The 237,000-nt window shown below is 29.1% G+C and overlaps 17 protein-coding genes and 3 long non-coding RNA genes across 44 annotated transcripts; 9 read left to right on the forward strand and 11 right to left on the reverse strand.

Moving 5' to 3' along the window:
* Positions 1 to 3,313: 3,313 nt before the first annotated feature.
* LOC412844 (dual specificity protein phosphatase CDC14A) lies at positions 3,314 to 8,548 on the forward strand (the record flags this gene model as incomplete). Its single annotated transcript, XM_026439639.1, has 9 exons — positions 3,314 to 5,427; positions 5,841 to 6,012; positions 6,104 to 6,524; positions 6,609 to 6,810; positions 6,961 to 7,208; positions 7,330 to 7,591; positions 7,761 to 7,890; positions 7,991 to 8,169; positions 8,425 to 8,548. Coding segments are annotated over exons 3-9 (1,299 nt in total), but the record flags the coding sequence as incomplete, so codon positions are not given.
* A 3,764-nt stretch (positions 8,549 to 12,312) lies between these two features.
* LOC409639 (UPF0183 protein CG7083) lies at positions 12,313 to 15,348 on the reverse strand. The gene is made up of 8 exons (XM_393137.7): positions 15,076 to 15,348; positions 14,472 to 14,554; positions 14,163 to 14,390; positions 13,886 to 14,095; positions 13,665 to 13,814; positions 13,328 to 13,492; positions 13,076 to 13,252; positions 12,313 to 12,948 (listed from the first exon to the last, which is right to left on the reverse strand). The coding sequence occupies exons 1-8, from the start codon at positions 15,137 to 15,139 to the stop codon at positions 12,751 to 12,753; spliced, it is 1,275 nt and encodes a 424-aa protein (XP_393137.3). The 5' UTR covers positions 15,140 to 15,348; the 3' UTR covers positions 12,313 to 12,750.
* Positions 15,349 to 16,426: 1,078 nt separating this feature from the next.
* Positions 16,427 to 26,727, forward strand: LOC412843 (phosphoenolpyruvate carboxykinase). Of its 2 annotated transcripts, none has more exons than XM_006560464.3 (7): positions 16,427 to 16,589; positions 22,931 to 23,188; positions 23,533 to 23,717; positions 23,791 to 24,185; positions 24,435 to 24,782; positions 24,888 to 25,154; positions 25,360 to 26,727. In XM_006560464.3, exons 2-7 carry the CDS (start codon positions 23,142 to 23,144, stop codon positions 25,816 to 25,818), a joined length of 1,701 nt encoding a protein of 566 aa, XP_006560527.2. In that variant the 5' UTR covers positions 16,427 to 16,589; positions 22,931 to 23,141; the 3' UTR covers positions 25,819 to 26,727. The 2 variants fall into 2 exon arrangements, with proteins under 2 accessions (XP_006560527.2, XP_396295.4); XM_396295.7 differs by lacking the exon at positions 16,427 to 16,589 and adding an exon at positions 20,143 to 21,253.
* Positions 19,336 to 37,523, reverse strand: LOC552399. Of its 2 annotated transcripts, XM_026439666.1 has the most exons (21): positions 37,277 to 37,523; positions 36,344 to 36,797; positions 35,818 to 36,266; positions 35,560 to 35,738; positions 35,069 to 35,469; positions 34,768 to 34,945; positions 34,469 to 34,680; positions 34,204 to 34,385; positions 34,003 to 34,130; positions 33,797 to 33,928; positions 33,569 to 33,700; positions 33,349 to 33,475; positions 32,709 to 33,271; positions 32,235 to 32,603; positions 31,761 to 32,121; positions 31,174 to 31,502; positions 30,221 to 31,053; positions 29,973 to 30,106; positions 29,658 to 29,836; positions 29,267 to 29,533; positions 19,336 to 19,997 (listed from the first exon to the last, which is right to left on the reverse strand). In XM_026439666.1, the coding sequence occupies exons 2-20, from the start codon at positions 36,766 to 36,768 to the stop codon at positions 29,270 to 29,272; spliced, it is 5,577 nt and encodes a 1,858-aa protein (XP_026295451.1). In that variant the 5' UTR covers positions 36,769 to 36,797; positions 37,277 to 37,523; the 3' UTR covers positions 19,336 to 19,997; positions 29,267 to 29,269. The 2 variants fall into 2 exon arrangements, with proteins under 2 accessions (XP_026295451.1, XP_016766735.2); XM_016911246.2 differs by lacking the exon at positions 19,336 to 19,997 and having other exon boundaries at positions 29,232 to 29,533.
* On the forward strand, positions 21,261 to 21,951 carry LOC107964173. Its single transcript, XR_001702396.2, has 2 exons — positions 21,261 to 21,700; positions 21,834 to 21,951. It is a non-coding gene; the product is annotated as an uncharacterized LOC107964173 (long non-coding RNA).
* Positions 37,524 to 38,220: 697 nt separating the features above from the next.
* LOC409347 (U4/U6.U5 tri-snRNP-associated protein 1) lies at positions 38,221 to 42,662 on the forward strand. Of its 2 annotated transcripts, XM_392863.7 has the most exons (11): positions 38,221 to 38,522; positions 38,879 to 39,324; positions 39,402 to 39,530; positions 39,597 to 40,016; positions 40,090 to 40,231; positions 40,346 to 40,620; positions 40,728 to 40,815; positions 40,894 to 41,092; positions 41,955 to 42,141; positions 42,215 to 42,369; positions 42,447 to 42,662. In XM_392863.7, exons 1-11 carry the CDS (start codon positions 38,360 to 38,362, stop codon positions 42,472 to 42,474), a joined length of 2,232 nt encoding a protein of 743 aa, XP_392863.3. In that variant the 5' UTR covers positions 38,221 to 38,359; the 3' UTR covers positions 42,475 to 42,662. The 2 variants fall into 2 exon arrangements, 1 of the variants encoding a protein (XP_392863.3); XR_003304222.1 differs by lacking the exons at positions 42,215 to 42,369; positions 42,447 to 42,662 and adding an exon at positions 41,240 to 41,365 and having other exon boundaries at positions 41,955 to 42,140.
* Positions 42,663 to 44,432: 1,770 nt separating this feature from the next.
* Positions 44,433 to 70,980, reverse strand: LOC409346 (TBC1 domain family member 1). 4 transcript variants are annotated; one of them, XM_016911421.2, is made up of 16 exons: positions 70,679 to 70,980; positions 51,577 to 51,742; positions 50,133 to 50,279; positions 49,646 to 49,828; positions 49,251 to 49,556; positions 48,973 to 49,177; positions 48,470 to 48,586; positions 48,159 to 48,375; positions 47,750 to 48,070; positions 47,321 to 47,604; positions 47,071 to 47,232; positions 46,667 to 46,983; positions 46,288 to 46,540; positions 46,078 to 46,196; positions 45,785 to 46,009; positions 44,433 to 45,681 (listed from the first exon to the last, which is right to left on the reverse strand). In XM_016911421.2, the coding sequence occupies exons 3-16, from the start codon at positions 50,256 to 50,258 to the stop codon at positions 44,767 to 44,769; spliced, it is 3,750 nt and encodes a 1,249-aa protein (XP_016766910.1). In that variant the 5' UTR covers positions 50,259 to 50,279; positions 51,577 to 51,742; positions 70,679 to 70,980; the 3' UTR covers positions 44,433 to 44,766. The 4 variants fall into 4 exon arrangements, with proteins under 4 accessions (XP_016766910.1, XP_006560522.1, XP_006560524.1 ...); XM_006560459.3 differs by lacking the exon at positions 51,577 to 51,742; XM_006560461.3 differs by lacking the exons at positions 51,577 to 51,742; positions 70,679 to 70,980 and adding an exon at positions 68,826 to 69,055.
* On the forward strand, positions 53,599 to 55,563 carry LOC102655237. Its single transcript, XR_408734.3, has 3 exons — positions 53,599 to 53,731; positions 54,626 to 54,797; positions 54,946 to 55,563. It is a non-coding gene; the product is annotated as an uncharacterized LOC102655237 (long non-coding RNA).
* Positions 70,981 to 71,288: 308 nt separating the features above from the next.
* On the reverse strand, positions 71,289 to 74,521 carry LOC100576866 (probable elongator complex protein 3). Of its 3 annotated transcripts, none has more exons than XM_006560457.3 (9): positions 74,279 to 74,521; positions 73,382 to 73,623; positions 73,038 to 73,241; positions 72,619 to 72,872; positions 72,353 to 72,542; positions 72,057 to 72,274; positions 71,731 to 71,991; positions 71,478 to 71,659; positions 71,289 to 71,417 (listed from the first exon to the last, which is right to left on the reverse strand). In XM_006560457.3, exons 2-9 carry the CDS (start codon positions 73,595 to 73,597, stop codon positions 71,332 to 71,334), a joined length of 1,611 nt encoding a protein of 536 aa, XP_006560520.1. In that variant the 5' UTR covers positions 73,598 to 73,623; positions 74,279 to 74,521; the 3' UTR covers positions 71,289 to 71,331. The 3 variants fall into 3 exon arrangements, with proteins under 3 accessions (XP_006560520.1, XP_026295146.1, XP_003249694.1); XM_026439361.1 differs by lacking the exon at positions 74,279 to 74,521 and adding an exon at positions 73,993 to 74,010; XM_003249646.3 differs by lacking the exon at positions 74,279 to 74,521 and adding an exon at positions 73,773 to 73,996.
* A 1,222-nt stretch (positions 74,522 to 75,743) lies between these two features.
* LOC411420 (adenosine receptor A2b) lies at positions 75,744 to 80,744 on the reverse strand. Its single transcript, XM_394893.6, has 4 exons — positions 80,216 to 80,744; positions 77,289 to 77,500; positions 76,568 to 77,038; positions 75,744 to 76,268 (listed from the first exon to the last, which is right to left on the reverse strand). Exons 1-4 carry the CDS (start codon positions 80,646 to 80,648, stop codon positions 75,882 to 75,884), a joined length of 1,503 nt encoding a protein of 500 aa, XP_394893.3. The 5' UTR covers positions 80,649 to 80,744; the 3' UTR covers positions 75,744 to 75,881.
* A 2,172-nt stretch (positions 80,745 to 82,916) lies between these two features.
* On the forward strand, positions 82,917 to 84,484 carry LOC102655094. The gene is made up of 3 exons (XR_003304278.1): positions 82,917 to 83,578; positions 83,860 to 83,973; positions 84,405 to 84,484. It is a non-coding gene; the product is annotated as an uncharacterized LOC102655094 (long non-coding RNA).
* Positions 84,485 to 86,351: 1,867 nt separating this feature from the next.
* LOC551484 (sphingomyelin phosphodiesterase 4) lies at positions 86,352 to 90,453 on the reverse strand. Its single transcript, XM_026439657.1, has 14 exons — positions 90,304 to 90,453; positions 89,593 to 89,892; positions 89,407 to 89,511; positions 89,072 to 89,301; positions 88,749 to 88,959; positions 88,511 to 88,623; positions 88,265 to 88,423; positions 88,031 to 88,202; positions 87,769 to 87,957; positions 87,486 to 87,704; positions 87,321 to 87,416; positions 87,076 to 87,252; positions 86,753 to 86,982; positions 86,352 to 86,647 (listed from the first exon to the last, which is right to left on the reverse strand). The coding sequence occupies exons 1-14, from the start codon at positions 90,328 to 90,330 to the stop codon at positions 86,509 to 86,511; spliced, it is 2,367 nt and encodes a 788-aa protein (XP_026295442.1). The 5' UTR covers positions 90,331 to 90,453; the 3' UTR covers positions 86,352 to 86,508.
* A 101-nt stretch (positions 90,454 to 90,554) lies between these two features.
* Positions 90,555 to 106,019, reverse strand: LOC410114 (solute carrier family 23 member 1). 2 transcript variants are annotated; one of them, XM_016911442.2, is made up of 13 exons: positions 104,811 to 106,019; positions 95,397 to 95,513; positions 94,909 to 95,066; positions 93,147 to 93,352; positions 92,948 to 93,074; positions 92,639 to 92,759; positions 92,226 to 92,481; positions 91,916 to 92,044; positions 91,649 to 91,807; positions 91,491 to 91,570; positions 91,150 to 91,291; positions 90,909 to 91,041; positions 90,555 to 90,808 (listed from the first exon to the last, which is right to left on the reverse strand). In XM_016911442.2, exons 1-13 carry the CDS (start codon positions 104,868 to 104,870, stop codon positions 90,727 to 90,729), a joined length of 1,770 nt encoding a protein of 589 aa, XP_016766931.2. In that variant the 5' UTR covers positions 104,871 to 106,019; the 3' UTR covers positions 90,555 to 90,726. The 2 variants fall into 2 exon arrangements, with proteins under 2 accessions (XP_016766931.2, XP_623912.2); XM_623909.5 differs by lacking the exon at positions 104,811 to 106,019 and adding an exon at positions 96,925 to 97,213.
* On the forward strand, positions 98,287 to 101,166 carry LOC100576768 (nuclear cap-binding protein subunit 3). Its single transcript, XM_003249645.4, has 8 exons — positions 98,287 to 98,544; positions 98,762 to 98,928; positions 99,018 to 99,169; positions 99,288 to 99,668; positions 99,734 to 100,131; positions 100,203 to 100,352; positions 100,463 to 100,722; positions 100,789 to 101,166. Exons 1-8 carry the CDS (start codon positions 98,422 to 98,424, stop codon positions 100,925 to 100,927), a joined length of 1,770 nt encoding a protein of 589 aa, XP_003249693.1. The 5' UTR covers positions 98,287 to 98,421; the 3' UTR covers positions 100,928 to 101,166.
* A 1,407-nt stretch (positions 106,020 to 107,426) lies between the features above and the next one.
* On the reverse strand, positions 107,427 to 110,168 carry LOC409523 (mitogen-activated protein kinase 1). 2 transcript variants are annotated; one of them, XM_393029.7, is made up of 8 exons: positions 109,992 to 110,168; positions 109,117 to 109,243; positions 108,939 to 109,049; positions 108,609 to 108,860; positions 108,320 to 108,487; positions 108,047 to 108,235; positions 107,835 to 107,967; positions 107,427 to 107,755 (listed from the first exon to the last, which is right to left on the reverse strand). In XM_393029.7, exons 1-7 carry the CDS (start codon positions 110,114 to 110,116, stop codon positions 107,842 to 107,844), a joined length of 1,098 nt encoding a protein of 365 aa, XP_393029.2. In that variant the 5' UTR covers positions 110,117 to 110,168; the 3' UTR covers positions 107,427 to 107,755; positions 107,835 to 107,841. The 2 variants fall into 2 exon arrangements, with proteins under 2 accessions (XP_393029.2, XP_016766921.1); XM_016911432.2 differs by lacking the exon at positions 109,992 to 110,168 and adding an exon at positions 109,361 to 109,459.
* Positions 110,169 to 110,546: 378 nt separating this feature from the next.
* Positions 110,547 to 111,401, forward strand: LOC551607 (DNA-directed RNA polymerase II subunit RPB11). Its single transcript, XM_623998.4, has 4 exons — positions 110,547 to 110,723; positions 110,802 to 110,891; positions 110,990 to 111,164; positions 111,243 to 111,401. The coding sequence occupies exons 1-4, from the start codon at positions 110,671 to 110,673 to the stop codon at positions 111,276 to 111,278; spliced, it is 354 nt and encodes a 117-aa protein (XP_624001.1). The 5' UTR covers positions 110,547 to 110,670; the 3' UTR covers positions 111,279 to 111,401.
* A 603-nt stretch (positions 111,402 to 112,004) lies between these two features.
* On the reverse strand, positions 112,005 to 131,234 carry LOC727159 (CAP-Gly domain-containing linker protein 1). Of its 12 annotated transcripts, none has more exons than XM_026439789.1 (23): positions 129,834 to 129,972; positions 129,116 to 129,276; positions 127,968 to 128,357; positions 124,723 to 124,791; positions 123,490 to 123,642; positions 123,214 to 123,408; positions 121,930 to 122,131; positions 121,093 to 121,312; positions 119,885 to 119,929; positions 118,765 to 118,905; positions 118,522 to 118,686; positions 117,976 to 117,996; positions 116,939 to 117,119; positions 116,197 to 116,868; positions 116,013 to 116,131; positions 115,637 to 115,949; positions 115,417 to 115,568; positions 113,667 to 115,345; positions 113,511 to 113,601; positions 113,403 to 113,433; positions 113,145 to 113,319; positions 112,875 to 113,053; positions 112,005 to 112,564 (listed from the first exon to the last, which is right to left on the reverse strand). In XM_026439789.1, exons 3-23 carry the CDS (start codon positions 128,167 to 128,169, stop codon positions 112,518 to 112,520), a joined length of 5,052 nt encoding a protein of 1,683 aa, XP_026295574.1. In that variant the 5' UTR covers positions 128,170 to 128,357; positions 129,116 to 129,276; positions 129,834 to 129,972; the 3' UTR covers positions 112,005 to 112,517. The 12 variants fall into 12 exon arrangements, with proteins under 12 accessions (XP_026295574.1, XP_026295572.1, XP_026295573.1 ...); XM_026439787.1 differs by having other exon boundaries at positions 129,116 to 129,279; positions 129,834 to 129,971; XM_026439788.1 differs by having other exon boundaries at positions 129,116 to 129,327; positions 129,834 to 129,970.
* Positions 131,235 to 132,006: 772 nt separating this feature from the next.
* Positions 132,007 to 136,608, forward strand: LOC413194 (myeloid differentiation primary response protein MyD88-A). Of its 2 annotated transcripts, none has more exons than XM_006560440.3 (8): positions 132,007 to 132,630; positions 132,726 to 132,922; positions 133,016 to 133,087; positions 133,167 to 133,294; positions 133,433 to 133,598; positions 133,665 to 134,219; positions 136,337 to 136,379; positions 136,472 to 136,608. In XM_006560440.3, exons 1-7 carry the CDS (start codon positions 132,515 to 132,517, stop codon positions 136,369 to 136,371), a joined length of 1,269 nt encoding a protein of 422 aa, XP_006560503.2. In that variant the 5' UTR covers positions 132,007 to 132,514; the 3' UTR covers positions 136,372 to 136,379; positions 136,472 to 136,608. The 2 variants fall into 2 exon arrangements, with proteins under 2 accessions (XP_006560503.2, XP_006560502.2); XM_006560439.3 differs by having other exon boundaries at positions 132,009 to 132,630; positions 132,992 to 133,087.
* A 752-nt stretch (positions 136,609 to 137,360) lies between these two features.
* Positions 137,361 to 176,095, reverse strand: LOC100577242 (sterile alpha and TIR motif-containing protein 1). Its single transcript, XM_026439806.1, is given in 11 exon segments — positions 137,361 to 139,121; positions 139,786 to 139,998; positions 140,129 to 140,295; positions 140,381 to 142,381; positions 144,007 to 144,108; positions 155,687 to 155,854; positions 156,703 to 156,955; positions 157,529 to 157,749; positions 161,448 to 161,579; positions 174,107 to 174,443; positions 175,795 to 176,095. Coding segments are annotated over 10 exon segments (4,302 nt in total). The 5' UTR covers positions 174,206 to 174,443; positions 175,795 to 176,095; the 3' UTR covers positions 137,361 to 138,175.
* Positions 176,096 to 202,233: 26,138 nt separating this feature from the next.
* Positions 202,234 to 210,890, reverse strand: LOC725664. Of its 3 annotated transcripts, none has more exons than XM_026439809.1 (7): positions 207,221 to 210,890; positions 206,631 to 206,941; positions 206,057 to 206,361; positions 205,530 to 205,775; positions 203,964 to 205,175; positions 202,627 to 202,699; positions 202,234 to 202,545 (listed from the first exon to the last, which is right to left on the reverse strand). In XM_026439809.1, exons 1-5 carry the CDS (start codon positions 207,649 to 207,651, stop codon positions 204,879 to 204,881), a joined length of 1,590 nt encoding a protein of 529 aa, XP_026295594.1. In that variant the 5' UTR covers positions 207,652 to 210,890; the 3' UTR covers positions 202,234 to 202,545; positions 202,627 to 202,699; positions 203,964 to 204,878. The 3 variants fall into 3 exon arrangements, with proteins under 3 accessions (XP_026295594.1, XP_026295593.1, XP_026295592.1); XM_026439808.1 differs by having other exon boundaries at positions 202,627 to 203,097; XM_026439807.1 differs by having other exon boundaries at positions 202,627 to 203,097; positions 204,874 to 205,175; positions 207,221 to 210,889.
* Positions 210,891 to 237,000: the final 26,110 nt, after the last annotated feature.

Here is a 237,000-nt window from a genome sequence, read left to right on the forward strand (position 1 = left end):
ACGATTTCTAGCCGGCTAATTACGCTTCCAACTGGTATCGTACGGGATCTATTTTAAGCACAACGTATCTCGGGTAACGTTACGCGGGCTGGAAAAGGCCATTGAATACCGACAACTGGATTCCAATTTTGCGACGCGTGCAACTAAACTTCTCACGTATACGGGTACAGTGGCCAACAAATAGATCACAAATTATCGATTAATGATTGGTAATGCTTCTTTGACCCACCTCGAGTACGACTCCTTTTTTCAATATCCGTTCTCGATCAATTTATAAGCGAAGAGAAAAATTTAAAAAATACAAATTTTCTAGCAATTATATCAAAATAAGAATAGTCGATTAAATCATAGAACCTTTTTAAAATCGTAGAACAATACCATCGAAACTCGTTTGATTTTTAACAATGTCAAACCTTACCAAGAATTGCTTTCCATATAATTCGTTCCACGATTAAATACTTCATAAAACGAATAATAATTCCATTTCGAGTTTACGCGATGATCCCATTAATTGCCCCGGCCAAGAGTCGAGACCAAGGACAGTATTACGCGCAATACGTATTGTACACAGATCGTTTTAATTCGATTGATCGGCGAACGGGTATGGAATAAGGTTTATGAATGCGGCCGGCATTGTTGCCGTGGGTGGGTACACCGAATATGGCCGCGAGTTGGAAGATGAGTGTGGCCGATCGAGACGAATGCCCGGCGAATAAGGACGTGACGTAGTTATATCCTCGCGTATAAGGAAAAGCGGATTCGCTGTTAATAGTCAATATGCATTAGAGAGGAACAATGAGCGGATCTTCGTGCCACACACGACGACAGACCGCGGGAGGATGTTGGCCGCGAGGCGATGATCTGGCTCGCGGACACCTTCTGGAAATTTTTTCTTTTTTTTTTTTTTACGACCGGCACGACTCATCGCGGTGTCCTTCGACAGAGAATCATTCCAAACCTTTCGATCCATCTGTCAATTGTGTTTGTATCTGTCGTTTGCGGATATATTTGTTTTCTTTTTATTGCGTTGTAATCTTGAAAATAATTGCGAACAATTAGGAGTTTTTTGATACGATTTGTGAGTATAAATTTAGGAAAGAGAAGATCTAGGAACGAGATTTCAACCCTTTCTTTCGTTTGTCGCGCGATTAAATAATAATAGACGATGGATTTTCGAATCTTCGACGAGATTTCAACCCTTTCTTTCGTTTGCTGCGCGATTAAGTCTTGGAAATAATAATAGACGATGGATTCTCGAATCTTCGATGAGATTTCAACCCTTTCTTTCGTTTACTGCGCGATTAAATAATAATAGACGATGGATTTTCGAATCTTCGATTTCAACCCTTTCCAATGATATCGTTCGTTCGTTAGCGCGATCAATCGTCAGAAATTATGAATGATGACGAATTTTTGATCGAACTCTCAATTTATAAAAATAGGAAAGGAAATTTCAACCCTTTCTTTCGTTTGCCGCGCGATTAATTAATATTAAATAATAATAGACGACGGATTCTCAAATCTTCGACGAGATTTCAACCCTTTCTTTCGTTTGCTGCGCGATTAAATAATAATAGACGATGGATTTTCGAATTTTCGACGAGATTTCAACCCTTTCTTTCGTTTGTCGCGCGATTAAATAATAATGGACGATGGATTCTCGAATCTTCGACAAGATTTCAACCCTTTCTTTCGTTTGTTACGCGATTAAATAATAATGGACGATGGATTTTCGAATCTTCGACGAGATTTCAACCCTTTCCAATGATATCGTTCGTTCCTTCGCGCGATCAATCGTCAGAAATTATGAATGATGACGAATTTTTGATCGAACTCTCAATTTATAAAAATAGGAAAGGAAATTTCAACCCTTTCTTTCGTTTGCCGCGCGATTAATTAATATTAAATAATAATAGACGACGGATTCTCGAATCTTCGACGAGATTTCAACCCTTTTTTTCGTTTGCCGCGCGATTAAATAATAATAGATAACAGATTTTCGAATTTTCGACGAGATTTCAACCCTTTCTTTCGTTTGCCGCGCGATTAAATAATAATAGACGATGGATTCTTGAATCTTCGACGAGATTTCAACCCTTTCCAATGATATCGTTCGTTCGTTCGCGCATTAATCGTTAGAAATTATAAATAATTACGAATTTTCGATCGAATTCTCGAATTTATAAACGTAATATAGGTTTAGGAAAGGAGACTTCAACCCTTTTCAACCCTTTCATTCGTTTGTTGCACAATCAAATAATGAATTTATAATTTTCGATTTATAAAAAATAACGTTTGGAAACGAGATTTCAATTTTCCTTTTCAAGAAATAATAATATTCAATCGACGATTTTCGATTCATTGAATAACGATTACGATTCTGAGAAATCGTAAGATGGGTGTAAGATGAATTAATTTTAACGATTGATTAATAATTATGGATGATTATATAAGTTTATAGTCAAATCTCAAATAAAATGTAACGAATGAATATTTAAGAATGAGAGTTTAACTCTTTCTCAGCGATATGATTAATTCGTTGCATCAATCACGGTAATTAATTTGTTATAATAAACATATAGTAAAGTGATCAATGGATTTATATCAAAAACTTTCGAGTATGCACTTGAGAGATGAGATAGATTCGAACACTTTGTAAGGAAATTAACAAAAACGGTATATAATATACTTTCAATTGTAATCAAATCTTAATCGAATGATCAAAATTTTACGAACGTATATATTTGTAAAAATTCGTATTGCATAATCCCTTCCTCGTAAAATTCTCTAAAAGAATTATTACATTAAATCCCGATTATCTAAAATGATTCACATTACATTAGAACCGTAATTTTCATTACAGATATTCCTTAAGTACCTCCAATTAAACATCCCAAATTTTCCATTGAAAATTTCCCCTCCCTCGACTCGAATGCTTAAAAGCTTCAACGGATACAAAGATGAGTTAGATGTCCACACAACTGTCTTAATCAATTTTATAATCGTATTTTTCCTTGAGGAAAAGAAAAACTGTTTGTTTACTTAAGAAGAAAAAAGTAGCAAGTAATAATTAAAAATTGTAAAAATTACATTATTAATGTTTGATCAAGATATCGATCATCGATAACCGATATCTCTGATGTTACTTTTAGCGATATCATGACGTCAATTCATTAAAAATATGATTTATAAGTGTTGCAAAAGCAACAAAAAACGACCAGTTTAAAGTAAAAATAAAAAGAAAAACAGACGTGCAAAAATTTTTAACTTATCATAAATTTCAAAATACAATATACGCGCATTTTGTTAAAACAAACAAACCATCATTTTCCCCTTTCCCTCCAATACAAAAATTCTTACAAGAATATTTCCTTATCTCATCCCAAGATTATTTTAACATCGTTTCATCGAATTCTGATATGCGCAGTTTCATTTTCAACCCGAATGAGAGATCCAAATAATTCACTCGAAATTACGATAATTTAAATATATTCTCGGCATATTCTGACAAATACGATAATCAATTCAATTTATTAATCGCAGAATTATGATCGTAACAAATCGACGAAAGGATTAAACGAGGAAGAGATCTATCGAGTGCATTCGAATTCGAGCTTCGATTCTTATCGTTTGTTCAGTGATTCTTACACGTGTCGTCCCTATCGCCTCCAAAGATAAAGATTAAACGTGTATACGCCATATACACGAAATAAAGAAATACAATCGAGATAATAATCCTTCGCAGCTGAGGAAGAAACAACTCCAGGAAGTTGTTGTCGAGGCGATCGAAAGAGAGAGAGAAAAAGAAACGATAGAAAAAGGCAGAAGAGGTACAGGAAGAGGGTACACATCGAGGAGCCCATGGAGGAATAAAAGATGCGAGAGATGTCTCTTCGGTAGACAGTAAAAAAAGAAGAAGAAGAAGAAGAAGAAGGAAGGGAAGAGAGGAGAAGATAATTGTCCGACGAGGGGGGCATTGAAACGGAATTATCGAGAGGGCGGAGAATCGACAAAGAGCGAGATGGAGCGAGGGGGGAGAGGGGCGAGAAAAGCGAGCCGTGTATACAGAGAGGCTATAGGGAAAGGCTGAGTGGAGGAGGGAGGGCAGATTTATAGGCAGAAAGGGGAGAAAATGGAGAACCGGACGGGTGAGGAGAAACGATGGAGTTTACGGAGAAATCGAAGAGATGAAGGGAGGTGCGTTCCTGGTAGCCGCGGAGATACGAAATTTGAAACGATAAATCGCGCGTGAGATAAGGACGAGACGAATAAAAGTGGCCGTGTGGAAACCGTGAGAAAGGGAATATGTATTCGAGTATATTGGAGATGAGAAAGATATAAATAGACATAGAAGGAACGTAGAATGGAAATGGTAGAGAGAAAATTGTGGAATGTGAAAAAGAGAAAGATGTTTCTTCTCGAAAAGAAATGTATAGTAAAGGAAGTAAGCGAGAAATTTCTATACGTGAGTCTAAAGTCCTTCTATTTTTCTTTTAAATTTAAATTAATAATAATATTAAAAAACGCGAATTAACAAATTCGATCGAACAGAAGGAAAGATCTTTGGAATCGTTTCGAGCTTTCGAAAATTTCACTAATAACAGTTATTGCGTCAATATTGTGCAAGACTTGTGCAACACCCGTTACATTAACTATACCTCCTTCGAGGATTTGTTTCACGCGAGGAGAAAATTTTAATTTAAAAAAAACTCAAATTCGAGGTGGACGAACGAAGTAAGAATGCTTCGTTTGATGGAAAAAGAAAAGGAAAAAGGAAAAGAAAGGATTATTCCAAAAATAGCACGGGCGGAGAAACTCTTACACAACAAGAGCGCGTAAAAATACGTAGCGATAGAAAGCAATCGTTTCTCCGAATAAAGATGCAAAGGAATGAAAGATGACGAGAGAAGAGGAAGAAGCGTTGGTTGGTTGGTTGGTGAAAGAGAAGGCAGGGCAGGCAGTATTTCGAATGCGTATCACGGAACGCTACGAAATCTCGGATTCTATTAACGGAGAAATTATAACGGATTGACGGACGCAGGGAATGGATGCAAAGACGGATGGACGGAGAGCCGCGAAAGATTTCTCTTGAATCGTAAATACCGATCACTCGCTTTACCGGTTAGGGGCCACGTTGCATTTTAAACCACTTCCCGGTGCATTCGCAAATTGTGGCCAGAGCAACAAACGTGATGGACAAACGTTGGGAGGAGGAGATTGTCGTCGTCGTCGTCGAGGTGGAGAAAAGAAGAGATTTTTTTTACGAGGCAATATGGAAATACGTGGGGGAAATACGTTTGCGCATCGCCTCGTTTCCAGATGAAAGGAGAGGTCTCGTTTTGTTAGAAAAGGAATTGATCGGATAAATCTGATAATATCCGTCGTTTTCGATAGAGAAATGTGTGTTTTTTATAATTATAACATATGGTGAGAAATTGTCAATGTTTCTAAATTTATTTTATATACCGAATTCATTCGCTTTAAATGACATAAATGTTCTACTAGTTTTGATGTAATAACAAGGCATGCATTCTAATTAAGCGTAAAGCAATTGAAATTGAAGCGTAAAAGCAGAGAGAGAAAAAATTCGACTCACCATGTATAGCGTGCGTTGATATTTCTACAACTTCTTCTTTTTCTCCTGTAACCTCTTCCTTCCAACTTCTCTTCATCTCTCGTTCTGAAAATTATTAAAGGTTCGTTAGAGATTAAATTCGTCGTTTAAGTCCAGAGTGCAATGTATATTTTATAAAAGTAAATATTGTTATTTATTGCATTGCAAACACGATGTAAAAAAAAAAAAGAATTAAAATGATTAATGATTGATATAATTTTTTCAGATGAAGCGAATCTCTATTCGTTCGAATTCTATGACGAAAAAAAAGAAAAAAATTGAAGAACATTGAAGATTGACAGACGTCTCGCAAACATGAGATCAGTAATTTGGCGTGCCAAACAACGGTAAATTTAAGAACAAATTTTATTTTGTTATAAAAATGAAAATTTTTTAAGGTTCGTATAATTATAAAATCATTAACCATTAGCTTCCAGATATTTAACTAAAGAAACGTAATCGATCATTCCCTTTTTATCCCACCTTTAGGTTCAAAGAATCATGTGTTTGGTTAATTACAATTTTGTAATCAGATGCTATCTTTGACAATAATAAATTATCTTCGATACCATCACCAGTTACTATTATTAAATGCCTATTTCAATGTTACATTGAATATAAATCGTCCTCTTTTATGGAAGATATGACTGGGTTAATTTCAACAATAAATGATCGAACACATGAAAATTTTAACAATAAGAATTCTATCCTGATATACAAATAATTGTACGATTATTGGAGTTAAAAGTTTGCTAAATGGTCGTTCTAAGAACAAAGTTTATAGGAAATAATAGCGCGTACAAGAAGAAGAACGCGCTTCGATATCCTTTCACGATGTACGAACAGAAAAATGTTGTATACACGAAGAAAAATTCGCATATTTACGACAATAAAAACTTCAATCCAGATGGTATTTATGGAAAAAGAAAGGAAAAAAGAAAACCAATGATTGGAATTTTTTAAAATAAATTTCCTAACCTATTTTCTCCCCTAGATATCAATACAGTTTATAAACATCCGGATGTTACTTATATCTGCGAATATATAAAAGACAAATTTTATTTTGCAACGTTGTGCAACGGTCGAAAAGAAGTGAAAAGCACATCTCACATCCATTTTTTTACAATCGATGACGAGCTAGTTTATAACAATTTCTATCACGACTTTGGCCCCTTAAATCTTGCTTGTTTATACAAGTAACAATTTTAAATATTTTTTACACTTTCAGAATTTAATAATTATCCTCTCTTCTTAATAAGATTTTGTTTTTGATTTACAATATTTTTAGTTTTTTGAAGATTATTCTTTATATATTTAAAAAAAATATACATATATATTATTAACAGATATTGCCATAAGGTAAACAAAAAATTAGAGAGTCCAGGAAATGAGCACAGGCAAATTGTGCACTATACTTCGTCACGAGAGCACAAAAGAGCAAATGCCGCGTATTTAGTTGCCTCTTTTGCAGTATTATATTTGAACAAGAGTCCGAGAGAAGCTTACAATACTCTTTTCATGGGAGGCGAAATTCCTATAAAGCCGTTTCGAGATGCCTCTATGGGATCAGCCATTTATAGCATTCATTTGTTAGGTGATATATATTTAAATTTATATGGAAATTAAACTGAAATTATTAATTTAATCCGAATAGAATAATAATCGTTTATAATTTGTATAATTATATTATTATTTAATTATTTTAATAAAAATAGATTGCTTAAATGCGCTTAAGAAAGCAGCATCTTTTGGCTTTTTTAATTTTAACGATTTTGATGTGGTTGAATATGAGAAATACGAAGACATGAGAAATGGTGCTTTAAATTGGATGGTACCGCAAAAGTTTCTGGCATTTGTTGGTCCAAGCACGGAACCAGGCACTCCCTATCATCCTCCTGAATGTTACATCGATTATTTTTTACAAAATGAAGTCACTGCCGTAGTTAGATTGAACAAGAAAGCGTACAATGCATCAAGGTAAGAAAAATAAAAAATCTATTTAGAGATTTTTAATATATTCAATTCCTGTGCCAAGGAAATAATATTATTCTTTTGAATTTTTGGAAACTCTTAAATATTATACATAATACATATTATATAATTAATTAATTTGAAATATAGAACTGATATAACGTTTCAAAAATAGATTCACCGAGGTAGGAATCACGCATTATGACATGTTCATGCCAGACGGTACGGTACCACCAAAAAGAATTTTGAATGAATTTTTGAATTTAAGCGAAAACACTAGTGGACCTATCGCAGTTCATTGCAAAGTAACTTATGAAACTTTGATTAATTCAACTAATTTTATTTAAACTATTTATAATAGTATAACTATTTTTAACTTTCTATTTATTTTTTATATTTGTTCAGGCTGGACTAGGAAGAACAGGTTCATTAATTGCTGCATTTTTAATAAAACATTATAAAATGACAGCAAGAGAAGCTATTGCTTGGATAAGAATTTGCAGACCTGGTTCCGTTATAGGACACCAGCAATCTTGGTTAGAAAATATTGAAAAAATTTTGATGAATGCTGGTCAACAATATAAGTAATTTATATTCTCTATTTTATATATATATATATATATAAATAATAATATGAAATAAACTTTTTATATTTGTATGCAAAAAAAGAAATTTAAAAAAAAGAAAATTCCTTTTTGTATTATTAATTTTCAATAGAAAAGAAAAAAAATTTCATAATTATTGTGTACTATAATTGTTAATAATATATACATATAAATAAGTAAGTTAAATAATATAAATAAATACCTGATTGTGATGATAGTGTGATTTTTTTGCAGGTTGAAGTATTATGGTGATGGCGATATAATATTACACCATAAATATGGGATTTATTCGCTCGCGAGCAAAGCAGAAAAGAAAATATCACCATACACATCCGAAGGAGAAAATACAGGTGGGAATTTATATCTATTCCTAAAATCAAACAATGAATTTATAAGAAAATAATATTTACAAAACAATATATTTTATAATATATATATTATGATATATATTATAGTATATATATTACAGTATATATATTATAAAATTACATAAAAAGTATGTATGAGAACAATAAAATAATTATGAATTTTATTAAAATTTTACTTACACATTTTCATAAAAAATATAATTCTTATTCCAATTCTTCTATTGAAAATGTCGAATTTTGGATTTAACAAGAAAATGCTGATCTGAAAAAGAAAAATGATTTAAGAAAAAAGATATATATATATATATATGTATATGTATATATATTTTAAATTTTTTAATATATTTTTTTATTATTCTAGGATTTAATAAATATGACAATTCAACCAACGAAAAGAAGGGCAAAACAAAACTTACAAGAATTTTAGGTATTCATCCAATATTTTATAATTTTATTATTTTTATTCTTTTTAATTTGTAATATGTGTATGTATGTATATAATATATAATTAATTAAAATTTAATCATAATAAATAATTGACATAATATGCAATATAACTTTCAAAAAGATACTTTTTTAATTAAAAATAATATTTTCGACTCAATTTATCGTTATTATGATAAAATTTCAACAAATTATTGGAATGCAATTGTAGATGCATTGACCTTGAAATGCTACCACGTAATATTTTGCTCTTTTTATGTTAAAAATGATATTGATTTATGTTATATATGCACATATACGAACCACAAACGAAGGATGATTGAAATTTTCACTCTGATGAAGTTCTATCTTCAATTTAAATATAAAACACACAAAAAAGTCAAGAAAACGTCAATGCGTGCACAAAACAACAATCGCGCGCCGAAACTAATGTAGAAACTTGCGCGCGCATCTGATCTCGATCACGCACTAATCGATTATAATTTATTTTCGTATAAAAATTTTAATTTTATTAATAATCATTAATATTTTATTAATAATTATACAAATTAATATATAATTTATTTTTATAAGATGTTAATAAAAAAGATTTATATTTATATACGAAGATAAATATTATTATTTCTACTTATTGAATAATTTATATCGATATCGATAGTAGTATATTAGATGCGCACGCATCTAATATAATTAAAAATTCAGCATTGATTCAAAATTAATTTTAAATAAAATCATAATATAATAATGAATAACCCATATAAATATAAAAAAAAAAATGTTAGAACATATTTCGTCAAATAATTTATAATTAATACTGTTTTTTTAACAATAAAACAGTTCAAACTCGTTCATATTCGTGCTAAATCTCGTATGTTCAAAAATCGTGCGCGCGCATCAATTTTTATCTAATTTATAATTTCTAATTTTTTTGACAGTTATATATAGACTAGTGTATAGGCAATAGTGTTTTTTATTTTTGTGATTTTTGTATCGTTTATTGTCGTTAAATTAAATTTAAATCAAGTAAGTCAATATGAATAATGATAATTTCTATTATATTTATAAAAAACAAATCACAAATATCAAGAATAGAAAAAAAATTTAAATTATAAACTAACTAACTACGTCATTAAGTAAATTTTCGTTTTGTATTACGAGAGATTATTTATGATAAAATAATTTTCTATTTTTTTTTTTTATTTAAAGGAAAATTAAGAAATTTCCGGGGAACAGATGATGCAGATCGAATGTCACAGAAATTCAGAGTTACCGATTCGTATAATATGACACAAGGAGATAGACTCAACGAAATCAAAATGAATAGATTCAAATCATCTCGAAATCCTGAATCACGGCAAAAGAATTATATCGCTTATGGATTAGATGCTTTAAAAAACGCGCGGCGAAGAAAATAAGTAAGTAATTATAATATGAAAAAAGAAAAAGTAATTGTTATTTTGCGTTCAAACACGAAACGTTCATTTGTAATTATAATTAAGAACCTATCAATTCAAACATTATATGTATAATAATTTATATCGAAGTATATACATATAAGGATAAGTAAAGTCAAAACAAATTTCAGAGGAAAAATGATTTATAGAAAATCGTTTTACATAATTTTATAAATCATTCAATACAAAATGATTTGTTTTGTATAAACTAAATAGAGAGATTTCTTGAGAAGAATTATTAAAAATAATTATACAGAGAATATAATTTCTAAAAGAGTCCCATTGATATCTTTTTTATCTTTATTTTTCATATTTTTTTATTTATTTTTTTTTTCTCTCCAATTTATTATTGTATTATTTATGGATATTTCAATGAAACTTATTTAGAGAATTCTATATATGCTCTATATATATTTAAAAATAATTTTCACGCAAAATAGTTAGATAAATGGTCGAATCGACAAAACAGGAGGTATTCCATCAAAATAGAATTTTGAGAAACAAGAATAGCCATAAGTTTCTAAATTGTATATACGGCTTTGCGTCTCTCAAAGCTTTTTATATAATTATGCATCAATTAACACTTTTTTCTATAACATTATCTATTTTACTTTACTTTTACTTTCAAATTGCGAATCTTGATATTGAGATCATATATTATTTTAAATTTAAATTAAAATATTATCTGTGTCCAATAAAGAAAACAGAAATTGATAAAAATTTATTAGAATTTTCAAAATCATGGATCACAAATTTCACCAATTCATGTAAACAGGAAGAAAAATTGTCACATATCTGTCAAAAGTGTTAATTAAAGTAATCCATCATTCATATTTCATATTTCATCTTGAACGCTTTTTGTTATTTATATTTTATGATTACTATTCATTACATTACTATCAAAGTTTATACGATACATAAAACATATTCATTTATATACCCTATGATTAGCAGGAAACTGTTTAAAATAGGGTATATGATTGTGCAATTTAACATCAATGTGAAGTCGAATTCATAGAAAAGAATAAAGGAAAATCTTTTCCTTCAAGAATTATAAGTTTTGTTGATAAATTCATGATTTCATATTACACGACTAAAAAGATTAAAGACTAATCGAATTTTGTGAGTACACTTATAATCACAAGTATTATTTAACACAAAATAGTATAAGAAAGTAATTAATTAAATATCCCTTATTTTTTTGTTTGTGTTAATGCAAAAAGTAACTTATTTTATTTCATCGCATTTTGAATTTTTATCACAATGATTAGAATTTGATAGATAAAAGCGTAAAAAACAGACCATGAATTTAATTTCTTCTGTATTGATAAATATCTTTTTCTGATATTCAATTTTTTATCATTTTGATAGATTTAATTCTGATTGAATGAACATACCATTCTAGTACATTATGCTTATTAATTTGTATATCCAGAATATCACTTTTGCATTGTCATTTTATTCGATTTTTCACGCGTTACAAAATTTTGTTTTATGAAAATTATCTGTTTTATTTGCACTAAGCACATTATTATATTTTATCGTATTAGTCATTAGTGACATTATAATCATTATAGATTTCTCGTTAACTATCAAAATTCTTATTATTTTTGAAACTACTTTCCTTTTTTCTTTTTTTTTTTTTTTTATTATCGAGTTCAGACATTACATATTAATCGCTCGTACAATTTATAATTCATTTTTTTTTATTTTTTTTTTAACTATATTTAAAACTTATAACCAAAAGATAAAAATGGTATATTAAATATGATATTATTGAATATTGCAGACACTTGTACCCCTTAGTTGATCGTCTTTTTGCTTTTTTCGTGTTTTTGTTTCTTTTTTTTTTTTTTTTTTGTTTTGTTTTGTTTTATTTAATTTCCTTGACTTTAGATATTCCAAGGAAAAAATGTAAAAGTTTGTAAGCAATAATATATGATATTCAAGATGATATCGCTGATTTTCTGAGCTTTGTATCGTCATTGCCTCCTTAGTAATCTTTTTTTTTTTTTTTTTCTTACTTTTATTTGAAATCTTTGCGGTTTCAATGTTGTTTAACATTAATGTTAGGAAAAGAAACTGCATCAGGATTTTGTAAATATTTGCACTCTTGTTAATTCTCTTTGCATCGTACAGTCTTTTTTAAAGTTGTTGATGTTATTATGCAATTTCTAACAGACTTAAAACTTGCCTATTTTTTTTTTTGTTTGTTTTGCAAAAAACACCATTCCATCAATTGCTCTTTAAAGAGCGGTTTATAATGCACCATATTATTGTATAAATTATCAAGGTCACACCGCTCTGTATAAAGTTACACTCGCAATATGTTGATTTGCCATGACTTCAACAATCGCATCGCGTATACCATAACAAAATGTGCAACCAAATGGATTTGTTGTATTCGTCGAGGAAGCACGGTTTAATACTACTGGCCGTGCACTAGCTTTCAACTGCTCACTTATTCTATCCCATTTTGTATAGGCAGTGATCTAAAGTAAACAATTTTATTGAGAATATTCAAATATTAAAACATTTATCAAATTTATCACTTATTAATATTTCCATTTTTCAATATATTTTTGTTTAACAAATCTTATTTAGATACTTATATCGTACCGTAACTGGAGAAGGGGAAACATCTATGAGTTTTCCCGATTCGGTGGAATTATTTTCTGGTGGAAGAGTTAAAGAAAACTCGCAGCGATGATACATATTAAAATTATAATGCCCTGGATAATTTGTGTGTAATACAAACTTCTTAACACATTGAGTTTTGGCATCAAATAAAACATCCTACGAGCGATAAAATATTTAAATGTATTTCTTGGCTTGTTTTATTAGATCGTTTACATGAAGAAAATTTTTTACCAATCCTAAAGTAAAATAATTATAGAAGAAATCCGACCGTCTTATTTTATCACGTTTATGTGCATGAGGACTATGAATACGCATTTTATCCTCGGCTTTAAAAAACACACGAGATGGTGCTCCTAAAGCACTTAAAACATCTTCACAAGTATCCCCAAATAACACCTATAATTAGGTATAAAAAAAAAAAGAATAAAGAAAATTGTATTACAACAAATGTAAAAATTCTTTTAGTATTACATTGCTCATTTTATAAAATACTCATAATATTAAAAAAGATTAAAATATACTATAAAGATATAATATAAATAATATAAAATAAATTATAAAATATAACCTCTTTGGTTAAACAACGTTTTTTCGGTTCCAATAATACTCTTGTTACAGAGCTACCTTCAGTGAAGAGATGCAATTTAAGACCTCGTGTACGCATTTTGTCACGTATGACATCTGCCTTTTCTAAATACAAATTGTTATGATAGCAGACCTAACAAAATATGGTTATGTAATATCAATCTTGTTTTTATATATATTATAATACTAACAAAAAATAATTACGAGTGGTAAAGGTGGTGGTGGTGCTTTTAAATTGTGTTCATCACTTCCACCTCCAGCACCCATATTACCCACATAAATAGCTGTTTTTGCTACAAGAGGAGAAGTTCCATTTGGAAATTGCAATGATCCTAATCCATGTGCATATCCAGGTTGGAACTTTGAGTCAATGGGGAAATAAAATGATAATCCTCGAAAATTTAATACAAATACCTATAAAAAAATATATTTTGGTTCCATAAATTTTAATTAAGTAAAAGTATAAATGGAAATATCATACTTGTTTGTCACTATCATAAACACCAGGATGAGTTGCTCCAAAGGAATGCTCAATCTGTTCAATAGATGGCAAAACCTCTGGTGAATTGAATGGCAAACCACAATATTTGAGTTTAACTAACTTCATGTTATAAATCTCAATTATTTTGAGCCTTTGCACCACTGGATCGAATATAAGTCGAACTCCATCATGAGGTAAGTTTATTACTAAATCTACGTCTAAAGGATTCTATAAATATATATATATTAATTTCAAATGAATAAAATATATAATAACACTTTAATTAAGTTTTTATTAATATATACTTACACTATCACTATAAAGTACTTGTACTCCCCTTATAATGCCCACTTGGGATTGTATTATTGATACAGATTGGGAAAAATGCATACCTGAAATAGTTATTCTTTTAAAAATGATTCTTCAGATTTCATCGCTTTGATTTTTCTAATTACTCTTATTTTTCATATTAGTTTCATCCATATACGCATTAACAATCATTCAACATAATTGCATGATTTTTATTAAATTTACATTTATTTTTAAAATAATATTTTATTCAAATATAAAATTCTAATTAATTATCATTCTATTAATTTATAATATGATTTTAAAATCTTAAACAATTAGTCTATATTTGTAAAAAAAATTATATAATAAGTAACAAAATATTCATAACAAGCACCATTTTCTTTGTTTACGTGCGATTGTCAAACGAGATGTTTACAAATAGAACGAAATAGTAAAGTGCGAATGCTGACATGACAGTAACATCAATAAGATCAATTAGACGCTGCAAAAATATTCTCTGATTGTCGATCATTTTATAAATTATTATAAATTAATTCGATCATCATAAAATTATGCGTAATACGACTTAGCCGTGATACATCATTAGTGTTTCGTCACTTGCCTAAAATAAATTCCCACTGCTCGCAACCGAGGGATCTTTCGGGCACCACCTCGAGTTCCAACATTCTATCGATTCTATTGTTTCTCTTATTTTAAATTAAACTATAGGATGCACAACGCGTCTCCAAATATCATGAGAACTGCGTTGTTTCTTTGTCTACGTATCGCACTGTTACTAATCACCAGATAGCCATATTGCTTCCCAAACAATAAACCTCGACTCTCTACTCTCACGGCTGGCAAACTGTCACCGAACAGCTGATACGTACCGCGGAATACGTGAAATTAAACCAGACTATCGGCCGTGTACGGAAACGTAATATTATGAGGAAACAGTTCGTTCCGTGTACTATAGATGTCGCATAATATGCTATTCTCAATTACCGCGAATATTTGAATTTTAAAACTGATTCAATTTTAAAATAAATTTAATTAAACTTATGATTTATTTAGTATTTAATTACACGTTTAGTTTTTAATTTAATAAAAATTAATAAAATATAAAATATAAATTATCAATAATAAAAGATTTTTCATAGAAGAAATATCGATCTCGCAACAAATGTGCAATAAAATTCTCTTTATGATAAGATGTAAGGGTTAAAGACCATAGATAATAGAATCTTGTCTCTACATGTGTTTCACGATTATAAAGAAACTTTCAATCTTATATTTAGAAATTTTTTTCACGAATAAATATTTTAGATGAAATACTTTGTTAAAAATTGTTCGATTTTTGTTTTATTTATAAAATATTTAAAAAAAACAAACTTTTTTAACTATTAAAATAATTTTATAATGAAAAATATATAATTTATAATTTCGTATCATGATACAACGACCAATCAAATCAAAATATAAAATAATCTTTTGAAAAATAAAAAAGGATATTTTTGATACATAAATTGAATTAAAAACTATGGATCAAAAGATTTAAAATTTAAACTTAAAATGTCATTTATAAAATTATAGATATCTTGGAAAGTCATTCTTGTAATGTATATTTATATCAATAGTTATCATATTATTAATTTATAAAAATTCTGAGATAAATAATATAAACAGTAAATCCAGTTTTATTAGTAAATAATTAAGATAAATTTATCGATCGTCTGAAATAAATCTGAAACGAGTCAAAACATACAAAGAATGTGAATCATAATAGTTAAGATTTCAACAAACCGACTATTGTGTCACAATCAGAATACATACTTTTGCTTTGCAAAATCATTATTGGAGGATACATGGCACAGTCGTGCCCACCATGTTATGTAATCATTTATGATAACCATATCGTAAGCCACAAAGTCGAGCCTCCAAATACGTCAATGCATACGCAATTTTCTCTCTGATATGTATACATTTTACATTGTCCACGTGTACATTTATGCAAAATGTATCAAAATTCCGTGACATCGGGTCATAGTTATCGGAATTGAGAAAATGGAACGAAAAAAAAGAAGAAGGAAAGAAGGGGGAACAATCTCAAGGAATTACTTAGCATTAAAAAATACCGTACGTAAATGTGAAAATATATTTCAATTAAGTATCTTTAATCATATTTTCTTTTCGTAGTTTAAACAGTACGTTCATTCTATTTTAACAAAGATTTTCCTGTATGCAATACTAATTTCCCCTATGATTTTTATATCTTTTATTTCCATTCATGATTTTTCTCTTCTAGTTCTCTTCTATTTTATTTTGCATTTAGTATAATGACTGATTTCAAATGTTATTGTGCTTCATTTTTTTCTTATTTTCATATTAATGTTTGAATCAATTATATAGTGAAATTTAAGATGAAAAGGATTCAGGAAAAGAATGTATTCTCTTTATTTTAATAATCAATAGATCTCTATCTAAGAAATCAGTTTATCTTATTATTTTTATTATGAAGAATTAAATATATCTTCTTTCTTTTTTTTTATTCAAAATTTTCTTTAATAAAATTGTTAAGAAGAATCAAGATATAAAATTTATCTTTGGATTTTGCTCACAAACGAATAGAACTCATCATATATTCGCAATACGTTTCTCAATAAATCTAATACACGCTCCTAACTATTTACATTTTATTGAACTCTTCATTTTTCTAAGGATTAATTCAAATCAATTGACAAGATCCATGCTTTGATAATCGTGAGAGGATCAAGTAAATATGTAAACAGACATCACACAATCCAAATTTCCGATTTTTCTCGAAAACAGACTGTGTCAAATCTATAGAATGGTATAATAATGCAAAACTTATTATTGCAAAATAAAAAACTAATAAAATCTGCATCATATTAGCGAAAATATATCGTATTAATATATTCTTATCATTTCTTTTTATTGTTACTGTATAAAGATCGATCAGTAATATTTCTAAAATTATTATAAAACATTTACTTACGTATTACAAAACATTACAAAACATTTCGATGTAATTTTTGTTTTTATTTTAATATCTTCAATCAGCCTTTCATCTTTCTCAATACGATGAAATAATCATCGGTCAAAGTATTGAAAAAAAAAAATAATAATAAAAAAAGATTCGATAACGTGCTCCTTATCTCTCTTTGTTATTTATGCGTCTGAGAACTTCACCGATAAATAATACAAATATCATTCAGATTTTTGCATATAATTTTTCGGAAATATTTATTCGCTCAACGATAATCGTTTAAAAAACCGTTTCATTGTCTCGTTGCGATATCTTTTCGATGCAATAATTATCACATACATTATTATTTTATTATCATAAAATTTTCCTCGATAAAAAAGAAACACCTTGAGCTTTAAGAGTTTAACATACGTCACTAGCTTTGTCCAAAGGCCAGCTCATCTTCGTTAAGCTGGAAAAGTGTTTAGTCATGATCCCTTTATCATCCTCGTTTATTTTATTTCGTTGTGCGCAGACACCAAAGCAAATTAATCATTAATTAGTCTCAGTCTAGTGGGTGAAGAAAAATATCGGTCTCTGATAAATCTCGAACAACTTCAAACAGGACATTAAGCAAAAATGAATCATGAAATATCGTGTGCTTTCGATAAAATAAAATAAAATAACGACGAAGAAGACTCCTTTCCTTTCCAAGATGTAATATCTTTAATTTTTCGAAATTTTATTTAATTTAAGTACAATTGAATTCAACTTTTAACATAATGATTCAATTTGATTCGATCTTGAGCTCGATCTCTTTTCATCGATCTTCTCAATACAAGATTATGATTCAACTCTTCCTTCCTTCGGCTCGATTAATTCAACTAGATCAGTTAGTTAAGTTAATTTGTTAAGTTTAAGTTAAAAGGACACCAGCATCCGATTTATGAAACGAGAAACTAAATATCGATTTATTCGGGGGGTGTCTCGTAACGAAGAAAACGGGTCGAAAAAGCGGGGAAGCTCGACACCCTGGAATTATATTCTTCAAATTAATCAGAGCGGTGTGATCAAAGTAACATGGAATCCAAACAAAGTGAGTCGAGTTGTAATACTCGGTAAACAATAATGTTGTATGAAATGCGGGCAACGGACAATCTCAGATCAAAGTGCAACACGTACAACATACGTACGCGCGTTTCCTTTCTCTCTGCAATCTCACCTCGATGGTGTCTTTTTTCCACGCTCTATAACGTTCGTAGTTTGATCGATTTCCTGTTTGTAATCGATACCTAACTAATTCATGTTTCAATCAACTAATTCTATATATCAACTTGGCGCGCTTCAACTACGTTTATCAAATTGCAATTGATATCAATTATATAGGCATAGCACGTTTTAATTATTGTTTCTTTCTCTGTCAGTCCAAAGAAAAATCGAGGAAATTGTAATAATAATATTAGATATAAGTGTGTGTATTAAATCTAACAATATATCTTTTGTATGTAAAGCCAGCTGTTTCGTTTTCTTTGCTCTTTTTTCTTGGATCTTCTTGGTTCATTGGTTCTGCGATAAAGGAAACGAAGAAAAGAAAATCAGAATTGTTGCAATTTTAATTCTTATAAAAGAATGGATGGAGAGTCGTGATGCCTTGAAAAACAGAAATAATTGTGTTTTATTTGATCTCAGATTCTTCTATGAATTTTTAATTACCGACCAATAAAAAAGATAATTAATTGTCTCGCTGATAACGATCGAAGGACGCTGATATGGAGAGAGCAATGTTTTACATTCGTAACGAAATTATGAAAAAAATTTTTATCACTTTATTTCTCTCTTTCTCTATGTATCATTACAAAATTAAATCTTGGAAGCTCCAATGAAAATAAAATAAAATTATAATGATAATATTGTGTAATTGTTTATTTTTCAGAAAAAGAAAGATTTGGAACAGCAATTCGTACAATGTTCAGTTTCTTATACTTTGAACCATTGTCTCGTCGATTAGATAGGATTATCACGATCCTCGTCAATTTGCAAGTAATTTAATTATTAATTTCTTGAACTATTGGATCGTTCGAATTTAAATTGATTATAAGAATTGGAACAATTTATTGAACTTTGTGAAATAGAAAATATATAATGTTTGCATCTTTCCATATATTATTGTTTATTGAAATTTGTCATTACACTTTTGTAATTTCAAAAGAATTTTTAACTAAAGTTCATCAAGTTTTCGTTATATATTTTTCTTCTAAAAATTTCAATTTTATATTTGCGATATTTAATATCTAAACTTCCTCGATCGTTCAAATATTATTCCTCCAAATCTCACGTTCGACTCGATCGAAATGGATTTACTTAAATAACAAAAATCTTCCTTATCTTTCATCTGCTCCAACCATTCATCAAATAAATTTCTTGAAGCAGAGCATCATCATGATCATCTATTTCTTAATCTTAATTCTTTCTGACTTTGGTCCAATCAAAACATTTATCCACGTGATATAAAGACGTTTCTTTCCTTATCCTCCTGAGTACAGCATTCCCATTAAAACCTAAAAAGTGATTTTTCTTATTTATTTTTATAATACCTCATACATATTCAACGAGAAAATTACAAAATCGTGAATCGCTATTAAAACTCGAATTCTACGATGTAAAGTGTAATAATAAATCGACTTACAAATGCTAGAACTTTAAAACGTTTCCTACTTAAAAACTCTTGCCAAGCACGCGCGATCATGCATCACAACATACGCGCATAACGCCTACATCCTCTCAGTTGGCCGCGCGTTTACGAGCGCGTTAATATCCTAGCACAATGCGTTCACCTTAGCCTTAGTCGTCATTTTCTTTCATTTCGAAACAGAAGTATTTGAATCCGGCCCAACCGCGTGCACCAATCCGCTCCGGATTAAATAATTAAACGCGAGCGTCTGGTCTCGCTCTGCTCGCGCGTGTCGCGCCAGGCAGAGGAGGAAAGCGAAAGTGTTGGCGAAGCAAAAATAGAAGAGCAAAACGTAAAGGTAAAGCGCGAGGCGTTTTCGATGTATAAAACGGCTCGGTGCAACCGATTTCCTTCGAATGCGTCGGCCTCGTGGCCCGATTAGCGCGCCGCGATCGCTTTTACTCCCGATCGACTCCGCCGCGACCTGCAGTTCGCTCCAAACCATTCGTGTGATCGTGCGTGTGTCATCCTCCTCCTCCTCCTCCTCCTCCTCTTCCTTCTCCTCCTCCTCCTTCTCCTCCTTTCAACCGTGCGTGTCGTCGACTATTACCACTTCCTCGGCCGCAACGAATTCGCGCCACGCTACTCGCCGTGTGCATCCTCGAGATCTTGAAGGATCCACTTTCGATCGAGCCCCACTCCAAACGCGATCCAATTCTTCTTCTTCGAAGAGGCGATCTCCTTCCATTCGAGGATCATCGAAGAGAGAGAGGAGCACCACGATCGGCGATTCCATCGATCTCCCCCCCCCACTTCGCCCCGGCGGAAGTGCTCGGCGGCCAATCCACGGGGAGGAATCAAGCTTAGGGCTCGCTTCGATATAAATCCTTTGCCGATCGAATATAAAAGCGAGCGAACGCAGGACATGTCCGCGAGACTCGTTGCGTGGCCGAAACTGGTAACGAGGAGGTTGGTCGTGACAACACCCTCGAGACGATTATTCACGGTGTTTACGAGCGTTCGTTGGCCGGGACACGCCGGAGATAGGCAACAGGCGAGACGATTCGGCCCGACGTTCTTGAGAACCCTCGAACCGAGATCCTTCAACGAGATGCCGCACGCGGTCGACATATATTATCCGCAGTGAGTATCCGATCGCGTTGAGCGAGTCTTGGAGATTGTTTCGATTCATTTTGATCTTGGAGAGGAATCGATTATACATTCCATTTTGACCAAGCTTTGGAAAATGTTTGACGGGTTGTTATTCTTTTTTTAAATTATAATTCAGTTCTTTAATTCAGTTTTCAGAAAAATAATTCAAAATTGATCGAAATTGATAGGGAATATGAATTCCTGTTGAAGAAGTGAAATTTCAAGATGAAGTTAAGAGATGTTATTTCCTGTTTATATTATATCTTTAACGGGAATTAATATTATTGGGGAAAATTAAGGAACAATCAGGAAATTACATGAAACGATAAGAACTGATATACGTGAAAGATACCTTCTTAGCCAGATACATTCGACTGTATTTGATTACTATTGCATAATCCCGTCGTAATTTCTAATGCAATCTTCGTTGCGCAATTTGTACGTACACGTATTTGTTATAACATTATTAAATGTTAGTTTTAATATAGAAACCAAAACGAATCGATTTGATTTGCAACAATTATGCACGATCCATTCAATTAATGTAATAATCAAAATGATACTGTTTCAGCGAAAATATTATTAAATGCAATCTTATCTGTGTAATGGGCGATCCTCATCCTCAACATTCGATTAACAACATTCTCGATTCACTGGTTTCAATTTTAAGTTTCAAATTTTATTGTTTACTCAAACTTTCCTCTTCTATCCCTTTGCTGCGAATATTCCTCCAAATATTGAATATTAAATATTCCGCTCAAATAATTATTATTCGTTCTTATATATAACTTGCACAAACGTTCTACAATACTTTCACCCAACTAATGGAAATAAGAGTTGAGAGTTTCTTAATTGATACTTTTTCCTCTAATAAAAAGACACGTATTCTACGATAACGATTGTGTTCATTGAAGCGTGGAAATTTTTGTAACAAAGTTGGTACACGTACTTATATTATATATTATAAAGACAACAGGTTTTCCTTAAGTAAAAGGAAAGGATACATTTTGTCACGGTGGAATGGATGGAATACGCGAGATGATGAAAGTTTTCAAGTCTTTATCAATGAAAAATTAAACGGATAAGTGTCGGTTATTAAGTTTAAATATAGGGATAATCCATCACTTTGTGAAAGATGGAAAGATTCATTTTTTAAAGTTTTCTGAAAGATTGGAGTGAGAGGCAATCAAGTTATGCTTTTAACAAGTCTTCTATAGAACCATCTGTTACTTTGACCTAATATCTATGATGAAAGTTTCAGAAATCAAGAATACACAACTCGTGAAATATATTGCAATATGAGAAATAGAATATATTGAAGAATCAAGAGAAAAATACATTATACAAAGAATTTGAATATTGAAGAATATATGTATATGATATTAAAAAATAATGTAGCTTAAACGTTTCAAATTTACAGGAAAGAAATATATTTAATTAATATGAAAGAAGAAATATATTTAATTATATTTTATTATATATATTTAATTAATATTATTATTATTTAAATATATTTAAATTAAAATTGGAATTAATTAAAGTAAAACAAAAGTTCAATCACAAAGATAAATGCAGTATCATAAATGGATTAAGAAAGAAAAATTATATTAATTTAATTCTAAGCATTACACACTTTGAGCTACAAATAAAATTTAATATTGTTTCCAGAGTTTCCACATTGGCCACTAATGTAGCGAAGAGTCCATCCTTCAATAATAATTACGAATATATAGGGAAGACACCTTTGTTGAACACACCATCGGAATGCCTCAGTCCAAAACTTCGTTCGTATATAGAGGAATGTGCATCCCTTTGTTGCCCCAAAGATATCTATATTTGCGATGGAAGCGACATAGAATACGATCACCTGTTGAAACTCATGGAAAAGATGGGAACTATATCACCCTTAACAAAATATGAAAATTGGTAGATGTATTTGAATAATAATTTCATAATCATTGAATAAAATTTAAGTGTCTTTTTAGAGATAATTCTTTCTAATCAAATTATAAATAGAAAAATTTCAACAATTTTATCATTTTTGTTATGAATTTTCACAAAATTTTCTTAAATAATTTGTCTTGCAAATGCAAGTATAAGACACTCATAGGATATGTTCAATCATTGAAGTAAAAAAATACTTATCAAGAACAAAATCCATTTTTATTGTTCTCTTTGCAATAGTCTTGAAATTTTTAATTTCCTCAGTTATTTAAAATCTAAAATAAAATATTCAGTTATTTAAATACATTCGTATATTTTATTTTTAGTTGGCTTGCCAGGACGAATCCTGCAGACGTAGCACGAGTTGAGAAATTCACGTTTATCAGCACAGAACGTAAATCCGATACAGTTCCCACTACACGCAAAGATGTTACTGGAGAATTGGGTAATTGGATTTCTCCGGCTGACATGGACAAAGCAATCCTTGAACGTTTTCCAGGATGCATGAAAGGTAGTTTTAGGGAAATTTTCTGAATCGATTTAATGAATAAAAGAAATTGATGAGTCTCATATTTGTAATGCAGGCCGAACAATGTACGTCATTCCATTCAGTATGGGTCCAGTTGGTTCAACTCTTTCAAAAATTGGAATAGAGATTACAGACTCTCCATACGTTGTTTGTTCCATGAGAATAATGACCAGAATGGGTAGAAAAGTTCTAGAAGCTCTTGAGAATGATAATTTTGTCAAATGTTTGCATTCTGTCGGTGTTCCAAAGATTGATTCAAAAGTTAATGTTGATTGTTCCTGGCCATGTGATCCAGAAAGAACGATCATTCTTCATAAACCAGCCAAAAATGAAATAGTCTCTTATGGGAGCGGTTACGGTGGAAATTCTTTGCTCGGTAAAAAATGTTTTGCCTTGAGAATTGGCTCGACTATCGCCAGAAATGAAGGCTGGCTTGCAGAACATATGCTTGTATGTAATTAATCATTCATAATTTAACATTGAAAAGCTCATATTCTTTTCTCTAATTATGTCTCCAAATACAGTTGCATCATCACAAGATTTGACTTCAATATTTATTATATTCCATTGATGATTAAAATTAAGTTGTTTTTTTTTTATTATTATATATACTTCTATATAAAAACTCATTATTCTCAATATTGGCGTTCGCAAATACATCAATTGTCTAAAAGATTCTATATTAGTTATCTTTTATAGATATTGGCTATCACAAATCCAAAAGGTAAAAAGCGTTACATTACTGCTGCATTCCCTAGCGCGTGTGGCAAGACCAACCTGGCCATGATGAAGCCGACATTACCAGGGTACAAAATCGAATGCGTAGGTGATGATATCGCTTGGATGAAATTCGATAAGGAAGGTAGACTTCGTGCCATAAATCCAGAATACGGATTTTTTGGTGTCGCGCCTGGAACTAGCTCCGCCACTAATCCTAACGCCATGAAAACTATTTTCAAAAACACTATCTTCACCAATGTAGCTTCCACTAGTGATGGTGGAATCTTTTGGGAAGGATTGGAGAAAGAAGTTGATGATGATATTGAAGTAAGTGTTTGTCACTGTATTTTATAATTTTTCTTCTTCAAAAATTAATCAAATCTCATTTATGGAATTGAGTTGAATCACAGTTAAATAACGACATTTATATAGATCACTGATTGGCAAGGCAAGAAATGGACCAGAGGATCCAAATCGCTAGCAGCACATCCAAATTCCAGATTCTGTTCCCCAGCTGGACAGTGTCCTATTATCGATCCAGCTTGGGAAGATCCAAATGGTGTTCCCATAGATGCTATTCTTTTTGGAGGTCGAAGACCAGAAGGTGTTCCTCTTGTATACGAAGCTAGAAATTGGCAACATGGTGTTTTTATTGGAGCTTCGATGAAATCTGAAGCTACTGCTGCAGCAGAATATAAGGTAATAATATGAAAGGTGTTAAGTAATAATTTAATAATAATAAAGATCACTTAGAAAATCACTTCATATTCAATTGTGAATATTATGTATTTCTTTTTTTGAAACTATTTAAAAGAATCATAAAAGAAAGATAAACGTTTTTTGTAGTCATTTGTCTGATAATTTTATCTTTGGAAATTAATTTTATTCAATAATTATGAATTAGGGAAAGATAATCATGCACGATCCGTTTGCCATGAGACCCTTCTTTGGCTACAATTTTGGACATTATCTCGATCATTGGCTAAGTATGGGCAAAATGAAGAATGCCAATCTACCAAGTATATTCCACGTGAATTGGTTCAGAAAGAATGCGGATGGCAAATACCTTTGGCCAGGATTCGGTGAGAATTCTCGCGTTCTGGATTGGATTTTTCGCAGAATCGAGGGCGAGGATATTGCTACAGATTCTCCTATAGGTCTATTACCTAAATTAGAATCGTTCAATTTAGAAAATTTGAAAATGAAAATAGACATGGAAGAGTTATTCAGATTACCGAAAAGTTTCTGGCAGGAGGAAGTTAAAGAGCTTAGAGAATACTTCGATGCACAAGTCGGTGATGATTTGCCTTCAATCATTCGTGCAGAACTTGAGCTTCTTAGTTCTAATGTAGATCAACTTTAAAATAATATCATTTTTTTATATTTTTATCCAGAAATAACGTCAAATTTGATTAAAATTAATTTTTTTTTTATCGAAATTAAGCGAGGAAAGATTAAAAGAAGTTTAAAATTATGAATCAAATTATTAAGATTCATATTGAATTCAGAAATCATAATCTAGCTAATTGTTAAATTTTTTCCATTATATCGAAATGTGATATATTACATTTTGATTTTTAGTAAAATATCAAATTGAATCATCCATATTCATTGAAATATTTTCCGAATATTTTTCATTTTTAACATCACATTGTTAGAAAGTACTTATAATTTTATAATTATTTGGAACAGATTTTTTTAGAGAAGGACCGTGTATGAGTATGCAAGTCAATATACAATGAAATAATTTATCATTTAGAATAAAAAAAATATGTATTTTCAATATACATTTTAAATAAAAAATAATTAATAATGAATAAATATTATCCATTTTTTTTTAAATTAATTATTAATTAGATAAATAAACACTAACATTGAAAGACAATAAATAGAGTTTAATAATTTTTATTTCAAATAAAAGATGGGAAATTCTTCTACTAATTGTATTTATTGACCTAATATTTTAATTACCTAAATAATATTTATGAAAGACTTCAAATATAAGACATTTAAAATTGTACATTTGAATATATATAGATATATTACAAAATTTTTGCGATCATATACATATACAATTAAAGATTTAAGAACAGTTTTATCATATCACTTAACATTTAAGTTTATGAAATAAACAAAAGAGAGCCAGATATCTTACTGAGATTGTTTCGTAATTTCTTATTAAAATTTAAATATAACATTTTATCAATTTACCATGTATATATGTATAATTAATATAATAAAAAATAAATATAACATAATTAAAAACAAATAATATATATTTTGTTCAAATAGATATTTTTTTTTTTAACTTTGCTTATTACTATTTTAGTAGTATATAATATTATACCCGTATTTTAAGTATCGATAAATAAATTGAAAAACACTCTATTAATTTTAATGCGAATATAACATATTATACATATATATTTTGAAATATATTATGCAATAAAATAAAAAAAATAACTAATAAGAAAAAAATATCGCACGTATCAAACGTATGAATTTTAAGATAGAAGAATTTAGATATTATTCAATGCTAATTCTAAAATGGCTGTTCTCTTTTTGATGATTTTAAATTTTATATAAAAAGAACAGAAAAACTATTATTTCGAAAATCTTAAAATAGATTATATATAAATCTTATTTTATATTAGACTTATATTAGATAAATTAATAAAATACGCAATATTAGTGATTTAAAAAAACTAAATGAAGATAATTATAATTTTTTTAATATAATTTTAACATAAGTATTTCTATCATTTATTATCACTTCATTTAAAAAAAAAAATTATAATTCATATTTAATTATTATTTTATTAAGTTATTATTATTAAATTTTTTAATTTACATTATTTTGTGCAAAAAATGAAAAACATTATTTTATTTTAAACCATTATAGTTTTAACTTCATTTAATTCATATAATTTAATAATACAATTTCAATATATATGAATAGTAATATTCATTTAATTTCACAATATGCATTGATTAATTTCTAAAACCTTCTTTTAGAATTAATTTCTATTAAATTATAATGGAGTACTCTGATATACATATAAATATATTATTCTTTTGTTATTTTTCATTTCCATGCAATTCTACTTTAAAAATAGAACACAACATATCTATGAACTTGCTCCATTTAGAACCAAAAGTTTCTTATTTCATGAATTATATTCTATATACAAATTTAATTCTATTCTTCTACTTTATGAATACATTGATCATCTAATTAACATCGGTTAAGAGGTCACAAAGAATCAGTTATCACTTTATTAGTGAGATATTCTTTTCAATCTTTAAGATTAATTAATATGTTCTAGTATATACTTTGAAGACTAGATCTTTCATCAGTTCTTAACATTTTGCACCAATTTCATAAGATTACACAGATAATATTTGTGTCATCTTCTTAATCTTTTTTTTTCTTTTTTTTTTTCTTTTTTTTTTTACATATATACTTTACAATATTACTATAACTACTATACAATTATATATAGATGCACATTTAAGAATTAATTAACATTTGGTTAATAAATATATTAACGCTTTCGTGATTGCATTCCACAATATTATTATACATATCTGATGTTCTTTGTGAGCATTGATACATCTCTCATTCAATTCTAATCTTCTTCTAATTTTCTATCTTCTTATAATTTATTTTTTATTTAAAATTCTTCTTTAAAATTTAAAAAGAGTATGAGCTCTGATTCTTAATAAAATCGTAACATAATATTATCGATCACGAAAATAAATATTTTGAAATATGGAAATGAATTTCATATTTCAAATATATATTTTGCTTATAATCTTTTACATATTAAGATCCAATATCTTAATTTTTTGTTAATTAAAAAATTAAAATTATAATAAGATGCAAAAAAACTCTTTTGTAATAAGCAATTGATCTATAAAAACTTTAGCACATGAATGCAAATGAAATATAATATTTATCATATAATTAAAATTCATTATTACATTACTCAAGAGAATTGATAATAAAGTTTGTGAATTTTTCAATTCTAAAATTTGTATAATCTAGATAATTAATAAAAGAGATTTAAGAGAGATAATTAATAAAATTATTTCAAAATGAAATATAAAAAAAATAATTTTTAATTCATTATTTTTCTTGTTAAATTGTTCTTATTATTTGTTTTTAAATATAGGTCTGACTAAATTTTTTAACATTTAATTGAAAGTGATGCATTTTATTATGACTTTTTGAATCTCATGAATATAAATATAGAATGAAAGTATGCATAATGCATATTATATATAATTATTAATATAATATTAATATTATTTGTTAGTTTATAATACATATTAGCAAAAAATATTTGAAATATCACTTTACAATAATTCATGAACACATAATATCTAGTTTCGATGAATAGTTTAATTTCAATGTGCGTAATCAAATAATTTTCTGATATTTGATAAGATGTATTTATATTTTTAAATAATAAAAGTGCATTATAATCATGTCTATATAGAATTATCTATAGATAATTATATATAGATAATCTAAAAAATATGCTTTCAAAGATATAGAGAGCTTTATAGTATTTTATGATACTTATCTACAATGTAATAAAGATAAGTATTGTTGCAAATTTAAACATATTGTTAATTTAATATATATTCACTATATTTCAGTTTTGTTTCAACATTTTAGATTATTAAAATTAATTTAAAAATTTATTTTATATGTATTATGTATTAGAATCTTTTGAGATCTTTAAAAAAAAGTTGCATATATCACTCTTATTTTTTTTTGTTAAAATAAAATTTCAGGTACATACTTTTCATCCATTATACTTCTTCACTAATGTTTCCAACGCTCTGGGAATACATAAAGGGCACAATATTTCTGGTTTAGCAGTTTGAGATAACATTTTTCCTAAGTACTGAGCTGTACATGGAAGAACTAATGATTCAGATGTTAATAATTCAGTTTCCATCATTGGAATTATTTCATTTTTATATGCAGATAATGGAAAATGATGTCCACATGTGAATATCATTGTGTCTTCTTTAGTTTCGAGAAATCGATATACCTCATCTGGATCCTAATTTCAAATAAAAAAATTGTATCATTTATATAAAAAAATCATTTTTATAAAAATAATTATTGATTTAAATGATATCAATATATTTTTAAAAAAAATAATATTTTATAAATATAATATTTACCTTAATATGTACAAATGATTTAGAATCATGAATATTAGAAGATACAGTACTTATAACTCCTTCCATCATTTGTTTTGAAGTATTATTTCCACTTGAGCCTGGATATCCAGTTAATGGTGGTCCAAATTGATCAGCCGTTAAAGAAGATAATAATTTAATGAATTCAGGCATAGGTTGATCTAAAAAATATTTAATAATATAATATAAATATATTTAATAACATAATAACATAACAACAACAATATAATATAAAAAATAATTTTTTATTCCATATATATTATAGTAAAAAATAAATAAATAAATAAAATTTCTTACCTTGATCTATATGATGTAGTAACATGGAACATATTTGAAAACAAAATTTAATAGAAAAATAATCAATTGCAATAAAGCTTTTGATTTTTGTATCATTTTTATTTATATCCAAATATTTTTCCATTATTTCTTGGCTATAAAAATATTTAATATTTTAATAATAAATTATATTTATAAATTATTTTATAAATTATATATTTCAAAAAATATATCTATAAAATATATACATATACATATAAAGAACTTACCAAAATAATAATAATCCCAGGGGATAAAAAATCGATTGAATGTGCTCTAGAAATATGTTTTCTATTGTTTGTATAACTAAATCATGTTCAATCCAAAAATCAAGTGCATCTTGTAATATTTTACACTTGATAGCATCTGTTTCATTTTCCATTTCATTTAAAAAAAACTTAATTACTTTTATAGCTTCATTGGTTATATTATTTTGCCAAAATTGTGTAATTTTTTTTTCATTAAATGTTCCACTATTTTTAGGCAATTGATCCAATGTTTTTTTCATAGAAGAAATTTCTGAATTATCTTCAGTAAATTTTCCTATTTTTTCTTGTTTTCGTAATTGATTTTCTTTCAAAATATGATTTTCCATCCATTCCTCCGAATCAGAACTAGCATCAGAATCAAAACTATCCTCGAAAATTCCTGTAGATGTATTTTCACATTTAACATCTTTGCATAATTCTTCTAATCCCCCTTGACAGTCAAATGTGTACAATTCTTGTTGAAGTAATTGAAGACTGTTCAGTGATTTACTGGCAGGAATTTTCATTTTGTTTTTGGCGGCGCAATCTTTAACAGAATCAATTAGATTTTTCTCTACTTGTTTGTTGAAAAGTTCGGTATTTTTTTTAACATGTTTTAATGAAGATTTCTTTAAATCAGATTTTTCGGTAGACTTTTGTTCCATTTCTTCATATAAATTTTCAGACTTCACTTTTGAGCAAGATTGGAGACTCAATAAATGTAAAATTTTCAATTGATAGCAAAATGCTTCAGAAATATTATGTTGTAGTAAAGCAATTTTTGAGCAAGCTTGGTAATTTCCTAATTCAACACACTAAAAATATAAAGTTAAAATTAATTAAAAAATAAACTATAAAAAATTTTATTTATTTATAGTTATAAAAATATAATAAAATTAATTTCTTTAAAAAATTATGTAAAATAAAAGACCAACCTTCTCTATAATTTTCGAGGAATCATATAAGCCAGAGAAATATTCTAATGCATAATGTAATGTCAGCTCTCCTGGTGATTTTTCAATAACACTTAAAGGACAAATAGTACCTGCCAGAGAAGATATGTCGTAACTTTGATAAGAAATAATGGGAGCGGGGATATTAGGAACTTGAGTAGGCACGTCCAAAGCTATATGCGATGTATGAGGAAGCCGTACAACTCGTTTTTTAATTAATACAAGTTTATCATCGGTATCACGCATATCTTTTGCAGGAAGTCGACCTAATTGTGCTCTACTGTTATTACCCCAAGCTAAAATTGTACCTCCTGAAAGAGAATATAAAAAATGAAATATATAATAGAATCTGAAATTTATTTAATATAAAAAAAAAGTAATCATTTTAAATTAATTTAAATATCTGTATTTAAAAACTTAATAAGAAATTATACTAGATTTTATACTAAAATTTATACATTTAAATATTATATTTAATGTTTATACTTTAAATATAAAATTTATCTTTTTAAAACTTTTTTAAAAAGACTATTTTTTATTGTATACTTATAAAATAATATATTAAATACCTGGTTGAATAGCAATTGTATAATCATATCCACAGTAAACTCCAACAGTTTTAATTATAGCATTTATTTTTTCTTTAGATTCATTATTTTCCGATTTAATTTCATTATGTACATTTCCGTTTTTCTCACTCATAGTATTTTTTATACTATCACTTATTTCTTGTTCTTCTCCTGCACGTTTATAAGCATTATGTCTTGGAGGTACTTGTGCAAAAATCGAAACAGGATTGTAACACAGTGGAGTAGGAATTGGAACTTCTCGTCGACTACCATTGCCTATTTGTCCATCTAAATTTCTACCCCATGTATAAAGTGATCCATCTTTTGTTACAAGAGCATTATGATGACAACCAGTTGATATCTGTTATAATTAATAAATTACAATGAAAAATTTCAAGATTTAACGAAGATAAAATAATAAAATGATAGTTTTATTTATGAAATAATTAAAGAATAAAAAATTTCATAACTGGCCTGTATGATATTTCCTTTAACTAAACTAGTATCTACAATAGTTGGTTTTAAATGAGTTTGAGCTTCTTCAAGTGATCCGACATTTACGTTTCTTAAGCACACATTATCTAATTGTTTTCTTCGCGATTCTGTATTAATTCCACTTTTCGCTTGTGCATTTTTAGTTTGTGCATCATTTTCTAAAACTTCTTCATTTGTATCATTCATATTTGTGGAATCTGCAATTTTTTCGAATTCATCAATATTTTCTAATTGTTTTATATCTCGTTGTTCCAATATTCGAGTTCGCTTTTGTGTTTGTGCTTGCAATCGAAGAACTTGAGGACTAGCTCCCCAGATATATAACTTATTTGTACAACTAACTGCAAGCTAAACAAAATAATAATATTGACAATTATTGACATTATATAATTTATTTTTATTAATTTATTTTAATATAATAATGATGATAATTTTATAAAATTTTTTACTTACATTATGAAAATATCCAGTTGCAATAAGAATTATTCTTTCTGATAATGAGATTTTTATTGGCACTGAACTTTTAATATTATTGCCCACACCTAATTGTCCAAAAATATTACAACCAAATGCATATATAATACCTTCTGTTGAAAGAGCCAATGTATGTGCATGACCAGCAGTAATAAAACGTATAACTATACCAAGTAAAGATGTAACTAATGTAGGAGTCATTTTTTTATCAGTATTACCATGACCTAATTGACCATGAACACCCCAACCCCATGTAAAGACTCTTCCATCCGAAGTTAATGCAACAGAATGATATTGTCCAGCTACTGCATCAATAATGACTTCTTGAGCCAAAGAAGTAATCAATTCAGGAGTTGAACATTGTAAAATTTTACCCAAACCCAATTGACCAAACTGACTTGATCCCCATGCATAAACACCATTATTAGTTACTGCCAAAGTATGACAATGACCACAAGATACACTGAGAACCTCAATTTCCATTATCCAAAAGAAAGATATAACTTGAGGTGAACCATATCTTAATACAGATGGACCAGTGCCTAATGATAATTAATATAAATATAAGATAAATAAAAAATAGAAAAATATGTGTTTAATTATATATATATATATATACCTAAACATCCTTGCACAGAACTTCCCCATGTATAAATATTTCCATTTCTGATAAGAGCAACATGAGAAAATCCTGCACACAATGGTCTTCTCTTGAAATCAGCACCAGAATTAGAATTGTTGTGATCCTATTTCAAATTATATAATCATATAATTATTTACTTAAACAAAACATTAAGTACAAAAATAAACATAAACTTTATATTATACATAATAATTACCTTCTTAAGAGCTAATAAATCAATATTATATGTAGTAGATTCTTGATGTAAAATAGATTTTTTACAAATCAAAGTCAATAAAATTAGTAAAAAAGTTTCTATGATTTCTTCTATTAATGTATCAGCCTCATCCTATATGAAAAATGAAAATAAATATCAATTATAAATAATTAATGAATAATAATTATATATATGAATAATTAATTAATTAATAAAAAATAAGCATACATTTTCCATGAGATCTATAGAATCACATTGACTAGATTGAGAACTATGTGAAGTAGTTCTATGACGTAATCGGCATCGTACTACTCTAGGTCTTATTACTGGATTCGTTGGATCATATAATGTTACTAATCTCTGAAAAATATTTATTATAATATAAAAACAAAATTATTTATATTATTGTATTATAAATATAATCTAAATCTTACTTGCAATACAAAAATTTGAGAATTTTGAAGATTATCAAGTATAAATGACATGTGATTTCTAGCTAACTCAGGATATACTAACATTGCTTGCATTAGATTTGGTTCACTTATACATATTAATAAGCCATCTAAAATAAAATAAATATTTATATAATTATCTTCTCTTATTTTCCAATTATAATTGTTATAATTATATATTACATGGTGTTGGTTGGAAATTGCTTGTATTGAAATTATGTATTGTCCTCATAAGAATATCTAACATTTGTCCATAAAGACCTTTTTGTGTTGCTAAATGATGCAACACCTCCCATAAACATGTCTGTCCAGCGATGTTAACTGCTAATAACTCATCGTAAAAAGAATTTGTAGATAAAAAATATCTACAATTCAAATGATTTTTATTACGTAATTTTCTTTATAAAATTTCTAGTTATATCTAAAAAAATTTTAATTAAATGCTTACAAAAATTCTTTATATATAGCTTTGGACTTTTGAGATGAAATTCTAAGCGTCCGTTCAATAAAAGCTAAAACACATAAATTAGAAAGATGTATTCTTGGTGCAACAGGTAATTCACTTATAGCTGGAGAAGCTAAACAATGTGTGAGACAACGTAGTAAATCTGCTGTATATCCAACAGATGCAAATTTTAACATGCTCTTCATTATTCTACACTGAAAAAAAATATATAAAAATTAAAATATATCAATCTATATTACAGAAATTATATAATATTATGTATCTTTTTTATATCTACTTACTTTAGACAATTTATAACAAGCTACTGCACGTGGAAATTCTTTATTCATTAAAAGTATATCACCAGCTTGCTCTAATAATTGTTGTGCATTAATACCGAATATTATAGCTAATTTCGCTGCTTTTTCGAGTTCATTATTTTTTAATACTAATTCCATAAAAATTGATAATATTGGTTTTCTATAAAACCAAAAAAAATATAATTATTATAAATTAAAAATATAATTATATTATTATTCGTATATTATATATATAATTATTATTCATATTAAAATAATAAAATGTAATAAATATAATATTAACCTTAAAACAATTTTATATACAGAATGATTTGTTACAATTATACATGTATCCACATGAGGTAATTCAATTTTAATATCTTTTATTCCCTTTGGTAATGTATATTTATTTTTCATTTCTTCAGAAAGTATTGTTGATGAATTATTTGTACAATCAATAGCTCTGTACACAGCACGTATTACTTCTTTGCTATTTATTAAAGAAAAGTGACCAACAATACACTCTGGATTAAATTTACCATTATCATTCCTACGAGTTTCAGATAATCTATCTGATATTATATATATTATACGTTGACTAACATCAGTAATAAAAAAAAATCGTTGAGTTAATAAAACATTTCTACATGATTCAAATACTTTATGTGCTGATAGAGGTACAGTAGTAAAATTAGGTCCATATACCTACAATTATAAAATTATTTTTATATTATATTATTTCAATAAAAATTAATTTTTTTTAATCAATAAAAATTAATTAATTAATTTCTATACCAATATTTGACTTGTAATAGAATGATAACATGTATATAATTGATTCCCTTCCCTATCTAATTGAGACATTAGAAATACTTCTTTTGACATCACTTCTGGTGTTATTTGATTCTGATTTACTTCTGTTGAAGATTCAGAATTAATAGTTGTATTTTGAGTATTTCGATTATTTGTAATATCTGCAAAATTAATAAAATTTCATTAATGATCAACAATAAAGTTTGATTTCAATATCATATTATATAATATATATATTACCATGATACTGCAAATTTTCTCCTAATGTCTGACTTTTTGTTTCTATTAATTTTTGTCTGAGTATTGCAAGTTTGTCCACAGACAATTGCTTGAGTCCTTGCAATCTAGATCTAGTAGAAGCAAATATTTTGCTATTATCATACATGTTATCATTTGTATGTAACATATTATATGATTCTCCATTTTCTAAATGATGCAAACAACTATATGTACGCTGTTCTAAAAGTAATCTCCATTGTCTTCTGGATTGACTTGTTATCAGAAGAGATACAATGTCATTACTTTGATCACGACAAATGTGCAGACTGATAATATTTCCTTTAATTTGTGTAACATTCGTTTGATGGCCAGTTTCAAGATTAATAAATATAATCTCTCCATATTCTGTTCCAATAATACCAATTTCAGCAGGTATTAGTGTACTTTGCCACCATACTATTGCAGTAGGTCTAAAAATTTTAAATTATAAAAATAAAATAAAAAAAATATTAAATCATAAATGATTTCTTTTAATTATGATATATACTTTGAATGAGATGATTGTGAACTAATAGAAGGAAAAGAAGTTATATCATCACTGGTCCATCTTTTATCTTTCTCACAATTTTCATCTACAAAGCATAGAGCAGGAATTATATATACAGATCCATCAACACTTGTAGATAACAACCATGATCCCATGGAATGAAAACATAAAGCTGAGATTTGTTTATGAGATCCTTGAAACCAAGGTATCCTTCTAATTATTGCAATAGATGTCGAATTTTTTTTATAATATAAAAAAATTTCAGCATTTCCTGTTGTAAGTGCTAAAAATAATCTTTTTCCATATTCACACTGTGCACTATGTTGTATATTTGTTGCTTTAATTAAACATTGTAACTTAAATAGACTTTCTTCATTAAAATTTGTCATTGGCTGAAAGCCTTCTGTGCTTATTTCTGCAATCATTATATTATAAATGATAATTTTAATACTACCTGAAATATAAAATGATTTAAACAGATAAATTTGACCTAAAATTATCCATAAATTTAAAAAAAAAAATTTATTAAAAATATCATATTGTAAAAAGAAAAAATACAAAAATATGTATTTATAATGTTCAAGTTAATATAATTTTTATCAAATCGTAAATTTATAAAAATTTATATATATATATCAAATATTTAATATATATATATCAAGTATCTAATGCATTAAAATGTACTTACAATATAAATTTAAAAAGTAAATAGATAGGAAAATTAATTATAAAATTTAAGCATTTAAATCAATATAATTATTAATTATAATTATAAAATTATTTTAAATATATAATAAATTATTTGTAATACATAATCTAAAACATGCAATATTTATATAACATATAAAAATTTATATAACATTTATTATATTTCATTATTATTGCGTGATATGTTAAACACACAAATCAAAAAGTTATTATGAGCTACTATACCTGTATTTATGCAATTGTAAAATAATACAATTGATGAGAAAATTTCGCCTATTAAAAAATTCTTTTTGCGCCAAAAAGAAATTATTGGAAAAGGAATCTAGAACAAATTTCACATTGCGCATTCCGTCGAAACGTATTATTTTTTTCACATGTAAGATATTAAAAAAACTGATTATTTACATTACATTTTTACAAAATACTACCGTCAAATTTCTAAATGTCAGAATATCAAGGTTAGATTGCATTATAATCAACAGTGCAGCCATTTGAAGAAATCAAAAGCACTAGTATATTATATAAACTCTCTGATATTGATAGTATTTTATATTATAATTTTTTCCTAAATTATTCAATTAAAATTTAAATAAATTTAATAGGAATTGTTAATATTTTGCTTAAATTTTAGAAAATAATATTAAAATTTTTGAATTTTTTGTAAAAGATAATATCTATATATTTAATTAATAATGAAATTGATAATGATACACCATAGATTAAATATACAATAGATTTACCATCCAATGCTCTAGAGATGTTGTTAATTTCCTAATTTTTATCATATTTCTGTTCTTTTTTTACTATTTATTTTTATTCTATATTTATTTTTGTGTTTATTACAAATAAGATACAAAATGTTAATAGAATATACTTTCATATAATGTATTTAATTTTATAATATAAAAACATAGATATTACTTTCTTAATTTTACAATGTAGAAATCTCGCAAAATATACTATATTTTGATGTAATGTGAGTACTATATATAAGCATTGTAATATTTTTATTGAATTTGAATAATTTTAAAAAGTTCATATTCTTATTAATTCTATTTATATATAATTCTATTTATATATAAAATATTTTTTATAGGAAAATAATTCCTAATAATTCCTAATTTTTTACATAATTAAATGTTGGTAGTATTTGTATCATATTTCATATACTATTGTCATTTGAAGTACGCATCGAAAAATGGTGGATGATAGTAGGAATCGACAATTTAGTATTGAATATCTTAAATTTAAAGAGTTTTAAGTGAAACAATATATTGTACATTTTATTTGTAACTCAAAACGTTGAGAATGGGTTCAAATAAACGACATAAGACCGAGAAGAGCCGAGATACTAAGAAGAAGCGTCATCGTAGCCGTTCACGAAGTTATACGCCTGAACGTGAGAAATCGGAAAAACATAGGCATCACAAAAAGCATAGAAGGAAAGAACGCAAGGATTATGACAGCGATGGTTATTATCTGATTCATTCTTATTAAACTATACGAATATGTTGTACGATGGTTTTCTTAATATCGCGTATTTTATTATAAATTAACTATACCGCTTTGCAAATGTAATTGTTTATGAGCGGTTAGATAAGCTAAACTTTTAATTTATCTTCGTTCCTCGTTCCTCGTTCATCGTTTCGAAAGTAATATCGTGTTTTATCTGCGCAGAAATGTATTTATCGATTTCAAGTACAAGATTAAATAATTTGGAGGAAATCAAAGCAAATAATATATATACTTTGCATAGGTACATAAGCATTTACTATGATGAGCATACGATATTTAATATCAGTTAATACTGCGTTTATTTTATTTCAGTTGAAATAGTTAATGCACCTCCTCCACCAAAAATCTCTAAGTCTTCACATCCGTCAACACCTCCACCTCCTGAAATTTCTAAGCAGCATAGTCCTTCGCCAAGTAAAGGTGGAACACAAACTTCCCTATCTATTGAAGAAACTAACAAATTAAGAGCAAAATTAGGCTTAAAGCCATTAGAAATTGATAATGCTCCAAAAGATGATCCTAACAAAATTAAAGATGATTTGGGAGAATTTTATCACAAACCTGCTCCTGATGTTAATGAAAAATTAAAAACTCAAAAATTAAAGGAAAAAATTGGTACTCAAAAACAAAAGAGATTAATTGAGGCTAATTTAGCAAAAGTAAAAAGTTTAGGTGAATGTGATTCTGATGATGATACTAAAAATTGGGTCGATAAAAGCAGACGTTTAGAAGAAGAGAAGAAAAAAGCAGAAGAAAGGGTATTTTTAAAATGTTTTTATTTATATATTTAATATATTTTTAATTAGTATTTTAATTTGTTTTATTTTCACATAAGGCAAAAATGTTAGATCAATTAGATGAGGAATTTGGAATTGGAAATTTGGTTAAAGAAGAAATTCATGCTGCACGTAATTTGGCTTATACTGAAAAAAATTTAAAAGGCCTCAAAGTAGAACATAACATTGTAAGTATTTAAATTTAGATATAATTTTAAAATTTACAATAAATAAAATTGTTAAATAAATAATAGGATAAATTTGAAGAAGGCAAAACAGTCATTTTAACATTAAAAGATCAGGAAGTATTACAAGAAGGAGAAGATGTACTCGTTAACGTAAATATAACGGACGAAGAACGTTATCAACGTAATATTTTAAATAGATCTAAAAAGCCTGGTTATGATGCATACGATGACGATAATTTTGATGAGTTTGGTTTTCCAAAAAAAACAATTTTGGAAAAATATGATGAAGAAATTGAAGGAGAAAAAAAGGAAACTTTCACACTTGGAATTAATAATATTAAAGATGTTAAGCAAAACAAACTCGATTATGTTAAGCAACGTTTAGCGAATAAACGGATAGAATCGTTACACTCAGCAGAGCCAAAATTAGCTAGCGAATATTATAATGAAGAAGAACTTGCAAAATTTAAGAAACCAAAGAAAAAGGTACTTCTTTGAAATATAATTTTAATGTCGCTTTTTGCATAAAATATAAATTAATATTTCATTATATTATTAGGTTCGAAAGATTAGAAAAAAATTAAAAGCTGAGGATTTAATTCCTGAAGATAATGATTATCTTCGAGATCTTGGAAGTAGAAGGAGCAAACGAACGGATGATATAAAAGATAATGATACTTTAGATGTAGATGATTTAGGAGGTATTTATATTTTTATATAAATTATGATAATTTTTTAATGTCTAATTTTCATAATTTTATTTATTTCATTGTTTAAAATTTTATAAATTCGTATCTTTTTATTCTAAAATCAAGCTCCTACTGAAGACCTTACTGGAATCAAATTGGAAGAAGATGATAAGGAATTGGAATTACAATTAGCATTGAAAAAAGCTCAACGATTAAAAGAATGGCAATCTTCAAGTATCGAAAAAGTTACAGAAACCATAAAACAAGAACCTGCAAGTTCAGAAGAAAATCAATCTGGAAATATTGTTCTTAATGCTACTGCAGAATTTTGTAGAACATTAGGAGATATTCCTACTTATGGTCTTGCTGGAAACAGAGAAGAGAATGGTCAGGAATTGATGGTATAAAATTTATTTTCATTTATTTATTTATTTTAATCTTATATTATATATAATAATGTTATTTATATTTTTTCTTAATTTTTTTTAATAAAATTATAATTTAATAGGACTTTGAAATGGATGGTGTTAAAGAAGAACCACCTATGAATGAGGAAGAAGATGATGGTCGTGGTGCTTGGAATACCGTACATTTAGGTATCTCTCTTTTTTTAATATTTGAATTTTTTTCATATTTTATATTTATTTATTTATATATAAATATTTTATAAATAGATGAAAGCACATCAGAACCTGTAGCCATGGAAGCTGCGATTTTAGATGCAGAACCTTCGCTTGGACATGGCGTTGGTGGAGCATTGAAACTAGCTATGAGCAAAGGTTATTTGCAAAAAGAGGACAGCAGTAGACCATCTGCATCTCGTTTTGCACACTTGCAAGCTCAGAATTATTCGATAGAAGATAAAACTTATGGGTATGTATAGAACGTAACTATCGTTCAGTAAAAGAAGCTTTCTTACATACTTAAAAAAAAAAAAACGAATGTAAAAAACATTCTTTTATTGAATGCATACCAAACGAATCTTGTTAGATGAGTCTCTAGTGAATTTCAAACTGTTAGTTAACAGTCATAAATAAGAGAGCTCAGATTTCGGTGCTCGGAAAATGGATGATCTACTACCGCAACAAGAGATTAAACTACTTTGTCGGAGATGAAAGGCCTGAGAAGAGAGTAGGATTGATAGAGGTATGTTTATATTATGCGATTCTATTCCGAGCAAGATATGTATGAACGTTCTAGACAAGTTCACGTATGGATTGAAATTAATTTAATGAATAATTTAATGAATAAAAAAATTATATCTACTATATATATATATTGATAGTAGAGATTTGTATTATCATATTTTATATTTGCATGTTCAAATATGTAAGATTATTATAATAATCTTTTATATCTATATCTAATCTTTTAATCTATTATAATATATATTCAAAATATGAACTTCTATACATCTTCGTTTGATATTTATCGATATATTTTTTGCTAAATATATTATAATGTTTTTAAAAAAGATTATAATTAACAATAATTTAAAATAGTATATTTATATGTATATATAATTAAATTTAAATATAAAGAATATAACTTATTATGATAATTATATTGACTTGTTTAGATTCGTATTAATTTAATCGCATAATGTAATGTATCTTGGAAACTTAATAATTTTTCTGTTCGCGGTTAATTTCGAAACACCGAATTCCACGAGCTATTATCAATTTTTATATTTAAATAAAATTTAAAAATTATTTTTTATTTCTTCTTCTTTTAGAGACGATGATAAATTTGGAAGAAGAGATCGTTTTAATGGTCCAACATCAGAATTTAAAGAAAAAGAAGGTTTTAAACCAAATGTTAAATTGGAATATATCGATGACGACGGTCACGTTTTAAGTGCAAAGGAAGCTTTTCGATATCTTTCACATAAATTCCATGGAAAAGGACCAGGAAAAAACAAGGTTGAAATTTTTCTATATTTTTCTCATTCAATTCATAGAAAATAGGAATTAAATATAGCTTTATAATTTATAGGTCGAAAAACGAATGAAAAAAGCAGAACAAGAAGTTTTAATGAAGCGAATGTCTTCTACAGATACACCTCTAGGAACACTTAATTTATTACAAGCAAAACAGAAAGAAACTCAATCTCCATATATAGTACTCAGTGGAAGCAAACAAATGCAAACGTAAAAAAAATTTAATATTATTTCAATAAGTATCAAAAAATATTTCTTAAAATTTATGATTAATTTTTTTTTTTCAGGACTAGTATATCAAAGTCAAAACATTAAGTCAAAAAGCTTATTTCAATGAAAGTTGTATATAACATAGAAGCAAAAGAAATGTCTTATCGGTATACTTTTTCAAACAAATCAATAGATTAATCGTCGTAAAATGAATAATATTGCACATTTTTTTCTTTGATTTGTTAATCTACTTATATAATAATAAAACAATATTTGTGAGTTTATAAAGAAAATTAATTTTTGCGAATTTTTCCTTTCTAATTATTTTATAAATACAAATTTTTAATTGTTAATTAAAAAATATCAATTTAGTAATATAATAATTTATTTTATATTTGAGGTTTTGTTATAAAGAAATATTACATTTTTTATTTTCACATATGATATGATCCAAATATTGTGTTACACAAAATTTTGTAAGATTTGTTATATTACAACTCAGATATGTTGAGGTGATACATAAAATCTTTGACTATATCAAAGAAAATTACTTAAATTTTCTCAGCATATACATATAAAATAGTATAAACTCATATCTTGTCACAGTTTTTTTGATAATGATATTCTATAAATTATAATATTCTATATTTAAAATATTTTGTTTCAATTTTTAATCAAATAAATTGATAGCTATCACAATAAAATTAAGTGGGGAACAAACGATGTTCATAATTATATCTTATTAAAATAACTAATACAATTTCTATATACTAACAGTAACATGTGCATAAAAGTTATAAATATTTTAACATTATGATTCACTTCTTAATTCTCAATCACAATTCACAATTAATTTCTACTTATCTATTCATACAAATCGCTATTCAAAAGATAGAAATTTTAATACTATAAAATATTTTAATCTTTCTAACAATTACTATACAACTTACTGAATATTTTATTTTTATCTTTTTGTTATTTATTTAATACAATTATGAGAGATTAAAAATATTTATCAATTTGTTGAATGAAACTATGATAAAATATGGTGACAGCATGATCTCTATTATATTAATTTCGAGTATTTTTATAACTATCGATGTCTTAATTTTTTATGTTTAAAAAAAGATTCGTTTCTACAAGAATGTTAATGTAATGACATTAGATATAATATATATATATATATCCCTGATATCACAAGGCTTTCCTTTGTGCAAAAATAGTAGTAATACTTGATTTCTCAAATCTTATATGGTGCACAATAATTATATAAATTACATCTTATAAATATATCCCGAAAGTATACAGTTACATCACTTGATTTTATTTCTTAAAGACTCTCACTACTTACTATATATAATTTTTTTTTTCTTTTTTCTTAGAAAGTTTGGCACGTTTTTCAACGGTTTATGCAAAAGTAATAGGAATTCTTTCCAATGAAAAAAAATTATATATTTTTTAATTATTATTTTCTTATTAAGGCAGCGATATATCTTATATTTTTAGTTATAAATTTTTGAATAGTTTTAAAAAGCTGTCAAAAATTGAAATTAACTCACTATTAATCGTGAGAATTCATTATTTTTGTTATTGAACAAAAATTTTATGCAATTATATTGCTATTAAAAAATATATCATAAATCGAAATAATATTTATTTTGTATTTACTTCTTAAATGAATTCCTATCAATTTTGTAATAACCACATATATATTTTGACAAATGATTTTTATTTGCTGAATTTAAAAAAATTTATATCATATATAATATATGGAATATCAAATAATATTCCCAATAAATTATAATTATCTTATACTTTTATTATTTTGCAAAACTCAATATAAACTGTTTCTTGTGTTGTTTGTTATGTCATTTTGAATTCTAATTTCTCAACTGTGGTGTATATATTTATTTTATATTTATATAAATATTTTTTTTATTCTTCTATAATCATTTTTTGTTATTAACTTAGTTTTGTTCTAAGCCTTTTGTATATATATATATATACACACATATATATGTTCTTATAAATAAATTCAATTATATCTCTGACAATTCGCCAAATTATATATTATAAATTGACTTTATTATTTTCCTTTTTCTTCCATTCTCTATCACATAGTATTAAATCACTGATATCATATAAAGAGAATGCAAGTCTTAGTATTTTTTGTTCGACAATCTATTTTTTATAGACAATATTTTTCTTAAAAAATGAAACTTGATTATTATTGTATCAAAAAGTATTTGTATATAAGAGAAAATAATGCATGTGAAATGTAGAAGTAAAATATAAATTATGATACAATTCTGTTAATATTTAATTTTTTGGATAGATTTTTCTTAAGTTAATTATCTTCCAAGGTATCTTTTTTGAGCGCAATATCATTAGCAATTGTTATCTATTTAATGTTTCCATATTCTGATTCTGAACATTCTTGTTTATGCCTTCTTCTTGATTACTTGGACTTGAAAGTCTTGCTGGTTTGATTGATTTTAATTTCGTTGTACCGCCATATCTGAAATTCACATCACTACAAGTATCTAAAGGATGTATTGTTCCAGTTAAATTCGTTACATCGTCATCAGTAGTAACTTCCAATTTAGTAATTGGTACTTTTTTAACAGATCCTAATTCGTATGCTGACTTTGATGACTTCAATTTCATTTTTGTGTTCAATGGTAACGAAACTGACTTCTCCAAATTGACTTCTTGAATTTTCAAATTATTATCATTCTGCACTATATTCTGTTCTTCAGAATTTACTGTATCTGTGATTTGAATATCTATATTCACCGTTTTCGGATCATTTTCATCATTTCTAACACTTTGCTCGTTCGCATATTCATTTCTAAGAGCAGCCAATTGTGCTCGTTGTTTTTGAATATGATTGTGCGAGTTCGAGAAGAATGAAGAAACTCTTTCAAGTTTTGTAGCCAAGTTTGGTTGACTTAATGTAGATTTTAAAGGATAAGGAGTATCTATTACATTATTTTTTAAGAAATTATGAGATTCTCTACCTGTAGAATTACTTTTAATCATTCCAATCTTATTATTATCCTCGATCACTTTTAGAGGATATGATCTACCTATTGTACTTCTTCGTTTCTCAGCTAAACTTAACTGAGCGATTATACGACGAATCTCACCAGGAAATTCGATATCTGATCGAGTTTCAGATAATTGTTGAATAAACGCACCTAACGTGGCAACAGTCACTTCTAAACTGCGATTTTGGGATTCTAGTTTGAGCAAAGTTGATTGTTGTACAGATCGTGCTGTTTCCAAACGATGTAAGTTACTCATAGTCATCTAAATTTATAATTTTAATAATGTTTAAGCATATTTTTAATTATAATTTTAGAAATATTAAATCTACATTATATTAAATAAAAATAATTTTAAAGAATCTTACTTCAAGTTGTTCATTAAGTTGTGTGACTTCTTGTGTAAGTTGCTTATTAAGTAACTTAAATTTCTCTAGACTTTCGATTTGCGGTTTTACCGACATCATTTCTTCCTGCAATACTTGATACTCTACTCTATACTCGTTTAATTGTTTTGTAATCTCTTGATCTGGATAAAATACACGTTTCATAACTCGATCTAAAATATCTTTATCTACAGCAGATACACGCGTCTAAAATCAAAAGAAAGATTTAAAAGCAAAAACTTTTATTATTGGAATTTAAATGTAAAAAATATTACTTTAAGATACTCCATAATTTCTTCAAAACTATCACACTTTAATAATTGATCTTGATGTTCCTGTAATAATGCCATCGATACCCGAAAAAGTACTTCAGTGCTTTCTAAGAAAAGTAAATCTACAGAAATAAATATATATGAAATAAATATTTAAAGTCATAAATATAAATAATTATGCATAAAAAATTAAAATTTTCTTATTTAACTTACCAAAAACTCTAGTTACGAAACCAAGTGGAAATTGACTGGCAAATAAAGTTAACAACCATGGTGCAGCATATAGGGTAGGTGAAACTTCATGCTTATCAAAATGATTATAAATTGGTGCTAATCTATCATGTAATAATCTGGATAATTGATACAGGTACAATTGTAATGCTGCCATGTCAGGAAGATATAATTTCCTTAAGCCCCTTCGAAACATTAAATGTCGCAAGAGAAAAAATGCCTGATCTTCTGACATCTATTAAAAGCAATATAAAGAAAAAAAAACAAAATAAATTTGATAAATAATATTTTATAAAATAAATTTTATCAATAAAAATTAAATATTTGAATATATAATAATTATAAAAATATTTCCACTTACATGTAAAAGAAGAACACCAGCTACAAAACTAAGACCTTGGCAATAACCAACCTCATGATCCAAAAGTGAATAAGCTTTTAATAAATTAAATAAAGCTAATTGTCCAGGACCCAAAGGTGAACTGAAGTATGGATGATTTGGAAATGTTCGTCCTAAATCTATTAAAATTGCATGTTGCTGAGATGTAAGTTGTTTCAAAAGTAAATCATATGGTGTATTATAATTAGGAAAATCGCGCGTATCTATAGGCGGTTGCTTTAAACAAAATTGCTCGGCCAAAAATTGCCATACTTCTCCTCTTTTCCCTTTTGGTACACCTATATTAATATATTATTATTATCATATTAATTTAAATTTTTAAAATATTATTTTCAAATATTTTAAAAAATAAATTTTTATCTTACCTTGCTTAATAGCTTGTAAAAGCATTTGATTATCACATTTCGTAGAAACTCTTGATTCTTTGCTTACAAGAAGATCCCACACTTCTACTAATTCACGAACACAACTGCTAAGTTCATCATATTCTAATTTTATTCTTTTAACAGTTGCTTCTTCTTGACGAACTGAAATTATATATATTTTTGAATGATTATATAAAGAAGCACAATTTTTTTATTATTAAAGATGAATATTACATGAATAGTATATTACCCCTAAGTCTTGCATTTTCCTTCTCCATTCTTATAAGTATTAATTGTTGATTGATAGCCTTTTTCCAAAGATCTCTTAATTCTTGTTTCGTTCTACGTATTGGCGGTGTCTGAGGTACTTTAATACCAATACTTTCCGTTTTATCATTTTCTTTTTCATGATCTTTATTAGGAGTTACAACTCGATTCAATATAGCTTGTCTCCATGAGCTATTTGACTGTACTGAGTTGTTTCCATCTGCCTCTGTTGGAGACATTTTTGGTGAATTTCCCACTTTCAGAAATCTATTCAAAAATAATAAAAATAAAAAATAAAATAAAATCAATTGATTTTATATTATTATATAAATTATTATTATTATTACATAAATAATAAATTTTTGTAAATATTTATTATTTATATTTTATATACTGTAGAAATTAGACATACATGTCCATCATAGAACTCTTTGGTCCAGTATTCACAGTCAATTGTTGTTCAGGTGAAACCCTTAAAGATCTGGGTCTACTAGAATCCGGTGAAGTATCAATTATAGACGATTGTCGTGAATTGTCAGGGCTTTGGCTACCGCTTTTGTGTATCACAGTATTAAGATGGCTCATATCTCTCAGATGTGAACCAATTCCAAGGTCGTCCCGCGAACCCTTTCTTTTCATGAGATTATCAAAACTATTTGTAAGCGAACGTTTTGCTTTTTTAAATATTGTGCTTCCGACGCCTACGCTTAAGTACTGATTAAGAAATTCACTCCTGCAATTATAAAAAAAATTATAATATAAATAAAATTTATTTTTTAAAAACTTTTTATACAAATTTTTTAAATTTTTTTAAATTTTACCTATTCTCAGCTGTATCATGAACATGTCTAGCTTGTTTCGCCTCGCAATGAACTCGTAAAAGCCTTATTAAAAATTGATTTTGTTCGCGTAAAGTTGTTCCTGTGCCGCCAGCAGCTTCGGCGCTTTTATATTTGCTAACGACAATTTCTTGTTCATCTTCTGGTAGCATTTCCATCCGCGAAAAAATTATACTCTGAGTCCTCCTGTCGTTTTGTCCTAAAACCATAAGTAAAAATATACATTTGTTATTTTCATTTTATTGTAAATTAAAAAAAAGCATATAACACATTTAAATATATTTGTAAATCACCTTCGATTTCCTGGCATAACTTGCTATACCAATACATGGGGCAGTGTTCGCATGAAAACACGGAATATCGTTCTTTTCTTGGAACTTCGCATGTCCCAACAAACGCTTGTGATATTGCTAAAACAATTCGTGCAACCTTTTAAATTGTTTTGTTTAAAATTTTTTTTAATGAACTGATATTTTAATGTTTTTTACATTGTGTTAAATCAAATGTACTTGATTAGAAACAATGGAACTTCTATATTTTTAGTCGAATATACAGGGTGTTCTATTAGTGATGGAATCTGCTTTACCGACGAAGTCGACACTGAAAAATGATAAAGAAATTACTTATCATGAAAATTACCAGTATCAAGCTTAATTTCTTATATTAATTACTAAAATATAAAGGAAAAAGAAAGAAAAAAAACGAATTATATATTAATATGAATTTTTTCCTTTGCTGTACCGGTATTATTTTATAAAGCAGATGCCATCAATAAATGATAAAAAATTCGTCTTACCAGCCACAAGATCATCTGCAACGGATTCCGATTGACACTTAAATATATAGCCAATGAAAAAATCCACATTATTCTCTTTGCAAATAAAACCAAAATGCTCTGGATTCTTAATGCCTTGTACACAACTTGCCACATCTCTGAGTTGTTTATGAAGCAGTACCTGTTTCCTATCTGGACTGATTAATCTTAAATCATGTCGGCCTACCTGAAATTTAAACTTATATTAAGATATATTTTAATAAAAGTTTCAAATATCATAAATGGAATAAATTTCAAACCTGGAAAAGCATCGTGCGATTATGTTCATCACCCCCTCGTGCAATGGAATCCCTCCTAGTATTCAATACGCTACCCGTGGAGGACGCTCGATTTCGCATAACTTCCGGTATTTGCATAGAATTATTGTTTGTAACATCTCGATTCTCTTCACGCTCATCTTTTTCTGTGAAATTAGCGTTTTGTGGTTTTGGAAACGTTTCCACGGACCCCGTGAGTGTTGATGGTACACCAAGTGAGTTGACCACAGGTATGATACCACTTCCAGAGACATTTTCAATACTTCCAGTTTCGCTAGCGCTAGATTCCTGAAACAAGAAATTTTTTTTCGATATTATATATATTATTTATTAATTAATTATTAATTAGAATCAAGAATGAAAGAATTAAATCATACCGTGCTATTTCTTCTATTATTGGAAGACGTTAAAAGTGATTGTCGCTGATAATCGGCGAGAAAATTATTTGCCGATGATCTTGATTTTTCAAGACCGTGAACACGAAATCTTACTAATGCATCATCTATAAAGGTCTCCGATACCTTTGGATGTGATACTTTGATTTTTCCCACATAGAGCACCTGAAAATAAATATTTATCAATTTTAATTTTAAAATAAAATTATTATAAAAATTTATACAATTTTTTTTTGAATTAAAAAGATTATAAATATTCTCTAATTTCTAAAGATAATTGTTTTATTATTATTTCCTTTCCTTACTCATTTGAAATATTGTATTTAATAATAGTTATCAGTAATAATGAAATTAATGATAATAATTAATATACATCTTATTATTATAAAACTTTTACTTTTATTACAAATTTTTTTAATAAAAATTTTATATTTAAATAGAAAAAAAAGAAAAAGTTTAAAAAAATCACCTCAAAAAAATGGGAAGAACTGGGAGATATGTCAGCACCTAAAGACATTAAACTGGCTGCGCTACTTTGCGATCTTTGAGGCACATCCCTATTTTCAAATCGAGACGAGGCTGAGTGTTCCTTCATGTCTCTTAGGAATTGCTGAACCTGAAAACAAAGAATTATATTGAATTATAATCTTTCGTGTGACATATCATTATTTAAGTTGCAATTTAATCCTCATTATACATTATAATAGATAATAATTATAATTAAGTAATCATAATTAAATATTCGTAATTAAAAAATTATTTTATTTTAATTTTAAATTAAAAATTTATCTAATATCAATAATTAATTGAATGAAATAGAAAAATTTAAGAATTAAAAAAAAGATCAAAATATTTTTTAAATCATTTTTAATTTTTTATAAAGCTCAAAATTTTTCAATAATTTAATTATTGTATAATAATTTAATGAATCACCTATCGCCATATAAATACTAGCGATATTTTGAAAAAGAAAATTTGTCCCAGAAATAATCCAGAATGTAGCATCTTAAATGCATCATTAATATACAAAACTGATTTCGCAATAAAACGTGAACCAAACGTGGCTGATGACCGTGGACTAAAATAAATTCAACTTCAGACTATTCATCAATCAATGTTTTCTAGTCTTTTTCTTTTTCTCTTCAATATTTTTTTTTTTCTAATTTTCTCATATTTCATTAAATTACGAATTCATTATTATCTTTATTTTTATCTTTCATTATATTTATTTTTTAAATGTTACATTTATATTATATATAATATTAACCTTAATTCAATATTCATGATCACTAAATTATTTCAAATAATAGAATTGAAATAATGCGACTTCTATATGATACTCGATTTAGAAGACAACTTTTTTAATTCAAAAATCAGTTACGATATTTCTTAATATTTTATTTCTATTTGTGCAGCAACTTGCACAGTGCTGCTACTACGTACTAAGGTAGAATTTCAAACTAAGATAAATTTTTCGTGCATCGACAAATGCTCATCCAAGCGTTAGCAGTAAGGCTATCTAAGAGTTAGGTTACATTGATTTTCATGAATAATCTCATGTGAGATATGCAAATTCTTTTTTCAAATTACAATGAATATATAATAATATTGTAAATGAATATGTACGTGTATGTAAAATATAGAAGAAAAAAGAAAGAGATAGAAAAAAAATGAAAACAAGAGGACATAAAGGTAAACTTCATAATCATAAGAAAATTCGGAAATAGGGAAATAATCATGGATAATCATAAACATTTCTGATATTAAAAAATTAATTAACAAAATAAAACAATGAACAATTTATTACATAAATCGCGATGTATTGAAAGTGATTAGTAAACGGAAACATATCAAATGGACCGATGAAATTGATCAGAAAATAATTTATATCAATAAAAAAAAATTATCTTAACGGATAATTATCTCAACGGCCGTGAGAGTCTTCTCGGCTGTGACAGAGAATTTCACCAGTATATAGTTGCTGACACAGAAAGCAGATTGGCATAAAGCAATGGGGCTTCCTTTATCCAATTACTAGACGAGCTTTCTTTTTTATCATCCGGCTGACTCTTTCTCCTCCTACAAAATATATACTACTAATACTTAATACTCACTCGATTACAATCTATACACAAGAATGTATAGATATTGAAACTGACAAGATAATATTTTGTTAAATACTTTCTTTTTTAATCTTATAAATGAAAGTTGAAAGAATATTTAAAATGAATAGATATATAAATTATACTCTTATGTGATTATTTTATTAGATGTACTTTTTTTATTATAAATTATTTGGAAATGATAAGAAATAAATAATCATAAAAAAATTACAATAGATGATAAATATAAATCTAGTTACATGAAAAACTATCACAATTGGTAGAATCTATTGAATTGTGATTTAATAGGTCATAAGAAAACTATTATAACTTCTCTTCTTACTTCTCAACTCAATTATACTTAACAAGAAGATCCTTGAATTGGATATAAATAACTTATTTCCTGTCGTCATATGTAAGTATAGTAACTATACAATAAGAAATCTTGCAATATTATTTTCATTTATTAAATAAAATTTCTCTGGAAGAAAAAAGACTATTAAATCTTCAATCATTTCTAATACTTAATTCTTTTTCAATAAATAATTTAAAATCCTAATATAATCTATTAATCTAATAAAATGTAAAGTTCTAATCAATTTTCTATGTTTCTTATATTATTACAAATACAAATAGAAGAATTGTGAAATTTTCATGAAATCTTTAAGTATTTTTAAATATATTATATCTACTATGTTTCTTCTTATATGTTATCCAATTGATTATCATCAATTTCAAAATATATAAATACATGCGATCATCAGAATAAACACAGGTCTACGTCATAACGCTGGTCAATTAAGCGCTTCGGGAAAATTGAATTGAATATCTTCAAGAACGACCCATTGAACTATTTCATCGAGTTGCATTTAAATCAAAACGATATATTTCATAAATTTTACTGAACTAAAGATGCTCATATGATCAACGATCGGGAGAAAAGAGGCGGAGAAATCGTGTCTGTCAATTTTTCAGTGTGCTTTATGGCCAAGAATTAATGAGATGTACGCAAATCTCGCGTCCGTAATATAGATATTTTTTTCTTAATAATAAATATTATTTTTAAAAATTTAATTTATTGTAATTATATGTATTATTTTTAAATATTTCAGATAAATGATTAATAAATTTTTTATTTTCAGATTTGAATTTTAAAATAAATTTTATATAATTATCAATTTCAAATCTTTCAAAAGGAAGATCAATTTATAAAGATATATTTCAAAAATAAATTGTTCTGATCGCTCATAATAAATATTCTTTTCGCATTTTCATTCATTATAATTATATATTGTAATTATTTTTAATTAAGATATATATTTCATAAGTATTTTAAAAAGTAAGTAGTATGAAATCGAAATATTAATTTTTTTTCTTTTATGTTTTTTTTAGTTACAGTTTTATTAACTATTATTGATGATATATTATTAAGTAAATTTTCTTCAACATAAGCAATCAAATATTACTAATTGATGAATAAACATGTAATGAATATATAATTGAAATTATATTATTATTTGCTTATATGTCAATAGCAATAAATGACAACAAATATAAATTTATATAAGTGGAAAGTTCATTCAAAATAGTCATTCTAATTAAAAAATTCTACAATATATATTGTTATACATAATACCATATATTTTTATAAAAATAAAGTAAATAATTTATTTTTTATTTATTATTTAATTTATTTATTTATATATATATTAAATATAAATTTTAATTTATATTAATTTTTATATTAATTAATAATATTAATAATTAATAAATTTATATTAATTTTTATAATTTTAGAACTATATAAATACTTTTATCCTATATATATATATTCAGTATGAAAAGAAACGAGAATTTTTATGTGTGCCATGTATTGATCATAATTAAATCCTAATTGCTGGAGTTCGATTTTGATTTGATGCTGAAAAAAGAAAACTTGGATCGCATAAATAGCTATATACATAAGGTCTTTGATCCTAGTTGACACAGTTTCTATTGAAATGTAGAATACATCATGCATGCCTACGAACATTTTTACTGATTAAAATGAGAATCATTGATGCTTAAACACCATAGACAATGCGTATAAATTTTCATTCATTTAAACTTTAAAGTCGGAACATATTTATATTTTTAACAAGAGATTTTAGATATTTATGCAATTTAAACTGTATAAAACTCATTAATATTTATTAATACATATAAAAGAATGACAAAAGTAATTTAAACTATTATAATAATTAGAAAAAAATTGATTTTATTTCTGCTTATCAGTTTTTATTTATTATTCAATTTATTATTCAATATTATTGAATTGAATATTCAATTATTTGATAAATTATATATATATATAATAAATAACAACAAAACTTACTTTCTTATTTAAATAGTGATTGATGCAACAAATGTTTTAGAAATATTCGTCTAAAAATGCATAGCTGCCGCCAATGTGTCTAATTATATGCAGACAGCTTGTCGCTCTACCTAATCTGAATACTCAAGTTTTCATTTATATTATTTTAACGTTCTTATTCGTTTTTAAATATTATTTCATAATGCCATATAATTTTATACGAATTTTTCCATTATTAATAAAAAGGCTACATTAATTTCTTTGAATTAATTGCCTACATATTTCTTGCTAAATATTTTTTTTTATTGTTTAACTTGTCAAAAACTATACAGTTATAATTAAACAATAATCAAATGTATATTTTGTACCAAAATAAAATAAAATATAATAAATATTCATATTGATCTAATATTTAATATAAGAGAGCATAAATATCAAATAAATACAATTAAAATAACAGAAAGATAAATTAATTCTTCTGAATAGAGACATATAAATTATTTTTAGCTAACAAAACATTTCTTATAAAACAACTATGAAAAGATAGTAACATAAGGATGCATAGCATACTTCTTGCACGTACTTATATACTATGAAACGGCAATAAAGAGGAAAGAGAAAGAATGCAACGTATCTACTACGTGACCAAATTAACATTAAGTCCGAAAGAAACAGCTATGTAAGTACTGTCAATCTAACAAGTAACGTGATTCCACGCAACAAACAAGCAAACTGTTATATCTTGTTATTGATAGATATTTTGTTACAAAAACTACTGTAATGAAACTAATTACTTTCACACTTTAATAAATATGTTTTTTTTTTAGATCGGATTCATGTACAGGAAATTGATTCGTAACTACGTAAATCAATTGAAACGCCCATTTCTTCTCTTTTTATTATCGTATATTCTTGCGGTTGTCATCGAGAATTCGAAGAACCGCAGCGAATCGTGAAAGCAGACACTGGTACGTGATCGAAATGCCATAACTTTGGCACGAGATCCATGAATACCAGCAAAATTCGTGACGGAACTTGGATACGTCGGTCAAACGACTCCGCGCTTATCGCGCATTTATGAAATTCTGGTTCTTACTGGATATACCTGGTCGTATGTTTTCAATTAGCACGCTCTAATCCTATATGCTTGTTTATTTGAAACGATGTTTCCAATGACTTTTGCAAAATACAATTTATATGAATATGGTCTATAAAATGTTGAACTATGGAATGCAGGACATAGAATATGCAAAAGATGAAATGTGAAATAGATGAATAGAGATTATAGAAGTATTAAGATTGTTTGAAAATTTATTACGATTATATATGATTATATAAAATGCATTTTTATTGGATTTCATAATCTTAATTTCAAATCGTGGTATTTTTTTAAAAAAAAACATTATTTGATTTTAAATATATATGTAAGTGCAAAATGAGATATGAATGTTCAGTAATACTTATAAGCAATAAAGATAAATAATATTTATTTTTTATTAATAATGCAACCATAATATTTTCTATCTGTTATTTTTTCGTTTTTTTAAATTCATCAAAAAGATCTCATGATGCACAGAAAAAAAAAAGGAAAGAAAAAAATAAATCAACATTAATATATTATTAAGAAATATATTATTAAAAAGTATAAGAATAAAAATAAATTTTTTTATAAATCACATTCAATATTCTTGTAATATTTTTTAATTTTGAAATTAATTTATTTTTTAATATTTTTATAATCATAAACTAAATAACAATTAGAATTGTCTATAAAAGATTGTTCATAAAAAGATTTGAATAAAATAAAAATTTCTAAAACAAATTTAACATATTAATTATTTATTTGATAATAATATATTGTTAAATATATAAATATATTGTTAAATATATTGTTAAATGTTTAATATCTTGTGTAAAATAATTAAATTTTTTGATATATTATTAATTGATTATAAATATAATTTCTCTGACAAATAACTTTAATATTAATTTTGCAAACAAATTTTAGCTGATCATTATTTAAATGAATTCAGGAATTCCTAATTATCCTTAGGAGTTTTAAAACTAGAAATTCTATTTCCATTTTCTAACCTATATATAATAAACAATCATGTTTCTTAATTTTGCTAATTAATAAATATTTGATATTAATAACAATTCAATTGATTAATGTAGTTGCTTGTAAATTCAAATTCAATTATTTCAATATTCCATTTTTCTTTTAATAAATGCTAAATTATAAAAAATTCATATATAAGATAAATAATTTATTGTTTGAATAAAAAATATAAAGATATAAAAATAATATGCATAATAATTAACAGAAATAAATCGTATTAAATAAACTACATCAACATTGATACATTTTAGAACCTAAAAACGAATCAAAATCGTTAATTTTTCAAAACATCTGTTAGAAGTGAATAGTCACTTTTAGTGAGAGGTTTCGATCATGAAAAAATTACGTCAAACTTGATTTAGACGCGTTTCACATTTTATGTAACTTTCACCACTTTATACAAAGTAGAAATGAGAATGCAATTGTTTTATAAAAAATATTCTTAAAAAACAACAAGTTTTTATTTGTTTAATATTTAAGAAATATATATTAGAAAAAGATTAAAATGTATTTTTACAAAGAAAAACAATATTCTTTTACCGAATAATCGGAATACAGTCACTCAACGGATACTGGCAGAGATTCTTGTGTTCGTTCGTTCGTCGTTATAAATTTAGATCTACAATATACCGGGTTTCACGAATGTAAGCTTCATCAACAATGACTGTGACAAACGTGTGTGTGTGTGTGTGTAAAAGAAAGAGAGAAGAAGAAAACAATTAATAAACTTTGTCTATATGCGATTAAAAAATGAATAAATGATAAATTGATAAAAATGAATATTGATTATGAAATGAAAATAACATATATGTATATATAAATATATTTATATCAAAATATTGATTAACGATGTATTCAATCATCAATATTCGATGATAATAATAATCTTCAAATATAAAATAAATAAAAAAAATATATTCTTTTTTCAATAATAAATTTTCATTTCATGTATTTCATTTACTAAAATTTCACTATTCAAAAACTTGAACATAAATTTCGAACATAAAAATTTTATTATGATATACTTTATTTTATTGTTTCTATGGATATCTGATAAAATTGATATATAATTTTATTTTCTATTGAAATTTTTTGTCTATTTTTTAATTAAAATAATCTTTTTTAATAATTTTATTCTAAAGATTATATTAATTCAAGAATCATAAACAGTGAATCGTAAATCATGTTGGCATGCCTGTTGGGAAATAGAGCGAATAATGGGCCAAATGTCATGCGAGAAGTAACAATTGTCAACAATGCATAAAGGTATAAAAAAAACAAGTTAAAAAAAATAAAATTTTTTGCAAATAAAATTATTCTATATACATAAACTAAAAAATATAAATTAAAGTATAAATTTATTAACAGATTTTTCTTGATTTACTAAAAATATAATACAATTATTAATAAATATATGATAAATATATAACAAAATATTAAATTTTGTGAAATCTATTTTCTATTTAAATATATGAAATGAAAAAAATAAATTCTCTTTCACAATAACTATTTCCTAAAATAATCTTCATTATCTAATATTAATATATTTGATTTTATATTATTATTTCATTTTAAATGGAAATTAATTTCAACGATTCTTTTCCTACCACATTTCATCAGTCTATCAATTTATCCAGAAAAAAAACAAAAAACAAAAAACAAAAAACAAAGAAAAAATCCATTTGAATAATCTCGAAATAAAAAATTAGACTATGAATAGTTTCTTGATCTACTCACTGCAGGCTTTTTGCCAATAGCGCTTGCATCGCTATAGGACGTAACCTTCATGTAAGGACTGGAAACGGACATCGGTACAGTGATCATTTTTTCGTCCTTTATTTCTGCACTTTTCTTCCATTCGCCCACCAAAAAAATCGAAATGCGAATTTAATCGTCACGATAGATTATAACATATCACTCGAATAATCGAAATTTTGTCACGTTTTCTTGATCATAACAAAACTTTTCTTGTAGTTCAAAAAAATTTCGATATGAAAAACAATGTTTCTTGAACAAGTTTATTATTCTCTCATTTCACATTAATCTATCAGATATATCATAATCTTTTTAATTTATCATTAAAAAGTTCAATCATTTACTTATGATGCTTCCTTGAATGTTTGAAATAAATGACAAGAACGATTTTAAAAATTTTTTTCAAACAAAGTTCATTATATTGATAACGAATAGAATGAAATGATTTTTCAACTGAATTTGCAACTACTTTCAAGCATTAGACATTGCTATGATACATATTACTAAATTTAATCTTGAATTTTCCGAAATAAATTTCATAATTTAATTATAATTAAATTTCATAATTTAATTTTTTTCAATATTCTTTTAGTATTTTCACTAGAAAATATATATATGAAAAACACAAGAAATTTATTTATTTATATTTTTTTATAAAATTCAATGATCCGAATTGAATTTATTAAAAAAATGTTTATTATTTTATTTAATATGATTTGATATTTGATATGATTTTAATTTGTTCACCAAATGAATTTTGATATCATTTCTCAAATATTCTACTAGTTCATTAATCTATTTTATTTAAAGTTACATATAAATACTTCTGAAAAAAAATTTACGATGTAACTATCACATCTCAAGCAACACTGATTTAATCATGGATTAACGTGACTTTCCTAGTTCGATCAAAACGACGTGTTTTCAGATCGCTTTTCGCACACCTTTACCGACAGACGAACAAACATCGACTGAGTGCGACTCAGTACCTAAGGTTTAAAGAAATGAGTGAACCCTCCCTATTGGTTGTCGCATGTCTACAGGTAATGCTAATAGATTATAAAAAACACTAAAAGCGATCATCATAATGGATGCCAAGATGGATATCATTTTATTATCAAACATTTGCTTCACTTTGTTTATTCTTTGTACACATTTCATTTCTTATATGTTTATTATTATCACAAAATATAATAATAAAATAATTTATTAAAAACAAAAGATAAAGATAATTTGATATATTTTTTAAAAATGATTTATATTGCTTTGATATATTTTTTATGAAATGATAACTTAAAAATTAATTTATATTTTTAAGAAAACAATTTTTCTATTTATGGAATTTTAATGGGAGCAGACAAAAGATCAATTTAGAAGTTATTTAATATTTTATTTTCACATTTATTTTCTTGAAATTAGATTTAATTGTAAATTATATTTATGTAATATAAAATCATAGAATAATTGAAAGATATAAATACAATTATAATTTCAGAAATTTTTTATTTTTATTTTCTCTGTAAGAAGTAATTGATGTATGTAAATGATGTGAAACGTATTTAATAATTCATTAATCTCATATCATTATTGTAAGGTATCAAGGTATAAGTTTGTTAAATCGAGAGTGAAATTATACGAGACAATAATAATTATATTCGTGACTCATTATTTTTCTTTAAGAAAAAAAAAAAAAAAAGAATCAAATAATTAAAAAATTAAAAATATGCAAATATGACTTCATTTTCACATAATATATTATATTTCTATGTTGGATTTTACTTTAATAAATTTATGTATTTTTCATTCGTATATACAATTTAATTTACGATCAATTAAAAAATATTTAATAAAATCATCATTCGATATCTACAAAATATTTCTTGTTTTCAAAGTAATTATTAATATATAATTCTTGATTATATCATATAAATTCTTTAATTCTAAAGTTTTTACAATAAAATTGGATAAAAATAAATATTTAAAAATTTTTTATGTTTTAATTAATTAGTTTCCAAATTTTTTGGAATATATTTTTCATTAATATATATTTATTAATATTATATTTATTAAAAAAAAATGAAAAGAATATGATAATATATATTAAACAATAATCTTTCATTCGTGCTTAATTTGAAGTTAATTTCTTGTTAAATATAATATTATTTTTATCATATTTAACAACAAATAATTATAATATACAATTGATTTTAAATATAAAGGAGCAAGATTCTAAAAGTAACACAATTCGAAACATCGAAATGTTGAAACGTAAAAATGTAATACATATAAATACGTATGTGCTTCTTTGAAATATTTATTTCAATTTTTTAGATAGATATTGTATGTGTTTGAATATTTATAATATTTTACAAACTGACTATTCGTAAACAATATAATTTGCAAGTCAAATAAAACTCTTTCAATCGATGGAGTTTTTAATGACTTTTTAATCAACTATTTTAGAAAATTTGATTTATTTTCATGAACTATTTTAAATAAAAATTTGCATATTATATAAAATTCGCATTATACAAAATTTTTAATTCATCAATTTTTAAAATGTTGAAATTCTACAATAGAATTTTCTTCAAACATGATTATTATTTTTCTACGCACATTTTACTGGCATCATTTACAATTCAAATGACTCTCATCTTGTATTTTACATTCAAATGCACATCAGTACTTATTTGATTTCTAAACATATAGTTATCTATACCATCAGAAAAATCAGTAGCATCATAGAATTTAATCTATCATCTGTCATAAAAAAATAAAAATAAATTAATAAATTGCATAATTATTACTTACATATATAATATGCAAAGAAGCATGAAATATTAACATAATATCTTTTACTATCTTGAATATCAGGAATGAAAATTGGCAGAAACATAAAATCTCACTGGTAAATAGTTATTCTATATTTTTAGATATGTTTCTTCAAGTTATTTTAGTAACATATATTTTATTAATGCATTGATGTAGGAGGTGGATGTCAGAATTCCAAACACTCTTTCTCACTCTGATCATTCAAATTAAATGCATGAATAACATGTAATCTATAATGAATATGTAATATGAAAATATTGTTGATATTTATGTATCACTTTATAATAAATATAAAAAATATAAAAAATATTTTTAAATAATGTATTATTTTTGTATTCTTATTAGTTTTTATATTCCATAATTTTTTTTCTACCAATATTTTTCATAAATAATAATTAATTTCAACAATAATTTATATTTATGTTTAATATTATATGACTTTAATTCTTGATTTTAAAATTATTTATGTAGTAATATTTATAGGTTAGAAAATTTGATTTGCATTTATCGTAATAGAATAAAAATTTAAATGAAAAACTAAATATTAATAAATAATAAAATTTGAAATTGATTAATAAAAAGATTTATGATGGAAATTTTTCTTAACAATATGTATTTTTATTCGTAATTATTTATAAATTATCATGAACTTTTATAAAGAGAAATTTAAGACTATTAGAATACAATTATAAATACTATTAATATATTAATACTATATAAATTGCAATATTCTATTTTTTTTTATGTAATTATCTATATATCTATATATCTTTTCTAACTTTTACTTTTTCCTTGATAGAAATTCTTATATATATATATATATATATATTATTAAATTAGTAACTCAAAAAGTTTCCATATTTTTCAAAATTTATTATTATATAATTTATATGAAGACTCTGAAACTTTTTTTTTGAGCATGAAAATAATAAAAAGTATGATAGATAATATTCGGTCATCGAAAATTTTACTAAAATTTTTTTAGTAAAATTTTTAGTAAAAATTTACAATATGCAAACTTAATTAAAAATTGCAAGATAAATAAAAAATATTAAAAATAATGTTAATAATAATAAAAATTTAATCTTTACGTTATTCAAAATCTGATGAATTTTAATTTTTTTAAACATTTCCAAATTTATTACTGCAATTCTAATAACATAGTCAACAATATTTTTACATACATTCTTTTAACTGTTTTAGTTTTCACATAAAAAATCTAGAATTACAATACAGAAAATTTAAATAATTATTCCATTATTGAGATTTGTAACTGAAGTTATATAACGTTAACCTCAAATATGAATATTCTATGATACACGTATTGTACACATATTATGCATTAAACGTAATTTAACAATCCGATTCATATATTGCATTTTTAGTTATTTCGTCCAAATGTACCAGTGTTAATGAAAAATAATAGATCAGTTACACGAAGAAACCGGTTTATATCGTTGCGTCACCAAATACTGAATATTCGTGTCGTTTGATGCAACAGCGATTTTCATTCCGAACAATCGCAACCGTAATTATTGCGAGTATCGATACATTTCTGTTCGCAGCAATTTCAAGGTTTTTCTCCTTTCTATTATTTCATTTTCACGATTAATAAAATGAAACTTCAATTTAATAGATTGTTTAAATAAATAAATAGATTGTTTAAAAGTTACTATTTACTATTCAAATGAGCTACTTAAATGAACTTCTTAAGATCATTATTTAAAATTCTGAAAAACAAAGATTTTTAAATGTAAAGAGGATTCAAGAAAACGGGATTTTAAATTTATGTATAGAAAAAACATGTAAAGAATAATCGAGATGTTGATTTCTTTACATCAAATTAAATTTTTATTCTTTTCTTACGTTAAAAATAAAACAAATAAATAGAAAAATACTGAAAATTTTAATTTTTTATAAGCAAACTATCATTTATGTTCATATTTCATTTTTTTATTCTCAAATATCTAAAAAAATTTTAATATTTATCAATATCCTTAAAGTAAATATTGCAGATTTTTTAAATAATTATATATGTATATACATACACATACACACACATACACACACAATATTATACAATTATACAATAATATTTACAGCTGAATTTAAATAAAAATTTGAAAAAAAGAAAATTTGAAGATGAAATTTATAGAAGTTAATATAAATAATAATAATTTATAAATTATATAAGAGAAAAATATTTTGGATTTGATTTATTAATTAATAAATTTAAAAGGCCATACTATTCAAAAAAATTTTAGTAAATAGAATAAAATAAAAGGTAAGATAAGTATGTTTGTATAGATATATGTATACCAGTTCGTGCAAGGTTTACCAATATGGTATAGAACAGTTTAGTTGGTAGTAGCCGTGGTAACAGTATCCGGAGCTACTCTGCCATTGGAATGCAATAAGAATACCAACGTGTGCCAATGAACCATGAAAGGTCCTTTCATTTCGTTGCCCTATTGTGATTGCATAATCATGATAATTGTGACCATCAGGATCTTATTTCACCGAACAACGATATGTGATTATTATCTTCATATGTAATATTTTATTTTAATAAAGAAAAAAAAGATAGAATTTTTATTAAATTATCATTCTACATAAAATAGACAAATGTAAAATAGATATATTATTATTATTATTATTATTATTATTATTATTAGAATTTATGCTTATTTATTATGCTTTTTTTTATTTATACTTTCAACAATTTTAATTGAACATAGAAACTTTAATTAACCAGTTCATTAATTAAAGTCTACTGATCAAATTTTTATATTTTATAATATTTTAAATTAAAATAAATATGAAAAAAAGAAGAAAATACAGAGTATTTTGTTATTAATTTCAAATAATCTCAAAGCAAATGTGATTGTTGTGATTGAAATTGTTGTGATTAATGAAATATTATTATCATTACAGCTTCCTCTTCTTGAAAATGTATTAGCCAAGGACAACATTCTAATAGTAATCTCTCACTAATCTCAATGATCTCTTCCACCTTAATGAGCATCAATTTTAAATAATGTAACCTCTAATCAGTTGATAAGAGTACATGATCATAGTAACAAGAAAAAATTTTTTTAGTTCTTTACATCCGTTTTAACTTAAATTTTCTTCATAAACTCTTAGATATAATTAAAATTTATTTAACACTATGATTAAATATTTAAATTTTAATTAAATTCAATTAGCAGATTACAATTTTGATTATATTTCAATTTGTTATACGAACATTAATTACAATTTCAAAAATATCTTAAAAATAAAATAAAGAAATAAAAATAAAATAAAGAAATAAGTTACAAAGATAATTAAATAATTTATCTTGTTATAATATGATGATTATAAATTTCCATACAATTTAACTATTTTAAAATATCATTTAAATAAAATAAATCTAAATTCTCTTTAAAATTTTACATGATTATGATAAAAAAATTATATTTTATTTTGAACAAAAAATATAATAAATATGTTTTCTTATTTTGTGTAATTTCTTGTGCACTAATTAACTTTTTTCAATCAATTTATTAGTCAAACAAATACGTTGGATTAATCGAAATTAAAGACTAATTAAAGATTAGATAAGAAGATTAATATATAATAAATATAATGAATATTAGTACTGCTATACAATAACCAAACATATTTTTCTTTTTCTTTTTTTTTTTTTTTTTTTTTTTACGACTTGTCCACGTGTTAAGATTGTCGGTGGTTGAGTATACGCCATTAGAAGACAGTACTTGACGGTACTTGGTCGGCTTCAAATGAGAACGTGACAAAAGAAAAGGGTTAATAATGTAGAAACAGAACTATACGTTGCGAAAAAAATACCATATCAAATAGGTGAAAATAATGAGGGGAATGAACTGAAAAAAATTTATGAACTTAACATTCTCGATCTGTTATCGGTGAATTAATATCGTTCGTTAATTGAGATATCGATTCTCCTAACCAATCTATTGTCACATTCCAATTGAACAATAACAATAATTTTATTGGATGTTTAGAAATATATTTACATTAATAAATATTTTGAAAAACAGATTTTAAATATTTATAAATTTATAACAAAACTCAATTTCTAAAAAAAAAACTGGAATAAATATTTATTTTAATTATGTAATATTTCAATTTTCAATTTTAAGAATTTAAGAAGAAAGAAAAAAAATCTTCCTGAAATATTTTGAAGAATTTGAATTCAAAATATAATAATATAAAAAAAAAACATGAAATAATACGTAATTGGTAATTTCAATTGTCTCCTCTTCTTATTAATAAGGATACTATACATGCATCGCACAGAGTCCGGTAAGGGCCAGAAGTCAACTACACAATTGACTACGTGATCGTATATTTCCAAGAAATATTCATTAAATATATTGTCCTTCAAGTTATGGAACAGATGTCAACTACTGTTTCAAATTAAAACAAAGAATTTTATTTATTCAATTCTAGTTAGTAACTATTTGATTAGTTAATTTGATAATAAAAGATTAAAATTTAAAATTTAAAAAAAAATGTTATCATCAATATTTTTCTTGAAAATAAATCTTAAAAGTGATTTTTTAAATAAAACTAAATTTTCCTATCGACACATTCATCTATTTATTTCTACTATGTACCATAACCTTCAACTTGTAATAAGAGTGAAGATGCCAGTGTAAATCATTCAAATATATCACATCCAATTACGTTCTATCAGAGAAGAATTAAGAATGATTCAAATTGTATTTGAAACTTTTGATTACTTTGATTACTTTGAAATTTATTTTTTACTTACAGATTATTTATTTTTATAATTTTATTGATTATCATAATTCATTCGTCCATGACATCAAATTTATGACAAATTAGAAAAAAAATTTCTTTCATCTTTGTATTTTTAATAGATAAATGTATTGGCTACATTTCAATCAAAGAATAAATATTGTTCGATAGTTTATGTTGTACACTGTTCAAGCTTTTCGACTACGAAACACACCTCCGACGAAAATAGAATCATGTATACGTGCATAGGCGTGAGTGCATCGTGCGCATTACGTAACAAGTGCACGTGTACACTGAATGTCGATACGAGGGAAACGATCGAAATCTTAGTAGTTTGCGCATGCAGTCATTTTGGCACCTGCGAATGTAATAATTTCTTAAATCATTTGAAAAAGCTTATGAGCTATTTAGAACAAAATTAAACAACATTATGAATAGATCAAGAGATTCAGATATTTTTTTCATGACAAAATAATAATAAAAATAAAAATAAAAATGTTTAAGAATAAGAAAAAATTGTTATCTACATACATCAAATATAATTTTAAAGAAATATATAACAATATATAAAATATATATTAGTTTGAAATTTATTTTGAAAAATTTTATAAATTTCATTTTTTTTTTTTTCAGAAGAAATAGCCAGTTCATGTACTTTCAAATGCTTCAGATATTTTCAAATGCTCTTTAAAAAATGCATACTAGTTGAACATAATCAATTTCTTTTTTTTTTTTTTTTGCTCGGTTCTTGAGAATTAATAAACAACATACTTTGCAGGCTGCTTTTATTAAATAATTTTTTATAAGATACGAAGACTCTTCGGGTGGAGCAATTTATCATCGTGTTCTATATATTATCCGCCAACGCATAACTTATGGCAATTAAAATATGTTACACGAGATTACTCCTGCATGCTTGACTATGCTTTTTTAATCTTGTACAATGTTACTTCTGAAAATATTTTCATTTTGTCATTATCTTAAATCTCGTTATAAAACAGATGGTTCATTTTAATTTAATCCTAATTATTTTTTATCTATTCATAATTAATTATTAAAAAACAAGAAAAAAAAATTTCTAACCGATAAATGGATAGACACGTATATATTTTAAAAATTATATAAATATACTTTATATGAATATTTAAAAATAAAATGAGATAAAAATCGTAAATATATCTACCTATCATAATAATAATGTTATGTCGGTAATTTGATAAACTCTGTTACCGACGAATTTGTAATAATTTTCTTTGATGTCAACTGATATTAGTAGTATCTGTAAAAAAAAATCGTTAATGTATATTATACACTTATACAAAATCGTATAATACTAAAAGAATTAAAAATAAAAACAATTAAACCTTAAAACAATTTCATGACAATCATTAAAATATATGAAAAATATCCTTTGAAAAATTCCAATGTCACGTAACTACGACATTATAGTTTACTATAATATCAACAACTCTATGCAAGAAATGCACATTATAAAGTCTCAATAACTTTGCACAATGTACAATCAACATAACGTTCCGATTTCGTCACAGAATCGCGTTTAGAGTATTGATAGGTATCGATCTGTGTCGAGTAATTGGACAGCGTCCATCGATCTCTAGATTTACTTACAATCGATTCTTAATTCGTATCTTCTGAACGAGATGAAAATCAAACGATTAAACAGATATTAAAACAATTATTTCTTACATATTTTTATTTGAATTGTTATATAGTATCGATAATATAGTGATATAACCTATCATTTTTAAAATTTTAGTTTTTATTATTATCATCATTATAATATTAAATATTTTTATAAATGTAATCTAATATAAAAACGAATATTAAAAATTTTATATTTCATTCAATGTTAATAATAAATTTTCCTGTCTTTTTAATTTTGAAACGACGATTATTACGACATTCACTATAAACCGACGTAAACTGATTTCAAGATGGTGGCTTCTCACAAGCGTCATTCAAATAAATCCTCGATTAATTCAATCTAGATTCCTGGAATATAATACGACGCTTAAATGTAAATCTGCAAAGCTTAACAAGAAATTCATGGTCAACCAGAAGTGCCCCACTTTCTAATATTTAACACAATTTTATCTGTAAACATGTAAGTAAGCATAACATTCGTAAATGCAATAATGCATAATAGCATCGTATTATTTCGTTGAACAAAAATGTAAATTTAAAATTACTGCCGTGATACGAATAAGCTTAAGCTATTTGATCAAATAAGTGAAAAGAAACGTTGCATTAGTATTCAATTTAATAATAATAAAAATCTTAAATTATGTCGATATATGTACATTATCAAATAACTTATGCAATAAAATGGAAACTTCATCTTATATAACAATTGACGGAAAAGAACAATTATTGTGTAGGTATATAACGGAAAGAAACAATTAATGTGCATGTAATGTGCATATTAATGTATTATTTTATTTTTGTTTTCCTATTATTCGTAATGAAAACAAAGATACAAAATTGAATTAATAGTCGCTTTCTTTTGATATTTTTAATTATGAGAGATTATATCTTTGACTATGTTAATAAATTTCGACCACACAATGTTAACATATTTGATAACACGAGCAAATATATTCCTACTAATTGCCTTAGAATGTTCCATTTCGAAAATTATATGGATACATCGATCCCTTATCTGTCAGATACGTAGGCGTATGAACTTGATACGTAAAATCCTCCTAACGTAAGTTACTATGCATATAACGTATTATCTGTATAAATAATGGCATAATAATACAAGCCAATGTTTGCTTCGATATATATTAAGTACTTTTACCGATCAATGTTTCAATATGATATGCAAATTGTATTGACGTAATAACCAACCTTTATTATAAATTATATAAAGTTTCTAAATAATTAGTTTCTAGTTAAAGTAAAAAAAATTTTCAATTGTCAATTATCTTTTGTTAAAAATTTAATTTTTTATTCAATTTAATTTATTTTTAATATATTTTCAAAAATATTTAAAAGAAATTAAAAAATAATTTATTCGAAAGAATAGTTAGAAATGTGAAATTATAAATGTGATTTTTGTTAAATATATTTTTAATATAATCGCAAATATATGAAGCAATTTGTTAATCAATTTTTATTATTTCTGTATTTATTATCAATCATATTAAGAAATAAATATTTTTATTTTATAATAAATCTTTACACCTGACTTACTTATACTGTTATAGTAGTTAGCGTCAGGCGATAAATGTTTCCTCAGGATCGTCAAATATCTACACAATACTTTCAACGAACTTTCGCGTTTTGGAATCACTTAATAAAAAAGATGCAACGCACAATTACAAAATCACAATCCGATAATTTCGCGAGGTTCGCGAATGGCTCTGATGCCATTCGTGCAACGAAAGCTAATGGTTGCGAGATGATACCCGAATGATCGTTAAGGACAAACTTAATAATAGTAGCCGGATATTTACTATAGATCTCTACTCGTCCAATTGGCCGGTCAGAGATGAATTCATGACTGGCAGCTACTTTGTAAATATATGACGAGTATCGAGCCAAAATCATCGTTTTGCGACCTGTATAAAAGATATACGAAATATATAAGTACTCATACAAATATAACAAACCTTATAAGTAAGTAAATATGTATATATTTTTGTACGTAATTATGTGGATGCAATCAGTACACGCACAAGAAATTATTACATTTATGGATCTGATCTCGTCATGCTTTTTAATCGACAATTAAGATTATACAATCTTCAAAATAATTTATCGTTTTAAATTTATGGTTGAATAATTATAAAAATATGAAATAGATGAAAAGATGATTATAATGTTGATATGAAGAAAAGTTAAAAAAATTCTTTAACATATATTCTCATCGATGAGAATTAAATCTTCAAGATTAAAATTAATTTTCTATCAATATGATCACAGAAACATTTATAGATATTACATAATTTCAAAATTTTATTAATTTTATTAATTTGAAAATATAAAATAATTTTTCAGAATAATTTTTATAAACAGAATTTTTAATTATATTATGTTATACTGATGACGTAAGTGGAGTGTTATGACACTAGAGGTTGTCGAACTCGACGCATCACTTTCCATCTGTATGTTACTTAATATTAGAAAATTAAGTCTATAATTTTCATGAAAATATATGTTACAAAAATTAATGAGATAAAACTTTGAAAAGAAAGTCTATTATTTCTCATTTTCATTGATATTAGAATTAATTATTTATTAAATATTTCTATTCATGAAAAGCATTTTTTACCATTAATAAAAACAGCATTTAAATTGAAATTGAATAGAAAGATTCAATATTAATAAACAATATCATAAATTACAGATATCGAAAAAAATAAAATAAATTATATCGTTAAAACTTTCTAAGTAGTATGTCAAATCGAATTTAAAGATTTTAGATTCCATAAATGAAAGATATGATCTTCATCTTTGATAAGATATTGTAAAACAAAACAATTCTTCCAATGTGGAATTTTAATGACTTCAGGAAATACAATTGAACTTGTGTTAAAAAATGTTGTGAATAATTTTAATTACAAGCATAATTTATTATTGTAAACTCAAAAAAACTTTTATTATATTAAGATTGATTGTTTCTTTCTTTACAATATTGTCAAAATATTTTAATAATCTTAATAATCTTTTAATCATGAAGAACTGCTTTATGCAAATAATAAACAATTTTTATATACGATAAGAAAAAATTACAAAAAATATGATATTTATTATAGTGTAAGGATATGTTTGTTTACATAACAGCATAATATAACATAGTGGCATAGTAGCATAACTTTACTATGATATACAATTACTAAATCACATTTTTTAACCAAACTTCTATAGGTTTATATTTATTATCTTCTTTGAATAATATAAAATTTTAATATAATAAAAAAACTAAAAAATCCTTTTATCTATAAGTTAAATAACATAAAATTATTAAAGAATAAATTTTTTAATATATATCACAAAACCTAACCTAAATTTTAATCTGTTCTTGCTATTTAATAATCACTTACCCCTTCGTGATTTGGCGCCAGGATAATTCACCGCTTTTTCGTTTTCGGGAATTGTCTGTTGTGATTCAACACAAATGTCCTCGTATCTAACGTTCATCAACCCACTCCTTGCATGACATACTTGTTTCAACTCCACAATTGTTAAAATATCGAAAAAACACGCGATAATTCGTTCCTGCCGAATTGCGCGTTCGCGATCGACTTGTATTTGAAATAACATACATTACAACGTGAACCGTTCTTAAACACGAACGATGATGACGACGTTCACTGATCGACACCGGTGTCACGAATGCGATTCGCTTTTGTTTACTCTCTCTTTATGTCGTCAGCAGGTGGCGCGCAAAGAAGGAGAATTTACAGTTATTTTTCTTTTATATAATATCAAGAGGAACGCTTTACAAATATAAAATATTTAGCAAATTCGATTCTACTTTTTGATAAATAATCAATTTCAAAATACATCATGAAATTTTATGTAACAAATATCTAGAAAAATGATTAATTTATTGTATTTATCTAGACAATATCATAGATTTTATTATTATGTAATTTATGATTCAAAGTGATTAAATTACTGATTTATTTCTTGTTAAAAGTCTAAAAAATATAATGTCTTAGTATTTTTCTTTTTATTTTGAAAAGAATAATATTTATTTACAAAGTACAAGTATTTTAGACATATATGGACCATCAAGTTCGTATCCCATTTTTCGATAATAATTCCTTGTTCCAACACCTGAATAAAATCATATATAATGCTTTTATAATATTTAAACTTAAATTGTTTAATTTTTACCTGATATAACAGAAATTTTATGAGATCCATGTTCTTCCTTTGCTATCCGTTCAGCTTCTTCCATTAATAACATTCCAAATCCTTGATGCTGAAACTTTGTAGGATCACGGGCATTCACTGGAACAACACTACCATATACATGAAGTTCTCTCACTATTGAACATTTTTCTTTAAGTTCTGACCTATAATACATATTTTATTAATATAACTTTTTAATATTAAATAATAAATAATTTTAATGATATTAATTCACCTAAATGTTTCATTTGAACATTTTCTAAGTCTTAGTAAACCAACTAAAATATCTTGAGTGGGATCTTCATAGGATAAAAATGTTTCCCACCCACCATTGGCAATATAATCACGGCGTATAAGTTCTACTTCATAAGGCTGTACTTTCTGATGTATTTCTTGAATACCCACTTCCCGAGTTCTAACATCGCGACAATCAGTTCCCAAATCTTTCATTCTTGCTAATGCCAATTCACGTAAATTTCCATGTTCCACACCCGAGCTGTGTGTTTTAGAATTAAATTTAATACATAACATCATAATATGCATAAAATATAATGCAATTACCTAACTAAAGGCATAGGTATATCTCTCTGTACACGATATACACGAGTCCAAGGCGGTATTAAAGACAATATTCGAGCAATAAGATCTACTAAAACACTCGGTGGATAGCTTTTATATCTTCCTGTTTTCCATAATTCATATAAACCTGTACCTCGTATAACTAATGTTGGATAAATTTTCAATCCATCTGCTCTGAAAGCAGGATTTTCAAAGAATTCCTAAAATATATATAATTATATTCATTAATAAATTAAAAAAATAAAACATAATTCGTTAGAAATATAATTATAACTCACAATGAATTGATTTACATCTCTCTCAATATCAACATTTGGTAAGTCTGGCATCATATGTGCTATTACTTTGAAACCAGCATCTTTTGATAATTGAAAACTTTCGCATACTGCACGAACTGTATGTCCTCTATTAGTATCTCGTGCTACATCTTCATATACAGATTGAACTCCAATTTCTAAACGAGTACACCTATTACATTTTAATATATAAATTTAAAAAAAAATATAAATATATTTATATATATAAATCATTATATTATACATACCCATAACGTAACATATCAGAAAGATGTTTCTTAAGACAATAATCAGGACGTGTTTCTATAGTAATACCAATACATTTTGTACGACTTCGTTCAGAAAATTTTACTGCTTCATCAACATTGCTACTTACATGACCAGAAAGAGCATCATGTAAATTTCGAATAAAATAATCTCTGTAATCTTCTGGCAGAGACATGAAAGTACCTCCCATAACAATAAATTCAATTTTGTCTACATTATGTCCCAATTGTTTTAACTGTAATAATATTTTAATCAATATTTGAATTTTAATTAATAATAATAATTTATAATAAATTAATAATTAATAATTAATAATAAATAAAATTAATTTTATTATTTTTAAAATTAATTAAATTAATATAAAATAATTTATATAGAAGTATTTAATAAATATCTTTACTTGTTCTACACGATGCCTAGTTTGTAAAAATGGATTATATCTTGCACGAATAGCTCTCATAGATGTAGGTTCATAACCAGTATAAGATTGTGTAGAATATTCAAAATCAGAATCAGGTCCACCAGGACAATATACACAAATATTTCCTGTCATATTAATATGAGGGCATCGATGAGGTTTACACATTACAGCTACAACAGCTATCTATAAAAACCAAATTAGTGAACATATTTTTCATTATTCAAAAGCATAATTTGCTTTTGAATATGTATTAATAATTTTTGTTACTGCAATTAGAATTTAATTAAAATTATTATATAAATTATAATAAGGAAAATACTAACTCCACTAGCAGTCCTAATAGGTTTTGCTTTTAATTTTGGTATTAATATATTTCTTGCATCAACAGGAACAGCTGCTATAATGTCAACCAATCTTGGTGAAGTTTCTAACCCATATTTAGAAGCAATTCGTGTTTTTAATTTATTTAAATCAACATCTCTATTTTCTTCATGTGCTTTTAATAATTCTTGTATAATTTCTCCAATTGTCATAACCATACGTTCTTCTTTGCTTTGTTCAAATTCTAAAATTAAGCATACAGCAAAAATAAAATTATAATTAAAATTATAAATAAAATTATTTTTGTAAAAATAAAATAATGTAAGTTATAAAACAAATTTCTATATTTTTAAAAAATTATTATAAGTATATTAATTTTTGTAATAATATTACCTTTTCTTTTTTTTACCATGATAATATTTAATTATTTAAGATTACTAACAATGTAACTATTAATTCGTTTTGCGAAATATGATATAATAAATGTTTATTTGAAATTATTTGAAAATTGATTTTAGGTTAACTTCGATATCATTAATAAATCTAACCTATTATAGAATAGAATAACGAATAATGAATAACCAATTCGTTTTCTTGTTCAGATCTTTCTTACCATTTTAGTATCATTTTCGATTCAGTATTATTATCGATTCAGTATTAATTAAGAATGTAATACTTATACAAGTAATGACATCTATATATTTGACTGATAACTGATTATAATAACTGATATGATAATAGTTAGATCTAATAAATTTTGTTAAAATTTTTAATCAGTAAATTAAATAAAGATAAATAAGTTATAATAAAGTTAATTAGATAGCATTTTCAGCATATGAATTTTATAAAGGGCAAATATAAGAAAAATAACTCTAAAAATAATTAAATTGATGTTTTACTTTCAGTCTTTCCAGGATCCGCGCTCGATTAAAATTATCTTTCAATCTTGTGATTGAAAGATTTTTTGTAAATCAATGATCAGGGATTTATCCCTCAATCCTTCCTATATCGTCAGAATGTAAGTCATTCTTCTTCACAACCTTCGGTTGGTCACGACTGGTGAATATGTCCGGCGATTCTTATAAATCCACTAACGTAAGTCGTGATACGATAGTAATTTGAGTTTTGATTTTCTTAAATTCTTCATTATTTTTTCTTTCTTGGATTTTTGCATTTCTTCTTGATTGACATTATTTTTAAATATTACATTAAATATTTATCTGTTTCTAAAATTTATTTTATTATTGTTCAAATGCACTCAAAAAATGACATTGGTAGTTAATTCTTAATATTCTTAATATTCTTACCTTAGCATGCTTTTGAAAAAATATCTTTGACGTTAAAGAGATGGCGCTGATAAGTAATTTTTATTTTATATCTATTCTTCTTTTTTTACTGCTTATTATCCTTATTATTTAATTAAATCATACAATAAATTATATAAGTTAAATAATTTGACATTATTCTTCCATATATAATTATAAAATTTCTTAGAATTCTTATTATTTAATTTTTAAAAATTAGATTAATATATTTTACAGATATGGATAATCATTTTTATGATTATTTATTTTTGATATATATTTTATTATACATAAAATATGGAATAAACATTACATACGAGAATGATGTCTTTGTAAGTTTGAATATCAATTCACTTATTTATATTAGTTTCTTATATATGAAATTCACATTTTTACTTTTAATATTCATTTTCATGCAAATTTTTAACATCATCTGTAACATTATTTTTAATATCCATGCAAAATACATATTTATTCAATGTAATCTATAAGATTTTATTTCTTATTATAAATAAATCAATATAAATATATTATGGATACACATATTTTATATATACATATAATATATTCATTTTATAATTATTATTAACAATATATAAATTATTTCAACAATTTATTTTATCTAATTTTGTTTTTAAAATAATATTATTCACAATTAATAAAAAAAATTTCAATATCTAAACTTATTTTCACATAAAAAATATCTATTACTATTTCAAATTTAATTTAATAAATCTAATTTTTTAGCACTTTTTCTTGACAAAAATATAATTCTGTATATAAACAAATAATTTTTTTTTAATGCTGATTCTAATTTTCATAGTAAATTAACATGAAAATGATAAATATAATCTTGAAGTACAATTAATCAAATATTCTATTTTAATAATTGAAAAACTTAATCTAATTCATATGTTTATAATTTATATCGAGTATTAACACCAGGATTTAAGATATTATATACTGAATTGAAATTCTAACATCAAAAATTATATTATTTCTAATAAACTTATATAATTATTAAAATATTATTTTTCAATTTCAATAATTTATTTATGATAAATAATAATTATCATACCGTTTTATTAAGAATAATTTATATTATTAATATTGAAATTGTTATTATCCACCGATTTTTAGATTGGATTGATTCAAGATCTGATCAATTTTTCAAGATTAAAAATATTGAAGAAATTTATCAACCTTTGTCTTTGTTTTCTGTCAATTCTTCATTAACCTTTTTATGAACAGATTCCATGTGATTTACATCCACTTCAATTACAAAAATGGATGCGGGTGGTGTTTCTTCAACGTTATCTATTTCTGCCGGAAGAAGCGGCATTAAAGGTTTATAAGTTTGTAATTCCATTGAAGTAATATGAGAGGATGATTTCGAAATATTCGAATCAATCCTGTTATTTTCAAATTTGTCACTTTCGTTTCGTTGAAATTCGTTGCTATTTTGACTCATATTATCATCTTCCTGTTTGTCACTCTGCGAAGAACTTGACGCATTTCCGGTTTCTTTATCTCGAATCGAAATATCTCGAGACACGGATAATCCTTTCGATCTGACATCAGTTACCTATTATTAAAGTTATCGATAAAATAAAATCGATAAAATAAATCGATAAAATAAAATCGATAAAATAAAATCGATAAAATAAAATATTTTTTTATAAAAAATAAAAGAATTTTTGCGATCAAATGACAATTTTTATTAAAACTTTAAAAAATAATTGATTATTATTATATAGTATTAATAAAAAGAATTATATTATAAATTATTCAAGTCAAATATTATCTCATTATATTTTCTTGAAAGTACAATAATTTTTATTCTTCAATTATTTTGATAATTCCAAAAAATTGAATAAATATTACCTGACGCAATAAACTTGATGTCGGTCTTTTCGAAGATGATAGTCCACCAATTTGTCTATGATATTGCCTTTGAGAATCAACTAAAGAACCACGTTCATGAATTACGCTAACCACACTAGATTTCATATTATTGTGTGGAAATAGAAGATTCCACATGAAGTTTTTAAGCGCTGCACGAAAGTCTTTCAAATGGTAAGCATAGAGTAATGGGTTACCCGCCGAGTTTAAATGCGATAGAATTATACAAAAATTCATAACAACATCGTTTACCCTACACCATGGACAGAATGCCATCACACAGTTAATGGTATACAGTGGGATCCAACAGATGATGAAAAAGATTACAATGCGTGACAGATTCTGTGTCGCTTTTACTTCACGCTTCCTGGCGGCGCCAAGTAAACGTAACATGGTTCCAGTTGTCTGATTTCCGGTACGACGACCTGGATTCATCGTTACAATTTGTTGCAACTGTAAGAATATATTATATTAATAATTAATATAACTGAACAAAAAAATTTTAATAATTTTAATAATATAATAAAAATTTACTACTTGAAATGCAATATATTTTCTTTATTAACATGTATTAAAAAAGATTAATTTCAAGAATTAATGAATAATAATTAATGAAATCTTCGATAATTGTCATATTTGCATTGTATATCCACATATATACACACATATATTGTGCTATATATTTGAAGTAAAAGTATCTGACCTGTTTTACGACTACTCGGTATATATGGGCGTAGAAGGCAGCAATTAATAGCGCGGGAAAAATGATCGTGGCAAAGTATAGAAACACCAAGTAATCGTAATCCATCACTTCGGTAAAGATGCATTTCTCGTTGGATTTCTTGCCTGCGTTCCATCCTAATAGCGGTAGAAAACCAACTAGTGTACCAGCGATCCAACATACGCAGATTATACCTGAAAGAACAAGATCATTAAATTATATTCATTATTGTTTCATTGTTATTTTAAAATATTATTTATTTTTGGAATTGATTTAGAATAATAAAACGTACAATACTAAAATACTAATAATAAAATATTAGAAATATGTGTTTTTTAAGTCAATTTCTTTGTTAATGCAATTTTTTTAAGGTTAGTTTTAAGTCAATTTCTTTATATATGATTATATGATTCTTTTTTTCATACAAATTGTATTGAAAATATTTAAAATCTTCATTTTTATAGTTTTTACTGAAAAATTATATTGTAATAATTTTATGTGCAGAAAATAGGATATTTTGGACAAAAAATGCAATGATTTATAAGATTCTGGAGCAAAAGTATGAAAAGTCGGTCAAAAGATTCGATGATAGAGATGCATGTTATCGATTGGAAAGCATGGCAATAAACGCACCTTTTTCCTTTATTGGAGAGATGGTATCAGTCAGCAAGCTCATAATTAAAATCACTCTCGCCATAAATAGGCAAAACGCTTAAATTAATCATGGTTGGACAATCTGCTAGTGAAATGAGAAATATCTAATTGGACCAGCGTAAATTATATTTAAAAACAAACTTCGATAATATTTTTTTATCAATACGTAATTACTATTTTTATTAACATTTCAAAATTTCGATTTGTTTTTTTTTTACGAATATAGTATTATCTCCATAGAAAAAAAATGCGATTTCCATCAATTTCGTCATCAAAGAAAATCCTTTGGGAAATCGAACAGATGGGTATTTCAAGTGTATTTCATACTCTATGGAATATGTTGACATTATCGGAATGCAGGTGGAATTTTTTAAATTCCTATATTAATTATATAATTAATATATAAATTATTTATCGGAATTAGTACATTATTATCTACTTTTATAAATTTATAAAAAAAAATATTATATATAAAGACAGAATAGCGATTTTTAAGTAAAATTTGTGAAATATATTATATAAAAATTATTTTTTTCGAAAAATTTTATTTTTAATTTGACATAATTTGAGAATTGAGATAAGAATACTTACATAGAATTCAATTATAAGGAAGACATTTAAAAACAGGAATTATATTGATAATTCATTACACAAAATTCATTAAGTAATTATAAAAATATTCGATATAAAAATTGGATTAATTAATTTTAAATTAAATTTCTCAAGAATATATATAATAATCCTATATTATTAAAATATTTTATATAGCTTAATATACTTATTACTTATTGGCGTCTAAGATGTATTTTGTTATATTTCATTGATACAATTTCATGGAAAATTATAATATAATTTCTTTGAAAAAAGAAACAGCACAGATAGAATAAACAAAAATATTTGAATGTAATATAAAAAATCATTTCCATTTTGTATTTTTAACAAAATTATAGTTAAATTGAGATTAGAATTTGTAACAATGGCTTCTAAGAATACATCTGAACAATGTTGTCTAATCAGTACTGACACAAATTGATGTTCTGTATTCTAATATAATGGAACGTGATGGAAATTCCTTATCATATTATTGTAACTGTATGTTAATATTATCTTATAAAATTTCGTTGCATTCGAAGTATTTAACTTCACACAGAATTCAATGATTTGTAAATAATATAAACTTTTTTATAGTTAAAACATAATAAGTGTAAAAAATAGATATATTTTTTAAAATAACAGTATGTATACCTTTTATATTTACTATATATGTAATTTTGAATTTTTTTGAAACGTATATATAATTAATTCAATAATTTAGTTTAATAATTTATATTTTTCCAGTTATATATAATCATTTAAACGAGAAAATTGTTTTTGCATAAATTGGAAACACTCGATGTTGATGAAAAAAACAATACTTGAGATATATGGAGAATCGTGTAACAGGTGCTTTGCAAACAATTCCGCAAAATATAATTACGTGGAGGGTCGCGATGTTATTTTATTGCAGCTCGATTAAACGGTTATGCGTGCCATGCAGAATGTTTCTAGGAAGAGGTGTTTTAATTGGATTATCGGATAGCATAACGACATTGACACGAGAAACAAGTTTGTCGTATTTGTTATACACTTCTCCGAACTTTTTGCGGACTTGCTCAATTATTGACTCTTACTACTTGCGTGTTGGCGATTACATGATGATGAGTATTGTTTTCTTAAGTCATTTAACTTAAACAAATTATTTTTTTTAAATATTTAATAAATATTTAATAATAAATGCTTATAAATAAAAAAACAAACAAACAAAGCAAAATGAAATATTTGTCAAATATGGAAAAATCTTATTATATATATAATTCTTCTAATTGTTGAAATATCTCAAGAAATTTTTTGATATTGATTGATTTCTTTTTATATTTTATGTATCAATCTCATATATTAATTTAATATACGTCACTTTTTAATTGAAAGAATAAGAAATCTGAAACTAATTAATTTGACTTTTTTTTTAATAGTTCTATTGTTATGAAACTTATGAAATTATGAAACTTAAACTTTTTGACTTAAAAATTATTTATTAAGATTTATAATGAGATTTATTATTAATTATATTTAATATTATATTATCAATTATATATTATATTATATTATTAATTATATAATTTATTAAGATAATTATGAAATAATTTTTAATTAGAATTCTAAAACTTAAGCAATTATCTTATCAGTTTAAGTTCATCGCTCTTACTATTTCTTACCTATGGCAGTTTTAGTTCGTACAGTGCGGGAATATCCCATGGGATGAAGTATTGCCCAGTAACGATCTACGGACACCGCCACTAGACAGAAGATACTGATCGTACAAAGAACAATCAACACAGAAACGGTGAACAAGCAAGCATGTAAATTCTTCGGTAAACCAATGCTAGCTAAAATAGCAAAAGGTATTGCGAACAATCCGACTAAAAGATCAGCTGTAGCCAAAGAGATGATATAATAATTAGTTCGTCGACGAAGTTTTTTCTCTTTGCTGAAGACGATGATTACCAAACCGTTACCAAACACTGCACACACTGCCACCAAAATCTCGCAAACTGTATACGGTAAATTAAGTTCTGAATGAGTTGACGCATTTAGGGCTGTTACAGTCAAATTATTGGCCAACTCACTAATATTTGATGGAAATTCCATCACGATAAAATAATATTCTATAGACAATCGTCATTTACTTTTTACTCACTCATTCGGATGATTACTCACTGATTTATTTATTTATTAATTATTAATTATTGAAAATATATTAATCATATATAGATAATAGAGATTAATTTTTAATATTTTTATTTAATTTATGTTTCATAGTTTATATTAAGTTCGTGATAATTTAATATTCATTTGTTCTTTCTCACAGATTTATGTATAAAGAAATTTGTAAATGCAGAGTTGCGTGATCAACAATTCTTACAACATTTTTAATGAATTCCTTTAATTTCTGTATATAGAATATTTGATATGCCACACGAATTTGTACCATTTCTTTAAATAAATTCTATATTCTTAATATGGAATAAATCACAAATGGTATATTGTATATATTTGAGAAGAAAATTGATCATTGATATGTTTTTGCTTTCTTAATATGAAGAATTTCCACAGAAATCATTAAATACTTAATGATCATGTCAATTAATCCAATGATAATTAATCCATTTTATTTTAACAGAAAGATACTAGCACGTATAGGAAGACAGAAAAAGAAAGCTTCGCTATTTATCTGTATGAACGTGTTATGGAAGCTAATATATTTTATACCATTTTTCGGTTGACAAGTTTTCTGTTCATGCCACTTCTGTTATGCCAAATGATATATCAATTCACTAGAAATATAATGTCTCTATAATTCTCTGATATGTATAAGAGAAATATATATAATCCAATATATAATCCTGAATCAAATATTATTTAAATTAAAAATCATATCAAATTTCTCTATGAATTATATTTTTCCATGATTATAATATTTTTAATTAAAAATATTTCAAAATATTTGAGTGGAAGTGAAAAATCACAATATTCATTACATCAATAATTTTATTTCTCGATCTTCTTTCAAAATGACTACAAGTGGAAGTTATGTATAATATAGAACTTAAGTTGTGTCTCTCTGTTATGTTGTGTAAGTTTGTTCAATGAGACTTCAATTCTCGTTATCTTTGTTCAGAATTAATAAAGCTTTTCAACTCGGGTAATTTCTTCCACAGGTAATTTAAGGTATCAGTGAGTAACTACGTTCTGTCAAAGAACAACAAATCGTCCATTGAGAAACAGGATGACTGGAAATCACGGGTTACAAATGATCAAGTTCATTGAATAGAGTTCAACCACGTTTTGGTCGCGTACTTGCAAAGCTTATCATACAACATCATCTTCCAACTATGTTCATCAGAAGGTAATTTTAGTTTAGATGATACGCGTGCTTTTGATTATATTTTTAGCCATATTGGATATTGAGGTCATCAACATCATAAATTCAAAAAATATTCCTTCATTTTTAAATATTAAACAGTTTCAAAGTTCCTATTATTGATTTTTCAATTACATCCATTCTTTTATGTAAATTCAATAAATATTTTTATCATTTCAATTGAAATCATGTAGAAAAAATAATTATGATGACTTGAATAATTGATTAAATTTATTTTTATCTTTTTTTTTTAAATCAAATATAAATGTCATTCATATAATTAACTAAATTCTATTTTTTACTTATTTATGAATTTATGAATTTATCTATTTTATAATAAAATATTTCTGAATGTTTATCTTTTATTTTTATTTGTAAATCTTAATTTATATATAATATATATTTAATATATTTGAACGCCAACATTTTTATCTCCAGCTTACAATAATTTTATTCTATTAAAATGCATTACTTTTCAAATAAAAAAATCTCTTTTTAAAAATGCTTTTTTGTTTTTTAATATTCAATATAATCTTCTATTTTCTATTTCACGATAGATCATTAAAAAACTTTTCTTTGAGAAGAAAAATAGATTAAAGTTTTAAACTTTATAATCATGTGAAGACTTTATTTTTAGAAAAGTTAAAAATTAATAAAGATAAGATTAGCAATGATTACTTGAATCTTTTTTTTTGATAATAAAAAAATTATTGTTAATTTGTGATATGATAAATTAAAATTACATAAAACATCAAGTTTATTTATAAAACTACTAAACATTTAATTTAAAACATTTCTCAATATTTATTTTAAGCATGCAATAAATGTTATTTACAAATAAATTTTCATATTTAATTTTATAATTTTTATTATAATTTAAAAAAAAAATTGATTCTATTTTAACTAGAAAAAAAGAGATAAGAACTTAAAATCCAATTCAAAATATCTAAAATGAAAGTCAAAGAAAATAAAAGTCATTGTAAATAATAATAAATAAAGATAAAGAGTATTTTAACATCATTATATTCTTCAATACTACGTTCTAAACTTTTACGTTTATCTTTATTTATAGAGGACTAATATATCACTTGTCTATCATCATTATAGCTTCTATATAATATTTTAAATAAAATTTACTTAATATATTATTTTAAGATTTTTAAAACATAATTTATGAAAGAGTACTTAATTCATATTTTAAATAACAATCAAAATTCGCGGATTTTAATTAATCGAATATTTAAGAAACACCGATTCGATATCGTTCGATAGCCAATCAAAGTCACGCAGATCTTCACTGAACCAATCAACGTCAATCAATAACACCGCGCGCTTTTTTCCGAGGCGTCATAAATCAATCAGTCATCGACGCTTATTATGTGATGTGCTTTTCTAAAAATGCGAGTTAAATAAAAAAAATTAGGCGATCATAAATAAAACGCATCCAGGGAACGCGTCCGTCTTCTCAACCCCGTGGCGCGTAACTGAGTTTCTTCGTAATATACAGGGACTAGTGGCGGTGGAGGTGGAATAGACACGGTTATAGGTTATGGCGGTAGTGGTAGACCAGAAAAGAAAATTGGCAATTTTATATGTTAATGTTTCTATGTTTTATCTAAATTGATTTCATATTGAAATAAATTCTTTGAAAATGAAGGTAAAAATTAAAAAATTTGAAATATTAAATTATTATATCTTATTCATATTGTAACAATTATATTTTCATTATAATTCATGTTAAATTTTCAATCGTGTTAATTAAATTTTAAATTTTAATGATATATCTATATTGAATCTATATTATTTGAAGTATTAATAAACATATAATAAATATATATATACTTTGAATTATTTAATATTCTTATTTAATTTTTGTTTAAAAAAGCTTTAATTTATAATTAGTCACATATTTGAATTATTGGTTATTTGCTGCGGTAGCATTTCTTTGTGAGCATCTTATGAGATTTGTAATTGGATAAGCGTGCTACGAGAATTCAATGACTTGTCTATATGTATAAGTGATAAAAGTCGACGCATACGAAATATATAAATGTAAGTATGTGAGATAGTTAGTAAGTAATAAGTAGTACAAATTACTTTAGTATCCTCTCGACAAAATTAAGAGTTTTATTCCGTCTCTGGAACTTTTCATGATACTTTGAATTCTTTGGCACGAGAAAATTTTATATTTTTTCTCTTTTGTTAATGTGATTAAATGTTTCAACTACAATTCGTATAATGAACGTTGCATTTTAAAAAAACTTGTATATATTTTCTTATTGTTAGAAAATCATTATGCAATTGTTGAAAATATGAAATAGCGTTAATTCCAATTAACTTAAAGAATGTTTTTTAGTTTTTAATAGATTTTAATTACAAAAAGAATTTGTTTTATTGGAATATAATATTATTATAATAACTATCGTATTTTTTTTTTGTACTAAATATTTTTACTAAGTATTTTATATATTTCTTTTTTTTAGGAAAATTCCAAAAAGTAATCGATGTAATTAACTACACGCATGCGTGTTATACATAATAATGACGAAAATAGAAAACTCTATTTCTTTTTTAACACTTTATTTATAACACCATCTCTCTATTTATATCAGTACAAAAGTCTCTGGAAATCATTTTATCCGAATCATCAGATTCTATGAGGCATTATTTATTCCATTTTTTAAACAGAGTAAAAGGTATGATTATTTATATTAAGATAAAAAAAAAAGTACAATTATATTAAGTTAATTTTTTTTTTAATTCAATCATATATAATTAATTGAAACATATACATGTTTATAGAATATAAATCATAGAAATAAACTATTTATTCAATATTCTATTAATTGAATCAAAAGCGGGTATTTGTTATTTCATTCGATATGAGACAGGATCGGATTACTACCAAGGCTAACTAGACAAATGGATCTGCGCATTTTTCGTTCTCCCTTTCGCGCAAGGTGGTTATATCCCATATTTGTACGTGTATACGTCGTAAGTTTGTTTGAAGTGAAAAATCGGATTTCTCTGCAAGTTTCTAGGAATTCAATTTTATAGCAAAATATATATATATATTCTTCGTGATTAATTTTCTTCTATATAATAAAGTTAAAAAATAATATAATTTTTCCAAGATATATATACTTTTTAATTTTCTGTTAAATTACTATTTTAATTTTTAAATATATAATACGGATTAAATCGATACGAGAAAATTTTTAAATATAATAAACAATTTCAGTCTTATTCTTATTCTATTTCTACTTAGTGTATATAAAAGATGCATAATAGGTCATTGACATCATATAAAAGATCATTAATTATGTCGCGAAATTGAATGAATCATGACTAGACAATAACATCAAGAATGTAAGTTTACATTAGGCAAATAACCGCGGACACGTCACACTATTGTAGATGTTCACATATTTATACTATTAAATATTTAATGACTTAATGCTATTAATGCGATTAAAAATACATGAGAAATTATACAAATCAATAACGTAAATATGAATTTTCTTATCAAGTGATAAAATTTTAAAAAAAGACTAACGATTTTTTCTAATAAATTTTTTTATATTTTGAAAAACATTTTGGTATCTTGAAAACTTGCAATAGATTTACAATTAATTGGTTAATAAGATTTAGTTGACTTCATTGTGTAGCATGTCTTACACATATATTATATATTATATATATAGTAGTTAACTTGGTGTGATAACTTGGGTAGTTTCCAGGTAGGGGAACAAAAGTTATTAAAATCTTGTGATGAATAGTGGAATCCAATTAAAAAGATATGTAGTTTTTTCAGATGGTATACGTTTAATATAAAATTTAATCAATATTTTATATTAAATATATAATATATAATAACGTCATATATTAACATGATATAAATATATATTTGATTAAAGAATTATCTTAAATTTTTTTTTTTAAGTATATCTTGTAAAAAAAAATCGATAAGATGAGAAAAAATTATTAATTATATATATATATATATATATATATGTTTCTTTTATCTGGAAGATTTTTATTATAATCTAATATTAATTTTTCGAATCACAATATCAACGTTAACGAATCCCGTTGTATTTGTGCTAAGTTGTATGCTTTGATCGACAGAAATGATCAGTTATCTGTATGTGATATTGATTAAATAATAATTACTCTAACGGCAATTCGTAGCCACTAGATTTGAAAAGTTATTTATTACTTCAATATCGTAAATTTTAATTATTTACTATTAATTTTTGCAAAGTTTAAGATTTTAAATAATTTTTACAAATTGAATATATTCTTAAGTCTTAATTTTTACAAATGAATTATATAAATATTATAATTATATAATTATATAAATATTGTTTTGATGATGAAATGAAAAAAGAAAAAAAGAAAAAATAAAAAAAAGAAAAAATAAACAATGGTTTCCATGTGTTTAAAGAAATTATTTTTAATTATTTTTTAATTATTTTTTTAATTATATTTAATATTACAAAAAATAATTTGTATACAATTTATATTTGGAATTACATGTCAATAAATATATGTTAATTTTTATACAATATAACAATTTTAAGGTGATCAATTCATAGAAAATGATGTATTATTTGTTCTAAATGTGTTTCTGTTCGATTGAGTCCATGGTTCTAACATTGCTCGTATTATTATATATATGAACCATATAATAAAAACAAATCCAAGAAACATAAAGATTCCATAACTGTAAATAAATTGATATTATATATTATATATTGCTCTTAATATTTTTAATTATCAAAATAATTAATATAATATTGATTAAAAAAAATATTAATTAAAAATATACTTTGTAAACCAAGTAATAAATGATCCAAGACCTATGGGTACAAGTAAGCTATAATTAGCTAGTGGTCGCAAACTCAATCGAGGTGGAATACGTTCCTCATATCCGCAGGAAAGTCCATTTTGCGTTCGTTTTGGTAACTTCACAATTTTTGTTGGTGGTTGTAATATTTGTCGATAAATGTTTCCGAAAAAACCACTTTCATGGTACATTCTAGTTATCTTGTGCCGATACTATTCAAAATATATGATTATAAAGATGTTTAAGTTGAAAATTAAAATAATAATTTAATAATTTTTCTAATATATTATTGAAAGGATATTTACTTTTACGTTTATATATGTACAGAGTTTATAAAAATTCCTAACAAGTAATGCACATTCGTTACTTCGAATTGGTTGTAATTCTGGATCACCCATATATTCAATATATTGACATGTTTGTCTATCTTTTTGAATAGGTACAAACACACCTGGTTTACTTGTATCTAAACTAGAGTCCATCTAAAGAATTAATAAGTTAGAACTTTTCTAATAATAATAATTGATAAACAAATAATTTTTTTTTATACCTGTGATTGACTATGATAGAAAGATGTCGATAAAATGCTTTCATGGTATTCTTCATCAGCTTCAATAGCTACTTGAGGAATGTCTTCTACTTTAATCTAAAAATTCTATTTATTAAAATCAAATCAAATTATTAAAATCTAAAAATATTTTTTGTTTCTTATTACCTCGAAGATTTCAATTAATTGTTGCTGTGCATTTGCTAAATATATAGGAACACGACGTCTTTCTTCTATACTAACATCATCTGAAGAATAATCCTCGCCATAAAAGAATTCCCATAATGCTAAAAAAAATCGTCTACTTTTTCGTTTCTTTTCTAATGCATCGATTAAACTAGTTGCTGTTAAATATGCTTGCTTAATTATACTTAATAGACATACGACCTAAAAAAAAATTCAAAAATGATTAGACATCTCAAGTATATATGTATATGTACTTTATATTTACTTGTGATACAGTAGACATAGAAAACATTGGTACATATTGATAGGTCGGTCCTTCTAGTTCCGAAATTTGTTGTCGTACAATTGAAGCCCATTGATTTGTAGATACACATCGATTTCTACTTAATCCAACATCATCCATATGACTTTCTATTTCGCATATTATTTTTGCTAGATGTGGTTGCGAAAAAACCTAAATATGATTTTTTTTTTTAATTTCCTAAATAATAATATATAAGTCAAATATCTGAAAAAATTTAATATACTTTTGTAACTCTAAATAACATTAATGCATTTTTTGGAGCTACAAGATCTGTCCTCATAAATCGTGGAAGTAATTGTTGGAATATTGCTGAATATGCTAATAAATTATGTGCAATAAAAGGCATCCATCTATTTGGATCATGTATCTTTCCTCTTTCTTCTTCTTCAGATTTACTATAAAAAAATAAAATAATTTCTAATTGTAATTTATTAATAGATTTTTTTTATATACATACCCTTCTTTTGTGTATGTTATACTAGGAAAATATCTCCATGGTTGAATAAAGCTTAACCATGCTTCAAGAATTAATCTAAAGGAACTATCTAAAGGCCAATGATGTATAGCTTTTCGAAGAAATGTGTAGATTTTGCCTTGGACGGAAGGTAAAATAATTCTGTAAATTATTTTTAACAAAATTTTGTGATATTAATATTTAATTATATTTAATTATTGTTTAACTTTTTCTTTAATATTAATATACCGTTTAAGTTCATCCATTGCACTTTTATCGCCTGTGGCACTATTTGCAAATTCATGTAAAGTTTTTATAAACGCTCGAACTAGACGTATATGTTCTCCAGAATGAATACTATGCTGCAATTATAATTATATACAAATATATGATATATATATATATATATGATATATAAATATATAAGAAATATATTAATATATATTATAAATATACATATATAAGAAAATTTTTATTATATATTTACTCGACGGGGTACGGACGCAGGATATGATGTGCTTAAAGGTGAACATAATTTATCATCTTCTATATATTCCACCCAAAAATCAAGAAATACTTGAACTACTGTTTCACTTCTCCAAACTTGTGGTAAACATTGTTGTTGCGGTACAGTTGCTGTGGAAGTCGGAGATCCTGGCGATAATATCGATGTTCTCAAAAGTCGTGGTGTTTGCATTCTATAATAATTTTTAAATATAATTTTTCATTTACTATTAAGTAATTCTGAAGAATTATGATTTTATTTGTATTTTTTACTAATTTATTCAATGTTAAATATTCGAAAAGTACCTTTTAGATTCAGGTGATTGTACAAGTTTTCGTTGAGGTGTTTTTCTGATGTATGGACTAATTATTGGCAAAACAGGGGAATTATCTCTAGGTAAAAAATGGTATAAGTAACAATGTGCTAATTGAACATAAACAGTTTCCCAATTAATCCAGACATTCTCCTGCTGCTGTACTTGTAACCATGGATTTGTTAAATGATATGCAAAATGGAAAATGTAATATTCAAAGGGGTATGTATCATTATTAAGGATTTATTTTATATGAATTTAAAAAAGTATTTTATTGAATTATTGAATTATTAAAATGTTAAAATATTAAAAAGTAAATCAAAGGATACTCATATTTAGAGCAGATACACAACGTGTACTTTGATCATCTCTGATTTTGTCTAGATAAAATGGTGGTATTACTCCTTCTTCTAACATTAGACGTATTTTTGCCTAAAATGAAAAAATATATGAAATTAAATTTTATTAATTTTTTTTAATTTTACTAATGTACAAATCAATTTTTTTACATACTGGTAAAAATGAAACTGGAAAGTTATATTTTAAATAACAATCTGGCAATAATTTATAACACAGTGAAAAGACAGGCCCTTGTGGATTAAGAAAATTACAAAGTGTTTCATATTCTTGAGCATTTTTCTTAAAAGTAATGCTATGTAAACCCCAACCAATATTGTCAGTAATCCCAAATAATGAATCTATTAATATTGAAAATACATGTTGTAATTCTGTTGTGCTTGATTCATCTATTAACATTGCTATTTCCTTGCATCTTTGCACCAATGGCATGTTTAAGTATCTTTGTAGTCTGATCTGCATATTAATTATATGAAGTAAATTAGATAGTTGCGTAAAATAAAATTAAAAATTAAACTAAATTGTTAATTTAATTTAGAAAGCATTTAATAAAATTTTTCATTTAATATTCTATATAAAAAAATCGAAATATATCTCATCTCTTATTATTATTCTATTTATAATATATCTAATATAATTTTATACAAATAAAACATATAAAATATTTTATATATTAATTTATTTATAAAAAATAATACATTTTTAATTAATTACAAAATTAATTGCATTGTTTTAATATAAATATTTAAATATTTGTAAAATTTTTTTAAAAAAGCCGGTTAAAGAATTTTAGGTTATGTATAGGTTATGTTTTCACAAAAAGTATATATATCCAATTAATAAAAATATGATACACGTATGCAATACCGTAGCAACGTCTGAAGATGCAGCCATATTCGTATTTATTTATGTTTCCACGAATTACTAAAAATAACATTTAAAGAAAATTTACTGACAATTTACTGACTAATTCATACCATACACAGTTTTAGTAATGTTTACCACTACAAGAAATTTTTTCCTAGAGAAAAAAAATAGAGAGTTTCTTAATTTTAAAATATATTATTTATAGAAGTTATAAAATTATAAATAAGAAATTATAAAATCAACTGCATTGCTTTTTTTTATATAAAAGTTCTTTAATTTATATTTCAATTATTTTCTTTTACATTCTATTAACAATTCATCATTTATAAAGTGATTCATTCAATATTCGCATTATCATTTTGTAAAATTCACTATAATTAGCAATTTATTCATTATTATTCATTATTATCAAATAAAATTAAATTATTTATTGTTTTTTTGACCACATGAATAAATTCCAGGTTTGTAAGTCGGTAAAAATGGCATATAATGTGTCCATTTCCACCTGAAAAAAATATTAAAACTTGAAAAAATGAATTAAATATTTAAGTTTTAATAAAATGTAGAAATTTAAAAAAAAAAGTATTATAAAAAAGAAAAAAGACCTTCTTAAAATATCCATTCCAAATGGAAAATCAAACGTATTAGATACGTGCTCTTGATTCTCTTTTTCGTCTTTTGCTATATTTAATTCCATTTCATTTGACCAAGCAATAAGTCCACGTTCCTCAGGTGTACCTTACGATTAGAATTAATAGTAATAAATAAAAAAAAAAACATTTTATTGTTTTATGACTAAAAATACATTACTATTTATATATTAAAAATTTTTTCTATGAATTATACCTGGTATAATATTATCTAATAAACATCCCACAACACCTCCAACTAAGATAGTTGTGCTAAGTAATACTGTAACTACACTATCGAATATTTCATTTCTGGTTTGTATTACTCCTGGGTGATTGATCATCCATTTTGATAAAACCTGAAAATTTATAGAAATAATTTAATTATCTTTTTATATAAAATTAATTTAAATTACTATATTTAACTAATTCAATTATTAATTGAACTTTTGTTTTCTTTCTTTATTATTTTTATATATTTGTATATGTTTTTTTATTATATAATTGTATATTTTTTAAAAGTTAATATACTAAATATTTTATTACTAATTATTTTACCAGTGGGAAAAAAATAGAAAACCCAAGAATGTACAAATTCCTCGCAGAATTTAAATTTACATATTGTAATGCAGAAAGACCTAAAACATATTATTCTTAATTTCTTTTTTAATTTTCTTTTTAAAATAATTTTATTTGAAAAATATATTATGATATACCGAAAGCACAGATCATCCCAAACATTATACAAAATATTCCACCAACTATGGGCTCAGGAATGATGATAAAAACAGCACCAAATTTACTAATCAATCCTTGAAGGATCATTAATCCGCACGCCCATTGAATAACTCTGCGACTGCCAACTTTCGTAACACCTGATAACATATCGTTTAAATAAGTTCCAGTTCAAAATATATTTATACTTATGAACGTTAAAAAAATATTACTCATAGACTATTATTCAAGAATATTATATAACTTACCAATGGTTCCTACATTTTCTCCAAATGTGTTTGTACCGTTTCCGCTTCCCCAAAGACCAGCCAACATTGTTCCAAGGCCTTCCATACCAATACCTCGATTAATAGCGTGAACTGGAGGAGGAGGAGCTCCTAAAAATAAAATTTTATATTTTTTATCATTATTTAAAAATTTCTAATATTTAATTAAAAATTTTTTAAATTAACAAATTTTTTTATTTTACAATCAATTTAAAATTTGATATTTTTTATTACTTACTATTTTGTTTATTATTTATTATATTATATTGATGTTATTATAATTGTTACGTACCACACATTCTAGATGTTGTTGGATAGTAACTGATAGATTCCACTGTACATGCCAATACACCAGCTAACATACCGAGTACACCAGATAAAGATACAGTAGGTGTACCCCATTGACCAGGATAAGGAAATCGAAACCATGGAGAATCATTGATAATCTTTAATTTACTGTCTGCTCTGGCTGGATGACCAACTGGTAAAATATCCGTTACGGTTAAAATTGTGCAAATTATCCACATGACTATTATAGTTAACAGTACCTAAAATAAAGAGTAAAGATAAAGGATGATATAAAATAGAAAAAATCAAAGATATCAAAGATATAAATAAAATTTAAAAGAAAATTGTAATAAAAAAAAGAATCAGGGATAAAAATTTGTGCCATTTTTATTAAATTCATATTCATTATGTAATTACCGGGAATAGTTTAAATAATTCAAACCATACGACTCTAATTCCTTGACCTTTACGATACATTAATATCGGGAATGGCACATTAACAAGTATTTGAGAATATAATGTTAACATCAGTATTGTTCTGTAAAAGATTAATACACGAGAGGAATTATATAAAAACTTTTTGTGATATGAACTAAAATAAATAATTAATAAATAAATTTTATTAATTAAATTATTTATTCAGAATTATTCAAATAAGAATAATTTAATAAATTAAGAATTATTAGATATCATTTTTTTTATAAAAAAAAAAATTATATGCGTTACCCAGCTGCGATACCCCAATGTTTAGATGCAGCATCAGCTGCATTCTCAAAAAGAGATATTCCAACCAGAGAGACAGTTGGCACAATAGTCAATGGTGTAATAAATTTCAATAAATATCCAATGATACCTATTTCAAAAATTATATTAAAGGAAGATAATGTTGAAGAAAGATTTAATGTTCAAACAATAATTTAAATACCTCCAAATCCAACTATTACTTGAAACAAAGAGGATACAGCAATGGCTCCTGAAAGTTCCCTCATTCTGATTTGCCATATTTCTGTGCGATTAGCAGAGGACAATTCATTCAAAATCTCTGGTGGTGGACACTTCCATTGTGGTAAACTTAAGATTGCAAGAGTTGGGACTAAAAAGGAAATGGTTCCTCCTTGAACAAGAGGTAATCTATAACAAAGAATAAAAAAAATAATAAATATTATTATTATGATTTATTAATTATTAAAATATACAAATATTAGAGAAATGTTACAGAATAGAAATATTAAAATAATGATAAATACATAAATATTAAAGTATTCCAGCAACAACAATACATTAAAATATTCGAATTTAAAAAATAATTGCTTAAATATTATATAAATATTAGATTTTTAGAAATAAAAATACTAGAATAATAAAATAGTAAAAATAGAATAGTAAATCTAGAATAATAAAATAATTATAATAAAAATATTTTATAATAAACATTGAAATATTAGAGAATATTGTATTATTAATACAATAATACTGTATTTAGAAACAATGTAAAATTCTGAAATATCAAAAGAATTTATAGAATAAATGAATATATATTTCTATTATTTAAAAATCAAATTATATGATGAAAATTGTAAATTATAATATATATATATAAATGATTTTTTCAAATTAAATAAATAAAACTCCATCTTTATTTTAAGTTATGAAAGTTTGAAGTAACAGAATATTATTCTTTCTCAGAAATGTTGAATATCGTAAATGATCCGTAAATCTTTTTAAACAAGATAATTCTCGGCAATAAAACAAAATTAGCATTAGCATTAGGTATAGACGAGTTATCAAGTACGAAGCATAAACATATAAATATCGATTACGAAGACTTTCGTATCCAACCTTGATTCTTAAAATTCAAACACTTTACTCCATTTACAGACAAATTATGAACTTTACAATTACATAATAATAATAATTTGGTGTGAAATATCATAACTATTAGAATTTCGATAAGATAATCGTTAAAAATATAATTAAAAACTATTATAAACTACTACGTTATAAATTAAAAAAATAAAAATCATTTTGACTTAAATTATAAAAAATATTATACATGAAAATAGTTAATAAATTTTCTTGAAAAATTAGCAAAAAAATTTGTTCTCTCTTTTTCTAAAATTTAATAAATTAAAAAAGCTCTAAAAATATTATTTTTATTAATTTTTTTAGATTAGGATTATAAAAAATCATATCGATAAATATTTCATTAAATGGATTCTGATCTGTGTTTGTTTCATATTACATTTGCAAGTGCCATGAATCATTTTAATTCAAATTTATAACAATAATATGTAATATGTAATAGTTACAGTTCTCGAAGTTTTTTTATCTATAATCTATTGTTCGAAATATTTGTAATTTTGACGGTGAGTGACTTCAAATTATCTATTACTATTACATATTGCTCGAAATGTATATAATTGCTTTGTTTGAAGTTGAATTCTTTGAGCCTATTAAGTCTTATCAATTTAATATTTTAAAATAATGCGCGACAATTTTTTCAATATGAGTTTTCAAAATGCATAAAAATACTACTTTTAACTACTTTTAGAACTGAATAGAAGAAGTTATAAGTTTATAAAAGAATCAATTTACTGGAGTAATTTAAAAAAATGCGATAATGATAAAATTAAATATGAATTATATATTTTTCAGATCGACAAAGAAAAACTTATTAATTTAATCACCTGCATCCAATGGTAGTTTGGAAAAAAGTGACAAGTCCTGTAACGAAGATCATAGTGGAGATGATATAACTTCTCGCTGGATCATCTTCTGCCATACATAGAGCTGGTGTCAAAATGAAAGGAATCGAGACTATTGCACCTATCATAGTTAAATAATGCTAGAAAACATATAATTAATTTTAAAAATAATGTTAATAAGAATGATTTTAATAGAAAAAATTAAAATCTGGAGTAAACAAATTTTATTCTATATTTTTCGATTTATTTTTTCATGTAAAATCATTGTCTGCCCAATTATATCATTATCACTTGATATATAATTATAGATATACGATTATATTGATCAACATTATTAGATAGAAGACAAATCATATCAAAATTTCAATAGTAAAATAAATAGAAGAATTAACCGTTCTTATGCTTATTGTTATTTCGACATGTTTATCTGAAATATAAACGATCATCACGATAAAAGTAAAGAAAAGTACCTGTAAAGCCATAAATAAGCAAAGGTACCAGGGTGGGACATCATCAATGCCATAGGTGAGATTCGTATTTCTGTTGTTAGTTTTATTTGGCGATGTTAATGTTGAATTTTCTATATTCTAAAACAATAATCATATATATATATATATATATTAAATATCTTATATAAAAAATTATCTAAATTTATTTAAAATTGTATATTAATTCTAAAAAAATTAAACTTAAACTCAAATTTTTATATAAGGAATTTTTATATTTTAATGATAGCATAATTTCTTTTTTGAAGGAAATGTTTCTTATTTAATATTAATTCTAAAATGAGAATATATAGCTTCTATACATAATAGGATATATGTAAATTTATTTTAAGAAACTAGATTATATAATTACATAATAAAATAAACCGAGCAAACATATTTCATTGTGCTCATTAAAATAATAAAATCTAATGATATTATCTAATGATATGTATCTAATGATATTATTCAGTAATTATATTATATACTATATATTAAATAAGTATATTAAAGAAAATTATCACTTATTGAATTTTTAGAAAAATTTTTTATTTAATCTTAGAAAAATTTTTTAAATTATTTTTAACAGTCTTATTAATTTATTTTAATAATTATCATTTATTAACTTCTAATATTTTAAATTCCACTAAATAATAGAATTTTAATAAATAACAAAATTTTAAATTAATTTAGAACTAATTAATAACTTTTTTTTTTTAAATATACATATATTGATATTATTTTTGTAATTATTTATATACTATTTTACTATGAATTTAAAATATTGCGTAAAATCTGATCAATAAGAATGGATTTTACAGAATCTATTTTTTTAGTGGTAAAGTAGAAATAATCATTTAATCTTGAATCTAATCACAATTTATTAGATTCATGACGTAGTTAGTTAGTATATATTCTTAATGAATCGATTAGAATGTTATTCTTTTTTAGTTACACGAGTATTAAGGATCACAATCAAATTTATATTGTGTATATTGTAATCCAAGAAATATTGATTTTTTTTATATAATAACATAATTATTATTTGGAGTATAGAAATCATAATATATTTTCAAAAATGTAAATTAAAAATATTTTTATCATACACGCATACATATAATAATATTAATAGAATATTTTTATCAGATATTAAATATGCAATGATTTTATAATCTAAATTTATATCAATTTAAATATTATTATATTATCTATATGAATATATTAAATTTTTATATTTTTATCTTTTTAGATGAATGGAATTTAATTCTAGATCTAAATATCAAACAATAAGTGAAAATTTATATTAAACAAAAACATATAAAAATTATTGAAGACTGAATTATTTAATTGAATAGTGCTCTAATTCAAGCGCAACCGTTAAATTATATTCAATTGCTCGATGTGATAAAAATCTTTCTATTATAGGAATTTCAAACAAGTTATTAAAAAAAAGAAAAAACAAAAGAATTATTAAATATTTGATATTGTGTACACTACTTTTTCAGTTACTTACCACCTCGGTCATCTGCATTCCATTTTCAGACATTTTAAAGTTATATGTTTATATTGTTTATGGACACTACAAAATTAATTTTTCCTACATAAATAAAATAATCAATTTAAATAAAAAATCCATAGATATGAAAATCTTCAAACAATTCTTCAAGAATCGCAAAAAGAATAATGGAAATATTTCTTCACTTGATATCGCGCGTCTACGTTAAACGTTAACGACAAACTGTGTCGATAGACATGATTGCTCCTTAATTTATCGCTAAATGGCTGCTTAGAAACAAAGTATTAGCTGGATTATTTTTATTTTGACAACGATAGCGAGTAAAAAAATATCAATAGAAATTAACAAGTGGAGACATGATTAATTGACAATAGTAAAAATTAATTATAATTATAAAAAAATATTGATAGAAAAACGAAATAAAATACTATTCTAAAATTTTTTAAGTTGTAAAATTCCATAGCTTTTTTTTTTTAAATAATTCAATCTGAATAATGTTGTACTTGAAGATGATGTTATCTTCTAATTTATAATTTATTATAGTAGATTATAATTATACGGTAATATATACGGTAAATTATAAAATTAAATTGTTTTGAAATACACGTGTCAATTATATGCATGCCAAAGAATCTCGCTCATATAACTTCGTATTGATAAAAATAATATTATCTATAATTTAGCAATGGTATGTAACTATCAATTTTATTAAATCAATTAATTAATTAAATATTAAATTTAAATTCATTAATTATTCGATAGATTTTTTTAAAACTTGGGTTTTTTAGTTTAGTAAAAATATTAAATAAACCAATTTGAAATAAGCATTTGAAACTTATTTAAATATTTATTTTGATGTGCAATTTTTAGAAGCTATTACATACTAAATAGAAACTTAAATTTAAACTAATATTTTATAAACAGTGATATGACATGAATATTCTTTCTAGATTTTCAATTCTTTAAAATAAATTAACGATATAATCTATAAATAAGAACACATATTATTTGTACAAATTTAGATATAGTTTTAATAAATTTATATATTTTTTGATGGAAAATAATATTAATAAATTAATTTCTTCTTTGTTGTTTTTTAAACTTGTAATGAATTTACTATTTTTATTTAAGATAAAATTATTTCTAATAATTTTTATAATATTATTCAATAAATAATTTAACAAATTATTTATATAAATGTCAATCAAAATAGTATTAAAAAAATTTATGAAAAATATAAAACGTGAAAAATGTTTGATTTTCGCGCCTTATGCTAGATGGCGCTCATGTTATTGAAAACTATAGAATGTATAACTTCAATATTTATATAGTCGAAGCTGTGTATCATAGCTGTATCATAACCTATCGTATTATTTCTTCTTTGTGTTGTGCATCATAAGTAGATAATTTAAAATTCATATTTCATGTGTCCTTTGAAATTTTTTGTAAAAGAAAATAAAAATTTTTATAAAAAGATATAAATAAATATATAAAATGGATGAACTAAGTGAGCCTATGGATGTGGAAATGCTTCCAATTATTGATGACAGCAAGATTGTTGATTCTGACCAAACGAATGTAAAGACATTTAATACGAATAATGTACACGTATCAGAGGTAAATAAGTATAAATAATCAATTTGTATAATTAATGTCACATTTTATGAATTTTTTTGTTATTTTGATTTTATGTTTTGTAATATAACTTTATTTAATTCATTTTAGCCTTAATCAAAAATTATTTTATAATTTTAAATTATAAAAATGTTATATTTATTTTAAATGTATTAAATTTTAAAATTAAAAATTAATACAATACATTTTATTTAAATAGATACAGTTAGATAACCGTTATGAAAATCGTGGTGGTACTTTTATGACAGGCATAGATATATTTAGTAAAGAAGAAAAACTCAAAATGGAAGAGAGAGCTAAGCGTTTTGGATTAACAGATAAAATAAAAAATAATCTATCAAATCAAGAACAAGATTTATATTCTAGGTAAAAATATTACATTATAAATATTAATTTCATAAATAATGTAATAATAGTTTGATAATCATGATGCATAACATTTTTTTTATATTTAGTATGGGCATTGTAGAAGACAATGAAAATACAAAAAATATTAGACTGAATGTAATACATATGAGAGGAACTGAGGAAATGAGTACCAAAGATGTCTTTAAATATTTTGAAGATTATGCCCCAGCCTCGATTGAATGGATTAATGATGTTTCATGTAAGAATAATTTTACCTCATAAATTTTAATATAATATTTTTAAAACATTATATTTATTTTTTGAAATATATTAAAAAATAAAATAAACCAAATTTATTAATATATAACATATTATAGGTAATGTGGTATGGTTAGATAATTTATCAGCTGCTAGAGCTATGTTGGGATTATCAAAAAGAATTATGGGTTTAGAAAAACAAAAAAGTACAAAAACACTTGATAGTAATCCTGATGAAGAAAATAATGTAGCTAGTGATGATTATACTATTGAAATGGTTGAAGATAATGAAACTGTAAACACAAAGAGCATAGAAGAAGATTATATAAGTATTAAAGATATTCATTGTCCATTACCACCTGGTTTATGGAGGAAGGGTATAGATTATCCTAAATCTAAAGCAATATTTCTTAGATTTGCTACTAGAGCAGATAAAAAGCAACCAAATGCAGAAAAAATGAGTGAATATTATAAAAAATATGGAAATCCTAATTTTGGAGGTATTATTGTTATAAAAATATTTTATTAAAATATTCTATATAAATAAATAAAATCCTCTTTATAGGTATTAAAGGAATTTTAACTGAGTCTCGAAAACGAATGTACAAACAAATTAGACAAAGTAAAAGAAGATTCAAAGAAGAACCACAAGAAGATGTTAAAGATAAAAAACGTGTGAAAAATCCATGGGGTGCGTTATCAGAAAGTTGGGGACTTAATGATGCTATAGAAAATGAATTTGGTACTAGAAATGAATCTAGAGATCAAGGACGTAGTGTGAAAGATAGATTAGGGATAAAATATTCCCAAAAAGAAATTACACACACTGAAAAACAACAAAGTACTTCAAGTAGTGATAGTGAAAATGAATGGTGTAAAAGAAGTAAAGTATTACGAATGCGTATGCATGCGGATGATGAAGAAAAAAAAATACACAAACGTCGCGCAAAACTTCGAGAACAAGTAAATTTAATTTTTAATTGAAAACTTTTTATAATGATAGAATTTATTTAATCATTATAATATATTTACAGACAATGTTAAATAGCTTAAGTAAGGGCAATGATTTACGATCGAGGCTTAGCAAATCAAAAAAAGGAACGCAATTTCGTGATGCAATCCAAGTAGTTGTAACAAATACAAATGTAACAAAGTCAAATTCATTAAAACTTAATGAGTCAGAGGTAATGTTTGTTAAAAAATTAATATTGAATTACAATTTAAATTAAAAATAAAAATTTATATATTATTAAAAATAAATTAAAAATAATAATAATATATTTATATTGTGTAGGAGGAAGATGGTGAAATTATAGAAGATAATGGAAGCCAGGAAAAAGAAGAAGGTGAATGGCAAGGATCTGATGAAGAAAGAGAAGAAGACGAAGACGAAGATTATAGTGATGAAGATAGTGACAAACCAATAAAAGAAGTTCAAGGACCTAAAGGCAGTGTAATAAAAGTAGTTCAGCATAAACCTCGTGTTGCTTCTACAGTGTGGGCGAGACTAAACAATGTAAAAAGCGAAGTTATTGATAAATCTATCAAAAATAGGTAAGAATTTAAAGATATAAATATTTTGTTTGTATGTATAATATTTAAAAATAATCAATTTTGAAGGCAATCAAGAATACGAGATCTCAGAAATACATTAAAAGGTGATCTTCGATCTCGAATCGGAAATCATACAAGAGGTCGTTCTCCTTTAAGGATAGAAGTGAAAAATGATAAATATACAGAAGGAAGTGAAACAGAATAACTATCGATTAGTCAAACAAATTGTCATAAAAAATGTGAAATGTGGTTGTGGTGTTCTATTTCAGTGGAAGAGAATGGTATGGTGCAAACTTCCTAATTGATGTATAAAAAATAGAAAGTGCACTCATTACACCGAATTTACTACTTCGTTTAATTGTATACTTTTATGTAAATTAAGATGTTCTAAAGTCGCATGAAATCAAATTTTAATCATGAACATATTTATTTATATTAATAAAATATATATGAGAAGAAATTTTGTTGATATACAGACTTGAATCATAGAATATTAAATTTGAAATATCCTATTTTTAATTTTAATTGACTAAATATTTAATATTGATACGCTTTTGACTGTGTAAGAATTAAAAGTTTTGTATTTAAGCAAGAATTTTTTTGAAAAAATATGTACTGGATACATATTTATCAATATAATTTTCCATAATTTTTTTTATTTATATAATTCAATTATAAATGAATTATATATTGATCTTTTAATAATGATTAACAATAAATATATATATTGTACACATAATATATTCTAAATATATTATATATATTTCTTAAAATGAGATAAAATACAAAATAAATACAAATAAACGGGTAATGAGTGCTTCCTGGATTGTATATAAATATTATCTAGTATAGATAATAATAAAAAACAATTTTTCATTAACACATTGTATACTAAGAAATAGAATGTATTTTTAAATATTCGTTTGTACATTTGAAATTTTCACTGAGAATTGAATGTTTTGTAATTATAATTCGAAAAAAATATTTTCGAATACTATTTAATTAATAGAGAGATAAATTTATACTTTATCATACAAAAAAATTCTACAAACGAATATTTAATCAATTGTACATCGAAATAATATAGTTTTATAATTTCTTTCTCTTAAAATTTAATGGTTATATCAGTTTAAAAAAATCAATAAAAAAAAATAAAGAAAAATACTCAACTCGGTTGTAAATAAAAATTGTATAAGATTAATTTCCGTATATGTAGAGCATTTAAAATATTTTTCTTGCGTTTATGATGATTAATGAAATATTTTGACATCTGTGATTTCTTAAACATGTATAAAAAATTAAAAAAAAAAAAAAAAAAAAAGAAGAATTAATATGTAATTTCATAAATAATTCTTTTTAATTTTAATTATAAAATGAAATATTGTAAAATTTGTAATTTTTTGACAAGTATATTAAAATACGTAAAAACAAAAGAAACAAAGAAAAACTAAATCAATATCTATTTGAATTTAAAAGAAATAGGGATATGAATAATTATAACATCGATTCCGAATAATTGACCAATAAAGCCGCATTTATATTAGCACAATAATATTTTGAATAGTCATTTTAAAATACAATAATCGATAATTATGATTTCAGTACATATATATGTATAATATATATATATGTATATATATATATATATATATATATTTATATATATATTTATCATTTACACAAATAACAATTATTCGGAGAAATATTCGGCTGAATTCGAAAAAGATAAATAAAAAAAAAAAGATTTATCGTTCGAAGAACACAGTGGATTATCGGAATATTCTTTTAGCTGCATTCATAAATTTCTATCTGTCGCTTTGATTCTCTACATTAATTTAATTTCATTTTGTATTATAAATACTTCAAATGATAAAAAAAATCTATTATGATTTATTAAAAAAAAAAGAAATATTAAAGAATAAGAAAATATTATTTTTAATTCGAGCATAAGATACTGAAATGATAGATTCTATAAATGCAGCTTGGAGGCACGAGGTAATTTAATGCATTAACAAACGAGATGTAATATTTTTGATACTATTAAAGCACATAACAATTTTTTTAACTATGTGTTTATCTAAAATCGTGTGTATATTGAAAACCATTTAATAACTATATCCATTAACTGTGATTTTAATATCTAATATTATATCTATATTTTTATGTTTCAAATATAAGATCTATTTTGTGAACTAGCTCTCATTAATTAATATTCATTTTTTTTTTTTTTTTTTTGCTTGCTTCAGAATCAGAAATATCATATCTCGTTTGTTAAAAGATAATCGTGCAAGATATCGAGGATTCTTTTCTTCTATCCTACATAAAAATTGTTGATGTATTTTCTAATTAATTCTTTTCCCTCTTTTAAACCAATCGATAAACGCTATTTTCGCTTTCTTCATTTTCTTTCGCATTTCTTTTTCATTTTCTCTCTTTTTTTTTTTGTTCTTTTTGTTTTCTCATAAATGACGTATAACATTTAAAATCCATAGACGAAATATTTTTTTAATATTCGGATATATAAGATATGAATCGGCAACAACAACAAATACACGCAACGTTTAAGTATATTAGGCCTGATGATATTAATAATAATTCTATCAATATATATTAAACGCTACAATTTATCGTTGCTCGCATTCCACTTGCATTCAGTGTCTCTTTCTTCGCGATAATGGTGTTCCAATGTTATTAATTTTTTCTTATTATTCTTTTTTTATTTTTTTTTATTTTTTTTTATAATTATACCAGCAGTCATTAAGAATATCCGACAACAAATTATATTTGATGGAAGATCTTTAACAATAATTAATTATTTTCAACGAAATTTGTACGTTTGCATAAGGTACGATACTTGACATAGGATCACAGCAAATGTACAATATTTCTTATGTTTGTTAATTATTTTAAACATCGGATCTCATATACCGTGAAGAGAATAGACGGGAACTTTGAAATTTTATGGAATTTAAATGCATCGCAACTTTTTTTTTTAATACATTTTTAATACTTGATTGATTTGATACTAATCTCGTTATTCTTACATTTACAAACGAATAGAAAGATTCAAAGATTTGTTTCATCTCTTAGATGAACTACATAATAAATTACATGATAAATAAGAAAAATTTATAAGTTAATTTTTTATCATTTTTTTTTTTTTTTTTTTTATAATCCAAGAACATTGTTTTCAAGTTCTGATTTGTAAGTTTTTTTTCTTTTGCTTTATTTTTTCTTTTTTTTTTTAATTTTTTTAATTTTTTTTATTTTTTTGTTTTTTTATTTTTTCATTTTTGAGTCAATTCTCACGCGTTAAACGAGTTTGGAACACCGATATCGTCATGGTCAGTTAGCCGACTCGTTATAATGTCCCCTCGGTCTCTCGAGGCAGCTCGTGAAAATTATTTGACAAACATCTCACGGTTTACTAATCATTCAACAGTCGCAACTACTTTTGAGACTCTAAATTAATGTCTTAAATACATACATAGATTAAGTTACGAAATTCGGACATATAGCAACTATACACGCAGAAATATTCGGACATATAAACGTCGGATCGTTCAAAAATCAGTTTCATGTATAATGCTCGAGGGACTTTTATTTAAGCTTCAAAGATAAAATTGAAATATATACGAGGAAGGAAAGATTATATTTATATATGAATCAGTTTTAATTTATATTTTTATGAGAAATTATGAAAGTTAATGAAAGTTCAAAGAAGTATTATTATTTCTTTTGTAAATTTTTCTACCAATTTCGTACCGATTTATTTTTAAAAATGTCGATAAATATATATTTTATTTATTTTGAAATTTATCGCACACGTCAGTTATTAAGGAAAAAGTAGAACGTATAAATATGAACAAAAATTGAAAGCTTGTTACGAATTTTTTTAAAATCTTTCTTCCTTGTAAATAAACTCGAAACACGCAAAGATACTGACAATTTTATGAATTCTAGATAAATTTGATAAGATAGTAAATTTATCGTAAAACAAAAATTAAATAAATTCCCAGTATCGGGCGTGTCGTGAGCACGAACCGAAACGTTTCACATCGAGAATTTAATAAGAATAGTGCACATACATATTTCAACGAGCGAGTGTCCTCTTCGAGATTTCTTATGTTCATAAAAAAGAAACACATGGAGGAATTTTTTCAGTATGAAAAGCAATGCGCATATTGGTTAATTGCTAATTTCCATTGATGAAATCATCGTTTAAATATCCGTCAACGACGTCAACGATATAGTTATAATTACAAGGACATAACATAAAGAAACGTAAAGAAACGTTGCATAAAAAAACCTTCTTTTTAAGAAGATAATTAGATCTATAATATTTTTCTTCTGAAATGAATTTTCTTCTCTAATTTTCAAGAGAAATTTCTTCTTTAATCATAAAAGAATAGAATAAAAATAGAATTTTTTTTTTTATCTTTTTAATCAATAATTCTAATCAATCATTATTATTTTCAATTTGAAAAATTATCATATCCTTATGAAAATTCAGAATCTCAAATGATGAAAGCTAATTATATATTATTGAAGTTTTATTTTTTTAAATTTCTCAAATATTCCTTTGATATTGTGAAATATACTAAATTTTTCTCTTATGAATTGTTATTTTTTACAAGATTCCGGATATAAGCGGCTACAAGGCTGAATCGATAATCCAATAAATCCTTCAATGCTTTGTAAAGCATAAAATATGCTGAGAAATAGAAAAGAACACTCATACATAACATTTTTCCTCTTTTTTTTTTCTCTCTCTCAAATAGTTAAATTGTGAAAAGGTGCTAGAAATTGAAAATAACAAATCGTTTTCGTTATTTCCTCTCAAATAACTTGTAATCTGAGGGGAAAGAAACACACCGATGTTTCTTTCGAGCAAATTATTGTGAATATATAATATATTATAGACAAATATCATTAATGAAGAATTATTTTATTAGATGCATCGAAGAATGTGAGATCTGATAGTCGAATGAGGCAAATAAGTGCTTATATTGAATCGTTCATACTATATTTCTGCTACAATAATTCTTCTATCGTTTTCATGTCTCATTCTCACTTACATTCTCTCTCTTTATCGCATTTATTAACAAGACTTTATCGTTTCACTTATTTTCTCAATTATACGTCAAGACTTTGATTTTGAAGGATACTGTTTCTTTTTTCTTTTTGCTTTACTTCTTAAATATTTTAATTGTGTTCTCGCCACCTCGAATACCATCAGATTGTCATTGGAAAACGATGAAATATACTTATGTTTTATAGAAAAAGAGATAATTCTTTTTTTAATATAATTTTTGAAAAAGGAAAAGAATGATGAATATATATATATATATATATATATATATATATATATATATATATATATATATTATATATATATATATATATATTATATATATATAAATAGCTTGAGTTTTACTCGTACTTCGATATCATTCGAATCCCTTCTTATATCACAATCGGATAAGGTTCTTGTTATTCACCTTCGATGAGACATTTGTATATGTAAATTGATTATTATTTTGACCATTCGTCGCGACATACTTCTTTCCAAAGATGTATTGTATTACGGATATATATTATAATATAAAATAAATGTTTGCGAATATACGCCACATTTAGAGCGAAAAAGATGAATCGAAATAAGAGCATTCATATTATTATAGGTTTAACTCATATGATGAATCCAGATTCAGTGAGTTAACTCTAAGAAGAAATCAATATAGTTACAACTAGCTTTTTTAAATTACAAAAAAAAAGCATAGAAAAAAAACAAGATAATAATCAATATAAGTGACAAGCAATCGTTCCTCGAGATATTTATTAATAATAAAGAAAAGAAAGAAAAGAAAAACAAAAGACGACACATTCTAGCATATAAAAAGATTGGAAATGTAAAAAATAGATAAGTTCACAGATAATTACATTCAAAGATACCATACAGACACCATACACTCCATCGCACAAGAATGGCAGTATCAGTGTAATAATACCTGTAAATCGTGAAACAAGATGTAATTAAACAGTTTAGAAGAATTGGAAGCTGCATCAAATGCAATTAACTATGAACTAAACAGTTTTTGAGCATCTCGCTCTCTCTTACTTTTTCATTCTTCCATTTGCTCTTTCTCACATGTGCATACATTCGCTCATTATTTCATTTATCTTCTTTCGTTTTCTTTTGCTCATCTATAAGCTAAATCCAATAGAGGCAGAACAGAATTTCTGCGAGGTACATAACTACTATAAGAATGACATAATAATAATATTATTATTATTAGAATAATAAAAATAATAATATTAATAAGGAAATTATCAGCAAATACTTTGTGAATTTAATGGCTGTTCAAAATACATATACTGTGTGCATGTGTGCTCATATATATGCACACATTAATTAAGAATAAGCACACAATTTCAGATTCTCTCGCACTCTCTCTTTCATTCGCTCTCATTCTCATTCTCCTCTCTCTTTTTCTCTCTACGCACATTCATTTTATCGGTCGCCGTGTTACGTGGTTCAGAATATCTCGCACGTTATACCGACCACGTCATTCGTTCGGCAATTAAATCACAGACAATGTGTATGATACGGTGATTAACAATAAATCGTCAACTAGCATTACCTATATATAATTCGGGATAAATAAAAGTTATTGTACAAATTAATATTATGCATTCAATTGTAACAAAAAAGACACTGTATTTTTGTTTCTTTTTTCTCCGGTAAAGACATGCGAATGTACAAGTATATGCACGGACACTGCGGTTTATTTCTTTACCTCGTTCACCGCTCCATTCGTTCATTTTCACAAACTCGCCTGTGTGTGTTTGTAGCTTAACTTTAAGCCTTGCTTCGATAAAACATCTTCGTAAAAGTTTCGTTTTATTCTATTTTATTTTTCTTTTTTTTTTTCTTTCTTGCTTTGATCATAGACAACTATAAAAGTACACTTTCGTTACTCTGACATTATATTTTCGCTTCCTTTTTGGTTATTCTGCAAATTCATTGCAGCTGAAACATTATTAATTATTATAAATATAATATTGATAATTTTTTTAAATATTTAATATTGATGAAAAATAATAAATACCAGTAGACTACATAGCGTTTTCTTGATGATTCTTTTGAAATAATATAGTTTCTTCAAAGATATATTGTTTCAATACTTCTTTTGGAAGATCATCTAATTCCATGTCAAACTTAAATGGTTCTTCTGCAACCGGCTAAAAATTGAGTATGTTATAAAATTATTTTATAGTATTTGTCTAAATATTGTATAATGTCTAATAATAGAAAATATACTTCATCAGCAGGATCATAATATTGCTCTAAATAAGGATGTGCTAGAGCATCCTCTACAACAATCCGTTTGTTAGGATTAAATGTTAACATTTTATCTAACAAATCTAAAGCTCGCAAATCGGCATTTGGAAATAAACTTGTCCATGGAACCTTTGGTTTATATGGTAATGATTGAAGATAATTTCGTGCCTAAAATAATATTTTATAATTATATGTATATTTTATTAATATAATGATATAAAAGAAAATTAAACATAAAAAAATGATTAATACTTTTTCGTTTATAATACACTCAAGATCCTCAGGGGATGGCGATCCAAGGACTCCCAATATATGATTTAGTTGATCTAAATAGTGTTTACCAGGAAATATTGCTCTTCTGGAAAGCATTTCTGCAAGAATGCAACCAACTGACCAAATATCTATAGACTTAGTATAGCCCTGTAAAAAAAAATAATAAAACATAAAATCTATTATATTTATTTTAAAATATTTTAAAATTTATTCTAAAATTATTCTAAAATTCTAAATTAAAATGATTCAAATTCTATTATTCATTTACCTTGGAATTAAGCATTATTTCTGGAGCTCTATACCACCTTGTTGCTACATATTCAGTAAGAAAACCAGCATGATTATGCTCTGGATCAGCAACTCTAGCTAAACCAAAATCACAGATTTTAAGGTCACATGTGGTATTTAATAGCAAGTTGCTTGGTTTCAAGTCTCTATGTAATACATTTGCAGAGTGAATATACTTTAATCCCCTTAATATTTGGTAAAGAAAATAACATATATGATCATTACTAATAGCCTGAAATTAATGAACGAGTTTTAAATATATATCGATATTTTTTTTATAATTTCATTTATTAATATTAACTATGTTAACCTGTGTTTTAAGAAGTTTATAGAGATCAGTTTCCATTAGACATTGAACAATATATACATCTTTCATTTGTTCTATAGTAGGTGCCCTTAATATATCTCTTATATCTATTATCTAAAAAAGGAAGTGTAAAATCAACAAATTTTATTAATTATATTTAATAAGCTGATAAATTACTTACATTTTCATGCTTAAACCTAGTCAAAATTTTTATTTCCCTTAATGTTCTCTGACTATATGTTTGATGTTCAAAGGGTGAAATTTTTTTAATAGCTACCTTTGTTTTTGTTACATTATCATAAGCAGATCTGCAAAATTTTAAAATGCTTAAGATAATTAAAATTTTTTTCATTAAATTGTTTTATCATATATTCAAAAAAAAAAAAAATAAATATAATATTATTAAGAAAAATAAAATACTATACATAAGATTTGTTTCTTAATCTAAAATCATAATACAGGATATTATTCTACAGTATCTTTTTTTTTATTTTTAAAATTTATTTTAAGTTTAAATATATTATATTTCAACAATATCTACTCAAGTATTAAAAAAAAAAAATAAAATAAAAGTTAAAACAATTAAAAAAAAAGAAAAAAAATTAATTTGAAATAATTTAAAAAATTTTTAACAAAAAAGATTAGAATTTTTCCTAAAAATTCGCCATTTTTGCAAAACTATTTGTGGAATATATACGCGATCTCGTTAACAGTCTAATGATAAGAGCGATAAATGAGAGATAAGCGATAGGAACAAGGAAGTTATAATATTAACATATAAGTATGAATAGGGGTTTGAAAGGGTGTGACAATCATGTTCAAAACTGGCGCCAAAAGAAAACAATACATAACGATGAATAATACTTCGCAACAGTTGCATGTAGTGTCCAGTCAAAAGTAAAATCTTTTACATCATGAAATGAAAACATTATTATAAAATTGATAATTCATTTAATGATCATGTTTTTGATTGTTTATCTTTCGGCCTGTCAGCTAGTCAATACGCGGTCGAATGTTCTCGGAAATAACAAAAAAAATTGACTCGAAGTCACTTACACGACCATTCCGTAGGCACCCTCACCCATGTACGACAAATTCGTGTATCGTGGACCAACTTCGAATGTTTGTCCACGAACAACTTCACAATTTGGATTCACACTTGCAGAACCTTCACCCGCCATTTTGACAACTATTTTGCGGCTCCGGCGAAGTCAGACCAAATCTTGCTTCTTAGCCGACTGACCATGAACAATATCATGATTAGATAGACTTATGAAAAATTTACATATTATTTATCAATTAATAAGGCATTAAAAATGATTTTTCCGTACTTTTTTTTTTAATCTTATCATTATAAATTAAATTTTGATATCAAACTTTTTTTGATTATAAATATATCAAAATATTAAAAATTATTATTTTAAAATATTAAAAATAAAAGATTTAGAAATTATTTATTTTTTTTATGAAAATTATTGTTAAGTTTTTTTTTTAATTTTTATTACTGAATCTTATCGAATTAAACATTGATATAAAATATGTTAAAATATTAAGACAAAGACATTGTAATTCTATTGAATTTCGAGTTTCTCATCTAAAGTAAAATAAATTAAGACTTAGTTTTAGTATACGATTTATCAGTACATTATTATTATATTTGTATTAATAATCATATTTTCCGATAAGAATTCTTAATAAACTTTCAATTTAACGTTAAATATATTATAGATATAATATGAATGCACCACCAACTTTTGAATCATTTCTTTTATATGAAGGAGAAAAAAAGTATGTATTATAAATCGATTATTTATATTAAACATTTAATCAAAATGATATATACGTGATTTTCTGTATTTCATACAGAATTATCAAAGAACAAGACACAAAAGTTCCCAATGCTGCGATTTTTACTGTTAATAAAGAAGACCATACTCTTGGAAATATGATCCGCAAGTATATACATCTTACAAAAATTTATACACAATAATAAATATATATATACACATACATATAAAAAGGTTTTGATGATAATCTCATTTATTATTTGATAGTCAGCTATTGAAGGATCCTCAAGTTTTGTTTGCTGGATATAAAGTTCCACACCCATTAGAACATAAATTTGTGATTAGAATTCAAACTACATCAGATTACACACCACATGAAGCATTTATGCATGCTATTACAGATTTGATAGCAGAACTTTCTCTATTTGAAGAACGTTTTAAGGTAATTTATAATAATTTATAAATGAAAAATACATTATAATTTTTATATATTTATAATGTTATATAAAAAACATTTCAGGAAGCTATTAAAGAAAAAAAGGAAGGATTAGATTGAATTTGTTATTCCTTTTTTAAAATTAATTTTAGATATTAAAAAATGTAAATAAAATATTAATATGTATGTCATGTATGTTTAGATTACTACGAGACCTGATTTATTTTAAAATATTGATAATTAATATAATTAATATAATTGATATTAATTGATATTTATATGTATGAATAAAGAAATAAAAATAATTGAAAAATAGTTTACTTAAATCTTTTGAAATTATAATCCATTTAATAATACAAAATCTGACAATAAAATAGCATATGATGTTAGATGGATAATGACTTTAATCTTAAAAATGAAAAATCACTCTGCTTATTAAGAAATGGAGTCATAATTATTTAATTTAAACAAGTTTGTAAAAAATACTAAAATCAGTCTCTTACAATTTTATTTTTTTAACTACAAAGTTTAATTTTCCTATAATCCTAAAAATTAAATATATGTTTTGAAATTAATATAATGACTTTATCAACCCTGCATTTAAATTTAAAATTAAAAGGCAAGAAAATAGTAAATCATAATAGTATAATTTTACTGAAACAAGTTTTGTACAAAAATTAATAGCAAAAATGAAACAATAAATATTTACTTTTATAAAAAAAGTACAAATACTTTTTCAGTAAAAATATACTACAATTATAATATAAGTGCTTAAAAATCATATAAGAAACGCCTTGGACTAATTCTAATCTTGATTGATGAATTTTTCAAAATTAGAAGGAACTATTGTTAAATATATGGCGCTTTTTAATACTAAATAAATTATTAAATACATATACAGATTCACACAAATATAATTAGTATGTACATAATTACATCTAACTTCACCCAAAGTATGCGTTTAATTTTTCGTTACGCATTTCATTATGTTTCCATTCTATAATACAAATCAGCAATATATTATAAAATAACTTAATCATAAGTCTGGTTCACAGTAGAAGTGATATATAACTTTGTACTTTAACAATCACGTGGAAGCGCAATAAATATACATAAAAACATTTTGGTGAACATATATAAACTTTCAAACCATAAATTTAACATGAGGAGCACAAATTTATCATGGAATTATCAATATTTGGACAATTGATATGCATATTCCTATGCAGGAAGACATGCATAACTATAGCTTTAAATTTTTTCATATAAAAATATACTCTGCAAAACTTTCAACAGGTTTTTTTCATAATTAGGATTTTTGAGAAGCAATAAAATATATTTACGAATGACAATATCCTATTAAAATGTTTCAGCATCATCGCAATCACGAGTATCATGTCCAAACACTGCAAAACAATTAAAACAATTATAAATAGAATTACAAAGATACAATGAAACAATTTACAACAATTACAAAGAAACAATTAAAAGAATTAATGTGAAATATTTAACAAATATACTTAATAAAAAATTTTGTATTAGTTGTTTATAAAAAATATTTTTCAAAAATTTCGCTAATATTTCTTAGAAACTTAAAAAAATATTTAGAACAGAACTTTATATATTTTCTCCTAGGAGAAAAAATATTATAATAAATTATTACGAATGTAATAAAAAGAATTTCAATTTATATAATTCTGAGAAATGAACTCTTACTCTCACAATTTTCGCAGTACGGTCTTTCCACTGGTGGTTTTTTTGAAGATTTTACGACTTTTTCCGTATCTAGAAAATCTTGAGCTTGACGTGGACAATCTTCTGTTTCGTGTAAATCAAATTGATCACAAATATCACAGAACATACGTGGTGCAGCCATACGTTTTTCTAATGTTGTTCTTTAATCAAAATAATATGGTTAAATTAATAATGATTACATTAATATAATTACTATAAGATATATTTAGTTAAATATTAAATATTACGAACTTGGTATACTCATCAGCTTCATTGGAAGGTATCCCCATTTCAAGAACTTCCACTTTACATAATAAAGTTTCGTTTTTACGTTGCATATCAACTATTACAGAATTTAAGAAATCTATTTGACTTTTTGCTGTTTCATATTCTTCTTTTAATTTTAAAATATCTATATCCTTATCCACTGAAATCAATAATTTCATTTTAATTTCAATATAATTAAAAAAAAAATGCAAAAAAGATTTATTGATTTAAAAAAAATTTTACCTATATGTTGTTTCATATCACCTCCAGCTGCCTGTAATATAAATAACAATTTATTATTTATAATATTTTTATAATAAATTTATAACAAAATAAAAATCAAAAACTTACATCATAACTATTTTTTATATTTTCGCGAGTTAGTTTTAGTTGATTTGTTGCTTCTGTCCATTTAGCTGTAATTTGTTTATTTTCCTTTTCCCTAAAATGATCAATATAAGTATATAAAACTTTAGAAATATTTAGAAATATTTATTTTTTACTTACAAATTATTTTGTACTTCTTTTAAATGTGTTGTTTCCATTGACATAAGATTTAATTTTTCTATCAAATTTTGAACATTTTTTTCAGTTTCTTTTTCTTTAGTTTTTATGATATTTGTAAGTATTTCAATTTTTTGTTCTTGTTCTTTGAATAATTTTTCAAGAGATTCTTTATTTTCAATTAGATTTTTATTTTCTTTAATTGCTTCAGTTAATTTACTTTGCATAAATTTAACTTCTTCACTTTCTATCTGTTTATCCATCTTTAATTTTTCTGTTTGTGCATTTTCTAAAGCTTTAATTTGTGCTGTTAATTTATCAATAATTATTTCTTTATTATTTAAATCACTAATTTGTTTCTCTATTATATCTTGAATCAATTGTTGTTGTTTTTCTAATTCAGAATTTTTTTGGATTATAGATTCAAATTCAGCTTGTTTAGCTTTCATTTCACATTCTAAAGTATTTTGTAATTTCATTACAGATTCTTCTTTGGAACTTTTCAATTCTTTCATCATATGTTCTGTTTCCTGAAGTATATTATTTTTTATATCTAATTCTTTTTGTATAGTTTTTAATTGTGATTCTAAATCTTTTACATTTTCTTCTAATTTTGATTCTAAAATTTTTACATTATTTTCTAAAGAAATCTTTGTTTCAATAATATTAGATATTTCTTTTTCTTTCTCTAGTAGAGCTTCCTCTACTTTTTTCATGTCGTTTACTTTATCCCTTTGTTCTTTTTGCATGAATATGAGAGTATCATTCAATTTAGAAAGTTGTGTTTCAAATTGTTCAGCTTCTTTTTTAGTTTCAACAAGAGCGTTTTCTTTATCTTTAATTATTTCTGTAGCAGCAATTAGTTTATCCTTTAATTCTTTTATTTTATTATTCATAATATCTAATGATGTTGTTAAATCTTTATCCGAGGTTTCCTTACTAGTAACTAAACTTTCATTTGTTTTCTGTAATTCTTCATATTTCTTTTTTAATTCATGCAAATTAATATCTTTTTCTGTTATTAATAATTCTAATTTTGAGCGATTTGCTATTTCCATTTCTAATTTATCTGTCAATTCTTCAATCGTCCAACGATTGGCACTTTGATTTGCTTCTAACTTAGACTTTGTTTTTTGTAAAATCTTTGTTTCTTCTTGAGAAGTATTTAATTCCATCTTTAAATCACTAATCTCTTTTTGAAGAGAAAATATCTCTTCTTTAAGTGAATTTTTTAAAGTTTCATATTGTTTTTGTAAATTAACTACTTCTTTTTTGTTATTTTCTAATTCATTTGAAAGATTTAATGATTCCTGGGATTTTTCTTTAAGCTGTTCTTTAATACAGTTATTTTCTTTTATATGTTTTTCAAGTTCTATATTTTCTGTTTCAAATCTTTTTATTTTAATAGATAATTCTGTATTCAATTTTTTTTCTTTTTCTAATTCAGATTTATTATTTTCTATTTCTGAACATTGTATTTGAATCAAATTATTAGCTTTATTTAATTCTATTTCCATATTATTCAACTTTGATTCTAATGATTTGAGTAAAGTTTCATTTTTGAATGCTTTATCTTTAGCTTCATCAAGCTCTTTTTCTTTTATTCGCAAATCTTCATTATATTTCATAAGTTGTTCTGATGAATCAGTAGAAGTACTTATTAGATTTGTTATATCAGTTTCCTAAACATAATAGAAATAAAATATACTTTACATTAAGAAATTGCATAAAATTCTAAATAAAATAAACTAACCAATTTTTCTTTTTGTGATGTAACTTGTGACAGTTTATTTTCTGAATTAGCAACTTGTTGATTTAATTTTTCTATATTATTTTCAAATTCTCGAAGTTTATTCTCCAGAATCGTTTTATTTTTTTCCGATAAAGTAAGTGCATCCTGTAATTCTGAAAATAAACAATAATTAATATTAATTTAATAAAATAATATAATTTAATATCATATTATCTCTTACCTAAAGTCTTTTGTGTGAGATTTTTTATCTCTTCATCTTTATTTGCAAGAATTGATTTCAATTCAAGTACATCATTTTCTAATTTACTGAGCAATAGAGATTTTTGAGATATATAAGCATTTGCTTCTTCTATACATTTCACTTTTTCTTCAATTTGATTTTGATAACGTTTTGTTAATTCCTCTATTTCAGCTGCAGTTGTCGAACGAAGATCTAATAATTCTTTTTCTTTCACTTTTAATTCTTCACTTAATTTTTTTAATTGTGCAGAAGAAGTAACTTCTGTAGCCATTAAAGAAGCAATATCATGCTCCTAATATAATAATAAATTTAAAATTAATAAACTTGATATTTGCAAAGAAAAAAAGATACTTACTAATTTTTGTTTTTCTTGGACTATTTTAAAATTGTCTTCAGTCTTTGATTGATATTCTTGTATCTGCTTAGAAAGCAAACTATTCTTCTCTTCCATTAATTTGAGTTTTTCATTTAGTTCTAAAAAAAAAAAATATTATAAATATTTTAATTTAGTATTTACATATTTCGTATCATTAATATACCTTCAAGTTTCTTTAATGCAGTGGATAATTCTTCATCTTTTTTTTTATTTATATCAATTTGTATAGATAATTCTGTCAATAGTTTTTCAGTTTCACATATTTTTTGATCAAGTTGTATACAGACTTCTTTAATTTTCAAATCTTTCATATTCAACTGCTCATTGAAAGATTCTGAAAGCTTGTTTATCTGATTTATATTTTCAGTCTTAAGATTCTCTAAAGCAATATTTTGTACTTCTAATTGTTTCTTTGATTCTAATTCTAGTTCTTTTGTTTTTACTTTCAGAAGATTTTCTTTTTCTTCTACTATCTTCTCATATTTAAATATTAATAATTCTTTTTCACTTGTACTTTCTTTTTTAATATTTTCTATTGTTTCTATAGCTTTATGCAATTCTTCTTTTAAAGAACTTGTATTATTTTCAAATTCCTTTTTCATATTTTCTATCAATATATTTTTTTCTTGCAAATCTTTTATCGCACGTTCTATTTCTTTTTTTAAACTAATCTCTGACTCTTTATGAAATGCATTTTCTTGTTGATTTTCATTCAATTTTAATTCTAATTCTTTTATTTGAGTTATGTATCGTTCCATAAGTAATTTTTCCTCTTGCATTTCTTTTTCAAGATTATTCTTAGTTTCTTCTAAAATTTTATTGCGATTCTGTAAATCTAAATTAAATTCATAATTAAAATAAATTATACGAAATAATATTTAATAAAACATTTTTTTTTAAAGTACCTTCAAATTGATTTTTTTCTTGAGCAGTAACACAGGAGACCTCATTGCGTAAACGGGATAATTCTTCTTCTGTTTCAAATAATTTTATACTGTCATGTTCAAGTTGAGCAACACGTTCTCTTTCTTCCAGTAATTGTTTTTCAAGATCTTTAATCCTGTTTTCATTTACAGTATTTACCACCTAATAATAAATGTATTTGTTTAATACTTTATTAATTAATTTAAGTATTAACTATCATAAAGTGCATCAAGATATATGTTTTTTACTGATCAATTTAGGCAAGAAAACAATAAAAATCTCACTTTTCTTGTATGCCTCAATAAATGTAAGATATATATTTAATAAGATATATTATTTGATTTTGCAGAATAACAATATACATTTATGTGTAACATAATAGAATCAAAATAAATAATAAATAGATTAATAAATAAAGGCAAATAATAAATACACAATAAGTAGATAAATAAATAAATAAATAAATAAATAAATAAATAATAAATAATTAAATAAATAAATGAATAAATAAACAAATAAACATAGATTGATAAATAAATTTCTCATATTAACTTAAATACTTATTACGTATTAATAATTGATTTATATGTAAAGCATAAATTTAGCATGAAAAAAGCAATGCTGAAAACAATTACGTTTGCAGTGCACCATAAAGCATGTTAAACCCGCATTCCCTTTTTAACAAATTTCAATAGCATAATAATTAAATATATTATATAAATATTTTCTTTACTCTATTCTTTACTTTCTCTTTTCTTTTCTTATTTTTATATATTTTAATTGTATAAGTATCAAATAATAATATCATCATTATAATTCTGATATTTAACATTAAAAAAAAATTAAGAATTAAAGAAAGAGAGGAAGTACTGCGACGTCATCGTTTTTGACAAAATTGCGATGAAATGCTAAACAATATGACTATAGTGACGATAATACAAGTATAAGCGGTGCAGAAAAACAGCGTCATCAACCCCTTGTCTGTCTCAAACGGCCAAGTGTCCCATCGGATACTCACACATTGTTCACTTCTTTCTTTCTGAAAATAAACGATAAGGTTTTTACGTTAACCCACAGCCTAAATACAAATGTTGTCAATATACCTTATGAAATCTTTCATTTTTTATTTTTAGTGAATTGTTTTTTTAAAATACAATTATAAGCATTGATCACTAATGATTTAAAAATAATTTTAATATCTCATATTTTTTTAAATTGAGCTGCATGTATATTATAGCTTTACCCATCACCATTTATTATAGTATAAGCTCCTAATTCTAGAAAAAGCATATTAATCTAGATTCTAATTTTATATAATTATAGTATATAAAATTATATAGTATTTTAGAACAGAAACGGAAATTTGACAAAATAAAATAAAACAAGAACAAATTTAAAAAAATAATATATATATTTTTTATTTCATTTTGCATTTTGTTAATTTGATTGATTTAAATTTCTTTTTCATTATATATTCATACTTACCTTATGTATGTTCTAAATAATTAATAAATTTTGACATATATCTTTTATGAAATAAAAATTATACAATAAAAATGTATACCTGAATATCATCCTTGTTAATTGATTCTTCTTCAAAACGAAACAAAAGGTCTTCACATTTTCTTTTCTCTTCTTCCAATTGCAAAACAAGTGCATTTTTCTCCTCGAGTAATTTTGAAAACGCAACCTCTGCTTCAGAAACTGTTTTTTGCATTTTTTCTCGATACTAAAATTAAAATTATTCTTTTAAAATATTATTAAATAATATTAAATGAACTACATAAGTGATGTATAATGTTACAACCTGCTCATATTCTTTTACTATTGATATAAGTGATTGTTCTGCTTGATCTGCTTGATTTGCAGCTTTCGTAATTCGTTCACGTTCTAAATCTCTTTCCTTCCGAAGAATCTCAATTTCCTGCTCCTTTTCCTTTAATGTTTCCTAAAATGATGGAAATGCGTATAAGAAAAAACTTTGTAGAAATTATTTTCAGAGATTATTTATTAAAAGAATTTATTACAAAAATTATATTATTTCTTGATGATTTCAATGAAAAAAAAATATTTAATTATTGCCATCAAAATGTGTGTCTATTATATATTTATAAATTGTATACTTTTTCTTATATGATTATTATGTCATACTATACTGTGTAATATACATATATTTTTATTTTACAATTAACAAACTTTTATCGTTGTTCTTTAACTCTTAAGTTATTGGAGAACCGGTTTTCAATAAAGGAAATAAGAAGAGAAAAGCATATAAATGCATATAAAGTTTCCAGAATAAAAATGCAAAGCGCGTAGTATTCTTGTGATACAAAATTTACAATTGATTATTGCTACATCATCGACGTTATGTCATCAACGATTAATACATTGAATATATTTTATTTTCAATATGAATTTCAAAAGCGTAATATCTAGAATTATTCATTATACACTTGCTTTGATGACATCTAATTAAATAAATGTGATTTGCATCATAAATAATAGTAAAATAAATTTTTGAACTTTTTATTGGAAACTTAAAATATTTTTTATCCATAAAAAAGAGAAAGAATTTATAAAAGAAATATTCATCTAGGTAAAAATCAAATTTCAAGGAGATTACGAGGAATGGACGGATGATTTTATTAACATCACATACAGGTATCACTTTTTTAAACTACTTATTATCTACTGTACAACTAGTAACATACTAACAAATAAATTTATACTATCTACAATGATTAAATGAATCATTATGACAATACTTCACTTTCATTTATATGTTTGAAATTATGCAAACATATAGATACAATGTGTTCTTTATTCTATTTCTATATTGTAGAATGAATGAAGTATACACCATATATATTACATTTCTATTTAAGGAATAATAATTAACCAAAATAAATGTTAGATCATAATCTCACCTGCAGGGTGATTCGTGCAGGTGTCGAAGTGCGCAAACCAGGCTTCTGGAATTTTGGATGCAACAAAAAACAAAAATATATCATGCAACAGCCATACAGTTAAATCGCAGAAAACTCCTTTTTTCCTATTCTTACTTACTTTCAATAAATAAATATATATATATTTTTTTTATTTTCGATAAAAAAATATATAAGATTCTGTGAAAAAAATACTATACTATACACATGACTGCTTCAAGCGTTTAATAAAGTCAAACAATGAGTCCAAGAATAAATATTGAATATTTCTTTGGATCGTGAATTAAACTTTATCTAATATTTGACAATATTATTAACAATAACAGCAACAATAACAACTGCAAATCTATAACTATATTAAACTAATAACATCAACTGATACTAATAAGCTAACAACTCGCAGTTCCACTCGCAAACGCATTTCAAAGCAGTCTTCAAACAAAAGAACAAAAGAAACGATGCTTCATTCATACAAATTGAAAGAAATACGTTTATTTTACTCGAAACAACCAGAGAATTATTTTACGATCTCTTTTATCATATGATTCTATCATGTATTCTATAAAATACATAATATTCTAAATAAAATATAAATTTAATATCAAAAACAAATCTCTATCAACTCTCAAAATATTAAGGTAACTCTCTCAGTTTGTCTTTCTTACAAAATAATAGTCAAAATAAAGTTATACATTTATATACACATATTATACACATATTATACATATTATATACACATATTATACATTTTGTATTATTATACAAAAAATCCAAGTTTTAGAATTTCATAACATTTAACAGAAAACAAAATATAACGATAACTTTTATAAAATGGGATATAGTTCAATGTTTTTGATTATCAATATATTAATATTATATAATATACACTACAATCCATAAGTTTAGATAGGATATAAATAAATAAAAAAATATTATAATAACAAAAATAAAAAGTATGATTGTCTACATTAGAACAAAAATATAAATTAAATTTAACAAATACCTGGATATTTATGGATGAAAGTGTATATATGTATAAAGTGTATAATTAATTTATTCTTTCAATCCTCTGATCGTTTGAATAAAGACTGAAATCAAACAAAAAATAAATAATCAGGAAATCTGCGTTCTGGAGAGAAGATACAAGCTGCAGGCCATCATCCTCCTCATTCTGGTACCGTGAATCTTACCCTCGCGGCACTAACACCAGTTCTAGTAGCTGTACTGGTGGTGCTGACTATGCTTGAGATTGAGACCAATGACTCTCTGGAACCGGTCTTCCTTAGGGACGTGTTTAAGGCGGCGCCTGTCGGCCTGTGCACCATACATGATGACCTTTTGCTGGTTGGTGACCGACTGACCTTGTGCGCGGGTGCAAACAGACCGTATTTGGGTCGACACTCGAAGTACCTGAATGAATGCTAAACTAGTTAGTAAAGTGAATGCAGAAAATAGAAATTAAATAAATGGAATTTATTATATAAAATTAATGGAATTGCAAAATCTAATTTATTTATTTTTTTTTAAATATAATACAATAGGAGAGAATAAATGATGATAATAAATCTGAAGGTTGTCGTTCTGCATTAAATCAAGATTATAAATATAGCTTTTAACATGATCGAATCGTGTTAATTAATTCTACCTTGCAGAACTATGTAAGAAATCCGATTGAATAAAACATTTCTTCCCATGCTGCTGCTTTTTCAGAAACGTGTGATCTTTTATTGTGATCTGAACTGAACATTTCAACCGCTTAAAATAAAGATATCAAAGAAAAAAATAATAAATTTAAAGTAAGAAAAGGAAGTATTATTTAAGAATTTAAATAATAAGTAACTGAGGACAATAGAAAATCAATCAAATGAGAATAAAAATGTAATTTTGATTGCATGTATTTAAATGATATAGTATCATGGAAATGGAGGATATTTCACATGATAAAAAAGAAAAAGATGATGTCGAATAACTGAAAATCTTTAGAGAGATATTGTATCAGAGTATAAATTTGGAATAACGATGCACACCTTTTATCGTTGACGGAACCATCGTTTTTTCCAATAGGATCATCCAATTCCACTCCACACCATTCACCGACTGCAAACTCTGTTGTACCGTAGTACCTGAGGACACCGGTTTTGCTGCCTTGGCTGGATGATACTATTACCCTGTCACCTATTCTGAGATCCCTCTGGGACACCGTGGACGACAGACTCGTCATTGATGCGTCTGCGTGACGAGTTATAAATATCCTTCTTATAACATGTGAAATTTTTTGGAGAAAAAAAGATGCATGCAAGAAACATTAAAGTAACGTTGTACAATATAATTTTGTTAAAAAAAATCTTTATATATGTTGTAAGTAAATATTGATGATTATAAGTAAATAATTAATCCTTAATTGGAAGAAACGAGAAGAAGACAGTTTCTTAATAAGTGCAAGATGTAATAATTATATTATTAGAAATTTCTAAACATAGATATATGAATGGATATATCTAGTATATTAAATTGTAAGAACTATAAGGAATGAATCCTAATGAATCCATTTGAATATTTCTATAACTTCAGTTTTAAGGTTGAATAATAAAATTTTTCTATGTTCCATCTTTGTTTTGTTATATTTCTATAGAATAATATTTAAAATGTAACTTTAATATCAATTAAGGATTACTTTAAGAATGCACATTTAATATTAACAATTTCCACAATCGATGAAAAGAAAATGAGGAAACTATATTCAATTTATTTATTAAACACATAAAACTTGACGTATAAAAATTTAACTATATAAATAATAAAGGTGAATAAACGTAGGCTACATAAGAAATGCAGAGATTGCAAAAGACAGTAATACAACGTTTCTTTCAAAGAGATTCAAAATATTGAATAAAAATATTAAACAGCCTGCTACATGTTAGACACAATAGTAATAAAAATAGTCTACATAGTGCTACTTTAAAAGCTACACAGCGTGCAACTAAACATTCCTTACAAAGCTCCTAAATAACTTTACAGAGAATTTTGCAGAATTTATCTCTACCTGTAAACGATTTTCCATAAAACAACTACAATACACAATTTACAATTTCCAATCTACCATCTAATTATTCCATATCAATTTTTACCTTAAACCTACAAAATTCTCGAGCATTCTGAACACGATTCCTTTTCTATTCTACAATTCTACCAAAAAGACAACATATTCTTTCACATTCCTCTTGCGCAATTCTCATTCCCCGTTTTTTCTCAGAAAACAGAAGTGCAAGCACGTTACGGACGAGGAGAGTATCTCTTGCAGCGATCCTTACTCAGAGACGGAGACATGGATTTGCTGAGACTTCCTTTCGAGCTGTCAGGTGGCGAGGTGGGTGTCTTTTGGGTCGGTGAGGCGTCAGTGGTATCGGGCAACGGTGTTCTGGTCAGTCTGGTCAATCGTGAAAATATTCCACGTTTCGGTTCGCATTGGAAATATCGGCATCCGGCCACGGATCCGTCGTTTTTGCCTGAGGGATCCATTCCGTTCCGTTAATTTTCATCGAAGACGCGATTTCCTCTTCACCAAGAATTAGGGAGAGAAGGCTTACCGATCGGTTCGTCTAGGACCACTCCAGCCCAGTCTCCAGGTGCAAATTGAGTTTCGCCGATATAGGCGATGGCGCCTGGTTTCGTGCCACCAACCCATACTCGATCTCCGATTATAAAACTGTCCGTGTCCTCGGTCAGGACCACGCTGTTATCTGTCCAGGGCGGAATTATAAGTGTTTAATGGCATCACTTGAATTCTTTGCTTCTTTCGATTGAATTTTCTTTATTGAATTCCTTTTTTAATTCCTTTCCTTCTTTTCTCATTATTTCAAGAAGATGTTAGGATATAATTGATCAAATTGCAAATTTTTCCTTTTATTTATTTCATAAAGATGAATTGGGACAAGGGATTCTTATAATATTCGTTAGTTTTAGAATTTTTATTTGATCTAAAGTGGCTTCAAGATATTTCGTGAACGTGTACAATTTTATATTTCTCATTTTGGAATGAAATATATATAGTTTGATGAAAACTTGTTTGTGAAAACTCTCTTATCCGGATGGGATACTTAAATTCCTTTATTATTTTTTTCTTTATTTGTTCATTAATTTAAATTTTCTGTTCCGATCATGATGCCATTTCAAGCGTACGTGCAACAATAAAAAGCTACGAGAAGATTCGCAAAAGAAGACGATGCAATCGTATACAATTATTGTTATCTTAGAGTGATGCGAGAGCCATCGCCCATTTTAAGGAAGATTAGTCACGTCTGAAAGAATCTGTGATCATAGATGTGTTGATTGAAATACTTTGGAAATCACGTTTTTGGATGAATGCCAATATAACAGCGAAACTACGTGATTCCTGTATTAATGAAGGAATTATGCGATTATATAAAACGGAAACAATATAAAACAAATTTTCTACATATATATTCAATCATTATACATTTTCTTAAATCCTTTTCCTAAATAATATGTTTACAATACAAATTTTGAATAATTAATTCTAAATTTTATATTATTAATTACTGCATTCAAAATTAAGGAAAAGATCTAACAATTGATATACAGACATGTGAAGAAGCCAGGTCCTATCTTAAATCATAATTTAATGTACATATATTTTATATTAATATTAATTTATATTAATTTATATATTTAAATGTGAAAAAAACAGGCGATAAACTTTACATCTCTCTATTGAAAAATACTAGGACATGATGCATAAATATAAGAGATAAATAAATTAGAAATAAATTAAAAAAAAAAAAAAAAGAAGAAGCACCTACCTGATCCTCTGCGCAGGCCAGCCTCGCTTAATCGACGGCCATGCGTTTCCCAAAGATGATCCATTTGGCCTGTGATCATGCAAAACAATGCAAAACAATGCAAATCATACAAAACGAAAGCATAATTTCACGGAGCAAACAAGCTTACCGCATTTTATTTTCAACCCTTGTTCAAGGGATTGAACATCATAAAAAAATAAAAATGAAATAAGAAAAAAAAAAATTAAATGCAGTGAACTGCACTGTAATGTGGCAAGAAGATTCATTACGATCATGCGTTACGCACGATAAAACAAATAATAATAATAGGTTTTTTAATTGCAATTGGATGATACGTAAGAGAGGAAGTCTATTTCCTACGGGCCAAGTTATTAAGCAAAGTGTTATGTAAAAGAGATCACAACGAGGTGTGTTCGAATAAATAATTATACCTATGTGGATTTTATATTTAATCCTTTTATGATAATTAAATAATATAAATAATAATCTGAATACACCTTAAATTATTAAATAAAATTATCAATTAAAATTATATTAAATTTGTAGAAAATGTAGATGTAAAATCAATATAATAAATATGATGATTAATAGTGGAACTTTTATAAAATATTAAGTTATTTATAAAATAAAATTTGGACCAATGGACCAATCTCTTTCATAAAATAGTACTATAAAATATTATTCTTATTGTATTTTGTTTGAACAACTTTATCATATCATTTAATCTAAATTATTCAATTGACAAATAGAATTTCTTTTTTTTTTCTAGAATATCACAGATTTCTCAATGATAATTGAATTAGAACATAAGACGAATGTATTATGTCGAAGCTTGACTATTATCCTATGATAAAAACCAGAGAAAAATGTCACGATTCGCGATTTAATTAATTATTCATGAGTGGTTGGTGGGCGAGCCAGTGGTAGTAGGTCGTTTGCGTAGGTAGAATTCTCTGTTCGATGAGATTGATTCGCGATTAAAATGAAACGATAGAATATAAAACCGTGCATATAAAAAATATATAAAGATGCTTTTTCATCACAGGATATTTTAAACATAACATTTAAGATTTAAATAAATTGTGCAATTTTTTGAATGATAATAAAAACTAAGTAGAGATAAAATGAATAATTTGGATAATAAGCAAATAATGTATAGATATAAAAGAGTAATAATAGATTCATTGTTTATGATTTTTTACGATTATTGTGAGTAATAAAAAATTAATGGAATTAATTGAGAAGATAAGTGAATAATATCAAAACAATGAAGAAGTATTATTTTTTCTTGAATAGATTGTAAAAAATAATACAAATAATTTATATTTAACAATAAAATTAAATTGTATAATAATAATAAAAATCTTAGAATGAATGCTAAATGCAAAGTTTTGATTTAAATATTAACTTATGTATATATTTATAAAATCAATCTTCAAATGCTAAAACGCAGTTCTACTTTCAAAATGCTATATAAAGATCGATGCATCATCGTCTAACGCATCAAATTGTTAGACATGAGTCACCTAGAAAAAAAAAAAAAGTACCTGAAAAAACAATGCAAGTCGAACAACCAATTGAGTCCAGGTAAATCCTATGTACAATGAACAACTATATAAACATACAGTAGGATTTCTTTTACTTTAAAGACAAATATATTACACGAGAGAGTACAGAGTACTAAAATAAACATTGTATTGTGTCAAATACCTTGACCGCGTAACATATGGTATACTTGGTAATAAGATACGTAGTAGTCATACAATCCAAGATACCTTGGTTCCGCACGAATGTGGATGATCCATATGTAAACAAGGTTAATGGTAGTATCGATTCGATTACTACTGATATACTATAGTTGTCAGATAGCAATTTGTTCCTGAAATCTAATCTAATGAACATTTAATTGTAGCTTAGCAATCTCTGTTTCGGAATCATTTTTCAATCATGCTCAACGAATGCTGATGTATCAAATTTTTCTTAAATTGGAAAATTTCATGATTTCAATTTTTTTAGAAACTAAAAGTTTAGACATTTCTTATTTGAGAATTAAAATTATTAGAAACTGAATTGAGAAAATTCAGATTTCTATCTTTACAGAAAAGTTCTAATAATTCATTTCTTCAATACCATTGAAACAATCTTGATCAAATTAGTTTTCCATAGTTTACTCGATATTATTTAATTTTTAAAATAATTTAGAATATTTCTAAAATTCTTATGAAAAATTATACAATAAACATTTAAATATAAATTCTTCTATCCAATATATAAAATACAAATATAATTTTTCAACAAAATTAAAATAACATACATACAGGCCATAGAAAATTATATTTTGGATATAAATGTCTGACCAATAATAAAAGAGATAATGAATATTAAAACATATTACATATTATATTAGTGGCATTAATAAAAAAGTAAATCAAATTTGAGAATCAATCTGAAAACCGGCTGTTGTCAGTTTAAATATCAAAGAAATCTAAAAGAGCAATATTTTTAGTTTCATTCTCCATATTTAGCTGGTGCTTCATTATTATTGAACACCATGAAACTGATTACATCAGATGAAAAGATCGTCATTTTAAATTAGTATAATTTATGAAGATATGATTATGCTAATAAAATTTAAAGAAAAAATATGTGTAAACATTTGTATCATATGTTTGCTTACTTAACAAATGAATGTTAATTATTGAGAACCATAAAAAAAGATCTTAACATCATACAGATATTGATCTGAATAATCTCTATTGAAGATAATTAATCAAGCAATGAGAATGAATTCTTAATAAGATCATAGATCATTCTAAATAAGATCTTTAAATAAAAGTTTTGCCTATTAACATCTTTAATAAATTGTAATATTAGAAAATTATTAAAAAATTTCAAAAAGATATATCTAATATCATATCAAATAAATAAAAAAATAAAATTTATAATAAATAACACGATTCTCTTCAATAGTATTTTTATAAAATTCATTAGGAAAAATATTATAATAAAAATAAAATAATATAAAGTTACAAAAATAAAAGATCATAATTTCTTTATGATCTTTTTTAATACAGAATTTCAATAATGGATAACATTTCAATAATATGTTAATCTTGATATGTTTAGTATCAACATTTTAAAGTCATGGATCACTATGAATTTCCTTAATAATCAATATCAGATATCGAAAAATTGTATCCAAGTATGTGTTTCCATGTGGAATTGAAATCGATTGACATCGTTACCTTGAGCTTTTCTATCGTGTTGCGAAACTCGAGCCCGATCAACAATACGTGCGCGACTGATCATGGGTGCAAGATAGACGCCGTGAAAATCTCTGCCCGAAATGGAAAGCATGGCAAGCACGTGGGAGGAAAGACGGAACGAACGGTTGGAAATTGAGCGTACAATAAACACATGCAAATTGCATAACGTAATGTGCGTCATACGACGATGACTGCACTGGCACTACACGCGTCGCGGTCTCTTCCTAGTCGAAGTCACTGGATGAACCAATAAGGCAAGATAGCTGCCCTCAATGCGAGACCAGGAGCTTTTGTACGCGGTTAGCATCTCTTTCCGTTCCGCGCGCCGTGAATAATCGAATAGATTAGTATGTAGATTTTGTGGCTATTCTAGAAGAAGATCAAAATTTAATCTTTATAAAAAAGATATTAAATTCGTACTGATATACGATATTGGAGAAACATTTAATGGTTGAAAAGTGATGATGATGATATAAAGGGATAACTTGATAAATAAAGAAGTAAACAAATTTTTAAGAAATTATTTGATGAATAATTTGAAAGATATTTCAAGTTCTACAAATAGTGATATAATATATGAATAGAATTATATGACATATTTCTGTAAAAAAAAAACAATAATATTTGATAATTGTATTGGAAATTCAAGAGAATTAAAGATATAATTGATATTTTAAATATCAATGAAGATAGAACCAATATTTAATTCATATTTTACTCGGACAAATATAATTTTATAATGATGAGGAAAAGAAGTAAAATATAAATATGAAATAAAATAATATTTTTAAAATATACTTATATCTTTAAGAAATAATCAAATAGCTTCAAATATGAAGGATGAACAACATACAAAACCTTAACAAAAATCAACTTCCAATAAATCCTAATAAAAAATTCAAGAAAATCCACCAATGCTTTAAAAAAAACATCATAACAGAAAATACAATCAATTTACTTGCAAAAAGCAAAAATGACACTGTATATCATTCAATGATCCATTGAGTTAGTAACAACAAAATTAAATAGGGATTCATTTTACCATTGCATCTGTAATTTCTTCAATGAAATGTTCACGATAACCGATAACGATCGTAGATTTGTTAATGAGAAGTCGATATATTTACCAGATCGCTCGGACGAGATGCGTTGCGCTGAGAGGTGGAAGAACGACTCGCAAGAAGTTAGCGAGTTCGGGCTTGTAAAAGTATTCGTTCACGCTCGTCTCAGGGTCTCGTGGGCGTACTCATTTACGTGGTGTGGGGAATTAACGGATCCCAGCTTCATACTGCTGTAACCCTTTATTTGTATCGTTTCCTTGCTTGATGTATACATTGGGCTAGGTATGAACCAAGCTCGATGATTTGTTAAATTCGTTTAAATTTTTTATAATTATTATCAATGCAAATTATAAATATAAATATAAAATGATTCTTCTTTTTCTTTTTTTCATTTATAAATAATATTATAAAAATAGAATAAAATAAAATATTTATATTTTAAATAATATAATGAAGTATATATTGTGATGATATAAATTTCAAATATATTTGTGTGATTAGATATTATCTATATGTAATAGCATTACCTTCTCAAATAAATTATTTTAACCAAACCACACAGCTGTGTATAGTTATGTCATTTTTTAAAATATTTAGAAATTTTTATTAAAAATTAAATGTTTTACATGTAGCAGACAAAGAACATTAAACATACAAAATACATTAAAATTTAAGCTAAGGAAATAATATGTATATAAATAAAATATAAAAATGTAATTATGTAATTTTTTTCAAGACATGCATATATAATATAATATAATAAATAAATTTATTAAAGACTTACTCATTGATGGTCTTGGAGGTGATGGTGGAACTGCTGGTCTTGGTGGTAAATTGCTGCATGGTCGACCAATTTTTGATGGTGGTCTTATTCCAGATGGTTTTGGATCAGACATATTCTTATATATGTAACAATATTATGTATCTGAAACATGAAAATGATGGATTAGTAAAATTGAAAGAAAAATTCAAAAGATATAAGAAAAATAAAAATTAAAAAATATAATCAAAAATACATTAATATTTTAATAGAATATTAGTATGAAAATAATAGTATATATATGAAATATCAAATAAATTTTTTAATTTATAATATATCATTTAATATTATTCAGAAAAAAAACAGCTACAAAATATTAACTTTGTATTAAATATTCAAAATATTGAATTTGTGAAAAAATAAAAAAAAATTAGTAAAGAAATTGCAATGACACACTAATAATTGCTTCTAAGCAATGTTCTATGTTTATATTCAGTAATCTAAGGTTAAATATATTTATATTATTCAAAAATAAAATCATGACAAAAAGTTAAATATTTCTATTTCCGTTATTTTAAACATTTTTAATATTGTATTTAAAAAATATGATATTATTTTTTTAAATTCGTCTTAAAATTTATATAAATTTCCTATAATATGATGATAAAAAAAATATTTGATCTTATTTGAAAAATTCAAGGTGACCTTGATTTTGCTATGAAAACAAATTATTTTCGAAATTTTTATCATCTGTTGTATATTCAATACCAATAAATTTTTGTTTAAAATTTTATTTTCAGATAGCAAATGGCCGAAAAATCGTTTATTGCATTAAATGAAATACTATATATATAAACAGAATAATTTCAGTTATTAACATCAAAATAATTTTAAATTAACTTAATATTTTAAATACTTAACAATCTTTAAATTTTATATTTGTATTTTATTTAAATTCTGTAAAAAAAATATATTATGTTAAAAATTCAAAAATTATATTCAAAAAGTCGTTACATTATATTAATCGAAATCGACATTTAAATTGCGCATACAATTACAAAATATATCTTATAATAAATGCTGACACTTATAAATAGACACATGAATATGACTATTATATTTTTATTCAAAAATAAAATATGTTAAAACATAAATTTTGGTTGAAAAAAATATTAAAATATTAAAAAAAATGTCAAGTGGAAAGTTAACCTCTTTGGAATCAATGTTAATCATTAAAAATACAATCATCGTACCTTATTTAATTGTAATATGATGAATTCACGTACAATTAATTAACATATTTTACAATATCACTATATTTATGAAGAAGCACTATAAAATATTCGCACAAATTCACACAGTGATCAACGGAAAAATGACAATTAGTGGCGCCAGAAGCGCCGTCACGGTCTACTTATGAATTAATTTAGAATTCTCTGTCAATTTTTCTCCGTATTTCAATATAACCACAAATAAGTTACAGAATAGATTTACTAACTTATAGAATTTTATTTCATGTTCTGAAATACTGGTAATACAAAAAATTAAACTGTTTATCAGTATGCTCTAGGATTTAAAATAGTGAATGTAAAAATTATATTTAATCCATTATATTCAATTCAATTACAAAATTTAATAAAGTTTACAACAAATTTAAAAAAATAAAAATAATTTTTTTAATATATCTTATATAGTATTCATTGTATTCACTGTAAATTTTTTTAATTACGAAATGGATTCATGTATAACTTAAATTGTTTATGAATTAAAAATTACATTTTTTAATATTACAACAAATTATATTTTTTATTATAACATAGTCAAAATAATATCAATTTGTGAACTTTTTTATTAAAATTGAATTTATATATATATATATATATATATATTCCTCATTTTTCTTGACAACTTTTAATTGTTATTTTTGTTATAAAATGATTAACAATATGAAAAAAATAGTATAAATGCGCATATAAGATAGGTAAAGAAAACAATAAAATTAATCAAATATTTGAGTTATTTCCTGAGTATATAAATTTAGACGTAAATAGACAAATAGGAATGCAGATAAGAATAAATAGAATAAAAAAAATAAAAATAAGGATTATTTCTGGAAATCGTAAATAAAAATAAGCAAAGATAGCAAATAACAGAAAAAGATAGAAATAGGATAAGTAGATTGATTGTTAACATTATTTTTTGAGTTAAAAATATTTCTTCAAAAAATGTTTTTTTTAGAAACATTTAAAAAATGGCGTTGATCCTCTTGAATTCTCTTATTTGAAATAAAACTTTAAATTTTCCTGCGGAAAATTCAGTTTAATATGAAAGAGCATAATGTTGTGGCAACTCTGAACTATTGATTGATCATGAAAATGACGTTTTAAGAATTCTTAGAAATTGTGTCGAAAGAAATGCATGAAGAATATTTTTAAATTAATGTTAACAATTATTAAAAGAAAAATTAAAATATTATAGTATAATATAAGAAATAATAGTGAACAATTTAAAATTAATAATTGAAGAACAATTATCACGTCAAAATGTCTTCATATGATATAAGTGATATACCGTTATATAAATTCTATTAAAAAATTCAATTTATTCTTTAACATCAATATGAAAATCTCTTATTATTAGAATAAATCAATGTTTGATAAATAAAATAATTAATATTAATATAAACACTTTGAAATTAAACAAAAATGACAATTGATTTATCAACAATACCACTTGTTGCTTTATCTATCGAATCTACACAAGTTGTTTCATCATTATTAAATTCGCCAAAAGTTATTCCTTGCGAAAATAAATTACCAAGGTAATTAATATTTGATTAATATAAATTTTTTTAAAAATTTTATCTCCATTAAGTTTTTAAGTAATCAATAACTTTTTATATTTGTAAATTTTTAGAGATTGGAGAGGTCTTGCTCATTTATGCGAATTAGGTGGAGAATTAATGCCTTTACTTATATCACATCCAGATCCAACTGCATATATTTTAACATATTGGAAAAAAAAACAAAAAAATATTACAATTAAGGATTTTCAAAATTTGTTAGAAAAAATCGATAGATGGGATATCCTAGATGATACATTAAAGCTTTTTGGTTTGTAATTATAATATAAGTTACATATCTTATTTTAAATTCTTCTCTTCTATTGAATTTAAATTGCAGTAAGAGATGGTGAAAAATATTTAGAACAATTACAAAAATCTCAAACGTCAGCTGAAAAAATTGAAAATGACACTGAGATAGAAATTCTTACTATAGGTAAGTCAAAAGTATGACAATACATAAATAAAGCAATTAAAAATTATTATATATATATATATATTTTTTTTTTTAATAGATGATTTCTATAGGAAAGAACAAGGACTATCAGAACAAAATTATGATGCATTTATATTATATGCTGATGAAGACATTAAATTTGCTAATGAAATGGTGGATAAACTTGAGAAAGAATATAATTTGAAGGTAAAAATTTAAAATTATTTTATACTATAATATATAAAGTATATAATATAATATATATAGTATAAAATAATATATTTTATATATTTATACTATAATATATAATATATATAAAAATATATGAAATATATTATCTTTTAGCTTTGTTTAAAAGATCAATTACTTGGTGGAATTACATTTGAACATGAAGCAGTAATGAAATTAATATCAGATCGATGTAATAGACTAATTGTTATTATATCACCAAATTTTCTTAAAAGTCCAGCAAATAAATTCTTTTTGAATTATGCTCAAGCATTGGGCATTGGTAAGTTTTAATATGTATTCATTAAATAATAATTTATTTTAATTTTGTATGTAATGTTTGAATCAGGAACCCAACAAAGAAAGATCATACCATGTTTATATGAAAGATGTCGATTACCACCTCAATTACAATTTATGGTCATATTAGATTATAATAAATTGGTTTCGTACAATTTCTGGGGAAAATTAAGAGATTCCATACAAGTATCAAATAAAATAAAAGAAAATCTAAATATTTTTCCCATAAAAAATGACAGCAATCTGAATATGAATAATGAAAATGACAAAGATAAACAAAATACAAGTAATGTAGAAAGAAAGATTGAAATAGAAAAGCTTCAAATACAAAATAAAAAAGAAACATTTGATAGAAAGGAAAATTCAAACCAATTTGAATTTGTCAGTATAAATAATAATTCAAAGGATAATAATAAAAAACACAATCATTTTTTACTATGGTCTAAAATGTGGTCCAAAAAAGGAGAAAATAATAAAAGAGAAGATGCTTCAATTACAAAAACAATTAGTTTACCATCTATCGAATCTTTGGATACATTAAATTCAACAGAATTAATAGAAAAAAAGAATAAAACAAGACTTATAGATAAATATATAAAAAAATGTAATTTATTAAGTTAATACTTTTAAAATATTTAAAATACTTATTAAATTGTAAAGAAACATTTATTATTAATTTTATTTTATAATTAAAAAAATAAAATTGTATTAATAAAGTATATAAATTCATAATATAGATATAAAATGTATATAATAATGTATATATAAATAATATAAGATAAATTTATATTAAACATTTTTTTATTTATATATATTTATAAGAAAAAGTTAAGTCTTCATGATTCATTAACCTTACATTCATTGTGAGTGTAAATAGAATTATATTGTCAAAATTTAAAGAAAATAGATAATAATATACTGAAATATTATTAATTTTCTTATATATAAAAATATAAATATATATTTTAAGAATATATAATATAACTTATGTATGAAATTAAATAAATTAAAATGAATCCTAATTGAAATTTCAAAAAAGGAAATCCAGTTAAATAAATAAAATAAAGTTTTTAAAAATATTCACATGTATATTTTTATAAGAATAAACAATTAATATGCTGTATGATTAAACTAACACTAATAAAATTTTAAAAATTACCAATTACTAATAATAATACTAATAATAAGAAATAAATTCTCTTGAACATTAATAAGTTTAATAAAATAAATGAATTTTAGTAAATTGATATTTTAAATAACTAAATTTTACAAATTATTCACGATTTAATATAAAATTATAAAAAAAAGTTTATAGTACACAATTTGTATCAATATTATTAGTTGATAAATTATATTATAAGAGGGCTCTGAGATCGAAAAATACGTGATGATAATAGTTGTGCTGCTACTTGTTTATTTACGCGAATAAGAATTTTCTTTATTATTATTAAATATAATGTGAGTTGGTTACAAAAAATATAATATTGTATTAAGTGAATCTTTACCACGAAGAGTTAAAGTAGTGAAAATAATTAAATTGATTTATACTATAGGACAACGATCGTTAAATGTTTTCTGTAATATAATTCCCGCCAAATTTTTTACATTGTGGCGCTATTAATTGACATTGCTTCTAATTTTGTTATGTTTTTTATGATCTAATATCATGTTTTAAACGAGTATTAACTATTATTAAAAATAAAAAAGATTAAACATATATGTTTTATAATTTAAATAAAAAATATCAAAAATGGTTCGTCGAAAAAGTAATCCGAGGTTAGTTGACATAAATTTATGTGATTAATATTAAATAAATTAATAAGATATAACGATATATAAATTGATTATAATTATATATTCAATATTCGAAAAATTTAATTTTCAAAAAAATTATTATCTTTCTAAATTATTTCTTTTAAATGTTTAATTTTAAAAGATATATAAATATACATATTTCACAAAATTAAAAGATCATTAAATAATTATTTAAAAATTATTGATAAATTTAAAAATTATTATTATTTTAAAATGCTGCAATAATTATTTTAAATTTATTTTAAAAAGTAATATTTCTATTGTGCGCGCCTCGCAAGAAATTTCATGAAAGGAATACGAATTTGATTGGTTATTTCTAATAAAGTGAACAATTATATAAAATAGAAGTATCTTTTAAGTATCTGAGAAAGATTTTTATATTTGCATATTTGCAAGTATCATATATCATTTTATAGTCGTTAAAGAAATAAAAAACGCTGTATGAAATGATTTTTTTTTTAAATTTTGTAAAATCAAATTGTCTAGGGAATTATTTATTCATTTTTTTTCGAGATCTTAACGAATATGAATTTTAGAATCAAAACAATTTAGAAATTAATAATTTTGTATCAATTTAACAATGCTTTAATAGCATTGTTATATTATAGCATTAATATAAACATTATTATATAGTTATGTGAAATATTTATAGTTATGCATGTTTATCCTGATACAGGATTGTTTCGGAATACGTTACTTATTCATTAAATATTGTGAGAATTGGAATTCGCCATGGAATTCGAATTAAAAATAATAAATATAAAATAAAAATGAAATTGAAAAAAAAAATTTAACGCAGATTTCAAAAATTGATGGGAATGACTGTGTCAATTAAGCATGCAAAATTAAATGCATTATATTTTTTTTCATATGACATTTGTAAAAAATATAGTTTTATTATTTTAGATCAATTGATGATCCACAAAGATCACCTAGCGTAAAGTCTAGAGTAAGTGCATTTTTAAGAATCAATATAACTATTTAAATATTTTTAATAAATAGATTTATATATAAAATATTATTATTATACATTTTTTTTAGCCAAATATATCAGCAAATAGACGTGTACTTCGGACGACGCGAGCTTTAAAAGAAATTCGATATTTAAGAAAAACTGTAAAGTTGATTATACCAAAAGCTCCTTTTGCTCGTTTAGTTAGATATATTATTATAGATTTATTTCCTAATAGTGACGTAGACAGGTAAAATTTTTAACATTTTTTTAAACATAAATTTAACATGCTCTAAACTTTAAATATTCAATTCAATTTTATAATTCATATCTAGAATTCAAGCATCTGCACTTGAAGCATTGCAAGAAGCAGTTGAAGCATATATTGTTCAATTTTTTGAAGATTGCACATTATTATCACAACATGCAAAACGTGTAACTCTTCAAATTCAAGATGTAATTTTATTGCGTCGACTTAGAGGAAGGGATGATATTATAAATAGATAAAATAATTTTATTTTTAAATTCACAATTTGTATCATATATAATTAAATGAACATTTATTTCATATATAATTAATATTAAAAATTTTTAACAATTTAATGTAACAAACAACAATTAATGTATAATATAAATATAAAAATTGTAATTTTTGCTCTTTATGAAATAGGAGTAATATTTTAAATATTTTATATTTGTAAAAATGGAATTTTTAAGTATCAATAAATTAAACTTATATTGGTTTGTTCAATAAGATTTATTTTATAAGAAACAAACTTTTAATAAAATTCTTTTACTTTACGAAACTTTGGTAAAATATACATTTCTCAATTTTTAGACAGGTCTTTAAAATAATAGTATATGTCGAAGCTTCGTAATTCACTTCATATTTTGTTTGAACTTTCTATGTACGTATGTAAAATAACTTTAGTTAAAAGTGATACAGTAAAAACGATAAAATAATATCGTAACCAATTGTTACGTTTAAATTTCTTTTGTTATTTCGTGCGGGTTAGCTGCCATCACTCATGACATATGTCATAAGTGAAATATATTATGATAATCTAAAAAAACAGACTAAAAAATAGTATTACAAATAGCAATGCTATTTATCTACGTATTTATAGTATATCTATAATACAATTTGATAAGGAAATATAAAAGTTACCTGAAAAAACAGGTTACTTTTTCATGTTCGTATTACATTGAAAATATCTCGTATTTCTCTTTTTTCGCATCTTTTTCTCTCACTCTCATTTTCATTCACTCATTCATTCATTTATTCATTTTCTCAATTCTGGATTTCTATGAAGGCTTTTTTTAGGCACAACATTAATTACACTTTTATGCTGCCTGTATTGTACAGAAGTGAGATTACGATAATTCGTAACTTTATTAGCAGTATTTCATAATCATTTTTTTTATTTGCTGTACATTTTTTAAGTATCATGTATATTCACAGTTAATAGGAAATTGATTTTAGAAAAATTTTATATTATTCTTTTTCTTTTGTTCTTTTAAACATTTTAAATATGTACATTCATTACGATACATCATTATGATATTAAAAAAAAGAAAAAAAAAGAAAAAAAATATTGTTTATCAAGGCAAGTTTATAAATCTCGAAAATATTTAATACAGAATAGAAAAACAATTTGAAGCGAATATACATATACCATATTTGGTTACGTAAGTATAGTTGGATTTACCAAGCTCGATCGACATGTTTACTATAATTAATCAAATTGTAAAATTAAATAACAAGTCTTTATATTGCCATAATTTGAAGAAAATTATTTCTTCATGAAAGACCGCACTTTATTTACGCATTTATCCATAAAGTTTTTCTTTCGTTTCGGCTCGGCTCCTGTTGGAAGCGAAAGTAATGAACCTTCTTCTCGCGACTTAGATTTATATTCGTTTGATAAAATATTTTCGTCGGAATCTAATCCCGCACCACAGCTCTTAGCTTTAAGAAGTGTAGATTTATCGTTTCCCGTTACCACCAATCGTTTTTTTAATTCTGCATTATCACAAGGATCAATGTTCTCTGAGCTTGTCTGAGAATTCTCTTTCTCATGTTCCATACTCGAAGTATCCATACTCACAAATCGATATGGTTTCGATGGTCGTATTAGTGAATGTTCTTCTTTAATACTATTCTCTTCAGAGCTTGATTTTTGAGTTTCTTCTTGTTGAACAGTGACTGATTCTGATTTCATTTCTGTTTTCAATCGTTGCCTAGGAACTGGTATTGGACTCTGATTTTCATTTGTTTTTTGATCATTAGATTCATTGGAATAAAGATTAATTGATCCTTCTACTTCATTCTGTATTTTTTGTGGTACAATTTGAGAAAGATTATCTTCTATTTTAATATCAGAAAGTTTGTCTAAAGGCTCCAGAGATATTTTAGAATCAATTTTATTCTCGTTACATAGCTTAGATGATTCTTCAGTCTTCATGTCTGACATTACACTATCTTCATCTAGCAAGCCATCTAAGCTTCTAGACCTTGGTCTCACTTGTGCTTCTGATTCTTTAACAGGCGAGACTGATTTTTTTTCATCTGGATCTAACAATTCTAACGAACGAGATCTAGTAGATGGAGAAGGAGGATATCGCGGAGGTCTTCGCGGTACTGGACTTCCTCCAGGATGTGTGTGAATAAATTTCAATCTCGGAGACGTAGGTGGTAAACCTATTAACCAACGGGACGGACTTGATGATTTTCTAAGCCTGCAATATAAATAAAAACAATAGTAGATTCTAATCATGCAAATGAATAAATAAGCACAATTATTTTGGTACAATTACAAGTACAACAATCATGCAAATTCAATATTTGTTTTTTTCAAGATAGATTATCATTTGTTTTCATATTTACTAATTTTTTCGTATTTTTTATGATTTTTTTATTTTTTTTTTCATATTTTATTTTTTCATATTTCACTGTCTTTAAATGATTTTTTAAAAAAATTATATAAATATTGAAATGTTGCAACATGAATAAAAAAATAATTGTTAAAAAGTCATTCTTAGATTTAAATAACAATATATAATACATTTAAATACATTTAAACTTACTTTTAAAACTACAAATAAATAATAAAAATTAAACTAATGATACAATAATGACATCAAATAAGCAAATAAAAAAACATAAAGAGCAATTTGATAAGACATCAATTGAAACATAAATATAAAATTAAATTTCTTCCGACTGACCTAGACGTGATTGATTGTCTAAAGCGCGAGTGTTAATCCTGGCTGCATAGAAATAAAAAAAAAAATGCGTTATAGAGAATTATTATAATCTAAAATTTAATAAGACTAAAATTTATTAAATTGAATTTTATTTAAAAATGTATTATTTAATGCATTACTTAAAAATGATAAATACCTATTCGATATAGCTGTGGGCGGGCCCTCTAGTCAATCTCGTCCTCCTGTTGAATCTTTGTCACTACCTCTGCTTTCATTGCTGTGCATACGTTGATAGTTTGGTGCTTGTCGAATGTTTGTATTACCCGGTGCATTTGGTTGTGTCACATCTTTAGGTGCAATGCTTCTTGGAATATCTGATCTGACTGCTGGTATTTCTCCTCGCATAAACCTGAGAATTAAAAAAATTTTATTTTAAATTTATCTTTTTTATATATAATTGTTAATATTACATATAATATTAAAGAAATTAGGTATTTTTCTTAAGTTTTTTATGAATTATTATAAATTTATATAGTTACCTTTCAAGCTTGTCTACGCAAGCATCTTGATAATCGTGAATCCATCGTACACCATTAAAGTGACAAACTGCTCGCATATCTTCAGGAAGTTCCTCAGGCTCTGGCCATTGAAAATTATCTATGATGGGAATTATATTACATTGCGATTGTAGAGCTGCTACAATTTCCTATAGACAATACCAATGCTATATAAATTATTTGTTAACAATATTAATAATTTCTTTATTTTACAAAAATAAATCAATAATTTACCCTATGAACCCAGTCTTTGCATTCGTTATCTTGTATACACCTTTCCAAAGCCTTGGGTGTTAACACAAGGAGGAAGTGTTTTGCTTGTCTGATACTTTGCAATAAATTGTTATCGAACTTGCCAGCCTCTAGCCTTTCAACATCAATGAATACAGAGAAACCGCGCAATTGTAAGTGGACTTTTAATAAACTGGCCAATTGAGATCCATTTGATCTTCTATAACTAACAAATACATCTAAGGATTTGTCTGGCGATTCGTCTTCTGATGAACCCAGTTGATTATGTTGCATATTCTTAATGGCATCCAATATCCTCAATCGATGAATACTGTTTGTAATGCCACATTCACTCAATAATTGGTCTTCAGACAAATTTCTTATAGAATCTTTATCAACACCAGCATTCAACATACTATATGTGTAGATTGAAAATTCTTGACCAATAGATTGTAAGAAACTATTTAAATTCCCTGTGTCTCTACTGCTATAATCAGCCATCTTCTTCAAATTTTGCAATTCTCTGGTGAACCGTTTTCGTCTGATACCATTTGCCAAACCAATATCTTCTTTGAGATTCTCTTCCGTTAGCTGCAGCAATAAATCACCATCAACTCTGCTTTCTACAAAATTTTGAGCACATTCTGCGAATCCAATCTGCTTCACCCATTCTCGAACGTCCTCTGTAGACCAGAGAGGTACCTGTTGGCTAAGTTTATGAGGAATCTCTTCTCCAATTAAACGCAACGCCTGCGCCGCGTATTTGGACGCAATCGCATTAGGACAACTAGCTACTTTTTTTAACGGCTCAATGGCTCCTATTGCACGGAAGATTTCAGTCTTGCCCTGTTGTTTTTTAATCCCTGCTTCCATGCAGAAATGAAAGGCCGCCAGATTTCTAGCTTCTTCTCTCTTCGAGCTTAATACTGGTACAAGTCTTTCCAACCAATTTTTGCTTTGGCCATGTGCGTGCGCCAAATTTGATTTAGCAAACTCATAAGGATTATGCGAGGTGACGAATGGCTCGACTAAGTCCAAAGTACCAGATTTTAATACAGCAGCTTCTATCTCCTTATTAGCCACTAGTACAGCGATTGCTAGACAGGCATAATATTTGATATTATCATCATTGTGGAAAGCCAGAGGGAATAACCACATGGGTACTTTTCTCTTGATCATAGCTTCTTGATTTTCTGCACCTCCATAGAGAGAGAGATTGGCTAAAGCACCTGCACAATGTCTTAATGTCTCAATGTCATTTTTTCTGCATTCGAATAGAACGGCATCTAGACCACCTAGTCTAATTACATCGCTACAGGTCCCTTCACTGTGCTTGAACAAATGTTCCAGAATTCCTGTACCCACTCTAGAATGGTCCACTGAGTTGGCATTCTTCGTACATACGCAGGCGACGTTTACCACCTTTTCTAGCCCATGTTCTACTACATGGGCTCTGTTCTCTGTCGTCAGGCATTGCTCTAGCAATCTAGCTGAGGAGAACTGTAACTCGTGATCGCTGGCCACGCAGTTCGACATTAACAGGTCGAGACCACCTCTTGTTCTGAGCGTATTGCATAAAGTATAACCTAATTCGTGACCATACGTAGGCACTGCCCATGCTTTTCTAATTATTTCGTTCACTCTGTTCAGCAACAAAGGAGCTTTGTCATTTTTACAATCGTTAGCCTTCAAACGTTCTACGAAATTGTCCAAGAAATTGGAATACTTGGTGATGGCTCGATCGACGTCTTGGGAATTTGATTTCGAACATAGAAGATCTAGATCGTCCAGAGGTAGCGAAAGGAGTTCATCCTCGGCTGGTCTTATGCCGTTCATCAATTGATTTACTGCATTTGCTGCGCAGATCATTGACGATTTCGAAGTGACACCTTTGGATGCAATTGTGATGCTTGATTGGGAGCTTGCTGAAGAAATATGTTTCTCATGGTTGAAGATCCCGGTTGAAGTGACCGTTTGTCTTTGTTGTTGAGCTGCCATAGCTTTCTGAAAGAGGAAAGAAAAATTTCCTTTTAGAATAATATTTTTTTCAATGAGAAGAAATTAAAAGATGCGAAGTCAATTCAAAATATTGTAAATATAATTTTCCACTCTATTTCTCTTATAATTTAAAAAATTCATTCACATGATACTTTGAAAGAGTAATCAAAAATATATTCTCTTTTTAAACTTTGTTCATTTTGGTGTATAAGTTGATATATAAGTCATGAACTTAATATTCTTTTATATTTTTGATATGCATCAATAACATTCTGTTGTACGAGCTTTCCAAGTTTCTCAAATGCAGTTAAGAAAGGATATCATCAATCTTTGCAGGAATTCTAGGTTGGCGCTGAAACGAGCTATAACTTGGCGTCACAGAGAATTATCACGCCTGTGTCACGTCCGCTCCTAGTATCTTTATTATTTCTGTATCGCTACGTAATGCGACGAACACGACAGAGCCTCATCGCAATCCAAAATCGAATGTGAATATTCCAAAATTTTCCATTAACCTTCTTATTCTATAAGAGATTCACTAACTAGTAATAAACATATAATTTTCTATGCAATCAAACACAAGTTTAGAATAAATCTTGAACTTCTCTTCAACTTATAATAATCAAACATCATTGATAGTTTAAAAGGGACAGTCTTATTGTAAAACTATTTATAAAACATCTTTAAATCAAAATATATAACTTCATTTAAACATTTTGTTTTCAAATTAAATTCTAAGTTTACCCGTATAAAATATAAGTTAAAAGATCTTTAAGACATCATATTTATTATACGAGAATTCAAAGAATCGAAAATTATGCAGAAAACGAATAATTTAAAATTAAATTCAAAAATCAATGGTTCAAAATATTCCACTTCCTAAGTTTTACGCTCCAATCTTGAACAAGCTTTAAATATTTCCAAAACACTTGTTTTTCCAGTGGGATACACGAGAGTGATCGATAACAATTAAAAGTTGGGGGATAAAATGATGGCACAATTAGGAGGAAACAGATACCATTCTAGAGTCGAGACTGCATTTCCGCAGCATGACGGTTTCCGGCGTCTTTCGAGGCACGATCTCGGCGTGCTACCGAGCGGGAAATCGAGAAAGACTGAACATCGCCGGCAAGCTGGTCATCGTTTAAATCTGTAGTTCCTATTTTTCACGCTGTGGATCGCTCGTCCGTGTGTTATATATCGAGTATAAATTTATGGAACTCGGCCGTAGTCTACACATGTGCCAACCAACGAGTATATGGCTGTTGAACAGCCATAGGACTCTCGAATGTTTGGTGGCTGGCCAAACATGAGTGGTTCTAACTCAATGGCGGCCATTTCGAATTTCGACATTGATTGTTATTCCGACAGTTGCTGTTTCTGGATATATAGTGGATTTCCAAAGAAAACCGTGAAATATTTATTCCGTGCGGATTTATTTTAAGCATTTCTCGGAACAGTGGAATTTCGATGCGAGTTTTGTTTTTGTGAATTATATATGGATTTGATAATTTGGTTGCTGGAAATATCGATAAATGATGAATTATATCACAATCGTTTTTATTATTAAAATCAGAATTTGGCTAAAAAATTAGAATAAATTTTTGAAAAAGTAAGTATTATTTTTTTACCTTCTCTGAACTGAAGGAATCACTCTGTAATTTCATCGTCGATGCAGCCATATTATTACTCTCTTGATGCGATAAATCTCCAGCTTTTAGACTTCTCTGTTCCTGTAACAGATAAACGAGGTTTATTAATATTTTTTACGAGGGCGGTTGAAATGTGAGCAAAATTTTATTTTATTATATTTTTCAACAATCTATATAAAGATAGCGTTTTAAAAATATTTCAACGAAGAAACTAATATTTAAAAATATCTTCGATATTTTTCAATTTCGTTTTAAATAAGAAAAGGGAGATATTTTAAGAAAATAATAAAAACCTTGAAATATTTTATCAATAAAAATAAATAAATAATCTAAAAATATGGTCAAGAATAAAAGGAAAGAAAAATATATTATTATAAATATCCGAATTTTAATTCATTTATAATAATATATATAATTGTTATTAAAATATAAAAAAATTAAAATTATTTTAATCACAGCGATAGAAAGTAATATTGTTATAAAAAATTTAGTTATCAAAAATATTTCACCAACGGCGTATATATTCATAGGAAATCGATACTTAAAAATAGTTCCAGGAAATCTAAAATAAAACCTGAACGTTTCAAGTTCATGGTTCCAAATATTTAATAAAACGAATAGGAATCTTCAAACGATTTGGAATTTCGAAAATACAATACTAAAACGGTTTGATAAAGATTACGAAAACTAAGTTCCTATATTATTCTAAAAATATATCATAAACGAACTTCAAAGCGCTTGAGAATCTTTGAAGTATAATCTTCTAAAAAATCTTCTAGAAAAGCAAACGATATTTATGAAATGTATCTTCTCGAAATAGCGAATTCTTTGCAGACAAGGATATTTAAATTAGAAACGTATGTTGGAGGGAATTAGCGCACTATCGAAGACCCACTTACGTTTTCGTTGGTTAATAATGATGCTAATTTACAGACGAATACCGATAATATCGTGAAACGATGCAATTGCGTCACTGTGCTTTCAGTAGTAGATTTCCATCATTCTCCGACAGATTATAGTGCGCGTGCGCATACCTTTTAATTGCATACAAATATTCATGAGGGAACTTACATAATTTTTTTCTAACTTTTTTTTTTAATTGTGGCTTTTTTTGAAGTATTTAAATAATTAACTCTGATAGATGTGAATGCTCGAATTTTTCTTTTAATTTCTTTACTGCATACAATTTAATATTTACGAAAAAACTAGATCAATTTCCTAACCTTTTTCAAATTGCAATCTCGATAATATTCGATTAATATCTCGAATTATAAAATTCAAATAATTTAAAAATATTTCTTCTCTATGTAAAATAAAATTAAAAAAATGAATATAATTTTATTATCATGGAATAATTATGTAAAGAGATTCTAAATCACTGATAATTGGTAATTTATTTTTTAAAATGATTTTATTAAAACAAAATAAATAAATTTTAAAAAAAGAACTCATATATTGAAAATTGTTTAATGTTAAAAGGTTTCTAAAATCAAATATATAATTAGATATAAGTTGAAAGAGTGAAACAAATGATTCATAAGTATAATTTCAATAAAAGTTGCTATCTTCTAGATTACTAATCACATTTCCATTAGAGAAAATCAATACATAACCTCAAATATCAATTCGAGTGTAAAACTTTTTTCAATATTATTCCAAATATTAATCCAATATACAAAATAAAGTTAACCCTCCAAATTTCATCCCCCAAACCATATATCACAAAAAAATTCTCTATTTAACAACACGCTGATCACAATTATTTCTACATTTCCACGAAGAAACAGAAAACTAAGTAAAAAAAACTCGATAAAACCAGAGAATAAAATCTTTTATTTCACTTTCAATTTCCAAATTTCAACTATTTTCAATCTCTAAATCAAATTATCATAAAAATAATGATATAAAATTTCTAATTAACCAATTACCAAATTTTTTCACTAGAAAAAATGAAGAAAAATTCGCGTCTCGAAGAACTATCGAAAATCGACGATCAATCAAGCGAGGAAGTGACGCTGTCTAGCGCGGCTCGACGCGGAAAACCTCGGAGAACGAGCTTTCACGACACAGTTCCATAACAATCTGTTTCGTCGAAAGCTCATCGGCCGCGGCTCGACCTCTCCACGACGCTTCTGACGTATTTCTCTAAATATAATCTGAGCGTCTCGTCACGGATCCGCAACGTTTTCCGTGTTTCGCCCATCCCTGCCACCACCTTGCGCGCGCGATTCCCCGGCCGACGAGCGTGTGCCCCACGTGGTCAACGGCTTATCGTTTCTGACGGACTTTAGAGCGCGATTCGACAAAAATATCGCGAATAATTGCAAATGCGATGGATCGTAGAAAGAGATTGTTTTAAACAATATTTTGAAACGTTTTTATCGAATGCAAATGCAGTATAATAGAATTTTCTTTTATCGATCGAGAACAAATACGTTATATATCGATAACATATTTTACATTTAATTCTTGCATAGAAGAATTTCCGTAATTGTATTTAAAAAAATTATTCTCAGAGCAATATTTAAATTGTATCTCTGGTGTAAGATCAGACGTTTTCTAAAAAAAAATTGCGATCCAAGGACTGTTTCTTTTTTTACGATCTAAAAAAAAGAAATATCGTCAACGTCGAGAACTTTGGATCGTTCGTGTATTTAATAAATTTTCACATTCTTTTTTTTTTTTATTTCTCTCTATCTTAGAATTCATCGAAGCCGATCATTCGAATCGATAATTTTTCGCGCCTTCTTATGTTTATATAGAAGCTCGAGCTCGACGAGTTGGAATATATAGAAACGCGCTGGTATATAAAATAAATTTAACAAATTTAAATGTATTCTCAACGGTTCTTCATCCGGTTTTCAGATATCTTCTTCGGATCATTTACGTCAGCGACACGCGACTTTCAAATAACCAATTCGTGTGAAAATAAATTCTACTTGATGTGTTGAAAGATCTATCGATCCATCCTTTGAATTATTGAATGAAAATGAAATGCTATATTATCGCTTGAAATTAAGCGATGAAAAACGATATATTTGGCTTTATGCCGATTTGGAAGGATACAAGATGAATTAAAAAAAAAAAAGATATATTTAAATTATCTATATTATTACATCAAATTGTATATATATATATGAAAGATTGGGTAACTTTATTAAATATTATCAGTATTTGTAAAGATTCTAAATGATAGAAAAATTAGAACAGAACACTCAAAGACACAATGGACACACGTGTATCGCGATAAACATTTATTGATGAATTGATATATATATATAAAATGATAATATATTTAACATCTTAAAATAATGTTGGAATCATTTTAAATATATAATAAATCTCTAAATATACAAATCTCTCTCTTTCACTTTCAATCAAATCCATTCATCTTTAACCTCTTTGACAGTATAATAAAAAATATTTAAAACAGATAATTTAAAAAAATTATTCTTTCATTTAATTAAAATTTGTGAAAGTTTAGACACGGAAAAATATCAATATTTATATTAAACCCGTATGAATCAAAAATTCAAATATCAGAAGAATCTTTCGAAAATTAAATGGAATCACTTACGTGGGATCGATCGAACTTTTTTCGGTGCATATGTACACCACGATGCACTGGCCACGGCGCGCTCATCTTGTCGACGAGGGTGCATACTATCTTCGAAGACAACAAGACGCGACTATTTTCTCCTCTTTAAATTCACCACTACTCGTCGATCGACGAATTCCAACTACATATACAACAATTATATTTGAATCGATCCGATTCAAATCAATTGAATTAATCGTTAAATCGATAAGATAAATCTCGATATCGTATTCACCGATAATACGATAATTTTTATTTTTCATTGGAAAAAAAAAATAATAATAATAATAATAATCGTAATTAAAGAATTTCGAAAGATTGGAGCAAATGACGGAGAAACTGACCGGTTAAAAGAAAGATTAAAAAAGATTGTCTTGAATATTAAACATAGAACTATAACAATGATTAATATTTTTTTTTTAAAATTATAACAATATTAATTCTTTCAATATTTTAAAAGTTCTGATAGATATAAATTAAAATTAGAATATTTCTTCACTTATTTATTCAAACTAATTCCATCTAAAAATTTTATCAACGTGAAATTGGCTTCATTGATTTTATTGGCCAGTCTCTTGGATAATTGAATGCACAAAAATAGAAATAGTATTAATTTTTCACCAAAAATTAGAGAAAACAACTGAGGAGAAACTGAATGAACCACTCTAATCAACGAGATATTCACAAGTGGTGCGCGTGAGTTTCAACTTTCACAACCACTCCTCTGCATCGTGGCCAGACATCTGGCGGTCAGTTTGATTTTTAGACGATTTCGTGGCTCTGTTTCTATTTTTTCACGACTAGAAATAACGCGCGTGAATTATCGTGAATTTTTGGATATCTGAACAACCGATGTTGCGACAATATTTTGGGCGAATGCTTCTGCGGTATGGATGAAGGATAACATAGCCAAAATTCTTTCAGTTCGATATAAGTCTCGAGCGTAAATTATAAAAGTAATTTATTGCTACGATTAATCTTCGAAGAGAGTTTTAAGAAGCTTTAAAGATTGTTTTGTCGAGATTTTTTGGCGTAGTGATCGAAAGATAAATATCGAGAAGAAGTGGATGGAAAGAATGGATGATGTATTTTTAATGAAAATTTGTTGAAATATAAATAAATGGAGAGAGAGAAAATATTTGAAAATAAATTTTTACGATTTATTTTTAAACTGGGAAATTATTTTAAGAACGAGTATGATAATAATAATAACGCATGTAATTCAAATATAATATGAATTGCAATTTTTTTTTTTAAAGATCTTAAGATATCTTCCATCTATTCTAAATTTGTAACCGACATTGTAATGTTTAGCAACTTGTTGATAGATGACGAAGATTTTTATTGCGATACTTCGTGCCAACGATGCTTCCTTTGTTAACAGCTTATTAGCGTGTTTCGACAGATGTACTTATAAATAATCTAATTCGAAATTATCGTCAATGCAATGTTTTAATTATAACTGTTAAATATTAATTTTAAACGATCGAAATGTTGACATTGAAGAAATAAAAATTCCAGCAAATTGAAATGAAATTTTTAGATGGAAAAGTTTATAAATACTGAAATTTATTTTTCCAGCGATTTTTGTACTTCTTTCAAAGGATTTAGACTCATGTAAAATTTATAGAATGTTTATTATAAATCGTGTATTTTTATAAGATTTATAATTTTTTTTTTTGAGATAGTTTAATAACAATTGAGAACAAGACACAAATTTAGATATTTTATCAAACTTTGAAAAAATGCTTCGAATAATTATTTTTTCCCTTCAGTAATACCAAATAAATTTCAATTGAAAATTAATAAATCATTTTCTCTTATCTGAACGAAAACATTATCGATATTTTTTTTTTCTTGTAATTATAAAAATAAAATCATTTTATCATAGATACATAAACGGTGAGTAAACTAAGGAAGGAAGTTTTTTTTTATAAAAATTACTATTATGAATCACAGTCGATCAAATACACGATAATGCCATCAACTCTTTCTATAATTTTCTTTGAATTTTACCGATAATAATTATTATTATTGTGATAGCATCAATAATTCTTTATTATATTGTTATTATATTCTTATCATTTTATCCTAATCTTTTGTTTCTAGAAATATTTATATTTAATCGCAATATTATCGAAGATTATCTTTAATATTACAATATTACATTTCATCATTGAAATAATTCATTCCTGAAATAATTTCAAATATTATGATTTTGTTAATAAATTATTAATAATAAAAAAAAAAAAAAACATTGGCTAATCAATCGAAAGAGATAAGTCGGTAGCGTTGGGTATGTGCTGCGAGTGAGCATGAACAAATCCAAACAACATGGTCGAAGAAATTTTGTTGAATATAACAAATTATATCGAATCGCATCTTATTCAGAAATAAAATAATTAATTGTTGGTATAGAATGAATGAGAAAAGGAGCAATTGATGAAAGGAAGTATATATAATTTAATATAATTTGTTTATTTATTTATTTTTTTTTTTTTGATAAAAAATATTTATTATATTCTATTATGACTTTCTTCGACATGTGTTTGTTCGTGTTTGCTTTATTGACACATACCCAATAATATCATCGTGATTCACTATTTTATCATGTGTTGTGATCGATTGTGTTGTAATTTTTTTTTGAATTTAATAAATTGTTAACAAAGCTATTATGAAATTACTTGTAAAGAAAAATATTTAAAATTATCTGAAAAATTATCTAAATATCTGATATTTCCATATTACTCTGTATATGATACAATCGTTCAATCAACGATAAAGAAGAATAAATTCCCTAGTTCGTGATGATGAGAAAGACCTTGAACGTGTTCTTGAGAAAAGCGAGAGAAGATGCTGGCACATTACCCGAAGTTCTCATAGCCGAACTCTATTTCGGTTTTGCGGAGATATCGGTGACATCTAACGCTTCACGTTGGCAATGATTCGCGAAAATTCTGGTCGAAATTTGAGGGACTGATCTCACTATTCGTCACTGAATGAAGGAATCGTGGAGTAGATACAAAAACACAATGTTACATGAAATAAATCGTTCGTGAATTCTGCATGATTGAGAAAAGAGGCGACGTATTTTGTTATTATCCCGATAAGAATCTTTGAAGAAAAGTTTTTAAATTTTGAAAAACACGATAATTGATAGTTGACTTAAAGAAATGTTTTTTAAAAAATTTTGACACATGTTCTTTGGACTTGTTCATGCTCGAGCGACAGCACATACCCATCACTACATTTTTTATTAATAATTTACAAAGCTGTAAGTAAAGTTTTTGGAAAAGAAAATATTGCTTGAATTATCTCTAGAATCTCCTCAATTAACAGATGTTCCTAAATTTTTGACTTAAGTTCCAAAATCTAAATAATAAAATCTTGATAAAAAAAATTTTAAAATGGATATTGGGTAGATGTTATTCTGATATTCCTGAAAGATATGATAATGTAATTATATTAACACAATCAAATACCAAAAATAGAAGCGTTGTTCAGTGAAATATATAATATCGATAAGTACAAAATGTATCACAAATTCCCAAGATATGATACATATAAAATGATTCACATTAAATTAAACAGATATTAAAAAGCGCATTTTATAAATTTTATAAGTTTTGCGAATAAAATTTTTTAATTTTTCACTACTCGATCTTCCCTGTACAATATCTCATCCCCCTCAATTCTCACCCCTTAAACCTCGTTTCCTTTAATTTAACTTTGTTTTCTGTATACACAGAAAACTCTCAATAAATCTATTCCATTTTCAAAATAACTACTATGAGACGGTTTAAAATCGTTTGCTCACTAAACACCTCGTATCGATCGTTCGTGATAAATTAGAAACGAAACGATCGATCGCAAAGGAAGAAGGTCGACGTGTATTACGTAAACGTTTGCGGATGCGCGTGTTTCGTTCGCGATCACGCAATTAAAAGAACGCTAAACTCGTGGCAATCGTTTGATTAGCACGAATCGTTTTCATCTTCCTCTATAATAGATTAATTAATCGCCCTCTAATTATAAAAGGCTAGTAAAGTTTCGTAGTAAGAATAGTGAATGGATTCGTTCACGAACACTTATCGTCCCACTCGAGGATGAAAAACCTCGATTATCGTTCGATGACTTTATAAGACTCTGTAGAAGTCTAAAATTTCTCTTGATAAAATGTATACAAAGCGTGTAATTGAAATTACAATAATCTTCTTTTTTGCTTACGTAAATAAAAAAAAAAAAATTTCTTTCACCTCGAACAATAGGATAAATATGATTCTATTATCCTTCGAATACATACGAAGATATGACGATACATTTCACTTTTTTGGCAAAGATTCCAATGACAATGGCACGTGTTACAACTTCCCACCAGATGACACCACATGGATTTTATTAATTATCGATATAACATTTTATAACGATACAAATAAAACGTACTTAATTACGTCACTGACACTTAAACTAATGTCATTTCTTTTTTTTTTAAACTCTTTTCCTTTAAACACGTGTCAAAGAGCAATATTAAACACCGCCGATCAATATTTATTCAACAATATCAACACTAGGTTATCACACTTCCTCAATTCCCTAACGTATAATCAAAGTCGTGTTGCGCTATTTTCCTTCAAAACAAGATAGAATAAGAAAGAAAACGGATCGATTCACTCCACCGCCTCCTCCTCCTCCTCCTCCACGCACGCGGAACATTTTATACCTTATGTCGAGGCGGTTTTCTCGTACCATTTTCAAGGAGGGTTTCTCTCCGAAGGGGTCGTTCGCCATGATTCCTCGCCGCTCGGCCCCGTTTTTGGGCCTGAACACGGGGAAAAATCTCCGCGTTAAACTCGACAACGGTTGACCCATCGACACGCGCCCAACCGACCGCCAACAGCGCCAACAACTAACTGGTTTGTCCTCGAGGGAACACCGATCGATCGCGATTCGACCGCATCCACCCCCTTTAAGGAGGTATTCCATCCCCATGGAAACATCTCTGCGCGTGGCAGCAAGGATACGTCGCAAACATGACAAAATATTTTTGAGGTATTCGCGATATTTAATTTTTTGTTCGAGCCTTTCTTCATCCTTGCAAATTTGAGAATAATATTTAATTACTAAATTATCGTTTTAACCTTTTTTTTTTACGATAATCTATCCATTCGCATTATTGTTGAAATTTAATATTTATCTTGGAAAATTGTGATAATATGTTTATTTTAGAATTATTTATACGAAAGATATGCTTACAATTCAATTTAATCAGATATTTTGTTTGTATTTAAAACGTATTTTTTTTTTTTTTTTTTGTTTAGAAATAAAGAAATATCATAATTCGAGATCAAAAGTTCAAGTTTCATCTTAAAGAGAATTTTTAATTATTTGTTCGAGTGTCGAAGAAGATATTCAATGTTTTATTCATTTTTCTGATTCTTTCGACCGATTTGTTGTGATTCATTTTATCGAAATCACATGCGTAATTCCTAAACACGTGCAACCAATGATTCATCGAGGATATACAACGAACGATAGTTTGCCAACGATTGCTGTGCCAATTTTTGCCATTATACCATCGTTTGATCGGTAATCAGACTTCCCTAGGTTCGAATAATCGAGTTGCATAAGTCAAACCCTTTGAAGATTACTTGCTTTTTTAACAAGCATTCTCGACTTTTTAATTGTAATAAAATTAATGTAACGAGGAAAAATTTCTAAAAGTTAATCGATCGAGGAAACGTTAAATTTACGGTTAACGGGTCAAGGTTCAGTTAAGAACACGCCATTACGAAGAAATAGTTCGCGTAAACTTGGAAAATCCATTGTCCCCCGTGATGAAGCTTTAGACACGAAAGGTAGACACGCGAAAGTTTCATTAAGTAGAAAGGTTGAACGATAATAAATTCGACCGGATATCTTGACTCGTGTTTCGAGATAATCGTTTCATTTAAAAAAACCTTAAGAGGATCCTGAATGTATTTCATTCTTATGAACGTATTTATAGAATTATAATTCGAGATAAAGTTTCAATCTAATCTGTAATCTATAATCTTTGTAATCAAGAAAGAAGTAAAGAAATCAGATACTTTTTTTAACAATAATAAAGGCGACAATAGTATAAAAATATATTTCGACCTAAAAACTTCAACCTAACCTAACTTTTTTTCTTCGCGTAATTTACTCGTTCAAAAAACGGTTCAATTCTATAAAACAAGAACAAAAAGACGCGAAAAATCACACGAGAGAAATGGAGAAAAGGGAAGAAAAGTACGCGAAAGAATTTCTTTTAAGGCGAAACATCGATGGATCCACGTAAGAGGCAGGGAACAACATTGTGCGCTTTGTTGGCAGTCATTGGCTCGGTTTCAAAAATTCCCTAGATGACTCAAAGGCTACACAGCCTGGCGAAAAACAGTTAAATTTAGAACCTCGAGTCAGCATAAATAGTCGGATATCCAGTGAAAACTGCCAGCGTAATCGACAATGTGATCGTGATACTCGCGAGTTCGACGATTTTCACAGGGCAAATAACCTCGCGCAATCCACAAATCTCGTATAATTTCGACGTGTTCTAGAAACGTTTCCACGTTGAATATACAAAGAAATGCGTTCTAGAAACGTTTCCACGTTGAATCTACTAAAGAAATATACAAAACGAGAACGATGTAACGATGCTAACATAATTTTAATACTACATTGTTTTACCGATTGATATATCGATGTTTCTTGAAAATCAATTATATGCAGTATTGATTGATCGTAAGAACGATAGCTAAATTTTATTTTGACATTTTTTTTTCCTTGTTCAAATTTGATAAATGATATATCCGTTTCAATTTTATTGATCATTCATTCTTCTTATTTGTATCCATAAAATACGTCGAGTTAAAAAAAAGAAAAAAAAAACTTAAAGAAGGAAGAGAAAAACAAACAGTGAAAAAAATGCCACAAATTATTCCTGTCTGTTGGTCACCGAGTATTCGAATATTTTAAGACTTCGACAAATAAAAAAACCTGCGTCTTATTGCTTCTTAACTTCAAAAAAAAAAAAAAAAAATCGTAAATGTTTTCGCCAATTTATTACAGGGGAAAAAAAAATCTATTTTTCGATTCTATTCCTAATTTCGGCCCGTGATATCACGTGTTCCGAAATTTCAATTCCGGAATAGCAGCAACGCTTCAGCATTTCCGCGAACGTTGGAGATTTCAAGAGAGAGATTTTAGAGAATGTTTATACGACGATCACGTGAGAACAGTCGGCGTTCGAACGCGAGAGATCATCAGCAGGAGAAGCAAACGTGTCAACGACCTAAGAGGAGGCAAGTTCCTCTGCGCGGCCAGTTTCGTGCCAAACTATTCGAGCTTAGGCCGCACCCAGAGCAACGCGCCTTCCGGTGGATCCTTCCATAGCACCGGAACAACCGAATGCTATCGTTCATTGTGACGACTTCTTCTAAAGATATCGATTCTTTTCTATCCTTAAAATAAAATGTAAAAATGTATCCTTCGTTTCTTATTCCTTTCGCGTCGACCATGAAATTTTGACGGCAAACGAATTATATTCCATTCCAAATTTTAATAAACGTTGCACAGAGATATCTCGTTCGCGAAAGGTTATCGTATTATCAGAATGAAAATTTCGGTTTTCAATCTAGGATAAATAAATTTACGTTTAATTCAGACTTGAAAGAATATTTAAAAAATATCTGGTATATTAAAACGTCATGAAAATAATTAAAAACCAAGAGGGGAAAAAATTCTGCGAATTCTCGAGAGAGATTAAAATTCCAGAAAATGTTGAAATCTTATTTCACGTTTCCTTCTTCTTCTTCTTTTTATTAAGAGAAGAAGAGTTAAAATCTTAAAGGATAAATTAATCCCCCCTTTGCGAATTCTTACGTCTCGTCTTACGACTCTGCCCTTTCTACGGAGAGGTAGAACGTTTTCTGCGTGATTTATCGCGACCTTGGCGGAAAGTTAAGAGGCTCTAATGTACGAGGATTCCGCGGGTACGTTCATCAAAACGTCAGAACAGTAGGAACTTTTACTAGGCGAACTCACCCTTGCAGCGGCCACGCTTTTCTCGGCGGAGACGCCATCGAGTTCGACGCGGGCCCTGGCCGCCGTCGCGGCGCTTTGCTCCTTGTACGAGACGTCGCCAGTCTGTAAAGCTCTCATCTCGGCGCTGTTCGCCGTCGCTTTCTCGGCGCTGAATCCGTCCGTGACGACCTGAAAATTCGCGGAGTGGATTTAAAACTCGATGAAAACTCGGGCCGGGAGACGATTAATTTCCGCAATGGCGAGAAAATTTGGACGCCGTTCCTCCGGACGATATTTTAACTGAATTTCTTTAGCTTTTGGAAAAATTGAAAAGCTAAGCTTTCCTTATTAACGCGTGATGATACGATGTTGCGATTGTTCGAGAAGTTTACGGGTGGAAGGGTGGAAACAGCGACCTTGGCGTGACGGAAATGAAGTTAAAGATAGAATCGAAACGGAAAGAGTTGAGCTGTTGAGGGAGCTAGACGCGAGATTCGACGTAAAAATAACCGGGTACAAAGTCTTTCTTGCATATATACTCGCGAATGCAAATTTCCTCCCTCCTTTTTTCAAACGAATTATCCGTGTAAAGAATCTTTTCGAAAAGACGGTGAGAAATTTCCATACGAAATCGAGACGAATAATGAGCAAGAGAAAGAGAAAAGATGAAGAAGAAAAAATGGATAACACGGCGCTACAATGAACGTGCATGCATCGTGGCTGGCAGCTTGGCTGAGAGAAGTTACCTAGAGATAGATCCCAAGTCCTTGACCTAGACTACTTAGAGGAAACCGCACCTCCGGCCAAATATTGCGCAGCTTCGCGTCACCAAAACGTTCGCGAGGAAATCTAAGAGATCGATTATTTAATATACGCAATTTGGGCGCAATTCGATTCCAAACCAATCCTTCATCAAATCATCGAGCTCTCGATCTTGAGCAGAGAAACATTTTTACGAATCTAATACCTCGCTTTTTCAAATCTATCAAAGGAAGATTGGATCTCTCGTATTTCCAATGATAAAAAGAAACGCTCACCTTGGTCTTGGACGCGCTTGTCATCTTCTTCTGCTCGAACTTCATCGTTTCCTGTCCAGCAGGAAGGTTCGTCATGTTCGAAATGTTCGACATGTTGATCTGTGGGCTCATGGTGTGAAGATTGTTCAACGAGTTCAGGGAGGTCAATTGGGAGGGTGATCCTCCTGTCCCTGTGGCTGGTGGCGGCGTATCCGGATCCGGAAACGTGACCAAGGGCTCCGTCAGATCGGCTTCCTCCGATCCATTCGTGTCCCTGTGGAAAGTAAACGTGTGGAGGGAGGGGAAAAATTTGGATTCTCTTCGCGAGAGAAGAACTTATAATATAATCACGAAAAATCGGGTAAAACGGGCGTTTTATGAATAATCCGTGGGTTAATTTGCTGATTTCAAGATGGATTCAAAGAGGAAGATTCATCAATTCGTGAAATTTGATTACCTGATGTACATTTCACAATTCTTTAACAATTCAGCAGTTTTTAACGAGTTTAAGGATTCTTCTAGAAATTGGTATTTTGAATGAATCGTGGAATTCGATTCGACGAGTTATTATTGTTAAATATTTCTTCTTCTTTCTTTTCTAATTATTCAAATTTTAAATAAATGTAGAACGAAGAATGGAAATGTTTGAGTAGAATATCGTAGAGGAAAATTTAGCATATATTATTAATTATCAAAAATTTTTACAAGTGTAGTGCAAGATGATAAAAATTTTTAACACTAAAACATTATCATCCTGTATAATGTTTCCTATATATATATGTACACGATTTCGAAATTGTTAGATTCAACTTGATGATAAAAGAAAGAGAATAAAAATGATGCTAACCTGTCCACGAGGTTTTCCATGCTGCTGCGCAGTCGTTGTGAAAAATTCGTCGAAATATTGTTCTTCATCTCGGATATGCCGCGTTGAAGTTCTCTTAGGTCGCTCTTCATTGAGCTTGCTTTCATCTCACTCGACGAGGACGAGGTAAGAATCCTCTGCGAGGATTTGGTGGCCACCCTGCTCGAACTGCTGCTGCTCTGGCTCTGGTTCGTCGTCAGCATCTGCCGAGTCAAAAGTCGTTTACGTTCTATTTAAAATCCACGTGAGATGACTCATTCTCGCCTATTCGTCTCTTTACTCACTCTCTTTCTCTTCTTTCGTTTTCTTTTCTCAACCTTTCGTCACTCTGTTTTTCACGTGGATCGTAATGATCGCTTTTCACCGATTTTTCACCTACTTTTAGTTACGCTCGTTGGAATCAATTTTTCGCGACAATTGTGCAATTTAGACGATCTTTTTTTTTAGGTTCAAATGAAAAATAAAAAATTCAAATTTATCTTCTATATTTTAAGAATGAGAGAGAGAGAGAAAGAGAGAGATATTTGCAATACTTTAGAATAGAAATAGAAATTTTTCATTTTAAGAAATAGAAATATTTACTAGAAGGACGCAAAGAAGAATTTCGAAAATTATATACTGTGATCTACGAGTAGTAAAAGAGGAAATGATAAATTAGCAAAAAAAAAATAATATCAATTTTTTTATATATATTTCTTTAAATTTTTTAAAATTCTAAATTTATAGTTCATTTACTGATATTAATTTTTTTAATTATCCAATAAGTTTTTAATTTAATTGTCCATCTACTTGTGTATATGAGGAATTGGAAGAAGAACTATTTACTTCCAAGGAAATCAAACATGAAATGAATTCCTTTGTTGCAAAGATGATTTATTTCAAATAAATGCTTTTAAATTTACTTTGCAAATACTAATACACAACAAAATTCTATAATAATATCCACTTGAATTACTCCAAGCAAATTTTCACAATCTAATTATGAATTCCAATCTAAGCAAAGAAATTTAATTAAACGTAATTTCGATCAACGTCCACTTAAAAATAAACCATTTCTGAATTATCAAAGGAACTGTTGAGGGAAAAATAAGAAATAAAACAATTTCGAAGAAAATATATCCATGAAAATCGTCGCCCGATTTAATCCCATGTTCCAAAGAATACGAACAGTACTGGTCTGGTTAATGTCCAAAAATGTGACGACCAACCATGCCAAAACACGCTTAAAACCGAGAAAAACATTCTGAAGATATTGTAAAGTGGAAGAAACCTTGGAAAATATGGCCTCGAGACTCCCGGACCTGGAAGTTCAATATATGCTTGGCTTGGGTTAGGATGAAATTCACGTGGGCGATTATTACGTATAAGTATGCTGATTATTCGAATTCGAACACTTGAGATGGAGTTTTGAGCGAAGATAGACGAGAAAAATTGATTTTTTTTTCTATTTTGAATATCGAAAGAAGTGTGCACTTAAACGTAAATAAAATGTTTGAGGATCTCTTCGAATTTCAAATTCGTATTTCTTAATATTTTATTAGTAATTTTATTGATTTTCTATTGATTTCATTGCTAATTTTTTTTAATTGAAATTAGATAGAGTTTTAGAGAAACGAAATAAAGAAAAACACAGTTTGCTGAAAGTAATTAATTAATTTGGTGAAATATTTTTGGAAATTACAAATACAATAAATTACAAGTATTTGAATTTTTGAATTGAAATTTTGCTGTCTAATTTGTGAGGTTAAATTTAAATATCCGAATATTAAGTTTCAAATTTAAAAATAAATTTTCTATTTCAAGATTTGGTTTCATGTCTCAATGAATTCTTGAAAGTAGATCATTAATTTCCAGTCATAGGCCCAATTTTAACACGTTTCATCGTTTCACTGACTCAAACCATCATTCTTAATCTCGAGCATCTGATACAATGAACATCAAAAATCCCCAAATAGTTATTTCATAATACTTAGTCATCAAAATACAAATACAAATACTAATATTAACTAATATCAATCGTATTACATTATATCAACTATTTTATTATTCAAAATCATCGTTTTCATGTACGTAGAGCATCAAATTGCAAGAAGATTTTTAAATTTTTGATAAAGAAAAATCATATTTCCAGTGTAATATTATATCCGAAGAATATTGATAAATTAAAAAATTGTCGAACATCGAAAGTCGAGCGATATAAAAATCCATGAAAGATGAATCGAGGCATAATTAAAATAATGTGGTATTGATAAGAGTATCAGTAAGCGGCTCTGAAACACGTGGTCCTTGTACCATTGCATAATCGTTTGTTAAAATTGAGCCATCAATTTCAATCATAATTCTCTCTCGTAGCTAACATTTTTTTTTTCTTTTTTCTTTTTTTTTTCCATTTTGCACAATCTGCAAGAATATCCTATCAAATGTACTTACTTCTGTACTAATTTTCCTTTCTTTGAAATAATATTCGCTAAATATAGGCTATATAAATATAGGATTTTTCCCTCGTTTTCAATCAGGTTTTTCCTTCATCTATTCTTTTGAAATATTTGCCAAGAATACATTGTCGAGAATAGTCACGTTTCACGAAGTATGCGATCAAAATTCAACGAGGGTTCAACGTTTTCCACGTGTATCAACGAATGCCAAGATTTTGTTTATTGCAATCCTTATATATTAATTCTATTCTCAGGCAATTGTACTCGAGAATGAGCGCATAAATGCAACGAGAGTGCAAATAATGCGGTAATGCTTGTATAACTGTCGCAGCATTGAGACTGGTCAGTTATTCTGGGAAATACGTATTTTGAGAATTATTTAATTACTTTTCTCCGCATTTTCTTCGCTTTTTCGTATGGAAATACGAACAACGGAAGAAAAAAAAAGTATTTTTAACGATCTATCCATCCATTTTCAGAATTTCTAAAAATATAACGCGTCTTAAAAACTGGATCTCCGGTTCCGGAATTGATGTAATTTTATTTCGCGAAAACTGGGATACCCATCGATATCGTAACGAAACTTTGAAACTCGTGGGATGTAAAGCTATTTTTAACACTTTACTTTTTCTAGACGAATGCAAATTCTCAGATTGGATATTTACCAAAATCACAAAATTTGAAAATACGCGTGCGAAAGACTGACGTGTACTTTAAGCCCCATTTAAAATTAACGAGGTCTTTCGAGAAATTATTACTGAATTTTATCTGAATAAAAAATCAATGATCGAATCAATTTTAATTTTAAATAAATCTATAATATTGTACAATCATGATTTATCGAAAATAATTTCTCATTGTTTTAAAAGACGATAGTTATTTCATTGATGCAAATAAAACAATTTAAAAGATTTTTCTTTTTTTTATTTACATAATTTTATTTTACGAAATTTCTATTATAAAAAATAAATTTAATTTCTCAAATTTTTATGAATTTTCATCCAATCTTAATTTTGGAAACACGCTCAGATCATCGCGGGAATCGGGAAGTAAATCGTTTGTATTTTCGAATTTCCGTATTTTGAAAATTGTGGGCGAGAAGCGTCGCGACGCTCAAGTGTCGACTTTTTCGTCAGAATCTTTAAATAGAAAGTTCGATGACAGGTACAATGATTATTAAGTCATCCCTAGTCTTCGAATTACTTTTGGAACGAATTCCATTGAAAGACAGAGTTGCGGTGAAATTGAGTCGAAACTCATTCTTGGAACAGAATTCTGCCAATTTTTGGCAGGAGAAGGCGTGGATGATTATTAATTTGATTTGTGTAGTGAAAAGTATTACGCGGGAAAATTGAAATTTATAATCAGTAATAATTTCATTTCGAATAAATGAATTAATAATTTTGTATCTACTTCTCGGTTTGAAATTATTTTTTGATTATATATATATATAATTATAAATTTACCTGTGATGACGAAGTGACCTGTGGATGATGAGTAACATGGCTCCTTCCGGTCACCATGTTCTTCTTTTGAAAATTCTCCATGACAGTGTGCATGTCACCGTTTTCTCCTCCCTCCACTGGGAACTCCGACATCTGTAATAAGAAATCAATCAAATTAGAGTTGCAATTATTAATTTTCAAGTTTATATAATTTTTAATATATTTAAATTTAAAACGAATAAATATTGTAATTCAAAATTTTTAATTAATTGAAAATCTTGTAATAATAATAAAAAAAATATGAATCTTTTCAAATTACATAAACTTATTAATCTATCAATTTTTATTCTACAAAATGTTCGATGACTGCTTTTTCTTTTCTTATTAACTATTATTATTTTTATTCAATGAATATAATAACACATAAAGTTAAAATTTGCTTAAATATTTTTAAATTGATAACAAAATATGCTGCACTAATTTATATGGATAATATCATTCGCTATTTATAATAATAATAAACCATATGCAAATGATAGAATTGCAAAACTCATTGAAATTGGAAATCAAGTAAATATGCAAATTGGTTTCACCTATACGTTTGTTAATAATTATATTCAACCAATTTCATCAGCTAATCTCTTTAAAAATTCGTGAAATATGGTTGATCTTTTTTATTTCATAACTAATTAATTTATATTTCGAAAGTAAATATAACTTATAAAAGAAAAATGAAACAACGAGCAAAAAGTATTATGAAAATACAATTTTGTCTTTTGTATACGTATTCTGAAAAATAAAAATCAACAAATTACAATAAAAACAAGATGTGAATACATTCTTTTCTCAGAATGAACTATTAACGATTTAACGAAAAACTTACGCGCTTGTTATTTTAAAGTGGATTTTAAATCGTGTTAGTTGTGAAAAAAGAAAAACAATCCATATCAAAAAAGCTTTCGCGAAGCTTTTAATTTCACGTATGGTTCACAAGAATACTTGGCCGGTTCTGAGAAAAGAATCGCAAGATATGCGGGCCTCGCAACACGTCTGTTACGTAAATGAAACCTTGTGGTCAACGGAACCGAAGGAAACACGTTCACGTACCCGCTCGCGTTCATATGTCAATACACACGTCTATATTGAATGTTCGTTTAAAAAAATTGTTATGGCAATGTAAACATAGTTATACTTGCGTTTAATGCGCACAATTTAAACTAAAAGCATGCGTGTATGTTATATCGACAAAGGATATTCATACAAAGAGACGTTTAAACGAGACGTTTGAACAAATTTAATAAGAATATAGAATTTAAAAAGGTACAGTGGCGCGCGAACGGTCGAAATACTAACCATTTGACAGTTCACAGAGGACACGCACACTTCCTCTTCCAACCTACTCCTTTTTATTATCCCCTGTTTCGCACCATGATGTCTCTGTTATTTCGAAAATCTCGATCTCGTACGTACACTCGCAGCATCTCCCGGAGATTCCCAAATCTTAACGAACATTCGTATCGCGTGGAATATTCGTATGATTTCACGTATCATCGTTAATCATCGCTTTCGATCACGTTTATGAATCCCCTTTCGTTTCAATCACGAATTACGCAACGATGATTTTTTCATTCGATCCGTCACTTTTATAACGTAAGATGTTACTTAATAATCGTTCTCGATAGCCAATAATAACACTCAACGTTCGACGATTAGTTTAATGCGAATAATATTTGCCGGTTGACACAAAGGACACAGACGTAACCGTATGATAAGCATCGTGCGATGGTCGGACTCGAACTGAGCAACCGTCTCGCGCTAATGGCGCGAGAACTGCGATCACAGCGCCGCCTCGGCGACCCCGCGAACTTATAAAATTCCGCATAGCAAGCGCGCACGTGAGAAAAACTTTGAATCACGAACGAAAATCAGATCATATATAGAGATTCTAGAAAAAGATTGTCGATTAACGAAGATACGTTTAATCATGAAAATTAAGTAAAACGATAGAAATAGTATCGATTTTTGATAGATCTACAGTTTGATCTTTAAAGAAAAAGATGTCTGAGAATATCTTCGCTATCACGATTTAATGAATATTGTTAAAAAAATCTAATTAATAATTAAGTTTATGGATGTGTTCATTTTATTTTTTTTTTATTAAAGATAAAAGACGATACACAATGCCGAAAAAAAAGGACACTTTTTGTTTTTCGTCATGCTACAACGACGAAAGACAAAAAGTATCGCGTTGTTCCGAGAATCAAGTTATCGATGTCCCAGTTTTGCATTCGCCCTCGTTTCAGGGGTGAGCAAATCCATTAATGGCATCTAAAAATCGATTAATTTTATGAGCCGGCTTCTACGAATCTCTATGTTAATTGGAATTCGAACTGCAGAAAATAAAAACTTGATTTATAAACATTTATGCTAAAAGATATATTAGGCCTCTCGATAAATAAGAATAACGAACTATGAACTATCATATGCACATATAGGGTGTTTTGTAAATAAAGTTAAAAGCGATCTTTCTAGCAATTGGACTTAAATAAAAATTAAAGTTCGGATTCGAGTTTATAATTCGATTATTTAATAATTTCTTTTTCTTTTTTTTTTTTGTAAAATATAACTCGTACATTCACCATCATCTATTTTCAGCCTGTCTATAAAACAAACGTGCCTAAAGGCGATTCGTGACAGCTCTTGACTGATTTATGTTTAGAAGGAATGTTAATTCCTTTTTATCTGCTTCTGTTCCGAGCTTGAGAGTGAAGCACGTTTGAGAATTCAGGTCAGGATTTTTCGACTATCGTGATACTGAGCGTGCCTTTGAATGAAGAAGCTGGAAAGCGTACGAATCATTGTTCGGGGCAAATGTTGCAGCATACATCTCTCAAGAGATCTCGCCTTTCCAGCAAAAGAAATCCGATAGATCCTGATAGAGATAGTTTGTTTCCTTCCCAAATTTTCCAGATCGTTAAATGCTGAATACAGAGAAAGAACGAGGCTCATAACTTGCACGATTAACGATACACACTATTGAATAAACTATTGATAAAACATTTCAACTTGACACTTTCTCCATGCAATGGTTAAAATTAAAGTAAAAAAGTTTTCTCTCGTAACATTAAAAATGAATAAAATTTTCTACACTTTCGTAATCACATCGTAAAAAGTCGAATCGTAAAGCTACTTTTCGAGTTTTCAAACCTCTTCGTAAAAGAAGACGAGGCCCCCAAATCGTGTCAAACGCCGCACAATGATCCCTCGATCGATATTATCGTTATTAAGCTTACCAACCGAGATCCGGTCCCGTAAGTCATCTTCGATCCGCGCTATAAGAAACGACGATGAAGAAACAGGCAGAAGAAAAGAGGAGAGAGGGAGGGAGGGAGGGAAAAGAAGAAGAAGAAGAAAAAAAAAAGAAGAAGAAGCAAGCAGCTGGGCGATGGAAAAGAGGGACACAAAGACTGGAATGCGGTCTAACGAGGTGAACGCAAGAAAACTCCGCCAACCAAGACATCGAGTGTCGGTGGAATTTTGGCGAGGAGTATACCGGGTGTCCTCGACACACGTGCACCTGGACTGGAAATCCAAGCGAACAGGAAAGGTAAAGGATTGAAGAAAGAAAAAAAAGAAAGAAAGAAAGAAAGGAAAAAGAAGGAAAGAGGTCGAAGAGAAGAGACAAGAGATGAAGAAGAAATAAAAAGATGGAAGGAGCAAGAGTACACTCGATAAGGAGTTGGAAAAAAAGAGCAACAGATTAAATAAGGTGCGGCAGGGCCGTCTTGATAGGTCAGCGACCAAATAATATCCAACGTTTTCTTTCCCCTTAAGTGTTCATTACCAAAAGAAACGCCACTTATTGGCGCCATTTGATTTATGGGTTAATAAACGGCGCCATAAATGTTCTTAACCACCATGATCACGATCGTTGATTTTTCCCTCGCGATTAGGTTTTCACGGCACGATTCTTACAGCTCGTATTGTTCCATCGACTCAATTTCTTCATTACGTGCACCAAGATAAAGATGAGACCGAGATCGATATAATAATAATAATTTTGATTATAATTTTTCGAATAACAGGATAGGATAACCACTTCCATTTTCCTTTTCTTTCTTTCTTTAACGAGTATTTTAAAATAATTGTCCAGAAATATATATGTATCATCATTTAAAAAACTTTGTACACCATTGACAAGCGAATTATCTACAATGAATGTGATTAGCAAAATGATTATAGGTAAGTAATTTGTATGCTCACCTTCCCTCTTCCCCTCTCCTTTCGTATACATTATAATCTCCATTTACGAGGTGACTAATCAAAGACTTTTTCTTCAATCGAACGCATTGAAGAAGGAAAGCGTTAATTAGAAAGCTTTTAGCGATTACAATAAAAGATAATTCGTTTCGAATTTGGATTTTCGTCTGGTTGTTATTGCAGAGGGGACGATTTTTTTCTTAACCCGCTTCCGTGTATGTTCGAGCGGGCAAGAGATTCTATCTATCGCATTGGCAGACAGCTGTAGGCGTGTTGCCTCTCGCCAGACACAAAGAGGCGATTCGGAGACGTCTCCTCGTGACACTGTCGTTGTATCGAGTCGTATCGTGTGTGTGTACGTGTGTACGAGCCGGGTGTACTGTGTTCATAATCCTTGACGAAGACGCCGCGCGTTAAAGCCGGATTTCGAACGATACAAAGGCTCGAGAGAGAGAGAGAGAGAGAGAGAGAGACAGAGAGAGAGAGAGACAGAGAGAGAGAGAGTCGAGACTTCCTCCCACTGCGATTCTCTTCGTTTTTATTTATCGTTGTACGTGTTTTACGCGGGAAATTATCCAGAGGATAAAAAAGAAGGAAAGAAAATTTAGGCTTTCTCTCATTTCGATCCATTTTTTTTTTGCACGAATATATTTATATATATATATATTTTATATTTTATGCACGAAGTTTGTAATACAGAACAAAGGTTGGAAAAAAAATGAATTATTTTTGAAGTTTAAGAGATGATTGTTATATTGTATTTTAGATGAACATTTAAGATTCACGTGAAATTCTTTGTTCCTTTGTCCGAGATTTGTAGTTTGCATCTTTAATGTTGGTTCTCTCTTTGTTCTCCTCAATGGTATTCCGTGTGAAAAGATTTTTAATATTTTTTTAACTAAAAGATTCTATTAGTTTGAAAAAGACATTTATTATCTTTTAAAGAGAATGTACGTATATATATATATATATATCTCTGTATACTCTTTATTTTTAAAAAAAAAAACGTATAATAAAAATTTAACGTAATATATTCATTGTAATCGAGATATTCATAATCTTGGAAAAAAGTAACGAAAAAATCCAGAAATCCTTAAGAAAGAACGCATAGAAATCTTATTAAGATTCCTATTCGATCTTCATTTTACGAAGATTTATAAATTCTTTATAAAATAAAAATAATTAACAGAGAAATGAATCAAAATGCGATCATATCATTGATTTACAAAATAAATTTATCCAAACAAAAAAAAAAAAGATATTTCAACTTGATACTTTTTATTTCGTTCACAAAACCATATCTTCAATGTTCTCTGTAAATCAACACGGATAAAACGTCTAAAAAATTCGCTCTCCTTTGTAACTCCTTGGTTTTCTTGAACTTTGTACCGTTTATTAATTTTATCTAATCGAATCTGTGACGCAAAAGCGACGCGAATTTTCCAATCCAATCCCGACGATTCCGTTCGTTCGATCGATCGATCGGGAAGAGTGGAAGAAGGTGTTCGTGCTCGATGCGACTCGAACACGCTGTTGCTCGTTCAAACAAAGAAGTCCTCTGTGAGTTGCAAAGGAAACACGTTCCTCCGGTTCTACGCGCATAAAGGAGCCCCTCTCTAGCCGAGAGGAGGAATTCCTTGATGCCTCGTCGTGACATTGGGACAAGGAAGATAAGATCTGGGGGAAACCAGGATGTGTTCCCGTTTCCATGATAACGAGAATTTTTTTTTTTCTTTTTTTGTGAACCGAGATTTTCTAAGTTTTGGAACAGGCAGATAAACAATTTTTTAAATGCTGAAATTTCGAGCAAGAAAGAAACAAAAGAGTAACATTCATTTTGGATTAAGATATGGAAAAACTGAGAAAAATTGCAATACTTCGTAGTATTTTTCTTTCTTTTGTTTTTGGAAAACAAAGAGAAGATTTAAGAGAATTTCTTCTTATAAATTGGAATAAATCTTCAAGCAAGGAAATTTGTAATAATTAGGAGATCTAACAAAAGAAAGAAAGAAAAAAAAAATATTCACAATTTCAAACACAAGAAATTATCAATTCACCAAATCGATAACACAGTACCACGAATTACGTTCGTACCAAGAATAACTGGTTAATACTCGTTACCGCTAATCTTCTTAATCCGATAACTGATAATCGTTATCTGCGACGATATATTATTGAGACGAGGCCGCGTGTAAGCGTGTAATTATGATATAATTGAAATACTTAAACGAAAAAACAACTTTTCATTGTTGAAATCTTTTATTTAGATGTTAAGTAATATCGTGTGATATGTGTAATAACTATGTGAAAGAAGAAGAAAAAAAAAAGATAAAGAAACGAATATAAAATCTCTTCGTTCAACTCTTCGTTAAAATATAAAGAGAGAATGTTTGTAATCCCCTTATCAATTTAAACTGCGATTAATGTGACGAATTGCCGTGGATAACATTGTATCCAAAGTATCGTTGTTAAATAAGAAATATATTGGAAAATCAAGTGGCATTTAAAATTTACAATTTCAATCGTTATTTCATTGCAATCGTTTTATGCTGAGGCGTGGAAATTCGATCGAAATTCTTTCGAATTAATAGAAGAATCGAATACGTTTTTTTTTTACTTAAGGAATCGATTTTCGATTCTGGGGATCCCGATCTTTTTAAGAGACCGGTTTATTAAAACTTTCACAGTGCGGCACGCAACTTCGAAAGGGTCTCTTCTCTCAACTTGGAACAATGAATCTAGAACGAAGAGAGGGAGAAGAAAAAAGATCAAGACGAGATAAAAGTGACGAATTGCAGGATGGGAAATTAATCGAAGCGAGGAATTATTTTGAAAGATGGATCGATCTTGTTTCGCACCTTATTTTCGGGTTGATCTTATATAATTTACTCGGGTAAACACTCGAGAGAGAACGTTTCGACATCGTTCAACTGTTGATTTACGAAATAAAATTTACTTTTCAATTTTAAAACTCCCAACGTAATTTTTAACCACCTTAAAATTGGATAATCGAATATCAAAAATAAAATCGAGTTTGATTAAAAAAAATATTTCTAACGCAATTGATCGAAATCTTGTAAAAAAAATATTCTTAAACCAAGATATATATCCGTACAGAGTTTGGATAGAAAGAGCGTAGTATTTTTCGAGTTCCACCAACTAAATTGGGCAAAAAGTCAATCGTCTCGATTAAGACATCGCCGATTACGCAAAAAATCGGCGCGATTATCGGCGGTGGCGGTGCACTTATATCGAGCTTGTGGCACCCGGCCAGTGCATTCTGCCATCTTATGTAAGAGAGGTTCATCAACAAGGAACGCGATGATTAAATCTCATTAGGGGATCGATTTGGCAACCACTTCACCGTGACTCGAAGGCTGTCCAAATTAATTAGTCACGCGAACGCTGGCTTCGAAGGTCGCCTGTGATCTATCTATCGTGTTCCATCGATCTTCGTGAATTTTGGTGAATTCTATTCGCAAGATAAATTCTCCCGTTGTTGTTGTCTCGATCGACTTTGAAATTTAATTTTGGTAATATCTTAAAATAGAGAAATTGATTTTCTGGTGTCTTTTCGAGTCGATTTGATTTAATTCAATCTTTTTATTATTTTTGGAACAACAGTGAGATTGGATCGAATGAATCTCTTCGTTAAATAAATATCGTGGTAAATTATTTTTTTCTCGAGAGAAAAATTACTCACGTTTGAATAATTAATTATTCGAGAATAAGAATCGAAGGAAACAGGAAATCGGGAGATGATTCATCGAGGAATTTGATAAATGATCGACGATAAAGTATCGATTACAGCAAAAATGAATCACGATGACACAATCGTGTGCTGAACAATCAATATCTGTTTGTTCGACAAATTAAAGATTAAGGAAGAACAAGTTGTGCACACTTCTTTGTGTATCTCGATAAACATTTCAAGTGGTAAATATTCCGGTATACAAATCCACGTCGAGAGCTTCTTCCTCCTCTTTTATCGACTAAATAAATAAATAAATAAATAAATAAATAAATAAAAAAGATTGGAAGAAACGTGCGTAGAAAAAGAAAATCGAAATAAAAAAAATTACCGATCCAATCCAATTACAATCGGCCCCGTTTTTTAATCGTCGCTCGATCGATTACGCAACGATTCGATTCGAGTCTCGTTTCAGGCGGACAATCGAGGAGAATTCGAGGAGGAGGGCACGCGAGCCGGGGCAACGAGTTCCAAGAAACGGCGACACGGTAGCCAAAGAACCGGCACGAGACGAATCGCTACCGAGAAGCGGTCTGTTAACCCGTTTGCAACAGCTCGAACACGATTTGCGTCACCGTGTCGTGGAATAGTGGCGTGGAATGCGCCACGAAGAAGCGGCGTCGAACCCTACTGCTTCCAAGAGGAAATCTCCGTCCTTCGACCGTTGTTCCTCGAGATGGAACGACACTCGAACGAACCAAGTGACGAAACGTGTTTCGTTCTTTTTTTTTTTTAGAAGGGAATCTTCGAATCTTCGATGTTATCCAACGTACGGGTTACGTTTTGGAAAGATTTGCCAATCCTAATATTATCATTAGGATTCGTAATAAAAGTTATTGGGCAAGATTATCGAAAGTTTTATTTTATTTCCGATGATTGATGGTGACATTCGTCGCTACTATGAGTGTGAAGCACGATATGTAAAAAGTATTCGAGAGAATTTTTTTTACATCTTTCAATGTAAACAGTCTTTAGAGTTCTTTTTTTTTTTTTCATGGTTCGTAGAATGGAAATATAAATATTTTTAAAGGTCTTTTAATCGTTTCTTTTTTTTTTTATTCCAAAGTAAATTATCAATTTTTGAATTCTATAAAAATTGTTACGTAATTACACGCGTGACAATGTAAATTTTACGAGTCTGTAAATACGTGTTTTCTAGTTTATAATTAATCTCTAAAGATACTTTATACACGGGATTATTATATAATTAAAAATTGTCGTGTCTTGTGTAATATTATTTCGTAAAAAAAAAAAAAAAAAGAAAAAAAGAAGAAAAAATCGCACGGATCCCAGTCATTCCTCACTCGGTCAAGTTTATAACGTGTTGAAACAATGATTCACAACGATTCCTCGTATCCTATTATTTTCATTGAGTAATACGACATGGAGTATTTTCATGTTTACTCGTTATGTTAATAAACGTCAATATTATTATTGCACGCTATGTCATTCCCTTTACAACCTGTGCATTCATTTTTTTTCACTTTCACGAAGATTTAGTTAGAAGCGAATGAATGGAACCTTTGTGAAAAGTGAAAGTGGATATTCTTGCATTTGCGCGCAAGCGAATCGTGAGTTTCAGATGAAAACTCCTTCGAACCATTCGAAGCAATCTCGAAGCAACAAGTTAAAACGTATTCTTTTTCCTTCCAATCATTATTTCGAACGATAGACGGTGAATTTTTTTGATCGAAACTTTGATGATCTCACACGATCTCAATTAGTTTTCGTTATAGATTATTATTTACGAATTCCACGCGATTAACAGATTCGTCATCGTTACGACATAATAATCTCATCGCGAGATCGATCGTTGCATCTCATCAGCCCCCATTTCATTCACCTTCGCTCGAGAAATCGAGCCATCATCCACTTGTCCTCGCGATCGTCGCTTTGCTATTCCGATCACAATCGGATACGAGCACGAATCAGAAGTCATCACAACAGTAAACAACGATTAGTCATCTCACGAACTTAGAAAACCTGACCTCTCTTCGTCGTTTCTTCCAACGGTAACTACATCTACTACACATATGTACATACGCGTGTGCATATAGGGTGTCCTACAAATTCAAAAATAAAAATCAACTAAGAAAGAAGCGAGAATCAAAATCCTTTTTAAAGAAAACCGTTTTTAAATAATTATAATATCTTCGAGTAAATTTGAAAGAAACGATCGAGTTTGATCTCCCAATTTTTAACGAATTAATTACAGTTTAAAATATAAAATAGTAAAAGAAAAATTAAATTTAAATTTTCAATCAGTGAGAAAAGGGAAATTGAACACATTGAGTTGATAAAAATATTATTAAAAAAAAAAAAAAAAAAAAAATTGTTTTCTTTTTACACCTTGTATATTAATGCAACGCTTAGATTCGAAGAACAAACGCGTGTTAACAGTAATTCCCAGACAGCGAGGGGAGGACGATTATGTCTAGAATGAATACAGATATATATATACATACACATAAGTGCATAAGTATACGTGTGTACGTACGCGTGTGACATCGCGTATAGTTTTAGCGCAATGATGTCACGCTGTTGTAACGGATCGTGACGCGGTACTTTGATTGACCGATAGATGTTACAACCGCGAATCTCGTTTCTGACCTAAACGATGACGCATACGAGACGCTGTGACGTTTTGATTAGACATAATGCATCTTGCTCTTTCTCAGAGGTTCTCATCGGTTCACGATGGTAAAAGTCCAACTTTCTTATCGTGATAACTTATACTTGAGGATGAGACGTTGTTCTTTAATAATTTTTGTTATTTCTTTTCTTTTTTGTACGTTTCTCGTATTTTCATTCGGAATTGCATTTAAAGTTTACGTAAATTTCGATCATCATGGAGAAAAGGTTATGAAACGATCGAAATTTCCCTCCACGTGGCGTCCATGTTTTTTTCGCGTAGTCACGTGACTGTATGAAGCAATACGATTGGATACAGAGATACAATATTAAGAAAGGAAACATTTCGGAAGTTTTGAGGTTAAGAAAACTCGAATATCTCTTGCAAATTAAATTTTCATTCCGTGTGCAATGAATTTGTTTCGATTTCTATAAGGAATAAGGAATGAGAAATGAAAAATTTGGTTACCAAGCTTATTGCAGTTTGAATAATGTGTTGAAGCAAGTAGAAATGGAGGAAACAGATTGATATAATGAAAATTCTCTTGTTTATTGGTATAGATTGTTTGCTTCGAAACAGGAAATATTGAATTTAGATAACTTGACACATGGTTGAAGGTTTGTTAGCTTTAAATCTTTCTTAAGTATTAGTGCTTGGAATAAAATTTGTATGGCAATAAATTGCAACAGATATTGCGACACCTGTTCCAAGATGATTTAATGTTAGAAATGAGAAAACCTTCTCATTTCTTTAATTAAATTATCCCAATTAGAATATTCTCCAATTGCTATTATATTGTTTATAATTTTTAAAAATATATTTAAACTTGAATTAAAGATATAGAGTTTTATCTGTGTTATAACATGAATCTAATTTTACACGTTACTCATATTGGTACTTTGATTAAAATCAAAGTGGTATGATAAAAATAAATAGGTTTCATTGAAATAAATGCCATAAAATAAAAATAAATAAATAGATATTTCATATTTAAATAAGCAACACGATAAGAATAAACGAATACACAACTTTATATCTTATTAAAAATCGAAGAAATTTTAATTTCTTCAGAAATATCTGGACAAATTTAAAATTATCATTTACGAGTATTCTAATAACAATCTTCATAAATAATTTTCCAAACGATTGTTTCAATATTTTTAAATTACTAATTGATCTCACTCACAGACAAAACTAACAGATTCTGAGACTTTTGAACCTAGCTTTTCAACTTTTAAATTTCATAATAATTCACAATAATTCCAGGGAACGTAATAATTATTGACTCTGTCGATGAACGGCTTCAATTAAAGCCTAAAAAAAAAAAAAAAAAAAAATACACACACGTATATATAAATAAAAAGCAGAGAGGCGAAGTGACAGAAGCAAACGAAGAATCGGTGAGTCACTTCGTCTTCTTCAGCCGAGATTAATTTGTAAAATTTTGAATTCCCTCCCAACCCACCTACTCAAATAGAATATGATGTCATTCGTATGCGTGAAACAGTCATCGCGAAAATATGCGTAATTACGCGAACGAGGGAACTTGTCACTTGTGATCTCGATAACGAGACGACGACGTCTCGTTTAATTGCTTCCTTGGTATCTCTAACTTTCCCCCGACTCGTATAATACCCACTTGAATCAACACTGACGTCCCATCATAATGTTGCATAAAGTTGCATATAGGTTGCAGAGGAAGATATATTTCCATTTCAATTTTCCTTTCGAAAAGGAACTAATTGTCGAACGATATCCCAACGATTGAAATCGTGATAATTTGAACTGTGCTTCAATTGCAATATAAAATATTTCTTTTTAATCTTAAAACTGGAGAAAAATGATATATGAATGTTTGGAAGAAAAGAAAATCTTCGAACGAATTGAATTGAATTGAATTGAATATACGAATAAGTTTAAGAGAAGAATTTTGAAAGGAACGTGTTCAATGTTTGATAAAATGTTGGAATATTCAAAGATGGATTAGAAAAGGAGAAGAAGAAAAAGTAGAAAGGAGATAAGAATCAATGTACTCACCGATTTGAGAAAGGCGCCCCTGCCCTTGTAGAGCAGGCTGCTGTGAGGCCTACTGCTCCCATGCTTGTGCAGCATGTTCAGTCCTCTGTCGACGCTCATTCATAAATCTATTTTGACCCAGCAGCTAGCAGAGCAAATCGTTTCGACGAAATTGATCGTTAGACCCAATTCTACCAGCTCGAAGTTTCTACTCGTCCCAATTTAATTGATCTCGTTTCTAACCAAATAATCTTTTTTTTTCAACGAGGCTTTTTTCACAGATTTTTATATAGAAATATGCTGTGACACGCGGCGTGGCCACATTCGATTGTTTGGTCGATGATTAATTGTGACGAAACTGCGGAGGACGAAGGATTTATTAAAATTTGAACTTTGATAAATTTAGAAATTTCTTTGATTTTCGTAAGATCGATTCTTTCGCTGTTTTTAATTAAATTTCTAGAAATTGGAGAATTGGAGAAACTTGTTGAAAATTGCATCAGAAGATAACGATTTTGTTTGGCCAGGATCAAGGTAAACAGGTCGATCGATTCCGATATCTATAGATTCTCACAATAATTCTCTCTGGGGAACAGCTGTTCAAATAAAAGATGTTTTCTTCTAAAAGTAAAATGCTCATGAACGAGCATGCATGCACTTCGTGTCGGAAATTTTATTTGAATTTTACCACGTTTTAAATATTTTACAAGTATTACAATTGGATGGAAGTTTAAGAAAATTTAAGAGAATGGATTCGATCGAACATCTCGAATGTTCATTAAAGATTTGGAGATAAATATTCAAAGGAACGAAATTACGATAGAAATTTTTATTTTATCAAAATGAAGCGTTTGATCGAAAAAGACTACTATAAAACGATATTCTTTTTCAATTTCAACCATCTAGATATTGAATTTCAAATTTAAAGATAAAATTCTTCTTTTCATTGGCTCGCAAATACAATAATTTTCGTCACGAAGTAAAAGATTTCGATTTCAAAAATCTCTTCTTCGAGTTCCAAGCAAACAAAAAAGAAAAAAAATTAAAAATAAAATAAGTGCAACGCAAGAAACTTGAGAAAGATACTTAAAAAAAAAAGAAAAAACGGTTTATCAGCGATGCTTTATCAGCCTCGATAATATTCGTCGTAAAAGAGATGGCGATAAGGAACGGCAAGGATTATTTTCGTCACCCGACGGCCAATTTTGGCGGTCGGTTTTTGTATATGCATCGAAGGCTGCTCGCGGCGAGAATCGTAACGTCCGCTTCCGGCCGGGGAAGTCACGTATCGAGCACGCCATCGTCTCGCGTGCGAGGTTAGGAATGCACGTGGCTTTTGTCTCGTAGCCGGCGTCGAGACGCGTCTCTTCTCCGCTGCATTTCTATGCAGCCTGCCATGCGGAAGCGGCGCACGCAAGCCGCGTTACGCAACGAAAACGCTTGCTCGATCAACGCTCGACGCTGGTCCATCGTGCCACCGAATTCACAAGCCTTCCATCTCGAACCTGAAGATAGGAATCAGAAAAGTGGAGATTTGGGAAACGAGGATATTAGAAATTATATGCCTTGTTACGTTCGTAATCAAAGGAACAAGAAAACTTTACATTCCGACAACGCGAGCCGCCATTTTAAACACGTAAACGCGAACAGCGAAAGATCCCGATCCCGCCGAAATCCAATTAATAAAAAAAAGAAAAAAACCCTCGCACCTTTCCAATGCTCCATTGAAAAATTTCCACCAAACCGAGAGAAGAAAAAAACCTGCACGCGAGAAAAACAATCTAAATCGAACTCACTTTAATAGAAAAATAAAAAGTCAATACGCCCGAATTATTCAACAATGATCGCTCGGCCTCGGTTCACCGCGCACTGTCGACCGCCACGCTCCGTATACACCGTATATACCGGCGTTAAGGTGATCGAACCGATACCACGCCGATCGCTCTCGCCGTTCACCGCGCGCGAACAAATCACCTTTACGCTATCGCGCGTATTATTATTACTTGTCGACGGTTCGATGATGACGAGCGGTGGCGCGGCACTACCGCCTCGCTCGTGCCCTCGTTCCTACAAATACCCCGTTATCATCGGCGGCGCGCTCGGCGTTATCACCCACCAACAGAGACGAGGTGTGCGAGAGAGAGAGGGAGAGAGAGAGGAATCAGCTGGTCCCAACGACGGCAAACAGCCGTTGCGATCACGTTCGGTGGAGCGCTCGCAGGGGAGGGGGGAGGAGATAGCAGTTTCCGAGGAATCGATGATTCATCGATCGTGGAGGGGAGTTACCTGAAACGGACGAGACGGTTGTTCGGAAGGGATGTAGTCCAAAGGAGTGTGGATGAGAGTGTTGTGGAGGGGAATTTTCTCGAAAAGAAGCCTCGCCCCTGAATGTTTGAGGTTTGGAAGGTGGAAGTGATAAAAGGAGGAAGTGTTTGGTGATTTATTTCTTCTTCTTCTTCTTGTAAGGAGGGAGGAATTTTTTTGGATCATTTATTATCGGGATTACGTTTAATTTTTGGGAGTATTTTTTAAAATTTATCTTTGATAAATATTGTTTAAATTAGGTTGGCCAGGTTCACAGGTATCATATGAAGTTTAGGATAATTTTGGAAGAATTATCGGAGAGATTTAATTCAAGCTAAATTATCTTATGGATCGGGATTGAAATAATAAAATCTGAGGACGATCTCGCGAAATAATCGATTCTTTAGCAATAAGCGAGTCTTTCCTATGCAACCTTAACACGTCCTTTCCACCCACGATGTCGCAACTGATGAATAATTAAGCAGTGTTCTCATTGAAGCATCAGAACGCGACTTGATTAACTCTTCCACGAACTCATAAACCGTCTCGATAAGGACCGATACCGACCTTATATGGAATCCTCATCGATCGTTCCATTGAATCCATATCCGCTTCGAAATTCCACCCTTCTCTCGCGAGATAGAATCACCTTCACCAGATCGATTATCCTTCGCGTTTGAAAGAAGATTAACAGTTTTCTCACCGTCGAAATTATCATATTATCAGCATTTCTCTTTCGAAAAAAAGGGAAAATGTACGAGAGAGTTACGAAATTTTTTAGTTATTAATAATAATTAAATGTTATTAACTAGAATCGAAATATATCCAATTATTTAAAATTTCCAAAGACATATATTGTCCCAAAAACATATATACATGAAATTCCTATTAATTGATAATCTCCTCATTACTTAAAAAATACTATAAAAATACTCTATTTTCCTCTCTCCCCAAAAAATCGTATCAATTTCCTTCCTTCATTTTTATCCAGATTACATAAAAGAGCTTTAAAAAAAATTATTTACAAATATTTTCGACAAAGAACTCACTGCTTCTTGAATGGACATCTTCAAACAATAATACTATCATCCTCCAAAAACAATTTCTCGATTTCTTTAAATTCTCCTGATCCACCTACACGGAAAAATTATCGAAAAATTATCTACATTTAATTTAAAAAAAGGATCGGAATCGTTGATTTACTTAGTCGGAGAATCGATCGGGGCTTGAATGGGCGACGACTAATCGGTCCCATTCAGTTAAATGGCGCGATTGGGAGGGACGCCGGCCAATTCATTAGGCGGTGACGTAATCGTCGTGGCGAGTACTATGATCGAGTGAATTGTGCGCGGTGCGCAAGGGATGCACGGGAGCGCGCAGCGTTCGTGGCATCGCGGAATCTAATTGACATCCTTACCGCGAAACTCGAGGGTCAAACTTATTTGCCGAGTCGCCACACGATCCTTTACTCCCCGCTTCTCTCATTTCTTTCCTCTCCACGGCTCGAATAAAGGTTTCGGTCGATTACCGATTACGTTGGACGCCAATTGAGATATTTTTGTTCTTTATTTCGATGCGTCATACGTCGTGGCGAATAAAAATGCTCGCGATAACGTTAGCTTATAGTTGTTACACCTTTACATTCTCGTTCAATTAATGATGCGTCTCACTTTTTCCTTTTTCGTTGTTGTAAAAGTATGTTTAAACTTTGTAAATTAAGTATCGATTAAGTTAAGAGGGAAGATATCAAAAAATGTAACATGGTCTCTAAGATGATGCGTTTCACTTTTTCCTTTTTCGTTGTTGTAAAAGTATGTTTAAATTTTATTAAATTAAGTATCGATTAAGTTAAGAGGGAAGATGTAGAAAATGTAACAAAAGTTTAAGATTCAATTAATAATTTCTTTTCCATCGAAATAGTTTTTGATCTCTTATTATTCTTCGTGTAATATGAAATAGAATGAGAAAACTCGGTCGTTCGTTATGTAATAGTGTTTGGAAAAAATAATAAGCATTGAAATATTTAGAAATAGGATTACGAGGAACGTTCTGAGAATTTGATACGATATTAAGTTTTCTCGAGCGAGTAATACGATAATTCGTTAGAAATGTACCGTTATGCAACAGTTTCCAATGAATTTTTCTCCATTTGAAAATGTTTCGCGCGAAACAATGTTTGTTTAGCTGGCTCGAATGATTCATCTCCAAGTATAGATGAATAAGCTAGACTTCTGAACCGAAGCGTTTTTTTTAAGTAAGTTAACGATTAATTCCTCGACATATCGAGCATCTCAGATTCCTTTCGACCCGATTCCACGGAAACTTCTTTCGTTAAGATTGGAAACCTTGAACTTGAACCGAAGAAGGACGATTAGGTGTCACGAGTGGCGTAACTCGGGTGACTCACTTTTCGAGTCAAGGATGTCACGACTCCGTGTATACCCATTTAACCCGTTCTCGCCTATGTATTTAAATTGTTTTATCAATCACGTTCGATTTTTTCGATGTACTCCTTTCTTTCCAATTTCGAACATGAAGAAGAATATTTCGTGACTCGAAATCTTATTTTTCCACTACCACTTCTCTTTCCTCGATTTATGCAAAGAACACATTTCGTCGTGACTTGGTCACTGGGAATATAGCAAGATATTTTCTCATTTCCCTTTGCGTGCAATTAATTTCGCGCGCACAATTTGCAACATGGTAACACCACGCTCCCATCCCAATGAATTTCCTCCCTTTCCCGTGTCATTTGTCAAACGAGAGAAAGCGAGAGAGAGAGAGAGATCTCTCTCGATCGAGCGTGGTAATGGCGTCGTAAATAACGCGTCCCCCGGCCGAGCGAAGATTAAAAGGCTCAAGATTAGAATATGTTGGAGAGTTCGATTGGGTCGGATGTTTCGCATAGCGGCCGGTGCGTCGAACCTTGCCCACCCGTTCCAAACATCCCGCCACCAGCCTTCCTCTATTAGGATGCCGGCCATACCTTGGGAGGAGCACGCTCTATAAGAGGACAGAGCCTTCTCCCTCCCCCCTCTCCACGCATAGCTTATCAAATCTATATCGTGCCGCTCCATGCAATTCTACTCGAATTTCGCTCTTTGCAAGCTTTAAGTTAACTCAACAGTTTAATTATTATCTTATGTATTGATTTGAATCCTTTGGAATTGGTTTTCATCTTGGATAAAATTGAATAGAATTGAATATTGTCGAGTTAATTTAAGATTGGTAAAGTATAATTGAGATTTATCGTGGAAAATTTTCGAGTTTAATTCTAACGAGATTCTCTGAGATTAAGGGAGAAGGGGGGGTTAAAAAAGAGTCTAAAATGTATGTTGAACCGATTAAGATCATCGAGGGCCACTCAAACGATCGAATTAAACGGGCGATCGAGAGCTCGAGAACACAAGTACGCGTTTCTAGGTGCACGTTGCCCTCCTCGTGTCTAAATCGAGATGCACTTCAATCGAGCAGTTCCTGCAACTATACTTACACTTAACGAACGCAGCTTAGCGGCTATTTATTTCGTGATTAATCAAGTTTCCGCTCAATTATGGAAAATTATTATCAACTCGAAGATTCTTATTATTTCTCTGAACTAATGACACTCTAGGTTTATCTTTTGTTAATTGAATATCTTTTAACACGTTCCAATTGTTATTAAAAATGATTTTTAGAACGACGGATCTTTCGTTTCTATTAAAGCGAATCGATTAAACGATCGATCCATCGATAATTGAAAGATATTTAACAAGTGTTGTACAACTGAAGAGGGAATACACGCAACAACTCGTGTTTTCAAACGAGTTTAGAAAGCGACGTCGAAATGAAATTCGTCGAGAACGTGGTAAGTCGTCGGTGAATTAGAAAGTCGTGACGCATCGCGGTTTCACGAAACCGGAAGAAACGATAGCGAAGACTCGCGTGACGAACCCTTCCGGAAGTAATATTCGATCGATGGAGAGAGAAAAAGATCGACTCTTATCTCCTGTTGATCTCGCTATCAACTTGGATTCTCCAAGTCATTCTCTCCTATTAGATATCTAAGTACGATCAAAGATAATTTATTTTATTACATTTATATAAATACTCGTTATATTTTATGAAAATAACATTTCATCACGTTATATAAATATATATTATTTATTATTAGATATTTATGCAAAATCGAATGTATATACGAAAATACATAATATCTATGAATTATCCAATTCTATTTTTTTCAACCACGTTCATAAAAATTTTATTTTTTTTAAACAATCTCTATGTATTATTAAAACGCGCAATAATGCAACAATTATACACTAAAGATAATACTATATTTTTTTAAATTAATCTCGCGAGTATCGAAAGTTTATTAAAATCAAAATTCAAAATAATATCTATGCATTATCCAGTTCTATTTTTTTTAAACAATCTCTATATATTATTAAAACGCGCAATAATGCAACAATTATACACTAAAGATAATACTATATTTTTTTAAATTAATCTCGTCTCGTAAGTTTATTAAAATCAAAATTCGTATCCCAGAGAGCGTAAATAAATCCGTCTCGCGAACCACGAACTATTAAGCTTGAACAAACACGTTTTAACGGCGCGATAAAATTATTCCACGCAAGATTTCAGAGACTTCTCGAGAAAGTCGGCCCACGTATCATGGCGTTTAAATTATTCCGAATTATATGGCCATTTCGATCGAGCCGTGGCCGATGTTTTGGCGATATACATGCGAGCGGCGACAAATCGTCACGAAGCCTGTTTCCATTCGGGGCACGATCCGCATCGGTGAAACGAGCCTCGATCGTACGTGTCCCCCTCGAATTCTTTCTCACGACACGACACGACACGACACGACACGACGCGACGCGACACGACACGACACGACACGACGCGACGCGACGCGACGGGACACGAGAGAGTAGCGCGGCCAGCTATGATTCACGCCTTTTATCGAGCCACTTAAACGCGTGGTATTCTCCAGCCGCGATAACAACCGCGAAACGTGAACGGAAACGGGCAACACTTTTATCGTTTTCTAAAACTATTTATGGAGTGTTACGCGGAAACGGATCACTTCCTCAAATACACGCGTCCATCTTTGACAATGCTCCAAGACGTTAAGTGTTGTTTAAATAATTCTGCCAATTTTTAATGGTTTTGTAACTGAAGGATTATTCCGATGGACGATTCAATGTTTCGAAAGGCGAAGCGAAATTTAATCGAATAAAATAAAACGTTGAGTATTCGAATGGATGAGATGTTTTATGTATGTAATAGAAAGAATGTGTATAATAATTAAAATTATGTTATATTGTTTATAACGAGTTCATATTCGATCATGTTAAAGGAATTGCATAAAACGTATTCTTTTATTTTAATTTAAATAATTTATTTTATCTAGAAGATAAAAGTATCAGAGTTTTTAAATATAGACAAAGAGGAAGTTGTAAAAGTAGTTGATAGGAAACGACAAATATTACGTAAATAAATTCTACTATTAAAGATTATCTACAAATGCCTCATTCATAAGTTCTTGTGAATGAAATCAATTTCAAACTCAAGGACATTTTTACTAAAACTTCTTTCCTCGATAATCAAAATTATCAAAATTACTTTTTAAAAAATAATTTTTCCATTCAATTGTCGTGAAAATATCTTCGAATTTTATTCTCGAATATATTTTTACTACTTTGATAATCCTCGTTAAATTGTTTAATTGTTAATTAAGAATTCTATTTTTAAATAAGATTCTAAGGTTCCTTAATAACCAGAAGAATGGCGAAGAATCTAATTTCGAAGAAGAAACTTTGAATTTTCAAGAATTTTCTTCCCAGACGTATCAATATTCTAATCTAAAAATAAAAAAGGATGACTATCCTAAGATTGGAATTTTAAAAACAATATTGAAAAAGAGCAAATAATCTCAAGAATTTCCCCACTAACGTACAAATTCATAGGGTAAACGAAGATGACTATCAACGTGGAAGAATCGAATTTTTGAAGAGAGGAACAGGTGATTATGTCACGATGAATCACAAGATGCGTGAGACTCTCCCCTCAAGAAGATACGAGCACGATCAAAGTGATTCACCTTTTCCCGCCAGCTTATCACCATCTTTTAAAAAATTCTTTCACGCATATGACGTAATCAACACTCTCATCTATGGAAAATTGTTATCGGCTCGAGGAGAAGAATCGATCCCATTAGTCAGCGTGGGAATCGAAGCGATTCATTAAATGATAAACCAGTGTAATTGAATCGATCATTTTCGATACGATTAAATTATTAAGATTTTTCCAAAAGTAAAGATTTTGGATTAACGATTTTATAACATAGAATTGCCATGGCTCGATTCCCCTATGATTAATTTCGGCGAGAGGGGAATACGTGACGTCACATTATCCCCACCACTATTGCTGCCTTAGAGGAATGTCACGTGACTGGGTGCAACGCTTGGGTTTGGCGGACGCCTAGTCACGTGACTCAACAGAGATGGTGGGGATAACGTGATGTCACGTATTCTCCTCTCGCGAGAATTCATCCTAGGGGAATACTTTCCTGTGAAAATTCACTATAGGGACACATTGAACTATTTTTAGTGATAATAGTCTGCGACAGATCTAATTGCTCAATGTTTTATAAATTATACGCTATAAAATCTGTTAAATGTGTAAAAATACATCGATACGTTGTGGATTAATATTTTTAGATGAAGGAAATCGGATAAATATATTAAGAATTACTTAGGAATAAATGAAAACGATTGTCTTCCCGGCGGTATGAAAGATTTCCATTATACCATTGGAGGATTTGCACCATAGGAAATTTAAATATGAATAGGTTAAATAGATTAACCGTTACAGCATTACGATATTTTATAATTCTTTATGAATGAGATACACGTAAGTGCTAATGTCTATGCGCTAGAAATTCAAAACTTAAATGTTGATGTTAAATGCTTGGGTGAAATTTAATCGTCCGGACATAAACGCCGCTGGTGTCGACCATTTCTTGAATTTCAATGCTATTCTGAACGTATAATGCAAGATCCAAGGTTTGTTATTAATATCCTTGACAATTTTCTCGAGTGCTACGATATTGAAAGAGAGAAAGAGAGGATTAAACATTCTTTTGAAACGTAACAATACGACTTTGGAATTTTAATTTTCTATTAACGTAAATCTTTTATATACGTATATACGTATATAAAATATGTATCTTGCATAACAAATTAACAGAATTCAGCAGAGAAAATAAATAAACTATATAATATAGATACCAGACTGATTTGTTTTGCATACTAATTTTTTCCACCGCTAATTTTTCACGTGTATACGTGACAAATTAGCGCGAAATTCTGAGAATAATTCCAACTCGCTGCGTATTTTTCCGCGTAAAGCGCGGCCAACGAGCACGCGCAGCATGAACGAACGAGCCGGATGAATGGACGAGCTGTGAATCATTCGTGGAGGAAGTTCAAGGTCGTACGTTACGATACCGAGCCACGTGCTTCTGTATCGTATTGTGCGTGTTATCACAAACGCATAATGCAACACACGGCCATTCAAAGTTCTTCCTTCACCGCGTTTCTTTACGGTCCAAAATGTCGATGACCCTTATATGTGGAATTATATGGAGTTATATGGAATTATACGGAGTTCCTTGGATTCGTTAATTATTCGATGATTGATTTTTTTTTTTGGAAGAAAAGCATATACCGAGATTTGACGAGGTTCATGAAAGGATTATTCGAAAAATAATCTTGTGAATAATTAGGTATTAATTTTTTGATGTCTATACTCGATCCTAAAGTGGTCCACAACGAACCAAACCTTAACCAAACTTACCCTATTTAAAAAAAAAAAATTACAAATCGTCCAAACTAATCGAATTACCACGCAAAAGAAATTCAATTCCTAAATCATCCTTGAAACCAATTCCGCGATTCGAACACAAATAGTTAATCCAATCGCAATAAATTTTTCTCGAACAATAGCTTAATCGATCGAGGAGAAGAAAAAGAAAAAAAAGAAAAAACATACTCCAAACTCACCAACCTAATTACACGTCTGGACCGTGATAAATAGCCGAATTCTTTTCGTCGGATGCATTCTTCGCGCCTTCACCGAAGTGATTCATACATCCACGACCGTTGCACGCGAGTCGAAGACCGAAAAATCGAGGATCCACGAGAGGAAGAGGCGGCGGCGGCGGCAAGAAATTCGGTTGAGTCACTCATTCCCTGTTGGTTGGCGCATCGAAACGCCGACTTCCCATACCGGGTAACCGGCCCTTTGGCGAATGCCGGATGAGTCATCCTGGAATTCCACGCGAGAACACCCCTTTCCTTCTCACCTCTGGGTCAGTGGACATTACTCGATTTTACCTCGACCACATTTCTATTACGATATCGTCGCCTCCCACGAAGCATGGACGAGCATATTACGGTTCTGTTTGCAAATTTTCTTTCATCGAATCGAAAAGAGGAATCTCTTCACTCTCCCTTCAGATTACTTCGAATCCAATATTCTGTATTTCTTTTATGGCAGATTATTTAAAAATCCTCGAAGCTATACTACTAGTAAAAAATGTCCAAAATTCATTTTCATATCCATCCTCTTAAAAATAAAAGAAGTACAGAAAAGCTCTCTGTAACGAGCATAAGTTTTCAATAAGACGATTAAAAAATTAATCTTAATCTTTCCAAATTCTAATAAATTGTTAATAATTCATCGACTCGAGCCTTTTTCGGCCAAAAATTCCTGTTTCTCGATCCTTAAAGGCACTCGTCCTCTTTGATTCTCGAGTGGAGGAGCGGCTCGATCGAGTTTTCGCGACGCGGAGTGAGTCACCGGCTGTGAAAGTCGAGGGCTCATCTCGCACAGCGATTGTTGTACGCATACGCGGCGTATGGGAGGACTAACGATCGGTTCACCGTTACAACGACCAGACAACACGGTGCGTGGCGAGGCAATGGCACTCAGGCCATCGCGAAATTCCATGGAACTTCCGTTCGCGCGCGTTCCAGAATTCTTAACGAGATGAATCCGCGCGACCGAGACTTCTCCGACAGATTTTTCTTATCCCTCCTTATCTTTCTTTCTCGTTCTTTTTTTATATGATAAGAAATTTGGAACCTTGATATTGGAATGGAAAATAAGAAATAAAAAGGAAAAGGGAATCTTTTTAAGTTAAGTTCTTAAAAATAAAATAAAATAAAAGAACTTCTCAATTCATCGATTTAAAGAGATGCATTCGATTTTAAAACATTGTAGAGTAAGGGAAAAATTTCATCGTTCCATGTTAAATTTAATTCGAACGATTTCATGAGAGCAACAAAAGGAATAACAGATGTCTATTACCTGTTCGTTTCTTTCCCTTTCAAATGATAATACTCATTCAAAATTCAATGGAAAAGGAGATGGACTCACCTGAAACACACAAAGAAAAAGATTTATGTTTAGATATGATTTATCAAGAGATATTCCAGATTACAATATGATTCTAATTATGTTTCTACGGGCATGATTTTCTTTTTTTTTTCGTATATTTTGATTGAATATTCAGGATTAAATTATCAATTCCATGTAACGATTCTACTCATTTTTAAGTACACGATTATTTATTGATAATTAAATATTACTTCTCGATTCTCGAATATCTGCCTATTTACATTTCTATTAGAAAACCGAGCACTACGTGCCTCCTTACACGTAGATTTCTTCTAAATTCCTAACTTTTCCACGTCTTTATTTTCCTCCTTCAAACTCCTATCAATAAGGCAAACTAATCAGAATCCAAAATGAAAATCTTAAAATTAATCGAAAACAAAAAATTTTCGAATCAACAAAGAATTTTCAACGATACAACAAAAATATCCATAAATAAACCTTAACAAGAAATGGAACATGGATCAAGAAAGAAATCAAACGAACTCAACTTCCAAGCAACGATTTAACGAATAATCTTCTTTCGTTCGAAGCTTTTGGAAAAAGTTCATCTTCTGCAAAATCGAAGGTTGAGGAGAGCAGGATGGAAAGGAGAGCAAGGAGGGGAGAAAGGGGTGCGCGTGGGTGTCGCTAATCAGCAATGGCGCCACTCGAGTGGATTATCAACCTGCGAGAGTCTCGAGGCCAGTTGAGTTCATCGCCGAGAGGAAAGGAGAGAAAGAGAGAGAGAGAGAGAGAGAGTGTTGGGCAAAGTGGAGGACGAGACGAAGAAACGAGATCTGTAAACTGCGATGTAAATGACCGCGGTCACGGTTGGTTACGTCAGACAACGGTGTGAGCGCACCTTTACGACTGAAAAATCGCTCCACCAATTTGTTACTATCCAGCGAGAAAAATTGAGAGAGTCGGTATATGTTTGGGTATCAATCGTTGAAGCCTTGAAGGGATTGATTAGGAAAATTGATTAGGAGAAGCTAAAAGAAAAGAGCGAGTTTGAAAGATAAAAAATTCGATATTTTTTTAATCGTGATTTTTGATGATTAAGAAAATTGATGAGAAGAAGAATTGAATCGTGAGTGGTTTAGGATTAATTATTAAAGTCTCGAAGAAGGGGAATGGAAAAAAATTGAGTTTGAAAAATGATAATAAAAGAAGGAAAAAAAGTGAGAACTGTTGAGAAAAGGATATCGTGAGTAATTATCGAAATCTTGAAGGATTATTGGAAGAAAGGAAAAAACTATATTTTAAAGAATTTATAAATTTCAATTTTGTGAATAAACTAAATATCTGATCTGAATTTAATTTATTACTTCTCAATTTAAAATTTTTCAACGATACGATTTATTTTCATAGAATTAAATTACTCCAAATAACATTATCGTCTTTTCAACGAGAGAAATGGAGTTAGACATCTCGAGGGATCGATTTATCAAACGTCGACAGACAAATTGAGCCCTCGATTATTCTTCCCTTCTGCTTAGAGCAGAACAGTTGAAAAGAGAGAAAAACTAACAGCTTTCATGTGAAACGATGTGAAACCAATGACAGACCGATTTTATTGTAGATTTTTCATGGATTTTAATCCATGAGTTTCGTGACATCTTAATATTCCCTGCCAATCTACGTTCCTTTCTCCAATTTCTAAATTATCTTTATCTCTCTTCCATTTAATTTTCAAAATTATAAAAACTCAATCAATTTTTTGTACTAGTTTAATTCAAAAGAAATAAAATTTTACCGAAATTTAATTATTTTTTAATATTCCTAAAAATTATGCTTTACTATGTGTTGAAGGAAACTTATTATTGTATCAACCACCAATCTCTCTACATTTCTCAATCTATTTATCGAAGAACTCTTTCGAGAATAATTTCTCAACAATTTTCTTTTCAAATACATTACTTAATTCCAAAAATTTACAAAGGGAGAGAGAAAAAAAAATAACAACTCGATTGATAATTCCCCGAAACAAGTGGACATGCATGCGCAGAATTAAATTCACCTTTTTACTCCTTCGTCCCATACACTTTGAATATATAAACCGCAATTTGGGTCACGTTACGTGCCCCACAAACGTATCGTGAATCAAAGAGGTTGAGAAAAAAAAGCAAGCAGAGAAAAAAGAGGGAGGGGGAGGGGGAAAAAAAGAAAGAAAGAAAAGAAAAAAAAAAAAAAAAGAAAAATGTCAAGAGCTCGACTAACGCGAGTTAATGGTCGTCGGATCGTAATTGCGGACAGAAATAGTAGAGGAATAATGGTCGAATCGATTAACCGCAAAAAGGACACTATCATTTTTTTTTCCTTTTTTCTTCTTTTTTTCTCACTCTCTCTCTCTCTCTCTCTCTCTACACGTATACATATTTGTACGTGACCGTCGATGCCTTTTCGAGCAATAAGAACGTTCCTCCGTCAAGCAACAGGATTTATGGAGGAAATCTCTAATTGAACTGCTCGTAAACTGTTACGAAACGCAACTCTGTTCCCGTGCCCAATTGTTCTACCTCGTAAAAACTTGTTCGTTTGCGCGTTTTATGTATTAATAAAGAGCGTGTTTCAACGAGTGTCCTTGCCGAAATTCGCTTGTAAATGTTGCTCGGTTTTATGATCGTTTCGTATTCTTTTTTTTTTATTTTATTTTTTTATTTTTTATTATTTCAGTTTAAAGAAAAAAGTGGCGTTAAGTTGGATTAATTGTGCGATTTGCAATTGAAGAATTTGTTTTCTTCTTTTATTTTTTTCATATAATTCAAGAATTGTTTCCTTTTTGATAGAAAAATTCGAAGCTCGATGAGATCAATAAGTGAATTTTTGAAGAAATTGAAAAATTTGTTTTTCTTTTTTTAATAAAATATCAAGAATCGTCAACGATTGATGATTATTTTTTTTTCAACAAATTCAAAAATAAATTCGAAAAGCTTGACAGATCTTTTAATAATAATAAATATTTCCCGGAAAAGAATTGATAAAAAAAATTGTTTGAAAAAATCATTCTTTTTGTAGAAAATATAAGGATATTTAAGTATCGATAAAGAATGACTGAAATAAAAAATTTTGAAAGAAGTTTGAAAATTGAAAATAGAAAAAAAAAAAAAAGAAAAATTACTGCGACTTTATTGAAAGAGTTGGAAAAATATATTAGATTTTTTTAATAGATTTCTATTCACTTACATCATCGAACTGCTTCGCAATTACACGAGTTATGCTCTAAACGTGTTACAGAATCGAGAAACGCTAATAATGTTACGACGCTCTTAATTACCGTCGGCTAACCGCAAAACCACGTATTACAGTCTATAAATTTCCATTGTCTTGTTATCTCGATGGTATTTCAAACGGGTATAAAGAAAAGTGAAATAAAGTTTTAATAACCTGACAATAAAAATGGCGCGTTATTTAAAAACATTCTAACACATAATTACTAGAATTCTAAATGCAATAAAAACACGATCATTTAACCGCGATAAAAATTCGTAAAAATGTTATTTAATGTAACTTTATTACGTAACATTTATTTCAATTATTAACCCACGCCTTATTTATCATTTTATCTATCCTCTAACGCACCACTTTAACTCTATGAAAATTCGTCTAAAAATATCTTTTAATTAATCGTTTGATTCTGCATTATCGTCAAACTATATTTCTATCAATATATAATATAAACTTGGGAGAAAAAAAAAAATGAAGAAAAGATATGCACAAAGTTAAATGTAAAAAGAATACGCAGACCAACGGTGTCGACGTATGGGAAAAAAAAAAAAGAAACGGATAATTAGGCGGTTGAATTCAGTGAGATGGTAATAAACCGATTAACGAACGGATACGAAGTTGTATCCAGTTGTTACAAAGTAAGATATAAGTGCCGTGATAAAAGGAATCCTCCATTTGCCAAGGAAACCGGCGTTAATTACTTGTCCGTATTAATTGCCTTTAAGTAGGACAATTTTGCGGGAAGATCCTATCTAAATACGAGAGAACGGCTGTCTACCGATTACAACATTTGATTAAAAAAAGAAAAAAATGTTAATTTTCGTTAATTATTCGTTAATTAATCGGTGAACGCCTTGCCGAGAGAATGATACTTAATTGGATATCGAGAGAGAAACTCGATTCATAATTATTCTCAATTCGCTCTCATTTTAATTTAATCGAAATAATTCGAAGGAGAATTCATTTTATCGAAGCTTTTGGGAATTTTTTTCGTCAGATCGTTTTAAAATTAATATTTCAAGTAAAATTGAAAATTGATTCCCATTATTTTTTTCTCTCCTTTTCATTTTATAATATTCTACATTGGTATTCTACAAAGTGAGGTAGGCAGACGTGTGTTACGTTTCGTGTTACTTCCAACGCTATCAACTGTTAATGCATTTCATACGTGGAAGAATGTAAGTAGATGCAAATTTAATCTCTCAACGCTCTCATCGTTTCAATCGTTCCGATTATAATATAGAATATGAATTTCAAAAAATTTAACGCGCGAAATTTATTTTTTAAATCAATTTTCCCAAATAGATACCTCACGCACTGCATTTTTACGTTCCAATTAAAATCACATTGATCTTAATTTTATTTCAAATTACTATTTCAAATACGAGTCGTCTTTCACATCCATCCTACAAATTTTCCATTCCAATTACCCTTACAATCATCAATCACCGATAATTAACATTCTACGAATTCTCTATTAAAAAAAGTAACCTCTTAAAGAAAAAATTACATCCATTCTTCAATCTACCATTTTCCAACCCCTTCACAATTCTTCAAACCGAAAAAAAGAAACTTTGATTCAAAGACGACCCATCAAACGCATCATTGTGCGTTATCGAGGCATCGATCGACACACACACATACACGCGCACACACATCTCGATAGACACGAGCATTCGAGACGAGTGATCCAGACACCATTGTCCGTTTGAAACGTGTAATCTTAGCGAGCGATGCGTCAACGGGTGACATTTTCGCTTCTGCTAACGCGGCACGCCGCGTGACATTTCTGCGACAACAGAAATACGATTCTCTCGAGGGGACAGAGAGCAGGATACTCGACGCCCACCAGGAAAACCGGTCGCGCGGACTCTGCCTATCTCCAAAGAGAAATAGATCCCGAGTGAAACGGAAGGCAGGGAATAACAAAGGCGATGGTATTGGAATCGGATGTGCAATGATGATGGAAATATATTCGGTCGGTTGGTAGGGCTTTTTAAGAGAAATTTTTATGGACTGTGAATGATAAGAAATTCTGTGATGATGGATCCAGCGTGTTGGAAGGGAATCTTTGAAATTCGAGATCGGAATTGGGGAAAAGAAGAAGTACGAAGGAAGAAATTTTTCTTATGTGAAAGTCTGTGAAATGATGATAAATTTTACGATTAAGGGGATGATGGAAATATTTGTTAGAAAATTTTGATGGAAGATCAATGATGAAGAGGAGAAAAAGGAATTTAATTTTTCGATAAGAGAATAGAACGAAAGATAGAATAAATTCATTCAAAAATTTCTGTGTAAAATGTTAAGTAATTCTTTCATTTCTTTTTCAACTGGAATATCAAATGATCTAATTACAGTCAGCTGAGGAATTAAAAAAACGAGAATATAACATTTCGTGTTATATATATTCATAATATTTTTTTATAGGAAGAGTAACTGTCGTATATTATCTCGTTCAACAAGTAGATATAATATCAGCATGTTAGTTCTGAAAGAGAAGAAGATGCACGTGACGTACGTACGTCAATTCAGAAACCGGAGAAAGTACTGTTTTGAGTTGTAAGATAATAAAGGAAACGTAGTATTACGTTGTTTTCAATAATCTAGGCACGTAACATCGCGTATAACACGAATATACGAAAACATACCTATTTCTACCAGTTAGAAATCTCTTTCTATGGAATTACCTCTCCTTTTATAATTACCTGAATGTTTATAAACAATATTTTATACTCGAGATACTCTCAAACGATACATTTATTATCTTTCGAAATGGAGAAACTTTTCAAAAAGATGAACATTTGAAAATTAAAAGGTAAAAACATCATTCTAAAATCTTCAAAATTCCAATTCTCGAAGAACAATTATTACCTAATTTCCAAATAATTTCAAACTTTATCCTCTTTAAATTCTTATAATCTAACTATTTATCCAAAAACAACCCCTTAAATTTCCAAAAAATAATTCTCTCAAATTTTACTACCCTTCGATCGCCTCCAAAATTCTCCTACAATTCCTCACGAATCGTTCCCATTCAAAGAAAAATTCACTCGTCGAATCGTCTCGGTTTCACCATCATTCCTTCGAGACGGGGCCGGCAGATGGATTAATGGGATCACCAGCCGCGTAAATAATTCTTTCATTTCCCTCCTGAGGGTTCATTCATACCCCTCCTCGCCTCTTCTTTCCCTCGTCGCCGAGTAATTACCGTTGTTGCGCCAGTTGTTGTCTCCTTCTCTTTCGCCTCGGGAGAGAGGCGGCGGCGTCCTCGAAGCCAGATTAAACGCATCCGGTTCACGCACCGCTTTTGTGAAAGCGTCGAGACGCGCAGTATGTACACGAACAGACGACGTTCCACGAATCGTTTCCAACTTCGCCGGGGATATATTGTATGTGCTGCGAGTAGGGACTCGCTTCCGGGCGTTGCACGCCGGACCGGAAGTAGCGGCGCCCGACACTCGAGTTCCTCGAGCGCTATTGCGCGGGCCACATCGCGGAAACGGGAAGAGGATATACAACGCTGCCGTTTCCGTGGTTCGAGCGCGGGCCCTTTTGCCCCTTTTGCGTTTCATTTCGAATTTCATTTATACCTTTCACAAATATGATTATATAATTTATTAACGCGCCTCTCGTAAAGCAAATCTCAATATTTCTCGATTTTGTTCAATTGTTCAGGGTTTCTGAGAAAATTGCAGAAATTTACGTGATTTGGAGTTTTGAATATTTATTACGTAACAAAAAAATTGTTTTATCGTGGATTTAATTAAAATATCCTTATCCTTATTTTTAAATACGATGAAAATAAAAAGTTTTTTCTTTAATCCTATCAATTAATATAAATTCCAAAAAAAATCCACAATTGTTAAGAGTATCGAGATGTATCCCACAAGCTTGCTTTATCCCAAAGGCTCGAAGAATTCCAGAGTGGTCTAAAAAAAAAGAAAAGAGAAAAAGAAGAAATGGACCACGAAAACATCCCCAACTCTCGGCAATTTAGTAACAGTTACACTTAACGAGCAACGCCTGTCGCTTGATTGTCTCAACGAGGCGCCTCCTCCACCCTTTTTCACCATGCTCACCTCGAAACAGACGGAGAAACTGTCGGAGTGGAAAAAGGAAACGGTCGGTATAGCGTGGAGGATTCTTGGTGAGAGAGAGAGAGAGAGAGAGAGAAGGAGAGAGGAGGGAGAGAGGGAAAGGATAAGAGAGAGAAAGAGAGAGAGCGAACCGCCCACAGAGAGCGGATGCTGGGTCGACAGGGTCACCTCTCCGGCAAAATGAATCTTTTATGCCTCGCTTTTACGACGTCCTCGAGAACACGCCGCTCTCTCTCACCGTTTTCGTTTCACGAGACTGGACCAGACTGGCGAGCGATTAACCCGCTCGCTTTTACGCGACAGTGTATCGAGATCTGCGAAGGATGTTTCAGTGTACGAAAGTCGTTCGAAATTAAGAAAGAATTATTCGAGTGATTTTAATTTGTTAACTCGTACGTTTCGAACGTTTATTTGAAATTGTAGTGCAATTTTTTTCTTATAAATCTTTTGTGAATGCACGAGAAATTTCTAGCTTATCATTCGAAAGAATAATTTTATTGAATAGATCGTTCGCAGTAATTTTTGAAATTTAATAAATCATGTGTGCGTGCGAGGGAATGAATATTCTTTCTCGTATATCAAAAGCGTGTAAAAAGTGAACTTACGAAGAAAGAGTTAACACGGGAAAATTGAGGAATATTAACCGAATATAGTTTGTTATTTAATCTGTTCTATATTAAAAGCTTTTGACGCGAGCAAAAGCGAAAGTGATTCATATGGGGAGGTAAAATGTGAAAGGCAGGCATCCTCTTTTAGTAGGAGGACATTGATATTAATGCCGCTTTAACGATCATGAAGCATCCATTTAATGAACGTGATCGTCGCGTGCCACGAGCCACCCTGTTATTCAATTTAATACAACAGCACCGTCGGCTTTCGATCCCTCCACTTACGAGGCAACAAGTTTCGTGTTACGTGTAACAAAATTATAGTCTTGTCAGATGGCGATTTGTTAAACTCATCTTTCGACGAAAATAATTAAAAACTAACGTATAATTATTTTTGTAATTCTTCATATTCTTAACTCTAATAATAACATACACGTATCTTTTTATATCTTTATCTTTATATTTTTATTTTTGAAATTGTAACATAATATATTATAACGAAGTGGAATATTAATAGTCCATCCAATGTTAATTTTAATTTTGAAAATAAATATATATCTTTCAAATGTATAATACTATTTTATAATATCTGAATTTAATATGAATTAAAACCCAGCACTGTCAAATTTGTCCGATTGTTAACGATTAAAGATACTAATTGATAATGATTTTGCGTTAATTTCCTACTTTCATAGGTAATTGAGAATAGATTACTTATTGCACTAGACGGTAATTAATGAGAGTACTTATCAGTCTTACTGTCTAACAGCGTAACTGCGTCTTTATTTTTTTTGACATAAAAGTTTTCCAAGAAATCTTTCATATGTATCTTTCTAAATATATTTTGTAACATTTTTTGAAACACTTCCTACTATCAATTGGTCGGTGAACCAAAAACAAATTACCAAGTATGAAACAAACGAATGACCCATCCTGACACGTCCAATGAAAATGAATAGCGAATGAGAGAGCACTAACGAGCAGCAGAAGAAGAATATTTCGCGCGAATGTTTTCCTGCCACACGGGAAACGTTGCTAAATTTAAACGAGACCTAAATTCGACGCGTTTAAAACGAGACAAAGTCGAATGCAACAGCCAGTTTCTCGTCGACGTCAGAAAAATTGGACACAGTTGGGACACGTGTTTCACGAGGCCATTTTTGATTACTTTTTGTACTTCGAATTACCAAACAATTTTATCATTGTTTCGTGTATGAATTCTAAATATTCCATTTTTTTCTTCTTGCTTTAGGATTTTATCGGTTTAAAAGAAGATTATAATTTCAAAAACTGGATTTAATATATTGGCTTGGAGCATATGATGTATAAGAAAAGAAGAAATTTGTTATAAATCGTATATAAATTAAAGTAGTGTCTACTTAACCTCAAAACTCAAAACCAGTTCAAGCAAATTTTATATATTCAAGATGGTTAATCCCTTACACACTTATATTGATTATTACATGCTTATATATTAAAATTAAATTCCTTAAAATTTGAGAAACATTGATGTATTTTTATAAAATCAACAGATTAACCATCGATCGTAAAGGCGAATTTAACCTATATATAAATAACTATAATATTTCGATAACCATTTTCACATTCTTTTTAATAATTTTTTTTATTTATTACATATAATGTATAATATACAAAAATTACCATTAAAAAATATCTAAGATCTTATGCAATAATTATGAAAGTATTTCAATAATAGATCGCGATTTATAAACTAGAACGTTGAGAAACACTGCCATAAATGGTACTAGAGCAGAGCTAGGAATTCGTGAATAAATAGATCACGTAGTGGAACCTTTTTTTGGGTGAACAGAACCGCAGGCTGAGTTTAACAAACTCGGTCTGGTTTCAAGTTACGTAAGCCATCGGGAGTTTGCGAATCGCCGGAAAAGATTACCAGACGTAGCCGGTCGAAATAACTTTGGCGACTGGCCAGCGAAAAAAAAATGTCGGTTCCACGATTGTTTCGCGTTCGCGAGTTTGCTTCGCGATGAAACACGGTCACGTTCATGGTCGTGTGGAATAAACATGGCGGAATTCATAAATTTCGACGAGAAATGTGAAGCTAGTTTTTTATCGTATTTACTTTTTCTCACGGAAAAATGTTGATAGTTAGGTTAGGTTCAGTAATATCCGTCATTAGTTTAAAGCGTATGGAATATTGATCGAAAATTTAAATTTGATTTTCGTTATTTTTGTCAATTTGAAAAAAAAAAAAATTCCTATATTTGATAAATTTTTAATAAATTCGTATCATCTGATATTCCAATCTTTAATTAAAGTTTTGAAACAATGATTAATTAATAATTTAACAATTTTGATTCACGTTATGCAATTGTAAATATTCAATACAATGAAAATTTCTTTTAAATAAATGATACGTATATCCGCAAAGTTCATGCAGTTCGATTATAAATAGTTTGAATATCCTATTATGCGTATACGTTGAACCTGAAAGGATTCTAACCTAATATGCGTTGCTATAATATTATTCCGAGAAACTTTTGACGTAATACTAGCTTTAGAGAAGCTTTGACGTAGTGATATGCGTTTTCAAATCAAGCCTAGCAGAGCTCCAACAATATCATTGTCTATGCTATTTTCATTAGATAGTCTGAAAAAGGTTCTGACATAAAACTACGTTCAGACATATCAAACTAGAAAAATATTACGAATATCTTTACTTCCGTCGAATTTTAAAAACATTCTACGTATCAAAAGAAATTATAATTTCCTGTCATGTTAAATGTTAAATTTTATCTTTTTTATTCGATATTTTTGGAAAAATTTGATTTATTATTAATTTTCAAATAAATTTTTAAAAATTTCTCATTAATTAGATATGAATTTCTTCTAAGAATGCAAATATTAACAAAAGAATAAAAATTTCGCGTAATTAACCTCTCATTTGTTCGAATGGAAAAAATAGATTTGAATAAAAACACTTTTAACCGAACTATCCTCCACAAGTGTTCTTTCGAAGAACGACGCAACTGGTAGAACCGTTAATCTGATGAACAGGCCAAGGAACCGAGAATCAGGGACATTGCTTATCGTTAAATCGAGAAACTACCGTAGAAATAGTTGGCCATACTCGAATACCGTTCTTGACTACGATTAGGACACAGATTATACAACTATTTGTATCACAAGTTAACTTTACAAGATAGAATTCTAATAGAACTTCATTTATATCTAAATCCATCACTGAACAAATAATTTATGTAATAAAAAATTCGGAATTTGGAATTTCGATTGTAATTCGTGTTTAGACAAATGATTTCAATTAACAAGAGTTCACTTTATCACTTACAAAGTAAAAGTTCGTTCGAAAAGTAAGGTTACGAATCTAGTATATTTTAATATACTAGAAATGGCGCGAAGACAAAATTACGTATATACATATATGTATGCATATATTTTACTTTGCGAATTGTGACATGACAAATTGTGCTTATTTTGTCTTCTAATTTATAACGTAGTTCAGCATGTGCTTTTAGATAATAAGCTTAGGGTATTTTGATAACAATTTAAATGAAGATATTCGGAATAGATACGACTCGTGAATATAAGACGAATTACGTTGTCATACTGAGAGGTTAAAACAATGGCGTGAAGTGTGTCGCTAAAGGTGGCGTGCAGAGTATACATAACGTTTTCCTAAACTATATATATATTATCACACGAAAAAATTGATTTGATATTTGAATTTGGATCGAACTAAATTCGCTAAATTTTATTACTGTTTATGATTCTCGACACATTACTCACGAAATATCGAGGTTACCGAACTGTACCCATAAAATTTAAAGAAAAAAACTGTTTTCAAATATGCATGTTTACCTTGCTATGTAGACCCGAGAAGAAAGTGCGTCGTGGCGCAGAGTACGACGACATGTTGATCTTGTTGACGACCATTGTCATGGCAGTACCGAAGCGTGTTCCCTCGTTCGATCGATTTCTTTCGTTATCTTGGTTTTCAATTGGCACGCAACACGTTGTTCCGTGCCAGCATTGACGATCTTTCACTCATTCGAACAGTTCACGCGTGTGTTTGTGTTCATATACTAACAAATTCAACGATTCACTGCCTTCTTTCTGTCACATAATCAAACGAATTCTAAAAACGCGGACAGTTGCCGGACTTCTCTGTCATCTTTCGATATTTACGAATCAAAAGCTCGAATAAATCCACTCTCTGTTCTCTATCTAACAAATTTCTATTAGAATAAAATACTTTTCTAACACTATATACATCGGAATACAAATTGATTCGAACAACTTTAAAAGCAATGAAAAATCAAAGAGACGAAATATCAGAGAAGTAGAAACGGAAAGCAAGAACACAACTAAGACGAAGTACGCGCAACACTGACTGCGGCGCCCGGTGCACCGCACTATATAGCCTCCCCCACTTAGCAATAGCGTGACCAATCAAAAAGCAGTTCGGTTCTTGTAGCAGCTCGGCGCGTAGATACGAATAGTGGTGGCGTATCTGGATGAGCGGTAGTTTTGCCGTGACCTTCGAACTTGGAGGGCTGTGTCTAGCGTGATGCAAAGCAACCATAAGAAGGGATAGAATGTCTATCATTGGAGGCTATTCGTTGGAAATAATATGAAAAGTCTGTGGTAGGGTAGAAAGGCTGGAATATACACGAACGACGAGTTTTATCGATTGGTAACTGCCGCCATAGATCTCTTGGCATCAAGATTTTGTACTTTTTTTTAAAAGTATCAATCATTTTTAATTTGATAGATGGGTAATCGTTAAAACTTGCTAATTTTTGGAGAGAAAAAAAATTTTAAATGACAAGGAAAATTTGGTAAAAAAAAAAGTGTTATTTAAATAATGATTCGATCCACTTTGCACTTTGATTAAACACGATTATGTTATGTAATATCGTGTACAATATCTTGAATAGAGTTTCCAGTAAATTTTTTATCTTTTTATCGAAATACCATTTTTTCGAACGTGTTAATTTGTATAAAACCAAGATTTAAATTTAGCTTTTTGTGAGAATTCAAATAAAACGTGTCTTAAACACCTTCAATATTTGATTTTTAATACCTGCAGGCTAGTTTCGCGTGGGTTTTGGCACATTTCACGGATTCAACGAATGCATAAATTCGACTATATTATCGCACACAGGGTAATAAATATGCTGCATCTCAATGTCGAAGTTTTACGATATATTTCATTTAAAAACTTGTTATTATTTCATTGCATATTACATCATTCTAAACCGAAGACGAACTTATTAGTACATACCCCATCTTTATTGAATGCATTATTTATTTCATAGTCGATAAATATCTCAAATTCTACTATAAATTACATACATTTTTTTGAAGATCTCGATATTACACATAATTTCCCAATATTTTACACAAGATAATAAAAGAAATAATGAAACCGATACAACTCTTAACTATACAACAACCAATTCATACAACAATGAAATATTTTTCAAACGGAAATATATCCAAGAAAAGTAAGAGAAGGATGCATTTAAAAGCTTCAAGATTCTATTAGAAAAGTTTACATGAAAATTACCAAGTCTGCAATGAATAGAATAAGAAAAAAAAAAAAAAACACTTCACCCATGAATATTTCCATCTCGTTACGAATCACGTAATGGATAGACAAGCATCACAAGCTGTGGAGTAAAAGCGTCACCTTGCCAACAGCTATTCTGACTGTTGATTCTTTTCGATGATAACCATGATTTCCACCAGATACCAGACCTGTAATTTTCTGTGGCAACTTGTACGAGTGGTATGCAAACGAATGCCACCGCCTGAGAACATGAGAGAACCTCCCTTCGAGAGCCCCACAACGTTTCCCATTTGCGATATTGCGTTTGTATTTCGATGGTAGGTATTACGAAAGAGATCGAGAGCCAGGAGGAAGAGCCAGAGAATGATTTAATCCTTTGCTTATTCAATATTCAAATTCTTAGTGTCGTTCAACTTCTGATTTTTGGTAATAAAACCTGAAGTATAGATAAATCAATAATAAACAGGAAATGATTTAATTGTATTTGAATTTCTTTTTTTTTTAATGGAAGAATATTAAATGAATCAGTAAAAAAGAAAAAACTACAAACTTACTTACAGGAATTGGATTAAAATAAAATGTTTCTTGTCAAAAGAGGTATTCCAGAACCAGATCATCATCTCGGTGACGTGTTTCTAGAGATTTTATTTCGAAGAAGAAAAAAAAAAATTGCTCGTTAATTTTTGACAAACCCTTCACGGAAAGGGCGCCAACGGGTCGGAAAAATCCCGACGTTGGCAAGAAACAGCTGTCCCAATGACGAAGCTGAGAGACGAACTGTGTTTAAAGGGGTCAAGGATCGGTAACGATGAAAACTCTGATTGTCACTTTCTCAAAAATTGAATTTTCGGAAGAAAAAAAAAAGAAAAGAAAGAAGAAGAAAAAGAATCGAAACGAAAACGGAATTGGAAACAATTTCAGAGAAGCGTGAGTCAAGATTTTAAATTAAAATTATCAGGATAGAAGCTATGATGAAAATTTAATTTTATCCTTTATCAAAAATTTCAAGAGGCATGTTTAAATTGCAATATAATTAAAAAAATTCTCGATTCAACATTTTCAACCGGTAACCCGAGCGGATGTTAAACATTTAACCGTATGTTTAATAATAAACTCGGAGATGAAGTACCCATTGGAGATGTTTGTTTCCCGGGAACGTGGCCGAAGAACACGTCGCATAGTGTTTCTTTTCATAGTAACGTCTAAGTTGACTCACGATCAGTGGGTCATGCAAAACCGGAAGCGAGAAAACGATCGGGCCCATTAGATGGAAACGGATAGCCTGCGAGTACGAAATTAAACTCGTTTCCTCGAAACAAAGTCGCCTGGCTTTTCTTCCACAATCCTAAAATTCACGAGTTTCCTTTGCCTCTTGGAAGAAACGAAAACATTGAACCGCGGCTTCTCTATTTCGAGGACGATCCCTGACAGAAACTGTATCCAAATCTTGTTAAAAGAGCAAAAGAGTTTGCCTTGGTTTATGCGGCCAGTCGCTTTGTTTCTCAAAATTCTGAAATTAAATACGTAATCTTTTTTTTTGAAATATTACAGCCAATGCATCGTAAAAAATATTTGTTACTCTAAACTTATATACGAATTATTCAATTCAAAGCGATACGTGGATTGATAAAAAATTATTCAAATATAAGGATATTCCGATATTTTTATCGCAAATTTATTTTATACCAATTTCTTAAAATATTGTATCATCAAAATCTGAGAAAAAACAAAATAAGGATAAGATCCGATAATTATTGCAATGATATTAATTTTAATTTATAACACCACAGAGTTTTTCCTTCCCCAGAAAAGCTTAACGAGCAAATTAAAAAATGATCGGTAGAATTTATCCGACGACAGCTATTCCGACAAACCTCCCCTTCCCCCCCGTGAACTTTGACACGGTAAATCAGGAGCAGGCGTCGGCGAATCGCGCTCGCCCGCGTCCCGACGCCATTAATTTCGCCGGGAGCACGATGATGGAGCCTTGGGGGGGTTCCTATTTGCGACCACGCGAAAAGAAAACGAGCTGAACGCTTCACGAGGGAACGCAGAAGGGAAAAGAAGACGAGGGTACGTGAACAGGCAACGGCGTCGCGAAGTCGCGTGTAAATTTATCTTCGCGCGAGTTGTACGCGCGGCTTTCTTCGTACACCGAACCCTTCTGTCGATCCTAACCTTTCAGGGGTGATCCACCAAAGTTTCTCGAGTTCGTTGCCACCGATCAACACTTTTATATAAATACAATTTAACACGATTATAAAACGTGTTTGAATATTCGAGGATTGATTGTATAATTATATATGATAACATTTGTATATGGATTAGATTGTAGATATTTATCCAAATTTGGATATTTTCGTACACCGTGTGCATTTTCGAGATGTTTGGACACTTAAATTTTCCATAAATTTACGAATATCCAATATTATTTGTATATTCCTAGAATTGTTATGAAAATGAATTTATATAAAGTTGTATTTTCAAATTGAAATTTTTCTATATCTATATTATTTAATATTGATAAATATTATTTCATAAATAAATTTTAGTTTTATTACTATATCTATATTACTTCTAATTAATTCAAATTTTTGTATTCGAATTACAAAAACTCTAATTCTTTCAATAATGATATTTAATAATAGATGCAGGATTATTTTATTAAAAAAAAATTCTTTCAATGCTGGTAGCAACTAATATCGAAGAACGCTCGAAGCGATCGATTATCGTCCTTTATGGCGTGCAGACGTTTTCGCGCTATTCGAGAAAAACGATCTTGATCGGCATGCAGACGGAAATAGAGGGTGCGCGAGAGGAAAGAAGACGAAACGATCGTTAATGGCACGTAATACGCGTTATGGACGCAAATTACCCGGCGTAACTGTAATTTGCGCCTTTTTTTTTCTCCACTTCCCTTCTCTCCTCCATATCGTCATGATCAGGTTGTTTAGTTATGTAATTCTTGTGCAATAATTACCGATGTTTCAGCAATTGACCGCTTTAGGCGCTACCGTGCGTATCAAGGCATGAAAATGAAAAAAAAAAAAAAAAAGGAAACGTTCCGTGCCAGATTTTGATCCATCTTGAGAGTTTGGATAAATTTATGAGCTATATTGACATGGATCATCGAATAATTTTATTATATGGTCGTCATGTGCGCTCAAAATCGAGTTCTTTTTTATTTTTTTAATAATTATTGATTTATTACTGAAATAAAAAACAAAAAATAATATTTATTCTTTAGTAATTCAAATTAATGAAAAAATTCCAAAAATAAAAATCTATTACCTTCCAAGATTTAAATGATACGATTCAAAAAATCATCTCGTTCCTTTTAAGCTCCTCCGAGATGCATCGCGCCCTAAAATATGGATGAAAATGGCCGATTTAGTTGGAAGATTGAGTAGCTGAATGACTAATGTCTCCTCGGTTAATGGTTCAATTGTTCGGCTCGCTTGGCAAAATTTAGCGAGGATAGAAGGAACAAGAGAGAGCGTGTTGTTCACGCGTGAATTTCTTGCATCGGTCGCGTGACAAATTGTCTCGTTAATTCGATCAGCGCGATTCAATTTATTCACTCTGGTAGCGGCTGATTTTCCGCTAATCTCGTGCTATTTTGTAGCTGCCGCTCATATCATTCGTTGTGTTTTGTATCATGAGATAATCGATTATTAATGCTAGAAGATCCGTGAAAATATTATCCTTTAAATAAAGGATTTCGTCTCTAGATGCATCAATTTTTCTTTAAATTATTTATTACTGGAAAGATTAATTAATTTTCAATATTAAAAAAAATTTAATGTGCTATACTTATTATTGAATGCCATATCTAGTTTTGATCTTTGATAAAATATCAATTTTACCTACAAATCAATCCATCAAAGAAAATAAATTGTCAATTTTTTTTTCAATGGTCTTTAATCATTTTAAATGATTGTCATAAACGTTTACTAATCTATCTTGTATCAAAATATTATGAGATACTTTTTAATGTAAAAAATCCTACAATCAATAATCTTCAACCATAAATCCTTTTTTTATGAATAAAAAATCTAGCTATTATTAATAGCTTCATAAAAAGTGACATAAAACTTAAACCAGTGAACAAATATATGTCAAAAATAAATCTTTAAGAATTATAAGAAATTATTAATATCTAGTAGAATAGAATCAAATGAATAGAGAATATCTCATTTCATTTACTTGCCAAAAACATATAGATTTATATAATAATATATATAATATATATGATAATTTTTATTAATAAAAAATTAATAATATTTATATTTCTATCAAATTAATAAATTTTATTTGTTATCTAAATCATACACTAAATGTTATTGAAACTAAATGTTACTGAAACTAAATGTTGATCCATTTTTTTTATATACAATTTAACATCTTATTTCAATGTATGTATATTTGCAAATAATTCATTAAATACCTTAATTTCAATATGATGTCATTTCAATCCAAATCAAATATTAGAAATAAAAATTAAAACAAAAAATTGTAATAGTTTTAACCTAACCTAATCTAATCTAATCTTTTTGCAAATAATACGGTAAACCGTACGATTCACTTTAAATAATTTCACATATTAATAATTATAACAAAGGACGTACAAGATTATGCTGTTAATCTGCTGAATAAATTCTACAGTCGGTTGAAATCTTCTCCCAATTATCCTGTTCAATTTATAACCACGGATTAAAAGCGACGTGTAACAATGTAACATAACCGAGGTGAATATGGCTGATTTTGACGGTATGTTGGCAACCATGACGGGTCATGATTAAAAAATTACCAGCGAGACAGGTGCGTAATATAACCTCCAGAGGCCGTGGTATCGGCTGGAATTTTGCCAAAGTTACGCAAACACGTTGCCAACGACAGCGAATATTCAAGTATAATCCCGGCTTTGCCAAAACGCGCGAAGAATGAAATTCTTGGTCGGCGGAAAAAAAAAAGCGAGCCTATGAATTATTCGAGGCACGACAAAACTTTTTCGATAAACTTTTAAACATCTGTTCATGATTTTCTACGTGATGAGAAATCGAGAAATATGCGAGAAAAATTTTTTTTTTAATTTTTTTATTAGCAAATTTGAGTACTTTTTAACGAGGATTATTAATTGCAAAATACAAGTTTGCTTTGTCTGGTTAATTTCTTTACGTACAGTTTCGAAATATTTGATCGGTATGCGATATATTTTTGTCAGGTATTGTTAAATTTTTAATTATTTGCGTTAGTAGGCGTTTTTGACCGAGCTTACTGACCAAGCTAAAATTTCGGGATCAAAGACCATTGCTAGAGAAAAAAACTTGGTAAATGTTTTTGTTAATTTTTTTGTTTATGTCTATTAATACGTCAAAATTAAAAGAAAATAGTATTAGACACAATGTTATTTAAAATATGCAGATAGTTGAATATACTATTACGATCAAGTTATTTCAATATTTATAAAATTCTTAGACTAGAACTGGCATTATATGTAAAACCAACAGAAAGGAAATATAAAGATGAAAAAAATACCAAATTCACATAAACTCGTAGGTAGCAAATACTTCTTCTTCTTCTTTTCGGATCTCTATATCATGATCTATATCTTCTTCTTCTTCATAATATTCTTCTTCCTCTTCCATCTCGTCTTCCAAGTATAACTCGAGGATCGCGTCTTCAGCACCCTCGGGGAAGTATTCGTCTATCATCGCTTCTGCCTTTTCATGATCCTCCGTGACGAAGTACGGCTCAATGCTGGCAAATGACAGGAAAGCATCTTCGCTCACTCTTCGGAGAATTATCACGAATATCTCGTTCCCAGTTTGATACTTCGCCTTTATTAATATTTTTCCATTTAATCAGTTATTTATATCAAATGCAAGAGAAGGAAGAGAAATATATATATATGAGATAAATGTATATAAATATTTTGATTATATGTTTCATATTTTTCATCCAATATACAGGGTGTTAATATACGATAATGAAACAGTCTTCAATCATATCATCATTCTATCTCATCTAATAGAAATTTAAATTATTTATAATTTAACAAATAAGATTCGACCAATATTTTTGTATACTTTATGCTTGTTTTGATTTCTAGATCCTTCTATAACTAACACATTATTAAATATTGTTATATTAATATCCTGTATATTTTTTTAAAAGAGGGATGATGAAGGAACCTTTCTCTCGAAGTCTTCGGGGGACGATGCTATCCGCCTCGCGATTGGTGGGGCATCGAATTCGAATGCACCAAAATATTCGACAGCGTCCGGGAAAAGGGCGCAGGTCTCGCTGAGAATAGGGAACTTTGCATAATAGAATTTGAAGGCGCAGAATGGAGGAGGGGGTACAGGTTCCTCGTAAGGATGTACCAATTCCATATAACTGGCGAAGAGGCTTGTGTACACGTGCACTTTGCTTCTGGCCTGAATAATCAATAAATTATTCTGAAAAATCAGTTTTTTGAACCGTGTTTCGCTTCTTTGAAACGGAAGACTTTTAACAGAAACAGAATAAAATTCGAACGTGTTAATTTTCTTCTGAGATTTTCTAAATATTCTAATAAAAAAAAAAATCAGAATTAGAATTTAGATTACAATATCCGGAATACCAAGAAATAAAATTCTTAAAATCTCTTTTAACAATGATCTATCAATCCCAAGAGAAGAATCTTCAAAAGAACGAGCGAGTTAAATTGAAGGAATACCTGAGGGGGCACCCAAACAGCGGGATGGCTGCGAGGAAAATCCTCCTCGTCCTCTGGATCAGGCTCGTGAACGTACACGTGCCTCTCCATGTAAGAATCATTTGTATTGAAAGGGACAACATTACCCTGAAGCAGTGGCTCTTTGCTGGTTAACAAATGTATCAGATAATTCTCTACATCGTTGATCTCCCGCGTGGGGCACCTTTTAACCCCCTTGGGGCACTCGAAGGGAAAGGGCACGGGCCAATCGGGATGGGGCCGTCTACCTTTCAGTCTCATCGCTATCGTTCTACCATCGGTCAATCCTGCGCTTATCACGTAATTTCAATATAATTATCAATTACAAATGATAGATTCCTCCCATTATATTCGATCAAATTAGAACGTCGATTATCCAACAATCGCTATCGATTATCCGCGAACACACGGAATAAATTAACATACACTGACGAGTTACGTATTCTTTTATGTAACATAGAAGAATGTTCTCGATGTTTAATTCGGATGATAGACGTTCCACTAGTAAGACAACTCTATAAATAATCTTTTTGAAATTTTTTTTCAAGACGCACACCTACTACGATAGCCTTGGTAATCTCCTCGTTACTCTCGACGAACATCTTCTCGATTATTTCCTCGGTCAACTGTATCCGCATCTCCTCCAGCACGTCGTAGTTCTGCTTGAACAGCGTATTGACCAGTTCAAGATACGGGGGGCACTGATACTTGTCCCTGTGCCGTCCCTGCTCGTCTTTGAACACCCACGGATAGAAAACCAGGGCGGTGAACTCGCTCAGCTCGAATATCATCTGAGCCAAGAACGCCTCGTACTTCTCAAGCCGCTCGGCCTCCTCCTTGGCACGTTCGCGCTCCTCGATCGCTTTCCTTGTTTCATTATTTCATTTTCCACCACATTTTTCAACTATGCTTATAATATACAGCCAGTTTTATTATCCCACATTACGAGAAAAGTAACTCTCAAACTCGAACGTTTCTGTGATATGCAAATATATTTTTCCGTACAATTATTTTTTTAAGCGAAATTATGTTGATTTCCTTAAATATCTGTAATCCATTATATATATACGAATTTCCAGAGTTTCGTTAAAAAGAAATTGTAACGTAGAATATACTGACTGACTATATCAAAGTTTCAAGGAATACCTGACGGCCTCCTTCTCCTGCCACGCAATCTCTTCCTCCGCGGTCCTAGTGCTGACCGGTTGCTGCATTTCCGGCTCTTCCTTGTACTGGACGCGTTTGATCTCGGCCATTATCAGTTTTCGAAGCTGGGGACAGTTGGCGCCGAACATCATGTTGACCATTTGACCATTTTCGAGGAACATCCAGACCGGCTCGCTCCTTTCCCGGAATCGTTCGAGATCGCTGATGTAGTCGTTCTTCACGATCGCGTAGTTGATCGCATCACCGACTTCCATTTTCACGCTTCGAAGCATGCTCACCATAGCGACGCACGGGCCACACCACGACGAGAAAACGTCGATGAGTATCAAACCCTTCTTCTCCAACAATTGTTTCCAATCGTCCTCGCTCTCTATCTCGACTTGGAGCACAGCCTCTTTCCTCCTCGCCATTTTCTTTCACAGTGAGTTTGCGTGATAGATTTATCCGTTGATCTATTTATTTTACAGGTTAGAACTGTAAAACTGCCAACGATAGGTTAATTTCAATCTCATAATTCAAAGTCGCATGCAATCATTCGTGGCCGGTTTCACTAAGCATTGATTATTTTTTGTTTCCAAGATATTTTTGCACAATGATGAGCATTTATGTATTTTTCGAACCAATCAAGGATTGGTGCAATTTAATAAATGTGATTATAATTACGTTCTCGATCAACAAGTAATTATATGAAATGAAACATAACAGTTCGGGTTATCAGAATATCCGAATTTATTCTTGATGGAATGGAAAATTCTTACTTTGTACGCGCAAAAAGATACTACACGGTAAAAATCTTGTTGCGTCTTCCTGTGGACACGAGGAGAGGAAGAGATGAAGAAGAGAGATCGAGGCCGACGATAACACGTCTCGACGGCGTATGTCGTCGCAACGACGATCCTCTCCGTTTAGTCTTACGCCCCTAATTCGCGGTCTAGCCACGATAATTAGTATGTTCGCGATCCTACATCAGATGGAACTTGACATGCCTTGTTTTTGTTCTGTCGGCAATTTACGATCCCTACGATGGGTAGACTACGTGTTTCAGACTCGTGGAAAACCGTGGTGGAAAATTGTGGACAAGTTTATTGCGTTCTTATGTCGGTTCGTTTTTTTTAAACGAAGCTTTAACCCTTTGACAGAGTATTCCTAGAAGGAATACTTGGTCGAGTTGCTGTGAAAACTTTACTGCTCTTTCTTTTCCACCATAGAAGTCGTTCTCCAACGATTCGATTTTATCTCAATTCCAACCAAGTCAAAAATATTTATATTCCTTCCATTGTAATTACGTAACGTTCAAAATTCACAGTTTAATTTAAAAAAATTTCGTCTCGATAAATACAGATGATATAATCGGATCTTTAAATTTGCCCGCGTTTCAAAAATATCGATCGAACGATGATTCAAGCTCCAAATAATGGATTTCAGGAAAAATTATTCATCTCGTTCTTGGAAACGGATTCACGTTTTCTCGAATTTGGCCGACATTTTGCTCGAGGAAGATCGTGCAGGATGGATGGAGCGTATCATGGAACGTTAATTACGCAATTTTCGCTAGATAAACGGCGACCGAAGTGGCTTGCGTGAAACTAAAGGAATTAACCGCGGCTGTATCCTTTGTTTTTGTAATTCTAAGCTTGTTTTGTCATTGTTACGTAATTTCGTGAGATATTCCTTAACGATATTTTTTTTCTTTTTTTTTTTTTCTTTTTGCGTATTATTAAATGGAAATATCGGAAAATAATTATAAAAGATGTTTATGTACATTCTTGTTCATAAGTCATGGAATTTTAAGCACAGGTAAGTAATATTTATTAAGATAAGTTTGTCGTAAAGATATTAAAAGAATATATGATTGATAATGTGTAATTTGATAGAACTCAAGGAAGTTTTTAATATCGGCACGTAAAATATGGAGAGGTAATTATCAAAGAGATTTGCACAATGCATTTGATCTAAAAAAAAAAAAAAAAAAAAAAATTCTTCATCTTCTTTTCCAATAATATTTATGAATATTGTTAAAAGGCTTGATAAACATTTTCTACGAAAAACAATTTTTTTTAAAAATCATCAAAAGATATTGAATTATACTAAGCAATTACATATCTTGCCGACAAGAGGGAGATTAATTTGATTTTATGTTGAATTCAATTTCAATCTTTAATTCGAATATTTAAATTCGATCAAGATAAGCTTGCTCGCGATAAATCCTTCGAACTTTCATTTTCCAATCCAAACTCGTGTTATCGCGTTTAAAAAAGTATAATAACCTTAAAAATTTGTTTTCCTTCTTACGAAAACAGGAAGAGATTCCGTGATTTCCGTGTTCGATATTTCGTAATTGGAATAGCTCTCGAATTTCGCTTCGATCCACGATTGCACAAAACATTCGAAACGAACTCGTTTGAACTTGCGGCTGCGAAACTAAAAGTTTCCACGTTGTTGCGAATTCCAAGTATTTCTGTTCAATCAGCATATAAATAAAAAACTCGAACATGTATGAATTATCCACGCGAGTCTCATCTATTTATTCCGTTTAATAATTTTTACATCACGTATAAAGTCACGTATAAAAATTATAAATTCGTGTTATCTTGGTATTTTTATAAAAATATTACAAAATATTAATTGGAAATTATTGATTTCAATCACTTGCCCTATAATTGTTCCCTCAGTTTGTTCTAATATAACTTTAATTTTGATTCGTTTTATTAATATCAAAAGAAATATGAATTCACGATGCAAAAGATTAATATTAAATAAACAATAATTCTAATTACTTTTTAATGTAATATTCATACGATACTGAAATTATGAGATAACACGTGACACAGAATAATAATGTACACAATAATAAGTACACAATGTAGTGTATTAATAATGATTACAATCATAATTATTCATAGATTGCAATCATATGAAAAAGATATTCATATTGTATTCATAATGCATCTATATTTTACGTTATGCTAAGTTATGATCAAATTTATAGTTACAGGATGCTTGATTTATAGAACAGCTCGATACATCGATTGATGAAATCTTTAATAGAACAAGTTCAACTAGAATTTGAATATTCTATCTCATATATGTGTTAAAAATAAATATACTAAACACATTACAAGTATGCTATCATTTGCAAAAGATTGATACAAAACTTTTCCAAGGTTTTTCTATAGTTGAGTTATAATAAAACACATTAAAATACACAAATCGAATCCTCGTTATAATAATTGTCTAATTGTAAAGACAGAAATAAAATCATGAAGAAATCTTTCTATTTCCATAGTTAAATCCATGGATATATAAATATAAATGAGGAAAGCACAAGATAATTATTTTAATTCTCGTTACCCTCGATATGGTGATTGAAAACACTGTTTTTCAATTGCGATAGTTCAGATGTCCTGGATTTCCAACAAAAATAAACGATCTAGACGATATCCTAATTAACTCGCGTGCAAAAGTCTTGTTAACCCTAGCATTGAAACGAAAAACTTTCATATTATTTCGCTTTGTTTCAATCAAAGGCTGTGGAGCTTCATCTTATTGCGATTAGAAACGATTTTATTAATGGAAGTAGTAGAAAAAAAAGTTAGGTTTTTGGAATTAATCAAAATTGGAATGAAAAAGTTGTATATTAAAATAAATATTTTTTCCTATGGTTTCTGGTTCAGTAAGAAGAATTACAAGTTTATATAATAAGATTTTAAAATTACACGTATTAAAATAATGAAGGTAGATATAGATCTATTGAAATTTTAATAGAATATAATTTTTCTTTTTTTTAAAAAATAATTTCTTCTCGTTCGAGAATGAAAATTATTAACGAAAATAATATGCATTTCGTATTCTAGATTAATATTTTTCCAACAATTCCATTACAAGATAACTTCAATCGACTTATTAGATCATTATCTTAAGTCATTATAAAAATGAAGAAATTATAATCTTGTTTTGAAAGGACAAATTACTGGACAGAAAAAAAAAATCCAATAAAAATTCCAAAGACCATCGATATTGAAATAACTCAAGACCCTCTGCTCAACAGGGTACGTATATTACAAATCACACGCAGTATCTTAGCACAGCGTACAATTACTCTACCATCCGCAATGTACCACGATAAATTTCTTTACGACCTTTTTAAAAACCAATCTACCGCGCTTCATCATACCTATTTCCAACGTATCCCTCCTAAACAAACAATAAGATACCCATTAAATCACCATCATCATCATCGCAAACGAGCTCTCTGGAACGAGCATCGGAACAGGCGCGGGAAATCTCATCAAACTGGCGCGAAAAACAAATCACTCGGCCACTGTCTGCGGTAGTGGCACGGCAAAGAGGACGCAAGATGGCCGACGCCGGGGCTATAAAGACAAATAGAAGCGAAACGAGCCCAACAAGGCCTAACGACGCGTATTTGCATCAGTCATTAAGACGGCCGAGAAACCGCGGCACAGGACGGTGGCCAATTCCGCGCTGTCGGCTGGACAAAAGGACACCCGCCGCTAAAGTAACGCTTATCGCGGCTTGTGAAAGCGTATTTTCTTGCGTAACGCACGCTCAGACCTCTTACGGCTTCTCTTTTCTCACAGATGCGTTCTTATGTTCTGCCGAGTTGGATTCCAAAGATGGAGCGCGGATGAAAGATGCGGAATGATTTGTTGGAAGAAGAGAATTTTTAGTAGTTATGTTTATAGGTTATGTTTTCATTCATATAAGTGTTTAGTTAAGTGGCTGTTGCATAGTTATTACCATAATATAATTTCTGATTTGCAATTAGCATTACTTTAGTAAGTTATTAGTTATAATTTTGTATAATTATTATATAATTGTGAGATTCTATCTATGAAGAAACAGAATCATAATTGAACGAATTTGAATAATATAAATAGTATAGTTCTTTTTAAAAAGAATATTGTTCATGAATTTTTCTTATTGTTTTGCTAATATTATCATTTTCATTCTATAAAAAATAATAAAAGATGAGTTAATCATTGTCTATATCTAAAACTTTTGATAATTAACACTACCTAAGTTATTTATATTATAGATTAATTATATAAAATGAAATCTAATGAATTGATATATTATTAGAAAATATTGTTTCATTTAAATTCTTAGAATATAAAGGATTTATTAAATAAATGAGAATAATTGTTCTTAACCAATTAATTAGATGTTTTCAATCAATTGACAGATTTTTCTCCTTGTTTTATCCATCTATTACCTATTATTCTTTATATTTTTATGTTAAAATAAGAAAATAAATACTTCAATACTAAATTTAAGGAATGAAGTAGCTATCAATCATAATTATTATGTCATATTATTATATTATGAGATAATATTATAAGATAAGAATAAAATAAATAAAAGTTAATGAGAATCACTTAACAATTGAAATTAAAATCCTTATGTTTCTTTAAGATTTCTTCTTTATATATATTTTTAGGTTTCCATTAAAAGAAAACCATCATAAAATTAATATTTAAGCATAAAGATATTGTTGAAATATATAATCTAATATAATATATCTCTCGATATAAGAATTCTAAACAAGTATAAAAGCCCATCAACTCAATCAATACAAATCTTCATTAATCTTCTTATATTCTATTCTTACATTACATTCTTACATTATAAAAATTTGCCAAGTGTTTAACCAAGTTTCCTCTTATTGTATTAGCATTGAAAGTATTGATTTGTAGATTTTGTTCAGAGCTTTCCTCGTTTAAAATCCTCATTTAAAAATCTGACTTTTAACTAGCAAGAAACAAAGCGAATAAATTGCCTGTTATAATTCTCCATAGAGAATACGTGTGTCACCATTCTTCGTCGACATTCGTCCTTTGCAATTAATGTCACGTTCCTGGAACCGGTGCAGATGCATTAATTCCACACGCGACGAGAAAAATCGCAGATCGATCCTCGCCAGGCCTTCGACGACCGCCCACTTCTAGACACAATCACAATCGTAAAACTTAGCGAAATCGCGGTGTGATTCATTATTAACGTGGTTAAATTAAGCTAGGTTAGATTGTTTCACGGATCGCGAAGGTGGAGCCACTTGTCTGAACATTTATCTTCGCGATGACGAGTTTCTGGAAAACAATTCCTGTCGAACCTATTCCGGAAAAGATACGACAGAATAAAATCTGAGAAACATCAGAATAAAGTCTGAGAAATATCAGAATAAAATCTGAGAAACATCGTTCACCTGGATATCGCCTCTTTCCTCGAATAAAGCGTATTAGAGTGGAAATATAAGGATCGTGGATTATTTTTAAAGTTCGAAGAATTCTTTTGTTCCCTTACGTGACATTTGTTGATATTATGGCTTATATTGAGAGAAAGTGGAAATAATTTATGTTTTTCTTTTTTTAAAACTTCTTTTACTTCTCAGAATTTTGAGAATTTTTATATATCGAAGAAAATAATTTTTCATATCGAAGCCTAGATAGATATATAATAAATATTTTTCATGCTGATAATCTTCGAATAATGGAAATTTATCTATTTCTCGATAATTCTTAGGAAATCTTGTTTGATTTCGAAAATTTTCCACGAAGGAATAAAATTGGCCGCATTGCCAACTTTACAGGTGTTTTTAACAAGTCTGGTTTTCACAGTTCCCAGAATCGAGCTCGTTCCATTTAGAACGACAGTTTTGCTGTCAGAAACGATGGTACGCGACAATCTTTTATCATTTAAATATTTTATAACTGCACTTCCGTTGACATCACGAGAGATCGACAGAATTGGACGTCATTTCTGGGATCGTAAAGTTTATGGATCAATCAACGTGGAACTTGTTGGATCAAAAGATGTCGCGTGTCTGTCCACTTCGAGAAATCTGATGTGTTTTGCTTTCGACTTGTCTCTCTCTCTCTCTCTCTCTGTCTCTCTCTGCAAACAAGTGTTATCAAGTTTCTCAGATAAAATAGGTTGGAGATCGAGACTAAACTCTTGGATATCTTTAACGAACCTTGAGATGAAAAATTTGGAACACAAAATTTCGAGGATATAAATACTCGAATTACAAATAATCTCGAATAATGTATAATTATATTTCAACGTGAGAATCTACGATTTAAATATAGAAAGATAATATATCATCAACGCAAAAATTAATTCTATTATTCGTCGTAATAATTTTGGCAAACAAAGAAAATTCATTTTCCGTTGTAAAAACAAAACTGGGATAACGTTATATGCTATTTATAACCAGAAGAAAAGAAAAAGGGAGAGAAATTCCAATTTTTTAAATTTTCTCCTTCATCAATACATGATTCATCCAATTTCTTTTCGCAGACGATTTTCATCGCCACGTCCGTAGGACAGTCACCGGGGGATTCCAAGTAACGAAGCCGGGACTTTCCTCGTTTCTCCAAGTAAGTCCAGCAAATCGTGTCAAGCGTGCATCGCACGACAATCGCGAGGCGTGAGTCATACGAGCGCTTTCGATTAGACCCTACCCAGGATCGTCGTACCACGATTATTAATGCGCCTCGTTCACCGCGCGAATAAATATCGAACATGCCTGAGACCTTCTTCATTTTCGAACTAGCCGTCATTTCTCCATATTAAAATCCGCGATTGAATTTTGCTCGAGAATCGAGAGACACAAGACAACGTTTCCTATTCGATTTCTAATCGCTTTTCACTGACTAACAACTTTGCGATTGCGGTTGATATTTTTACACTTATTGCCATTTTCGTAAACTGTATCGTTGGAAATTGTGATTCATGCGTGGAAACTCGTGATATTCTCTCGAGAGAATAAAATTAAAAAAAAAAAAGAGAAAAATTCTTTTCTTTTGCAATAATTAATTCAACTCGAGATAATAATATTATACTCAAACGAACTTACTTGAAAATTACATGAAAAATATTCAGACAAATCAATATATATGTATCGCATATCGCAAAATTAAAATTTCTAGATTTTACGATTAACAACGTTTTATTACAAGATCCAATCTGGAAATAAATTTAATCCGAATACCGTTCGAGAAGGCAGTGAACTAATTTACACACCTGGTACACGCAGTGCGTATAATAAAATAACGACAGCGAAACAGTCCAACTCCATATATAGTCGCAACAATGACCCAATCGTCGTCACGGTCCAAGGAGCAAACAAAGAGGCAACAACAGCATCCTCTCTTTTCCCAGAATCTACTTCGAACATCATACGTATCCCTCCTCCCTCCTCCCCCAACGACAATACCATTTAAAATCATATTCAATAATCGTATGCAAAACAGGTTATCAATCATCTTATCAACACCGGGAATCAAGCAACCCAGCGCACCCAGAGCGCGGAGAGCCCTTGACTTCATTCCTTCGAGACAGGTTATACGAAACGTTATGTCTACCCATGAGAAACGGAGGAAAAACTCGTTGGAAAAATCGACCTTCTACCGTTTTTCTTTTCTCCTCGCGCGTTTTCCTCGTGCAATCGTAATTAACCTGAATCACCAGCCACGGGAGCCCACGCGCACCGACTCAACGACGCCATCAATGTTGTTACAAAAGGGGGAAGAAGAGAGACGAGCGAGAATTTCGTGATTTTTAATCCAAATCGGCCTTTTTTTCACGTGGAAAAAAACTTGGAAAAATTCGAGAAAAATATTGGAAAAAAATTGGAACCGATGAAGTGTAATTCTCCTTCGAATTGATCGAAAGGATCGAACGTTATTTTTAGACGGGCCTTCGTTCTCCCTATTGTTTCTTCTTCTTTTTTCCCCTTTTTTTTTTCGTGATTAATCTCGCTTGAGATCGCTCGCGGATTATTCTCGCGCGGCATACTAGCCGCGTAGTAATGGGATCCGGAAGTAATTTGTCATCCAGCCAGACGCCGCCACTGCCACGGCACGACTGAAAATTAATTACCCTTAACCCCGTGTCTTCATCGAATCGTTTCGTTCCCGGCATAATCGCCGATGCCTCGAATCGTGTTATTGTAAATATCGCTTGCGAAATCGAACGATTCAAATTATCCGACGAATATTATAAATCCGATCCGCGCCTAATATAGTCCGCAGATATTAATTCAACTCTCGATCAGATCGAGGATCGTATCCTTAATCTGAGAGACCGATCAAAGATCGTGGATAATGAAGGAAAGAATCGTTGAATTAATATTCTGAAAGAATAATTCGACGCTGAATTTTTTAACAAATTTTACGATCGATTGTTCGAGAGGATCGAGCGTAATAATGGAAAATGATAGATTTTTGAATTTCGTTTCAATGCCATTGACCGGTTTCAACACGATATTATCGTGTAATACCCGGCGACTGGTATCGACTCGATCCGAGACATTTTTCATTGAACGGCGTAGCACGACACCGATACGAGCCGTGAAAACGAGATATAACGTTACTCTCGTGTGGGTTTTTCGGTATGCGGCGTGAAATTAGTCGCCTATTTGTCATCCTCACTCTATATCTCGCCCTCATGAATATTCGATCGAGACGAACGGCTCGATGCAACCGTGATACCTTAAATCTCCTTGTTAATCGGATACTTCCAGCCTTTATAAATAAATCGTGGTCGCGTGGGTCGCGTTAACTTGCTTCTAAACTGTCACAGGTTTGTTCATCCTCCCCTCCGTAATTTATGCCGATTTTAATTTTAACCTCGCCCTCCAATGTTTCCCCAATATTTGTAATATTTGTAAAAAAAATCTATACATCGATACACGTATCTTTTAATCGATAAATTGCTCTCCTCCCCTCGTAAACATCATTCATGTAAATAAATCAATCATTTCTTGCAATTCGTATTCCTTTCGTTCGTCCACGATTCAAAAAAAAATAAGAGAAGAGATAAATGAAAGGTAAAAAGGAAAGGAACACGTCGTGGTGGCGCGAGCAAAAGAATTAAAAAAGAAAAAAGAAATATCAGGGACGTAGCACGGTCCACGCTGCGCCCTGACCTTACGCACACGACTGAAAGACAAAATGGTGGTTTCTGGTGGGTGTTGGTATGCGTCTCCTACGCTTCGACGGGAATTGATGTTTCCGACGATTACGCGTTTAAACACCCCCTCTTCCTCCCTCGAAACAGGAAATCGCCGTGGCCGGAGTCGGTGGATCGTATCGATGAACGAAAGTTTCATTCCAAGGCGGTCTTCTTCTTCTTCTTTCGCGTGGCGACATAATATTATTTTGTTTCGCTTTAATAATTAATTAAAGAAGAGCGAGTTCGGGACCTTGATGGACTCGTATCATCGAGGTGGTCGAGGGGGGCAGAGTCCTTGGAAATTTCCCCCAATGTGTTGGTGATGAAAATAATCTCTGTATAAGCGTGGATGTTTAAGCGTGCCGAATAACCAGATTGTTTTTACAGAAAATATAGTTACGATGTAATGCTCGTGTATTATTTTTTGAATTGCTTACATTGTACGGCGAAAAAAGTTTGTTTGAACGGTTTGTTACATGCGCGAAAATATGAAGTTGTTTGTTTTTTTTTTTTTTAATTTTCTTTGAAATAAAACTTCGGGGGAGAAGGGCGACAAAGATTTTTAATTTTCCAATTCGGAGGATAATTCGTTATTGCGCAATTGTAATTAAGCAAGGTGATAATAGAATATTACATCGATAAATAGCGCGTTTAATAACCAAGTTTTTCCTTTTTCCCGAGCAATAAACGCTCGGTTTCGATTTTAATTTTACACGTTGCATCTGTAAATTACCTATTATACCTATTATACAATATATTTCGCAGCTGCGAACAATGAACAATTACGGCGAATAGGCTGCTAAAAAAAGAATAAAAATAAAAGGAAAAAAAAAAATTATTGGGGATAATTCTCAAATAAGAATTATAATACGATTAGATAAACGTATCTAATTATAAGTTTTGCATTTTATATTTTAAAATTTATTCCTATTATGGAAATATCGACGAATTATAATCCAATTCGAACATTGTCGAAAATTATTAATTCTGAATTGATCGATTAATTTCTAAAATTAACTCGGATTTTCCAGAATTATCGTATATGTAAAAAATTCCAAATTAAGAATTAAGAAGATTGATCTCCATTGTGAGAAGGATTTCTTCTCACGAAGGAATGGGGACCTCGCTCGAGGAGGATGCAACAACGAGGCTAAGATGGGAAATTTATTAGCATTTCAATGATAATCCTCTCGAGCTAGACCAAGTGAGAATAACGAAACCTTGACGAATAATACCGATGTAATAACAACGTTGGAGAAATTATCAGGAATTGGAATCGATTTTAAAAAAAAGGAAAAGGAAAAAATTAATCCAAGTTATTATTATTAATAACCGGATAAATAAATCTCGATAAACAACTCGATCTAACTAATCGCTACGTAATAATGACAACCTTAAAAGAATCGTAGAATCTCGATCGAGAAAATTAGAATATCGAGGGGAAACATCAGTGATAGTAAATTTGTTTGAATCAATCAACAATTATCGCATCAATAACCATGTTTTCCACGCCCAACAATCTCCTCGTTGACGGACAATTCTTCCATTCAACGATATCTGATAACCTATCATTTCCATGGCCTCTAATTTTCATTTCCATTATTATTATACTTTGAATCGCCGTTTCTTTACCCGATTCTTTTCCTTCCCTTTGTTGAAAAATCCTCCACACTCTTCCTCTTCTCCAAGATCATCATAAATTCATGGATTAACGTATCCTTCAAAAAGGATCCCGAAAGAGAAGCGGAATTCATGAAAAATCTTAACTCGATTCGTTAATATCTGAAGACGAAAAACCTCGAACCAATTAGATCCAATTCGATGACATCGAGATAAAATCGTGAAAAACGAATCCTCTTCGATAAATGGATCATTCAACCAAATATTCACGGAAGTTAGGGAAGATATTTTCGCGAAATAAATATCGATAAAGGGACACGAACGAGGGACAAATGTGGGGGGAAGGGGAGTGAAGGGTTTAAAAAGAGGCGAGAAGAAGATAGAGAGTCTCGGTTAAGCGGCAACGAGATATTCGTCGAATAAATCACGCCGCCTTCGTAAATCTCCACCGTGGTTTTGGAGAATCGGACTATTATTAATGGCTGGGCGTCTTGTTACTTCGATGACTGCACGACGCCGTTTATTTATGGCGTTTAGCAGCAGAGCAACGGAGGAATTCCTTTCGACTTTTGTATCTGGCCCCCTCTGAATTCCAAGCGGAAATCACTTTGATCATTTCTCCCTCCTCTCCCTTTTCTTTACTCCTTTATTTTCGTTAAATTCGAGTTGAAGTTTGGCAAAGGGCTCGCAATGTGTCGCAGGCGGTTCAACTTGGAAGGAATTTGAATTTTCTTCTCTCGAATTTTTATTATTTTAATCGATTAATTTGGCAGAAGAAAAGAAAGATTTTTTTATGGGAAAAATCGAAGTTGAACGTAACGTTGTCAGCAAGAGAGAATTCTTTCTGAATTGAAATTTTCTTACAATTTCATGCTTTTCTCTTGTACGTAGATCAAAAGAGCTTCTTCCTTGAGAATTTATAGAGTTTAGAAATCTCGATTAAGCTTTCGAATATCGAAATCGAGAATTTTAAAAATTCAGAAAATCGAAATTCTTCTCCTCTTTTCACTTTACTAAATTCAAAAAGTAGGACGAGTTTGACAAAGCCTGTTAACTCTTTATGGCGCAACAACAAACAAACAAACACATAAATTGGAATTTTATCTCAACATCCGTGAAACAACACCCAAGAGGACAAATCTCTCTCCACGATTTAAAAAAAAAAAAAACGATCTCCTCTTTCCCCCCCCCTCCTTATTTCCCCTGAAAACTCCCGCAATTTACTCGGCGCGAGTTTTCTTCGACAAAGCTTTTTAACGGACACCGGTTGCGCAACAGGCAACAACAATTGAACGAGATCATGAATTATGACAACGTGTTGCGGTCAATTTCAGCAAGCTTACGTTCTGCCAAATCGAGGCCAGCCATCAATTTCAACGTTCGTAGAACGCGTTCTAATTGCAAGGCAAACAGAACTCGTTTCGAGATGCCCGTGCGCCCGAACAGTTTCATTGTTGCACCCCCTTGTATTCATTGATTCGTTCCGTGCCGAATGGGAAACGAGCGTGCACCGTATATGCACCGATTCATCGTAGTAGTAGTAGTTGGTCGTCGTAGTTGGCAAAAGGGAACGAAATCGCGTCGATAATGTTATTCCTCGACAATTTGAAATTCGACTCGGTGGGATTGAAAATGGCCAATGATAATAATTTTTTAAATCCACGCCGTCCGTTTTTTAATCTACCATTTTCAACATATCACAATTATTATCGCCTCCATTTACGAAAAAATTCAAATTGTTTGCAAGGTGTCTTGCAAAGTGAAACAAATCTGAAATTCTCTTTCTCTCTCACTCGAAAAAGAAGAAAGGAGAGAGAGAGAGAATGAATGAAAAGGAAAAAATACGAGAAAGTAGTAAGAGGAGAAAAAAGGAAGAAAAGAGCGTTTAATTCCTGGAAAAGTGTGTCACACGGTGGACGACACAGTCTCTCTCGTTCTTGCGAATTGTGAAACATTATTTACGACCTTGCCAGCGGATGCTGTTTGTAGGTGTACGGCCACCAACCAGCAATGGCGAACCGCAAGGATCGTTGTTCATTGTTGCAGCAACAATGGTTTGTCGCTAACGGCTGCGTGCCGACCACTTGTCCTTGCACGCGTGGCGGCCCAAAAAGAGAAGAAAAAACCACCAGTTCACCACGATTCGCCATGGGAAGTGTTAACCTTAATAACGAGCTTTCAACCACCCACCATGTTGGCCTAATTATATGGCGAGTATACCGACGCCTCGCTTTTTCTTTTCCTTCCTTTTTTCTCTTTCTTCCCCAAGCAGGGATCCCCCATCTTTGATCTGCCAATGAATCGTTTCTTAATACAAGAATTCGAATACATCGATTGATTTTTCTACATCATTTTTCTCAGATCATTAATTTTATTCTGAAACTTTTTTAATTTGAAATAATTAAGTGAACTTTCCTGTTCGAAGAAAATGTTGAAACAACAGTTCTAATCTTCACGCTAGAAAGGAGAAACTTAAAAAGCCTTGAAAAATTCTCGCTTATCCAACTGTTATTATTTATTAAAATGTGCAACGCGGAGGATTGGAAACGTCGAGATCACGCGATATTCAAACGAAGATTCCTCGAGTTGTCAGACTCGACGAGACGGGAGAACATTTGGTTAATCGTGTTCTCTCGGAGAAGATGCGGCAAAAAAAGGAAGAGTAAATAACTGGGATTTAACGATATTAACCTTAATCACGAGCTTTACACCTACAACGATGACCCAATTACGGTGCTGCGCATACAACATACGCGCGTCTTCGTTATTGTAATTACTCATTCAATTGATCTTTCCTTCTTTCTTTCTTTTTTCCCCCCCATCTCGTGCTTGTTTTCTCCTGTCTTAACCTCTGATAAATATCAAGCGCAACAGAGTTGCCATTAGAGGAATCCCTCTCGAAGAAATGTTATCTTTACGTCAATTGCGTCAATCGCTTACACGAAACGGATCGACTCTTTATGAAAAATTGCGAAATTATTCCAAAAGTTCTCCTCACGGATATTATTTATGCAATTGTAACAAACGAACGCTTTACCTTTATCAATCTTGTCTAATCGAGAATCGTTATCTTTTGTACGTCAATTCTCGTACATGGTCGATTTTTCCAAAAGAAGAACGAATTCTATCGCCATAAAACCTCCTTGACCTCACTTGCCATCACGAATTACCCGCGTATAAATATACTTTCAACGCGTTCTCGAACTCCATCGATTCTATTACTCCCCGATGCAAACATAATCCAGCGATTCTTAGCAAGAACTGACAGCGTTCAAATAATCCTCGAATGCCTGGTCGTATTATTCTTAGCCTAGCCTCTCTCTCTCTCAGTGACAAAAAAAATCACGCGCAAAAGGAGTACGTTTGTAAATAAATAGAATCTGGAGAATAGAATTAATCGTGATTCATCTATTTATTATTCTCGGTTAATATATTCCATGTTATTATTTCCATTTTCCTAGATTATTATTCGATGGCGGTGTAAATTTAATTTTTACAATAATCGCAAAAATAAGAGACAGAGTTCTATTTTCGAGTGTTGCAACGTATACATGCATTCACTTTTTCTATCTCTCTCTCTTCGTTTACGTCACGAGAAAGATCAAACGAGATATTATTCTTAGTTGGATTAATTTGAATTTTATTCTAAAATTAGTAAAAGAGATAGGAAACTTGAGAGAGAGAGAGAGAGAGGGAGAATAACGCGGAGAGAAGGCGATCTTTTGCGTTTTATGCACGGTAGTTGCATAACAGCGACGCCCCAAGGTTAGCGCCACTGTTACGTTTTTTTGCTCATTAAACAGCGCGAGAACAAAGAGGACAACGGGGTTCGCGCTTCCTCTTCTACGTCCTCTTCCCCCCTCCCTTTTGCCCGTTTTTGCCCGGGACAAGCAAAGCAATTTATAACTAATTTGCACACCATTGTTCCACGCGTTCGAGCGAGCCGAAACGATTCCCATTGTCGTCCGTTTCGCTTTTCAAACCAGCTGTTTGAAACGACCGATTTCACTTCCGCCAAATATTTAAGGTTAATCCTCGTCGATAGATTGTCATCTTTTATCGAGCTGTTTTTTGGGATAATAAATTTTTTTTCAGAGGACAAGTACTCTTTCTTCTTTTCGATACGAAGATAAGATTAAGAGAATTCTGTGAACGATATAATTTATTTAAAGAAAGGATAAGGTGATTAATAAAATTGTGAAAAATATATCTATCGTTCGCGAGCAAGAGTTGAGAAATTATATACGGGAATATTTCACAGGAGTGGAGCAATTAACGTGTCTACTTAAAATTACAACGTGTCTATTTTTACAAACATTGTGTTACACGCGTAATCGAATAAAATTGCGGAAAAATGAAACGAAGGTGAGACACGTCCATTTGTTAAAAGGTCTTGGTAAGAGATAAATACATGAATAACGTGTAGAAAAAAACTTTGTAAAACTGTAAAACTTTCTATCTTTCCAAAAGAAAAATTTAAAACATTTTCGAATGAAGGAAGCAACGAATTATTCGAATAATTCTTAAAGCTGTCTTTCATTAACCTTAAAGATTACTCGAAAAATGTAGGAATAATGAAAATAATTAATTCGATAGAACGAAATTTCGCGAGATTTGAGAAGAAGAAAAAAAAGAGAATCCGATTCCATTAATCCATCCGATTGAGTGGGAATCGAGTTAACACCGGTTCGAGCCGGCTGCACCCTTTGTTCTTCGTCGCATTCCACGCGATGGGTCCCCGCACGTGCGAGCGAAGCGTCCCCGGAATGGGGTCAGAAACGAGAAAAATCGCCGCTTTTACGTAGCGACGCGGCGCAAGAAATCTCGTCACGTCTCGTGCCGCCCGTGTCAATCGGGACTAACTGGGAGACGGTCATCGCGTCTTCCACTCTGATTAAGAGAATTCTCTCTCCCCCTTCAGATCTCTTCTCTGGAAAATTCTAAAGAAATTCTTTCCCCTTCAGTTTCTGATCGAACTCCTTTCGAAGACTTAGAATTAAAAACTTTTAATCGTTGGAAGAACGTGTTGTTTTTATCGATTACGCGAAGTTTAAGATTAATTCTTGGGAGAAAAATTATCCTGGTGGGATAGAAGAAGGGAGGAGGATTTATACGTCGATACGTCGTTCGAGTGACAACCGCTTAATAACCATAAAATTGTGTATTTATTGCACAAGCACGGGATCACCGATACGTAGTAGCTTCAAAGACCTTTAACTGACTAAATGGCATCTCATATTAGCCCACTTTGTGCCACCTTTAAGCGTCGTAAACGTCCATTAGATATTACGCACGTAACACGGTATCCGAGGACGCGTGGGCAGGGAATGCGCGCGAGACAGCCAGACGTGCCTTCTCTTTGCATTGTCTACGAAATACACGATCATCACCCCCTCTTCCCTTCAACTCGTTTCCCCTTTGACACGGGGAAAATCTCTCCGATTCATCGGGATGATGAATCTGATCTAATTGGATGATCAGATGATAAAAGAAAAAAACATTTTGATAAATAATTTTTATAGATTCAATTCTCTTAAATCTGGAATATTTATAATGGAAAAATTTTTCCAAGTTTGATTTAATTATCATTACATCGATTGTTTTTGGATCGGTTTCTCAATTGGGGAAAATCTCAATTTTTATAGATTCAATTCTCTTAAATCTGGAATATTTTATGGAAAAATTTTTCTAAATTTGATTGAAATTATCATTACATCGATTATTTTTGGATCGATTTCTCAATTGGGGAAAATCTCTCCGATTTTTGGGCAGATGATAAAAGAAAAAAAAAACATTTTGATAAACAATTTTTATAGATTCAATTCTCTTAAACCTGGAATATTTTATGGAAAAATTTTTCTAAATTTGATTGAAATTATCATTACATTGATTATTTTTGGATCGGTTTCTCAATTGGGGAAAATCTCAATTTTTATAGATTCAATTCTCTTAAATCTGGAATATTTATAGTGGAAAAATTTTCTCGAATTTGATTTAATTATCATTACATCGATTATTTTTGGATCGGTTTCTCAATTGGGGAAAATCTCTCCGATTTTTGGGCAGATGATAAAAGAAAAAAAAACATTTTGATAAACAATTTTTATAGATTCAATTCTCTTAAACCTGGAATATTTTATGGAAAAATTTTTCTAAATTTGATTGAAATTATCATTACATCGATTGTTTTTGGATCGGTTTCTCGATAAATAACATATCGTTAAGATAGAGGAATCCTTGATCCTTGTTTGAACGTGTATCACGTCCGATGAGTTTTATTATAATACAAAAACGTGTGCGTTAGAACACTCGTCGAATGGAGAAACGTGGCAGCGTAAACAAAGCGAATTCCTGCACGGTAGCTCGCCAATTATCGCGTCGTGATAATTATCATTGTCGGATAATTGTCGGAGAGAAACTTTATCGGGTCTCTTTATCGAGATCTATCCATCCATCTTTTCAATATGAATTACGCGAACGCGAACGTGAGTTATAAAAGAGCGTTGCTTCCAGCGTTTCTTCGCCTTCCCTCTGCCATTTATACCGCTCCTTCATTTTCATCATCGCGATATCACAGCGAAATACCCAAATGAAAATTTATACTCGATGCAATATCGTCGAACGTAAAATTCAAATAAAAGGTTACGCAAGAGGAGGAAGGAGGGGAGGCGAGACGATCGTGGCCGTATTATTTCAACGCGATCGACGTGACGAGATGTCCATCTTCATCTTCGGGAATTAACATTTTTTCCCCTCCCCGCTGATTCGTTCGAGCAATTTTCAAATTGAAAATTTTCGTCGCGTATTCGCGTGTAATTGAACCGACAGCTCCGTGTCCTCGTTACAAATTGTTTACTCCCGTCCATTTGTTAACTTCGAATCGACCTGGCTAAATTGAAACCTATTTAGATCTCCCTCTTTCCGTTATTCGTGTTCAATTTTAAACGCGCAATTCAACGTGCGAAGCATGAAAAAAAAAATAATAATGGACAAAAATCGAGATATAGAAAGTACATCACGTTTATTGGAGAAATAATAAATAAATAAATTATTTTCCACGCAAAGGAAGATTTATATTTTCAATCGACTTGCAATCAAAAATTTCTACCTCGAATCGAACAGAAAGGTTAAATTCTCCGATTGAAAAGATTATATATCGAATTCCATTATATAACCGGAAAAGAAAGCTTTTCCCAAACGAATTCCATTATCGTAATTGACTATTGTGAAATACAATTCCATTGTTTTTCGCTCGAAAGCGAGGCTCATTATAATTAACTTATTAGGATCGATAATTCTATTCTCAACTCGAAAGGTTTACACTTTTCGAGCGAGTTCTAGCGAAACGTAGTTAACTCGAGGAGGGAGACGCGGTGGGCGTCGATTTTCCTCGTCGCCATTTTTCAGTCGGCGGCCTCTGATGTCTCACGAGCGCGAAGCTGGAAACGATGAGCGACGACGAATCTGGAATCTTGGATCACCGGTTAATTGACTCGAAACGGAGACATATTTCATGGATAGGGAAAAAAAGAAGAAGAAAAATGTGTCGACCTTTATAAATAAAATGCTTTTTACTCCATCGTTCGTGATTTTGATTGGCGTTCCTTCCTTCGATATATACAAGCGAATAATAAAATAGAAAATGGAATGGTTTTGTTTCTCCTTCGAAGAATTCGATGGAATTGAGATGGTCAACTGGCTGTTGACGCGTGTTAAATGATGGATCGCGTTTTGATTGCATTTCGACGGGAAAATATTTGAATACTTGAAGATCATAGATGCAAGTGAAATTTCTTAACGAGTCGTTATAACTTTTGCACTTTATTGAATTTAACGCATCACTCATAATTCCAACACTTATCTTATCCAATCCTCTACAATGCCTTCCCCCTACCAGCGACACTATTATTATAATTGATACTGATAAAATCACGCAGATCGTAAGATATATCATTTAACAAAGGTCCGAGGAAAATGTAGAAATGCTAATGACTCGTTCCAAGAGATAATATCGAACTCCATTTACTCTCGTCTCTTTTTTTCCTATCAGATAAATTTTGAAGCGAGCCAAATTTTTTGACAATATTTTCCTCGCTCAACATTAAAGGAAAAAGGAACTCGATTCTATATCATCCCTTTCGAACACTTCTCTCCTTGTCAATCAAACGGGACACCATATCGAAAGCCATCGAATTTACGATTAGATCGACGAATAATAACCTCGAATTTCACGGCTGTGAAGGAGGATACTATGAGGAAGGAAAGAAGTTTGCTCAAACAAATCGAAGATCCCTTTTTTCCCTCCTCCTCCTCCTCTTCTTGCGACGATGCCGGCCTGTCGAAACACACGGTGGAAGCAATAGGTAACGAGCATCACGTACTCGTGACGATTTTGTCCGGCCACCAGATGTCTCCCCGCCGGTGGAAAGGTATGCGACTTTGTTCTCCCCCGAGAATTTAACACGTGACCGAGGGAGAAGTGATCTCTCGAGGAAGAGAGAGAGAAGAAGAAGGGAGAACGTTGTCCTCCGAGCCTTTTGACACGGTGGATTTTCATTTTTCAACGGGACAGGATTAAATTTATCGAAATACTTTCCAAATCGGATAATAATGAAAGTATTTCGAAGAAAAATCGATTCTTCTCTCATTGAAAAGCAAAAATTCGAGTCGATAGATCATTTTCTCGATGGAAAAAAGGGGGAACGTGCCCGGAAAGACACATTGCTGCGATTCCTCCGATTTCCTCCAGGTTGGAGGGAAAAGACGAGCGTAGAGACGGGATCGCAATTAATAGGTGGAGGTGCGCGAGGCTTCGAATTAGACTTGCAAAGCAACGAGTCCTCCGCGTGTCCAGCGCGGCCCGTGCGTGCGCACCCCGTTTATTAGCAAGTCAGATTTGAGAATGGAGGCCCCGGCATCGCGGAAAATCGCTCCGTTTATTTGCATCGGGCCGCGTTCAACAACCATCACGAGGAAGATAATCCGCCAGCCCGATGAAAATAATCCGCGCGCTAAACTTGTTGTTGTTCCACGAATCTGCTCCACCACTCCTCGAGCTGTTCCGCGAAACGCGCGTTCGATAAATAATCGAAGAAGGTTCGCCATGGATTGGATAAATTGGAGGAATTGGAAGATTATCACGAACGAGAAAGAAAGTCCTTTTGTCCCGTTTATAGACAGAAGCGTTGAATATTGTATAATAGAGATTAAATAGAGATTGTTTAAAAACAAAATATAATTCGTGATACATGTTTCATAAATACAATTAACGCTTCTAACCGATAATAATCCTTCGAGATATTTATTTATCCGTTCGTTCATCAATTTGAATAATTAGAGATCATCGAATTCCACAGGAACATCTTTTAAAATCAACGCTTCTAACCGATATAATTCTTCGAGATATTTATTTATCCGTTCATTTATCAACTTGAATAATTAGAGATCATCGAATTCGTGATCCACAGGAACATCTTTTAAAATACAATCAACGCTTCTAATTGATATAATCCTTCGTTCATCAATTTTACTCGAATCGACACGTGTAAAATTCTCCTCCATTCACATGGAATAAAAATTATATCACTCGTACGAATATAATAAATTTTTACAAATTTTTAAAGTCAACCACGATTTTCCTTTCTCGAGACGAGATCTTCCTCTCGAGATGTTCGGTCTCGGTTTATAGTCCCGTAGACTGACAGCTTCAAGGTTTCCTTCTTCCTTCGGCGAATGCGAATTTTACGGCCGGATAATCGCGAGGTAGATGGCTATCTAACGATACTTTACATGTGACTATTATTCGTATCCGATGTAACGCGCCTCGGATTTCATCGTGGAAACCGAAACGTGATTACAACGCATTGTTGCAAATACCCGTCTTCTTCCCCCGAGATCGTAAGTTGATAAGAGCAAAGCAAGGCTGTTCTACTCGCCGGTAATCCGAGATTCTTAGATCCTAAATCGAGCACGATCCGTCATAACGTGTGTTTACACCAACGTAAGTAAGCGGTAAGCACGAGTTGTTCGATGGATCTTTCTTTCTTCTCTTTTCTTAATCGATTAAATATCGATATCGTAGACTGAACTCGTTCCAATAATAAGTGAGAGGTATATAATTATTGGAACTGGATGAATTTGGTAGATTTTTTAAAATACAATTTTTGAACAATGACGAATTTAATCGAGGACAAATTTTAAATTTTAGAGAATGATATAACAACTACCCTTCGTTTGGATCGCTTCGTTCGAATTGGAGAAAAATTGAACTTCTCCATAACTCCGTGGGCAATTGTACAATAAACAGATATTATTTATCTCTTCGATACAGTTGACCAAGTAGAAACGTACGCCCTTTCCCCTCCACCGAAACGAGATAAATAAATGCTGCGAAACCGCCTTTCGCGTCTGCGAAAAATGGAAGTCGGAGAAAAAGGAGCAAAAGGAAATGAGAACCGGTCGTGGAGCAGGGCGAAACGATTGTTCTCTCGGTCGTAGTCCTCGAAAGTATCGAGGAATCGATCGCGTTGAAGCCGCTTAGCTTCTTACGTTACCGGTTGCGCATTCTTGCACGTGCGAAACGGACGACGTTCGTACCGGTCTTTCTCACGCGAACCGACGACGACTTCCAACTTACGACCCTTTGCGACCCTCCGCTCTTTAGGAAGGTTTGATCTCTGAATTCGATGAAAAATCGATCGATTTATCGGCCGATTTCGCCGAGGGGACTTCGTCGAAGATCTTATCTCGGCGAAGTTTAATTATGGAGTCGTTTACTCAATGCGAAAGAACGAGTAAACGAAATTTCTTCCAAAGTAACGAGATGGATTGGCCTTGTTTGGTAATCTCGAATGGGGAGAGAGAGAGAGAGAAAAAATCGTCGATTACTTTTGCAAATGTCAAAGAAATATTATATCCTTTTATCCTTTCGAGGGATTTTCGAGAAATCGTTTCAAGGCTTACTGGTAAATTTCGTGGATACGAAATTCTTCGAAATTGCCCGTTCGATTTTATATGTAAAGAATATTGGAAAACAAACTTTAAACATAAGTTCGAGTAAGTAAAATTGTTGAAGCTTATGAATATTTGTATACAGATTGGATATCGCACAGAGATTTTATTCCTGTTGAACGAAAGATATTTGAACATTAAAATGAATGGAATGAAAAATGGAAAAATAATCGGAATAAAGAAAAAAGAAGAAATCGTAAAGAGCTTCAAATTTACTCGAACGATTATTATTATCATCGATTAATAATCTTAAGAGCTTTCGTTTCGCGGGTCGATTTTATCTCGATCACGGCTCCTTTGAACTCTCGCGAAGCCTTTTCCTCGTAGAACGCACATCTGTACTTCCGCCATCTTTTTGCCGCCGGCCAACAGAGCCGAGCTCACTCGAGGAGGAAACATCGTTCGAGTTGAATTCAAATAATCAAGGGATGCTTCTGGCGCGGCTACAAAAATGTGTCTTCCTATCTTTCTGATATTTTTATATTACGTATTACGAGTTTTAAAGAGCGAGATAATTTTTATGTGACTTCCTTCCCTTTAAGGGAACAGGATTTTCGTTTCGAAAAAAATTAAATTTCGATCGCGAGAATCGATATCAGAAACTTTTGTCGAGCTTTCAATATTCACCAAACTGAACCACTTTGAAAAAGCAACAAATAATTCTACTTTCAAATTCCACACTTTCCTAAAAATTCATTTCCTAAGTCCAAAGAAATTCCGTTTCGACAAACTCCAAAAATTCTTGTCCTCCGCGACGCGTTCATCGAATTATTATTACTTCTCCACCAATATATAATCCAATTAAATTACGGGAAGGAAACTGCGGCGACCCACGTGCGTTCAAACGTTTCCCGCCGGCGGGTGTCGCAATGGCGAGAAATCGCGAAAGAGAGGCAGCAGTCGTTGTGCCACCCTTTAAATAGACGGGCCGCCTTTTCTCGTCGTGGGACGCCGTCTATTTCAAGACTGGTTGCAACCTCGAAATAAAATCCGTGACTCATGCCCCTTTGTTTGGTGTGGGTGGCCGGCAACAACACGCCATTTCCCGTGTCGTGGCACGGTTACGCGGCCGTGCTCACCGTGCGTCCGAACGGGAATGCCAGACGAGCGCGAGGCCGGCCAGGGATCCCCCGCGGAAAAAGGGAGCCGGCGTCTGGCTAGGGACGGTGCGACGGGGAACGCTCTACTGTGAAAAGTGGAATACGCCGGGAATCGGCCGACTTTGCTCCAACGGATTATCACGAATTATCGTGACTTTTCATTACGATTTCTCGACTGCTATGGTTTTTTTCGATGAATTAAATCGTCGAAGTGACTTTATCCTTCGATTATTAAATTTATCAATCTTTGTGAACGATTATTTCGATATAGGTGAAATTGATAAGGTCTATTAAATATTTGTAAAAATTGTTTATTATTTATCGATAGATTTGTCGCTTTCGAATTAAATCGAAGTTACTTTATCGTTCGATTATTAAATTTATCAATCTTTGTGAACGAATTAATTCGATATACGTGAAATTGATAAGGTCTATTAAATATTTGTAAAAATTATTTATTATTTATCGATAGACTGTCGTTTTTATGCATTCGAATTAAATTGTCGAAGTGATTTTATCATTCGATTATTAAATTTATCAATCTTTGTGAACAAATTAATTCAGTAGATTTGTCGCGTTCAAATTAAATCATCGAAGTTACTTTATCCTTTGATTATTAAATTTATCAATCTTTGTGAACGAATTAATTCAATATTGGTGAAATTGATAAGGTCTATTAAATATTTGTAAAAATTGTTTATTATTTATCGGTAGATTTGTTGCTTTCGAATTAAATTGTCGAAGTTACTTTATCCTTCGATTATTAAATTTATTAATTTTTGTGAACGAATTATTTCGATATACGTGAAATTGACAAGGTCTATTAAATATTTGTAAAAATTGTTTATTACTTATCGATAGACTGCCGCGTTTATTGTGAACAAATATCGTTATTTCGATATACGAAACATACGTGAAATTGATAAGAAATTAATTCTATTAAATATTTATGATATTTATAAAAATTGTTTATTATTTATCGGTAGATTTGCCGCGTTCGAATTAAATTGTCGAAATGACTTTATCCTTCGATTATTAAATTTATTTAGTAATATTTGTAAAAATTGTTTATTATTTATCGATAAACTGCCGCGTTTATGCATTCGTTTATTCTACGTAATTAATTTATTATTATAAATTGGTGCAATTATAAAAAAAGAAACGGAAAATAATACACAAAATCATTTTTTGATTGATCTTAACTGGATCGCCAGTTTCGATTAATTTTCCCAATGCATGGATTTTTCATCGGTAAATCTTCGATTTACGCCCACGCTTGCCACCAACTGATAACAATTATTCAAATCGACTTTAACGCAGGTGGCTCGCCTGTGCGTGACACCGTATCGCCTCGCTCGTTTCACGCGTGTACGCATTACTCTCTCGTCTTCTCGTCTTAATAAAACCCGGAGTCAAGTTTCAGAGGAAGTTTCTTGCCTCGCAAGAACACTCTCTTAACGGAGTTTCACTCCGATTCCACGTTAATTAGCATAGCCACCGGATCTCGAATATCGACAGATTTCACTCTCGGATTGAACTCCTCCTCTCGGAGGAGAGTTGTTCCGCTCCGCGAGATCGAGAAAATGTAATCGCGCAATCCTTCAATTTTGAATAATTAGATTACGTTCGCTCTAATTCAATATAGCATTGCGATTGTGCAATGCGAAAAGTAATAAAGATTCTTTTCGAAGGCGATCGTAAATTGTTGCGCAAAAATAACTATATTTTCTGAATCGTTATATGCAATCTAAAAAATATTCAATCACCAGGGGAGAGGATATATGAAAATTCCTGGAAATCGTAATTTCTATAAAAAATTTTGCAAATTGGAGATTTTTCTTTTTTTTGATAATATATATATTTCAAGTATTTCGAGGATATTTTTTGCTTCGGATTGGATTATAGATACCGCTTGATTGGGTTCGATATTTTCATACGGAGAGCACGGAGGGGAAGGAAACAGGGTTTGGAAGGTAATGGAAGAAAGGAAAAACCGACGGAACCGGTTAGAATGCTCGAAAAATCATAGACGTACGACGCGCAGCTGGCGTTTAATTACAATGGAGATTGTATCGCGTGGCACTCGGGCTTAGATCGGTCTCGCCCCTAATCTGCATTTATACGCGCTCACGGATCGCAGCAGTTCTACTTTCTGGAAACGGATGCATACCTATGATTTTAAGAAGAATAATCTCTTTAAATGTTTACCGAGTATCGAGAAACAACGTGAAATTTTTTTTAAATTTAAAGAAGGAATAACAAGATTCGATCAAGTGGATGAATTTTTCCTATCTTTTTTTTTTTTCTATTTAAAAATAAAACTTTTGGATAAATGATGATATAATCGTTGCCATTATTTTTGAATTTTTTGAAACCTATATATATTACCTCTCGAAATAATAAGAATTTAATTAAGATCAATTACAAAATTAACCGTATTAATTATAGACGATTATAGAATTCGGACAATTTTACTTTTGATTCGAAAAATTGCCCGATTTGACGCGGATCCAATCTCTTTTCGAAAAAATCGAAGAGCAAAAAAGAGGAGGAATCGGTCGGTGCGGGAAATTCAACGGTCGTTTAAATCGCAATCGGCCGGTCGCCCACGCGGGAAAGGCGATTGCAAGGATCGATGGAGTGAGAAGCGTGAAAAGAAAAAGGAAAAAAAAAAAAAGAAAAAATAAAAACAAGACGGAGCGGAGGGGAGCGCGAGCGATGCACGATTTCATTCATGAGCGACCCACTTAAATTTCATTCAACGATCGGCTCGAACCTTCGCCCGATACCGGTTCGCCTTTCTCTTCTCCGCTCGAAACCTGTCGTTTCGAACCTTTTCCCCCTCCTTCGTTCGTGTTTTTCAAACCGCGTGTTTCGAACTTGAGCGACGATTAATTTTCGAATTCTTTTTCGCAAGCGAGGAGAACGAAAAAAAATTGAAAAAGGAAAGAGGAAAGGAAAAAGTTTCTGAAACGTTTCGCTGAAACGTTCGCAGAGGGGTGAAATCGGTAATGCTCGATTTCTCGTTCCTCGAGAGCTGACTCGGCATACGTGCGAAGATAAGCCGGCAGAAATGGCTTAATATCGTGCAACGTGCACCGTGTCTTGTTACCAAACAACCGGTTGCTGATAATGCAACAATATTCTAGAATGGGGAGCGGATAGCCGGGCATTGTTTATCGGTGTGGCGGGAACAGTGCCGATACGCAAAGCTTAAATAACTCGTGTATCTCCCCCTTTCTCGTTCCCTTATCCCCACGAGTGGAAACGTGAAAAATGGCATGCATCGCCAGCGTTGCCCAGCCGATGTTTGCTCGCGATTAAGCCATGAACTATCGGCGAAATGTACGTATCGCCCTAGGTGAATAACCATTTTTCCCCTCCCTGTAAAATCCTTCTTCTTCGAGATGCTCGATACAGAAATGTTTAATTTGAGGGTGAGAAGGATTCGAAACTGAACGATAAACGTTCGATGAAATCGAACGATTAACGTATTGCGTGCAAGATTATTTTTCTTTTCATCGAAATCCCTTGACTTTGGCTTTGAAAATAATTTAATTTTAATATTCGAACGAGAAACGTTTCGCAGATTATGAACAATGCGAAGATTCACGCGTGTCCAAATATCATATTTCCGTTAATATCTTTATTATCGATCTAAGAGGGAAGAAATATTCGAAAACTTAAGGAGGGGAACTTAATATACCTTTTAGATTCTACTCTATTACCTACATAGGAAACACGTAAATGATCCTATTAAGCCACGCCACGCAATGCAACAAAATACGCGGAATACCGAGCCAGCCAGTTTCTATATATTCTCGAGTTTCTATACTACTCGAGAGTGCACACATTCGATACGATCGATCCATGGAATGCCGGCTATTTCCTGATCGTGAAACCAAAACCGTGGAAGATCAGGGATTGGCCGGGGTTCGTTAAAACGAACCGTCGATAAATCAGCCGATATCGACGATCGAGCATGATGTAACGGAAGCTGAGGATCATCTTCGTTCGGACCATGCTTCTTCTCTCTGAGAGAGATCTCGCTCGTGCCATCGAGAAGAGAAGAGGAGAAATGAAGACGTAACGCTTCGAGGATTTTTTCTCTCTCTTTCTCTCTGTCTCTTCCTCTTAATTCCTCGGGATGAGAGAGAGATTCCAAGCGTAATTGCTAGATCTTTGTTTCGAGTCTCTCGTGATTTCGTGATACGAGTGGAAAATAATAAACGAAATGACGTGGAACGTGTTTTTTTAATTATTTTCCAATTGTCTCCATCCGCTTATTATTTGTTTATTTAATTTACTTTTAATTGTGCAATTAATTATTTCTATTTCGCGAAAGATGATATATATCATTTTAATCGTTTATTTTATTTCATCGAAATAAAATATTGCAGAATTGATATTCTACGCCTCTTCCAGCGTAAAGATTTATTCGCTTATAAATTCTATTTATATCGAGTTTCCCATAATTTCCAATTCTCAGTTTTGTTTTCCAAATGAATTTTTTCTTTTCGCAGTTAAAAGTTATTATCCTGATATTTAATTTTATTTCTGGAATATTCTCAAACAGAACGTTTCGCATCAACGCAAGTAGTTATACATACAATGAAACGGATACACGACTGGCTAATTATGGAATTTCATGGAAGATATTTACACGTTTTTTTACATTCGATTCTTTCTTGTATCAAATCTTGTTCACGTCATCTATTTCACGTACGTTCACCGTACGAATGCAAAATAAAGTCTGGCATATTTCTATTCTATATACACACATATATATATATATATACATATATATACACAAGCGTTTTCCTTTTATAATTCGAACGGCGCCACACGGGCAATCGAACTTCTCGAAACGATTCCCGATCCTTATTTCGATTCTTTTGCGTCATCGTCCGTGATTTCCCATGAATCGACGCCTCGTTAAAATGCGTGATCATTCTAATTTCTATTTCATCTATTTTTTACTCCCTCGTCTACCGCAAAGTAATTTCCAACGATATTTCAAACGATGAATTTAGAGCACCGTGCGGAGAGAAGGTTTATAAGGATATAGATTCCAATTTGTCTGACTCACGGCTCGACAAAGCTAGAGAATTCGCTATCGAGGAGAAGAAAAATCGGTACAGGCATTTCGATTTTCCATTCTTCTCTTCTTTCGCAACTCGCCTTTTGCCCACCGTGTTCTTGCCCTTTCTCATCTCGTTTCTTATATCGCATTATCCTCGTCAATCCCTCCGACGTCCAATTTCCCCCCCGCAATTAATTTCTTGATAGACGTATCGTCGATTTGAATTGCTAATAGGACCGAATGTGAGACAGATGAAAACTTTTCGTTGCGAAAGAATCGTACGGGACAGGTACGCCATCGAGGAAAGGTTAAAAAAGAACGCTAGCCAATACTTCGAGCAATATTGACTTCGATCACAAAGTTATCCGAGCCTCATTAACAATTTTATTACGATATATGTATTTTTTTTTTTCTTTAGACTCTCCCTTTCTCCCTCTCTTTTTCTCTCTGTCTCTCTGTTTTTATATCGTGTATGTGAACGATTGGTATATATAAAGAGGCATTAAAAGATAGGAGACATTTTGTGTTTATATTCGATATCAATTTATGAACGAAGAATTTCTTTTTTTATTTACACTTTCTATCTTTATGGATCGATTTAGAGAAGAAAATCTTCTTTTTCGATTTTTATTTTTCATCGAGAAAAAAGGAAACAAAAATAATCGTGCGTATTTGGTGTTTATTTGTTTAAAAGGTTCGAAATAATCGAAACGAAATCGATATAGGGCACGGTATCTTAATTGAATTGATCAATTAGCGTCACTCTACAGATCCGATTAACGTAATAATTCTTAATCACGATGATAATGCGTGAACCATTTGATCCCCTTATCGATGGATTAATCGAAGGTATGGAAAATAAATTGTTCCGCTATCAGGGACAGCCAATTAAGTCTAATTCTATCTACGATACGTAGTAAGCTCCGTGTTATTAATTAATTCGACGATATACATCTATTAAGTAATAG

This window comes from Apis mellifera, linkage group LG3, assembly GCF_003254395.2.
Source record: "Apis mellifera strain DH4 linkage group LG3, Amel_HAv3.1, whole genome shotgun sequence".
Classification (NCBI taxonomy): Eukaryota; Metazoa; Arthropoda; class Insecta; order Hymenoptera; family Apidae; genus Apis; species Apis mellifera.

What these genes read in the sequence shown, in the direction of transcription:
- LOC409639 (XM_393137.7), bottom strand. Translation starts at nt 15,139, where the DNA reads ATGTTGGAACTCGAGGTGGTGCCCGAAAGATCCCTCGGTTGCGAGCAG. An exon ending in GCAGTGGGAATTTATTTTAG is followed by an intron (nt 14,555 to 15,075) that starts GCAAGTGACGAA and finishes TAACTATTTCAG; the next exon opens with GTATGCATTTTTCCCAATCT. An exon ending in TTTCCCCTTCTCCAGTTACG is followed by an intron (nt 12,949 to 13,075) that starts GTACGATATAAG and finishes TGTTTACTTTAG; the next exon opens with ATCACTGCCTATACAAAATG.
- LOC412843 (XM_396295.7), top strand. Translation starts at nt 21,036, where the DNA reads ATGTCCGCGAGACTCGTTGCGTGGCCGAAACTGGTAACGAGGAGGTTG. An exon ending in TTTTCCAGGATGCATGAAAG is followed by an intron (nt 23,718 to 23,790) that starts GTAGTTTTAGGG and finishes TTTGTAATGCAG; the next exon opens with GCCGAACAATGTACGTCATT. An exon ending in GGCTTGCAGAACATATGCTT is followed by an intron (nt 24,186 to 24,434) that starts GTATGTAATTAA and finishes TATCTTTTATAG; the next exon opens with ATATTGGCTATCACAAATCC.
- LOC552399 (XM_026439666.1), bottom strand. Translation starts at nt 36,768, where the DNA reads ATGATTGCAGAAATAAGCACAGAAGGCTTTCAGCCAATGACAAATTTT. An exon ending in TCACAATCATCTCATTCAAA is followed by an intron (nt 36,267 to 36,343) that starts GTATATATCATA and finishes TAAAATTTTTAG; the next exon opens with ACCTACTGCAATAGTATGGT. An exon ending in TTCTGTGCAAGGATGTTTAG is followed by an intron (nt 33,272 to 33,348) that starts GTATATATATAT and finishes AATTATCATTAG; the next exon opens with GCACTGGTCCATCTGTATTA.
- LOC409347 (XM_392863.7), top strand. Translation starts at nt 38,360, where the DNA reads ATGGGTTCAAATAAACGACATAAGACCGAGAAGAGCCGAGATACTAAG. An exon ending in CAAGGATTATGACAGCGATG is followed by an intron (nt 38,523 to 38,878) that starts GTTATTATCTGA and finishes ATTTTATTTCAG; the next exon opens with TTGAAATAGTTAATGCACCT. An exon ending in GGAAGCAAACAAATGCAAAC is followed by an intron (nt 42,370 to 42,446) that starts GTAAAAAAAATT and finishes TTTTTTTTTCAG; the next exon opens with GACTAGTATATCAAAGTCAA.
- LOC409346 (XM_392862.7), bottom strand. Translation starts at nt 58,061, where the DNA reads ATGATCACTGTACCGATGTCCGTTTCCAGTCCTTACATGAAGGTTACG. An exon ending in CATGATACAGCTGAGAATAG is followed by an intron (nt 48,071 to 48,158) that starts GTAAAATTTAAA and finishes TTATAATTGCAG; the next exon opens with GAGTGAATTTCTTAATCAGT. An exon ending in GGAAAATGCAAGACTTAGGG is followed by an intron (nt 47,233 to 47,320) that starts GTAATATACTAT and finishes ATATAATTTCAG; the next exon opens with TTCGTCAAGAAGAAGCAACT.
- LOC100576866 (XM_003249646.3), bottom strand. An exon ending in CTATTAGGACTGCTAGTGGA is followed by an intron (nt 73,242 to 73,381) that starts GTTAGTATTTTC and finishes TGGTTTTTATAG; the next exon opens with ATAGCTGTTGTAGCTGTAAT. An exon ending in TAAAATTTCTGTTATATCAG is followed by an intron (nt 71,418 to 71,477) that starts GTAAAAATTAAA and finishes GATTTTATTCAG; the next exon opens with GTGTTGGAACAAGGAATTAT.
- LOC411420 (XM_394893.6), bottom strand. Translation starts at nt 80,648, where the DNA reads ATGGAATTTCCATCAAATATTAGTGAGTTGGCCAATAATTTGACTGTA. An exon ending in ACGAACTAAAACTGCCATAG is followed by an intron (nt 77,501 to 80,215) that starts GTAAGAAATAGT and finishes TTGTTCTTTCAG; the next exon opens with GTATAATCTGCGTATGTTGG. An exon ending in CATCAAGTTTATTGCGTCAG is followed by an intron (nt 76,269 to 76,567) that starts GTAATATTTATT and finishes CTTTAATAATAG; the next exon opens with GTAACTGATGTCAGATCGAA.
- LOC551484 (XM_026439657.1), bottom strand. Translation starts at nt 90,330, where the DNA reads ATGGCTGCATCTTCAGACGTTGCTACG. An exon ending in ATAACATACACAAAAGAAGG is followed by an intron (nt 88,203 to 88,264) that starts GTATGTATATAA and finishes ATTTTTTTATAG; the next exon opens with TAAATCTGAAGAAGAAGAAA. An exon ending in TCTATCATAGTCAATCACAG is followed by an intron (nt 87,253 to 87,320) that starts GTATAAAAAAAA and finishes TTAATTCTTTAG; the next exon opens with ATGGACTCTAGTTTAGATAC.
- LOC100576768 (XM_003249645.4), top strand. Translation starts at nt 98,422, where the DNA reads ATGGATGAACTAAGTGAGCCTATGGATGTGGAAATGCTTCCAATTATT. An exon ending in ATAATGTACACGTATCAGAG is followed by an intron (nt 98,545 to 98,761) that starts GTAAATAAGTAT and finishes TTATTTAAATAG; the next exon opens with ATACAGTTAGATAACCGTTA. An exon ending in GATAAATCTATCAAAAATAG is followed by an intron (nt 100,723 to 100,788) that starts GTAAGAATTTAA and finishes TCAATTTTGAAG; the next exon opens with GCAATCAAGAATACGAGATC.
- LOC410114 (XM_016911442.2), bottom strand. Translation starts at nt 104,870, where the DNA reads ATGTGTTTCTTTTTTATGAACATAAGAAATCTCGAAGAGGACACTCGC. An exon ending in AATTATTTAAACTATTCCCG is followed by an intron (nt 92,482 to 92,638) that starts GTAATTACATAA and finishes TCTTTATTTTAG; the next exon opens with GTACTGTTAACTATAATAGT. An exon ending in AGAAAATGTAGGAACCATTG is followed by an intron (nt 91,808 to 91,915) that starts GTAAGTTATATA and finishes ATATGTTATCAG; the next exon opens with GTGTTACGAAAGTTGGCAGT.
- LOC409523 (XM_393029.7), bottom strand. Translation starts at nt 110,116, where the DNA reads ATGGCGGGTGAAGGTTCTGCAAGTGTGAATCCAAATTGTGAAGTTGTT. An exon ending in GGTGCCTACGGAATGGTCGT is followed by an intron (nt 109,244 to 109,991) that starts GTAAGTGACTTC and finishes AAAATTTTGCAG; the next exon opens with ATCTGCTTATGATAATGTAA. An exon ending in ATAAACTTCTTAAAACACAG is followed by an intron (nt 108,861 to 108,938) that starts GTTAACATAGTT and finishes CATTAATTTCAG; the next exon opens with GCTATTAGTAATGATCATAT.
- LOC551607 (XM_623998.4), top strand. Translation starts at nt 110,671, where the DNA reads ATGAATGCACCACCAACTTTTGAATCATTTCTTTTATATGAAGGAGAA. An exon ending in TTATATGAAGGAGAAAAAAA is followed by an intron (nt 110,724 to 110,801) that starts GTATGTATTATA and finishes TATTTCATACAG; the next exon opens with AATTATCAAAGAACAAGACA. An exon ending in CTTGGAAATATGATCCGCAA is followed by an intron (nt 110,892 to 110,989) that starts GTATATACATCT and finishes ATTATTTGATAG; the next exon opens with TCAGCTATTGAAGGATCCTC.
- LOC727159 (XM_026439789.1), bottom strand. Translation starts at nt 128,169, where the DNA reads ATGACGCACATTACGTTATGCAATTTGCATGTGTTTATTGTACGCTCA. An exon ending in CTGCACGAATCACCCTGCAG is followed by an intron (nt 118,906 to 119,884) that starts GTGAGATTATGA and finishes CCATCATTTTAG; the next exon opens with GAAACATTAAAGGAAAAGGA. An exon ending in TTAACAAGGATGATATTCAG is followed by an intron (nt 117,997 to 118,521) that starts GTATACATTTTT and finishes GTTTATTTTCAG; the next exon opens with AAAGAAAGAAGTGAACAATG.
- LOC413194 (XM_006560439.3), top strand. Translation starts at nt 132,515, where the DNA reads ATGACAATTGATTTATCAACAATACCACTTGTTGCTTTATCTATCGAA. An exon ending in GATAGAAATTCTTACTATAG is followed by an intron (nt 133,088 to 133,166) that starts GTAAGTCAAAAG and finishes TTTTTTTAATAG; the next exon opens with ATGATTTCTATAGGAAAGAA. An exon ending in AGATAAATATATAAAAAAAT is followed by an intron (nt 134,220 to 136,336) that starts GTAATTTATTAA and finishes TTATTATTTTAG; the next exon opens with ATCAATTGATGATCCACAAA.
- LOC725664 (XM_026439809.1), bottom strand. Translation starts at nt 207,651, where the DNA reads ATGGCGAGGAGGAAAGAGGCTGTGCTCCAAGTCGAGATAGAGAGCGAG. An exon ending in CAGGAGAAGGAGGCCGTCAG is followed by an intron (nt 206,942 to 207,220) that starts GTATTCCTTGAA and finishes TAATGAAACAAG; the next exon opens with GAAAGCGATCGAGGAGCGCG. An exon ending in CCGAAGACTTCGAGAGAAAG is followed by an intron (nt 205,176 to 205,529) that starts GTTCCTTCATCA and finishes ATATTAATAAAG; the next exon opens with GCGAAGTATCAAACTGGGAA.